Source organism: Orcinus orca, chromosome 7 (genome assembly GCF_937001465.1).
Source record: "Orcinus orca chromosome 7, mOrcOrc1.1, whole genome shotgun sequence".
Classification (NCBI taxonomy): Eukaryota; Metazoa; Chordata; class Mammalia; order Artiodactyla; family Delphinidae; genus Orcinus; species Orcinus orca.
This window is the reverse complement of record NC_064565.1, coordinates 85,990,714-86,226,570: the sequence shown is the minus strand read 5'-3', so window position 1 is coordinate 86,226,570 and position 235,857 is coordinate 85,990,714. Positions and strand designations below refer to the sequence as shown.

At 41.2% G+C, this 235,857-nt stretch overlaps 5 protein-coding genes, 1 long non-coding RNA gene, 1 other non-coding gene and 1 pseudogene across 15 annotated transcripts; 3 read left to right on the top strand and 5 right to left on the bottom strand.

The window, feature by feature from the left end:
• Positions 1-3,898: 3,898 nt before the first annotated feature.
• ORC2 (origin recognition complex subunit 2) lies at positions 3,899-58,569 on the top strand. 4 transcript variants are annotated; one of them, XM_033430252.2, is made up of 18 exons: positions 4,044-4,183; positions 7,248-7,302; positions 8,236-8,339; positions 8,810-8,953; positions 19,723-19,812; positions 24,277-24,369; positions 25,252-25,283; positions 27,249-27,309; positions 29,725-29,918; positions 30,905-31,003; positions 40,222-40,331; positions 42,862-42,994; positions 44,016-44,112; positions 46,033-46,179; positions 46,786-46,957; positions 49,283-49,344; positions 50,394-50,512; positions 52,647-54,676. In XM_033430252.2, the coding sequence occupies exons 3-18, from the start codon at positions 8,243-8,245 to the stop codon at positions 52,731-52,733; spliced, it is 1,737 nt and encodes a 578-aa protein (XP_033286143.1). In that variant the 5' UTR covers positions 4,044-4,183; positions 7,248-7,302; positions 8,236-8,242; the 3' UTR covers positions 52,734-54,676. The 4 variants fall into 4 exon arrangements, with proteins under 4 accessions (XP_033286131.1, XP_033286137.1, XP_033286143.1 ...); XM_033430254.2 differs by having other exon boundaries at positions 4,047-4,183; positions 7,254-7,302; XM_033430240.2 differs by lacking the exon at positions 7,248-7,302 and having other exon boundaries at positions 3,899-4,183.
• NIF3L1 (NGG1 interacting factor 3 like 1) lies at positions 57,497-73,540 on the bottom strand. Of its 4 annotated transcripts, none has more exons than XM_033430286.2 (7): positions 73,441-73,540; positions 70,362-70,822; positions 69,313-69,475; positions 66,640-66,766; positions 64,396-64,534; positions 62,683-62,766; positions 57,497-58,877 (listed from the first exon to the last, which is right to left on the bottom strand). In XM_033430286.2, exons 2-7 carry the CDS (start codon positions 70,795-70,797, stop codon positions 58,693-58,695), a joined length of 1,134 nt encoding a protein of 377 aa, XP_033286177.1. In that variant the 5' UTR covers positions 70,798-70,822; positions 73,441-73,540; the 3' UTR covers positions 57,497-58,692. The 4 variants fall into 4 exon arrangements, with proteins under 4 accessions (XP_033286177.1, XP_004262918.1, XP_049568284.1 ...); XM_004262870.4 differs by lacking the exon at positions 73,441-73,540 and adding an exon at positions 72,714-73,434; XM_049712327.1 differs by lacking the exon at positions 73,441-73,540 and adding an exon at positions 71,008-71,029.
• An 8-nt stretch (positions 73,541-73,548) lies between these two features.
• PPIL3 (peptidylprolyl isomerase like 3) lies at positions 73,549-83,074 on the top strand. Its single transcript, XM_004262871.4, has 7 exons — positions 73,549-73,875; positions 74,414-74,487; positions 75,460-75,534; positions 77,277-77,370; positions 77,743-77,810; positions 79,886-80,004; positions 82,301-83,074. The coding sequence occupies exons 2-7, from the start codon at positions 74,485-74,487 to the stop codon at positions 82,425-82,427; spliced, it is 486 nt and encodes a 161-aa protein (XP_004262919.1). The 5' UTR covers positions 73,549-73,875; positions 74,414-74,484; the 3' UTR covers positions 82,428-83,074.
• On the bottom strand, positions 80,918-81,024 carry LOC117201875 (U6 spliceosomal RNA). The gene has a single exon (XR_004483999.1). It is a non-coding gene; the product is annotated as a U6 spliceosomal RNA (small nuclear RNA).
• Positions 83,075-84,591: 1,517 nt separating the features above from the next.
• On the bottom strand, positions 84,592-87,146 carry LOC117201733 (uncharacterized). Its single transcript, XR_007478462.1, has 2 exons — positions 85,428-87,146; positions 84,592-84,894 (listed from the first exon to the last, which is right to left on the bottom strand). It is a non-coding gene; the product is annotated as an uncharacterized LOC117201733 (long non-coding RNA).
• A 1,635-nt stretch (positions 87,147-88,781) lies between these two features.
• On the top strand, positions 88,782-96,970 carry CLK1 (CDC like kinase 1). Of its 2 annotated transcripts, XM_004262872.4 has the most exons (13): positions 88,782-88,933; positions 90,078-90,241; positions 90,560-90,788; positions 91,798-91,888; positions 92,286-92,352; positions 93,472-93,588; positions 93,679-93,845; positions 94,677-94,771; positions 94,859-94,988; positions 95,674-95,756; positions 96,208-96,287; positions 96,386-96,476; positions 96,600-96,970. In XM_004262872.4, the coding sequence occupies exons 2-13, from the start codon at positions 90,078-90,080 to the stop codon at positions 96,741-96,743; spliced, it is 1,458 nt and encodes a 485-aa protein (XP_004262920.1). In that variant the 5' UTR covers positions 88,782-88,933; the 3' UTR covers positions 96,744-96,970. The 2 variants fall into 2 exon arrangements, with proteins under 2 accessions (XP_004262920.1, XP_049568281.1); XM_049712324.1 differs by lacking the exons at positions 88,782-88,933; positions 90,078-90,241; positions 91,798-91,888 and having other exon boundaries at positions 90,649-90,788.
• Positions 96,971-107,384: 10,414 nt separating this feature from the next.
• BZW1 (basic leucine zipper and W2 domains 1) lies at positions 107,385-123,941 on the bottom strand. Of its 2 annotated transcripts, XM_012532242.3 has the most exons (12): positions 123,788-123,941; positions 122,528-122,601; positions 120,098-120,274; positions 117,787-117,881; positions 116,932-116,997; positions 116,178-116,313; positions 115,328-115,437; positions 115,022-115,192; positions 114,422-114,568; positions 113,771-113,909; positions 112,284-112,406; positions 107,385-111,855 (listed from the first exon to the last, which is right to left on the bottom strand). In XM_012532242.3, exons 2-12 carry the CDS (start codon positions 122,589-122,591, stop codon positions 111,824-111,826), a joined length of 1,260 nt encoding a protein of 419 aa, XP_012387696.1. In that variant the 5' UTR covers positions 122,592-122,601; positions 123,788-123,941; the 3' UTR covers positions 107,385-111,823. The 2 variants fall into 2 exon arrangements, with proteins under 2 accessions (XP_012387696.1, XP_033286219.1); XM_033430328.2 differs by lacking the exons at positions 117,787-117,881; positions 122,528-122,601; positions 123,788-123,941 and having other exon boundaries at positions 120,092-120,175.
• A 34,963-nt stretch (positions 123,942-158,904) lies between these two features.
• On the bottom strand, positions 158,905-231,019 carry LOC117201739 (aldehyde oxidase 2-like; annotated as a pseudogene).
• Between the last annotated feature and the right edge of the window lie 4,838 nt (positions 231,020-235,857).

Genomic DNA, 235,857 nt, shown 5'->3' with positions numbered 1-235,857 from the left:
GAAGATAAATTCTATGTTCTTTAGCCTGGCCTTTACTTCTCCCAACCCATCTCCTATCATTCTTTTTTTTTAAGATTTATTTATTATTTATTTATTTTTGGCTGTGTCAGGTCTTAGTTGCAGCATGCAGGATCTTTCATTACAGCACGCAGGCTCTTCGACATGGTGCTCAGGCTTCTCTCTAGTTGTGGCGTGCAGGCTTTGGGGCACGTGTGCTCTGTAGTTTGCGGCATATGAGGTTAGTAATTGTGGCATGCGGGCTTAGCCGCCCATGGCAAGTGGGATCTTAGTTTCTTGACCAGGGATTGAACCTGCATCCCCTGCATTGTAAGGCGAATTCTTTACCACTGGACTACCAGGGAAGTCCCTCTCCTATCATTCTTACTTAAACTTAAGATTTAAGTAACACCAAACTTTGTATTACCACACCCAGTTTGTATTACCATACTTTCTTCCTGAAATTCCTTCTCCACCCCCGTTCTCTACCGTTTAAAGTTGGAATGGCCTTTACTCTGCTACCCCACCCTCTTACTCACTTACCCACCAGCCTGAGCTAAATGGTATTTGTCCTAGCAGTTCTCAGTAAATTCTATCTTTGCACTTGACACCTTAGTATTGAAATTATCTGATTCCTTCTACCCAACTAGAATCTTAAGGGTAAGGGACATACCTGGGCGCTATGTTCCTGGTACAGGTAGGCGCTCAGAGTTCATTGACTAAACTGAACAGTTCAAAAAAGAAGACCCAAAGACAAAATGGATTTTTTCAAACAGCAAAAGTATCAATATAAAGCTTTTCATAAGACTGGCAATAAAAACAAAAGTTAATTGAGTTTCCCAAATTTAGGAACAAATGCAAATATCTCTTAACTTGTCCGCAAGAACTACCTGGTCCTGGTTGATTAACCTAGATCTTTCACTGACATCTATGCAGCTATTTAAGTTATATTTCAATTTGCAACATAGGAACTGGTATTCTTGAATTTGATCTTCTAAAATATGGTTTGGGTAAAAACCTCTTGTTTGAATATAAAAATAATTAAACTTGAAAAAATGATTTCACATTTTTTAACTCAGTCATCTTCCTGAGGAAGAAATACATAAAGACATTCTGATTTGTTGTGCTGACAAATGAGATCATTGGTGAAAAAAACTGTGCAGCTGATATCTTGATGCTGCAGTCTGCTGTTTAAAAATTAAAATTTTAAGTTATTTCTTTAGAAATCTAAACTTGATGACCCACATTCTTTTTTATACTCCTTCTTTCATAAAGTCTTTATCTCTGAGGTATTTGTAATTACAGTTCAGAATAAATTTTCTTCTGGTTCCTACATAATCTTTTTGCTCCTGGTCTATTTGTTCTGTCTCTTTCAGAGTTGAGGCTTTATTCAAGTTTGGTGAAGCAAAAATTGACTGGAAAGTCTGCCTGCAGGGGCAGGGATTATCAGCTAGCAGGTTTCAATGTGGATCAACAGATCAACTGGCTTTTCCCACTGGGGCCTCCTCATCTTCTGATCAGTCTTCTGAAGAAGAAGTGTTTAAATAAATGATTAGTTGCCAGTGCTCTGGGAGCCAAACAAGAGAAAATTCCTAGTCTCCCACATAATCTTCCAGTTCCACCCCCACCCCCAAACTCAGTATGACTTCTCATTTCTACTCTGTTGAGTCTCAATCCTCTGGTTCACCTTGTAAACGCCTGCTATTATGCTAAGTATGACAAGAGATGTAGGATCTAATTGTTCCTTGTTTCAGACTTTGACCATTTCTCCAGTTCTCAGTCCCATTCTCCTCTTCTGACTTCAGAGGTTCCTGTACACTAATTCCTGAGACTAACTGGAGTTCTGGGACAGGAACAGACTTATTGTCGTCATCCTTTGCTGGCCTGGGTTTCAGCTTACTCTGCTTTGCCTGATCACTATACATCTTCCAAAATTTTATTAACTTATCTCACTTCCTTTCCTGTTCTTTTGTGTGTATGTTTATACTTCAAAAAAATATTTTTGACTCTGTTATTTTAGTGGGATTTCAAGACAGTGTTCAATTCACTATGTTTAATCAGATTCTATTAGAGACTTTTAAAGCCTAGCCCTAAATTTCAAACTATAACCCAATTAACTGCTGGCATCTCTACCCCCTTAAGATATACACAAAATTGACTTGGTCCTCTCTTTCTCTTGGAAAAATCTAATGTTCTAATGTTCTACACAAAATGTGTGTGAATACATGCAGGAGTTGCCATTTTATGATCACCTCTATCTTCAACTTCCACTTCTGAATTCTGGATCTCCGTTCTGAATGGTATGGCTCTTTGTTTTTATCTAGCCTAGTATCAATCTAGAAGGGAAACTCAGCTCCTTCCCTCTATTTTCCACACATATACCATTAAAAACAAAATCAAAACCCACTGCTCACACCAAGTCCTCTGACTTTGCAGAAGAGTTTAGTGAAGATTGGAAGGGGAGATGGAAGAGAGTTTACATCATAGAAACATAAAGAACATATTAGTTGAATATTAAATATTCCCAGATCTTCACATTTTTAAGAACTTTTCAAGCACTTCACTGTTAACTGTTGGCTACATTTTCTTTCATCTTCTCTCTACTCAGTCCCCCAAATTCTTTATCTCCAATGTACAGAAAATTACCTTTCTCTTTTGTTTTCTTAAATCCTGCTAAACAAAATGGAATACTGAGCTATCCAGGCTACAACCATTTCCATTTCCCAATCTGATGTCCTAAACAGCTTCCAAAATGGTGTGACTCCATCTGTCTCTTCCTTCCCTCTGCTCCCACATTTTACCTCCTTTATCCAGAATGATCTTTCAATACAAATCTGACTAGTGCCCTAAGGGCCAAACTAGCCCTTCATAACAACAGATCCAACGTTGGCACTTGTGGCACTTGCCTCTTTATACACCCACTATATTGATTTGGGCCTTCTACCTGGAAAACTTTACCCCTCCTCTTTTTCTGGCTTAAAGCTACTCAGTCCTCAGGTTTCAGTTTAAATATCTCTTCTTCCAAGAAAATTGTTCCTGAATCTTGCTGTACTTCAATTAGATACTACTGCCAGTGGTTCGATAAACACTGGACTTCCCAAATCGTAGCATTTTTCTCTATACTGTCTATTCAGTATCTTCCCCTATAGGATCTACTGTGAGGGCAGAGACCGTGCTCAGCTCGCTCAAAAGTGTAACGTTATTATCTTGTACGCAGGTTTTGTTTTGAATGAATGAATGAATCCAAATAAAATCGTATTATTAGTGGGTGACACTGTTACTCCAGCAGGTTCATTCTTTTTCTTCCTCATTATCTTTTTCCTCAGCTTTCTCTGCATCTATTCCTTCTATTTTCCCTGTCTCTTCATCCTATTAGCAGTCTGATTCCCATCTCCACATTCAGTGCCCCAGCCAAAATTCTCTTCTTACTAGAGAGCATTGCTCCCCGCCTCCCCACCCCAAACCCCTGAGATGCACTTGATCCTACCTTTCACGCCAAATGAGGTAACGTTATAAATAAATAAATAAACTCAAATTCATTCCCATTATCTTTTTCCTCAAAAGAAGGTATAAAGAGAAACCAATGAACACTTTCAAGATTGCGTCAAAGGTGTAAAGAGAAACCAATGAACACTTTCAAGATTGCGTCAAGCCACAGAGCCCACTCAGCCCACTCCAACTCCTCCAGTTTCCTCAGATCTAACCAACACTTCCTTCTCCCTTCACCGGAAACGGAAAGAGGAAAAGCAAAGCCCAGAACCCAGTGCTTAGGGATTCGTTTTCTTCGGGTTTCTTGTGGGCGAGGCCATCAGACCGGCGCCGACTGGCGGGCAGAGCCATCGCTCTCAGCCAACGCCACTTCCTATTGGCTCCCTGGGGCTCCGCCTCCTGAGCAGGGCGGGAGATTCGGTGTGAAGGAGGGAGGCTGCCCATCCCCCGCCCCACTCGCCGGCCTCCGGAGCGGACCTGCTCGACCCCGCGACCCCGCGACCCTACTTCTGCACTGCCTAAAAGAATTGGCCTTTCCCGCTGGGGCCGAAGCCGCTTTTCCAGCGGCGACGATTCAGCGGGGTAGCGTCCGGCAGGTACGAGGCGACCGCAGCCGCGCCACCCGGAGACCTGGCGGTGCGTGGTTGGGCGGCGGGGCAGCTTGCCTCCCTCTCCTGCTTAGCTCGGGGCTTGTGAGGTGAGTCCAGGTGCACCCAGTCCCCGACCTTCACCTCGGCACTCCGGGCAGCGTCGCTGCGCCTCCCTCTCTGCCCTCCCCAGGCTGCCTCCGGCCCCGCTACCCTGAGGACCCTCGGCTGGCCGAGAACGGCCAGCTGGTCAGTTGCGCGAGGCCCAGACCGAAGTCAGTAAATACTTGTTGGGGTGAGAGGCTCCCTCTTTAAAGACCGTTCCCCTGTCCAGTAGTGATGGGCCTTCTGTGCAAGGGGTGTCTGTTCCCAACGTATCTGTTTTCCGGCATGATGAGCCTTCCGCGTGCAGAGGGAGAACTGTAAAAATCCATACCGAAAGTAGTAAGGTGTCCTGGGAGAGGAACAGGTACAATGAGGGCTGAGGAGGAAGAGATCTTGTCCCAGAACTACCACTGGAGCGAGAACCCTTTGATGTCATCCCAGCCTGGAAGCACCAAATGAATCCTAACTGAATACAGTCACCCTGGGACAGTGCTTGGTTGTAAAATGTTGATAAACCAGGCTCCTTTGGTAGAGCTTTTTAAGTTAAAACAAGCTGATGCAGTACTTTTCGCTTTACAGCTGAAATCCTAATAGAACCACTACACCTTCCCGTAGTTCAATTGCAATCTGAAGAAAAATAGCATGGCCCTACAGCTTTGTGTGATGGCACTGCACATTAAATGGGCATCATTCATTCAACATTTATTGAGCACTTTTTTCTGTTAGATGTGCTGACGAAAATTGATCAGTAGTCGATCTAAGAAAGAAGTGGAAAATTTTATTTGAGCCAAACAGGGTTATAACTCTGAGAACAGCCTCTCAGAAAGCTCTAAGAACTGTTCCGTTTGTTAGAAGTCAAAGCACTGTTAGATGTTTTTGAGACTGTGGGCTGTACATTAAATGGCATATTATTGACAGTTTACACAATCCAAATCTACACATACAAAGCAAAGAGTGGGTCATGGGTCATGCTGGCCCCTTACAAGATAAGAAGGAAGTTATCTCCTAAAGAGGTCTGGTTAATGCAGATGCGCAATACACACTAAAGTGGAGGGAGGAGGCCCAAGTAGGCAAAGAAAAATTTTATGTTTATATTTAAATATGTTTAAATCGTCTTGCCATAAAATATGAATTTTATTTCGTCAGACATTAGTTGGGATATGGAGTTGTATAAGAGATCTGCATGGTTAAGTTGCAATTTAAAGTAAAAATACCTGTAGTAAGGAACCTAGTTAGCATTTTCATAGGCCAAGCACATGGTCTCATTTAATCGTCACAACTTTGTCCAGAGTCACACAGTTGTAAGTGTGGAGTTAAGATCGGAACCCAGGTTTATCTGGTATTAAAATTGGTGCATAGCCACTAAACTATACCACCTTCTTTTTTTAAAGGATTATGTTTTTTTTTAAATTGTAGCAAATCTTTTATTTGCTCTCAAAGGAGAGTGTATTGTGGTAACTGCTCATTTGGTGCTGCTGTATTACCTTGTTAACTCCTTGAAAAGAGTCTACTTAAAAGTATGCACCAAGACAGTGCCTTGAAGAGTAAGTGGTCACTAAATATTTTCATTTTATTATGCGATTGTACTGGGGTTTTTTTGTTTTTGTTTTCAGAAAATGTTGGAGAAGAAGGAAGGAAAGGTTTCTTTCAAGGTTTTTGTAGAAATTTCAGTTTTTAAATTCTGTACTGTATAATAAGATGCCCTTAATATCTAGAAAAGAAAATTACGTATAAATGCTTTTGCCTACAAACAAGACTAAGTTAGGCTGCCTCTGTCCAGACAATTCTTACATAAAATACCGTACGGAAATTGCCTAGGACAATATTAAGTTGTCTAGAATATTTGTTTTTAAATTTTCCTTGAAAATCTTTTTTTTCCCCCTGAAGGGACTACTAAACTTTTGCTAATAAGAGGTAATGTAACTGACCTTTACTCCTTTTGATTGCCAGGAAGCTAAGAGCCCAAATTCTTTGTGTGATTTTATGTTCTGCCTTTATATTTTCCCTGACCCAGATTCCCTATTAGTGTGTATAGTTTATCATTTGTTGTATTGCACTGCTTATTGTTATTGCTTCAAATCCTTTGTAGAACACAGCAGTATGTAGTTTTAAATAATGTAGCCTATGCTGCTCTTAAAAGTATGCTTGATAGAACTAGTGATGTTTAACCTAATGAACTAGAAACCTAGAGGAACTGTAGAAGTTCTTGGATATTTGAACCGCTGTGTGGGAGAATGACTAAACATATTATGAATAGTTTCCAGAGGTCAAGACAAGCATTTAGGATAACAGGTTTGTATTTAATGGCAGGAGAAGTTGTGTCATTTAATAAAATGATCAGGGTCTTTGGAATTAGTTAAACTTGGGTTTCAGCCCTAACACACTTTCTAATTGTGTGAATTTGAAGGAGTAATTTAATCTTTAACCTCAGTTTACTCATCTGTAAATTAGGGGAATTAAATATATTTTAACCATCTCAGAGAATCTGAGGATTTATTGATCTGGTATACATAAAAGTGCCTAACACAGTGCCTGACAAACAGCCCCTTAAAAAACTTTATTTTATACAGATAGAAAGAAGTTGTGTTTCTTAATTTTGTATAAATGTCACATAGATGCATTAAACTTCTTCTCTAATACACCCAGTTCCCCATAATAAGAAGCAGTATCATGACTAGGAGGTTGGTCCAAATGGATATGTTCTACTGGCAGTGGCCATATAAATTATAGATGAAGTATAATCTTTGTACACAGAGTATAAACCTAATGGAATTGTTGTGAGGATTAAATGAGAATACATATAGAATATTGAGAAGAGTGTCTAGCACATAGTAAGTGCTCACATTTTGGCCTCCCTCCACCTACTTGCCCCCACAAGTTAGATCTTGTCAGTCTCTGAGGCTCCCTGGCCAAAATGGTAATGGTCATTTTGCCCTTTACTGTGCCATCATAACAACTTTGGCTTTCTAAGATCTGCCTTTATCTACTCATCTTGGTTGTTAAAACTCATGAACTTCTTTGGTTGCTGTCGTTTTCCTGTTAGCTGGCCTGACTGAGTTCTTTTTCCAGTTACAGGTGACTCTACTTGAATTTCCCAGCTGCAGAATATGTAGTACCTTTAAAGGTAAATGAAAACTGAGACAAATCATTTAAGTGTGCTAGTTACAAAAGAAAACTTGGCAACATTTAGTGAGTTATCTGCATGCAGATAACTGACTCATGGGGGACTCAATCAGTAGATCCTCTTGTCAGGGGAAAAGGCATAAATAGGATTTATGAGAGAGAGAAGAGAGAAAAAAATTCATTTTTTGAGTAAACTGATTAGCTGACAACTAGTTGGAATCGTTTATTTGTTTCAGGCATTAGCATTATAAGTTCTGAAACTAAATTTTGTCAGCGTAGCCAGAGTTGATCAAACTTTTGTTTGCCAAATCCGAAATTTGTTCAGTGAAGAACTGATTCTAAAGTACTGGAAAGATTCATGCTTACTCTTTAGTTACCAAGATACCTAGAAAGCCATATTCATGATTGTCAAGTTGTTTGGTGAGCATGCAATTTAATAGTAAAGGGAGATGCTTGAAAATTATTTGATCCAGTCTTGGTACACCAGTGAAGCACACAGACTTCCCCCAGTGGACTATATCTTTCTAGCGAACAGATATGAAAATCCACCAAACCATTATTCTTTGTTTGGCTGCCCCTTTTCTAAACTCTCATGTATTAACCTCCCCCTTTCTAATAATGTTGTTATTCTGTATATTGGTTAGAGCTTTCTTTACAGGCAGAATTGTTTTCTTGTCATTATATTTTAGTTGCCTTGATTGGATTTGGCTTTTTCCTAATCTCAGGCACTTCTTCCTCTCTTCCATTTTTCAGATAAAGAATTGAGTTACTTATTATCAAAAACACAATATCGATACAATAATGACAATGTATTTTTCATACTTAAAGACTTTTAAAACTTTTATGCAAATACATGTATTCATTATGTGAATGTTTATTTGGCTGTTGATACGAATTTTTCATCACTTTTGAGTGCTTCATTGCTTTTGTTTAGGTTGGCAATGATGAGCAAGCTGGAATCAAAGGAAGACAAGATGTTGCAGGTTCAGTTTGTGGGAGATGATGATGTTCTTAATCACATTCTTGATAGAGAAGGAGGTACTGAATGATTATACAGTTGAAGGGATGCTTATATAATGGTTATGTATTATTTCACTTTTAAAAATAATTTAATCTTCTATTTTGAAAATACAGCACAGAATATTTGATCTAGTAAGACTGCAAATAAACCTTAATTTTTAGTTTATTCCATTCAAAATGTACTGAAAATTAAAAATAATAAAGCCTCATCTAATGTGAAATGCTCAGTAGTGGTGGTAAGTGATAACTACCCATTGTAATTAAAATGTATAGTTATTTTGACCCCCCAAAATATATAATTTAAAGGTTTTGTTTTTTTAACTTATAAACTGTGGAAGAGAGATCTGTACTTGAATCAAAGAGAAAACACTGAATTTTTTTCCAGCTTTTAAGTAATGACAATATAATAGTATAATTTATTTATTTAAATGTAGTGTTTAGAAAGAATTTATACCTGTCATGTTCTGATTCTTTGGATGTTCTTATAGGAGCTAAAATAAAAAAGGAGAGAGCCCAGCTTTTGGTCAACACAAAAAAAATAATAAAGAAGCCAGAATATGATTTGGAGGAAGATGACCAGGAAGTTTTAAAAGATCAGAACTATGTGGAAGTTTTAGGACGCCATGTTCAAGGTATTTGTGGGGTGAGGGGCGTGGTGGTTGTTGGAGTTGGGAGTGTACGCTCATATTTCTGTGAGTGGCCGAAATTGCTTTGCAGGATACATAAAAGTAGTCTGGTAGGTTAGGCAACATTGTGCTACAATTTTTTTTTTCTTTTTAATTTATTTTGGCTGCGCGAGGTCTTAGTTGTGGCATGCAGGATCTTTGTTGTGGCATGTGGGCTCTTAGTTGCCGCATGCAGACTTCTTAGTTGTAGCATGTGGACTCTTAGTTTTGGCATGTGGGATCTAGTTCCCTGACTAGGGATCTAACCCAGGCCCCCTGCACTGGGAGCACACAGTCTTACCCAGTGGACCACCAGGGAAGTCCCTTTCCCAATTTTTTAAATTGTAAGATACCCATAACATAAAATTTACCATCTTTACCATTTTTAAGTGTACAGTCCAGTTATATTAAATACATTCATAATGTGCTACCATCACCATCATCCACCTCCAAAACTTTTTATGTGGTGTGCTATATTATTTTATTTCTCATCAGAAGAGCATTACTTCAGGGCTTCCCTGGTGGCGCAGTAGTTAAGAATCCGCCTGCCAGTGCAGGGGACACAGGTTCGAGCCCTGGTCCGGGAAGATCCCACATGCCGTGGAGCAACTAAGCCCATGCGCCACAACTACTGAGCCTGCTCTCTAGAGCCCATGAGCCACAACTGCTGAGCCCGTGCACCACAACTACTGAAGCCCGTGCACCTAGAGCCCGGGCTCCACAACAAGAGAAGCCACCGCAATGAGAAGCCCGCGCACCGCAACCAAGACTAGCCCCCACTCTCTGCAACTAGAGAAAGCCCGTGCCCAGCAGTGAAGATCCAGCACAGCCAAAAATAAATAAATAAAATAAATAAATTTTAAAAAAAGAAAAAAGAAGAGCATCGCTTCAGACTTTTTCTCTACAGTTGGAAAGGTTGGAAGCACTGAGTTTCTACTGTACGTTTTTTAATCTATACATAGTTCTTTTTTTTTTCTTTCGTTTTTTTAAAAACCAATCTGGTGCTTAAATATTTTTAGAAAGATAGTCTACAGACCAAGCACTCTAAAGTTGTTTTTTTAAGATATCTCTACTTTTAACTAATTTGAAATAATTTCATAAAGCAAGTCACTTTATTATTAACTTGATCTTCTTTACAGAAATAGTTAGAAGGAAGATTCCAAGAAGTAATGTGTTCCAACCTAGGCATGCTGGTGTTATGTTTTTTTACACCTAAGCCAGATTCCTGCCAGACTGTGCTTAAAAAATCCTACTCTTGGATTATAATTTACTTAACTTAGGGCTCAAAGAGCACAAATTTATATTAGGGTGCAAGGAGCATAGACCTACTCAAGTTGACTTAAAAAAATAAAGATCAAGGAAAAAATTCAGTATTGTTGGGCACTAGGGGCATTGGAGCTGGGAGCGTGTTAAGAAATGAGGGACTTTGCTTTCACATATCTCCTGGTCTCCCTCATGTCATCTCTGTGCATCAATTCTGTTCTATGCCACCTGTCTCCCTCATGTACATGTCTTTTACTCTCTCATATTTGACTTATAAATGGCCACTATGACTACTCCCAACCTTTTTGTCACCTCTTGAGTGATACTGTTTCTGGATTTGTTCCCAGTGTTAAATGATATGATATAAAAAACAACCATTGGGCTTCCCTGGTGGCGCAGTGGTTGAGAATCTGCCTGCTAATGCAGGGGACACGGGTTCGAGCCCTGGTCTGGGAAGATCCCACATGCTGCGGAGCAACTAGGCCCGTGAGCCACAACTACTGAGCCTGCGCTCTGCAACAAGAGAGACTGCGATAGTGAGAGGGCCACACACTGCGATGACAAGTGGCCCCCGCTTGCCACAACTAGAGAAAACCCTCGCACAGAAACGAAGACCCAACACAGCAAAAATTAATTAATTAATAAACTCCTACCCCCAACATCTTAAAAAAATAAATTAAAAACAAACAAAAAACAACCATTGTCCCTCAGTAGGCTTACTGGACAGGGCATATTCTTGTTATTTATTTATTTATTTATTTATTTATTACTTTTGGTTGTGTTGGGTCTTTGTTGCTGCACGCAGGCTTTCTCTAGTTGTGGCGAGCGGGGGCTACTCTTTGTTGCCGTGTGCGGGCTTCTCATTGTGGTGGCTTCTCTTGTTGCAGAGCATGGGCTGTAGGCGTGTAGGCTTCAATAGTTGTGGCACGTGGGCTCAGTAGTTGTGGCTTGCAGGCTCTAGAGTGCAGGCTCAGTAGTTGTGGCGCACGGGCTTAGTTGCTCTGCGGCCTGTGGGATCTTCCTGGACCAAGGCTCGAACCCATGTTCCTTGCATTGGCAGGCAGATTCTTAACCACGTGTGCTACCAGGGAAGCCCTTAGGGCATATTCTGAATAGAACTTTGGATTCTTGACTATTGTGTTAGACCTAAGAACAGATTGCAAACAATATGTTTTCTAAGTGTTTTCTTTAAAATAGTTTCTTATTGTAATGGTAATATGTATCTGTAGTAGAAACTCAGTGCTTTCTTGTAACGGCACCCACAGCAAATGATATTTGGAGGCACACTGAAATAAAGAGGAAAATTTGGGATTTCCCTGGTGGTCCAGTTGTTAGGACTTGGCGCTTTTACTGCTGGTCCAGGTTCAATCCCTGGTGCAGCCAAAGAAAAAAAAAGAAAAAAGAAAAGAGGAAAATGCTCCAGACCAGGGATAAATGCCTTGGGCTTCTGACCCCTGTTCCCACCCCTTCTGCAGGCCCTGACTGCATCCTCAGAGGCCTGAGAGGATCAATACTCAGCACACCTGTAACCCATGTCTTTAATTTCTGCACACTGGTTGGGGAACTTTGCTTTAAAGCTGTATTTCTCAACCTTTTAAAAATTATTAACCCCTAAGGAACCTTTCTAGACTTTTTCTCCTTATCACCCCCCACCCATGAAATTTTAATACTACATATATGCTGTATATCTCTTTATGTACTAAGATTCTTTGGAGGGCAACAGACCATTGCAATATCTAAGATGTTTTCCACACTCCCCCTCCTCCCACCAAGAGCCATTTCCGTTGCATCAGGAGCAGTATTATTCCTGTTGAGAATGCATGCTTTAAGAACATGGACCTGGGACTTACCTGGCGGCGCAGTGGTTAAGAATCCACCTGCCATTTAGCTATCAGGAACAATGTTGCTATGAATATACATCTATCCTGGTATACACATGTACTAGTTTTTCTAGAATATATCCCAAGTAGTGGAATTTCAGGGTCATAAGATATGGGTGTCTTCAACTTTACTGGATAAGGCCAAGCTGTTTTTGTGGTTGTTTAACCTATGGTCTCTTAAAAGTTCATAGTGTCTGTCATACAGAGTGAAGTAAGTCAGAAAGACAAAAACAAATATCGTATATTAACGCATATATGTGGAATCTAGAAAAATGGTACAGATGAACCTATTTGCAGGGCAGGAATAGAGACGCAGATGTAGAGAACGGACATGTAGACACAGAGGGGAAGGGGAGGGTGGGATGAATTGGGAGATTAGGATTGACATATATACACTACCACGCATAAAATAGATAGCTAGTGGGAGCCTGCTGTATAGCACAGGGACTCAGCTCAGTGCTCTGTGATGACCTAGATGGGTGGGATTGGGGGTGGGGTGGGGGTGGGAGGGAGGTCCAAGAGGGAGGGGATATATGTATACATAGAGCTGATCCACTTCATTGTACAGCAGAAACTAACACAACATTGTAAAGCAATTATACTCCCATCAAAAAAAAAAGTAAACTGAAAAAAAGAGAATCTGCCTGCTAATGCAGGGGACACGGGTTTGAGCCCAATCCAGGAAGATCCCACATGCTGTGGAGCAACTAAGGCCGTGCGCCACAACTACTGAGCCTGCACTCTAGAGCCGGCGAGCCACAACTACTGAGCCCGTGCACCACAACTACTGAAGCCTGCGTGCCTAGAGCCCGTGCTCTGCAACAAGAGAAGCCACAACAGTGAGAAGCCCACTCACTGCAAGGAGGAGTAGCCTCCGCTCGCCGCAACTAGAGAAAGCCCATGCGCAGCAAAGAAGACCCAACACAGCCAAAGATAAATTAATTAATTAATTAATTTTTAAAAAAAGAACATGGACCTGTTGACAGTTTGGTGTGTATCTGTCTGTCTGCACATACATGCACACACATAAGTTTGTCTCGAGTGCAGGAAGTGGGGCTGTTCATTTGCCAATTGGCATGTACGACAGAGGAGCCCGTAACTTACAGTTAAGTCTTGCAAACATGACTTTTCCTATTTTGTTTTGTTTTTTCTTATTTGCCACAATGTGTATAGGGGTGGAGAGTGGTGTTTCAGATAAGGTGTAGGAAGGAGAGTTTTCTTAGTTTTCTTTTAATGTTTTCTCTAGGGAAGAAAAGGTGACATCTATTACCATCTTGCTTAACTTTATTTGAGATACTGAACAATAAGCTTCTGCCTAATCCTTAATTACAAACAGAGGACAGTAAGGATTTTTTTTTTTTGCCACACATCTTACTTAGTTCTCCAACCAGCGATCGAACCTGTGTCCCCTGCAGTGGAAGCACTGAGTCTTAACCACTGGAACACCAGGGAAGTCTTGTTAAGCATTACTTTTAAAACACAGACATTTCACAAAGAATCTTAAGGAATATTTAAAAGGAAAAACCTTTTCAACAAGGACCTTTAAATACTTTATTAATCAATCCCTTTACTTACTATTGAAGTATAAGCTGCTTCTTATAAGCAACACATATCTTTTTTTTTTTTTTTTTTTTTTTTTTTTTTTTTTTTTTTTTTGGCAGTATGCAGGCCTCTCACTGTTGTGGCCTCTTCCCTTGCGGAGCACAGGCTCCGGACGTACAGGCCCAGCGGCCATGGCTCACGGGCCCAGCCGCTCCGCGGCATGTGGGATCCTCCCGGACCGGGGCACGATCCCGTGTCCCCTGCATAGGCAGGTGGACTCTCAACCACTGCGCCACCAGGGAAGCCCGCAACACATATCTTGACATACCTGGCATAACTCTTATATTCTATTAATCCATCCACTCTGGTGAAAAATCATTGCATGGAGGTGCTAGGTGATCTCAGGCATTAAACAGAATGTTTTCTGAAAGATCTCCCCCAAACAATCAGACAGGTGTCCTCAAGAGCAATTTGTCTTATTGATGCTTCTCTTAAACAATTGATCTGTTTTTCAATTTTATGAACAGAATAATTCTTTAATTGATTATAAGTGGGCTGTTAGAAAATTCTGAGACAAATATGTGGTCCATCCGTAGTATTTTTTAAATTTTATTTATTTATTTTTCTAGTTGCGGTGAGCAGGGGCTACTCTTCCTTGTGGTGTGCGGACTTGTCATTGCGGTGGCTTCTCTTTTTACGGAGCATGGGCTCTAGGCGTGTGGGCTTCAGTAGTTGTGGCTCGTGGGCTCTAGAGTGCAGGCTCAGTAGTTATGGCCCACAGGCTTAGTTGCTCTGCGGTATGTGGGATCGTCCCAGACTAGTTAGTGCTCGAACCTGTGTCCCCTGCATTGGCAGGAGGATTCTTAACCACTGTGCCACCAGGAAAGTCCCAATCCGTAGTATTTTTAACTTAGCCTTATTCAGAGTTCCATTTTTGAACTTAAGGATGATGTCAGATTTTTAATTGTGGTTAAATTAAAAATCTATTTTTTAAAATTGTGGTAAAAAATATTGTGGTAAGATATACATTAATATAAAATTTACCATCTTAACCATTTTTAAGTATATAGTTCAGTATTAAGTATATTCACATTATTTTACAACCGATCTCTAGAACTCTTTTCATCTTACAAAACTGAAATTCTGTACTCAATTAAACAACTGCCCAGTCCCCCCTTCCCCCAGCCCCTGGAAGCCACCATTCTACTTCCTTTGACTCTATGAATTTGACTACTCTAGGTACCTCATATAAGTGGAATTGTACACTATTTGTCTTTTTGTGTTTGCCTTATTTCACTTAGCATAATGTCCTCAAGGTTCATACATGTTTAGCAAGTGTCAGTTTACTTCCTTTTTTTTTTTTTTTGAGTTTCCTTCCTTTCCAAGGCTGAGTAATATTGCATTGTATGTATATACCACATTTTGTTTATCTATTTATCGGTTGATGGACATTTGGGTTACTTCAGCCTTTTGGCTATTGTGAATAATGCTACTAGGATGATCTTATTTGCAAAGCAGAAATAGAGACGCAAATGTAGAGAACAAACATGGATACCAAGGGGGAAAGTGGGGGGGATGGGATGAATTGGGAGATTGGGATTGACATATATACACTATTGATACTATGTATAAAATAGATAACTAATGAGAGCATACTGTATAGCAGAGGGAACTCTACTCAGTGCTCTGTGGTGACCTAAATGGGAAGGAAATCCAAAAAAGAGGGGCTATGTGTATATGTATAGCTGATTCACTTTGCTGTACAGTGTAATAATGCTACTAGGAACATGGGTATACAAATATCTCTGTGAGATCTTGATTTGAATTCTTTTGGGAATATTCCCAGAAGTGGAATTGCTGGATCATATGGTAATTCTATTTTTAATTTTTTGAGGAACCACCTTACTGTTTTCCATAGCAACTACATCATTTTGCATTTCCACCAACAATGCACAAGGGTTCCAGTTTCTCCACATTCTCACCAACACGTTTTTTTTTTTTTTAATAATAGCCATCCCAATGCGTGTGAAGTAGTAGTGTTATTTCTTTCTAAATTTAACATATTGTTAAATTCTTAGAGATTATTCTCTGGACAAAGAAAATTCTAGTAACTGAATAATAATATATTCTAACCTATAAATAATACATAGTTTCCTCTGTTAGACTTCTGAATTATTTCTTAGTTTTTATTATTATAACTAATGCATAGTGATTACCCTTGAATATAAATCTTTGTTCAGATGTCTTATTTTTTTCATCAGAGATTCCTCAAATAGAATTACTGGTGAAAGTATATGAACTTAATTTAAAAAAAAAAGTATATGAACTTTATAAGGCTTACATATTGCTAAATTACTTTCTAGGAAGATTGTATCAACTAGTATTAAGATCCCTCATCAGCATTAAACATTTTTTCTTTTATTTATTAGCCATTTTAACTTCTGTGAATTGTATGTTCATAATTATTTTGGTATTATCTATTTTGAGTAATTTTAAAACTATTAAAAAGTTTTATTTATATATTATACTAAATCCCTGTTGGCCAGTATGATTAGAGCCATTGTTAATTGGTCAATTTATCAAAATATCAGAACAAGGAAATCATAAAAATAATTATATACTCTAAACATTTTGTTTTACATATAAACATATATGTAGATATTTATGTATCATTGTCTTTTCTTTAAATATACATTTGCCAGTCAGCTGGTTGAAGAACAGCAGCACCTTTTGGTTTTGGTTTTGGGTATTTTTAGATAGCATATCCATAGTGTATTATCTAGAATTTCAAGTTTTATTTCCTTCCATTAGATTGATCATTTAAAGACACTTCTGATGCAGTCTGAATGTAGTGTGCTTTTATGTTTTTCAGTTTTTTTCTTAAATCTTTTATGGTTTCTCATCCATACCTAATTTGAAATCAGTTCTTTTAGTTAATAACTTTTATCAAGTCTTTCTAAAGCATTTAATTTAGTTTACATAGAAACTACTTGATATTTTTTATTCATATTTTGTCTATGTGCCAAACATTTAATTTACATAATTATAGTAACAAGTTCTCCATAAACAGACTTATCCATATGTGCATATTATAGATATATGATAGAAGTAGCATTGGAGATCACTAGGCTAAGGATGAACTGGTCAATAAATGGTGTTGGAACAATTGACTATCCTTATGAAAAAAAGAAATTGGGGGCTTCCCTGGTGGTGCAGTGGTTGAGAGTCCGCCTGCAGGGGGACCCAATGCAGGGGACACGGGTTCGTGCCCTGGTCCGGGAAGATCCCACATGCCGCGGAGCGGGTAGGCCCGTGAGCCGTGGCCGCTGAGCCTGCGCGTCCGGAGCCTGTGCTCCACAACGGGAGAGGCCACAACAGTGAGAGGCCCGTGTACTGCAAAAAAAGAAAAAAAAAAGAAATTGGATTCCTAACTGCCATCATAAACAACTTAATTACCTTAATTAAAGATTTACACATGAAAAGCAAATTATAAATGCTTTTACAAGAAAATATAGGAGAATATGGCTTTCGTCTTATAGAAGAATTTCTTTAAAAATGTGTAATCAAAAGAAAAGATTGACAAATTAAACTAATTAAAATTCAGAACTTCTCAAGAAGACAAACCACAGCTAGGAGAAAATATAGCAAAAGACATATCTATTAAAGAACTGTTACCCAAAATATACGAAGAGCTCTTAAAACTCAACAATAAGAAAATGAACAACCTGATTAAAAAATGAGCAAAGGACCTGGACATCTCACCAAAGAAGATACCCAGATGGCAGATAAGCATATGAAAAGATGTTCAACATTATATGTCATTAAGGAATTGCCAATTCAGACAACAGTGGGATACCACTACACATCTATTAGAATGGCCAAAATCCAGGACTTCCCTGGTGGTCTAGTGGCTAAGACTTCACCTTCCAATGTGGGGGGTATAGGTTTGATCCCTGGTCGGGGAGCTAAGATCCCACATGGCTCACAGCCAGAAAACCAAAACAGAAAACAGAAGCAATATTGTAACAAATTCAATAAAGACTAAAAAAAATTGTCCACATCAAAAAAACAAAATACTAAAAAAAAAAAAAAAAAAGAATGGCCAAAATCCAAAATATTGACACCACCAAATGCTGACAGAGATGTGGAGTAACAAGAACCCATTTACTACTAGTGGGAATGCAAAATGGTACAGCTCCTTGGAAGACAGTTTGGCAGTTTATTACAAACTAAACATATTCTTACCATGTGACCTAGCAGTTGTGTTCCTTCATATTTACTCAAATGAGTTGAAATCTTTTGTCCACCCAAAAACCTGCACACACAGATGTTTGTAGCAGCTTTGTTCATAATTGCCAAGGCTTAGAAGCAACCAAGAAGTCAACCAAGGATAAATAAACTGATACATCCTTGCAGTGGGATATTATTCAATGCTAAAAAAAATAATAAGTTATCAGTCTATGAAGAGATATGGAGGAGCCTTAAATGCATATTGCTAAATGAAAGAAGTCAATCTGAAAAGGCTACATACTGTATGATTCCAACTCTATGACATTCTGGAAAAGGCAAAACTATACAGACAGTAAAAGAAGACATTGGTTGCCAAGGGTCAGGAGTAAGGAAGGGATGAATAGATGGAGTACAGAGGATTTTTAAGGCAGTGAGTCCATTCTGTATGATACTAGAATGATGGATACATGTTATCGTACTTTTGTCAAAACCTATAGAATGTACAACAGCAAGAGTAAACCGTAATGTAAACTATGGATTCTGGGTGATAATGAAGTGTCAACAGAGGTTCATTGATTCCAACAAATGTACCACTCTGTTTTTTTTGTTTTTGTTTTTAAATTTTAATTTATTCATTTTGTTTGTTTGTTTTACAAATGTACCATCTGGTGTGAGATATTGTTAATGGGGGGAGGCTGTGGATATGTAGGGCAGGAGATACATGGGAAATCTCTGTACCTTCCACTTGAGTTGGTTGTGAACCTAAAACTGCTCTAAAAAATAGTCTGTTTTTTAAAAATCCAGTACTTCTCTTCATTGAATGACATTATCAAGAAGTGAAAAGACAAGACACAGGATAGAGAAGATATTTCTTCTTCTGGAAATAAGAAACCCGTAAAAAGGTGTTAAGCTTCCATTAGTGACTAGGGAAAGGAAATTAAAATGCCTTTCCCCGTGAGATTCATTTTGTACCCACTAGATTGGCAAAGATTAAGGAGTTTAGGTAGTACCAAGTGTTCGTGCATATACACACCAATGGGAACTCTTAAGCAATAAAGGGAGCAAACACTGACTTCGGAAAGTTTGGCACTTTAATAAACTCATTAAAGGTTTGGGGACTTCCCTGGCATCACAGTGGTTAAGAATCTGCCTGCCAGTGCAGGGGATGTGGGTTCGATCCCTCGTCTGGGAAGATCCCACATGCTACGGGTTAACTAAGCCCGTGCATCATAACTACTGAGCCTGTGCTCTAGAGCCCACGAGCCACAACTACTGAGCCCACACTCCTAGAGCACATGCTCTGCAACAAGAAAAGCCACTGCAATGAGAAGCCCGCGCAGCACAACGAAGAGTAGCCCCCGCTCGCCACAACTAGAGAAAGCCCGCATGCAGCAACGAAGACCCAACGCAGCCAAAAATAAAATAAATGAAACAAATAAATTTATTAAAAAAAAAAAAGAAAGAAGCATAACTAATAAAGTCCCTTTTGTCCTCCCTCCTCAGGAGCAACTTCTATCATGAATTGAATGCATATCCCTCTAGTCTGGAGTGTTCTTTAGTGGGCTTTTTATTGTTGTTGTGTTTGTTTATATATCTTTGTGTATCTGTGAATAACATGTTTTCTGTGTTTTAAAATTTATGTAAACAGTATCGTAGTCTACTGTGTGTTTTTAATATCTTATTTATAAATATGTATTGTTAAACATTAGTGCAAGACAGTGAGGGGTACAAATCCTAAATTTTTATTAAAATTCTGTCTTTTTTTTCCTGTTAATTAACCTCACCCATTTTTCCTAAATGTATGTTGCATTTTTCTTTCAGAATCCTTGAAAAATGGCTCTGCTACAGATGGTGGGAATAAAGTTTATTCTTTTCAGAATAGAAAACACCCTGAAAAGATGGCTAAATTAGGTATGTTGCTTTTCTGACTTCTGTAATCACTATTCACCTTTTCTAAGGTGTATTTAACCACATTTCCCACTGTTATCACCCCATTGCATTCACTAAAAGAATGAATGAGGGATGTTATTTTATTTTCAAGCATACTTAAAGTCATTAGTTTTTTTCATGCTCAGATGTCTTCTGTTCTCAGCTAGGTTCTAAGGTTATAGTAGAGACCCTGTCTTAGATTCCTTCCCACAACATCTAGCACAGGCTCTTAACAAATTTTTGTTATGTAAACAAGTGACTTAAGTCACACAGAGATATTCTGAATTTATTGAATAAGAGTTTTACACTGTATGTAGAAGAAAAGAGTTCGTATTATAGAAAATTATTTATGTAAAATTGTTAGAAATGGGCTGTTCTAACATTTTTCTTACCCCGGTTACCACTTATACTAATTACACGTGAATTACTGATTTTCAGAGAACTAGACTTAAATAAATTATATATAACATTAAAATTAAACTAGCAATTTAATTCTTTTTAAAAATTCGGGTGGCGCTATTCTTGGATCCTGCGGCATGAGGGGTCATCAGTTTTGAAAGCTTTGAGGAAAGGAAATAACACGTGAAAGCACTTTAAAATTAAGGAGGTCCATAAGTTTATGGAAGTTTGGGAATACCAAAAAGTTAAGAGCAAGGGAATAATAATTAACTACCTGGCAAAATGTAGTCGTTGTATAAGAGGACTTATAATCTATAATTATAGAACATCTATATATGTGTCTTAAGTGTATTTTTATGCAGTCATTGTAGTCAGTGATCATTTAAACATTCAAAGTCAAATGAATGTCACACTTGTTGAGTGTTGACACTGATGAGGGACATATAAGAAGTAATTATAAGACCTGTGTTTCTGAACATAATACAATTTAAGCATTTGCAAAATTCAGTTTTTCTGAAAGGTATAATATTATATGCATCATTAATTTTGAACCTAACATGGTACATACAATAATTTACACTAATTGATGTGTTTCTTAGAGTTTATTATCTACATAAAGAAATCTAAAATATTTTTGATACAAATGAACTTATTTACAAAACAGAAATACCCTTCAGACCTAGAAAACACACTTATGGTTACCAAAGGGGAAAGTGGGGGGAGGTTTAAATTAGGAGTCTGGGATTAACAGATACACACTACTATATAGAAAATAGATAAACAGCAAGGACCTACTTACTGTATAGCACAGGGAACTATACTTGATATTTTGTAATAACCTATATGGGAAAAGAATCTGAAAAAAATGGAATCACTTTGCTATACACCTGGAATTAACACAACACTTTAAATCAAGTATACTTCAATAAAAAATAATTTAAGAAAAGAAATTAAAAAATTTTTGATCTGTAAAAATGACTGAATTCTGTGTAGGATCTCTGGAACACCAGAGGAAAATGCTAATATAATTACTAGAGGAAAGATCAGATAGACACCAAGGCCAAAGTGAAACCCTAACGACAATGAAGCATTGGAGAAAGAACTAATAGTGAAAAGAAAAATGGAACCTCACTGGAGTAATCAAGTAGAAGTTCCCTGAGTGGATAGTCAATATGCACATAACTGCAATGATACATGTCTCATATCTATATGTGCTGTGAGGAACTTAAGTATTGTTATGATGGGCATTTCTGTCATCACATCTGAAAGAAATATAGTCATGAAAAGATAGTTTCCTGGATAGTTTAAGACTGATCATACTTTCCAAAATCTGTGTTTAGTTAGGACCTGTGTTTAGTTATGTCACTCTTTGACTTATTAAGTATTTTTGCTAATTGTGTTTACATCTAAATATATCAATAAAATAGAATGCCTTATTAAAATAAGTTATAATCTGTCAGAAAATCATATATTACTCTGAGTATAAAAGATGATTAAATATAATTGGACTAACCAAGATATAGTTCTAGAAATAGAGCAAGAGTTAGATTGGAAGGCTTTGTAAAACACAGAGAACACGTCCAGGATGAGTAAGTAAATGCAAAGAAAAAGCAAAGGTAGAATTACCACATAGAAAGGACAAGGACAGTAAGGAGTTTGACCAGCTTGGAGAAAGATGAATTTAAGGAAATTGAAACTAGATTGGATAGATAGGATCAGATAATAACCTGATGAGAAGTTATTATTAGGCAAAGAGGAGTTTTATTTTAAAATTTCTAATATGTTGCAGACCAGTTGTTGTGTGAAATATAATACAAATGAATAAAATATTTGCCCCAATTCTTTATTATTGAAATTAATATCCATACATGGATGACTGTCTCTTGTTTCCTTTCCTCTTCAATTCTTCCTTTTTCTTCCTTTCTCCTTTTGTAGTTTAAAGTTATTTAAAAGCAGAGGATTTTTATGTTTCAATATAAAACCAAAATGATCTCAGCTAATTTACTTTGTACTTTTGTGGCTTTTTGTTGATGTGAAGGTTTTTTTCCTATCCTGTGGATCAACAGCCTTTAATCCAAACATGGCATATTTTTCTGGTGTAAAGAGAAGGCCAATGCCTGAGCTTTAGGTACCTGCAGGTTAGAATGCTTAGGAGGATGAGGGCAGTGAAGTTGAGATGGAATAACTACCAGCAGTAGCCAGGGACCAGGCTAATACCATGGAACCCAGATGGAGGAATAATTTCAAAGAAAGATATAAAAAACTTTAATGAATGATGCAGAGGATCGAGGAGGTTAAGAAAAAAGAAGCCAGTGCACTTGTAGGGACTGTCATGAATATCTTGGGTCAGTTCCAGGATTGGATAAAGCTGTGTGAAATAGGTTAGAAAGAGTTTGAGTCAGTGAAGTGGCTTAATTTACACAAATTCAACTATACTTTCTCTTTAAAAAAAAAAAGATGGAAGAGAATTTAAATAGTGTTCTCAGTGAACAATGTTCTTAGTGTATGAAATGTAAATCTATTCCTTCAGTTAGACTCAATTCCCATATGCCTATCACAGTGTGAGAATGTGAGCATCTTTAAAGATAAACATTGTAGGGCTTCCCTGGTGGTGCAGTGGTTGAGAATCTGCCTGCTAATGCAGGGGACACGGGTTCGAGCCCTGGTCTGGGGGGATCCCACATGCCATGGAGCAACTAGGCCCGTGAGCCACAACTACTGAGCCTGCGCGTCTGGAGCCTGTGCTCTGCAACAAGAGAGGCCGCGATAGTGAGAGGCCTGCACACTGCGAAGAAGAGTGGCCCCCACTTGCCATGCTAGAGAAAGCCCTCGTACAGAAATGAAGACCCAACAGAGCCAAAATAAATAAATTAATAAACTCCTACCCCAACATCTTAAAAAAAAAAAAGATAAACATTGTATTTTTCATTTTAAATGGCCCCCTTTTTTAAAAATAAATTTATTTATTTTTGGCTGTGTTGGGTCTTTGTTGCTGCGCACAGGCTTTCTCTAGTTGTGGCGACCGGGGGCTACTCTTTGTTGCAGTTCGCGGGCTTCTCATTGCAGTGCTTCTCTTGAGGAGCATGGGCTCTAGGTGTGCGGGCTTCAGTAGTTATGGCATGCAGGCTCAGTATTTGTGGCTCACGGGCTCTAGGGCGCAGGCTCAGCAGTTGTGGCGCATGGGCTTAGTTGCTCCGTGGTATGTGGGATCTTCCCATACCAGGGCTCAAACCCATGTTCCTTGCATTGGCAGGCAGATTCTTAACCTCTGCGCCACCAGGGAAGTCCTGGCCCCTTCTGTTCAGAAGCCAACTATTTCATCTGATGCTCAGTTGAAGAAATGCTATCTGGGACTTCCCTGTCCAGTGGCTAAGACTCCACACTCCCAATGCAGGGGACCTGGGTTCGATTCCCGGTCAGGGAACTAGATCCCATGTACATGCTGCAACTAAGAGTTCGCATGCTGCAGCTAAAGATCCCCCATGCCACAACTAAGACCTGGCACAGCCAAATAAATGAATAAATAAATAAATATTAATAAAAGAAGAAATGTCATCTGTTCAGTGCTGTATCATATTCTATACATTATTAATATGTGTTAGAGTTTTAGACACAAGTAATAAACCACATTTTATGGGAGACTTAAGAGCTTTAAAAGTATAATTTTAAATATACACAGTTTTCAGTTGATTTTAGATCCCACTTTCTGGCCATTCTTTCTTAACTGTTAGCAGAGATGTGCCTCAAATATATATGGTAAAGAAATGGAAAGAGTATAAACCTGTCAATGGAGAAGAGAGAGGAAGAGTGTGTGATAATTGGAGAAACCAGCAAGGTCAAAGTTAGCTCATTATTTGTATTTTTTTGCGAGACCTGTGGATAACTGACGGAAGACTTGGAAGACGGTGAGTAAAGGTGAAAGCAGTAGTACTCTTAATATGGCTAGGTTTATTTATCTTTCTGATATTAGTAACAGCAGGTTTCCCCTCTTAATCTACTGTTGTCCATTAAAAGTTTTTTAAATATATTTCTTTTGTCTGTTTACAGCTTCAGAACTAGCAAAAACACCAAGAAAAAGTGTTTCATCCAATTTGAAGAGTGATTCTGAAATTACCATAGACATTCCTCAGTGTAGCAAGGGTAAGATTTTACTTCACTTCTTTAAAGAGAGTTTTCATAGTTGCTTCAAAGTTATGGTATGTTACTTTACTTTCTTGTCTAAGTGCATTTTTATATATTTTCTTCTTTTCTGTTCCGAAAATTCATTTAGTAAATGCAGTTAATACCCCAACCTGTGTGCTTTAGTATACCTGTATTTAGCTATCAGTAAAAGGGGAAAAGATCTGTGTGGGTTGAAGTTGTACAGATTGACAGGGCCAGCTAGAAACAGTCTTAAATCCTGTTGTCATTTGGTTGAGTTAGCCAAATGTTCGTGGAAGATTTGCTTTGGCAAATACTCTTTGAAATAAGGTTTTGGGGATTTGGAAGTCTTTTTTTTTTTTTTTTTTTTGCGGTACGCGGGCCTCTCACTGTTGTGGCCTCTCCCGTTGGGGAGCACAGGCTCTGGACGCGCAGGCTCAGCAGCCATGGTTCACGGGCCCAGCCGCTCCGCGGCATGTGGGATCTCCCCAGACCGGGGCACGAACCCGTGTCCCCTGCATCGGCAGGCGGACTCTCAACCACTGCACCACCAGGGAAGCCCTGGAAGTTTGGAGAACTGTGGAACAGTTGTTTTTGAACGACCCATTCTAACTAGATTAAATAGTGTACTTTTAAAATAATGAACAATGAAAAGGACTCCATTTTTTCTTGTTACATGAGTGCTACAGAAATGTCATTAATGGGAGAAATCATAAAATTAATAGTGACAGTTCAGCCTCTAGTGGAGATGCAATTAATTGAGAATTCAATAATATGTAGTGGCTTCTGGGTAGAACCTGCACCTTTGCTTTTAATGAAACTAGGCTGTTATGGAAAGTGAAGTATTTGTAGTAAGTAATGGCTTTTTGTTTCATTCTTTAGGGCATTCTGCTTCAGACAAAGTTCAGTTGAAGGTAAGCAATTGAGTAAAAACAAGGAAAACCCTTAGTGTTACAAAGTTAAGACATGATGAAAAATATCCATTTCATCTTTTAATTTAGATAATACTTTTATCATTTATAGATATTTGCCAATTAAATACCTAACTTACAGATAAAGAATCTGAGGCTCAGAGAGGTGAAGTGACTTGTCTGAGTTCACCAAACTAGGAAGGAGAAAAGCTGGAAAATGAAGCTAGGTCTTCTGGACCCACCTGTTGTGCCTTTTCTGTGTCAGAACTATCCCTGGGTGTTTTGTTTGTTTTTAACTTAATTTTATTTATTTATTTTTGTCTGTGTTGGGTCTTCTGGCATTCTTTTTCAAGTTGTGGATCACATCACATTAGTAGATCTTGTTGATTCCCTAAGAGACCATCAGAAAACCTGTTAATCAGTGGTATTATATTTACATACCACAATAAAGGAAAACATCAGTCTGCAAGTCTTAGTGCACTGTCTTAGAAGGGGGAGTTCAGGAGAGAATATGTATAGGGCTTGGGGATCTGGACTCGAGGGGTTTAAGGCACATCTATCAAGATGGGGAACTGATCTGTATTAGACAGAATTCATGGCATGGTATTTTAGGAGTAGTGGACACAGTGAGGAGAGGGTCTTGAATTGAGTTTTGATAAGTAAACCAAAGTTTGATAAGCTAGCTGTTTGCCCTGGTAAGTAGTCTGTTGTCCTGTTGGGAAAATAGGTTGCCCAAATGAGCAAACTGTCAAGATAAATTAGTTTGCAGAAATTTCTATAGCAAACAGTGAAGTTATTTAATAGTTTATAGCCTTATCTTTTTGAGCAAGAATTTTCTGAAACGGTTATTTTGACATAGATATTCTCAGACCTGATAATTAAGCTATATGGATATAGGTTGTCTCAACTCTCAGTCTTGAAATCAGTTTAGTAGGGCATGATCTACAGTTTAAAAAAAAGAAATAGAATAAATTAGAAAATTTCTGTTTTGTAAGTATTATTTAATTATAATTTGGTTAAGTTATATATGCATATGTGTACTGGATCAAGGTGGCAAAACGTAAAAAAAAATTGTAAGGATCTGGACCAAAGAAGTTTGAAATATACTGTGATATACTTTATAAACCCAATAGGTGATCAGATCACCTATTATAATAGTATTCTTAATATCTCAAATAAAAATTTTTATAATATTTGTAACTAGCACCAACAACTTATCACAAGATAACAGACTTAAATTTTTTGTCATATTTTCACATTGCCAAAAAAACACAGGGTACTTTATCTTTTTATCAGTACTGTTAAGTTATCACGTATACACCAGTAGGCATTTTATTGTGCTAGAAATTGAATGGTGTTAAAGGATTCTGTAAGGAAAAGAAAAACGTGCATTATACTTCTGTAAAATGTTTAAAAAATTAAAAATACAGAAGTAAAAAGTAGAAATCTTTTTTCTGTCCTTCTCACAGACTACTTTAACACCAGTAAATTGCTCGTACATGCAAAGGCCCACTGCAGTAACTATAGGAGTCCCATTTCCTTGCTTACTCATCATCCCTGGACAGTATTACCTTTATTTAGAAAAAATATTCTGCTAATCTGATGGGTGAAGAATGATTCAAAGGCTGATAAGCTTTTTTTTTTTTTTTTTTTTCAGTGATAAGCTTTTTCTTTACATAATAATAGAAGTGCATCCTTCGCAGGTGTCTGGAATACAACTTCTAGAACCACTCTAGGAATCCTTCGGAATTCGTTGTATCGTTTTTGTTGTCATACTCTCCCCCTGCAACAAATTCATATATTGTTGTCTTCCAGGTCTAGGAAGGAGCTCATCTGGTTCTAATGTCTATTGAAAACAAAATATTTTTCTTCCTTCTAGCCTTTCTTTCACTCAGAGACATCATTAATTTTCATGTCATCATTATTATTTGACTATATAAACTATATTGCTTTTTTATTTTTAAACAGAACAATGATAAAAGTGAATTTCTGTCAACAGCACCTCGTGGGCTAAGGAAAAGACTAATAGGTGTGTATTTCTTTTTACACTGAGCTTTTATAAAAAGAAGCATCTAAACAGGCAATAATGGTTAAATATACAGGTTCTAGTCTTAGAATGCTTACGTTTTATCTTTGGGCTGCCACTTACAGCGTCCTCTCTGTGCCTCAATTTTTTTCATTTGCGAAATAGGGATAATAATGGTACCAGCCTCAGAGTTATTTTGAGATTAATTGAAATAAAGGATGTCAAAGTGCTTAGCGTAGTGCTTGACCTTGGTATGTGCTTAACAGGTGTTGGCTATTATTACTTTTTATTATTATAACTACTTATTGCTATTTCTTTTCACAAAAGAAAGGATATGTTCATGTCTTCAATTAAGCTGTAGATTCCTTAAGGGCAAGGACTATATCTTATATTTTAACTCATAACACTTAGCACTATGTCTTTACATTATAGTCAATGGATATTGAGGTTAGTTAAAATTCTTCAATAAAATAACATGCCTTTTAGTTTATTTGCCTGAGACAGTTTTAGAAATAGTTCTATTGATTTATTTAGAAGTTTTATCAATATATTGAAACAATTTTAAATATTTACAGTGGTACTGAATACTATACAAAGCCAAGTAAACAGACATGGTTCCCGCCTTTGGGGAAATTAAAAATGGTTTGGTTTTTTTTTTATGTTTTGGGGGGGTCATTTTGGCCACACCATGTGGCCTGTGGGATCTTAGTTCCCCAGCCCGGGGTTGAACCCGGGCCACAGCAGCAAAAGCGCTGAGTCCAAACACTGGACTGCCAGGGAGCTCTCTGGTTTGGGGTTTAAATATTTAATTTTGGGGCAAATGACTTTTTGACCTTTATATTTCTGAAAGATGTCAACTCCTTTCTTGGGATTGACCCCTTGACAATAATATTAGCTAACATTGTTAAATCTATGCCCTGTAGCCCTTCTTCTTTCAAGGTATAGAGTTGATAATACATTTTTAATCAACATAAAAATTATAACACTAAATTATTGGATATCTGAAGCAATAAAAGATGATATATGCAATTGATTATTATTATTTTATGTCAAATACATCCCACATCTTAAGTTTCCTCCTTACCCCACAGAAGAATTCTTTTTAGAGAAAAGGTGAACTTCCTTCTCCTTCTCAATCACCACCAAACAAATATATCAACATGTGTGATGTATTCATGTAAATAGGGTAAAGACATTGTCTGGTACCTCCTACCACTTCTAACCCTTGCATCTACCATGGGCAGCAATCAGTGCAAATCTGAATCTGCTAAGCTATGTATGCCCACAAAATCAAGCCTTTTTTTTTTTTCTTTTTCAGTATCTATATTTGTTATTTGCTGACTCTGGATATTCTGAAATATGCTCTTCAAAATAAAGAGTGATTTGCTTAAAATTATTTCATTCATATTTTGGAAGTTAACCTTTTATGGTAGTTTTATACTTATTTTGTTGAGTGTAAGTTTTATCCTTTATGATTATAAAACTAGCTTTATTATTTCTGGAGAGTGGTGGGGGTGGCCATGGTTTGTTTAAAAATATAATTCTTATATCTACTATGGGATGGATTGTGAGTATGTATTAGTAGTACTTAAAGTAGTAGCTGTCATTTATTGAGTGCTCTATCAGTTAGGATGGCATTTTCAGTAGGCAGCAATGGAAAATTCTATAACAATGGCTTAAGCCATGGACACTGAAGTATCTCACATCATTAGAAGTCTAGGGATACACAGTTCACGGTTGATGTAGTGACTCAACAGTGTCATGAAGGATACAGGTTCTTCTTATCTTTTCGCTTTGCCGCTGGCATTTTTCATCTTTAGTTTTGATATTTTATATTGCAAAATGGCTTCCATAGCTTTAAGCTATGGGTATAAGTAAGGGGCTTTCCTTCCATAAGTGAGGAAAATCTTCCCCAGAAGCTTCCAGCAAATTTCCCCTCAAGTTTCATTGGTTAAAGGTTTACATGGCCAACTCTAGTTGCAAAGGAGGCTGAGAGAGCATGTATCTGGCAAAGGAAAAGACAATTAAATTACTGATTATTTATCCCTTAGGGTGGAGCACATTGCCGCATTTTACAATGAATTCTATTAGCAAGGAAGAAGGAAAGAGAATGGTATTAGGTATGACTGACAATTTCTGCCACATTTCGTTTGTGTTAGGCATTGTTAGTTGCTTTACATGCATTTCAATATAATCTTCACAATGCTTTATTAAATTAGGCACTGGTAGCCTCATTTGATAAGTGAGGAAACTGGTGCTCAGAAAACTGACATAACTAGTTCTGGTGAAATCATCAGCAAGTAATGACAAAACCAGAAGGCACAATCTCTTACTTCAAAGCCCACACTCTTCCTAATACCCCAGAATGCCTCTTTTGTCAAACTGTCCAATTTTCCCAATTGCTTCCTCCCCACACAGTTCCAAGGTTTCATTCTGACAGTGAAAGTGAATATTCTGCTTCCAACTCGGAGGACGATGAAGGGGTTGCACAGGAATGTGAAGAGAACACTAATGAAGTCATATTGAGCGAACAGATTCAAGCTCAGAATAGAGTAGTTTCGGCTCCTGTTTGCAAAGAAACGCCTTCTAAGAAAATGAAAAGAGATAAAACAGTAAGTGAAGAGAGACTTTAAAGAAAAATCAGTAATATCTCAAAGATAAGCTACCTAAGAGATCCAAATGGGAGGATGAACATAATTTTTTTTCTTCACTTTTCTACATTTTCTCAGCCTTTCACATAAATTCCCACATATATTTGTGTCTATTTCTGGACTTCGTATCCTGGCCTCTCTGTATCCATATTCATGTATCAGTACCATAGTATATGCTAAACGTGACAATTCAGTTGAATAAAAGAGCTTTTAAATAAATTTTAATTGGATAATTGGAGGCAAGACTTTTCAGTATATACCTTTTTATATAGTTTCATTTTTGTAACGTTGCTGATGTAACAGCGTAAGTATTAAATGATGTGACTATGGACCCATGTTGGGTCGTTTGGAGAACACTGCACATATTATGGCCTGAGAAAAGGCTAATTATCCCAGCGTGCTCTGTAAAGACTCAGAGCAGTCTAGGAAGCCTCCTGCTTGAATGACTTTCCATTCCTTCCTTACCACCACGGAGCTCAGTCCTGCCCCAAATCAGTAGAACACGTGGTGAGTCATTTTACTGGAATAGTAGGTAAGTCTTTTTTTACCTTGCTGTTGATGTCTTTCTCATTTCCACAGTCCTTCAACTGTACTAATTAAAGGATTTGCTAGGAGTGTGTGAGGCAAAAACAAAGGTCCTGATTGTAAAAACCCTTTTTTTTTCCCCAGTCTAAACGGGAATTATATGTTGGAATTTAGGAATCGTTTTTGGGCCGACTACTTCAATCTAGTCATTTTCTTCAACTTTTATGACCCTAAGAGTTACTCAGTTTTATTACTGGAATTAAATTTGCTTGGTCCTTAGTCTGTGTTGTTGCTTCAAAAAGAAAATACTGACTGCCAAGTAAAGAATTTCACATATCCTGTTTATGCTAATATTACTGTCTAGTCCTCATATAAAACAAATATCTGAAACTAAGAACTCACTTTGCTTTGTCCACTTTCAGAGTGACTTAGTAGAAGAATATTTTGAAGCCCACAGCAGTTCAAAAGTTTTAACCTCTGATAGAACACTGCAGAAACTAAAGAGGGCTAAACTGGATCAGGTATGTTGCAAGGAGTGTTACTTGTAAATTGTTCTTATTGTGAGCTGAAAAACATAGTACATAAGCAGCAAATCTGAAGAATAAGTGCATACAGCAGAATACTGTCCTGATCAAATGAAACACAAATTAGTGTGACATCACTATTGCATATTTTATTTTGTAAATGGTAACTGGTTCACTGGATTAGAATTGTTTGACGTACTCTAATTATACATGTATAATTACGTATTTTTCTCTTATTTATCGTTTCTTCAGGATCTATAATAATCATCAGGGTCATAGTTTCTTTTTTTAATTTATTGAAGTATAGTTGATTTACAGTGTTGTATTTCTACTGTACAGCAAAGTGATTCAGTTATACCTGTATATATATTTTTTTCATATTCTTTTCCATTATGGTTTATCACAGGATTTTCTTTTTTTAACATCTTTATTAGAGTATAATTGCTTTACAATGGTGTGTCAGTTCTGCTTTATAACAAAGTGAATCAGTTATACATATACATATGTTCCCATATCTCTTCCCTCTTGCATCTCCCTCCCTCCCACCCTCCCTATCCCACCCCTCCAGGCGGTCACAAAGCAGTGAGCTGATCTCCCTGTGCTATGCGGCTGCTTCCCACTAGCTATCTATTTTATGTTTGGTAGTGTATATATGTCCATGCCACTCTCATTTTGTCCCAGCTTACCCTTCCCCTCCCCGTATCCTCAAGTCCATTCTCTAGTAGGTCTGCATCTTTATTGCCGTCTTGCCCCTAGGTTCTTCTGACCATTTTCTTGTTTTTTTCTTTTCTTTTTTTTTAGATTCCATATATATGTGTTAGCATACGGTATTTGTTTTTCTCTTTCTGACTTACTTCACTCTGTATGACAGTCTCTAGGTCCATCCACCTCACGACAAATAACTCAGTTTCGTTCCTTTTTATGGCTTAATAATATTCCATTGTATATATGTATCACAGGATTTTGAATATAGTTCCCTGTGCAGGGTCTTAGTTTCTTTGATATGCATGTACCATTAATTTCTGTTACCAATTTAACCCACATATTCATTGAACCTCACACTGGTCATAAAACAAAGACTGACCTGACTCTCAGTTGAAAACCTTGCAAAAAGCAGAGGATATTCTGCTTCTTGCTATTATGGAAAGCCTGCCCATTGCAGTAAGGTAACAAGGTTGCTGTATACTCTGGTTCCAGTGTTTCGTTTTATAAAAAAGTAGCATACAGTTAGACTCAGGGCTTTGACAGATACCTCACTAAGAGAGGACAAAGAACCATCTGAATAAGAAAATCTTTCATTAGCAAGTGGGCTTGAGGGACTTCCCTGGCGATCCTTGGTTAGGACTCTGCACTTCCACTGCAGGGGCATGGGTTCAGTCCCTGGTCAGGGAACTAATATCCCACAAGCCATGCAGCCAAAAAAAAAAAAAAGAAAGTGGGCTTGATAATTTAAGTCAAGAAGAGATTGTTATTGACTCAGAGAGAATCAAGATTTTATTATTTTCTGAAATAGGAATTCAGTGCAATTTCCTAAGGTATACAGGGCTTTTGACAGAGTTTTCAAGCTATAGAAAAGAGAGAAGAGAGGTTTACCACAGGGTAAACCTCTATGGCTTGGATGACGTGGTGCTGTGTGGTTGGGGGTTTTTGGTTTTTTCTGTTTTGTTTGTTTCTTTCCACCTGTCTCATAGGTATTGCAACTCAGATCAGAGACTAGCTGAAAACATGTGTCAAGAAACCAAGCTGTTCAAGGAAGAGATGGCACTAACATCTGCTTAGTGCATGTATTTTTTTTTTTTCTATACAGCAGGTTCTTTTTAGTCATCAGTTTTATACACATCAGTGTATACATGTCAATCCCAATCTCCCAGTTCATCCCACCACTTTCGCCCCTTGGTGTCCATATGTTTGTTCTCTACATCTGTGTCTCTATTTCTGCACTGCAAACCGATTCATCTGCACCATTTTTCTAGGTTCCACATATATGTGTTAATATATGATATTTACTTTTCTCTTTCTGACTTACTTCATTCTGTATGACAGTCTGTAGATTCATCCACATCTCTACAAATGACCCAATTTGGTTCCTTTTTATGGCTGAGTAATATTCCATTGTATATATGTACCACATCTTCTTTATCCATTTGTCTGTTGATGGGCATTTAGGTTGCTTCCATGACCTGGCTATTGTAAATAGTGCTGCAGTGAATATTGGGGTGCATGTGTCTTTTTGAATTATGGTTTTCTCTGGGTATATGCCCATTAGTCAAGATTGCTGGGTCATATGGTAATTCTACTTTTAGTTTTTTAAGGAACCTGAATACTGTTCTCCATAGTGGATGTATCAATTTACATTCCCACCAGCAGTGCAAGAGGGTTCCCTTTTCTCCACACCCTCTCCAGCATTTGTTGTGTGTAGATATTCTGATGATGACCATTCTAACTGGTGTGAGGTGATACCTCATTGTAGTTTTGATTTACGTTTCTCTTATAATTAGTGATGTTGAGCATATTTTCATGTGCTTCTTGGCCATCTGTATGTTCTCTTTGGAGAAATGTCTGTTTAGGTCTTCTGCCCATTTTTGGATTGGGTTGTTTGTTTTTTTAATATTGAGCTGCATGAGCTGTTTATATATTTTGGAGATTAATCCTTCGTCTGTTGATTCGATTGCAAATATTTTCTCCCATTCTGAGGGTTGTCTTTTCATCTTGTTTGTACTTTCCTTTGCTTTGAAAAAACTTTTAAGTTTCATTAGGTCCCATTTGTTTATTTTTGTTTTTATTTCCATTATTCTAGGAGATGGATCAAAAAAGATCTTGCTGTGATTTATGTCAAAGAGTGTTCTTCCTATGTTTTCCTCTAAGAGGTTTTTTTTTTTTTTTTTTTTGCTGTACGCAGGCCTCTCACTGTTGTGGCCTCTCCTGTTGAGGAGCACAGGCTCCGGATGCGCAGGCTCAGCAACCATGGCTCACAGGCCTAGCCACTCCACAGCATGTGGAATCTTCCCGATTGGGGCACAAACCTGTGTCCCCTGCATTGGCAGGCAGACTCTCAACCACTGCACCGCCAGGGAAGCCTTCCTCTAAGAGTTTTAGAGTGTCCGGTCTTACATTTAGGTCTTTAATCCATTTTGAGTTTACTTTTGTGTATGGTGTTAGGGAGTGTTCTAATTTCATTCTTTTACACATAGCTGTCCAGTTTTCCCAGCACCAGTTATTGAAGAGACTGTCTTTTCTCCACTGTATATCCTTGCCTCCTTTGTCATAGATGAGTTAACCATAGGTGCGTGGGTTTAACTCTGGGCTTTCTGTCCTGTTCCATTGATCTATATTTCTGTTTTTGTGCCAGTACCATATTGTCTTGATTACTGTAGCTTTGTAATATAGTCTGAAGTGAGGGAGTCTGATTCCTCCAGCTCCGTTTTATTCCCTCAAGACTGCTTTGGCTATTCAGGGTCTTTTGTGTCTCCATACAAATTTTAAGATTTTTTGCTCTAGTTCTGTGAAAAATGCCATTGGTAATTTGATAGGGATTGCATTGAATCTAGATTGCTTTGGGTAGTATAGTCATTTTCACAGTATTGATTCTTCCAATCCAAGAACATGGTATATCTCTCCATCTGTTGGTATCATCTTTAATTTCTTTCAACAGTGTCTTATAGTTTTCTGCATACAGGTCTCTTGTCTCCCTAGGTAGGTTTATTCCTAGGTATTTATTCTTTTTGTTGCAATGGTAAATGGGAGTGTTTCCTTATTTTCTCTTTCAGATTTTTCATCATTAGTGTATAGGAGTGCAAGAGATTTCTGTGCATTAATTTAGTTTCCTGCAACTTTACCAGATTCATTGATCAGCTCTAGTAGTTTTCTGGTGGCATCTTTAGGTTTCTCTGTGTATAGTATCATGTCATCTGCAAACAGTAACAGTTTTACTTCTTCTTTTCCAATTTGTATTCATTTTCTTTTTTCTTCTCTGATTGCCATGGCTCAGACTTCCAAAACTCTGTTGAATAATAGTGGCGAGAGTGGACATCCTTGTCTTGTTCCTGATCTTAGAGGAAATGCTTTAAGTTTTCCACCATTGAGAATGATGTTTGCTGTGGGTTTGTCATATATGACATTTATTATGTTGAGGTATGTTCCCTGTCTGCCCACTTTCTGGAGAGTTTTTATCATAAATGGGTGTTGAATTTTGTTACATTTTGTCAAAAGCTTTTGCTGCATCAACCTAAATGCCCATATATTGAGATGATCATATGGTTTTTGTTCTTCAGTTTGTTAATATGGTGTGTCACATTGATTGATTTGCGTATACTGAAGAATCCTTGCATCCCTGGGATAAATCCCACTTGATCATGGTGTATGATCCTTTTAATGTGTTGTTGGATTCTATTTGCTAGTATTTTGTTCAGGATTTTTGCATCTATATTCATCAGTGATATTGGTCTGTAATTTTCTTTTTTTGTAGTATCTTTGTCTGGTTTTGGTATCAGGGTGATGGTGGCCTGGTAGAATGAGTTTGGGAGTGTTCCTTCCTCTGCAGTTTTTTGGAGGAGTTTGAGAAGGATAGGTGTTAGCTCTTTTCTAAATGTTTGATAGAATTCACCTGTGAAGCCATCTGGTCCTGGACTTTTGTTTGTTGGAAGATTTTTAATCACAGTTTTAATTTCATTACTTGTGATTGGTCTGTTCATATTTTCTATTTCTTCCTGGTTCAGTCTTGGAAGGTTATACCTTTCTAAGAATTTGTCCATTTCTTCCAGGTTGTCCATTTTATTGGCATAGAGTTGCTTGTAGTAGTCTCTTAGGATGCTTTGTATTTCTGCGGTGTCTGTTGTAACTTTCCTTTTTCATTTCTAATTTTACTGATTTGAGTCCTCTCCCTCTTTTTCTTGATAAGTCTGGCTAATGGTTTATCAATTTTGTTTATCTTCTCAAAGAACCAGCTTTTAGTTTTATTGATGTTTGCTATTGCTTTCTTTGTTTCTGTTTCATTTATTTCTGCTCTGATCTTTATAATTTCTTTCCTTCTGCTAACTTTGGGTTTTGTTTGTTCTTCTTTCTCTAGTTCCTTTAGGTGTAAGGTTAGATTGTTTATTTGAGATTTTTCTTGTTTCTTGAGGTAGGCTTGTATAGCTATAAACTTCCCTCTTAGAACTGCTCTTGCTGCATCCCATAGGTTTTGGATCTTCGTGTTTTCATTGTCATTTGTCTCTAGGTACTTCTTTTTTTTTTTTTTTAATAAATTTATTTATTTGTTTTTGGCTGCATTGGATCTTCGTTGCTGTGCGTGGGCTTTCTCTAGTTGTGGCGAGCGGGGACTACTCTTTGTTGTAGTGTGTGGGCTTCTCATTGTGGTGGCTTCTCTTGTTGCAGAGTACGGACTCCAGGCATGCAGGCTTCAGTAGTTGTGGCTCACGGGCTTAGTTGCTCCGCGGCATGTGGGGATCTTCCCCGACCAGGGCTCGAACCCATGTCCCCTGTGTAGGCAGGCAGATTCTTAACCACTGTGCCACCAGGGAAGCCCTGTCTCTAGGTACTTTTTGATTTCCTCTTTGATTTCTTCAGTGATCTCTTGGTTATTTAGTAATGTATTATTTAGCCTACATGTATTTGTGTTTTTTATGTTTTTTTCCCCGTAATTGATTTCTAATCTCATAATGTTGTTGTCAGAAAAGATGCTTGCTATGATTTCAATTTTCTTAAATTTACTGAGGCTTGATTTGTGACCCAAGATATGATCTGTCCTAGAGAATGTTCCATGTGCACTTGAGAAGAAAGTGTATTCTGCTACTTTTAAGTGGAATGTTCTATAAATATCAATTAAATTTACCTGGTCTGTTGTGTCATTTAAAGCTTGTGTTTCCTTATTTATTTTCTGTTTGGATGATCTGTCCATTGGTGTAAGTGGGGTGTTAAAGTCCCCTACTATTATTGTGTTACTGTCAATTTCTCCTTTCATGGTTGTTAGCATTTGCCTTATGTATTGAGGTTCTCCTGTGTTGGGTGCATAAACATTTATAATTGTTATATCTTCTTTTTGGATTGATTCTTTGATCATTAGGTAGTGTCCTTCCTTATCTCTTGTAACAGTTTTTATTTTAAAGTCTATTTTGTCTGATATGAGAATTGCTACTCCAGCTTTCTTTTGATTTCCATTTGCATGGAATATCTTTTTCCATCCACTCACTTTCAGTCTGAATGTGTCCGTAGGTCTGAAGTGGGTTTCTTGTAGACAGTGTATATATGGGTCTTGTTTTTGTATCCATTCAGCGAGCCTGTGTGTTTTGGTTGGAGCATTTAATCCATTCACGTTTAAGATAATTATCGATGTGTATGTTCCTATTACCATTTTGGGTTTGTTTTTGTAGGTCCTTTTCTTCTCTTGTGTTTCCCACTTAGAGAAGTTCCTTTAGCATTTGTTGTAGAGCTGGTGTGGTGGTGCTGAATTCTCTTAGCTTTTGCTTGTCTGTAAAGCTTTTGATTTCTCTGTTGAATCTGAATGAGATCTTTGCTGGGTAGAGTAATGTTGGTTGTAGGTTCTTCCCTTTCATCACATTAAGTATATCATGCCACTCCCTTCTGGCTTGTAGAGTTTCTGCTGAGAGATCAGCTGTTAACCTTATGGGATTTTCCTTGTATATTATTTGTCATTTTTCCCTTGCTGCTTTCAATAATTTTTCTTTGTCTTTAATTTTTGCCAGTTTGATTACCGTGTGTCTCAGCGTGTTTCTCCTTGGGTTTATCCTCTATGGGACTCTGCGCTTCCTGGACTTGGGTGGCTCTTTCCTTTCCCATGTTAGGGAAGTTTTCGAGTATAATCTCTTCAGATATTTTCTCGGATCCTTTCTCTCTTCTCTCTCTTCTCCTTCTGGGACCCCTATAATGCGAATGTTGTTGTGTTTTATGTTGTCCCAGAGGTCTCTTAGGCTGTCTTCATTTCTTTTCATTCTTTTTCTTTATTCTGTTCCGCAGCAGTGAATTCCACCATTCTGTCTTCCAGGTCACTTATCCGTTCTTCTGCCTCAGTTATTCTGCTGTTGATTCCTTCTAGTGTATTTTTCATTTCAATCATTGTATTGTTCATCTCTGTTTGTTGTTCTTTAATTCTTGTAGATCTTTGTTAAGCATTTCTTGCATCTTCTCGATCTTTGCCTCCATTCTTTTTCCGAGGTCCTGGATCATCTTCACTATCATTATTCTGAATTCTTTTTCTGGACAATTGCCTATCTCCACTTCATTTAGTTGTTTTTCTGGGGTTTTATCTTGTTCCTTCATCTGGTGCATAGCCCTCTGCCTTTTCATCTTGTCTGTCTTTCTGTGAATGTGGTTTTTGTTCCACAGGCTGCAGGATTGTAGTTCCTCTTGCTTCTTCCTTAGTGCATGTATTTCTTTTTTCTTTCTTTTTTTTTTTGCGGTACACGGGCCTCTCACTGCTGTGGCCTCTCCCGTTGCAGAGCACAGGCTCCAGACGCGCAGGCTCAGTGGCCATGGCTCACGGGCCCAGCTGCTCCACGGTATGTGGGGTCCTCCCAGACTGGGGCACGAACCCGTGTCCCCTGCATTGGCAGGCGGACTGTCAACCACTGTGCCACCAGGGAAGCCCCGCATGTATTTTTATATAAGCAACATGGGGGAAGGAGAAGTGGATCTAGGGTCAAAGTAGGACTTCATAGGACCTAGAGACAGACAGACCTGTTGGAGGATGAAAGAAACACCTGTTACTGATAGTGAAGAAAGGAAGGTCTTTCATTAATTGTGGACATAGCTGACAGATATGGTCATAGTAACATGTGTCAGTGAGCATTTATTTCTCATGTCTGCGGGTCACCTGGGAGTTGACTGATCTAGGATTTGCTCCACGTGTCTGTCTTCCTTGTTGGACCTCCCTGGAAAGCTAGCAGAGGCATGTTCTTCTTATAAAAATGTCAGAGACAGAAGAAGTAGAAAAACAAAAGACCTCTTAAAGCCTGGGCTCAAACGGTCTCAGTGTCACTTCTGCCTCATTCTAGTGGCCACAGTAAATCACGTGGCTGAAAACAAAGTCACAGAACAGGGGATGGGGACTAGATTCCACCCGTTTAGTGGGAGGGATTGCAAAGTCACATGGCAAAGGGTACAGATAGGAGGAGGGGCAAGTATTGGGGCTAGTAATGTAATTCTGCACAAATACTAAAGTTTGAAATGAAGGTGAATAGGTGACATAACATTTCAGAGTTCACACTAAGTGTGAGTATGCTCTGATAATACAGTATAAATAACTACTGAAAATGACACTAGTGCTTTATCTGCTTTTCAGGGCTCTAGACGTTAGGGAAAAAAACATCAGATGGAGAGAGAAATTTTTGAAATCTACTACTTTACAGTTTTACTTAGAATTTGTCCTATTTCTCTTTAAGTATATGGATGAATAAAAACTGTATAGGCTAGAGTGCCTGGAATCTTGGTTGCTGCTCTAGTCTTCAGTATTAAAAAATATTTTACTTAAAGGCTAAAATCATGAAAACACAGTAGTGCCAGGGTAGAAATGCATATACAGCTTTTTACTAGAGTTTTCATTTCAAGAAGTGAGCTGTGTTTGAGTCACTAGCATGAATTTTCAAGTTTTGGGTACAGAGCAATGTATCTTCCTCAGTTTATTTTTACATTATTGTTTTAAGAACTTTGCCGTACTTACCAAAGATAAAGGATTTGTTAGAAACAGCTTTTAAAGAGGAGCAGTGAATTTTACTAATGATAATGGTAAATTATAAAGAAACTTGACTGTTTTCTGAGAATTAATATTGAACTGTTACCTTAAGCTTTTACATTTTTTCAAATCCATAGGTTTTTAAAAGAGTGTCTGGATTTGTTGTCAAAGCTGGGAGGCAGGTTTAATTGTCTCCTTATGGTAACAATATTTTTAGAAATTAAAGACTTACATTGATATTTGGAATTTATAGTCATGTAAATGGTTCTAGAGAAAATGTAGCAAATTCTTTACTGTTTTACATATTTGTACTTAAAGAATGTATAAAACATTTTAAGAAAGAAATATTGAAATATTATGTGTATTCTCAGTAGATGCACTCATTACCAAACCTGATTAAAGTAATATTTCCACTGATGGCCTCTTCTAACCTCTACCTCTAAGGAAATATTTTTAGTATGGATTGATGTGATGTAATGTGGATTGAGAGTGATTTTCTTCCCTCCCTCTTCCTTTTTTTTTTTTAAAGCAAACTTTGCATAACTTACTGAGCAAGGTTTCTCCTTCCTTTTCTGCTGAACTTAAACAACTAAATCAACAATATGAACAGTTATTTCATAAATGGATGTTGCAGTTACAGTAAGTACTATTATCATTGTAAACCTTTGTAAAATAAAGAATAATATATATTTACATGTCTATGTTAAAATCAAAGCAGTTTGACATTTAATTTTCTTTTTGCAATGAACTTGATATGTATTTTTATTTATATGTAAAAATTTGAAAAAACAGGTGTTTTCCCAATTTTATGACCCAAATGTAGAAATGTCATATTATTATATGACTCTTCTCAGAAATTCCAATTTTCAAGAAATTTGTCTTTTCTAAGTGTTTTTTTTTTTTTTTTTTTGCAGTACGCGGGCCTCCCACCGTTGTGGCCTCTCCCATTGCGGAGCACAGGCTCCGGACGCGCAGGCTCAGCGGCCATGGCTCACGGGCCCAGCCGCTCCGTGGCATGTGGGATCTTTGCGGACCGGGGCACGAACCCGTGTCCCCTGCATCGGCAGGCGGACTCTCAACCACTGCGCCACCAGGGAAGCCCTGTCTTTTCTAAGTTTAATCAGACTTGAAAGCTATTGTGTAAAATAGCCTTTCTTAGAGTTATTACTTATAAAAATATTTGAAAATATAATTTGTCAAGATTGATAAATATATCAGTTAGATTTTAATTCAGAGTTTCTAAAATGAAAGAATATATATTTTTCTTTCAATCTCATTCTGTTTACATGTACTGTAGACCTTCAGAATTTCATGAGATCTGTTCCCTAAACATTATTTTACCATTTTAAAATTGTTTCTTAGAATATTTTTTTAACTTTATCATTTTTCAAATACCTCAGGTTAAATTTAAATTTCCATTAAAACACCTAGAAGAATGATAAAGATTAAAACGTAGTAATGTTTTTCTATAATTACTTTTATATTCGTATTTAAAAGGACCTTAATATAAAGAAGTGCTTGAAGTGTATGCTAAAATGTGAATGGTGCAGTAAGAACATAAAAGTTGCCACAATTTCCCCCAATTGATCCTGGTTTTCTTTGCCAATAATAAATCAAAGGAGTATGCTAGTAAGAAAATGATTATCTTCCCTGTTAGGACCTTACCTTCTCTCAATAACTATTTATGGACCTGTTCATTTTGAATTTATAAGGCAGATCTTCACTCTGATCCCATACCCCAGTCCACCAATTCTTCTTTCTTCCCATATGTCAGCTTTGATAACTTGATTTGCTTTGCTTCCCAGCCTAGACCTCATAGTCAGCTACTTTAGTAGAATTGCTAGCTCTCTGAACTCCCTTGCTTCTTTTTTCTGCTGCTTCTATTTTGCTAATCTCTGCCTTTGGGGGTTATCTCTTTTCTTTTCTATTTCCAGGCTATCCTGCATTGCTACAGAGCATCACGTAAATACTGTTTCTGATTGACCTCCGTTAAAAAATCAAGGAGTTGAACTTTAGCCTGACCCCTAGTGCTTGGTGTTCTGGGTTGTCTCATTTACTCTCTTGGCTTCAGTTGCTTTTTGTATGTGAATAACTGCCGTAACTATATCTCTAGCCCAGCCAGATCTCACTCCTCAGCAGCAAATGTGAATGTATATTGGAAGTGTCCATGTGGAAGTCCTGTAAATAATTCAATATACATAAAATTTAACTTATCTTAAATCCCTCAATCCCACCTGCCCCAGCTACCTCGCATAGTGGATGCACCCCATTCATGCAGTCTATGCCAAAAAACTGAGCTATTCTTAATAGTCCCTTTCACTTAACCTTCCATGTCTAATCACTCTCCAAATCCAACCAATTTGACCTGTAAAGCTCTTGACACATTTGTCTCCGTGACACCTAATTGAAGTCCATAGTCTTTGGTGGTTTTACCCTCCTTCCTATCCATTCCCCCACTCAGTCAATGTAATCTTCTAAAAAGATCATGTTACTTTCCTATTAAAACCTTTCACTTAACACCTGACTCTTTACTTTTAAATGCTTATGTTCCTTGGAATAAAATCCAATTAATGTCTTAGTTGATTTAACAACACTTTTGTGACCTGGCCCCTGATTACTTTTCCAGTTTAATCTATCAGTTAAAACTCTGCTTCAGCCTATAAGACTTTTTAGTGTCTTGTACCTAGTGCCATGTTCTCCCTTGCCTCTTATTACTTGAAAGGTAGTAGGAGTTTGAGAGAAAGTTGGAACTGCAAGCTTGGTGTACAGATAATAAAATTGTGCTTTTGCTTTATATAAGTTGGGAGTCAATAGTTATTTAGCCATGCCATTTCTTCCTGTATTCTTTATCAGCTTAAATTAAGGAAACTGGTTGATTATAAAATTGGCAATAAGACGTACTGAACTTGGGCTTCCCTGGTGGTGCAGTGGTTGAGAGTCTGCCTGCCGATGCAGGGGACGCGGGTTCGTGCCCCAGTCCGGGAGGATCCCACATGCCGCGGAGCGGCTGGGACCGTGAGCCACGCATGGCCTATGAGTCTGCGCGTCCGGAGCCTGTGCTTCGCAACGGGAGAGGCCACAACAGTGAGAGGCCCGCGTACCGCAAAAAAAAAAAAAAAAAAAAGAGAAGTACTGAACTTTAATTTCATGAGTGCTGTTTTTCTTACAGCCTGGGGTTCAACATTGTGCTTTATGGTTTGGGTTCTAAGAGAGATTTACTGGAAAGATTTCGAACCACCATGCTGCAAGATTGCATTCATGTTGTCATCAATGGCTTCTTTCCTGGAATCAGTGTGAAATCAGTAAGTTTTAAAAATGTTAAAAGGAACAACATCATATCCCCTGCCAATCCATATCCCCACGTTAATGAAGATGCTATTTCATATTCTGGAGCATTCAGTTTTTGTTTTTATTGCAATAGTTTTCACACTAGTAGGATTGCACAGTGCTTAAGATCATGTGTTTGGACTCAGAGGGTTCTAGCTTTGAATCCCCATCCTTGAATTTCCTATTTGGTAACTGATAATGTATTAAATCTTAGGGAAATGTTAGCTTTGTTTACTACATTGAATACCAACAGTACTTCTCTCAAGAATAGGATTATGGGGGACTTCAATTTTATTATGCTTTTATGTCACTTCAGTGCTCTAAAAATAATAAAAATATAAGAATGGTTTATAGTTCTTTGTTCATTTTTACTCCAGATGCTCATATCTCTTCATCATTTGAAAGTTAATTTAAATCTTTTGAATTCTGGATATTAACCAATGTAATATTCCTTTTTAAAAGTGTCTTTAATGTTTGGGTCCTCTTTCATTTGATAAATCTATAGTTTTCTAATATTTTTCATATTGTTAGTTTTTGGTTTTGTTTTGTTTTTACTACCTGCTTATGTTATATTTACACCTTTGCTATTCTTCCCTGTTTTCCTTTTAGCGATAACTTATGCAAAGAAATGAATTAGATGTACTTAAGTACCAGTAGAATTTTTGAAGTGATTTTTCAGACTTAGTGGGAAATCCAAATTTATTTTTAATTTATTAAAAAGATTGGGGCTTCCCTGGTGGCGCAGTGGTCGGGAGTCCGCCTGCCGATGCAGGGGACACGGGTTCGTGCCCCGGTCCGCGATGGTCCCACATACAGAGCGGCTTGAGCCATGGCCGCTGAGCCTGCGCATCCGGAGCCTGTGCTCCGCAACGGGAGAGGCCACAACAGTGAGAGGCCCACGTGCCAAAAAAAAAAAGGATTGGTTTGCTAGTTGTATTTATCCTACATGACAGAATAAGTTATAACTGATGTACCTCTTGCACTTTTATGACATAGATCCTGAATTCTATAACAGAAGAAGTCCTTAATCATATGGGTACTTTCCGCAGTGTGCTGGATCAGCTAGACTGGATAATAAACAAATTTAAAGAAGGTAACGTGAAGGAGATGCTCTGTAGTTTTAGGGTGAAGCTAAGCGTACTTATTTGTGTACTAGTATACATAAAATTGAGGATTGTTTTAATAATGACACTTCTCTCAATGCTGATTTAGATTTTGATTTCTTTAAAATCTTTTTCTGTGAACTTTTTCTGTGAACTCTAACTTACCTAACAGGAAAGAATTACTCCTGCTACCTTGAATTTATATAGCCAAAGCCTCTTTTTTTCCCCCCCAAAACCTTTTATTTCAGGATAATTTTCAAGTTTTGTTTGGCCAGTGTAAAGTGTTTCCAGTTAATTGGTACCTCTATGTCCGATAGTTTTATATTGTTTAATATGTTTATAAAGCATTCTTATCTTTATCCTGAGTAAGCATCAATGCATTTGAATAATTTCGTATACTAAAATCTGAGAAATGGGGGACAAAACATTTGTTGTTCTTTTGGTGTGAATGTTCTTGTTATATGAGCATTTCAGAAAATTAAAAATAAAATTATTTAGGGTCTAACAATTGTCATTTAGTCATTGCTTAACAATTAAATGGAGTAATTGGTTATGCTTAATGATTTAATGGATGATTTTGATATTGTTTGTACGCTCACTAAAATAGGTGCCTGAATCATTTTTTATATATATTTATATGTAGTTACTCTATTATATATAATCTGTATTATAATAAATATTTATATATTATATAATCTGTAGTATCTAAATATAATTTATATTAAATAATTTATAATTATATAAATCATATAAATGTTTTACATAGTTATAATATAGATGTTATATAATTATGAATTATATAAATTATAATTGTATATTACATATGTAATATAATGATTATATGTTTGTTTACATATAATTTAAATACTGACTATGGTGACTTCTAGAATTTAAGGAACCTTGGACTTTCAAAAATGTGTCATCTCAGAATCGTCGTCACTATATTGTCTCTCTTGTCCCTCTATCCCCAGTGGAAGAGAAATGTACTTATTCTCTTTAAAAGGCTCATCTTTTGTCATAAATGCCAATGTCCCATTTCTTACCAGCTCCTGAGGGACTTAGCAATGGCTTTTAAACATGTATAGAACTTCTTCCATCTTAAGAAAAATATTTACCTGATTCTACTGCCCTTTTACTCTATTTTATTTCCCTATTTCAATATGATTTGAGAGTTTTTGAAGACATGTCCTGCCTTCTACTGTTTGTTTCCTTCTTAATTTCTTGCCTCTGTGCTACCTGAATTGTATGCTTGAAGATCACCTGTAATTTTTTTCATGCTAAAAACACTGACCTTGCCTCACCCTTTGTTTCTCTTGATCTCTCCAGTATTTGATGGTGTTGACATCTCCATCATCCAAATTCTTCCTTCACTGACTTTTATGATATTTTACTTCTCTGACCTTCCTCATGCCTTGGGCAATATCCTAAGCCTCTCCCCTTCTTTTGTCTCTTGGCTTTTGTGATAACCAGGGTTTTCTATATTCTCTCTTAATGCTTAATGAGAACTCTTTTTTTTGGAGGAGGGGACGACTCCCTCCTTTATCCCACCTTGCAATTCAACATGCACAGATTCACCTCCAATCCGATATGTATCTTGCCTTATTTCCTATGCCGTATTAAAACTGGTTTCTTCATGGTCTGATTCAAGTGTTAACCATTCTGGTTAAGTCTCTAACTGCTCCAGTGTCTACTGATTTCCAATGAATTTCTTTTTTTTTTTAAAGACTATAATAATGTCTTGCCTGTTTTATGAGTGACTGACATAGCTTCTCAAATAAATTGCATACACCTAAGCAATAGTTCTTTTGTCCTGTGCTACTTTGATATATTCTTTAATACAGTCCTTGCATGTGGTAGGGGGCTTCACAAGTACTCACTGAAAATAATAATTGCATTCTCTTTCCTTTTAGAATCTTCTTTAGAACTCTTTCTTCTTATCCACAATTTGGATAGCCAAATGTTGAGAGGAGACAAAAGCCAGCAGATTATTGGACAGTTGTCATCTTTACGTAATATATACCTTATAGCATCTATTGATCACCTCAATGCTCCTCTCAGTAAGTTAAATATTACTATTTTTCCTTCTTGAGATATCAGTCTTTGAAAATTAATTTTCTTAATGTTGTCACAGCATTTTTATTGTTTTAAAGTATGGTTTTCCTTTGTTGCGTGTTTAAAGACATAGTTGCCAAAAATATAGCTGTCCTTAATCTGATTTAGAACATAATTCTTGGAAATAAAAATTTAGATAGTAAAGGGTGTGTTTTACAGCTAAAGTTTCATGAAGGAGAGGAGATCCAACTATTATTTTGGTTTCTTTCTACTCTTCTTTGTGGAATTGCAACATTTATTTTATGCATTTAATTCAGACTTTGTGATAATCCTATAAAATAAAATGTTAAATTATTAAAATTTTTAAAAGAATGCCTTGGTAGTGCTAATATATTTTAACTTGTATTTAATATACAAATAAAGATTCAGATGTTGATTGACAGTGAAATTAGATTGTGAGGTACTGATTTGGATGGGGAAATAGCAAAAATGAAAATTTTCAGGATTCACTTTTTATTTAATGCTTTCTGTTCTTTCCTAGAGCGGAATCTAGTAACAAGACAATATGAAAATACTTAGTAATTCTTGTTTTCTTTGATCATGTACTCTAGTGTGGGATCATGCAAAGCAGAGTCTTTATAACTGGCTCTGGTATGAAACTACTACATATAGTCATTATACTGAAGAAACCTCCTATGAGAATTCTCTTCTGGTTAAACAATCTGGATCACTACCACTTAGTTCCCTAACTCATGTTTTACGAAGCCTTACCCCTAACGCGAGGTAAGATGAAAACTACAGTTTCTTTTTCAAAAAACTCTATATATTTTAAGATATGCCATACTAGGTTTTAATGGCTGTACTAAAGTCCTTACTTAGTTTGCAGGATTGAGAGAAATAGTAGTAATAATAGTTGCCAGTACTGGGTTATGCATTAGGCAGACTACTCAGTAGTAATAATAAATAATAATAATAAATATAATAATAAAGCAAGAGTACCAGCATTTTTGTTTTTAATAGATTTTTATGTTTCTGAGTAAGAGCATCTCAATGTTCATCATAGAGGAAAAAGCAGAATTTTGATGGATTTCACTTAAATTTGATAGTTATTTTTAATTACATATTGAACATTATGATTCAAACACAGGGCCCTTTACATGAAATAGCTCATTTGATCCTCACAGCTCCTCTAAGGTAGATAGTAAAGGGCACAGAGATTTTGATCCAAATCTGCATGGTTCCAAAGCTCATCCTCTTAAATCTTGAACATCTTTGTATAGTGTCTCCAGTGAAGCCCTTCAGCAGCCTAACCAAGAGGCATATCTGGATTAATAAAAGCAATTAATAAAGGTTAAGGAAAGTTGTATACAGCATAAGCCAGGAAAAAATAAATTGCATAATTAACCTGTTGAAAAAAGGCATTGAGTAGCCTCACAGGAGGCCACAGAGAAATGTAAGAGGCAAGTCCTGAGCATTCCTTTCCCAGCCAACCCCCTGCCAGTAACTCATACCACAGTGCAGTGTTAAAACTAGGAGACTGACATTGGCATGATCCAGAGAGCTTATTCAGATTTCACCATTGATATGTGCACCCATTTGTGCATGTGTGTGTGTTTAGGTCTGTGCAGTTTTGTCACACGTGTAGCCTTGTGTAACTACCACAATCAAGATACGCAACTTTATCATCACAAGACTCCCTTGTGATGTTAACCCTCAAATGCTAATTTCAGTGAATTTTGTTACTGTATAAAGCTGTTTTTGTACACTTGAAGGTTATCATTGCAGTAATAGTGAAATATGTATTAAATGAATATCTAATCAAAATTTTTGATGGAATTGGGAATAGAAAAAGTGTTCATTTAATTTTACTATTACGCTTACTCCTAATGGACTATTGCAAGTTATTACATATAAACTTGGGAATCCATGCAATGTAAATGCTCTAATGCAATTATTTTTTAGTTGGGCATACCTAAATGTCTGTGTGCTAGTCTCCAAAGCTTTTTTGGTTCATTCCGTACACTCCAATGTAATTTAGTCTTTACTTGGTATGAATGTGATTGATCAAAAAATCTTCACCAAAATTCAGCAGTGTAGTCAGTGGTAGTACTTAGTTATAAAGTGGTCATTCAGATGATCCAAAATATGCTTATAGAAATTATCTTCTAGACTGTCATAAAAATGAAAATGCAAAAGGTTTAAAATTTTTGCCAAATCCAGGGACTTCTGGGGAACTTGGTTTGTGTAACACTGCTTCCAACCCAATAATTCTACTTGGTACACACTCTTACAGAAACAATCCAAAGTATGAAAGAGTATTTATTTATAATTGTATTTAATTTAATAAATTAATATTTTTTATTAATTAAAATTGGAAGTAATGTGAACATCCAAAACCAGTAGGGAAATGGTCAGTTTGTGGTACGATAGATGAGCAGACATTAAAAACTTTAGGAAGAATTTTTAAAGACATGGGAAAATCAGTAAGTGAGAAAGAGAGGTATAAAATGGTGTGTACCATATGTAAATGCATGAATTTATGTCTTCACACTGCCTTGTTCCACAAAGACTTGAGAAAGCAGCATATGCACGTATGATCTCCACATCAAATATTAGTGGCTGTTATTTTAAGGTTATGGGGTTAATATTTTCCTCTTTAGTTTTTATTATATATTACAAGTTTTCTATAGTGGACCAACCTGTAGTCTAAAATAATACAAGTTGACCCTGAACAACGTGGGGGTCAATCCGTGCCTAACTTACAGTCAGCCCTCCATATCCGCAGTCCCTCCGCATCCGCAGGTTCAACTCACTGGGGACTGTGTGGTACTGTAGTGTTTACTGTTGAAAAATATCCACGCATAAGTAGACCCACGCAGTTCAAACCCGTGCTGTTCAAGGGTCAGCTGTACTCCTAGATTTTCTTTAAAAGGAAATAAAAAAGCTTCTCCTTTTTAAGTAGACCAGGATACGATGTTCCTTGAGAAAGGAACAGAAGGTAATACAGACAGGCCAGGTGTTTCACACTCTTTGTGTATTTTACTATTAGCTGTTATCTTTGAATGTTAACATTGTGGATTTGAATTTCTGTTTGTTTTTTTTCCCTAGGGGGATTTTCAGGCTACTAATAAAGTATCAGCTGGATAACCAGGATAACCCTTATTACATTGGTATCCACTATATATTTTTAAATTTATTTATTTTATTTTTGGCTGCATTGGGTCTTCGTTGCTGCGCGCAGGTTTTCTCTGGTTGCGGCGAGCGGGGGCTACTCTTCTATGTGGTGTGCAGGCTTCTCATTGCGGTGGCTTCTCTTGTTGGGAGCACGGGCTCTAGGCGCACGGGCTTCAGTAGTTATGGCACGTGGGCTCGGTAGTTGTGGCTCGTGGGCTCTAGAGTGCAAGCTCAGTAGTTGTGGCACACGGGCTTAGTTGCTCCATGGCACGTGGGATCTTCCCGGACCAGGGCTCGAACCCATGTCCCCTGCATTGGCAGGCGGATTCTTAACCACTGCACCACCAGGGAAGCCCCATGGTATCCAATATTTATGATATTAAATTGTGTGACTTTTTGTTTCATCCCATAAATTATTTTTTCTAGAATCTAATAATAGCACTGCAGTTTTTCACAGCAGTGAATAAATGGTTTGCTCTGTGATATCGTGTCTGCCATATCGAAAATTTTCAAGCAGCCCTACAGATACACTGCTGAACAGGCTGTTTGCCAGTACAAATTGAAAGACAAATCCAGCTTAATTTTAAAATTTCCTGTGCCACCTATGGATGTGTGTCTTTCAACTACATATATTTCATATGCTGGGCATCTTAGATTTTCTTCCCCTTGAGTGAAATAATGTGTTAAATTTAAACACACATTTTAATAATCATTCGGCTCTCATTTGACTTACTAGTTCCCTCTTTAAAAAAAAGTCACCTTTATTCACGCTGTTTAAAACTGTCCATGGGATTATGTCATACTTGGCCACAGTTGACTGCTTTCAACCAGTCAGTTCTCTTTTAAGAATGTAAGCCACAGTACATAACACCTAAGTATTCCCTAGCTTTGCTTCTTCCAGAGATACTTACTTCAACACTTACTGGCTGCTTTGACATACTTTGGTAATAGCACTTTTTTTCTGTGTTCTTCGGCATGGGTATCCATATATGGGGTCATGTCTTAAATACTGACTTAAGTTCACATTATCTTTTGAACTCTCCAGGACTTTCTTTTCAAGACTTTTACCAGCAGTGTCGGGAGGCATTCCTCGTCAATAGTGATCTGACACTTCGGGCCCAATTAACTGAATTTAGGGACCACAAGCTTATAAGAACAAAGAAGGTGAGACTTTGCTGCTGTAGCATTGTGTGCCACGATTAGTGTATCTCATTTACTTAAGGACAAGTATGCCTGATTATGAAACTGAGGTTGCCTGATGGGTCACAAGGATCCATTTAGGCAGTGTGCCATTTGAGTTGTGTAGACAGAGAGAAGGTAAAAGTACTCTGCTTCAGAGTAGAGCAGGAGACTTACGACTTCTAGTCCAGAGTCACGGGCCATTAGAAATGAGTCAAATAATCCTATTTCCTTCTCCCTCTCTTCCTTCTACCCTATCATTAATCCAGTCTATATTTATTGAGCACTAACTTTATATGAGATATTTCACTAAGCATTAGGATACAGAAGTTAGCAAAAACCTAATTTCTTTTCTCATAAAGCTTAAAGTCTAATGGAGGAGATGGACATTTGCCAAATAATCACACACACGTAAAGTTTAAACTGTGGTGAGTCCTGTGATCAGAAGGGACGTGGTTCTGAAAGAGCATATTACAGTAGGTGGATTTGACCTAGTTATGGGTATCAGAAGAGACCACTGAGCTGAGACCTAGGAAGACTAGGAGATAACTAGTCAGACAGGGAAGGGAAGAGAATTCTAGGCAGGAACAGCATGTAAAGAGGCCCCAGAACAAAAGGCAGCCAGCATGACACAAATGAGGCTGAAAAGGGCTAGACTGTGCATGACTTTTAGGCCAAGGAAAGGGTTTTAATCTTTATTCTGAAATAATGGGGAGTCGTTTAAAAAATTGTTCTGACAATGGTATGGAGAGTGGAATGGGGCAGGGTAAGATGGGGATTGCCAGAAGTCAAGGCACAGAGACCAGCTAGAAAGGTGTTAGTTGCCTGATGGTAATCTGGACTAAGGTAAAGAGAGAAGAGTGGTTGGATTCAAAATTGACAAGAATTGATGATAGATTGGATACGGGAGCCAAGGGAAAGGAGGGTGTCAAGAGTGATTCCTGGTTTCTGGCTTGCACAACCAGAGAGGTGGTGGGATCATTGGATGAGAAGCTGGAAGAGCAACATTTTGGGGGAGACATAGCATGAGTTCATGGTCTTACATGTTTGGACTTAACTCTGTTTGAGGTTCTTCTGAGATTTCCGAGTAGAGATGTCAGCTAGGCATTTGGATTCCTGGGACAAGATACCGGAGAAAAGATCTGGGCTAGAGATACAAGGTTATATGATTCCTACATATTTAAGTTATAACTGAAACCAGGCATTGGTGAGACTATCTAGAGGGAGGACATATAGTGAGATTAGAGGGCCAAGAACTAAGCCTAGCAGTGTGACACTTAACGGCCAAGTAGAAGATAAGCCTGCAGAGGTGAAACAGCCACAGAGCCAAGAAGAAAACGAAGTTGTCACAGGAGCCAAGAGAAGCGTGTTTTAAGAAAGAACGGTCAGGGACTTCCCTGGTGGTCCAGTGGTTTAGACTCCACGGTTCCAACACAGTGGGCACAAGTTTGATCCCTGGTCAAGGAACTAAGATCCCACATCCCACATGCTGCGTGGTGCAGCCAAAAAAAAAAAATAAAGGTCAGCAGTCTCAGGAGCTGCCGAGAGGCCAAAAAGACAAAGACTGAAGATACATAATGAATTTAGGAAACTGGAATTCCTTGGTGGGCTAAGCAAAAGCTCTTCTGGTGACATGATAATGGTGGCAGTAGGTAGGCTGGCCTGGGTTGAGTGAAAAGCAAGGAAATGGAGACCACCATTTATAGACAACTCTTCTGGAAAGGTACCAGGGTTATAGGACGGATGGAGAAGAACGAGGAATCTAGTGAGGGTTATTTTAAAATGGGAGATACCCGAACCTATAGCCAATGGGAAGGATCCAGTTGAATAGGGACTAAAAGAACAGAGAAATCAGTGGTATAAGATTTTAGAAAGAGCAGGAGGGTGGAAAATAAAATACCCAACTTCTCATCCTTTAGTCTTTTCCACTATAAAGCGGCTTAACTATAAATTCAGTGTATTTAATAGATATATATGCCTGTGTGCCCTCTGGCCTTAATTTTTATACCTTTATATAAAATATTAATGAAATCAAATCAGTTTTTTGTTTAACGTACAACAGGATTCAAATATATCTCTTACGAATGACTAACATCCAGGGTATTCTTACATCTTTTAGGGAACTGATGGAGTGGAATATTTATTAATTCCTGTTGACAATGGAACATTGACTGATTTCTTAGAGAAGGAAGAAGAGGAATTTTGAAGCTCTCCTGTACTCTTGAATCTTCTGTGGAAGAGTTGTACCCCAGCTGCCACTCCTCTAGTCTAAAATGTTGTGTTTACATCCAATATTAGACTCTTTTTCCAATGTACAAGATTTAAAATTGGGAGGGGGAATGTCATCAATTAGAACCTTGATTATTAGCCTGGCTGGTGTACCATCCTAGTACTATGCAGTGGTCCTCAAGTTGGAGAAAATGTGCCTTTCATTCATTACCTCTCTGGAGACTTCTTGCTGGAAGGAACAGTGTGCTCAGGGACTATTTGGAGCTGGATGTTTTGAATTCTTTTATACCAGAGATGATATTCCTAATTTTTCGAGGGCCTTTTAACACTCCTGGAGCTATCTGCAAATGTGCTTGTTCCAGAGTGTGGAAGTACAAAGACGTTGCAGCATCACGTAAATCGGCTTTATTTGCTATTCCATGTGTCAGATTTGAAGAGTATAATAGAGAAGGCAGATCATCTCTTACTGTTTCTGAAATGGCTTAACAAAAGGTGTAAGATTGGGGGAAAGTAGGTAATTCAACTTTCTCCTTTTGTATTTAGGCTACATGCTGATAGAGGAAGAAGAAGCATGATGCCATTCAGTTGGGAGAGTAGGAAAAACATAAAAGAGTATATAGGGTGTATGCCCATCCCAGAAAGCACGTGAACAGTAACAGATCATGCTGCTCAGGACACTTAATGTCTGTGCCGTCACCTTCAGGATACAAGTTAGAAGCCAGGCTAGAGAAACACAAACCTGAATTTCATTTTAGTTATTTTTTCAAGGCAACAGAAAATAAAAATTTAACTATTCTTGTATATCAACATGTTTTTCTTTTCTTGAATAACATGCAGATGAGCAGCATATTAATGGCTGGCCTTAAATGAATTTGATTTCTCTATCAAGTAGGCCTAAAATTCACTGTAAGACATTTCAGTTTTTTTCCTTAAAATGACAGTTTCAAACCTCCTAAATACTCAAGCCTTTTTTTCTCTTAGGAAAGACAAGAAGGTTAATCTTGGCCACTGGAGTCAGCTCATAGTCTTCACATACTCCCTGAACTATTTCATACTTGGAAATGAAATTCTTCATTAAAATATCACTGTAATATACTGCATCAGCATTTCTCACCCATTTCTCATCTTGTAAACCCCTTTTATGAAAATATTTCCCAAAATGATCAGAATTCTTGAAACCATTTCTTTGTGTCATATAATGAAGTAATTTTATTTTAAATCCATGCATTAAGGGGTTTAGTCATAAGCATAATTACTAATCAAAATTTTAAATTTATACATGAATAGGATTCTAAAATTGTTTAATTGTACCAAAGGATATGCAATGAAAAGTGATTTTCCTTACCATCCCGATCCAGTCCCTTAGGCAGCCATTGACAGCGGTTTAAGCATTCCTCCCAAGGTATTCTATGCACATCTAAGGGTATTTGTCTGTATTTCTCATTTTAAAAACACAAATGGTGGCATATGATGCTTGCTGGTTTGCACCTTGTTTTTGTTTTTTGCTTAATATATTTAGTTTATTATAACTTACAGTATAAAAAAGTATATGAGGGGCTTCCCTGGTGGCGCAGTGGTTGGGAGTCCGCCTGCCGATGCAGGGGACGCGGGTTCGTGCCCCGGTCCGGGAAGATCCCACGTGCCGCGGGGCGGCTGGGCCCATGAGCCATGGCCGCTGAGCCTGCGCATCCGGAGCCTGTGCTCCACAACGGGAGAGGCTACAACAGTGAGAGGCCCGCATACCGCAAAAATAAAAAAAAAAAAGAAAGTATATGAAATCTTTAATGACCTAATGTGCAAACTTTGCATTTGCCCTTAAATATCTACTGGTTTATTTTTATAATTTTTGTGTCTATACTGTTTGCAAGCAGTATGTGTGAATAGTCTTTACTATTAATAAAGAAACCAATTTGGATATAACCATTTTTTTTCATTTATAGTACTGGGTTTTTTTTTACTAAAGATATCTTGAAGTGCTTCAAAAGTTTTATGAGTGCATCTCACAGTTCTGATGGTGATCTTGACAGAATTATATGTTCTTCGTTACCTTGTTTCAACGTCAGTGTTGCTTCAGCTCTATCAGTTTGATTGCTAAGGCTCCAAACTTCTGCTGTTACTCGCTTCTCGCAAGACTGAACAGACCTGAAACCTTGAAAGATTTTTCTGGCTTCTCTTAATAAAATGGCAAAATAGGCCAAAAAAGGCACAGGGGATGCAGGACAGACGGTTACACTCTACAGACTTGGCATAATACTGAATTCCATAGGCAGGGAGTTCTAAACCGGTTCTTGTGATACTCCAGAAACTTAACTTTCTTAGCATCATGTTTGCCATTTTAATATGTGAACATGTCATTCATACAAAAGATCAGTAAGTTCGAGGGATGGTGCATAGGTTTTACTTAAAAAAAAAATTACTAACAAAACTTTAGAAATCTACAGTTGACCCTTGAACAACACAGGTTCGAATTGTGTGGGTCCACTTAAATGCAGGTTTTTTCCAATAGTAAATACTACAGTACTACACAATCCACGGTTGGTTGAACCCACGGATATATAAAGAGAAACAGCATACACAGGGAGAGCCAACTATAAGTTATACTTGGATTTTTTTACTGTGCAGGTCAGCACTCCAAAACCCCACATTGTTTAAGGGTCAACTATTTTTCCCCCCAACCAATTCAAACCTGGAGCCAGTAGCAAGTTCACAATGTATTTTCCTACATTCTAGGAGGTGAGGTGACTCTTCCAGCTTAGTCCTGAGTGGCTCTCAGATATAACAGTGAGTCATGAGAGTCTGCCTCATCACAGACTGTGTCTCCTAAAAGCCAAGGGATAAACTGTCATGTAAATGACTTTCTCAGGCTTTTTGTAATTATTTGATCTCTCCCCCTTGGGAGAGTCTCCCATACTTTAATTTTTCAAATTGCTGTTAAGCCATGTTAATTCATGTTTGCTGAGAACTTACTAAGTAGAAGGCTCTGTGCTAGGCAGTTGAGAGAATATGAAAATGTGATGTGAAATATCTAGTTGAGGTTTTAACAGCATTAAAAGTTACAGTATCCTTAATGTGTTGAATAAAGTAAATTTGAAATAACTAACACTATGGAAAATATAACTTTAAGCATGAGTATAACAAAGCTCATTACCAAATTTTCATTATTTTGGCATATATCACTTGGGCCTCAAGTCTTAAGTATTTAGGTCCCCTAAATACCTTTAGCATCTTTACTTTTGCTACCCAAAGTGTGGTCCTCAAAGTGGCAGCATCAGCATCTCCTGGGAACTTAAGAAATGCTTGGGCCCTTACTCAGGCATCTGAATCAATCTGCATTTTAACTAAATCTCCAGATGTTCTGGTACACATTAAAAAGTATGGAAAGCAATGATGTATACAACTAAGCTATCAACACGTTAAAGTTAACAGTTCAGAAAATTTGACAGCTGAAAGTAAATAATCTTGAGTGGTACTTTTTTAAAAACTGCACAGGAAGAAAAAAATAAAAAATAAATCCTGCATAGGATGTGTTTGGGGGTATTTTTAATTATTTAGAAATGCTAGCATGCCAGTAAAGAAACTGGATTTAACATAAAATTACTTCACTGAGATCCTCACTGCCGTCATCAGTCAGTTACAGATGAAATCACATCACACCTTGAGTGTGCTATAAAGAAAAAAAGGAGGGTTTGAGAGCTACTGGCCTCAGTTTATTTCTTTGTCATCACCTCTGACCATACCTTCCCTGCGTTGTGCTTTCCACTATGACAGTAATTACTTGGGTCTACGTGAATTAATTACTTGGGATTTTCAATGTGCTGTGCTGTTTCTCTACTTAGTGCACTTGTTCAAGCTGTCCCTCTTTAATGAATTCTACCCCCTTTCCCCAGAAGACCTTCCCTATAAACCCTATGCATATCTTTATCATAGTTACTTAAGAGTTTATTGTAACTGTCATCCAAATTTCTGTCCTATCCTCCCCACATCTCTATGGGCCCAGCACACAGAAAGTGAACAGTGAATGAATGAATGAAGCAAATACCATTAAGACAGTCTCTCAAAGCTGCTATCATCTCATTCTCTCTACTTTGACAAAGCTGACCATCTCATTGAAGCTTTCTACTTCCTGGCTTCTGACACTTAGCTGTTCTCCCACCTTTCTTGGTGGCTCCTCCACCTCTAACTGGGGGGCATTTCTTAAGGCTCACTCCTACTGGTTATTTCTGTAGTGAATCAGTATTACAGATGAACCACCAAGAATAATTTATAAGTTAGGATCCCAAAGCCTCCAGGAGAAAAAAGATTGGTAGGAAGAGGATCCTACAAAGGAAATATAAAATTCTATGCTTCTCATCTTAGACAAATAGTATTTTAAAAGATTTGCTTTTGCCATTACCATAGTAACATGCTCAGTGGAGAAACTGGAAATACATATAAAAGCATTAAAAAGAAAAAATGGGGACTTCCCTGGTGGCGCAGTGGTTAAGAATCCGCCTGCCAATGAAGGGGACATGGGTTTGATCCCTGGTCCAGGAAGATCCCACATGCCACAGAGCAACTAAACTCGTGCGCCACAACTACTGAAGCCTGCGTGCCTAGAGCCCGTGCTCCTCAACTAAAGAGGCCACCGAAGTGAGAAGACCACACACCGCTATGAAGAGTAGCCCCCGCTCGCCGCAACTAGAGAAAGCCCACGCGCAGTAATGAAGACCCAATGCAGCCAAAATATATATATATATTAAAAAAAAAAAAAACCTCTCATCATACCCCCCAGAGAAAATCACAGTTAAAATGGATTTTTTTTTCCCTTCAGGATTTCTTCCATACCTCTTATATCAGTTCTGTCATCAATGTATTTGATTAAGATACACTGTAGTTAAGCACACAGGCTCTGGAGCCAGACTGCCTGAGTTTGTGTCCTAACCAACTCCATCACTTCCTAGCTACGTGGCCTTGGGCAAACTACTTAACCTCTGTTTCAGTTTCCTCATCTGTAAAATGGGAGTAACAATACTTATATGCTTGTTTATAAAGGATTGAAAGTGTTTATAAAGCACCTAGAAGAGTGCCTGGCACAAAATTAATACTGTATAAGTACTCACTAACATTATTTTGAAAGTTAACCATCTTTATATTGAATACATTACTAATAAAATTACAGGTGAGTTACCTAAAAAGCAATAAAGCAATAATTACATGAATAATGATCATGTATATTTAAAACAAAAAGCAAAACTCATCCTGAGGGACTTCCCTGGCCGTCCAGTGGTTAAGACTCCATGCTTCCACTGCAGGGGGCACTGGTTTGATCCCTGGTCGGGGAACTAAGATCCTGCATGTGGCACAGCATGGCCAAAAAAACCCCAAAAACTCATCCTGATAAATCTCATCCTGATTCTGAAATTTAGGTGGGAGGTTAGTGATCTAGGAACAGAAACATACAGATAGACCTTATCACCCTCCAGAGGCTACTACCTATATACAGGTGTTCTAATCCCAAGTTTTAAAGTTTATATGTATATATATATATATATTTTTTGGAAAAGTATATTTTTAAAATAACTAAGGACAGAGAGATATAGAATGACACATTCCCATCTATAATTAAGCTAAGGAGGTGATTACTTGAGCTATTGATATTTCCCAAGAATGTTAAGTAAACAGGTTTACTCCATCTTTCCTAGAGGTTATAATGAATACATATTATACAATATATTCTTTAATTTGTTCTTTATAATAATTGTTCTTTAATGGTAATTATATTATTGTTTTTACCTTCTGAGCTACAGAACATCTGGTGAAGCAGATCAAGAAACCAGAAATGATAATGTACCTTCTAAGACATTCTTTCAGAAGGATACCCCACTGATTCATGTGATGCATTTGAGTTGGGAGCCGTTCGATTTGCAGATTGTGTCATCTGGTTGTTCCTGCATGCATTATACCACACGAAGAGGGTCCCTGTCTATTTCTGACACGATAATATTAATCTTATTCTCCAAGTAAGCATCCAGCATATCTCGAAGATCAGAAAGAAAGCCTCGTTCAGTGTTGCTATGTTCACAGAGGATCACATTTATTCCTTGGGAAGCAGCATCTAGAACATCATGATGGGACATCTCACCTGCCAACAAAAGAACGAACAAATATTTAAATATTAGACACAGAGTCTGAGGAATGCTGAACCATAACAGCAGAAATACCAACTTTGCATTCTGTATGAAGCAAATGTAGTACACCAGAACTTTACATATAAGTCTAGAAAGTTATATGCATGTTTCTTACATGTCCTCCAATTTAAAAAGAGATACGGAATTCCAAATTCTTTCTCCTTGGCAGATCCAAGGCAAGTAACCAAATTCACACATCCAACAGTATCTAATACTGCCATAACTAGACCTGTAGAAACACCCACTCAAAATGTTTCCACAATAAAATAAATGACCATTGCTAAGTAAAATGGGGCTTTCAAAAAGTTTCTTTCTTATGTAACTATTAAATAACAAATACCTCAAGAAAATCCTAGGCTTACAGTGATGTGAAGCCCACACACTGCAACGAAGAGTAGCCCCCACTCGACGCAACTAGAGAAAGCCCGTGTGCAGCAACAAAGACCCAACGCAGCAATAATAAAATATAAAATGAATAAATAAATCTTTAAAAAAAAGAAAATCCTAGGCTTACTTCCCAGAGACTCCTTTACACTTTGTGAGTACCAAAATTTTCAGCATCAACCGTAGTCTAATTCATAAGGATGAAATGAACTTAAGGTTATTTCTAAATTAAAAGCAAGGTATTTTCCTTTGACTTAGGCAAAACACCTAGAAGTTACTGGTGGAAGAGGATCTCATCTTTTGTGAAAAGATTTTGGGAAAACTCAAATGTTTTGAATTTTAAAAAACACCATGTATGAATCTGATGACTTCCAACTTAAAAGCAAAAATATATTATGCACAATTTGGCTTGTTCATAAAAAGCATAATTTTGAAATATACTTAAAAGACATAAACGCATTAAAAAAAATGGTTCTTAGAAAAAAAAGCCCCCCTGCCCAAATCTTCAATTCCCCACACTCCCCCCTACCCAAATATGCATCATTTCATTATAAGGAATAGTTTTTATTCAGGTACCTTTTAAAACATCTTAATCTAAGTAACAGAGGAAAAGTAAAAGGAGAAAAAGACACTAGGGTGGCTCAGTTAGAAGTCATGCTTTAGGAAAGACAAGCTGGCTGCCTGGACTATTATAAATGCACTGGCTGGAGAAGGCATGGAAGTGGGAAAATCCATAAAGACCCTGCAGTAACACCAGAAGACAAAGGAAAGAAAGGCTGGCTCAGGATGGCAGCTATGGGAAAGAAAAAGCAAATCAAAGACAATTTATATTTATTTGCAAGGAGCAATCTCGCCATCTGCTGGTCTTTCTAGGATATTACCCTTTATGACCTAACACATCAAGCTCAAAGGAAGGGTGATGAAACCGGTCTATTGGCTAGGGCTTCTCATCCCTGAAGTTATATTCAAAGTGATGCCTCACAGACTGTAGACATCTTAAGTTAGCCAGATAAGAAGATATTTTCTGTTTCCCCAACTAACAAGATAGGAAGGACATTTTAACATTTTGGAACTGTGTGAATTTATCTTATGTACATATTGCTTTATAATAAAAAAACTAATTAAAAAAAAGTCATTATTTATGAAGAAACAGACACTCCAAACTGAGAGATATACAACAAAGCAAATGGCCTACACTCTTCAAAAATGTCAATGCTCTGAAGACAAAGTGTAGAACTATTCCAGAGGTAGTGTGTGATCATGGATTGGATATCAACCTGAAATCATCACAACATGGTCATATAAGAGAACATCCTGTTCTTAGGAGATACAATGCTGAGGTATTTAGGGGTAAAATGTCACCATATCTGCAATTTATTACAAAATGGTTTGGGAGGAAACATGTAAATATATAAATATAGGTATGCATACACAAATATATACACATATATTGTATGATATGTTAGAGAGAGAGAGAGAAAGTGTACAAATGTGGCAAAATATAACCATTAGTAATCTAGGTGAAGGGTATACAGGAGTTCATTGTACTATTCTTGCAACTTTTCTATAGGTCTGAAATTCCTTCAAAGTAAAATGTTAAAATAGAAACACCATGTTGTAAGATATCAAATTGCCTATACACTGAAAGTTTATTTCAATCTGGTATAAATTTGAGGGCTTATAAAAATCTTACCTCTTTTGAAGGATAGAAAAGAAAACAGGTAATGGTCACATACATTTTTAGTTGGTTCAAAAAATACATCATGCTTGCTCAGATGCTGCACCTCTATACTTAGGGATGTGACAATGTTTCAAGTGCAGCAGCCTCTGTAAGGGGGTGTGCTAGACAATAAGGCATGGGTGTGGGTGGCAGGAGAAGCCTTAGTAATGGAGGGCCCCAGGGGTAGCCAAAGGAACAGCCAGGGGTTTAAGACCCTTGAGTCTAGTCCTAGAAGTGGGAAAAGTAATCTTTAACCCCCAGTCTTCTAACCCTCATGAGGCCCAGAGGTGGAAATACCGCTGGTAGCAGCAGTGTACAAAGTGCCTCCAACTCCTTGGAGGAATGATGGGCCAAGTTACCAGTTAGGTATTACCCACAGGGACAGAGTATAAAGCCTGGGAGCCAAACAATTAATGTCCAATAAGAAATGCATACTGTAGGTTAAGAACACAGTGACAGGAATCGGGAGAGGAAGTCATGACCACCAGGGGCAGGGGCTGGACACTGTCAAGAAAAAGCTTCTCAGGGGAGGTGTCTCTGAGCTTTTACCACTAGAAGTTTAAGAAAGGGGCAGGGCTTCCCTGGTGGTGCAGTGGTTGAGAGTCCGTCTGCCGATGCAGGGGACACGGGTTCGTGCCCCGGTCCGGGAAGATCCCACATGCCGCGGAGCGGCTGGGCCCTTGAGCCATGGCCGCTGAGCCTGCGTGTCCGGAGGGGCAAAGAGAAGACATCTTAGCCAGGGAAAACAGCATGAGCAAAGGCTGCATGAAAGAGGATGAAACATTTAGGCTTCACCAGGACAGCTGGAGGAGATCACTGAAGGGTTTTTAGCCTGGATAATATTATCCACCATCATATTTGTACTTTTGAAAGTTAGTTTTGTGGGAGTGTGTGGAAGATTAAGATTAGAAGCTTGATGAAGTACTTCAGGTAGAGGATGCCTGGATGGAGATACAGAGAAAAGTTCTAGAAAGATTTTGGAGTTATAACTGATAGAAACTGATGATTGTCTTTAGCGCTGAGTAAGAGGAACCATTTTCTACCTAAGACGACAAGGTAAAAAGTGTCCCATTAACTTACATATGAAATCTGAGAGAAATCATGTTTAGGAAGAAGTTAGGTTAAATAAGTGCTGAACATCAGTTTTTTAGATAATCTAATTGTTTAATGATTTTTTTCCCCTCCACAAAGAATATGGTATGTTCCCAATTTTGGCATAGTCCCTATTTATTTCAGGTTCAAGTAACAGATCCATCTATATGTCAGATGCTGTCCTAAAGCCTGCTATTATTAGATCCATCTATATGTCAGATGATGTCCTAAAATATGTTTTTTTTGTTTGTTTTTTTTTTTTTTTGCGGTACACGGGCCTCTCACTGTTGTGGCCTCTCCAGTTGCGAAGCACAGGCTCCGGACGCACAGGCCCCGGACGCACAGGCCCAGCGGCCATGGCTCACGGGCCCAGCTGCTCTGCGGCATGTGGGATCTTCCCGGACCGGGGCACGAACCCATGTCCCCTGCATCGGCAGGTGGACTCTCAACCACTGCGCCACCAGGGAAGCCCTATGCTATTTTTTAACTTGGAAAAAAATAAACCAAGGTAGGGAAGGGATGCACAAGAAAAGGGTAGAAAAAAGATCCAAAGGCTGTCCTACCTGTGAGGTAGAGGTCGGCCTTTGTTCCCTGAAGGACGCTGCTCCCAGAACCAGCACACACGGCCACGACTTTGACTGCGGACTCTTCCAGATAAAGGAAACAAGAGGCCACTACTTTATAATTCCCCTTCATTTTAATATTATAATTTGTACAGAGAATCCTAAATGTAATGCAGATTTCACTCCTAGTCTCATCACCAGTACGTGAATTTTGCTTACCAAGTTTTAAAAAATAATAAAAAACATCTTTACATAGGCAAACAGACTATTCCTTGGCATTGCAGAGCTAACCCAAGGCAGCATTATTATTCCTTCAGATGTATGTTGCTGCAGAAGCCCACATAAGGCACCCCTGAATAGTATCAACCACTATTAGCACTAGGCTTTGGGCTTCACTGCAATGCTGATCAGTAAAGCAACCTCACCCAGGTCTCCAGGTAACAGTGAGAGGTAAGCAGGTAACTCTCTGTTCCCAGGTAAGGAAGCTAAGGAACTAAAAGGGCTAGTTAGAGGATGCTATGAACGGATTTGACACACATTTTTTTTCATATCGTATTGATCCTGAAAGAGCACCCTCTGAAGAGTGAAATACAGAATCTTTCAAGCCAAAAGTCAATAAGTGTTTAGCACTTAGGTTTCTAGAATGGACACTTCATTAGTGGTATTTCAAAAGAGTGGCACTGGAGCTGGTCAGAAGTCCAATCCCATCTCTGCCACCAATGCTTTTTGGAAACAAACACTCATGAGTTGTTTGATCTAGCTGTGGACTTTGGATAAGTTTCTCTCCAAACCTCAATTTTTTTCAGCTGTACAATGGGAATAATAACACCTCCCAGACAGCTAACGATGGCCAGCATTTACTGCACTTAATGTGTGCCAGTCACATGAATTATACCACCACCTCGATGAGTTAGGTTTTATTATTTCTGCAGTTTTTACAGACGAGGCTACCAGGACACAGGGGGTTAAATAGCCTGTCCAAGTCATGCAGCAGACAGGACAAACGTGAACCCAAGGCGTTCAGATTCCACACTCATAACACCTGCGCTCTACTCGCCGCCTTCACAGTGGGAACTCACACACTCAGGACACTAGGTACAGTGCTAGGCTCACTGCAGGGGTCCAACAAGTGTTCTGTCCGTTCCTTTTGTTACCCAAAATACTGGGGAAAGCCAAGAGAAAAGGCAGTGGCTACAAAACTCAGAAACTGCACTGGATCACATCACTTAGCACTACCTCACTATAAAATATTGCCAGTATTGTAAAATGTAAGATTTGCATTGTAACTGGAGCAATCACAATTTCCAGCTTTCTTCCTGGATATTGGTAGGATTGCACTTCATGCTCTCCCTGGGTTGAGTAATTCTCGACAATAAATTGAACAGAATATGTATTTCCAGACTAGAATGTTTAACTGATGGTTTGAGACCCTCCCTCTGCAACAGTAACCAGTCTACAATGAGCAAACTTCCCCCACCGATTTGAGATGAATGTGGAGTGTGCCTGAGAAATAAATCGTGTTTAGGCCAATGAGATGTATATCACAGTATAACCTCAACCACCCTGATCAATAAAGTAAAGCAGTCATCTCCTGTGAGTTGCTAACACGTTTCTTAACACGTTTCTATCATCTATACTGACACAGCCAAGAGTTTCAATTTTTGCCCAACAGTATCAGTAAGTATACTGGACAAATAAAGGAGACATATTTACCTAAGGTCTTCCCTACTCCAAGAGCAAGGCGAACATGAGACAGTTTTAGGTGCCTTTTGATTTGCTCAATCATGGTTGCCAAGGAGACAGACTCATCCAGGGTGCATAACCGTCCCATCCCAGTATGTAGAAGCAGAGGCTGAAGAGAAACAAATTAGAAAAACTGTACATCATCAGTCCTAGAAAACAAATCCATAGAACAGACAGCAAATGCCGAGATCAATAAAACAAGCATATTGGGTTTCCCTGGTGGCGCAGTGGGTGAGAGTCCGCCTGCTGATGCAGGGGAAACGGGGTTCGTGCCCCGGTCCGGGAAGATCCCACATGCCGTGGAGCGGCTGGGCCCGTGAGCCATGGCCGCTGAGCCTGCGCGTCCGGAGCCTGTGCTCTGCAACGGGAGAGGCCACAACAGTGAGAGGCCCGTGTACCGCAAAAAAAAAAAAAAAAAAAAACAAGCATATTATCAGCTTGCTATAAAACCAGCTCCGGGCTAAAATTTGGGGATGCAAACCTGACAAAAACATTCTCTGACTTCTAGGAGCTCAGTCTCCTGGGAAGGCAGATGTTTAAACAATGAAAATAAAAGTGTTTTTAAATACAAAGTAGGTATTGTTTTTTTCTGGGAGCACAAAGGAATGACTAAATAAATGAGTTGAGACTAGGGGAGGTGGGTACTTGGACTAAGTGGAGTCAAACAAGGTTCTACAACGACTTGGGTCTCGAAGACAGACCAGAAAGGAGTTAAAAAAGGAGTGATGTCAAGTGCAGTGTGGTGGGTTAGGGACAGGGTGAGATGTGGAGAGGCATTCTAAAGAGAGAGATCACGTACAAAGGTGCCAAGGTGGGAGAGACCGCACAGGGCAGATGGAAAAGCAGACAGTATAGCTGGTATACAGAGCAAGGGATGCGGATGGAGAAGACGCGGAGACAGGGGTCCTTGCCAGTCATGAAGGGCTTCACACTCTAAGCTAAAAAGCCTGGATTGTCTCCTGTAGGTGCCCACTCAGGAGACTACTCATATCCCAAGTGAGAGAAGATGAGAGTTTCAACTACTGTGGTGGCGAAGCAAACAGAGAGGAGAAACATTTTGTAGATTTAGGGACAGAATCAGCAGGGCTTGGATTTACAGGGGCAAGGGAGAGTTGTGCAAACCTCAAATAAGGTAGATGATGATGCCACCAATAAAACAGGAAAAAGTGGTATTTAAAGGCGTGGTATGGGGATAAGGTCAATACTTGTATATATTGGATTTTAAATACTTGTAAGAGTCATAAGTGGAAAATGTTCAGAAAGTGGCTGGAAATATAGGTTCTTTTAAAATTTTTTATCTTTTACCTTAAGAAAGCATTCTGAGACAGGAAGTAAAGACATAGGAATCATCATACAAACGGCTGTCAAGTTAAAAGAATGAATGAAAACGGTCCAGGCATAGGGTATAAGATAAGAGACTGAACCTGTAACTGAGTCTCTAATCCTGAAGAAGTACCACTATGGTCTAAATGTTTCCGTCCCCCTCAAATTCATAGGTTGAAATCCTAACCTACGGATTAGGAGGTGTAGCCTTTGGGAGGTACTTAAGTCATGAGGCTGGAACCCACACGAATGGGATTAGTGCTTTAGAAAAGAGGCTCCAGAGAGATCCTTAGTCCCCTCCACCATGTGAGGACACAGGGGGAAGGCACCATCTTTGAACCACAAAGTGAATTCCCACCAGACACCACTCCAAATCTACCAGTGCCATGATCTTGGACTTTCCAGCCTCCAAAACTGTGAGAAGTAACTTTCTGTTGTTTATAAGCTATCCAGTCTGTGGCACTCTGTTATAGCAGTCCAAACATGTTATAGTAGCCCGAATGGACTAAGACAAGTTCCAACATTTTCTTATTCCTGAAACGTCTCTGTTTTTTTTTTGTTTTTTTTTGTTTTCTTTTTTTTTGCGGTACGCGGGCCTCTCACTGTTGTGGCCTCTCCCGTTGCAGAACACAGGCTCCGGACGCACAGGCTCAGCGGCCATGGCTCACGGGTCCAGCCGCTCCGCGGCATGTGGGATCTTCCCGGACCGGGGCACGAACCCGTGTCCCCTGCATCGGCAGGTGGACTCTCAACCACTGCGCCACCAGGAAAGCCCACGTCTCCAGTTTTAAATATACTTTCCAGGGCATGACATGCCCTCAATCACTTTATGTTTAATAATTTACATATGAATTGTCAAACAAAAATGCACAGTAACATATTTTTTATTACCTTCTCCAGTGACAGAATTTCAGTCTTCTGATAATATTGTCTGTTCTGGGAAAGAAAAGCCACCACCTGCATTAAAGCTTGCTGAGTACAATTCAGACTGAGCCGTGTTTGTTCTTCATCATCAGACCTAGAAAAAAAGTCACTTCCTGGTTTAGGATAAATATAAACAATGTATTTAAAAGAATCCACAGTTCACAACCTCCTATAATAGGAGATCAGATTTATATGGAATTTAGGACTTAATTCCAAGCCAAACTATTTTCTAGAATAGTGTTTCTCAAACTTTCACATGCATCAAAATCATCTCATGGCCTTATTAAAACAGACTGCTGGGCCCTACCCCCAGAGTTTCTAATTCAGTAGGTCCAAGTGGGGGCTAAGAATTGATCTTTCTAACAAGTTCCAGGTGATGCTGATGTTGCTGGTCTAGGGACCTCACTCTGAAACCCCTGTTCTAGAACAGTTCTTAGTCCTGGTTGTGCATCAGAAATCTCCTGCTGTCTTCTTAAAATAACAGCTGCTGGACCCTTCCACAGATCCAGTGAAACAGAACATCTATGAATGGGGCTGGGGCAAACTGAATTTTTTTTAAGCCCTAGAAAAGTTAATTTTCAAACATCATTGAATACAAGAATCTCCTGGACAGATCCTCAGGCAAACCCCATTCTAATTACACAGATCTAGGATAAAGCCCAAAATCTGCATTTTTCATAAGCACCCGGTAGCAATGATTCAGAGGTCCCTGAATCACCCTTTAAAAAGCAATGCCCTTAAAAAAAAAAAATAAAATAAAATAAAAAAAGCAATGGCTTTGGGAATTCCCTGGTGGTTCTGTGGTTAGGACTCGGTGCTTTCACTGCTGGGGTCCGGGTTCAATCCCTTCAATCCCTGGATCCCTGGTTGGGGAACTAAGATCCTGTAAGCCGTGGGGCGCAGCCCAAAAAAAAAAAAAAAACCAATGCCCCAGAGCCTCTCCAAAACAACTAGCACCAAAAGTTTTGTATTTAACCATATACTCTAAATATAATCATAGAATTCTAGAACTAAGACACCTTACAAGATAATGTGGAAGTGTAGTTTCAACACTGGAACCATCTGTAGAGATTTGAAAAGAAAAAGCAAAAACAATGCCTGGCCCCCAATCTAATGGTAAATCCCCGATATTACCTGTAATATGGAGAAACTGGAACCAAACTAAATGTGCATCAGTGTTTTAAAAAGTCCATCAGTTAGGAAGAGGAATACTTCAAGAAATTACAGTACATTCATGATAAACACTGTGTAGCAATTAAAAAGAGAGACATACATGGATAGATTTCTAAGACATCTTAAGTTAAAAAGACAAATACAGCATACCATTTAATTAAGAAAGCAATGAATAAGACAAAACTACACATTTCTTTGTGTCCCTATACATGTTTGGAAAGATACCCACTTCTCTGAAAACAAAGGAAAAGACAACTTGAGTTGAAGATACTGGGATTGAGGGGACAAGGAGAACTTTTGTATTGCTTAAATTTTTCATGCTTTATTTGTATAATTTTAATTTCACTATTTACACAGTATTTCAGTATGGTAAAAGACACCATGACTGGAACCTATGCAAAATCTTATAAACAATTTTTCTTAAGATTCTTGGAATTCCCCAATATTATTGGAGGACATTTACTACGATTTTACTATAATGTATCTACACTTAAAAACCACTCATCAAAGAGTCATTTTTGGGCTTCCCTGGTGGCATAGTGGTTGAGAGTCCGCCTGCCAATGCAGGGGACACAGGTTCGTGCAACAGATTTCCATTTTATAAAAAAGTCATTGTACCTATCTTTTTTTTTTTTACCAATTATTAAGTCCTAGCTTTGTATAACTTGTCTTTTACGATGCTTTAGTAGGTATTAGGGTAAATCAGCCCCCCAAAAAATCTCTAATGAAGCAACATTTTTTTTAAATTAATTAATTTATTTATTTTTGGCTGCATTGGGTCTTTGTTGCTGTGCAGCAACCGGGGGCTACTCTTTGTTACGGTACGCAGGCTTCTCATTGCAGTGGCTTCTCTTGCTGCGGAGCATGGGCTCTAGGTGTGCGGGCTTCAGTAGTTGTGGCATGCAGGCTTAGTTGCTCCACGGCATGTGGGATCTTCCCGGACCAGGGTTCGAACCCGTGTCCCCTGCACTGGCAGGCGGATTCTCAACTCCTGTGCCACCAGGGATGTCCCTGAAGCAACATTTTGGTATCTCAGCCCTAATTAAATAAATGATTGACCTTCCAAGAGGCACTTTAATGTATTTTTCTTTTCAAGTGTTTGGGAATCATCATTTGCTGGGAACTGATAAAAGTAAACCTATGTTATCAGCATATAACTAGGGTATATCTGCATACCCTAAGGTAAAAATAACTTTCAACATTGCCAGGAGGATTAGAAATACTGTAGGATGTGTGATATAGTCTCTCCCACATAGAAAATAGTCAATAAGTGTCACTTATCATTTTTATTGCTTTGAAAAGATCCCATGGCTCTCCTTAGGGACCCGCAGGCAAATGAGAAGTATGCTGCTTTGTAAACCCACACTAGGAAAGTGATTTGCTGCAAACTTAAATAACAGAGTTATAGAATCTGTAAGAAAGATTCTTACAAATTAATATACACAAAAAGAGGAAAAGATATTGTACCTAGCAGAAAAAGAAGTGACAGATACACCTGCAATTCCTTTCACTGCAGAAATGACTTTGTCCAGGTCTTGGGTGTGGGTAACATTGAATTCTACTCTGTGTGTTCCCTCCGTGGGGTAGTCAGGAGCTCTGGAAGCATGGATGGGCCTGGAGGTGCAAACTCCTAGAAAGAAAAAATTGTCAGAAATTGGAGTTTTTGTGGGTTTATTTAAAAATTAGAAAGATAAACCACTATGGGCAAAACTTCTAAGAAATGAGTATTTTTTTTTTTTTTTTTTTTTTTTTTAGAAATGAGTATTTTTGAAAAGATTCATTCTCAGATGCTTATATAATATACACACACATACATATCCCTTATATATACATTCAACAATCCCCGTAATTAAGGGATTTAGTACAGACATACATAATCAAATTTATTTTCAGATTTTCCAGAAGACTCGTAAATATCACAAAAAGTTGGACAAGACTGACTCATGAATTTTTACATAACATATAGAATTGTGACTGCTTACTAAATTTACTCATGTAAACTATGATTCAAGTCGCAGATGCTCATAATTTACTTGACCACAGTAATCCAGATTATATCATCACAGAAGCTTCAGCCCAAAATGAGTAAACTAAAAAGACTTGCTAAAACACATATGCTGAATTCCCTCATTGTGCTGGGTATAAGGACTAATTCAATAAAACTCTATTTGATTGACACATGAAGTATATTTTGGAGAGGCTTGAAGCTTTCAGTTCAGTTTAACAAGCGTTTCTGGAGTGCCTGAGTGCCAGGCACTGTGCCACATGAGTAAGGAATCACAAAGCTCGATCAACAATGAAGACTTCCTATGCTGTCCTTGTTCACTAAGGATAAAAATTTCATTTTTCAAATGCAATTTAATTGCCAGATTTCAGCAAGATTATTTTAAAATATATGAAAGTAGAATAATGGTCCCCATCCCTAAAGCAGTTAAAACACTACTGGAAATACATTCTAAAATTTCAAAGCACTGGTAGGGAAAATACTGAATATGAAAGAACAAGAGGCTTCTCACCAAGCCCTTTAGCCAGCCAGTTGTTGACTCCCTGCGGAGCAGCATCATAGGCCGTGTGAGGAGAGTAGATCCCGACTCTGTTCTCCAGTGCCCGGATCACCAGGCGCTCTTTCCAGGTTTTCCAGGTGATGCGCTTCATAGGTCGGAAAATGGGTGGATGGTAGGAGAGAATGAGATCTGCCTTCTTCTGCAGTGCCTCCTCCATCACTTCTTCTGTCAAATCATTGGTTAGGAAGAGCGTGTTTACAGTGTGTGGTGGGCTTGGTTCCACCAGTAATCCAACATTGTCCCAACTCTCAGCAAATGAGAGGGATGCAAAGTCATTCAAGGAGGAAAGGAGAGTCTTTAGATCCATGAAGGAACGGGAAGAACTGCAGATCAGGGAATGGATTAGGCGGACTGTCGTGGGGAGCAGGCGTACACGAGATGACAACATGCAGAAGTCAGGTAAAACTGAGTATCTGAAGTCAAAACACAGAAAATGGACCTTTGAGACAGCAAAGCATATGAGCAAAAGAGCTGTAGTCCTACGTGCCTGGCTTCAAATACTGGCTCTGCCACTTACTGGCACATGGTATCATAGGTAAGTCATTTAACCTTTCTGAGCTTGTTTTCTCATCTACAAAATGGAGACACTATAACTTACCTCACAGGCCGTCTGGAGGAGTAAACGGATTAATATGTTTAAGTCACCTTGCACAAACCTGGTGCACAACACACAATTATGTTCCTTTCCTCCTCCCTGCCCCCTCCCACACACCCTTGTTCTTTTTTTTTTTTTTTTTTTTTTTTTTTGCGGTACGCAGGCCTCTCACTGTCGTGGCCTCTCCCGCTGCAGAGCACAGGCTCCGGACGCACAGGCTCAGCGGCCATGGCTCACGGGCCCAGCCGCTCCGCGGCATGTGGGATCTTCCCGGACCGGGGCACGAACCCGTGTCCCCTGCATCGGCAGGCGGACCCCCAACCTCTGCGCCCCCAGGGAAACCCACACCCTTGTTCTTGTTCTCCCCACCTGTGCTTCAACCACCCTTCTCCATTTCTCTAAATATTACCCTTCCTTCCAAGACCCTTTCGACTTCCTAAATAAAGCTTTTCTTGACAAACCTTCCTTTTCAGTGTCGTCCCTCTCCCTGTCCCACCTGCTTTTGCACTAGTTATTCTCATAATATTATATTCCTGTTTGTCTGTCTCCCCCAGTACGCTAAAGCTACTGGAGGACAGAAACTACCTTTTCTGTATCTCAGGATCACCAACATAGGCCAGCACTAAATGCTTACTATACAGACTGACACAGTCCCCCTTCCCCCATCATAGCAGAATTTGGAGTTAGGGTGGTACATACTGACATTAAAAAGTGCTTTATCAAAAGAGTAACAATAACATATTTAAACAGTTAAGTGTTTTGTACGGACACCAAGGGGGGAAAGTGGCGGGGTATGGGTGGTGGTAGGATGAACTGGGAGATTGGGATTGACATGTATACACTAATATGTATAAAGTAGATAACTAATAAGAAACTGCTGTATAAAAAATAAAATAAAATTCAAAAAAATATATTAGTTTAAAAAAAAAAAAGTTAAGTGTTTTATCGGCAGCCAGAACCATGGGATGCACAGGTGAGTCACTGTGAATGGGTAGGGGCAAGGCAGGAAAGGGCAGGAGCTGCTGCCCCTGAGCCAACAGCTACCTGCCACACAAAGGCCAGAATCAAGAGGTGGGAGAGGTGAAGATGTAAAGGGCCCACACAGTCTGTAAGCCTTATAGACATCTATATCCAATACAAAACACTGTCTGCTCCATTCTTAAATGTAGTATCTATGAACACTTTTGTTTTTGAAGAAAAGCATTTCATGGTATGCAAAATAATTAACAAGAAAGCATAGTCAATTGTAAATTTAATGAAATACTCATAACTCAATTTCAAAAGCAAATTTTTTTCAATATTTGTATGCAGAAATATTTAATATTGGGACTTCCCTGGTGGCACAGTGGTTACGAATCAGCCTGCCAATGCAGGGGACACGGGTTCCAGACCTGGCCCGGGAAGATCCCACCGGCCATGGAACAACTAAGCCCGTGCTCCACAACTATTGCGCCCTCGCTCTAGAGCCCGTGAGCCACAACTACTAAAGCCCGCATGCCTAGAGCCTGGGCTCCGCAACAAGAGAAGCCACCGCAAGGAGAAGGCTGCGCACCGCAACCAAGAGTAGCCCACGCTCGCCGCAAGTAGAGAAAGCCTGCGTGCAGCAACGAAGACCCAATGCAGACAAAAATAAAATAAAATAATAAAAAAAGAAATATTTAATGCACTTATTCAATATACAGTTTGGAGTGAGGTGGAACCACTCGAACCTGGGGTCTTGGAAGATCTTCTAAGGGTCCTTATACCACTTCCACTCTCCAGATTCCACGTCCTGATACTACTCCACTCTCCAGACTCTTCTAAATCTGGCAAGCCCTAAAGTGAAGCTCTAATGGGCCACCACGCCGGTTCTGTTACCTACTGTTACATTTGAAGGAGCCCTTGTAAGTAACAAAACACTCCCCATTTCCTACGAAGCTGAGTAGCTTTAAGTCACAATTAACGAGAATGGGAGGTGGCAGAGCATGGTGGGAAGAGCACCGACTCTAAAACCAGACTGACTCCCAAAGCCACAGCTGTCTCTGAGGACTCTACCTCTGTGGTTTCCACCTATGAAGGGTGCAAATAATAGTGCCCAGCTCACAGCGTGGTTGCAAGATTTAACCGTGAAGCTGGGAACAATGCCTGGCCTAGAGTCTGCACTATTTATTATTAAGATTCATTAGCAAGGCCCACTTTACAGCCTGCAAACAGCGCCCTCTTGTTTCAGTCCCCCTTCAGGCCTTTTCTAGAACAATGAAGAGCGCAGGTGGCACGGCCGATAAGTCCGTGAGTTAAGTCCCCGGGCCCTGTAGAGCGCTATGCTCTCCCGCGGCAAGCCGGTTTTCTGCGCCTATCTCCTCCCCTGCCACCTTTCGCTGCAGCAGGTTCGTAAACCACAGCCCGCCGCCATGGCCTCAGCTACTCACGCTGAAACTTAACCCGCCGAAGACTCACCAGCCCCACGAACTCCGCGAGCGCTATTTCCGGTCCTGCGCGGAAGTTCCCGGCTTCGTGAAAGTGGGCGGGGCGGGGGAGCCGGTCGGAGGTGGTCTTTCCGGCTTTGCGACTGAGCCTAAGGCACTTCTAGAGGATGACTAGAGTTACGCTTGTTGTCCTAGTGTAATTATTAAAAGATAATTTTGACCCTTTCATAGTCAAAAGTGTACCTGGTGGGGAGAAATTAGTGTCTCCCTAGTTCTAGTCGTTTGGTTTGAGACAGGGAGGAGGGGGCGGAGGGAGGAGGCGAGCAGGTGAGGGGCGTTCTAATGGGTCCCTTGCTCGACCTCCGGTGGCCTGAAGAAACTTAATTTCGAATCTGCAGACCCGTGGGGGCAACTGCGGTTGCACCTTTGCTCTTTTAACAACCGCTGTGCTAATCGAAGTGGTTAAGTAAGTATGGGGTAACGTCACTTATTCTTTCATTCACTTAACTCAAATGCTCGCAGAGCGCTGTGTATGTTAGTTCTTGGACTGCTTCCAGTGAGTATTTTGTACGGGGAGGGTGGTGTTGAAATAAGACAATTAGTAAAGCATAGAGTATATTAGTGCTAAGTGCTATGGAAAAGGAAATCGTTAAGGCAGGTTTAAATAGAGTTATCAGGTCCAGACCAGACTTTCGAGAAGAGACTTGGAGGTGAGGAAAATAGCCATACAGATGTCTGAGTGTACGTGTTCCAGGCAAGGGGAACACCCAGTGCTTAGACCCCAATGCGGGAATGTACCCGGCCCGTGAAGAGTGAGCAGTGGAAGTAGGAGTTGAGGGGCTTGAGACGAGTAGTATCGCCTGATCGCTTTCATAACTGGGTTTTTATTACTTGGGGCAGGATGGGAGCTCATCGAGACTTTTTCTCTTAAATATGCGGTAAAGATGAGCAAGTGTGAGTTAAGAGAGGGAAATGAATTTAATTGTTTTTTCTTTTGGAAATAGAGGCTCGTTTTTGAACTTCTCTCAGTAAACTGAGAAAGTAACAGTACTTCCTGACAGCATCAAGAAGAAAAATGGTAAATTTTACAGAATTCTTATGAATGTCTTTCATTATAAGTAATTTTTAGAAATTCAGTCAAGGGAAATAAAACTGCATGGAAATTTCAGTGACAAAACAGAGCAATGATAATCTGTAGAAGCATACAGTGTAAAGCGATTTCAGATTCTTTATGTTTTTCACTTAAAACACAGAATTTACCTTTTATGGAAAAAGATTGATACAAGATGGATAGAGATGGAAAGGTGGTGTTGCAGGGTCAGAAGAGCATAGCCAGGTGTGGTCATTTTGATTGGATCCTTTTGCTCTTGATCTAAGGTGGACAACTATTGTAAGAAGAGAATTTTAAAAGCAAGCCTCAGAAGTTTTCCACCCTCTCTGGAATGGGGTAACAAAAGGAATATTCCAGCTACCAAAACAACAGATTAAACAAAAAGCAAGCAAGAAGAAGTACTCTGGTTACCTCTGCACTTTTACGATCTGAAAACACTGATGCTTTTTATGTCTGTTGTCTTTAGTGGAGAAAGAAATTGTTTTTTAAGTCTCTCGCAATTAAATTACATAAGGGAGATGGTGGAAACTATGTAAAAGTCATTTTCTTACTATTTTTCAATATATATTAATGACTTAGTGAATTGCCACTTAAGTCAGTAATACTAACATAAAAACTTTTTATTTTTATTGATGAAATATTCAAACTTAAAATGATTATTTCCATCACAATATTTGCTCCCAAATATTTTAGCATAGATATCATTTTACCTTAACATTTATATTTCTCTTCTGGAATTTTTTTTCTACTGCTGAAATAAATTTTGAAGAAATACAACTTATCTCTCAGAGCTACTGTGTGGGTGGATCATCTCTGAAATGGTGTTTCTTTCTGTTTTTATTCAGGTAGTTATCTTTAATATCTAGTTAGGGAAATGATACAGTGCACAAAGTCACCTGAAGAAATCTCATTCGTTCTCACATTCTCTCTCCTTTTTAGTCGGTGACACTGCATACAGATGTAGGTGATATTAAAATCGAAGTCTTCTGTGAGAGGACACCCAAAACATGTGAAGTGAGTACCGTAATGTATGTATAAAAGATGAGTTAATGCAACAGGATAACCATTTTGAAATTGAGTCATCTAACTTAAACAACATCCAAAAAAAAGTTTCTATAAAACTATTGTCAAGAAAAACCCGCAATGATAATTTCTGGTCTAATTTACACTTCTTTTTCTGATGTCAAAGTTGGATCAAAGAAAGGGTAGAGAATTTTTCTCTAACCACAGAGTGGCTGGTATCTTTTTCCTTTGGCTCATTTTCCTCAAGAAATGTAAATAATCATTAGATATTAGGTAAGAGAACTGTTCCATACATTATTTTACTTGTTTAAATGACAAGGTTCTATCCTTGTCATTTAAACAAGGAAAAAAGAGGGAGTTCCCTGGCGGTCCAGTGGTTAGGACTTGGTGCTTTCACTGCCATGGCCCAGGTTCAGTCCCTGGTCAGGGAACTAAGATCCTGCAAGCTTCGTGGCTCAGCCAAAAAAAAACAAAAAGAGAGAAAAATACAAGAAGGAAAAAGAGTCAGCTATATATATTCATTCTTTAAGTAATTTATTTATGGAAGGCTATCTTGCCAGCAACTAGAACTACAGTGATGAACAAGAGACATGCCTTGCTATTGTGGAGCTAATATTCTACCCGGGAAGATAGGCAGGGGGGAAGATTCATTCTAGAAAAAAAGTAATTCTAGAGGGTAATAATGCTTTGAAGGAAAGAAAGTTGTGAGATAGAGAATAATGGGAAAGGATTTATTTAAAAGAAGGTGAGGGCAAGCCTAGCCAAGAAAGTGATGCTTTAAAAACAGTGCGAAGGCTTCCCTGGTGGCGCAGTGGTTGAGAGTCTGCCTGCCGATGCAGGGGACACGGGTTCGTGCCCCTGTCCGGGAAGATCCCACATGCCGCGGAGCGGCTGGGCCCGTGAGCCATGGCCGCTGAGCCTGCGCGTCCTGAGCCTGTGCTCCGCAACGGGAGAGGCCACAACAGTGAGAGGACCGCGTACCGCAAAAAAAAAAAACAAAAAAAAAAACTGAGTGTGAAAGGTAATGAAGGCATCTCTCTGGAAGGACTTATAAAAAGAACATTCCAGGTATAGAAATAGCAGGTACAAGGGCCTTAAGGTGGGAAAGCCTGTGTTTTTTGGATGAATTTTCAGAAGCCTGATGGGGTTAACACAGTAAGCAGCAGGGAAGGGGTTATTATCATTATGATGATGTAGAAGTAGGCTAGGTCATGCAGGGCTTGCTAGGCTCTCCTGAGGATTTTGCATTTTATTTCAAGAACAGAAGGAAGCTATTGAAGAGTTTTAGGCAGTGACATTATCCAAAGTAATGCCTAAAAGATATCATTTAAATAGGTTGTTGTAGTGTTTTCAATAAATACAATTGGCTTTTGTTTGTTTGTTTGTTTGGCTGTGTTGTGTCTTTGTTAATGTGCGCAGGCTTTCTCTAGTTGTGGTGAGTGGGCTTCTCATTGCAGTGACTTCTCTTGTTGTGGAGCATGGTCTCTAGGTGTGCGGGCTCCAGGGCGCAGGCTCAGTAGTTGTGGCTCACAGGCTTAGTTGCTCCGCGGCATGTGGGATCTTCCTGGACCAGGGCTCGAACCTATGTCCCCTGCATTGGCAGGCAGATTCTTAACCACTGTGCCACCAGGGAAGTCCCTACAATTGGTTCTTTATCTTAAATATTCTTAAATCTTAAATGGTTCTTATCTTCTGCTACATCATTTCTCAATCATTGTTTTTATTCTCTTCAGAATTTCTTGGCTCTTTGTGCCAGTAATTACTACAATGGCTGTATATTTCATAGAAATATCAAGGGTTTCATGGTTCAAACAGGAGATCCAACAGGTAAGTTATTCCGGTAATACCTAGGGTATATACCTAGGGTATGTAGTGTGAAGAAGAGACTAGACAAAGAAGAGAAAAATAAAAGCATGTGGGGTTTTTATAACTTACCTTAGCAAGAAATTTTTAAGCAGAAGGTACTAGCACCGAGCCCTAAAGTATGAACAATATTGATAAGGAGGGGTTTTGGTTTTTGTAGAGATATTTTATTTTTATGGTTTTTAAAGTTCAATTTTGGTAAGTAAGAGAGGACGTACCAAATTTTATTTGTATTTAAAGGGTTATGCTATATAAACTAGCCCTTATGTTTAGAAAAGGAACCCTTTTTCAGCTTTAATTAAATACTTTCTTTCATTTGTTCGTCTTGTAATATAGGTACTGGAAGAGGAGGTAGCAGTATCTGGGGCAAGAAATTTGAAGATGAATACAGTGAATATCTTAAGGTAAATCCAAAATACTTCAAAATCTATTTTTTCATGCTATGTTTACACTTGGAAACTTTGATACATATGTTGTAATAATACAGGTTAAAATAATTGGGCTTCCCTGGTGGCGCAGTGGTTGAGAGTCCGCCTGCCAATGCAGGGGACACGGGTTCGTGCCCCAGTCTGGGAAGATCCCACATGCCGCGGAGCGGCTGGGCCCGTGGGCCGTGGCCGCTGAGCCTGCGCATCTGGTGCCTGTGTTCCGCAACGGGAGAGGCCACAACAGTGAGAGGCCCGCGTACCGCAAAAAAAAAAAAAAAAAGAAAGTCATCCTTTTTCTGAATTGGAAATGAAATGATTTTTTAGGCATTAATGAATGACTGCTTCCTTGGTACTAATCTGTCATCCTATGCCAGTGGTTTTCAAACTTTGCTGTTACAGATTCACCTGTGGAAGTTTTAAAACTATAAAAGATTAGGGCCTTACCTCCCTAAGTCTAGAGAAAAAGTCAGTAGAACTGATTAGGACCTCGATTGTATTTTAAGGTTCCCTGGTGATTCCTAGACAGACAAGGTTAAGAACTATTTTCTTATATACCAGAGTTGAGGATGCGTATTGAATATTCACGTACTCTAACCCAGAAATTCCATTCCCACATGTTTACCCTAGAGAAATTCATGTACATGTGCACTAGGAAGCATGTACAAGAGTGTTCCTAGAGTACTATTGGTAATAACAAAAGTCTAGAAACAATGTCTATTGATCTTTGAATGGACAAGTTGTAGTATATTCAGAAGTAAAATGTTATACAGTGAAAGAAATCAGAACTACAGCTATGTATACATGTATGAATCTTAGAAACATAATGTTAAGTGTAGAAATCATTTCCCGGAAGACTACAAATAGTATGATACTATTTTATAGAGCTCAGAAACAAGCAAAAGGAAACAATATATTGTATAGGCATGTATTGAATGTAAAGATATCAGAACACTGGTTACCTCTTGGAGAGGCTGAAGTAATAACTGAGAGGAGCACATAGGCATATGCAACAGTTTGGTAAATTTTAATTCTTAAAACTTGGAAATAGGTTAATGGGTGCTGATTTTATTAAGTTGTAAGTAGTACATATATTCTTATGTATGTATCAAACACTACATATGTTATTGGTAGTCACCTTTTAGGGAACGGTAAAGCATTAATATCTCTATGAAGCTGCATCTCTGTAGTTTGTCTTATTAGTGTCCCCTGATGAATAGCTAAAGATAGAGTAATCATTGGCGTTACCTTTAGTATATTTTATATTTGGGCATCTCCCTGTAAGACAGTTCTGTCTTCAATCTTATCAGTAAAGTCCTTTTAATTCCTGTACACAGTCCCTTGTATAGCAAATAGTATCATGAATATTAGAGTTAGACAAGGCCTTCCTTAGATCATCCAGTCCTGGGGTTATAAACTGACTGCCCATGGATGGAAGACCCACAGATTCATTCTCTATGGCCATTGGTTTAAAAAGATTGTAAACGTCATGAGGCAAGAGCTACACTATTCCTTTTGCCAGGCTCCACCATTCCCTAACGTTTACATTCTGCCCAATTATCAATTTATTATCTGGTAACCCTTGTGAGCATTTGAATTATGAATAAACCGCTGAATTAGTCCAACCTCCCTTGTTTTACAGATAAGGAAACTAGCCAGAGTCCAATGTGTATGTGAAGAGATTATGGGGATTTTGGTTTTGTTGTCTGCCTGATCATTTCATGCCAGCACACTGTTCCTTAATATAAATGTAAGGATTATTTCTATTATACATTGGTATTGCCAAAAGTGTTTGTGGCTCTGCTTCTCCAAAGGTGAAATTAATTGGGGAATGTGATTTGAGATATATATATATATATATAAACAACTTAGATAGAAGTTTCCAGAGATACAGATAATACAGAAACTGAACATTTGGATTAGCCCTAATAGAAGATGATTACATGTTTTCTTGATCCCTTAAATACTGGGAAGGTAGAGTGCACGTCTTGTTTCAGTCCTTTATTTGGAATACTTATGTAAAAACAGCTAATACTTTGGTCTTTCTTTTTCAGCACAACGTTAGAGGTGTTGTATCTATGGCTAATAATGGCCCAAACACCAATGGATCTCAGTTCTTCATCACCTATGGGAAGCAGCCACATCTGGACATGAAATACACAGTATTTGGAAAGTGAGTATTCTGGTTATGGTTTTCTTTGGAATTTCAATGCAAAGGATGCATATGAGTGGCTGTGATGATAGCATAACTAATACTCAAAGAGCAGTATGAGAGCTAAATGTACCTGAAATTTAAGTCCACCACGTAACAGCCCTGTGACCTTGGGAAACGTACAACCTCTCTGAGCCTCAGTTTTATTATTTTGTAAAAGAAGGGCCAGTACTATTTTTTCAGGATCATTATGCAAGTTAACAGTATGTATCTGTTTTCATTAAGAATAGCATCTTGCATCAACTAACACATCTGAAAAACAGTTGCTTAAACAAGATGGTATGTGATAGTGGTTCTATTATATCACCAGTGTTCCAGGTGCCTCTGTCTTTCTTCTCAACCGTCTTTAGCTATCATTCTGAAGCTCACTTCATGGCCATAGCTTGGGCAGCACAGCCCCAGCCGGAACAGTTGTACTCCAAGTAGGAAGAAGGAGGAAGGGCAAAGGTGCTTGCCAGCTGAGTCAGCCCCTTTCTCAAGAGCTCTCCTGGAAAGCCCAGAACTTACCTACAAGGGAGGGTAGGCAGTGTTTCTTAGCCAGACATATTGCCACTCACAATAAAACCAGGCCTCTGTGAATAAGAAGGGGAGATTGGATCCTAGGGAGTGTTTAGCAGTCTCTGCAAGAATATCCATTACAAGCCCTCTACCTGGGAATTGCTTTTATAAATCAACAGGAAGTCAGTTTGTCAACAAATGTTTACTGTGCTTAATAAACCAAGGCACAGTTTTAGAGTTTGTTTTATTTAACAGTTTGAATGCCAAGCTAGGTTAATTAAAAATAGAAGAGTCTACAGCTTTTCTTTTTTATTCCATATACATGTCTAATTTATAGATTAGTAATAATCAATGAAAAGGAATATTATAGCCTTTAGTAGTGTTTGTGGGCTTCACGAATGTGCGTGTCTTCCTTGCTCAGGGGCCATGCTAACCTTCTCTGTATCGTTCCAATTTTAGTATATGTGCTGCCGAAGCGAGCACCAGACTCCCTTTTTTTTCTTTTCTCCCTTAACCCACCATTCAGAATTATTGATTAGTAATTACTAGGACTTATCTTACTGGATTGGTAAAAAAAACTGTAGAGTTTAGAACAAGGATTCTTAATATTTGGTCCAGTACCTCCTTGAAATTGTTTTGTATATATGCACATACATTTTTCTGAGAAAAAGGGTACATAGCTTTCCACTGGTTCTCAAAGGGGCCCATGTCCCAGATACTTAACTAGGCTTACTTGCTTCAATTCTGCATGCCCTTTTTTGCCTGAGATCTGTTTCTTGTACCCTCTTTCTCTCTTACTGACCCAGAAGGTAGGAAAGCCTTTAGTTAGTTAGTTAGTTTTTACTGGAGTATAGTTGCTTTACAATGTTGTGTTAGTTTCTACTGTACAGCAAAATGAATCAGCTATACATATACCTATATCCCCTCTTGTTTGGATTTCCTTCCCATGGGAAAGCATTTAAAACTTATAATTTCAAGACCTTAATTGTCCTACATTTGGGTGTAAAATCCAAAGGCTTTGGTTATAGTATCACTTTAGTGGAAATGTAAAATAAAATGGAAATCTGTTCTTTTTTTAAAGTACATAGTATGTCTTAGGAATTGATTTGAATTGCACTAGGAGGTATTATCTAAAAAGCCACTTTTTCTTAGCAAATGTTTTAGACTAACTTTCTAGAACATATTAGAAGGATAGCTCTCAATATATATATATATTTTTTCTTGATAGAAACATGAAGTGGGCTTGCTGGAAGTGGCATAACTGTTGAGCTTATCTTCTCCTATTCTGAATATTGTTTTTTGTTGTCCAGAAGCAAAAAATAAAAACACTGTATTTAAACAATAAAGTGCAAAGAGGCCACCCACTTCAGGACCTTCAGTGTAGGGCAGTACTGATAATACTAGTGTCATCCTTACATACTTTCTCCAGGTTTTTCCTATAACAAAGAAAACCTTATGACTGGTTATATTGGCCCCATTTGTAGCTATTCCATGTGAATGAGGCCGAATGCAATGTTTAGATACTTTGGTGGGAATATTCCTTTCCATTGCTATTGTTGTCTAAAGGCATAAAAATGAATTTTTGTTTCTGAATTTTGGCCCCTACCTATGGCAGAAAATCAAAGCGATATTTTATTGTACACTCAACTGGGGAATTCAAAGAACTATGAGACATGGTGAGACTGTAATTGCTATAGGTATTTGGATATTATGTTTCAATCTCAGGATATTTTCAAACATTATATTGTTTCTCTTTCAGGGTAATAGATGGTCTGGAGACTCTAGATGAATTGGAGAAGTTACCAGTAAATGAGAAGACATATCGACCTCTTAATGATGTACACATTAAGGACATAACTATTCATGCCAACCCATTTGCTCAGTAGCTATAATAGACCTGGACAGATACTTGGCAAACTATTCAAGGAACACACCTATTATGGTTTACCCAGTTTTAATTATGTCAGAGATTGCATCATTATACAACTTGTTTACAACTAAGATCTACTTGTTTACAGCTAAGATCTTCTATGAGTTGGTGGTACCAAGGGAAGCCAAACAGCTTTTACTCCTATTCTTAGAGGGTATTCTTTACTGTAACTATTACCTAATGCATTTCTTTAATTTTTTTTAAAAAACCCTGAGTTTAATTTTGTTTTTCCATATAAATATTCATTTTAAAATGCTGAGTCTCAAATCCAGGCATTGTTGAGCACCCTAATTACATGCTCCTACCATATGTAGTCCACATCCTGGAAATATTATTTTCTATTAATTATTTACTTTATACAGTTCGAAAGAGGAAGGACAAATAAAGAGATGGCCTAGAAAGGCCAGTCATTCCAGTTGTTATTTTCCCTGGTCTTTATAGTAAAGGCTCAGAGAAGTCTCGAAGTACAGTAAACACTCAGAATTTCCCAACTCATGTGCCCATGGAACATTTTTAAAAAATATATCTTTTCTTGTAAAGCAATTATACCCCAATAAAGATGTTAAAAATAAATAAATAAATAAATAAAACTCTTAAAAAATATATATATCTTTTCAAAATGCAGGGTAAAAAAGAAATATAATGCAGGATAGAGTTCTACAGATGATCCATTTGAAAAATACAATTAGTTGTAGAGTTCTGGTTTGGGTTTGAATCATAGCTCTGCCCCCTAATATTAACTTTAGGCAAGTTAATATCTCCAAGCTTTAACTTTCTCATACATAAATAATCCTTCACATGACTCTTGTGAGGATTAAATGAAATAGTGTGTATAAAGCTTCTGGCATGTAGTAAGTGTTCTGTAGCAAGTAAATGGAAGCTGTGCTCTTAACCATATCAGGGCTCTCACCTAATCAGGCCATTTATCAGGCTCTACCATTGATTTGTTAAAGAACTATGTCCCACTCACTGTCTAGATCACCTAGGTTAGATTTGGGGTATTTCTAAAACTGATACCAAACATTTCTTCGTTTGTATCATTTCTGCAGATGGCTGATCTAATTGATTCTTTCTTAACTGCAATTAGGGAGTTAGCTTGCAGTTATTCTCTTATTACTATTGGTACCTTCCATACCTTACACTAAACTGAGGGGCCAGTTACACTAATGCCCTCATGTTTTGTTTCACCCTTTTAATTTAACCATTAGTTTCTAGAATTGGTATTAAGGCCTCTTTTAGGCCAGAATTTGGTTTGCCACTTCTTATACTTGATATCTTTCTCCTCCAAACATGTCATTGAATTTTTGTCACCACTCTTAAGAGTATTTTACTGATTGTCAGGAAGTTTTTGTACTGACTGACATTGCCTCAATTTTTATTCCAAACTGTGCCATTTTTTTAGTGCTACAGATATGACTTCTGGGTTCTTAGAGCTCATTCTTATGTCTTATTCTTATGTCTGCTTAGTTGTACCCATAAGGATCTCATACATAGGGAGGTATACTGGCTCCCCTTTGGGCCTCTCATAGACTACCATGAGGATCAAAATCCAGAACGTTGATTTCTGTCCACTCACACTGAATTGACTGGTTCACTGATCACATTAGCAGTTGGGTAATTGACATTCTGTTCCATGTATTACTTGGCAGTAAGTATAAACTACTCAGAAGACTAGAAGACTAGAATATTGCTGATCAACCCAAGTTCTCTTTAAAACGAAAGTAATGTGGTTCCCCAGCTAGACAAGAGGTTGGCAAACTGCAGCCCTCGGGCTGGCCACCTGTTTTTGCAGATAACATTTTCTTGGAACTCTGCCATTTCCATGTTTATGCAGTAGCTCTGGTTGTTTTGTGCTACCAGAGCAGAAATGATTGGCTGTGCCAGAGACCAAATAGCCTGCAAGCCTAGAATATTTACTCTCTGGCTGTTTAAGAAAGTTTGCCAACCCTTGACCCAGACTATCAGAAGTTGCCAAATAATCATGGTTTCACAGCAAAGGGAGTTAAAACTCATACGAGTTTAAGGGATAGTATAAACTATGCCTGAAATCTGCTTCACCATGTTGCCGAAAAATCGGCTTCCCTGTGCACCGAGGCTGAACAGAAATACGGAGACACGGATTTTGGAGGAAGAGAGAGATGGCTTTATTTTTCTGCTAGGCAGAAGGGAAGACAGCAAGCTAGCACCTCAACTGTGCCCCCCCTCCTTGGGAATCGGGAGATTTTAGATGTGGGGCTCACAGCCCGGGGTATATGGTAAGGATCAAAGTAGTGAAGGTCTTGCATGCTTCCTTTCCTTTGCATTATTTCAAAACAGTCATAGCTGGCGTCAGGCTGCCTGGTAATTGGGGTCTGGCAGTCTGGAAACTGCGTCCATTTGCCTCTCGTTTATCGGCCTGTGACCTTGTCTCTGAAATTCAAAAACTATAGGGGGTGATTTGTTACGAGGGGCCTGTAGAATGTAAGTGCCGGGAGTGAGAGGTGGGGTATGTAACACACAGTCAGGGGTGATGGGTGCCGAAGGTAAATTACGTAGTGTCAGGGAGTGAGGTTCGCTTTGTAAAGTACAAATCCAGTTACTGCAAATTAGTGACAGTTAAACAAGGAGTGATTAACTCTCAGGGCTGGCTGTGCTGCTTCTTTCGCCTGCTCGATGCTCCCTTTTTTTCCCTTGCTCTCAGGAGAAGGAGAAAGAAAACTCACTTCTATTTACATCGCAACATGATTAACTCTCAGGGCCGGCTGTGCTGCTTCTCTGCCTGCTCGCTGCTCCCTTTGTCTCCCTTGCTCTCAGGGGAGGGAAGACTTCATGGCTATTTTTGCTGCAGCCACCATTCTTGAATTGTACCTGAATTCATTAGAATTCTTGAGTCCTGTTAGATACTCGTTTGGAGCTCTTGAGTAGAAGGCTTGCAGACCTTTTGGTTAATGGCAAATTGAATAGTTGTAATTCATACCTTGGTTGAACTTGGAAATTTCCAAATCCATTTAGCAACACATTCTTAATCTCTATGGTGGGTATTTCTGAAGACATGTTTTTTTGTTGTTTGAACAACTAAAACTAGTAAGGAATTTATTGAGCTTCTTCCAGGTTTGGATACAAAGGACATCGGACACTGTCTACTCCATGGGAGCAGTCTCAGGACCTAAGAGACATGTAAATAGATAAATTTTAATACAAAGGACTCAACTTTTAATCAGTTTAGTAAAGTGGATAGATTAGTTACTATTTCACTAATGGATTGGTGGTTCTTTAAATTCAATTTGTACCAATTGTGGTTCAGGTAGTGATACTCCATATAATAATTATAAAGCAAATCTAGAAGAATACATGATAATGGAAAATTTTTTAAATATAATGAAAAAGGAATTAATCCCAATCTTTATAAAGCTGCAAATATCAAAATTGTGATGTGTGAGGGATAAGACTAGAATAATAGAGTGTAAACAGTAGTGTATACATAGTTTATTTAAAGCAGTATCCAAAAATCATTTAAAAAAGAGAAGAGGGGACTTCCCTGGTGGTGGTGAAGACTCTGCTTCCATTGCAGGAGGCACGAGTTTGAACCCTGGCCAGGGAACTAAGATCCCCTGTGCTGCACAGTGCAGCCAAAAAAAAAAGTTATTCCATAAATTGTGTTAGGATAACCAGTAAATGACATGGAGAAAAAAAAGCAAAAGAATTTCACCTCACATGATATACCAAAATTCCAGATGGATAAAAGAGTTGCCTTTTTAAAGAAAACTGAAGAAAAATTTAAAACATTTCAAAGAGTTCCTCTGAAGAAGAAAGGAATTTCTCAGTTTACAAACTTGACAGAGGTAAAGATGGAATAGGTTTAACTGCACGAAAATAAGACAAAAGAGAACTGTACAGAAAAGCAATAAGGTATGAATGGACAAGTCACAAGAGAAAATGTGCAACTTCACTAATTAGAAAATAAAGTTACAAGTTCAGTATCCACCAAAATAACAAATTTTTAATGTTATGCACTCATTTAGTTAGAGCCGCCAAAACAAAGTACAGTACCAGAGACTGGGTGGTTTAAACAACAGAAAAGTTTCTCACGGTTCTAGAGACAAGTTGGGAGATCACGATGTGGGCAGGGTTGTTTACTCTGAGGCCTTTCTCCTTGGCACGTAGATGACCATCTCCTGTCTTCACGTCATCTTTCCTCTGGGTGTGTGTTTCCCAATCTCTTTATAAAGACACCAGCTAAAGTGGATTAGGCCCCTCCCTAATGACCTCATTTAATCATATTACCTCTGTAAAGACCCTATTTACTGGCAACTAAAAATTGTCGCTTACTATCTGGCTCTAGTGTATAAGAGTGAAGTCACTAGCCACTGCAGTCACTGACTTTCAACACACCTTGAAAGGAGTTCAGAGTGGAGATCAGGAATGAGGCACCCTGTGCTTTGGGGAAAACAGGCCTTCAGATAGATATTTTCAGAAGATTTTATGAGCCCAATTTCTTGCATCTTCTCATATCTAGAAAAGCACTAAAATCATTAATGGAGACACCTACCTGCTCCTCGTGACTAGCAGCAACCCTCTGACAAAAGGTGTGCTTGACTGCACATATCCCCCTTCACTAAAATCATACATAACACTAACTTCTCCCCCTACCTCTAGGGAGCAGTTCCTCAGAGCTGAGAGGCTATCTCCCCAGGCATTTTGCCCCAAATAAAACTTACCTCACTACTCTCACATTGTGCATTTTTTTCAGTCCACACTACAAATACAGTCACATTCTGAGGGAGTGGAAGTTAGGACTTAAACACATGAGTATATGGGGGGGGCCGTAGCCCTTCAAACAGCCCATAGCATGCACTAACAGACGCACTAAAATGGCTAACTTCATTAATGAAACTTTGGATATATCCTGAACCAGTAATCGGCTGTATGTGGGCTTTGCTAAATTTAAAACCATTTTGGAAAGCAATTTTGGCAACATGTACAGGATTTTTTCATTGGCTTTTACCCTGTAATTTTACTGTGAGGATTTCGCCTAAAGAAATTAAATACTCTAAACTGCTGTCTGCACAAACTGCAACTTTGACCTGTAATAGCAGAACATGGCTAATGCCCATATTTAGATTGCTGTTAGGATTAAGTGAGAACTTATGTACAGTGTTTAGCACAACGACTTCGATTAACTGTTATACTCCAAGGACTGGGATTCCCTAGGTTTTGCTTAACATTTAAATGTGCTGTTAAACATATACCGAATAGCTGTAAATTTCACGTTACTGTGAGAAATTTCTCCCTCACAAGTGAAATACTTACCTTGTACTTAGTGATCCTGACCCCATGTAAGAATCTAGGTATTAATGGTTTTAAAGCATCTTCAAAGCCATTTTGAGAAGCGGCTTAAGAAATGCAAATAAGCATAGGGATTCTGGGGATGCATATGCCTCATCACTTTACCCTACAGTAGTTGTGCATCCGTATCCGGCAAGTTATCTACGCTGCTCTCCTGTCTAAATAAAGCCAGTAAGATTACGCTTTACCGTAATACGTGATAATTTTATGCGTTCCACTAAATTTGTAATGAGTACGTGATTTTCTTCAAGTGACAAATGGAGAAGGGGCGGGGCGCGGGAGTCAGGATTTTCAATTACTTTGTTCCATCAAATTGCAGCTTAGAAAAAAAAATTGCATCTTGATTTTTGTTGTTCAGAGGTTGTTTCCTGATAATTGTCTTCTTCTAATGACCTTCCATTTCCCCCTTTTACAGTTTACTTCATCTTTACACCGCAGAGGTCTCGCTTAATGCGGAAATGTTGCTTGTGAGGAGTTCCACTTTCTGTCTCCAGGCTTTTGCTCTCACATTTCTTCGACTTTTAAAACCTCGGGAAAAATCTTTACAATCCAAGTTCAGTGCGTGTGGGTCCCAGCCACCGAAGATTTAACTAGTTTTAAACAGGTCTCAGAACTTTAACAAAAGCCCAAATCCAGACAATTCCCAATTTGGGGCTATTTGATGCAGATGGTGTATTTTTTTTTAAAGCATCGTTTAAGCGATTGCAATAGGGTACCGGCTACTTTGTACCCTGCTTCCCTCACTTTTCCTCATTTCTAGCGTTCACAAACACAATTTTTAGTGACCATGAGCGAGTCTCTTCTCTTCAACTCTTACAATGCTTTCTCAGAGCCGGAACGGAGAGCGGGGCCAACATGGCGGCCAGCAACAGCTTCCCTCCCTCCACCCTTGGGCGCTAAGCGCCCGACCCAGAACCTGCGCACAAGTCGGAGCCGGAGTCCGCTCCGCCCTCCCCGCCTGCGCGCCCCGCCCGGAGGCGGAGGCCCGCTTGCAGCGTCATCGTGTTTTCCAGGAGAGTCCTGACGCGGTGACTGTCAGCTCCATTTTGCTGCCGGAGCTCGCAGCAGCTAGCTGCGTTTTCTCCGTGGTCGCGTCGCAAGCATTGTCTCCTTAGGCTTGGACTCTTTTCCAGGACGGTAAGACGCGGGAGGAAGCAGGCCAGGTGTCAGGGCCTCTTTTTGTGCCTCGAGAGCGCTTGTGACGCTCCTCTCCAAGCTTGTTGGGCGCCCGCAGTCTCCGGCACGGTGACCCCCCTTTTCCCTACCCTCCCGGCTGCACAAAGGTGGCCCGCTCGTCTTCCAGGCTTTGCCAAGCCCGTCGCTGCGAATTTCTGTTTGAACCGCAACGCTCCAGTCACTGGTGGAAGATAGCGGTAGGGTTTGCCAGGCGGGGGAAGGTTCTCGAACGTTTGTCTTCCCCAAAGGGAGGGGGGAAGGGCCGAGCCCCGGAGCCCACGGGCGCCATGTTGTCTGCGGCGGCGGCGGCCTCGGCCGGGCTGTAAAATGGCGGCGGGGCGGAGACGGCAAGGCAGCCCGAGGGGGGTGGCGTTGACTCGGGTTCTGGAATGTGCCTAAGTCTCGCTCCTCTGAGGAAGTGTTCTTAACAAATGAAAAGAAAGAACACGTTGACCTGGTGTAAGGCGGCGTCACTTAATGTCCAGTTGAGTCTTAAAGGATTCCGGGGAAAATGGCGCGTGCCTTTGCCGTCAGTGGTGTAAACAAAAGTCAGGTTTAGGATCTCGAGGAAAGAAAAGTAATATGGCGTATTTGAAGGAGCGCGTGAGAGAAGTCGGGCAGTGGGGCTGTTTAGCCGGAGGTACTTTTTGCAGACCTCCCTGCCCAGAACAATTGGAGCTTCTTGATTTCGAGTTGCCTTTAGAGACGAGGTGAGGCCCGGGCAGTCAGTACCGATATGAACGATAGTTGGTGAAAAGTTTGTGTATAACGTCTTTTTCAAGTTGTTAGGAATTTGTGATTCTGGCAGGAGAGGATTTTTCCCAACGTTCAGAAATTGGGATTTCCTCCTCTCTCTCTTTCCAACCCTCTTCTAGTAAATCTGAGCGTGACATGAGTAATGCAGAATATCTATGAATAAAGTTCAGACTCTAGATTTTGAGGCAGCAGAAAAAAAATCATTGGGTTTATCAGTGATTTCAGGTTGGGTGATAATGATTTTTGAACTTTGATTTAAAAACAATAAAACGTCACAACTAGAGTGAATTTGCAACAGTGTTGACATGTGGGGTAATATTTAACTGGGAAAAACTTGTCTTTTATGTAGATGAGACACTCAAAGAGAACTTATTGTCCTGATTGGGATGAAAAAGATTGGGATTATGGAAAATGGAGGAGCAGCAGCGGCAGTCATAAAAGGAGGAGGAGATCACATAGCAGTGCACGGGAGAACAAGCGCTGCAGATACAATTACTCTAAAACATCTGATAGGTAATGAGAATATTTATAGTGTCTCAGTATAAAAATATTTTCATTACAGTGTTACGTATCAGTTGTATCTCAGTAAAACCGGCGGAAAAATACATTTTCATGATTAAAACTAGAGGCGACTTACGATAACTGATTACCATTTCTGTTTCCAGTGACAACTTGTAATGGTTGTAAAATTGGGAGGTTTTTTTTTTTTTTGCTTTTTGGTAAGAAAAGCGTAAAATCTTATTAAGAGTACTGTTTTAAGAGATTTACTGAGAACTTGAGGATATTTGGGATTAACATAGAGCATTGAAAATGCATTTTCACTTTTTCTAGCTATTATCTGGAAAGCAGATCCATAAATGGGAAGGATTATCATAGTCGACGCTACATTGATGAATACAGAAATGACTACAGTCAAGGATGTGAACCTGGACATCGTCATAGAGATCATGAAAGCAGATATCAGAACCATAGTAGCAAGTCCTCTGGTAGAAGTGGAAGAAGTAGTTATAAAAGCAAACACAGAATTCACCACAGCACTTCATATCATCGTTCACATGGGGTATGAGCTGTTTTAAAATATTTTGGAAATTTTATTTCCCTTGTGGAACAGGAAAACTTGAAATTGTGTTTGATCATTTGAGGAAGTTCTGTTTAAGATAAAGTCGTCTCGATTTTAACTTGCAGGAGTTTTTGTGTTTGTGCATTGGATAGGAAATTCTTCAAATACCATATCTGTATAGTTAATATAGTAATAGATTTTATTAGTAGTTGGCAACTAATTGTCATTCCAGTGACAGGAGGTAATTTAGGTTAGTTTATAGCAGGGATTACAAGATATTCTGAAAGTTTTCTTATAGTACTTCAATAAATGTGATTTGTTAAAGTCTTACTACAAATAGAAGTAGAATTTTTATATTTGTACGACTGAGGATTATGCTGTGCATGCCTCTTTGTTCTGGCAAAGCATATTCTCTAATCCTTTTTTCACTAAGGAAACCACTTAAACAGATTTGAATGTTATGGGTTATGGGTTAATTTGGAGATCAAGCTCAGATGACATTTTAAATACCATAGTGTTATTCTTGTATGCCAATTTTTTTTCTCCCCAAAATTAGGATTTTTAATTTTATTTGCTGTTTTGTTATTTTCTTAGTTTAGCTGGGAAATTATAATTTGGCCACAGTCTACTTTTGACAAGTAAATATTCTGCAATTTTGCAACATTAAATTAGGACACTAGAAACTTAAAATTATGTTTCAGTGAGTGCTACAACTAAGCATTTTTTAAAAAAGAAAAACAATTGTATTATGTTTTGTTGCCTTGCCACTTTGAGTATCTTATCTGAAAATCTGTTCCTTGCCATGTTTTTCTCCTGTTAACATAAACTATGTGCCCTGTGAATTTCTGGGGACTGAATTTGAAATTGCTCCTGCCAACCGTTTGTGGCCTGGCGTGTATCTGAATGCCTGAATATCTCCCCGCTGAATGAATTTCGTATTCTGCCCTGAATTCACTCGGGTATATTGATTGGCTGGATGATCTTGGTGCCGCCCACTTGACGTTTCCAGAAGAGTCACCGAAGGAAAAGAACCAGGAGTGTAGAGGATGATGAGGAGGGTCACCTGATCTGTCAGAGTGGAGACGTACTAAGTGCAAGATGTATAGAATATTTTTCAACACTTATTAACTTTTCAGATAACATAATCTATATATAGATTAAGATTTCAGGGATTTGGAAATCTTTTTTTCTTTCTCTGTTTTTGTTTTGTTTTTTTCCATTTCTTTTGGTGGGGGGGGTTGTGTTTTTACTTTCTTTAGAAATTTAATGTTTGTTATGCAGAACTTCCAAAACAGTAAATCAAGTTAATGAAATTAGTTTAAGAATGAAATTAGACCTAAAAATAATTATATATGTTTTTTGGCAGTGTTGACCAATAAAATATCTAGTGACTAAGGAAATTTGTAGCATCAACTAGAATAATCTGCATTTGATAGCCTTTATTGTAAGTAAACTGTTTCCACTTCTTGGTATAACTGAGTTTTATTTCTCTTTTAGATGAAATTGTAGATACTTTAGGTGAAGGAGCTTTTGGGAAAGTCATGGAGTGCATTGATCATAAAGCGTAAGTCTCCTGGCCTGGGATTGCACTTGGGAAGGTGAACAGTATAGAAAATTTATTCAGCTTTAAGATAAAGTCTGACCATGAATTAGACACATCATTATACCCTTTTAGCTTGGATTTTTGACTTGTGTATAGGAAACTCCAATAAAGTTACTAGCCTTTTGTGTTCTTAAGCAGTAGCTATTAATAGTATGTGTAAGTCTCTAATTACAAGCTGAGAATAGATTTTATTGTTTCAGAAAGTATTCTTTTGTTGTCCCACTGGGCACAGTTGTGGCCATTGTTGTTTTTTTTTTCCTGGATCGGTAGATTTTAGCCTTGGTTTTATATTAGGAGTCTGTGGAGCTTTGCTTACCCCAGACATTGAACCAGTCTTCAGGGTAGTTTACCTAGGAACCTGTATTTTTAGAAAGTAACCTAATTGATAAGGGGTGACACAGCTAGAGCTGAGAACTCTCCTAGATTGGTGTCATAAGTTTAATTATCTATGCCCTTCAAAGAACTGATTGAAATTTCTTAACATAGTGTAAGAAATTTTCTTTACTTTGTTTCCTGTTTGATTTTTTTTCCCTTTGGAATGGCAAAGCTTTTCTAAATGAATTATTAGAGGAGGCTTCCTACTATTGGTTGGTAAGGTTCTGAGAACTAGAACTCTTCATCCTCACTATATCCCAACTTTTTTGGTAACCTGGACCAAAGGAAGATTGGAGTTATTAGCCAGTGACTGGTATTATAGGAAGATACTGCTCTATGTACATTTGTTTTACTTCTTAGTTGGAATGTAAATTGAGGTGATAATGTCCCAGTATTGTTAAATTAGAGCTATTGGTATGTAGTTAAAGGACCAAAAAAAAAAACTCAAGTGGTCTGATGAAAAAAATCTGTCATTCAGCATGTGTTAACCGACCCTACCGTATGCCCAAAGGTCATTCTAGTTGCTTACACTGAGTTGAAGTTAGAGTACTTACATATAATTAGACAAAACTGAATGCTAGACCATAAATTCAAAAAAACAAATACAATGGGTCAGAATAGAAGTAGTACAGTTTGAAGAGTGATGGAAAAATGGAATTGGACATCATCTTTATCATTTTTTTAATGTTAACTTTTCATTAACAGGGGAGGTAGACATGTAGCAGTAAAAATAGTTAAAAATGTGGATAGATATTGTGAAGCTGCTCGCTCAGAAATACAAGTTCTGGAACACTTAAATACAACAGACCCCAGCAGAACATTGTAAGTATCAAAATAGAACTTAGAAAAATGGCCTCGGGTAGATTTGAATTGTAAGAGGCTGTACTCAGTTTTTTTCTCATATGTTTATAGCCGCTGTGTTGAGATGTTGGAGTGGTTTGAACATCATGGTCATGTCTGCATTGTGTTTGAACTACTAGGACTTAGTACTTATGACTTCATTAAGGAAAATGGTTTTCTGCCCTTTCGACTGGATCATATCAGGAAGATGGCATATCAGATATGCAAGTCTGTGAATTGTAAGTGTTTGGCATATATTCCAGAAATTTGAGTTTATGGAGACTGGTTTTAATGCCAGACCAATTTGAATCTTTGAAAAGAAAAAAGTACAATCTAACATATATGATTTGGAGGCCTGACTTAATTAAGAGTAGGTAGGAGAGGGCTTCCCTGGTGGTGCAGTGGGTAAGAATCCGCTTGCCAACGCAGGGGACACGGGTTCGAGCCTTGGTCCGGGAGGATCCCACATGCCGCAGAGCAACTAAGCCCGTGCGCCACAACTACTGAGCCTACGAGCCGCAACTACTGAAGCCTGCGCTCCTCAATGAGAAGCCACCACAATGAGGAGCCCGCGCACCGCAATGAAGACCCAACACAGCCAAAAATAAATAAATAGATAAATAAATAAATTATATTTTTTAAAAAAGCATTGTTTAAGAGTAGGTAGGAGAAAGATGTGGTTGATTACAAGCGGTTGGTCAGTTTACTGCATTTCATTCAGTAAAGAGAATATTGTCCAGCATATAATAATAAATTGTATAAGACTGATTTAACTTTTCTAATTTCTAAAAATGATAATCTAGAACCACTGGGTTAAAATTAAGGAATGGCAAATCTCAGCTTCATAAGAGAAAGATACTTCTAAGCAGTTAGCTGTCAGTGAAGTAACTTTTTAGAGGGGTAATGGGTTTTAGTCCCTGGTGGTTTTGTGGTAGGCTATTGAATGTTGACCACTTATTTGGACATGAAAAGGCATTCAGAGAGGATTTTTGTTACCGGGCTTTGGGGTTTGGTTAGGGTTTTGGTTTTCAAATTTTAGAATACAGGAACTTTTTCTGTTTCATTCTCAGTTCTGCACAGTAATAAGTTGACTCACACAGACTTAAAGCCTGAAAACATCTTATTTGTACAGTCTGACTACACAGAGGCATATAATCCCAAAATGGTAAGTCTTTGATGTTTTATCTTCATAGTTTTAAGTGAATATTTTACACCTTAATGTAATGCCTCCTTAATCATTTATGATTTTCAGAAACGTGATGAACGTACTTTAATAAATCCAGATGTTAAAGTTGTAGACTTTGGAAGTGCAACATATGATGATGAACATCACAGTACATTGGTATCTACAAGACACTATAGGGCACCTGAAGTTATTTTAGGTAAGAATTTCTTAATTGTGCTTTGAGACCTGTGTATGTCTTTATTGAAGCTAACTAAAATTTATTTACAGTTCTAGGTGTTTGTAGGACTACCTTTTTCCCTTTTAGGGATTAGTATAGTAAAACACATTAAGGGTTTTAAGCTCTTTGTTATTCCAAGTAGTCAGCTCTGGGACTTTGAGAAGTTGCTTAATCTTTCTAGAATTCAGTTTGCACATTTGTAATATGTGATGGGATGTTATTTTTATTTATTTTTTGGCTGTGCGGCCAACGTGCGCCCCCTGCAGTGGAAGATGGAGTCTTAACCACTGGACCGCCAGGGAAATCCCGTGATGGGATTTTAAAACATAATCATACAATGCCTGTTATACTTCATACATGTCATGTCTAGTCTTTGCATGGTGTAGCTTGCTCCCATTTTACAAGTTAGTAAATGGAGGTTTAGGAAAAAAAATTTTCCCCAAATCAGTCCCAAAAGAGTAAGCCAGATTTGGGGCTTGAAACTAGATGTCTCCAGAGCCCTAACTAATTCTTACATGCTATGCTATCGTATTATGTTTAAGCTTGGATTAAGTGATTCCATTCGGATCTTTCCAGCTCAAACATCAGATTATATCCTTGTTTTTTAAAATGTTGATAAGAAATATTGAGGAGTTTTTCATTAACAATTTGCTTTACTTTGCAGCCCTAGGATGGTCCCAGCCATGTGATGTCTGGAGTATAGGATGTATTCTTATTGAATATTACCTTGGGTTTACAGTATTTCCAGTAAGTGACAATGATCTGTTTCAATGACTTTGCAAAAGTAAATTGCCTGTTTATATGAATTCAACACAAAGTATACACATTTAGGTAGCGCTTTTTCTCTCTCTCATTATAGACTATTAATTGTAGGTAAAGGTAAAGAAATAAAACCACGTGTAATTCTGATGCTGTTGGGCATTTGTATTTTCTTTATAATTTATCATTTTATTGGAAACATTTCTAAGTATATTACAAATAGTTATCTTTGTTTATTTAGGGAAATTGTTGGTGAACTTCTGTAGGCCTTAATTATTTTTTCTTCTAAGCTGTAACTTGCTAGAAGTATGCCTGTTTTAGAGATCACCTTCCTTTGTGACCTGTAACCTACGGACTAAAAATTTAGCAGCTGTGTTAAATAAGAACAAAGCACAATGTGCAAATAGAGGTAGTTAATAACTTTTTGTTACTATTTTAGACACACGATAGTAAGGAACATTTGGCAATGATGGAAAGGATTCTTGGACCTTTGCCAAAACATATGATACAGAAAACCAGGTATGTTTAAGAGTACGTGCCGTCGATCACCTTTGCTACATGTTTTAAGTTTTCATTGTCAACATTATAAACATGAATGGATATGGACTTACTCTTAGGAAACGTAAATATTTCCATCATGATCGATTAGACTGGGATGAACATAGTTCTGCTGGCAGATACGTTTCAAGGCGCTGTAAACCTCTGAAGGTAAGCTTGGGTCATTGCTTAAGTGATCAAAACCTTGAGTTTTCCCTATTTTTTTGGTGGGGAAATAAAATTATAATAAGTGGTAGTAGAAAAGGCTGTTGATTGTATTTATTTTCCTTTCAGGAATTTATGCTTTCTCAAGATGCTGAACATGAGCTTCTCTTTGACCTCATTCAGAAAATGTTGGAGTATGATCCAGCTAAAAGGATTACTCTTAAAGAAGCCTTAAAGCATCCTTTCTTTTACCCCCTTAAAAAAAGTATATAAATCTATAATTGTATAGCTCCCTTAAGAGATCATATGGACTGTATCAGTCTAATTTTAAAATTTAAGTTATTTTGTACAGCTTTTGTAAATTTACATTTTTGTATTGCCATGTTTATTTTGTTTGGGTAACTCGATTTAAGTAAATATTAGCTAAGTAAAGTAATGAACATCTTTTAGTAATTACAAAATGATTTATTCAGAATAAAGTTTTGTACTTACAAAATTTATATGAATCTGTATAGTTTGTTTTTAGCACCATTTTTGTTCTATCTGTTATTGTAAGAATGGATGTGTATCTCTTCCTGGAGTTTTCCTTAAGTCTTTGGAAATGTTTAGCTTTGTTTGCATTTTAGGGGTTGCCAGCGTTGGGAGTTACGCCTTCCTTCTCTAAACCAAATGCAATGAAACCAGGTTATAGCATACAAAGAACTAGAGATGAGCCAAGAGAATTGTTTGCTCCCTTTATTCCCAAATTTAATATTGCTGCTTTCTTGTCACCCTCAGTGGGATTCCACAAATGGCTTTAGTTAGTGGGGAATTTAGGATTCTACACAGTTGGCTTTTTTTTTTTTTAAAGACTTTTTTAGAGTAGTTATAGATTCACAGCAAAATTGAGAGGAAGGTGCAGAGATTTCCAGTATACTTCTTGCTCCACACATGTATAGCCTCCCGCATTATCCACATCCCTCATGTATTTAGGATTATAGGATACAGAGTGTTTTCACTGCTCTAAAACTCTGCTCTGTTCATCCTTCTCACCTCCAACCTCTGGCAACCACTGATATTTTTACTGTCCTTAGTTTTGCCTTTCCTAGACTGTCATAGTTGGCGTCGTATAGTATGTAGTCTTTTCAGATTGGCTTTCACTTTTTGAGTAATGTGCATTGAAGGTTCCTCTGTGTTTCCATAGCTTAATAGCTCATTTCTTTTTAGCTTACAATTTATTTTTTTTAATTTATTATGTTTTATTTTGGCTGCACCAGTTCTTAGTTGTGGCATGCAAATGTCTTAGTTGCTGCATGTAGGCTTCTTAGTTGCTGCATGTATGCGGGATATAGTTCCCTGGCCAGGGATGGAACACGGGCCCCCCTGCGTTGGGAGCATGGAATCTTACCCACTGGACCACCAGGGAAGTCCCCAGTTAATTTTTTAAATTCTGAAAGACACTGCAAGATCTAAACTTTGGGTAGTGCTCCCCACATGCAAACACCTGGTCAGGAACCCAGTAGAAGAGCCCTCTTTGTAGGAAGCATTGCAACAGTAGAGTTGTGTGGTACGGATATACTTTTACTGCAATTTTTAAAATTATACATGGCATATCCTCGTTAATAATGTAATGTAAATTACAAACGTACGTAATCAAATTAAAAAAATAAAAAATCTGAATTTAAGTATCCTAAAACCACATAAAATGGAAACTTTCACTCATTTACATGGTAACACTAATAAAGACTTAGCAGCATTACTACCTAATGCTGTTTTATCCTAGTTCTTTCTGGAACATTCCATTTTAGTCTCTGTGCAGTTCACAATTGTCTATCATAAATATCTTTTACAAAAAGAACCTGTATGAGCATATATTTTCCAAGGTGGTTTGTACCTATTACAAAATAGATGTGTACCAGAGAGGGCCATCAAGAACTAAAGCATTCTGGTTGCAAATAATAAACATCTGTTCTCTAAGATTATGTGGACTTTTTATCTTATTTTTTTAAATTTATTTGGCCATGTCTGGTCTTCATTGTGGCATGCAGGCTCTTTCGTTGCTGCACATGGTCTCCGTTGTGGCACATGGGCTTCTCTCTAGTTGTGCGTGGGCTCAGTTAGTTGTGGCACGCAGGCTCTAGTGCACGCATGGGTTTAGTTGCCCCACAGCATGTGGGATCTTAGTTCCCCGAGGACCCAAGTCCCCAGCATTGGAAGGCAGCTTCTTAACCACTGGACCACCAGGGGAAGTCTCTGGAGTTTTTAGACAAATAACATTCAAACATTTTCATAGACCATCTCCATTTGTTCAAATATTAGCTTTCATGTTTTGTTTTTCCAGTAGTTAGTCTTCATTATCTGCTTGTAATTCCTTTTTTTTTTTTAAGTGCTGAGTAATAGTCCGTTGTTTCGGTATACCAGTTTATTCACCTATTGAAGGACATGTTTGTTTTTAACTGTTAAGAAAAAGTTGCCTTAAACATCTGTGTGCAGGGATTTTTTTGTGGACTTACGTTTCCAATTCCTTTGGATTGATACCAAGAAATGCGATTGCTAGATCAAATAGAGTATTTTTAGTTTTGTGAGAAATTGTGATTTCCCCCCAGTCTAGCTTGTCTTGTTCTCTTGGCATCGTATTTCACAGAGAAGTTGATCTGTAAGAAGTCTGGTTGGTCATTCTTTCGTAGGTTGCGCTTTTGGTGGTAGGTTTCTAAAAAGTCATTGGTACCCAAGATCATCTAGGTTTTCTCCCATGTTATTTTGAAGTTTTATAGGTTTGTGTGTTACATTTAAGTCTATGATCCATCTTGAGTTAATTTTTGTAAAGGATTTAAGCCTCTAGATTAAATTTTGTGCTTTTTTTTTTTAATAAATATTTATTTTGGCTGCGTTGGGTCTTCATTGCTGCTCGTGGGCTTTCTCTAGTTGTGGCGAGCAGGGGCTACTCTTCGTTGCAGTGCAGGGGCTTTTAACTGCAGTGGCTTCTCTTGTTGCAGAGCACGGGCTCTAGGTGCATGGGCTTAGTTGCTCTGTGACATGTGGGATCTTCCCGGACCAGGGCTTGAACCCGTGTCCCCTGCATTGGCAGGCAGATTCTTAACCATTGCCCCAACTTAGGCCCTACATTAAGTTTACTCTGTCCTGACACTGCATCCTCCAGGTGGTGGCTGGTCATAATTTAAACACACACACACAAACAAACAAAAAAACATCCAAACACTTGTAAGTGGAGGTTGATTAGAATAAGCTATAAAGCCTGCACTGCTATAATTGGTCCTGAGGCCAGTGTTAATATTTATCACCCTCTCGTCTGCCACACATTGTAGATTCACACTCTGCTAGTTGAGAATGCTTGCTTCTCATCGATGGGATGCCCAGACTTTCATCCCTTTTGAGGCGACTCAGTCTCTGCTTACCTTGCCTTTGTAAGGCCATGGTTGCTACAGTTGCCCACTTGGAATTATCAAGTCATAGACATACCAAGAGTAAGTCCTTAAAGTTCCAGACATATTCTGCCTTGCCCCTGTAGCAGCAACCCTATCTTTCATAATAATCAGGCCCATTTCCCTGTGATATACTAACACCTTTACTTGGCTTATGGTCGGCCAGCATAAGAAGGCCCAAATAATCAGGCAGCAGTCAAAGCCTTAGGTTTAGTGGAACTCACTGGGTGTCCCCTTGCAGAAGTTTCCTCCTGTCCTTGGAACAAAACCTCCAGTTCAGGAGTGTTCCCAAGTGGGTTGCTGGCCCTGAGTCATGCAATCTATCCAGTGGGGAAACAATAGCACATGATGGTCATTAGTTCAAAGTGTATAACACATCTTGAAGGATAGTGCCCCAATCTCAGATTGTTACCCCTAAATTGATGTCTTAGCTGCACTTTTTTTTTAATAGATCTTTATTGGAGTATAATTGCTTACAGTACTGTGAAGTTGTACACCAAAGTGAATCAGCCATATGCATACATATGTCCCCACATCCCCTCCATCTTGAGCCTCCCTCCCATCCTCCCTATCCCACCCCTCTAGGTCATAGCAAAGCACTGAGATGATCTCCCTGTGCTATGCTGCTGCTTCCCACTAGCTATTTTACATTCGGTAGTGTATATATGTCGATGCTACTCTCACTTTGCCCCAGCTTCCCCCTCCTGCCCCGTGTCCTCAAGTCCATTCTCTATGTCTACATCTTTATTCCTGCCCTGCAACTAGGTTCATCAGTACCATTTTTTTTTTTTAGGTTCCATATATATGTGTTAGCATACGGTATTTGTTTTTCTGACTTACTTCACTCTATGACAGACTCTAGGTCCATCCACCTCACTACAAATAACTCAATTTCGTTTCTTTTTATGGCTGAGTAATATTCCATTGTATATATGTGCCACATCTTCTTTATCCATTCATCTGTCGATGGACACTTAGGTTGCTTCCATGTCCTGGCTATTGTAAATAGAGCTGCAATGAACATTGTGGTACATGACTCTTTCTGAATTATGGTTTTCTCAGGGTATATGCCCAGTAGTGGGATGGCTGGGTCATATGGTAGTTCTATTTGTAGTTTTTAAAGGAACCTCAATACTGTTTTCTAACATGGTTGTATCAATTTACATTCCCACCAACAGTGCAGGAGGGTTCGCTTTTCACCACACCCTTTCCAGCATTTATTGTTTGTAGATTTTTTGATGATGGCCATTCTGGCCGGCGTGAGGTGATACCTCAGTGTAGTTTTGATTTGCATTTATCTAATAATTGGTGGCGTTGAGCATCTTTTCATGTGCCTCTTGGCCATCTATATGTCTTCCTTGGTGAAATGTCTATTTAGGTCTTCCACCCATTTTTGAACTGGATTGTTTGGCTTTTTGATATTGAGCTCCATGAGCTGTTTGTATATTTTGGAGATTAATCCTTTGTCTGTTGTTTCATTTGCAAATATTTTCTTCCATTCTGAGGGTTGTCTTTTTGTCTTGTTTATGGTTTCCTTTGCTGTGCAAAAAGCTTTTAAGTTCCATTAGGTCCCATTTGTTTATTTTTGTTTTTATTTCTGTTACTCTAAGGTGGGTCAAAAAAGATCTTGCTGTGTTTTATGTCAAAGAGTGTTTTTCCTATGTTTTCCTCTAAGAGTTTTATAGTGTCTGGTCTTACATTTAGCTCTTTAATCCATTTGGAGTTTATTTTTGTGTATGATGTTAGGGAGTGTTCTAATTTCCTTCTTCTACATGTAGCTGTCCAGTTTTCCCAGCACCACTTATTGAAGAGGCTTTCTTTTCTCCATTGTATGTTCTTGCCTCCTTTGTCATAAATTAGGTGACCATTAGTGCGTGGGTTTATCTCTAAGCATTCTCTCCTGTACCAGTGATCTATATTTCTGTTTGTTTGTTTGCAGTACGCGGGCCTCTCACCGTTGTGGCCTCTCCCGTTGCGGAGCACAGGCTCCGGACGTGCAGGCTCAGCGGCCATGGCTCATGGGCCCAGCCGCTCCGCGGCATGTGGGATTTTCCCGGACTGGGGCACGAACCTGCATCCCCTGCATTGGCAGGCAGACTCTCAACCACTGTGCCACCAGGGAAGCCCTATATTTCTGTTTTTGTGCCAGTACCATACTGTCTTGATTACTGTAGCTTTGTGGTATAGTTTGAAGTCAGGGAGCCTGATTCCTCCAACTCCGTTTTTCTTTCTCAAGATTGCTTTGGCTATTCAGGGTCTTCTGTGTTTCCATATGAACTGCAAACTTTTTTTTTTTGCGGTACGCGGGCCTCTCACTGTTGTGGCCTCTCCCGTTGCGGAGCACAGGCTCCGGATGCGCAGGCTCAGCGGCCATGGCTCACGGGCCCAGCCTCTCCGCGGCATGTGGGATCTCCCCGGACCGGGGCATGAACCCGTGTCCCCTGCATCGGCAGGCGGACTCTCAACCACTGTGCCACCAGGGAAGCCCTGTATACATTTTTAAACTTTACAAATGAGATTGCACCTCTTGCTTTTTTTTCCTCTTAACAAACACAAGTATTTCTGTAAGATAGGTGTGGCAGAACTTTTCCAAAAATATCTACCACAGTATCTCCCACTTCACATGTTCTTTGGCACTGGTAACTGCTGCAAATAATAGACTATAGCAGAAGTCATGCTAGGTCGTAAAAGCCCATGAAGCTTCCTTGTTTTCCTTGAGTACCTGCTCTCGGCAGCTCGCTCGTCAGGGACTACCTTTTGGAATCCAGCTCAATAGAATGCAAAAAGTTTGCTCCTATGTAGCTGTGCTCTCTCTAGTCTTCTTTGTGCTATTACTGTCATACAAATTACATCATTAGACATCAGAAGTTCATCAACACAGTTTTATCATCATTGGTTTATAGTACTTGTATTATACATCAGGAGAGAAAAAAGAATTAGAAACAAAAAATACATTTATACTATCTTTTATATTTACCTATGTAGTAACATTTACCAACATTCTTTATGTGAGTTTGAGTTACTATCCAGTGTCCTTTTTCTAAAAAATATCTATCTGTCTGTCTATCTATATGGCTGCGCTGGGTCTTAGTTCCGGCACTCGGGATCTCAGTTGTGGCATGCGGGAATTTTAGTTGCGGATGTGGGATCCAGTTCCCTGACCAGGGATCGAATCTGGGCACCCTGCATTGGGAGCGCAGAGTCTTAGCCGCTGAACCACCAGGGAAATCCCCACTGTCTTCATTTCAGCCTAAAGGACTGACTCCTTTAGTATTTCATGTAGGGCAGGTCTTCTAGTAACAGATTTTCTCAGTTTTTGTTTTTCTGGGAATGTCTCAAATTTTCTCCTTCATTTTTGAAGGATAAATTTGCTGGATATAGAATTTTTGGTTGGCATTCTGGTTTCTTTTTTTTAGCACCTTGAATCTGTGATCTCATTGCCTTCTGGCCTCTGTGGTGTCTCATGTATTCAGATGCAGCCATTCCAAGCCACAGTCCTTGTAGTAATCACTATTGCCATAATCGCCAAATGCAGCAGGCACTTGGTTCCTCAAACACTTCATTTGTAAGTGCTTCATCGATAATTTGATTAACTGGGATGCTATTCCATGCCATAGATTCCTCGACTTCTGTTTCCCACTGACAAAAAGCTCAGCAGTGCATTCAAGTACAAACCGGATCCCAAATACCTTTCTTTCAGAATTTTCTAGGACCACTCCTGGTACCAATTCTTTCCAGCCAGGAGACAAGAGAAAATCGAATTGTTTTAACAGAGGGATTTAATATAAAGTATTTTAAAGCAAGAACTAGAGAATTGAAAAGGCAAAGAGGGAATACTAATGTATCACAGAGGTAGTGATTACAGGAAGTAGAAATCATCTCTATGGCTGGGGGTAAAAAGGAAAGATGTTTGGATTATTAAAATAATTGAAAGGTTTAGAAGAGAGCCCAAAGAGCTGGGATTTAGCTTGGGGAGGTGCCCTTACCTGCCTGGTACTAGAGCCTTGAACTCAGAGAATGAGCTTCACAGAGCTGGGGGCAGACCTTTGAGAGGAAAATGCCAACTGGCTGGTGCTGGTATCTTTGAGAGTGACCATAATAAGACTGATTCTGGTAGTATGGGATTACTGCAAAATGGACCCAAGTGCCACTGCCAGGGTGAGGGCCATTGCTGCGGTGACACTGACAGGAACAGGAAGCAAACAGGAAGGAGCAAGTTCTTCATCATTCCAGTCTCCCTCTAGAACCCCCTATAGGCAGAGCCTAACTGGGAACCAGATGACATAAAAGAAAGGTAGTCGGCAGAGTCCCAGCCCCAGCATCACATAGGAAGAAAGGGTCCGGAGCTGTGAGATGATAGCTTCATCATCTCTCACACACTACCACTTGATTTCTTTTCCTGAGATGATTGATCTATTTGGATTTTCTCCTCAAGTCTATTATGTTTATATATATATATATATATATATATAAAAATTTTTTGGCTGCATTGGGTCTTCGTTGCTGTGCGTGGGCTTTCTCTAGTTGCAGCAAACGGGGGCTAGTCTTTGAGGTGTGCGGGCTTCTCATTGCAGAGCATGGGCTCTAGGTGCGTGGGCTTCAGTAGTTGCAGCACGCGGGCTCAGTAGTTGTGGCGCACAGGCTTAGTTGTTCCGTGGCATGCGGAATTTTGCTGGATCAGGGCTTGAACCCGTGTCCCCTGCATTGGCAGGTAGATTCTTAACCACTGTGCCACCAGGAAAGTCCCTTTTTATATTTTAAAATAACCATTCAGGATTACATTCATCTGCATGTGTTAGGGGACCTAAAATAAAAATGATTTAAATAAGATAATTTTATTTCTTTATTATCTGAAAGAAGTCCAGATGTAGGTTGTCCAGGGATGGAATGCTGTTTGTGTCAAGAACTCAGGCTCTTCCTATTTTGTTGCTCTGCAATTCTCCACAATTCTTTACGGTCCAAGGATCCTGTTTGAACTCCAGTCATTGTGCCCATTTCCCAGCTAGCAGGAAGGAGATAGGGAAGGAAAAAAGACATAGCCTCTTCCTCTCAGGCAACGGTCCCCAACCTTTTTGGCACCAGGAGCTGGTTTCGTGGAAGACAACTTTTGCGGAGGTGGGGAGGGTCTGGTTCAGGCGGCAATGCGAGCAGTGGGGAGTGGTGGGGACCAATGGGGAGCGGCAGATGAAGCTTCGCTCGCTCACCCACCACTCACCTCCTGCTGTGCGACCCAGTCGCTAACAGGCCGTGGACCGGTAGGGGTCCACGGCCCCGGGGGTTGGGGACCCCTGCTCTAAGGGCACTAGAAAGAGCCCATCCCACCCTCTGTAGCTTAATCATATGGCCACACTTGCTTACAAGGGAGGCTGGCAGATGTTTTCTGAGCAGACGTGTCCAGCTAAAAGTTGGGGATTCTAAGAAAAAATCAGGGAATTAATATTGGGGACCATGATACGTCTGCCACACAGGGGTATAGTGCTAGGGATCTGCCCACTTTATTAACTTTTTTGGTTCTGAATTTTAATACGGTGCTTACTCTCATCTGTGTCTGGTATCAACCAGTCCATAGCCCCTGTCATTTCTCCCCAGTTTCTCCAGATGGTAACCCATTTTCTGCTGAACTTGTGGAAGGGCAGTGAGCAGGTGGCATAAGGGCAAGGGATAGAGGAGGTGGCTACTCCTCTGTACAGAGCCCAGTAAGCGCATCTATTTTCAGCTCCAGCCCTTACTCCCATCCTTAGAAAAACTAGTGGTCCCAATATCCGCGACTTTCCTGGGCCCTGCAGTTATCAGTCTACTTCTCATGGTTGTTAGCTCTCTGCTGTGCTACCGGGGCTTAGAACAGAGAAAGCTAAAACCAAGCCAGTAGGTCATCTGCTTTCCTTCTTCCAACAGCTGATTATTTTTCATCTGCCATTAACTCTTCTCTCTTGTTGTCTTAAATGTTGTTGTTGTTAAATGTAAAAGTTAAATGTAAAAGTTAAAAAGGTGAGAATGAAGTCTTGGGAGGACATTTACTCTGAATGCTTGACCACACTTAGAAAACATGACATTCATTCGTACTAGGCCATGAGGCTTTCAGTTGTCATCATGGGTCTTTCTACACGTTGCTAAAGCAGGCACAATGATGATGGTTGTTGGAACTTCCCTTACCTTTTACCAGTTCAAATCAAACAAGAAACCTGCCAGGGCTCTTAGTTCCCCATGAACACATCTTTCCTTGCCAAATAAAAATAATAGCCACTATTCACTGAGTGATTATGTGACAAGTACTGCATCAAGCACCTCTTTTATTTAAATAGATTTCATTGCAAACGCCTCAACCACTCCATGAGATGGGCATCATTTGATTTTACAGATGCAGAAAAGAAGGCTCAGGAGTTTTATTATTTGCCTCAATCGCACAGCTCGTAGATGAGTGAGACATCTTTCTCCAAGACTGTGTTTCAGGTAGGCATGCACTGTTTTGATGTCGAGGGCTTGCAAACCGTATTTTGTCCAGTGTAGCTTCCCTCATGGGATTTGAGTGGTAGGTGATAGCCCCTGAAGTGGACTCTCCCCAATGTGCTAGTACCTCCAGCATCCTTGCTCTGCACTCACCTCACTCTCCATTACCTGCCTCCTCCTGTAGGCCTGAATTCAGGCATCCAGTCCTGCTCACCTCCACAGCCCTGAACTCAGCGGAGCACCCAGCAGCATGCATCCGTTGACTGACAGCCTCTAATCCATCCTGGCCGCCATCAGTCACGGCAACCCTAACCGCAGAACAGAAATCTTGGATTCATCTTTTCTAAAGAAAGTTGCTTCTAAATATTTGTAATTCACACAACAGCCTTCGTTCTACATGTAAACATCCCCCTCAGTGCATTTTTTCATACCTTCAACTTCTAATCCAGGAAACACTGGATTTGTTCTCATTACTTCACCTATTCAACTAAAACGTAATGCTTACTACCTGACAAATACTGGATACTGGGTATATAGTGGTGAATGAGGGGAAGGCAGATTAAGTTAAAGAATTATGCAGGGTCCTCCAGGCAAAGGCAAACGCCTTACAACAAACTACACTTGCATTTAACTACTACTCTGGCTGTTGATAGATGCTGATGGCTCGAATTCAGGTGATGGCACTGGAGAGAAGTGATTTCAATAATTGGAATAGGCAGGATTTGATCTGTTAGATGTGAGGAGGGACTTGAAGCCTTCTGGAGAGGGTAGATGCCATTACATTTTACGAAGTGAAACACTGGCATTTTTTGAATATGTATGTGTTTGGATAGGAGTTTGAAGTACACGTGAGCCAAACAAAAGCAAACGTTGTTTGGAGAAAAAAAAATTTTCTGAGGGGCACAGGCCTTTTGATGGTACTTTAAACACGAAGTCAAAACAGTAAGGACCAGGACAGGACTGAGTGTTAACCAACCCCAGCACTCAAAGGTTATTAGCATACAACCACCAGTGCAACAAGTCACTGCTTTTCTCTTTACATTAATAAGGAGTCTCATGAAATTTTATTCAATTTCAAGGGTACAGACAAGAAGCAAATTTCACAGAGAAATAACGCAGCAATATAATTACTGGCTTGGATGGCTGTACTTGAGGTTGTTCAGAGTGCCAAGAACTATCTGGATTATTGGCTACACAGTTTTCTCCATTCTTCAGCTTTTTGCCACATGAGGATCCATTAGTCCTAACTTAAATGGAAATGAGGTGTACTTACAGACATAATATTTTATTCTCAGGATGCCAGAAAATGTAGAACATCTTTCTGAAGTAATAAGGGCTTCAGTCTGTAAGTGGGTCACTTATTTCCCCAATAGGTTTACCTCTAAGTCAACTTGAAGCACAGCCTTCAGGATTTCAAGCTTAAAAAAATGGTTTAAACTATTTTCATCCGATTTTAAAATGGTTACACTGACTGGAAATTCCCTGAAACAGCTCAGTTATATTTGATAACTTTGTAGCACCCCAAATTCGTTACACACATTTAATGCATAGTTCCCAGACCTGCAGTAATACAACCATAACCATTCTAATCATATCATAGTTTAATAAGATATTGGTCCCTCTAGGTAAAGTCTACAAAGCAAAGGACTGCACAGATTTGCTGCCACGTTTCCTCTACGGCACTGTAGTAGGCACAAGCAGTTGAGCTTTTACTTTAACTAAGGTTATTAAGAATTACTAAATTGACAGTGATAGAGTGAATTTGTAAAGTATCCTCATCATTTTTTCATTAAGAGGTGAAATGATAATCTTAGAATAAGGATAAAAGGATTGTAGGTGCATTGGAAAATTAAAATGATTGGATTTAATATGGCTGCTAATATAGCCCACAGTTAAACAGAAGGAAAAAAAGTGGGGAGGGAAAGGGAGTTTGGAAGCCTTTCTGATCCATACCAAATTTCACACAATTATGCATAAGATTGTGTTTAGGTACAAATCCACTGCAATTCAAGTTTTTAGACAGAGGCCAATTATAAATTCATTATTTCGAAGTCAAAAGTACTTATCACGTCTTCTAGATCCCACTTAAAGTCTTCTTAAAAACTTATTAATAATATTTCAAACCACTAGGTTTCAGTAGGCTGGTGAATAGACATACCCTATATCAGTACTAGAGGACTAATACTTTACATGAAAAACCATAGCAAGGCAGTTTACCAGAATTCTCATAGAAATGCACATTAGCCTATTTTACATGGCACCTGTAAATAGCATCTGAGGAAATTTTTACAAAGATAATTCAGTAGTCTAGGTAATAATGTACACTAGAACTTTGGCATCTATGTTACATTTTAAATCAACCAATAGTTCTATCAGTTCCTGCAAGCAGCCTACTTGAATATGACAGTCGACTCATCAGTAAAATTTCAATGCCATTTATCAATGTGTTATAATGAACAACTTTAATTAAAATAAATCATTCACCTAGGATTTTAATTGATTTTTATAGATGAGAAGGAACCTGAATGATTCTATTTATGATACATTTATAAGTAAGAATCTGGCAAGACCTCCAAAGCCAATGGGAAATGATTTGTCTGATGCCTATGGTGGGAAGGGTATAAAGCACAGCTATTATGAGATGGTGACTGGCAGGAAACAAAGTTCTTCTATTTTCTAGTGACCCTGGCAGAAAAAAATACTGCTTCAAGATTTGTACACACATAAAGATACATTCGCCAACGCAAATGTCTATCACTAGGTCCCCTCCCCTTTTAAAAAAGATGTATTAGGATCCGCATTCTCAAGCGGGGGTGGTGTCACCCCCAAGTAGGACCAAAAAACCCCCTTACTCTTTTCATGTATAAAGCAGATATAATATATATACAGCATATCTATGATATTAAAATTCAATGGGGGGAATTCCCTGGCAGTCCAGTGGTTAGGACTCCACACTTTCACTGCCAAGGGCTGGGGTTCAATCCCTGGTTGGGGAACTGAGATCCCACAAGCTGTGTGGTGTGGCCAAAAAAATTCACTGGGGCACTATTAAAAAAAAAAAAGTTTAAAAGTCTTTGGGCCTGGGGTTGATGAAAAAAAGCTTTAAGAAACACTGAATTATAAGTCAATCTGTGTCACAGGCATTTCTTCTCCCCACCATCACTATGCTATGTCAAAATACCCTGTGGCATTTTTGGTATTTGAAATTTTCGTAAGAACATAATGTCTCTAGGGCAATACTCCCAGAATAATTAAGATTAAGAAATTTATCATCTGCTCTAAACACATTTAATTATGGCATCTAAGAGGAGACTTATCCTTAGAAACTGACACCAAGTTAGGAAAATCAATTAACATTTATCTGATCATAATTACACGTACAATCTTAACTATATTACGAATTACAGTTTTGAGGTTGGCACTGGCAGCTGAAATTCAAAATTGCCACTTAAAATTCAAAATGAAAATCTGCAAAGCCTTTTTAGAAAGCATTCCCTTTCTTTACACTATACTGTCACAGGTGACTTTATCCATTTACTATAATATTGTAGTAAGTAAACACTACTTTGCCATGAAGGAAAAAACTGTGATCAGGGATCATAATGTAGTTCTGGAGGACTATACATTTTCACTATACACAGTATATAATAAGGTGCACTCTGTACTGCAAGTAACATGCAATGATTTGGTTGTAGAAACGTTAATGTAGTTTCTGCTACATCAGAATTCTGTGTAGGTGTTTACAGTTTGGGGGTCATAAGGATGAAAAGAGCAATTATTTAATGCTTACATAGTAGAGATGTCTGAATGCATAACATACAGTTACCAGTAGGCATTAACATGGAAATTACAAAAATTAAAAAAAGATTAACCTATATAAACCTAAGTGTAAGGATGGACTTTATTTAAAAAAAAAAAAGTCTTTTAAGGACTACAAATTACAAAGTAAAAGCAGATCACTATGTAGAAACCTAGTGAATACATTTTGTCTGCGCATGAAAGCTTTATCAAAGTCATTTAACAATTTCACCCCCTTCACAACCGTATCAGTTATGATGCTCTTCTTCATAAGGTTATTATACCTTTATTTCAAACTATATTACATGTTATTCCCTCAAGATAAACTTTTAAACACCTAATTTTTAGCTCCTAAGAATGGCACCTCTGAAAGGGGCAATTCCCACGCAGTCTCTGGCGGCGTTATTCCAAGCTCATTTCTTTCACCAATCAAAACAGCTTTCAAAATGTTCACTTTTAACATGAAATCTTTCCACCAAAAAGTGTGGCCACATTTTCTTTTCTAATGACTACATATAAAAATGGGTAGCAGCAAGAAAAGATGGAAATTAAAAGGCAGCCATTAAAATAAATGGATCAACTGTACAGAAGAGATATTTGGCTCATGGCAATTTAAAATATTGGCAACTGGGGTAAAGTAGTAGGCAGATGCTTGAGTCATATATGAATCTGTGAAGAGAATGAAGCTGGCCCAGTATGACCAAGTAGGATAATCATTATCACTGCACTTCATTCTTTGCAACAAATACCCTAAGCCAACAGGAAATATGAGTTATATTTAGAATCCCAATCAGAACATGCTAACCACTTTTCTTTCAACAATTTTCTGGGTTTAGTACAGTCATTTGCTTTACTTATACTGTTTTATGAGTCCTTTCTTACCAATCTAAGTGTATGACAACTGTAAAATACTTTAAATGACAATGCTTTTCCAAGGTATATTTGAAAATGGCGGAAGCAAACTGAATGCAGAGGTTTCTCAATGGGTAAAAGCTCAACTTTTTTCTTCCCACCACCACCACATACAATTTCCCAAACACCTCACTTTCAAGTTTGTTCTCCATGGCTTCATTTTAAGGAATGAAAATCAGAGAGCAAACAATTGAGCTCAAGTACATCTGGGGTTAAAAATGCAAGAAAATATCAACATGCAAGCAGTGGTCCAAATACTCAAGATTCATGTAAATGAATCTACTGTATATGAGATTTCCATTGATGAGCAGGGCTTTGGGCATACCAAATTATCACACAAATCACTGCCTTCTGAGACTCTGGATACTTTTACAGTTTAATTTGCAAACAGAATTTTTATAACAAATTATTTTTAACCAAATCATATCTTGAAAACTGTTTATATAGAAAACCCAGGGAAAAAGTGAACTGTTCATTGTGGAAGGCCTTAAATTACATTATTACAGTAGAAAATACAGGAGGTAGAAGATAACTGAAAAGACTAATGCAACATTAGATTCAAATCTATAGCTCCTGTAGCTACTTAAAACATGGTTTTAGAAACTAAATCCAACATTTCCAGTAACCATAGAAACAGTTAAAATAAAATTTGCCATGAAAGCCCTTATATCATGCTTGATATAGGGAGGTAGGAAGATGTAAGAACCAGGACACATGAGACATGACATTTTATCTACAATTCCTGTTTGCTTTACTGAGGGTGTAGTTTCAAATTCAGTCACCTTCTTCAGCTTCAGACTCAGATTCTAGAAAAGGGGAAAAGTGCAGTCAAGCATTACATGGTATCAGAAAGCAAAACTTCTGTTTATAACTTTATTTAAGGAATTTTATTAATAATGCTCTACTCATATGAGGGGGATATTAAATGTATTCATTTGTAAACCTCAAAATTCATAAATATTAACTATTCTCAAAATTTTCTAATTTCCTAAGAATGACAGTATTATGGCCAAGCCATCAAAATACCTGAAGTCTAGTTTTCCTCACCTACTTTAAAGTAATAAGTTTTTGCAGGTCTGTCATAAATGAACGAAAATCTGTACTCACATACAAAATGGTACCTGAATGAAAGAAGGCAACATGTATGGACATACTCTTGGCCACATTAAAATAAGTTCTCAGGCTTTACCAAAAAAAAAAAAAAAAAAAAACCTGCTCAAATGAAAAGACTTACCTTCTTCAGCATTTTTGAGCCACTCTACAAACTTTTTCATTTGCTCAAGGAAGACACTTTTCCCCTTGGCAACATGTGCGTCTTTATACCACTTCAGAATGGGTTCTTCACTCAGAACTTCAGCTATAAAGAGAGCAACCTTTACATTTGTGGAGTTTTCATACAGTACTTCTCTAACTAAGGCAGAGTTAGAAACCCCCTAAGGCAGCTGTCCTCAACCTTTCTGGCACCAGGGACCGGTTTCGTGGAAGACAGATTTTTCCATGGGGGGGTGGGGGTGGGAGATATGGCTCAGGTGGTCACGTGAGCGACGGGGGCAGCAGATGAAGCTTCACTTGCTCGCCCGCTGCTCACCTCCTGCTGTGCGGCCCGGCTCCTGATGGGCCGCAGACCGGTAGCGGCCCGCGGCTCGGAGTTTGGGGACCCCCTGCCCTAAGGTGCAAACGCCTTCAAGGCAAAAAAGATCTCACTGAAAAGCAAATATTTTGGTTGCTTACAAAATAAATCTGTGTTCAGAACTCTCTTAACTGGTTTCTTCAATGAATTAAAATTTAAAGTAGAAAAGATGAAATGAGAACACTACATTAAGAAACTTTTTATCAACTTGTGGCCAATGTATGAACCTACAAACAGGAAATCAACCTTATTAAACCAGTGATTCTTTCAACTGAAGGCAGTTTTATCCCTTGGGGACACCGGGCAATGTTTACAGACATTCTTGGTTGTTACACTGGGGAGAGGTGCTACTGGCACCTATTGGGCTGATGCCAGGGATGCTGTTAAACACTCTACAGTGCATAGGACAGTCACCTACAAAATAGTTATCTGGCCCAAAATAGTAGTACCAAGGTTGAGAAATCTTGTGATAAATGATCAAGGATATCTCATAGATAATTCTTTAATTTTTTTTTTTTTAGGTGTGAAAATGGTACTGTGATTTTTTAAAAGTCCATGTGTTTTATAGATAAAATTAAAAGTTAATTACTAACTTTTCCAGAATTAAATGAAGATTTCTAAGATTTATTTCTAAACAATCTGAGTGGAGGAAGTGGAGGTATAGATACTTTAAAGAAACCTAACCACAAGTTGATAATCACTGAAGCACAGGGTACTTGGAGTTCATTACCCTATCCTTTAAAAAACAAAACCAAACCAAACCTGGGGATGCAGGGATGCAGGTAGACCTCTAAGTTTAAAATATGGGAACCAACAAAATCATCTGTCTGGGGAAGAGGACTGGGGGAATATAGGAGGCAAAGTTTGAGGCCTCATCAAGAAGGCTTTAAATTTTAACTTGTTAATAAGCTTTAGAGATTTTTTAAAGATAATGCATTCAAAAGTAACTAATTAAATCAGAGACAACTCAGTCCTGTGATTAGAGTAAAATATTTTAGGGTGCTGACGTTCAGAGAACTACTCATTAGAATTATTTTGAGTTTCCTAGGATATTTGTCAAATGTATTCACAAAATTCAGAATTTAAATTACCTTTATAAAAAAGCACCACTATTTTCTGGAAGGCTTTCATGAAATGAATGTTGTCATAGCAATACTCCTGAATCTTCAGTAACAGAGTCAGCTCAGACTGACCTTGAGTTGTAAAGGCAGCAAGTAGAGGGCTGTATTGCTTTTAAAGGGAAGGGAGAAAAGATTTAGTCATTTAGTACGATGGCCGTCTATTATAAATTCCTAAGACATAACTCATCTTTTATAATCACTGTGAATTATATTCTGTTTAGTGGAAGTTAAAAAAAAAGAGTAAAGCAGAAAAATTAAGCATTTAAATCAAAAAAGCAATACTACACCAAGGATTCCAGATAATTGTGAATACAATGTTAACATTTTAAAGGGAAAAAAAAAGAATCCTCCTGTTTTCCAATATTCTCTCAAAAGCAAAGACCATATTACAGGTTCAATCTACTTTTAAACATGTATTTGTTCTTAACCTGTGAGCCAAAGAAAGCCCAAATCAGACTTTTTAAAAGGTTATCATCAATAGTTAATATGTTATTTGTCTACTTACTGGTGGTTTATCCCCAGGAAGCACAGGATGTGATAAATCCTTTTAGAAAAGTACACTGACAGTTCACTTACCCCCACTTACAAGAATAATGTTTTACCAAGGCACAGTTCTAATACCTTCAAGTGCTTGATGGCTTGCTCTGCTACAAGCTCCTCTTTTTTGTTCCATTCCACAGTGCTCATTACACTGGACCATATTATTCCGATGACAACTGGTTCTGGGATGTTGTTTTTTTTCATCTCCTCCTTGACATACAAAATTATCTGCAAAAGAATCCAAATTTAGTACAGAAATAAGTTTGATATGTAGATACTACACACATGAAACTCAGACCTTTCACAAAAGCATAAACACCTTTCCATGCCACTAGCAATGACCAGGAGACCATATATAATCATAGAACTTTTAGAACAAGGAGGTAGGGACTTCTAGTTCAAACCCTGTATTACACATAGGCAAACTACCTAGGAAAAGACCAAGATGGAAACAGAAGGTCTGTCTATTGGCTTGCACCTTACAAAAATCCCCAAGTGTTATGATTTCTGGGTACCCATAAGGCAATGAATATGAAAAAGACTGAGGCAAAGTCCCAGCATAACATTCTATTGCTATTATAAAACTCACTGGTGAAATACTTTAAAGTTTCTGAAATGAGTAAAAATTTTCTTAGCCAGAAACTTGGCCATATAAAGATAGTTTAAGTAAGAATATCTCACATCCTTAAATGGATCACCACGGGACATCTGTTCTTGAAGTTCTTTCTGGAGTTCCTTACGAGCTCCTATGGTTTGCTGATTCCGAACATACTCTGAAAGCTCTTTCAAGCCTGCCTCAGTAAAATACTTTGTGAAGTGTTCAACGCTTTGTTTATTGGCAGGAAAAAGTTCCTGAAAGGAGAATTTAATCTGGTTAAATGGTCTTCAAATCAGATTAAGAAAAACACTTTTCCTCTTTTCACAGATTAAAAATGGGAAAGTTGCCTATTAAGCTTTCAAGACTGTGAAGAATGAAAAGTTACAAACCATCAGTCTGTTATCCATGCTCACTTTCCGAAGACTTGCAGCTACTGCATTGATATCTTTTTCATTTATCCATGATTTAAAGAGCTTTACAGCAAAAGCTGCTGAAACCCCTGTAGAAAAACAGAGCTTACTTAACAGAAGTACCTTCCTGGATTTCAATGACTATCTCCCATTTCCTCCCTCTGAGGTTCCACCACACAGGATTATTCACTTTATCCCCAAGCTTACCCCTGAACTTCCCTCTGCCACTGCTTACCATTCTACTCCAATTTCTCTACTCTACCATTTGCTAGTTGTGTACTGTCAGTCAAGTTAAACTGTTTTCTGATGGGTAAAATGAGAGTAACAATTCTTAACACTTGACAGGGTTGTTGTGAGAATAAAAATAAGGCATGTTAAATAACTCAGTACTCTAAGCAATAAAAAGAAGTTAGCTTTTAAATTACTGCACAGAATAATTTAACTATGGAAATCACAAAAGGGAACTTATTTTCTTTTTCAGCTTGCCATTTTCCCCATTTTCTCTATTCAAGATGTTCCCAAGTTTCCCAGTTGGGATTAATCTCTCTCTGGGTTTCCACAGCATTTTTTTTTACTTTACAATCAATCACATTTTGTCTAGACCCTGGATAGACAGTTGTTAAGTCTAAATGCCAAAGGTATACATTAAATAACTAATGAGCTGAAATGAACCAATTAAATTTAAGGATACTAGTTAAAAAACTAAGACTATCACACAAGTCAAATCTACATAAACTATATCTTAACTTTCGTATCAGTTCATCTTTCAGGCTCTTATCTACTCCACCCTCAGCCAACTAAAGATCATCCTTTACTAAAGGTTGATTACCTTCTTTAACCAAATTCTCATTATAAAGGCTATTAAGAATGGATGCGTTAAGTGTTCCATTAGCCAGAAGAACACCAGTCAACATAGCCAGCTTGTTCCTCTCCGACTCTGAAAAACCCTTTAAGAACAGCAGCAGCTATAAAAGTAAATAGTTAACGGTTAAAAGAGCAAATGCATTACATAAATAGAAGCAGTAAAGCATATTATATTGGTTAAAATTGTGGGCTCTGGGGCCTAACCATCCAAGTTTATATCTTGGTTATAATACTCACTAGCTGAGTGACCTTGAGCAAGATACTTAACCTCTGTCTCAGTCTTCTCATATGTGAATGTGGATAATAAAACTTGTTTCACAGGGCTTTTGAGAATATTAAATGAGTTAATAATTAAGACAGTGTCTCATATTCATTAAATGATACTATTAACCTTACCAAATTTTCTGTGCACTTATATGTAGAATATCTAAGACTCAGAAAGCAAGTATGTTAAATTTCTCCTTGTTAGCTCTGATCTGCTACTCTCTGTCTACTAAACAAACCCCACTTGGATTTTAACCCCTTTGCCACTTGTTTGGATATAGAGCTAAGAAACAGTGTACAGCAAATTACAAAATGATATACCCCCCAAACTTCATTTCAAAGACAGCCTACCTAAATATCTAAAATTATCTCAAATCCGTGGCAGAATTAGGATTTAACATTCCCTTCTTTGACCCCAACCTTCTGTTTTCCACAAAGCATATTGCTGCTCATACCTTTTTAACTTCATCTTCAAAACCCTTCTCCAGGTATTTGTAGCGCCTGATTAACTTGTTAAAAACCTGTAAGAATAGTAAAGGAACTGAATGATAACCTCATACGTAAAAATGTCAGATTCCCAAAAGATCTAAGTCAGGGCAACTAAGACCTCTCCACAGTATCTCCAGAATAGCAAAGAAGTGAACCTTTCATCAGATGTTTAAACCAGCTTGGGAAGTCTGTCAATTCCCAAATCCTACAATATACCAATACTGTTAACACTTTAACTGCCACCCTGCAATAGATTTTATTGCCAAATATCAAAGCATGGACTAATTATTGCTCAAATACAAGTCATTTACCCATTTGTAGGATATTAACAGAATAGGATCATAAAATATAGTTCTACTTTCCTAATGACATAGACAACAATCCCTAGGTTAGATGCATTTTAATTCTTTGCTTACAGTAACACAAGCATAACTATGTATGCAACTTTCAAATGAGATTCTGACTGGTAAAGAAGCTAATCTGCCTCATTCACCTTTAAAAAGCTACATGCAGAATAATTTAGTGATGAAAATCATGACAGGGAACTGATTTTCCTTTTTCAGCTTGAATTTTTTCCCTAAAAAATGGATTAATTTTAGAGGGACAAACAGGAAAAGGAGAGCTGATTCAATTTTTTTCTATTTTGTTTTCCTCAGCACATTTTTAAGTTCCTAAACGATCATACTGCACACCCAGAACACCTCTAAACCTTCAGCTCAGATTCCTTCAACCTGCTACCAGCAATCTCTTAAAAGCAGAATATTCCTTAAACATTAGATGGATAACAGTTAACTGAAATAATTATGTAAAGTTTAATTTACCTGAGCAAATGCTTGCATGGTCTCTAGGTCTTCTTGTGCTGCGAACACACAGACATCTGTACGCATCATGTCATCTGCCAGTGTACCACCTGGGGCTAAGGTATATTTTACAAAAAATTTGCAATGACCTTCATTTAAAATTAGTAATTATTTCAATCTTACTTTCTTTTAAACTTTAACTTAACTTTTTATTTTTATGTTTCAGGTGTACAACATTATAGTTCAACCTCTGTATATACTAGTCAATCTTATTTTCTGTAAGGATTCTCATTATAAAATAAACTGATAAAAATTCTAAGATGATTTGAAAGCGAAGTCAATTTCTCAGTAGGAACATGGCTGGTTGGTTCAATACGTGTGAACAAAGTGAAAACAATTTACTGGAATAAATAAAATAACCCTCTTCAGCAACCCAATGAAACTCACTCACTGCATTAATTCAGCAGTGCCAAATCTGTCACTCAAGTGGAGATGTTCAGAATTGGTTCTGACTTTCCATATAGAAAACCTTTCATAAACTTCCAAAGAGGCTGGGCTATAAAAACCTGCAAGTTAGAGACTTTATCTTTTAGATACATTTGTAAGTATTTATGGATAAAATGATGTCTGACGTACACTTTAAAATACAGGGGAGGGGAGATGAAGTTGGTGGGTAACAGATGAAGTAAGATCGTTAAACATTGCTGAAGTTGGATAGCAGATCCTTAGTTTATTACACTATTCTCTCCAGGATATGTTTGAAAATCTCCTTCTTAAAAACGATCCTTTAAAAAGCATTTTAAAAAGCGGCTTATTGATAGCAGTATTATGAATAGAAAATAGGTATGTTTCCCATTTCTTACTACAACTGATACTACAATAAAAGAGATACTCATCTGACTAGGCATTAGAACATATGAACATTTAAGTTCCCGTTCCACCACTGAGCAATTGTTTGATCGCATGCAAGCTACTGAAGCCTCTCTAAGACTCCATCCTGCATGTATACAAATAGAGTTCTGATTCTATCAGCTTGGCCGAGGTTCAATACACTGTCACTGTGAAAACATTTTGGAATACTTTAAAGAGCCATGGAAATGAAATTACCAGTATCCTTTGAAAATATGTAACTAAGTAGCACATTCTATTAAGATAGTCTGAGCCTGTTGAGGGTGGAGGCAGGAGTAAATCAGCAGGGCTATGGGTAGAAATATAATGTGAGCACATAATGTAACTTTGAATCTTCTAGTAGCCATATTAAAAATAAAAGGTGAGGGGCTTCCCTGGTGGCGCAGTGGTTAAGAATCCGCCTGCCAATGCAGGGGACATAGGTTCAAGCCCTCGGCCGGGAAGATCCCACATGCCACGGACCAACTACCATGTGCCACAACTACTGAGCCTGCACTCTAGAGCCCGCAAGCCACAACTACTGAGCCCCCGAGTCACAACTACTGAAGCCCACGTGCCTAGAGCCCGTGCTCTGCAACAAGAGAAACCACCGCAATAAGAAGCCTGCACATCACAACGAAGAGTAGCCCCTGCTCGCTGCAACTAGAGAAAGCCCATGCACAGCAATGAAGACCCAACGCAGCCAAAAATAAATGTTAAAAAAAAAAGGTGAAATTATTTTGATATACTTTAACCCAACACATCAAAAATATTGATTTTAACATTTCAGTATTCAAAATATTAGAGATATCTTACATTCTTTTTAGCATTGTCTTTAAAATCCAATGTGTATTTTACATTTTCAGTACCTCCGAATTTGTACTAGCCACATTCTAAGTGATTGATAACCACAAGTGGCTAGTGGCTAATACATAGAAGAGTGCAGGATTAGAGTCTTCAGGTACAGAGCTGTCCTGAATTGGTTCCAGGACTGTCGTGGATACCAGAATCTGCAGATGCTCAAGTCCCTTATATGAAAGGGCGTATTTACATATAACCTACACATATCCTTATGTATACTTTAAACAGTCTCTAGGTTACTTATAAAACAGAATACAATGTAAATGCTACATAGTTACTGGAGTATGGGAAATGCAAGTTTTGCTTATTGGAAAAATCACTGATGGAAGATATTGTTGGGACTTATATGTCAGACAAGTCTTCCCCAAATGTTATGGTTCTGTAATGGATTTCAAATATAAAGCTAGACAGAGCAATGCAATTGGCAAATTTACTATAATTTGAGAAGAAAAAAATGGGAAAATCCTAAGGGGGTAAAAAAAAAAAAAAGCCACCCTGATTTGATAGGTTTGTCAATTAGTTCATATTCTGGATTCTACATAATCCTCATACAACACACCTCCCACAAGACCCAGACACTTACCCAGCATTCCACCGGCCACCAGAATGTCAAAGAGTGTTTCTGCATATCGGCGGTAATCAAGTTTTGCTCCAGAAGCATCAAGAAACTTTGCTACTGCTTCCAAATCAGTACCAGTTTCAGTTAAGCCTTGAATAATGCAGTCTTGAAACTGAGTAGGGTCAAACCTCTCTTTTTCATCTGGGGGAAAACCCCAAAACATTCAGTTTTAAAAGGCTTACTAAAATACCATGAAACCATAACCTTATGAAGCTATAACTACTGAATAAGTTAACCACATTCAACACAATTTCATTTATTTCAATAGCTGGAAAAAACAAACACTACCTAGATTACCCAAGACCTGCAACACAAGCAAACACAACAGGAGACTAAACACACGTGCTTTGCAAGTTGCACCTCTACAAGTGCAAGGCAGGACTGCCTATCATAAGAAGTGTGGGGCTTCCCTGGTGGCTCAGTGGTTGGGAGTCCGCCTGCCGATGCAGGGGACGCGGGTTCGTGCCGCGGAGCGGCTGGGCCCGTGAGCCATGGCTGCTGGACCTGCGCGCATCCGGAGCCTGAGCTCCGCAGCGGGGGGGAAAAAAAAAGGAAGTGTGTGGCTTTTCTCCCACTATTTTTTCACACAAGTCTCCTAAGTGAGCTAAATGAGCTGGTGTGTTTCTACTGCCAGGTTACCATTTCCACCTGGAATGCTCTTCCAATGCCTCTGAGCTTTTCTGAAATTTAGGATATCTTCTATACCTCAAGTAAACTTCATTCCTGAGTGAAAGGGAGCTCTTGATTTTCTTTAAAAGTGCCCATAACACTTTCTACTTAAAAAAAAAAAAAATCACTTATTTAATACTTATTAAGGTAATCTTTAGAAAGTACATTTACTGAGTATCCAATACATGTCATGTAGCAGTTATGAGTAAGGGCTCTGGATTCAAACTGCCTGATTCAAATCGAGATCACTGCCTAACTGTCTGAATTTTAGCAATTGGTCCCATTCTTCATGTTTGAATTTCCCTATGGTAAAATGGTGATTAAGAGTAGGACCTATCTCATAAAGTTGTTGTGAATATTAAATGACATAAATAAAATATAAAGCATTCTAAAAAGTGCCTTGGGTACATACCTAGCCTTTACTGTGCTGCTATCACACACTCCAGGGTAGGGTTTGATTTCCCTATCTAGGTTAGATGATATCTTAATTTCTACACAGCACTAGGGTGACCAACTCTTCCCTGTTTGCCTAGGACTTTCTTGTTTTTAGCACTGAAAGGATCTGTGTCCTGGGAACTCTATTCAGTCCCAGGCAAATTGGGATGGTTGTTCACCATACCCAGGACCCAATCATCAAGAACTAGGAGGCCATGAGTGATCGCAATCTGGAACTGGGGAAGTGACATCTCTTCCTGGTACTAACAACAATAATAAAACTACTTGATACTGTATTTACACAAAGGCGGTATCAGTAATCCACATAACTTGAGGATACAGAGTTTTCCATTACTGCAGAATTGCTCTGGTTCCCAACTTCTCTGCCTCCTCTTGAGAAAATTTACTGGCTTAAATCTAAATGAATCTGCAAAGACTAGAATCCAATTACTCCTTGGTCTCCCTGCTGTAAGGGGGCAGGCTACAATCAGAAATCATAAAAGATTCTGTAATATATATTTCAAAGTGTCTGCCACTCAGGATAGAAAAACACAATTTATAACGAGTAGCCTATCCAGTTCTCTATTTCCTAAAAGTTTCCTGTAAAATAAGGTCAATATGTGCTTTTGAGCAACAACACTGAAAAGTGTAGGGGTAAAATATTAAACCCAATACAAAATATATCTGAGACCACATCTCACTTAACTGTGTGTCACTAGTGCAGTGCCTTGCTACAGAATTCAATATTCATTGAAGTACCTGATAATACACAGAAGTAGTTAATATAATTCTCGTAGTTTTCTTACTAAGTTTGTGAGGGAATAGTTTCAAAAGACACTGCAATGTGAACTCTGTTCCATAATTAACTTCCATGGGTTAAAGTCTGATTTTTCTCCCACAAATGTTCACACAGTTTGGGTGAAACTAGTAGTCACGTTAGGAGCTCTCCTTTTATAAATTAACCTTTTCCCTCAAGCAAAAGTTTCCTTAAATGAAATTTAGCGAGTGAAAATGCAGCCCATACTTTCTCTTTTTTAGAGGCACTTTATCTGCACAACAAAAACATCATTCACTAACCTGCTTAGATACATATATGTTGATACCAAAAGTCTTAAAGGTAGTAGAAATATTAAGGGTATATCTGAAATGGCAGTCAACTAGAAATTCAAGTTCCTTTCGGTACTTTCTCTTTAGGTTTTAATGCTAAGCAATAGCTTGCCAGAGGAACCAAGACATAAAAAGTTACTTTGGAGGTCTGAAGAGAGATATTATTAAAATATAAATATTTACCTCTTTTTCTGGTTTTAAAACGCTGGCCTGATAGCGTTGGCTTTTGCTGCTTTTGATTATTCATAAAAGACACCCTGGGGGGGGAAAATAAGGCCTTAAAAATATGAGTGCCCCAACATCCATTTTAAAAACAAAGTATCAAACCCTGGCCTAGTCACATGTAAACCATATAGAACATACACTTAAAGTCTAGCAAGAGACCTGGGGCAGGCACACAGAATTACCTTTGCTTGAATTAAACTTAAGTTCAAAACCTGCATTTCTCCCTACACAAAACCCTTTAAAGATGAAATGTGAAGCACACTTTTAAATGACTTTTCAGCGCCACAACGACTAGTGGCAAATCACCCACCATAAACAGAGGTTAGTCTCTTCCTCTTTAAATTCGCCTACATCTTCCACCACTCTGAGCACCACAGAAGACTAACAGAGATGACCACCACAGTCAGGAGGTATCCCAAATATGCACGTCAATTTAAAGACGCTATCAGAGGGCGAATCCCTTCATCGAGGGGCCTGGTTATGAGGAGCACTACCCTACTCTGAAGTCGTGCCCGTGACCGCAGCGTGCGCTTGCACCACTCCAGCCTGAGAAAGGGGCTGAGAGCCGGCCTAGCCTTCTCCGCCCCATACCTTACAATACAAGCCGCCTCCCTGGGCACGTGTCTCCCCATCCAACCCTTCCCGTGCCTCCCGCCCAGGACCCCCTTGGGCACGGCGGGGACTCCTCGCCCTCAGCGCCCTCTCTACTGACCCCGTCGTTGGCGGTGGCGGCTGCTGCAGCGAGCGGACCACAGGCGCCGAGGCGCTTCGCGCCTGGTGCCCAGCCGCCCCGTACATCCGCCCTCCCTCCCGGGAGAGCAGCGGCGGCGGAGGCGGCCGCAGTGGTGGTGGCGGCTCCTCCGCCCCGCCTGCCGAAACCCCCCACGCGTACATCATCAAACAGAGACCACGGCCGCTTTGTTACCCAGGCCGGGCAGGGCCGCAGGGGGACCTGCCCAGCCCACTGCCTCCGCCTGTGGCGCCGCGGGGCACACTCGGGCCCCACGTTCCGGCCCGGGCACCCGCCCCTCGGCCTCCCTGCTGAAGCAGCGGCCCCAACCTCTGAATCCCGGCGCCGGATCTGATCCGGCCTCATGCGGCGGCCTCCGCCCGGGCCCATCCAAACCGGGCCGCACAGGACCTGCCGCCTCCCTCATCCTCTGCCCAGCGACTACGGGCCGCAACCTCGGCCCGAGACGAGCGGGCCCTGCGCCTCACCGAATTTAAGGCGAAGAGGAAAGAGCCAGAAATCCCGGAGGTGGCGGCAACTGCGGCGGTGTCTCCTCTGCGACCGGAACTAACGAGAGGAGGGGAGGAGGAGGGAAGAGGTGCCACCCCCGCCCCGGCCGGTCTCCTATCGCGAGATTTCTTCCTCTGGTGCTCTGCCCGCCCCTCCCTGATGGCGGCTTCGGGGCGTGGGGTGGGAAAGGAGGCAAAGGAAGCGAAGAGGATTTTCAAAGATTCTTTATTCCTCTATTGGATTCCAGATTTCCCGGACACTTAGCCTAGACTAGCCCATCTTTCTTCCATCGCCGTGTCCTCCGGCCTCTTAGTTAGCACATGGAGGGGTTAGGAGAACGAATATCCCCCACCCCTGCCGGTGTCGAGGAAGTTGGACACGTCCGGCCCGAGTCCCTTCCCCACCGAGCCCTCCCACCCCCCACGCCCCAGTAGCGCCGGAAGTCGAAGCCCGAGGGCTGGGGGCGCCCGGGCCTTTCGTGGGCGGAGACCGAGTTGGCTAAGGGGTCCATACGTGGTCTCTAGTGCGGCTGGGCTTGGCAGCACTTGCTCAGGCTAAGTCCGAAGCGGGGCAACATTGCTCTGCGGTGCTGGCTGGGTGGGGTTGTGCACTGCCCTTCTTAGGAGCGAGGAAAATCCAGATAGGGGTCGGAAGGAAGTTCGGCCCTCCGACTGTGGCCGCCATCCTTGCAGTGGTCTCGGTAGTTCCGCCCTGAGTATGATGGTTGTGGGAACTTGGAGATCATCAGAATCCTCTGGAGGACTTGTTAAAACACCTTGCTGAGCTTCGCCTGAATTAGGTAGATCTGGTGTGGGACCCAAGAATGTGCATTTCTAACAAGTTCCCTGTGATGCTTGATGTTGCCAGTCTAGGGATCTCATGGGTGAATCGCTGAATTAGAGGATGTATCATCAGAGAGCTGGGGGACTAAAAGTGCGAAAAGTACTGTGGACGTTGTAGACCTGTACAAATAACGATGCACAGTGTCTCCAGGATCTAGCCTCATATTTATATTCCGTTTGTACCATAGTTGTTTGCCTCTCCATCTGCTTCCTTACTCTCCTACTACCAGAGGAACCCTAAAAACAGGGTTTGTCCCTAAAATCACCTTTCTTGGACCCTGCTTCTCTTCCTTATCAAATATTTGGTAAATTAGTTTGTTTTAGTTGATTTATTTTTCCTTAACAATCTGATCTTTGCCCCATGCTCCTCCCAATTTCATGGAAAATTACTTTCTCAGAGTTCTTTCCCAGAATTATTGCCAAATCCAGTGATTCTTTCAATCTTGAGCATTTAGGGTGTTACCCATCTTCTTAAAACTTCACTCCAACTCTCCTGGTTACCTCTGCATAGTCCTTTGTATTTGCTGGCTCATCTTTTTTTTAAACATCTTTATTGGAGTATAATTGCTTTATACTATAAATTAGCTATAAACTAATGGCGTGTTAGTTTCTGCTTTATAACAAAGTGAATCAGCTATACATATACATATATCCCCATATCTCCTCCCTCTTGCGTCTCCCTCCCACCCTCCCCATCCCACCCCTATGGTCACAGAGCATCAAGCTGATCTCCCTGTGGTATGCGGCTGCTTCCCACTAGCTGTTTTACATTTGGTAGTGTGTACAAGTCCATGCCACTCTCTCACTTCGTCCCAGCTTACCCTTCCCCCTCCCCGTGTCCTCAAGTCCATCCTCTACGTCTGCGTCTTTATTCCTGTCCTGCCCCTAGGTTCTTCATAACCAATATTTTTTCTTAGATTTTTTTTCTTATATATGTTAGCATACGGTATTTGTTTTTCTCTTTCTGACCTACTTGGCTCATCTTTTTTGTAGTCACATCTTATGTCATCTTTCCTCAGATTTTCTTACGTGGCAGTGTCATACATTCTCAGGGATTTAACTTTTATCTCCATTTAAAAGAGTTCCAAATTTATCTATTGAACAAATATTCGTTGAGTCCAGGCTCTGTGCTCTTTGAGGTTGAGGGAACAGCAGTGGAAAGATCCTGAGGTAGGAGAAAAAAACCTGACCTACTGGAGGAAGTGACAGGGCTAGTGTGACTGGGGCTTGGTGGGAGATGAGAGAACTGTGCGTAGCAGAATGAAGTGGCAAGAGTCAGACCTCTAAGTCTAGCCCCATCCTTTTTCTCAAGCCCCCAATCCACCCTATCTGGTATCTCTCCTGGAATACCAAACTAAACCCTTAATACTATTGATTACTCTTCCCCCAAGACTGCGTTTCTCACTTCTGAAGTTCTGTTAAAGATATAATGTTTCACTAATAAAAATAATAGCTACTTTAATTTAGCAGGTGTGTATCATGCATTCTTCTAAGCACTTTCCATATTAACCTCATTTAATCCTCAAAACTACACTATATTCTAGAAACTATTATTAGCCCCATTTTATAGATGGGAAGACTGAGGCATAGAGAGGTCAAGTAACTTGCCCAAGTTTATTGAACTAGTAAGTAGCTTGACTGGAGCCCAAGCAGTCTGACTCCACCATTATAATATACTGCCTTGCCACCAAGATCTTATTTATTTACCCATTCAACAAATATTTATTGAACTAGAGACTTCTAGAGATACAGAAGTCATAACTTAGACCTGTGCACTCACAAAGCTTATCTTCTATATTTGTCACCTTTCTTATTTCCATCCTCCTTTCCTGGTACTATCTTGATTTGGGCCTCTAGTACCTCTAACTAACTGGGACTTATGCAATAACTTCCTAACTGTGCTATCTCTTTCTACACACTTCCAGAGTAATTTTCCCAAATGCAGCCAGAATCATTTCTCTTCACAGTTTAAATACCTTGGTTTGTACTTGAGGCCACCTGAGGATAGCTCTGACCAATGTTTTCCACCACTATTTCCCATCATATTGGTGGTTCTTAACTTATTACCATCCATTATGGGGTGTGTAGCAAGCAATTCTTGACAAAAAGCTTTATTAAAGTTAGCAAATTATTTTCTTTAAAAATTAAAGCAGATCGAAAGTCATCTATTATAAGATCATTATCATTCATTTGCATTCTCATATATGTTCTTGGAAGTGAGAGAGGGAGTGGGGTTACTAGGAGTTGTATATGGCAAGCAGCCTATTTTATCTATGCTTTTGGGTGCACCCATAGGAATAGGTGCAGTGGGCTGGCATGGGAAATGTTTATAAACTGGTATCATGGCAGAGAAAGCTCTTAAACAACTGAACTCTATGTTTTAATCAGACGGGACACACTATGTCTTCCCTCTTCTTGAGATGTCCTTCCCTCACTTTCTATTGTCAAAATCCTACTTATTGTTTCAAGCCGTATCTTAAATACTACCCTTTCCTGCAAGCCTTTCTTAGTCATTGCATCTGATGTGAACACATTCCTTTTTTGAACTTTGCACCTTGTACTTTCTTCCTGATATTTGGTAACTTTTGCATTTGCAATTGTCTTATCTTTTCCCTTAAACTGAAATTGTTGATGGCAATGGCAATTTCTCACTCATTTTAGTGCTGCCTCAATGTATGGCAAGCAACATGCTTTAATATGTATGGAATGAATTTGATAAAGCCAGTACTTATATCACAATCATAGACTTGACTATGGAGGAGAAAGGGTGACAAGCTGGTTTACTTACAGGGATGCTGGAAGATAGACAATTAAAGGAGGATCTAGTTCCTGGCTATTTTTGTGATTTCACATGAGTCACTTAAGGTCTTTGTAAAATGTGAGTAGCAAAGCTTTACATGATAGTTAAGACTCTTCTAACTCTCGTAATTGGGGTTCCAGATCACTTTGTATCCTCGTTATTGGTATCCTTGAACTGATTGGATTTCCTAGCAATATATTCTGCTCCTACTTGATAAATACTGTACTAGTGTAACTGATGACCTTAAGGAGAGGAGAGATAAATCAGATCTTTGAGGAAATATCTCATAAGACAAGGTCCAGGGCTGCCTCAGATTGGCTTCTGTTTTGTTAGTGCTGTATAAAACTTTGTTATTCAGACTTTCAATGCTCAGTTAAGAATTCTAAACTGGCTAAACTTGCAAACTCCAGCTGTAAATAATAAAAGTTTTGGTAAAATATTAGCAACATTCGAGACAGTGTCTTTTTTTTTTAGTAAATTTATTTATTTATTTATGGCTACATTGGGTCTTCATTGCTGCGTGTGGGCTTTCTCTAGTCGCGACGAGTGGGGGCTACTCTTCCTTGTAGTGCGCTGGCTTCTCGTGTTGCGGAGCGAGGGCTCTAGGTGCGCAGGCTTCAGTAGTTGTGGCTCACGGGCTCAGTAGTTGTGGCGCACGGGCTTAGTTGCTCTGTGGCATGTGAGATCTTCCCGGACCAGGGCTCGAACCCATGTCCCCTGCATTGGCAGGCAGATTCTTAACCCCTGAGCTACCAGGGAAGTCCTTGAGGCAGTGTCTTATGATTAAAAGTATTTTGGAACTTTTATCATTGATAGGCCAGTTTGGCTTCCCTACTTTCAATTAAGATTTATTTCATGAATGAGCATATTTTATTAATCATTCCTGGCATTCTTCATAATATTTGTATAGGACTGGTATTTCTTTTCAAAATATTTGATAGAATTCATCAGTGAAGCTATATGGACTGGGGCTTTCCTTTATGGGAATATTTTAAATTAATAGTTCAAATCCTTTACTTGTTATAGATCTGTTCAGATTTTCTCTTTCTTCATTAGTCAACTTTGGTAATTTGTGTCTTTCTAGGAATTTGTCATTTCATCTAAATTGTCTAATTTGTTGGCATGAAGTTGTTCATAATATATATATATATATTTTTTTTTTCCAGTACGCGGACCTCTCACTGCTGTGGCCTCTCCCGCCGCGGAGCACAGGCTCCGGACGCGCAGGCCTAGCGGCCATGGCTCACGGGCCCAGCTGCTCCGTGGCACGCGGAACCCTCCCGGACCGGGGCACGAACCCGTGTACCCCGCATCGGCAGGCGGACTCCCAACCACTGCGCCACCAGGGAAGCCCCATGTTCATAATATTTTATTATAATCATTTTAATATCTGTAAAGTTGGCAGTGAGGTCTCTTGTTTCATTCCTATTTTGGTAAATTTGTGTCTTCTCTTTTTTTCTTGGTCAGTATAGCTAAAGGTTTATCAGTTTGTTGATGTTTTCAAAGAAACAAAAATATTCTGGTTTCATTGATTTTTCTCTAGTTTTTGTTTTATTTCATTAATTTCCGCTCTGGTCTTTATTCTTTCCTTCCAGACAAGAATGCCACAGAATTCCTGTTCTTATCTGAGGTTTAGCAGTTTTTCATGAATAAACTTCTAAATTTGTTGTTGCCCTTTGGTTGATTTCTAGAGTCCTGAAATGGTAGTTTTGGACAATCTTACCCAGTTTTCTAGTTTTTTTGGAGAGAGGATTTGCTGACCTCTTTACTCTGCCTTTGCTGTGAGATCCCCATAGTACTTTTGGATTAAAAATTTTGCCCTACTTAGATGAAAGGTGTTAGTTGCAACATGTGAGCTTGATATTGCTTTTAACTTTGGTGGTGGAAATAGATGCTTCTTTTTCAAGGACAAGTAACAATAGGTCTTTATTCCCGTAGCTAGGAAGATGCCAAGGGCCTGTTTCAACAAACACATTGCTTCCCTTGGAAAATGATCTGGGAAAAGTATTTATACTCCTATGCTTTGAATAGAAGATTATAGAACACCTGATGAACCTGGCTTAGATGCTGTATCATATATACACACACACTCATAAATACATATGTGTGTATGCATATACGTATGTGTGTTCTTGACCTAAAACAGACTGCCAGTTATTTCTCCAGTAAAAATAGGTTTATCTGGGATCAGCAGATAATTGCAATTAGTGGTCTGCAACCATGGTGAGACACATGCAAGTCTTGGCACAGCAAGGAAAGGAGAACTCTTTTTTTTTTTTGCGGTACGCGGGCCTCTCACTGTTGTGGCCTCTCCCGTTGCGGAGCACAGGCTCCGGATGTGTAGGCTCAGCGGCCATAGCTCACGGGCCCAGCCGCTCCGCGGCATGTGGGATCCTCCTGGACAGGGGCACGAACCCATGTCCCCTGCATCGGCAGGCAGACTCTCAACCACTGTGCCACCAGGGAAGCCCAGGAGAACTCTTCTATAGAGGGGAAAAGGAAGTGGGGAGGGCTATAGAAAACAAAGAGTCCATGGCTTTTCACTGGCTGAGTTGTCATCAGGAAAAAAGAGTTTTCTTATTGGGCTCTGCTCTTGTCCCAGGCCATGAGTGCTCCCCATGCTGGTCTCCCAACTCTATTTAATTGAGGTTTCCATTTATTAATTTTTTACAGTTCCCCCTTTTGATCAAGATCTTTCTCTAAAAGCACTGCTGATCAAGAGTCAGGTTTTCCAGTTTCAATGGCTTTTTGTTCGTCAATGCCAGGAAGGATCTTTCCTGGGTGTAGTGTCTCATACTGGGGGAAAGTGCACAGATTGGAAACCTATTGAGGTCACATTTGAGGGAGAACTCTCAAGCACTTTTTATTTAACATCCATATGTTATCAAGATTATAGAGATTGGAGATTATCTGAAGTATTATGTCATCATCAAAGGTTCAGCAACAGACTTCCAACATGCCTTCTCTGTATCTTGGGAAAACTGTCTCATTAGATGTCATCTGCTTCAATTCTGGAAAATCTTTACTGTCAGGTCACCAGGTAATTTGCAGTTCCAGTCAGAGTTTGGTTCTTTCTTTAGTGTGTCATATGAATCTAAGAGTCTGTTCCCTGGAGTTTGGTGGCACAAGGGTTGGTTAGTAGTACTTGAAAGGGCCCTCTCCAGCAAGGTCTTCTGGAGGTTTCTTTTCCAAAAGACAAAATCTCCAGGTTTCAAGGTGTGATGCTTAAGGTCTTTGTCTTCCTAGAGTACCTGTGAAAAGATTGTCCTACCAAAACATGGTTATTTTTGATAGAAGCAATTAGGCTTTTTCAATATTGGAATATCTCTCCTTTTATAAGTTGTGGATCAAAAGAGGCAAGAGCCAATTGCATTGGGTGTCCTGTGACTCTCTCAAAGTTTATGAGTTCCAGAAGGCATGGATCTGAGATTTAGAAGGACCAACTTCAATGCTTGTGGCCAAGGTATTTGGAGGGCCTCTACAAATTTTGCCCATTGAGTCTTAATAGTGCTATTAGTGTGTCTGACCAAATTAGAGGATTGAGGGTGGTAAATACAGTAAAAGTGTTGTAAAACCAACCAAACAGTGCTGACTTGTCGAAGTATCTGACCAGCAGGACTTCCCTGGCAGTCCAGTGGTTAAGACTCCGAGCTTCCACTGCAGGGGGCATGGGTTTGGTCCCTCATTGGAGAACTAAGACCCCACATGCTGTGTGGCATGGCAAAAAAAAAAAAGAAGTACCTGACCAACAAAATGGTTCCTCAATCACTATGAAGTTCAAGAGGAGTTCTCCAGGTTGGGATAAGTTTTTCCAAAAGTACTTTAGCCATAGAAGAGGCAGTAGCCTGTCTCAAGGGAAGGCTTCAGTTCAGTGTGAAAACCAATGGACTGTGACAAAAACATATTTATATCTATGAGATGAAGGAAGTTGTATGAAATCCATTTTCCAGAACTTGAGCGGTCCATTAAGCAATTTAAAATGTCTAAGAGCCAAAATTAATACACAGAAATCTCTTGCATTCCTATACACTAATAATGAAAAATCTGAAAGAGAAATTAAGGAAACACTCTCATTTACCATTGCAACAAAAAAATAAAATACCTAGGAATAAATCTACCTAAGGAGACAAAAGACCTGTATGCAGAAAACTATAAGACACTAATGAAAGAAATTAAAGACGATACAAACAGATGGAGAGATATACCATGTTCTTGGATTGGAAGAATCAACACTGTGAAGATGACTATACCACCCAAAACAATCTACAGATTCAATGCAATCCCTATCAAACTACCAATGGCATTTTTCACAGAACTAGAACAAAAAATTTCACAATTTGTATGGAAACACAAAAGACTCCAAATAGCCAAAGCAATCTTGAGAAAGAAAAACGGAGCTGGAGGAATCAGGCTCCTGGACTTCAGACTATACTACAAAGCTACAGTAATCAAGACAGTATGGTACTGGCACAAAAACAGAAATATAGATCAATGGAACAGGATAGAAAGCCCAGAGATAAACTCATGCACCTATGGTCACTTAATCTATGACAAAGGAGGCAAGGATATGCAATGGAGAAAAGATGGTCTCTTCAATAAGTGGTGCTGGGAAAACTAGACAGCTACATGTAAAAGAATGAAATTTGAACACTTCCTAACACCACACACAAAAATAGACTCAAAATAGATTAAAGACCTAAATGTAAATCCAGACACTATCAAACTCTTAGAGGAAAACATAGGCAGAACACTCTATGATGTAAATCACAGCAAGATCCTTTTTGACCCACCTCCTAGAGAAATGGAAATACAAGCAAAAATAAACAAATGGGACCTAATGAAACTTAAAAGCTTTTGCACAGCAAAGGAAACCATAAACAAGACAAAAAGACAACCCTCAGAATGGGAGATAATATTTGCAAGTGAAGCAACTGACAAAGGATTAATCTCCAAAATATACAAGCAGCTCATGCAGCCCAATATCAAAAAAACAAACGACCCAATCCAAAAATGGGCCGAAGACCTAAATCGACATTTCTCCGAAGAAGATATACACATTGCCAACAAACACATGCAAGGATGCTCAACGTCACTAATTTCATTGGTGAAATGCAAATCAAAACTACAATGAGGTATCACCTGACACCGGCCAGAATGGCCATCATCAAAAAATCTACAAGCAATAAATGCTGGAGAGAGTGTGGAGAAAAGGGAACACTTTTGCACTGCTGGTGGGAATGTAAATTGATACAGCCACTATGGAGAACAGTATTCAGGTTCCTTAAAAAACTAAAAATAGAACTACCATATGACCCAGCAATCCCACTACTGGGCATATACCCTGAGAAAACCATAATTCAAAAAGAGTCATGTGGGCTCCCCTGGTGGCGCAGTGGTTGAGAATCTGCCTGCCAATGCAGAGGACATGGGTTCGAGTCCTGGTCTGGGAAGATCCCACATGCCGTGGAGCAACTGGGCCCGTGAGCCACAACTACTGAGCCTGTGCGTCTGGAGCCTGTGCTCCGCAACAATAGAGGCCGCGATAGTGAGAGACCCACGCTCCGCGATGAAGAGTGGCCCCCACTTGCCACAACTAGAGAAAGCCCTCGCACAGAAATGAAGACCCAACACAGCAAAAATAAATAAATTAATAAACTCCTACCCCCAACATCTTCTAAAAAAAAAGAGTCATGTACCACAATGTTCACTACAGCTCTATTTACAATAGCCAGGACATGGAAGCAACCTAAGTGACCATTGACAGATGAATGGATAAAGAAGGTGTGGCACACATATACAGTGGAATATTAGCCATAAAAATAAATGAAATTGAGTTATTTGTAGTGAGGTGGTTGGACCTAGAGTCTGTCAGACAGAGTGAAGTAAGTCAGAAAGAGAAAAACAAATACCGTATGCTAACACGTATATATGGAATCTAAAAAAAAAAAAAGGTTCAGGAATAAAGATGCAGATGTAGAGAATGGACTTGAGGACACGAGGGTGGGGGAAGGGTAAGCTGGGACGAAGTGAGAGAGTGGCATGGACATATATACACTACCAAGTGTAAAATAGATAGCTAGTGGGAAGCAGCCTCATAGTACAGGAAGATCAGCTCGGTGCTTTGTGCCCACCTAGAGGGGTGGGATAGGGAGGGTGAGAGGGAGATGCAAGAGGGAGGAGATATGGGGATATATGTACACGTATAGCTGATTCACTTTGTTGTACAGCGGCAACTAACACAACATTGTGAAGCAATTATACTCCAATAAAGATGTTTAAAAAAAAATGGGAGCAATATGGACAAGAATCCCTGGGTTGTATTTCAGACAAATGGGACAATTGAGATAGGCACTTTTTGCAGCCTTGGTGTTTCCCCACCAATACTGATTGATGAATGCTATCACTTTGTCAGTAGACTAATGGTTTAGTGCATGTGCAATGGTGAGCAGTGGGAATTTTAGTCTTCGGTAGGCCTGGGGTGTTATTTCATCCAAATGAGAGCTTTCTCTTTATCAAACCAACAATTGTTGAATTTTAAATCTTGTTTTTCTTTTTTTTTTTTGAGGCTGGCTGACTTCTCTAGCCAGTTTTTCTAAGTTATCATTTGGGGAAATATCCCTTTGAACCATGACAGAGGTTTGGCTGCTGTTGGTTCCTTTAAGAGCAACATTCCTTGTGGAAATGTCAGCAAGATGATTTCCCTTAGCTTCCAGAGAGTCAAGTTTAGAATGCCTCGGAATCTTAATAATAGGTAAAGTGGCAGGTAAAAGTATTGCATCCAATAATTCCTGAACATAGGGGTCGTTCTAAATTTCATATTTGCAGAAATAAGGAAGCCATGTTGCTTCCACAGCATTCCAAAATCATGAAAGTGCTTCAAAAGTATATCTAATATCAGTATGAGTATTGGCATTTTTGCCCTTGGCCTAAAGTGCAAACCCATGTAAGAGTGTATAATTCAGCCTCTTGGCTGAAGTAGTCATGGGTAAAGATACTGCCTCAACAACATCAAAAGGGGTTGCAGTATCATACCCAGCACAACATTTGCCATTGTCACCTTTTTTTTCCACTATACATTGTTTAATATAGCAAATATAGAAAATTAGGAAAAATAGAGAAGCTATGAAAAGCACTATTAACAATCTAAATTTAATGGATATATGGATTCTCAGAATCAACAAACTGAAAATCCACAATCTCCTCAAAAATATGTAGAACATTTACAAAAACTGGCCATTGTCACCTTTTAAATAAGAGCCATCATTGAACTGTGAGATGTCAGCGTTACGTAAACGTTTTTCCTGCAGGTCATCATGGGGAGTCTGGAGGTGACCTGTCAGAATTAAGTAGTGGTGAGGGACTTTGTCAGTGATGGAAGGGAGAAGAGTAGCAGGGTTAAGGTTATTACAAAATAAAAGAATTACGTGAAGAGCAGTTAACAAAAGGATTTCACAGGAGGTGAGGCAGCTCGCTGAAAGATGTTGAGTGTGATGAGAGTTGAGGAGAGCTTCTACTGTATGGGGTATGAGAATGGATAAAGGGGATCCCACAGTTATTTTCTTGGTGACCTTAACCAAAAGGCTGTAACAGCTCTAAGGCAAGGGAGTATTCCAGTGCCACACAGTTCTGTTTCTGGTTATAATACCCTATGTGTTAACAGAGGCCCCTGTGTTTTGGGGTGAGTACCCCAAGGACCTTCCCTTTCTTTTCATATACAAAAGGGAATCTGATAATTGGGATGCCCAAAGGGCAGGTGGGCTCATCAAACCCTCCTTTAAGGACTTGAAAGCTATGTTGTCTGATTCTTCCCATAAAATTGGGTCGGGGTTGATGTTCTTTAGTAAAACATACAGAAGTTTGGCCATAAAAGAGAAATTTGGAATTTAATTTCAGCAGTAACCAGCGAGCCTGAGAAAAACCTCACAGTTGGTGCTTAGTTTGGGGGTCTGGGAAACTTAGGACATTATGAAGTCTGTCTGGATCTAGGTGTAGCCCTTATTCTGATATCTGATGCCCTAAATATCAAACCTGGATTTGGGCAAACTGCAATTTTTCCTTGGTGACCTTATGTCCCTTTAAGGCTAAAAGCTTTAGCAAGTAGATGCTGTCTTCCTGTGAGGAGGCTTGAGAAGGAGAGCAAAGAAGCAAATCATCCACATATTGCAACAAAGTAGAACCTCAAGGGAAATTATATCATCCAGATTAGTCTTCAGGATTTGTGAGACTAAGGATTCCGAGTAAAAACCCTGAGGCATTTGTGTCCAGGTGAATTGTTTTTCTTCCCAAGTGAAGACAAAATGGTATCGGCTGGCTTCATCAATCAGAATACTAAAGAATTCACTACATGAATCAATTACAGTGAAGAATTTACTCTGGTGGGAATGGGTATCAGTAATGTGTAAGGGTTAGGGACAACAGTGTGTCAAGGGAGAGCAATGTTGTTTATTACTTGGAGGTCCTGGACAAACCTCCACCGTGGGCCCTTGGGTTTTCTCACCAGTAAAATGGTGGTATTACAGGGACTAGTACAAAGGATACTGAGGCCTTGAGCCTTGTATTCTTTTATTATGGGCTCTGTGCATTGAAGGACCTCTTTACTTATAGGGTATTGATTAATTCTGTGAGGAGGTTTTGAAGGATCTATTTGAATCTTGATGGGAGGTGTGCTGTGAATTTTGCCAATATCGGTTGGAGATTTTGCCCATAAAGAGGATGGTAGCTCCTAATTCAATAGGGACAAATGATCAGTGTTTCCACAATCATTTCTAGTGCCATGAGAGATGGAGCAAATAAAAGACATCATAGGGTCATTTGATTCACCTTGTTGGCTGCTGTGATGACTCAAATTCTAGAATTATTCCCCCTTTTGGGAGCAAGAAATGCTGCCATGATACTTCTCTAAGAAGTTTCAGCCTAATAAATGGATAGAAGAGGAGGAACTAAGGAGAAAAGGGTGTATATGTGTCAAAGGGTCTAAATGAAAGGGAATCAGTTCAGAGATGGGAATCTCTGTTGGCTCATTAGAGCTTCCCGCTATTTGAACTGTTTTAGTACTCTGAAGCAGGGGCTGCTTTATAGTTGTGCGGTTGAGCACTGAGAGTGTGGCTCTGACGTCTGTTAGGACTGGAAGAGATTCATCCCCAACCTGGAGAAATATTTCTCTAAGCCAATTAAGAGGGAGTGTTGGGAAGAGCCCCTTTAGTTCCTTGGCACCCCATCATTGAGAATTGGGAGGCTGTTGGAAAGGCTGGTTAAAGGGCTGAAGGCACCTGAAGTGCTTGAATCTGTAAAATCTCTTTTCCAGTGTCCTAGCTCTTTGTAGTAGTAGCAGAAACTAGGAGGGTTCTGGTCTTATTTAGGGACCCTCAATTGCTGGAGTTGAAGATTAAGAATTTTGGCCGTCTTCCTTATAGGTGGGTCATCTAGAGTGTGAGAGCACTGGTTTGTCAGATTCACTAAATCTGGAGTGGAAATAATTTTGCATTCCATTCTGGCCTTTTTTACTTGAAGGGAAAGGTGCCAGTTCAGCCCATTAATAAACATAGAGCTAAAACCCACCTGGGTGGAATCAACATCTGAAGGAAAACCAGAATTTTCTTTAAAAATTATCTGAAGTCAACTGTAACAGTCACGAACAGTTTCATCAGGTTTTTGTGTGCAAGGCTGAATTTTGTTCCAGTCAACAGGCTTTGGAAAAGCCCTAGGAATTGCTCAGTGAAGTCCGGTAGCAACTGCCCAAGCCTGATAATATAACAAGGTAGTGGGCTGGTTTCCTGTTTGTAATTTTAGAAACCTTTTAGGATTTTTTCAGTTAGCAGTTTTCATCCAATAGTGGGCAGACCTTCACTGACAAGTGTATGAACTAGCTGATATAAGTCAGAGAAACCAGATTGATAAGTTTGAATGACTATAGTAAATTCCTCAGCAAATCTGTGAGAATCTTTGGTTACTTTGGGAAAATATTTGACTATGGCTCTCAGTTCAGCTTTAGTCTAGGGAATATAAGAAATTAAGGGTTTAGCCTCTGGATCCTCAGCAGGCTCAATTTTAATGGGACAGGTTCTGATAAATTCAGAGGAAAAGGAGTGGGGAGAGTTTCAGAGAAAAAGGGAAGTTCAGAGAGAGAATTACTATGGGGGAACTGAGGGCATTGAAGGAAGGGAGGAAGATGGCACTGGAGGTGAAGCCTGAGACAAAGAAGCCTGAGGCTTTGGGAGACATTTTTCCTTTAATTATTTGTTTATTTCCCTCAGTTAATCTTAGAATCTTATTTTGCAGAGAGGCAATTTTACATTCAGAAGCCTCAAAATAACAATCAAAATAGGCATTCCATTCAGTTCTGGAAGTTTTAGAGCTATTGTAATATAAATTGGTTTTAAGAAAATTAAGTTTGGGGATTTCAAAAGTTCCCCATAATGGCCATTGATATTCTATTTTTTATTTTTTGGCTTCACCGAGTGGCTTTCAGGATCTTAGTTCCCTGACCAGGGATCGAATCTGGGCCCTGGCAGTGAGAGCGCAGGGTCCTAACCACTGGACTGCCAGGGAATTCCCATTATTTTAAATTGCCTTTGTTCAAGTCAGTCCATTTAGTCAGAAATGTGCATGAGGAAGGACAATGCATTTTAAACATGAAATCAGCCAGAGTCCCTCTCTAGGGTGGGGCATCCTCAAAATATTTGATAACTGGGGTATCATTTCTCAGAGGTTTTTCTCCAGAGTAACAGAATAATTTTTTTTTAAATTTATTATATTTAATAATATATACATATTTATTGAAGTATAGTTGATTTGCAATGTTGTGCTAATTTCTGCTGTATAACAAAGTGATTCAGTTATACATACACATATATTCTTTTTTATATTCTTTTCCATTATGGTTTATCACAGGATATTGTATATAGTTCCCTGTGCTCTACAGTAGGACCTTGTTGTTTATCCATTCTGTATATAATAGTTTGCATCTGCTAACCCCAAATTCTCACTCCATCCCTCCTTCATCCCCCTCCCCTTTGGCAACCACAAGTCTGTTCAGTATGTCTGTGAGCCTGTTTCTGTTTCATAGATAAGTTGTTTTGTGTCATATTTTAGATTCCACGTATAAGTGATATCATATGGTATTTGTCTTTCTCCTTCAGACTTATTTCACTTAGTATGATTATCTCTAGGTCCATCCATGTTGCTGCAAATGGCATTATTTCATTCTTTTTCATGGCTGAGTAGTATTCCATTGTCTATATGTACCACTTCTTCTTTATCCATTCATCTATTGATGGACATTTAGGTTGTGTCCATGTCTTGGCTATTGTAAATAGTGCTACTATGAACACTAGGGTATGTATCTTTTTGATTATGGTTTTGTCTGGATATATGCCCAGAAATGGGATTGCTGGATCATATGGCAACTCTATTTTTAGTTTTTTGATGAACATCTGTACTGTTTTCCATAGTGGCTGCACCAACTTACATTCCTACCAACAGCATTTCCCATACCCTCTCCAGCATTTGTTATTTGTAGACGTTTTAATGATGGCCATTCTGACCAGTGTGAGATGGTACCTCATTATAGTTTTGATTTGCATTTCTCTAATAATTAGCAAAGTTGAGCATCTTTTCATGTGCCTATTGGCCATCTGTATGTCTTCTTTGGAGTAATGTCTATTTAGATCTTCTGCCCATTTTTTGATTGGGTTGTTTTTTGTTGTTGTTGAGTTATATGAACTGTTTGTATGTTTCGGAAATTAAGCCCTTGTCAGTTGCATCATTTGCAAATATTTTCTCCTATTCCGTAGGTTGTCTTTTTGTTTTGTTTATGGTTTCCTTTGCCGTGCAAAAGTTTGTAAGTTTGATGAGTTCCCTTTTGGGTTTTTTTTGACCACACTGCATGGCTGTGGGATCTCAGTTCCCTGACCAGGGATTGAACCCAGGCCATGGCAGTGAAAGCCTGGAATCCTAACCACTAGGCTACCAGGGAATTCCCCATTTGTTTAGTTTTGCTTTTATTTCTATTGCCTTGGGAGACTGATCTAAGAAAACATTGGTACGATTTATGTCAGAGAATGTTTTGCCTACTTCTAGGAATTTTATGGTGTCATGTCTTATATTTAAGTCTTTAAGCCATCTTGAGTTTATTTTTGTGTATGGTGTTGAAGGTGTGTTCTAACTTCATTGATTTACATGCGGCTGTCCAGCTTTCCCAATACCACTTGCTAAAGAGACTGTCTTTTCCCCATTGTATATTCTTGCCTCCTTTGTCGAAGATTAATTGCCTTTAGGTGTGTGGGTTTATTTCTGGGCTCTCTATTCTGTTCCATTGATCCATATGTCTGTTTTTGTGCCAATACCATGCTGTTTTGATTACTGAAGCTTTGTAGTATTGTCTGAAGTCTGGGAGGGTTATGCCTTCTGCTTTGTTCTTTTTCTTCAGGATTGCTTTGGCAATTCTGGGTCTTTTATGATTCCATATACATTTTGGGATTATTTGTTCTAGTTCTGAGAAATGTCCTGGATAATTTGATAGGGATTGCATTAAATCTGTAGATTGCTTTGGGTTGTATGACCATTTAAACACTATTAATTCTTCCAATCCAAGAGCATGGGATATATTTCCATTGTAAAAGAATACTTTTCAACAACTTACAGCTCAAACAACTCAATTCAAATAGCTTAAACGTCAAATATCTCAAACAACTTATAGCTCAAACAGCCTTCAGGCCTAATACCAGTCAGTTCTAAGGAGACAGGCTGTCTGAAGACTTCTCAGCCAGTTCCCATAGAACAATCCCTATTCCAATGGAATAGATGGACAGCTGAATTGACACAGTTTCAGTGAAACAGCTCCTGTTGCAGTAGTAATGGGCCAAAGGCTTCTCAGCCAGCTTCAGTTGAAACAGTCTGATCTCAGAATCAGAATAAAGTGCCAAATGAGTACTCACATACAGAACAAGACCTTAACCAGAAAGGACAAAACCTTAAAATAGATTCTGAATAAGTCCTGGAGAGCTTCTAGTGCAGAGTCTGGAATCCTGAGTCCAAGAGAAAGACATACCTTCAAACTTCAGGGTCAGCAAGAAAAGCAGTGAGCTCACTGGGCTTAATTGTGGTTACTGCACCTGTTGGCTCATCTGCCCCAGAGCCATCTGGCCCCCATATGGGTTACCAGAATATTGACCTAAAACAAATAGACTGGCAGGTATTTCTCCAGCAAAAATGGGTTTATTCAGGATCAGCAAACACACTCTATTATTTAGATTTTTGAGGCTTAGGGATTCAAGAAACCTGGCATTCAATCTCTCCACATAGGAATGATGATAGGTTAAGGTGAAAACTCTTTGTTCTTGTAAACTGTTTATTCAGAAAGTAGTTTGAGGTGACTTGCTAAGTAAGTAATATTATGGATGACCACAATATCTACATTCTAAATTATATAACATTCAAGGTATTTATTAATAAAACAAAAAAGAACCTAACAGAGTTAACTGTGATGGCATATGGTATAATTGTTAGCTATAGGATTATTTAGGAAGGACTCTTTATTGCTTATTAATTCATACCCTTTGGTATATTAAAATGCAAAGGAAATCTTTTCCTTGTTCCTAAAAACAAGAAATCTTACTGATAACCCAGATTTAAATGTTTCTGTGTTAGAAAATTATCTCAAATATATGTTGAACTCTTGCTTGACATATTTACATGGCCATCTTTCTTTGATGTCTTTTTATAAACCAAATTTTACTTTTTGGAGGCCTCTGTGTGATGTAAAGTTATTTACCAAAAATAAAAAGGCAACTAAACTAATAGAACTGCTTTACTATTATTATTATTATTCAAAGTAGTATTAGTAGCAGCAGCAGCAGTGTACTACTACTCTTAATAGTAGTAGTCACTACTACTACTGCTACTAATTGGTGTGTTCTATTACTATTAATATTAATACACTGGTCATAGTAGACCTTATGTTTATAGAGGATGTTAATGTTTACAAAATATTTTCACATGCACTTAATTTTATTTTTAATTTATTTTTAAAATATTTATCGATTTATTTATTTATATTGGCTGTGATGGGTCTTAGCTGTGGCATGCAGGATCTTTTAGTTGTGGCGGGATCTAGTTCCTGGACCAGGGATCGAACCCAGGCCCCCTGTATTGGGAGCTTGGAGTCTTACCCACTGGACCACCAGGGAAATCCCTCACATTCATTTTATAACTTTCCACAGAAACTTTCTGAGTAAGAAGGACTGCTTTACTTTCAAAGTAAGCTGACAATGATTGTTATTCTTCCGAAAGAAGGCCATGGACTACTGTTAAGTAAATATAATATCAATTTAGCTGGTGAGGAAAAAGTAGAACCTTTTTTTTTAAGATGCGTTTCAGGTTCTACTCTTAAAATGCAGTATTAAAACTGTCTTGGAGGATTTCCCAGGTCCTTCTGGGATAAAAATAGTTTTCTTTTAAAACATAGCTTCCTTTTTCAGAACCTGACCAGTTGCAGGAGCTGTAGCCTCAGGGGACATTATACAATAAGGCTTACCCACAACAGAGATTCTTAGCACTAGGTGACTTGTTATAGGAAATGTAAAAGTGAAATTCTCCATCAGTTCTCTATACCTATTTCTTAGCATTCAGTTCACAGTTTAAAATACAAAAATGCCATTAAGAATTTTCAGAAGCCAAGTAAAAAGGTTAAATAACATTAAGAACTTCGGTGTTTTCTAATTCAGAAAGACAAATGCACCCCAATGTTCACTGCAGCATTATTTACAATCACCAAGGTATGGAAGCAACCTAAGTATCCATCAATAGGTGAATGGATAAAGAAGATGTGAGATATAGATATATACGTATACACACACACACACACACACACACACACACACACACACACACACACACACGGAATATTACTCAGCCATAAAAAAGAATGAAATACTGCCATTTGCAACAACATGGTTGAAACTAGAGGGTATTATGCTTAGTGAAATAAGGCAGACAGAGAAAGACAAATACTGTATGTTATCACTCATATGTGGAATCTAAAAAGAAAACAAATGAATGAATATAACAAAACAGAAATAGGGCTTCCCTGGTGGCACAGTGGTTGAGAGTCTGCCTGCCGATGCAGGGGACACGGGTTTGTGCCCCGGTCCGGGAGGATCCCATGTGCCGTGGAGCGGCTGGGCCCGTGGGCCATGGCCACTGAGCCTGCGCGTCTGGGGCCTGTGCTCCGTGGCGGGAGAGGCCACAGCAGTGAGAGGCCCGCGTACCGCAAAAAGCAAAACAAAACAAAAACAAAACAGAAACAAACTTGCAGATGTAGAGAACAAAGCAGTGGTTACCAGTTGGAAGAGTGAAGTGGTGGGGAGGGGCAGGATAGGGGTAGGGGACTAGAAGATACAAACTAAATATGTATAAAATAAATAAGCAACAAGGATATATTGTACAGTACAGGAAAATACGGCCATTATTTTGTGATAACATTTTTAAAATAAATTTTATTTATTTATTTATTTATTTAGGCTGTGTTGGGTCTTCATTGCTGCATGAGGTCTTTCTCTAGTTGTGGCGAGCGGGGGCCACCCCTTGCTGCAATGTGCGGGCTCCTCACTGCAGTGGCCTCTCTTGTTGCGGAGCACAGGCTCTAGGCATGCGGGCTTCAGTAGTTGCGGCACGTGGGCTCGGTAGCTGTGGCTCGCGGGCTCTAGAGTGCAGGCTCAGCAGTTGTGGCGCACGGACCTAGCCGCTCTGTAGCATGTGGGATCTTCCCAGAGTAGGGCTTGAACCCATGTCCCCTGCATTGGCAGGCAGACCCCCAACCACTGTGCCATCAGGGAAGTCCCTTTATGATAACTTTAAATAGAATATAACCTGGGACTTTGCTGGTGGTCCAGTGGTTAAGAATCCACCTGCCAATGCAGGAGACACGGGTTCGAGCCCTTATCCGGGAAGAACCCACATGCCATGGAGCAACTAAGCCCGTGTGCCACAACTGCTGAGCCTGTGCTCTAGAACCCCCGAGCCACAACTAATGAAGCCCGCATGCCTAGAGCTCGTGCTCCGCTACAAGAGAAGCCACCGCAGTGAGAAGCCCGCGAACCGCAATGAAGAGTAGCCCCCGTTCACTGCAACTAGAGAAAGCCTGTGCACAGCAACGAAGATCCAATGCAGCCAAAAATAAATTTAAATAAATAAATAAATTTATATTAAAAAACATTTCAAATAATTTTCTAAAACTCCATCTTAAGGTTTTGTTGACTGGTATAGGGGATGATAGAAATAAGATAACATGGTTGTCTAGAAAGATAACCTGGCCCTATGACCCTTATCTGAAGAAGGTGTAGGGATCCAGCAGGCAGTGCTGGGAGCACTATTGGTTCTGAGTGCCTTCTTCCCAGAGGATGCTGTCACTTGTCCAACTGGAAGGTTAGATGATTCTGCCATCAGAGTGTTGTGCCCACTCAAAGTGAACCTGCCATGTGAGATGCTTGACCTAACCCTTAACTGGTGGAGTCAGCCAATATTTATTAAAAGAATCTGTTGATTGTTGTATTTGTCAATTGCGCAATTGCTTTAGATCAGTTTGTGACAATCTGGTCAACTGTGGAGACCACTGGAGATTATCAAAGTAAGCCACCAGCAGACTGTTAGCATTTTAGAAAGATCACTTTGGGGGAAGGGAGGTGTGGTGGGCTAGAAGGTGAGACCCCATAGGATTCTATTTTAACCAGGGCGATATATACCTCTTACAATGTGTTTTGTATAATTGCTTCTCTTCTTCCTCCTATAGATTTTTAAGCTACCTAGATTCTGGCAATACCACTTCGGGGTGGTGTATCAGGATAGGGTAGGGGTGGGCAGCCAGATAGGGGAATTTTAAAAAAGCTCTTTACATAGTTCTGATATGTTCACGCTTGCTTCTTCCGGGTGCTTAAGGGAGTGGGGAGAAGAGCCTCAGGGCAGGAGAGGGGACAGGGTTTTGTTGTTGCTGTTGTTTTGTTTGTATGTACATCGTATCTCCTCAATGTGTATACATTGTGAGCAACTTGAGAATAGGATGTTGAAATATTAAGCCCCTAAACTTTGATTCATCTAGTCTTTAGTTAAAAATATAAATCAACTATTGTCACAATGGTGTTTGACAGGCCTGAGGAGGTAAAAATCAAGTACTTTGCATTTTCAATATACTGATTTGGATAAGCCTTGGAGAACATTTATATGCCAGCAATTTCTTAAGCACAAGGAACTAAGATACTGAACAAGTGGAAAAAGGTCTTGCTTGTATTGGTACAGGCTCTGCTCTTGTAATATTTGCTAAAAAAGGAAGAAGTTCCTCCTTAGTTATACATTTAATGTTAATTACATCGGGCTTGTTCAAAGTTAAGACAAAGTTCCTTGCATCTTCTCCCTGGAATGTAATTGTCTACTGGTTACATTTAGTCAATAAATTATATTTGTTGTAGGATATGAAATTTATTCAGTTAAATTGTAAATGAACTGTGTTCATCAATTGCATCACTATATAAATTGTGTAGCCTCTTCTGACATACAGAAAAATCTCAGAGTCCTGTGTCTGTTTTTCCTTGCTAGCCGTGTATCAGTGTCTAACTTTAAAAATATTAAACCATGACTCATATAATGTACAGTGAGCAAGATCAAAGATATAGTCAATGAGGGAGCCAAGATGAAAACACAAGTTCAAAGGAAGATATGAGAAACTGATACGGAAGAAAAGAATGCCAGAATAAGATTACATAGTTAGACAAAAACAAAACAAAACAAAAACAACAAACAAACAAACAAAACAAAAAACAACCCCAAACCCAAAAAAACAAAACCAAAAATCAAAACAAAACTGGTGAATGTCCTACAGGGCAAAAAAACTCCTGAAACCTTTGGGGTTATCTTTTCCACTCTACAGAAATCATTTGCTGTTTGTCAATGTTCTACAAGTTAACACCTGTATTAGTTTCCTATTGCTGCTGTAACAAATCACCACACACTTGGTGGCTTAAAATAATACAGATTTATTATCTTACAGTTTTGGAGGTCATATGCCCAAAATGGGTCACACTGGGTTAAAATCAAGTGTCAGCTGTGCTGTGTTCCTTCTGGAGACTCTAGGGGCGAACCCATTTCATGGCCTTTTCCAGCTTTGAGAGACTGCCTACCTCAAGACATATCTTTTCAGAGGATGAACCCTACTAAATAGTGGATACATAAAGTTCCATTTCCCTAGAGCAGTACTGTCCAATATAACTTTCTGGGATGACGAATATGGTCTCCTCTATGCTGTTCAATATTGTACCCACCAGCCACTCATGGCTTTTGAATACTTGAAAGGTGGCTAGGGTAACTAGAGAACTGATTTTTTAATTTAATTAATTAAAATTAAAATCTAAATAAGCCACGTGTGGCTTACGGCCACCATATTGGACAGGGCATCCCTAGAGCATCAAATTACTCATTAATGGGTTTATTAGTTCTGGAGTATGACTTTGAACCCTCCCACAGTATGTTTTCCCCTTATTTCCAAGTTTTGGAAAAAATTTCAACATGTGCAAGTGACATAAATAGTGACTCCAACAGATTAAAATTCAATAACAATGTAGCCTGATTTCTCTGTTAAGGAACTAGTTTCTTTATTTTTACCTTCCTTAGATCTCCTCGCTCATGAATATCTGAGTTACACAGTATAGGTTTCACAATTATCGAAACTTTCTGTTTGAATAGAGCATATTGTTTGCTCTTCCTTAGTCAAACATGTGTTAAGTATCAGTTTGAGATAGACCCTGTGGTAAAGGATGAGTAAAATACAGTCCCTGACATCACAGTGGACCCATTATCTAGAAAGGGAGAATACACGTGTAGACAAATAGTTGGTGGGAGAGAAAGAAGAACCAGGTACAATAGGGCATAAAGGAGGGAAGGTCACATCCACCCCAAACTGTATCTGTTAGTCTCAGCAAGAAGGTTTATTGGCATGGTGGGTTGAATAGTGTCACCCCAAATTCATGTCTACCTGGAACCTCAGAATGTGACTTTGTTTGGAAATAGGGTCTTTGCAAATGTAATTAGTTAAGATTAGAGGTCATACTGGATTAGGGTTGTCCCAAGTCCAATGATTGCTGTTTTAATAAGAGAAAGAGAGAGAGCTGGACACAGACACACAGGGAAGAAGGCCATATGATGATGGAGGAAGAGATTGGAGTGATGCGGCTACAAGCCAAGAAGACCAGGAGCCTCCAGAAGAGGCAAGGAGGGATTCTCCCCTAGAACCCATGGCCTTGCCAACACCTTGACTTCAGACTTCCAGCTTCCAGAACTGTGAGGAAATAAATAGTTAAGCCATTCAGTTTGTGGTCATTTGCTACAACAGCCCTAGGAAAGTAATACCTTTTTTTTTTTTTTTTTTGGCTGCGCCGTGCGACTTGTGGATCTTAGTTCCCTGATCAGGGATTGAACCCGATCAGTGAAAGCACCTGATCAGGGAAAGCGCCAAGTCCTAACCACTGGATCGCCAGGGAATTTCTTTTCTTTTTTTTTTTTTTAAGGAGAGTAATACAATTGGAAAGATACTCTGTAGCTCACAGAACTGAGTGCTGAGCTGAAGAAGCCAGGCTTCAGATGTGTAGGAACAGGGGTACCTCTGAGGATCTCAGCTGCAGAGCTCATGTACTCTCCATGCCTGGCCCGGCCATCCAGGCAATCTGCTCCAGTGGCCTTTTAACCTTGTGTACCTCACTCAGGAGTCTGACTCTCATCAGAGAAACTCTGATCTGGCTTATTCTGTGCCTTTCCCACAGCCCTCCTGGAACACATGGAGTGGAGGACAGGTAACTTCTCAAAGCAAAAGACCCCAGTCAGATAAAAATGACAGATGACCACTATACCAATGTTAGCACCATCCTTTTTGGAAGAAGAAACTGTCCTGTTGGATGCTACTCATTTAGCCAAGGAGGGTGGGTGGTTACAGATGTTGAGAAAGATTATCCTGGCAGCTCCGTGCAGAGCGGTTTGGAGGAAGAGTAGCTAGACAGCTGGTGACGTCAGCCAGAGTGAAGTTAAGGGAGCATGGGGGCGTCTCCTGCTGCCATGTCTGTGCCAAGGAAAGAACGCTCTCGTTTTGCAATCTGTGGTTTCTTAACATTGACTCATTCAAAGTTGTGTAGGGAGGCTGAGAGATGCCTTTATTTTCTATCGCCAAGTATTTCCGCCTATTTTTTTACTTCTTTTTGGTATCTTGAAAGTCAGAAAGCTTACTTTTTGCTACTTGTCTACCCAGTTATATGAGACGATCAAGTGTTTTTACTGTTCCAGGGTGGAGCTCAGAGCAGATTGTTTTTCCTTTACGTGAGAGAAAACCCACCCAGAGAAGCCAGGCTCCGAAGGCAAGTGTACAATGCCTCCTGTGCACCCAAGACCCAAGGGGGAAGAACATAGAGCCCAGATGAGTGTCAAGGGTTACAATTTCTCACTATTATGGGCACCAAGGTACTGCTGACATGGAAAAGGGGGTGGAATTGTCTAGACAGAGAAAGGGGGAACAGCATCTCACTCAGTGGGTCCAGCAGGGGTAACAGGCAGGAACCACCTGCTTGTCCTGCTGCCTTAGACTCCCCCTAACATGCTGACATTTGGCCTTTGTGTCCCATCCATCTGTGGGGTCAGTCGGGAGTAGCTCTAATCTTGACAACAGTGACTGGGCATTCTGGGACCAGCTATTCCTGAAGGAAAGAAAAAGGTAAAAAGTAGCTAATAAAAGTGGTTATACTCTGCGCTTGTGTAAGAAATGGCTGGATGGGATGGTGGTATGAGAGTCTTTACACTGTATAACTTTTCATATTTTTTTAACTGTGTGAATGTGTTACTTATTTAAAAAATTTAGTAAGTTTTATTCTTTAGCAAGGCTTATAGAGCCCAAAGAACTGGTTTTTAGTATGTGGCTTCAAATATGTCTTTTTAAAAAAGTATTTTATTCATATCCATGCCACCCAGATTTTAGTGCATCAACGAACATGAATAATTTTTATTCAGACCCCTCTGTTCTTAGTGCTTTAGAGTTCTCAACCGTGACAAACGTTAAATAAATACCCAGTAACCATCCTTAGCCCTAATACACCAAATTAAAATAAAAATTATATTCACCATCATTTAAAATGATACAAATGATAAAACACACACATTTCTCACATTCATATTAGATTACACAGTTAAGGATTTTTTGTTTTTAAACTTTTTTTTTTTTTTTTTTTGCGGTACGCGGGCCTCTCACTGCTGTGGCCTCTCCCGTTGCGGAGCACAGGCTCCGGACGCGCAGGCTCAGCGGCCATGGCTCACGGGCCCAGCTGCTCCACGGCATGTGGGATCCTCCCGGACCGGGGCACGAACCCGTGTCCCCTGCATCGGCAGGCAGACTCTCAACCACTGCGACACCCGGGAAGCCCAAGGATTCTTTCTTAAAGAGCCAAAACATTTTTTCTTTATCGCTTTCAACTTAGTTTACCTTGGCTACTCCCGCTAAGTTCCCCAGCTCTTCGGCTCATGTGTGCAAAAATCTTGGGTAATTTTTTTGTCCTGCCTGTGACCCTTCTGCATCTGTCTCCTTTCTCTTTGTGCTCCTGACCCACTTCCTCCCTTGGACTCCTGTGGCCCAGTGAGGCCTCCAGTCAGCCTGCGGACAGCTGTGTCCCAGTCACTTCAGTCAGACATACTCATGGCCTTCAGCAGCCCTCAGCCTCCTCCAGACTGACTACATGCCCAGTCTTTGCCTTCCCCCCCAGTCACCCAGAGCTCCCAGCTCAGCCTCACCTCCTCTGTGCATTCATTCCGGGAGTCACTGCAGATGAAGGCTTGGTGAGCCCGATAGTGTGGATTCTGGCTGACAGCGTGTCATTTTTCCCTCTCACTTTCTGGTCAAATAAAGCCTAATTCATATGCTGGTCTCTAAAATGCAGATTAGTAGAATTTGATGGATCCTGCATGTTTTTTTTTTTTAATGATATGTATTTTTTAAAGTTTTTTATTTATTTAAAAAAACTGTTTGGCTGCATTGGATCTTTGTTGCTGCACGCGGACTTTCTCTAGTTGCGGCGAGCGGGCTACTCTTGGTTGCGGTGCACGGGCTTCTCATTGCGGTGGCTTCTCTTGTTGCGGAGCATGGGCTCTAGGCGAACAGGCTTCAGTAGTTGTGGTACGTGGGCTTCAATAGTTGTGGCTCACGGGCTCTAGAGCACAGGCTCAGTAGCTGTGGCGCATGGGCTTAGTTACTCCGCGGCACGTGGGATCTTCTTGGACCAGGGCTCAAACCCATGTCCCCTGCATTGGCAGGCAAATTCTTAACCACTGTGCCACCAGGGAAGTCCCAATCCTGCATGTTTTAACTACAACATAAAGGTGATTACAATTTAGAATTCTTTTGCTCCATGTTACCCACTTCAGTATGTGGGAAAATGAGCAATTATGTATTTCTGAAACTGATACCAGATTGTATATTTTTCATAAACAAATTAAAAAAAATAAAATGTTTTGTGATCATGTTATGAAAACGTTTTTACATTGCTTTTTCCCTCCAAATTCCAAAACAATGTTAAGCAGTTGAATAGCTGACCTACCATGAGGAAAATACTCCTTTGCTGTCAGATGTAATACACAGACCCATAGCTACTCCACAGTAAAAACAAAACAATACACAGACCCATAGCTACTCCACAGTAAAAACAAAACAATACAAATTGCAGGTAAAGGATGACAGTTAAAGACTCAGAATGCAATTTCTATTTGCATTTTGTTTTAATTGCATAGCACGGAGAAGATTCTGACACATAGAAATAGTCGTAAGTGGTAAAGTGGCAAGAGGTTTTTTTTGGGGGGGTTTGTTTCATTTCATTTCATTTTTTTTATATTTGTCTTGCAATTTGAAGATGGTCTTTATTTTAAAGTCTGTACAAAAACTCAACAACCTGTTCATTCATTAGTGGTCTCCGATTTGTTAAAATATGGCATTTAGCACATCTGAGTGTGTGTGTGTGTGTGTGTGTGTGTGTGTGTGTGTGTGTAGCTGTCCTTTATTGAGTACTAGTGTCAGGCATAATACTATGCACTTTATATACCTTGTTTTATGTAGGAATTAGAGTGGACTCACCATCACATCCATACCTGGGTGTATGTTGTTAAATTACTATTTTATAATAACTTAAAACAAAATTTTAAATGTTGCCTATTTTGATTTTTGTGGTTGGTATTGTGAGAGGAGAAACAAAAGTCTCATTTATTTAGTCTGATTTAGCAAAACTATCAATGCAAGTTCTCATCTGACAAAGCACAATGGAATTAAACATGCATATGTTAGCCCACAACTTGTGGGTTGTTTTAGACATTTAATTGGAAAATTAGCATTTGATGAAAAAACTTTGTTTTCTGTGAATCTATAATGTTATTCTCTTTTGCTTTCAGTTTTTCTAATGTTGCCCATTAAGTGTGCAGAAAAGCAGAAGTTTAATTTTCTAACAACGAAAATACTTGTTCCTTTTTATCAGCATATATTTCCCAGGTAGTTTTGGTGGCCACTCTCCAAAGTCCTCAGTGCTTTGTATTTTGTGCTAAGCAGCAGTACAACATTGTAGCAGTTGAACTCAACGAATACAAATAGACAACTCTTCCAAATAGCACTGGTTAATTATAAGTGCAGTAATCAATAGATTTTAATTTGATGTTTTGCACTCAAGTTGTAAGTGACTCTCGAAAGAATCAGGGAGTAGGATCTTTAAAATATCTTAATCCACAGCATTTCCATTTAAATTTTTATTTTAAAATAAAAAGAAAAACTGCATGTTGGGTAAAACACCCTGAACTTTCCTTTGTCAGCATCCAAAGCCATTCACATTTAGTGCTGAAGGATTGAAATGTTGGATAAGATTTGAAGAGAAAACTTGTTTACACACTTGTGCAATCCTAAGATTCCACAGAGCACAGCTTGAAAGCCACTGGACTAGCTGATCTTGTCATTTTGAGTAATAATCTTTCAGCTTATCGATCTTACCTTTTAGGAAATGACAACAGTGTTATGCTATAGGGATAGACCAGGGTTTAAATGTCTTAGGATCGTTTCTTGGGATCTAAGAAAGAAAGCAAATTAAATACTTAATATCGTAATACCATTGCAATATTTCACCAGGAAAATGATATCAAATATGTAGGTTTTGAAAAATTTTTCTGATGGGAGGTGGCAGGATTTTCCTGGGGAATGGGACTGTACCATTCCTTTCAAGTGACAACTCTGAAAAGACAGTGGGTCAGTGTTGTCATCTCTGCTACCTGTAATGTTGCTAATTAAGAGCGCACTTGGATTCGTTACCTATCTTCTCTGCTTCTCAGATGTGAATCCTATGAAAACTTTTGGGGGAGGAGAACAGAATGGGGAAAGTGGTTAGGCTGAGTGTTGCTTGGAGCCTTTAGACCCAGACTCCTTTGCAGTGATCCGAGAACAGCCCTGTCTACACATTTAGCCAAATAATTTGTGTGGTACACACAAATCTTCCTTGTGGTTCTTAACTCCTGTCTCTGCTGGGAATTCTCCCTCTTAGGTTTGGCCGAAAAGCAGAACAAGCAGAAGATACATTCCCTGCCTCCGCTGCTGTCATGTTTTTGCTTGCAGAGTTGACTTTTAGTTACAAAGGTGTAAAAAAAAACTTCCCATAAATAATGAAAAGTTATGAAGATTCCGGAAAGCTTCTCCTGATATTTATTTCACAAAAATACAAAAAGATGACAACAAACACAAATAAAAACACAGCCCGACCCCCAGGATATCTTTACAAGTTTTATTCTTACTGTTTGCTCTTAATCTGTATTGAAACGTAAATGGAGGGCTAGTTTGCCCTCCTCAAAGTGATTTCCCTTATTCTCTACCTAACTGCTGCGCTGGGAGTTACTTGGCTATCTTTATTGAGAATCAGCCTGTTCCACCTGGGCTGGGCTGGATGCAAGACAAATCGACCTCGACTGAGGTAGATTCAGGTCAACTCTTCTGCTAAAGGTGATGGCAACTTTTAGTCTCTTCTAAAACCTGCTTCCTATTCTTCTCTCTAGACCTGGGTTCCTGGGGTGCCCTTCTACTTTGGGACTCAGATCAATACTCATTCTCTAGCTACCCCAGCCTTCTTGGGTCTCACCCACTCCCTAGCTCCTTGAGTGAGGACACAACTTTCCTTTTTCCTCAAGGATCCCAGCTCTGGGACTTAAACTGCTCTTCATTGGCCCTGGCTGATGTTCCCTTTAACTTCTCCCTTGTTTGGGGCCATCATTCCCTTCCTCCTTCCTCCTCTTTCTCCCTGGTTGGTTCCTTTTTTTTAAAAAAAAAAATGTATATATATATATATAAATTTATTTATTTATTTTTGGCTGCGTTGGGTCTTCGTTGCTGCACGTGGGATTTCTCTCTAGTTGCAGCGAGCGGGGGCTACTATTCATTGCTGTGTGCGGGCTTCTCATTGTGGTGGCTTCCCTTGTTGCAGAGCACAGGCTCTAGGCGTGTGGGCTTCAGTAGTTGTGGCTCACGGGCTCTCAGAGCACAGGTTCAGTAGTTGTGGCGCATGGGCTTAGTTGCTCCGTGGCATGTGGGATCTTCCTGGACCAGGGATCGAACCTGTGTCCCCTGCATTGGCAGGTGGATTCTTAACCGCTGCGCCACTAGGAAAGTCTCATCCTGGTTGGTTCTTGATAGCTATGATTAAGGCAATATATCACTATGGCTGTCAGAGATACATCTGTGCCCAGTCTCACTGGTTTCAAGGCCTAGTGTCATCAATCCAGGATTGTTAATCATCCTCATTGGGCAGTAAAGGATGAATTGAGGAGGTTCCGTTGTCCCAACTCTGCACATTCCTAAGAAGGGGTTAGCCCTTGACCAGCTCGTGGGAGATAACACCTCAGCCCTCAAAATAACCTGCCTTATGGGAGTGTTTTTGTTTACCTGAGGCCTTGGGCCATGTGATATCACTTGACCTCTGGAAGACCTGGACACTGAATGACTAAGGTCAGCTATGCAGGTGACCTCTGTCTATGTGACTGATCACTAATAAAACTCCTGGACACCAAGGCTCAGCTGAGCTTCCCTGGCTGGCAATACTTTGTGTATCTTCTCCCACATTGCTGCTGGGAAAAGGAGGTGCTATCTGTGTGACTCCACTGGAAGAAGACAACTGGAAGCCTCACCTGGTCTCTCCTGGACTTTGCCTTATGTGCCTTTGCCTTTGCTGATGTTAATCTGTATCCTTTCACTGTAATAAGCCATCACCATGAATATAACAGCTTTCCGAGTTCTGTGAGTCCATCATTGAAACATCAAAACTGAAGATAGCCTTGGGGACTTCTGACTCAATCATCATCATCATCAATGTATATTGACCATTTAATATGTGTGACAACTGCTAAATGCTTTTCATGGTTCTTATTCAAACCTTATAACAATGCTGTAAAGAAACTAGAATTATTCTCTCCACAAACGTCTCCCCTCATTTTATAAAGAAACTAAATGATCAGAGAGGTTAAATAAATCATCAAAAGTAGGGCTGGGATTGCAACCCAGGTTCCTTTGACTCCAGGGCCACGTCTTAAACACAAAGCTAAAAAAGTGTGTCATAACTCCTTTCCCTGACCTGATAAGATGGCTACCATTTTCCTTTTTCCCATTCAGCATCACTTATTCCCTCCCTGGTTCCACATTAAATATGTTTACTCCAGGATGCCTCCAGCTTTACCAGACTAAAGGAGTAACCTTCCAGAGACCAGGTAGGAGAATTTTTAGATGCAAAAATACACATTCACTGGGACTCCCCTGGTGGCGCAGTGGTTAAGACTCCGACTTCCCAATGCAGGCTGCCTGGGTTCGATTCCTGGTCAGGGAACTAGATCCCACGTGCATGCCACAACTACTACACGTTATCAGGGTAGGTTCCAAAACCGTAAGGAAAAAGAATGCAGGCTTGTAGGACTGTCAGGACATCTCCCCATACCTGGAGAAATGCAAGGCTGTGTATGCATAGGATATGGGGTTGGGGACTAGTGTTTGGGGTCAAACCATCCAAGAATAGTGCGAGTAAAGCAGGCTGGCCACAGCACAGGAAATGTCCACATGCCTTTCCTCTTTCATCTGGCAGGAAGGGCTTCCTTTACTGCACTAAACAGGTGGCACTTTGAATGCTGCCAGCTCTCAGAGTCTGTGTACCTAGAAATGCAAAAGAAGCAGGGAGGGAAAATGAGACATGGGTGCTAGTGATGTAGAGGGAGAAGAGCAGGTGGAAGGAGGCTGTTTTAGGGTTTTCCTTTTTTTTAGTTTTTTTTTTAATTGAAGTATAAGTTGATTTACAATGTTTTATTAGTTTCAGGTGTACAACATAGTGACTCAATATTTTTATAGATTATACTCCATTTAAAGTTATTACAAAATAGTGGCTATATTTCCCTGTACCGTACAATATATTCTTGTTGCTTATTTATTTTATACACAGTAGTTTGTGTCTCTTAATCTTAATGCCCCTTCCCCAGGCCCTCTCCCCATTGGTATGTTTTAGGTTTTCAAAGTGGGGAAGGTAAGTGTCTTTAGAAACAAGACACTCGCCAACTTTATAGAATAACAGGGCAGGACAAGTTCTCCAAAGCAGTATTTTTCTAATTTTTAAGGTTGTGGAAACCTTCATGTCTCTGAGTCCTAAAGATTTTTTAAAAAATGAAATCCTTGTTTCTAAGGAAGTTCCTAATTTGAAAGTGTTAATTAGGCATTTTCTGTATAAAGGAAATTTCATTTTTTTTCTTGTGGAATTTTAAATGACCACACAAAATACATTTTCCAATAAATACATGTTTCTTTCTCCCATCACGAAAAAGGAAATTTTGTATAGAAATGATACTTCTTGTGGTATCTGTTTGAGCCAGGCTGCTCTGTTGGGCTCAGAGCAGAGACTATCACCAGCAACACTGTTCTGACCAAGTTAACCACCTAAGAAAGGGGTAAGAGCAAAAATCAACAGCTCTGATCGAGGTCACCAATGCCACACTGGCCAGAAAACACAAACAACTTTTTATATGATTATTCAAACTGCAGAAGAGTTTATAACAAAGTGCTCCAGCCTTCTTACAAACGTCTGCTTTTCACTGATGCTTAAAGTCAATTACCCGTGAAAAACAGGCTGCTAAATCTTAAGGGCTGTTTTTTCTGCTCTCAGCAGTTCAACTTGATTTAATGCGGAAAACTCTTTTTAAGCCTTTGGGAGAGGTATATTTTGAAAAACGTCATTAACAGTTATAGGTATTAGGTGGAGACCTTAACTGTAATATTTACATGGTGACTTGTATTTACACAGTATTTTTACATGCATTATTTTACTTAATTCCAAAGGAAAAATACTGAATGTTTGACCCTGATTTCTGTTTAAGAAGTAGCTATATCCTGGCTTTTATTTACCTTATGATTATAAGAAGCTTGTTATAAGACGAGGTTTGGGACTTTCCAATGCTCATGTTCTAGTACACAGACCTGACCGTCTCACCTTCTTACTTGTCAGAACAAATTCTTTTGACAGAAGTATTCAAAGGCCAAATACAAAGAGTGTTAGCATCTATATTTCTCAAAAAAGATTTTTTTTCATAGTACAATACTGTATGCCAGTGTGAAGCATTATATATCTCAACTAAAAAACCACATTGGAGTTCGACCAAATGTAAATGCTAATACAGGCTCAGATTTGCTCCAAGGTGCTTTAAAGAAACTGGTCTGTGTCAAGAGCCAGGCTACAACAATTTCAGGAGGCCTGCTGTGTGAATGAACTGTAGTTTCGAAAGATCTGAAGCAGCAGACCTGCACTGTGATAGGGGCTAGTTGCCAGCAAACTGCTGATTGGATAAGGACTATCCAGGTTTCACCCTGATGATGTGAAGATAAAGTTGCTTGGCCACACATTTCTATTTCTTTTCTCTCTCTGCCACGGAGAACAACAACTGCAGCCTTTCAGTTACAAGTTTTTTTCCACCAGGGAGTCAAGATCAGAAACTTACGAAGAAGGCCATTTTGGAGGACTACTTAGTCCCAGGCTACTTTGAATCCATTGAAACTGCCACAGGGCCTTTGCACTAGCTGTTCTCCGCCTGGAACACACCTTTACCAGCTTTACACTTGCTCCCCCACTTCATAAAGGCCTCGGCTCAAATGTAAATACTCCAGAGAAAACTTCTCTAATAATCTAAAATAATCTATCACAAGCTAGCCCCCTACTCTTCTATTTTGCTTCACAGTATTTATCACCACCTGAAATTGTAGGTTTCTTTATTTGTTTACTGTCTGGTTTCCCCAATAGAATGTAGGCTCCATATGGCAGAGATTGACTATCTCACTATTTTTTTAGTTACCAGCAGTGCCTGGCACATGTAAAGGGCTGAATAAGTATGCTAGATGAATGAATGATTGCATGATAAATGATCAAAGCTGGGGCCACATCTCATACCCCTTTGACTGTAAGAAAAGGTTAAGTTAGACAAGTTTATTCTATTGACACACAGGGATAACCCACAGTTAGGCAAGCGCTTATAATTTACAGTAATTGTTTGTCTTCCCCCTCTGGTATACCATAAACAACTAGAGAGAAGGCGCCTTTGAGTCTAGTTCACCACTATACTCCTCGTACCTCAAACTATGCGAGAAGGAAAGTATCATTTAATTTGATTTGATTCAGATATGAATTTGATTGAAGATATGAAATTTGATTAAGTTATGAAAGGTGAGTAGGGGGTTAGCCAGGTGAGGAAAAGCGAGAAAATGGTTCCAAGCTGTGGGAAGAGCTGGTGGAGGCCTCTGTCCTTGACATGAGGAACAGACAGAAAGCAAATGTAACTAATGTGGAGAGACAAGGTGGGGTAGGGAACCCCGTGTGGCTGGGGAAGTGGGTGGGGGCCAGCCATGCTGGACTTCACAGGTTTATGGGTTTGGCAGGGCAATGTAAACAGGTTTATCTTTATCCTAAGATCAATGGGAACCTTTTCGCCTCTGTACATGCTAGAGTGACATGATCATATTTGTCACACCACGTTGCAGTGGGTGTAAGGAGACCAGTTAGGAGGCTGCTTTGACCCAGGCTAGAGAGATGGTAGTTGGACTTAGAGTCTCTAGAAAATAAGCTTCTTGAAGGTAGCGATCACTCTCTGTTTCATTCACTGCCGTATTCCCAGCACCCAGATCAATTCCTGGCACCTATTAGATACTCGGCAAATGTTTGTTTAATGAATGAGTGACATAGTGGTTAGAAATGGAGGAAATAGACTGGTGGAAAAGATTGTTAGGGGCATGGTGAAGGACTAGCTACTGAGTACGAGGGAGAGAACTGTCAGGCCAAGTCCAAGGTTTCTGGTTTGTGTTACTATATGGATAAAGGAGTATCGACATTTCCTGTGACAGGAAGTGGCAGAAGAATCTGTTTTGTGCGTTTCTGGTTCTCTCTGTTAAACTAAGAGTCAGGACTTCCTCCTCTTTGTCTCTCTTGGGAGGCCCCACTCAAGGCTGGCTTCTGGCTGTCCTCTCCTCTGTTGGTGTACAGCTGAGGAGAGGGGGTCTGCAGGCCAGAACAGAGGAACCCTTGGCTCACGGAAGTCTTGTCAAGGATTTGAAGAAGCCTATATTCTCATTGATTCAAATAGATGTGAGGTCAGTGAAATGGCTAGGAATATTGTGGGTCAGGATGAGAATGAAAGATAAATGGTCTTTCTCAACATGTTCTAAGTAGCCTTAATAACAAGAGGCTTATTATTAAGAAGTTAAAACTTCTGCCCTCCTCTTGCGTCCAAAACTTATTCCAGTGGCTATAAATAAAGATTATGAGGGGCTTCCCTGGTGGCGCAGTGGTTGAGAGTCCGCCCGCCGAGGCAGGGGACGCGGGTTCATGCCCCGGTCCGGGAGGATCCCACATGCCGCGGAGCGGCTGGGCCCGTGAGCCATGGCTGCTGAGCCTGCGCGTCTGGAGCCTGTGCTCTGCAACGGGAGAGGCCACAACAGTGAGAGGCCCGCGTACTGCAAAAAACAAAAAACAAAAAAAACACAAAAGTTATCAATTTGCTACTCCTAGTAAGAAGTCACACAATAGATTTTAAAGAAAAATTTAACAATGCATCTCAAACCTAAATGAAGTTTCTACTCCAAGGGTAGTTTTCACATAATCTGCATACAGCAGTGCAAACAAATTCTGACCTTTACTTTAATTCGCAATTTCACTATTTTAGCAACTACTCAGGGTTGGTGTCTTTGTTTCCTGGCAGTATTGACATTTTGGGCCAGATAATTTCTTATTGGGGACTGTCTAGTGCATCGAAGGCTGTTTAGCAGCATCCCTGGCCTCTACCCAGTAGTAGTAATATTTTCCCCCAGCTGTGACAACCAGAAATGTCTCCAGACATTTGGTAGCTGTTCCCTGTGGGAGCCAAATATCCCCCCTCCCCCAGTTGAGAAATGCTGCTTTAGATCCATTTCTCAGTATGACTGAGGACTCTGGGCCCCTCAGAGGTGAGTGGTTTGCTTAACATCATAGGGAATTGGTAGAGCTGGGCAGGAATCCAGGTCTTCTGAGCCCTCGGTCCGGGATTGTGTCCATGCTGCCGCTGCTTTCTAAGATTTCAGTAGCATCGTGCCTTCAATCCCATTTAATATTTCAGTCTTCAGGTTCTTAACTGAGAATGTCTTAAGTGAAAATGTTATTCTATCAAATCAAAGCTTCTTGCTGAATTTTAGAGTTTTCAGTGAAAAAGAATATTAATAAATAAAATCCCAGGATTGCCATTGGGCAGATCATTTATCTTCTCACTTTTCTCTAGGTGATTCATCTCCCAATTGTAACAGTTTATCGGGATTGGGTCCTGATAACCATTGACCTCTATCTTTTATTTCGTCCACCTGCTTTCATTGACCAAGCTACCTGATCCATCACATTGTGTAGTAGTAGGTTTGGATGCTTACCTTGGATGAATAGACGGTTAGCGGGGTTTGCGATGATGGCAACGTGGAGACATTAAGCTCCTCTGGGACATCGCTGATGGTTGGAATTCTGTACTCATCTGGACCTCGAGAGCACAGGACACCTTCTGGGGAGTATTTCACCTCTTCAGTGGTATAAAGGCCCATTCCCTGAATAAATAAACCTTCAACCTGAAGCGGGGAAAATGTCAAGCTCTGTGATATCATGTGCTTTTTAGAAGGCCTTTACCTACCCCACAGTGGCTCTCAGGAAGCAGCACCCATCTTGGTGGGCCAGCACCTACTTGCCGAATATCAGTGGCCGGATTTTGACTGCAACAGGCATCCATGACGATGTCTGTTCTGATTTTCTGCCAAAGTTAAAATTACCTGACCATGAGAACTTGAATTAAAAATACTATTTTAAGGTTTCTTAAATGGTCCCAATTTATTCCAGGACTCGGGCTGGTTAATTAGCACTGCATTGAACCTCATCAACATTAGAGGTGATGAGACATCTGCTAAGCTCTTCAAATTTAGTGCTAGGACTGTCAATGACCCCAGAAGGTCTTCTGCATTCGTGGTTTTGATTCCTCTCAGGTGACTCCAAAGTCCACGGCATGTTGGTGTGTTTGAGCGTCTCTTAGTAAATAATTGAGCCTGACTGTTCATCTGATTCTCAGCCTTGATTCGTTCTAATATAATCATGAGCTCATCTAGTCCTCATAATGGTTCACTGTAGGTGGTATTATTGCCGTTTTATTGAGGAAATCATGTAGTCACAGCGGCTTGTATGAATTTGGGGATTTGCAAGATCTTGGGTGTATTAAGGGCGAATGTTGAGACCAGTTTACTTCCTTCCCTGAGAAAAATCACACTAATCTGGCCCTTCTGTTGTGTCACTGGGCATGTGCATGCAGGCTGTGAAGGAGCCACAGAAAGCCGTATATGGCTGTGGTCTATCTCAGGAATATCTCTGGGCTTTCCTTCTCCCCCACGTCCAGTGTTTGTTCCAACATCATCATTCACTGTTTAGGCCCAATACCTGGGCTCCTACTTTCTAGCCCTTTGAATGGGAAATTCTCTTTTGATTCAACCATTGGTCTCTCAGACAACCTACTATGGGCACTGAGACCAACCTTCGTCCATTCTCAACCTGGATAGGGCAGGAGATTAGACACACCCCAGAGTGAGTTTTCAACTTATTTCCATCTTGAAACCTGGTGTATTTTGCATTATAGGTATTGGAAAATGGGAAGAGATGGCTGTGCACTAGTTGAACCTTCAGATGGTTTAGTTCACCAACCACAAATAGCCATCAGCAATAAGGCCTGTCATTTTATTTCTCTGATTCCTCTTTAAAATCAGTTTTGCCTCTTCAAAGAATGAACTATTTCAAGGGACCAAAGTGATACTGAAATGACTGAACCTTAAGCTATAATAAGGAAGGCACAGGGAAGACCAAATCTTAACTTTTCTGGCACCCCAAATTCTGGAAGATCTCCATGAGGTTCATTTCTTCAGGGATTTCTACCAAGACCCTCAGGTGGAATTGCCAGATAAAATAAGTATGTCCCATATAGTGCATGGAGCATGTTTATACCAGAAAATTGTTTGTTGTTTATCTGGAATTCAAATTTAACTGGGAGTCCTATATTTTTATTTGCTAAATCTGGCAACACCTCCTTTAAGGTGGAGGATCAGACAACTAGTTGATTTCTAAAAACAGCTTCCCACCTAGTGTAGAGCCTCAATTGGGTTACAGGGGTGCCAAGATACAGACACAGGCTTTCGGAGGTCCTGGGGCAGGACACCCAGGTTGGTCACCTGCCAACATGGCTTCCTTGTTTGCAGCAGTGTGCTGTGCAAATATGATCATTGTCTATGTGTGCCAGGATGTGAAAAACATCCAGAAACACAAGTTTTAAAATAATCATGTGAGTAATCTGTGATCCTAATTTCATGAGTTTACTTCTTCACAATGATCTAGAATGAAAATGGAGACATAATATTAATGTGCCCTAAGGATAAAATTGAGTGGAATGTGAGGGCAGCTGCTCTCCAGACATCCCTTCATTTATTGTATTTTTATCTTATTTATGTAATATTTAAGCAGTGGGCAAGTTAACCAACAATGGGGCAATAAAAGACATTTTGATAAAATTTATAGGTCAGTATTTGCAAAGTCCTTCCCATTTTTACATGGACTGACCATTTCTATTTTGGGGCAAGGTGGTTGAAGATGATGTTAGAATAATTAGTGTATGGAATTTAGATGTATCATCGGTACATCCTGTAAATTTCCTATACTTTGGATTGTACTGTATTCTATTTAAGGTTTCTGTAATCTCTCTGTTTCTAGAATGGTACCTGGGGTTTATCCTTTATGGTGGAAGTTATTAGTTTTTGGTTAAATATGACTCCCTGTCTCCAATAAGGGTGTTTTTTGGATGCTCAATTAAATAGTAAACACAAAAATTATTTTAATTACCTGCCCTCCCCTCTCCCCCAGTCTATTTCTTTAGGACCAGTAGTACCTTTGGGTTAATTGACTTTGGGGGAATATCACATTGCTATGTGCTTTCAAAACTTTTACTCAAGACAATTTACTAAATTACCTAGTCAGATAGATAACTTGACCTTCCTTTAGGAATAGACCCTTTTTTGAAAAAAAAAAAAAAAACTTTGGAAAGTAATTCTGTCTGCAATGGAATAAAATATTTAATGCATTTTAGGCTGTCATGAGCAATTCCTTCTATACTTCTTTTTGAGTGGAAATTCAGGATAAAGCTGAATTTCTAGACATTCCCATGGAATTGAAAGAATCTTGTCCTTATTGTACAAGTATTACATAATGAAATTGGGTTATTAGTGTAAACATAATTTTGTTGTTGTTTTTACTTGCTAAGAGGAAAGTTGTCAAATAACTTACCTTGTGAGCTCCTGTCAGGCAGTCACTTTCAATCTTGGAACAGGTTACTCCATAGACATAGTAGGAAAAAGGGTCTCCTTTTCCTTTCTCCCGGTCCATGAGGGCCTTGTAGCCCCTGATGGAAGAAATAAAGCCCTTTAGCTTGGGGGGGGGGTGTGTGCAAACAATGTTGATTTGTTTTAAATTTACCAAAGTTTTAATGACAGCATTTTATTTGATTGATGTTCATTGTGACTGCTTTTAAGTTACCCATATTTACAGTCTAGCTACTTACAGCAACACTAACATTTGCCTCCATTTTTAAAGAGGATATGCTTTGTGCTGCAGTTAGGATGCCAAAAAGAGAGAAGCCAACAAACTGTTTCGGTCCAGACCTCACAGGGTGTCTGCACCTTGAGGGTTTAAGGTTTGACTTTTAGATCTGCACGTTGAAAACCTCAATTGATTTTTATTAGGGTTCCCAGAGGGACCCCCTAGACTGCGCTAACCAAACTCATAGGGGACTGGTGGGTAATTCAGGGCTGGTGAGAAAGGGCCGGTAATTCGATGTGTTTATTAATGGAAGATGGACCCAGCTAGAGGGCTGATTTGCCCTCTTCTTGGATAACTGAACTCAGGAATTTGGAACTTATTACCTACAGGGCACTGGGCTGGCCCTTACCTCCTTTCTTCATGAGGATTTTCTATACTCGTGTGTGTGTGTGTGTGTGTGTGTGTGTGTGTGTGTGGTTTGTTGGCTTGTTTCATTTGATTGTAAAACTAATGTCATACGCTTCCTGCGTTTGACAATCAGCTCCCCTCTTTGTGCTTCATTTAATTAACGTGCATCTACTGAGGACCTCCCACTGCCAGGCACTGCACCCAGGATGCCTGGTGATGACCGTCCTATCCATTCTATCCATCCCTCCATCTCTTTTGCTTTGTTACCAACAATAGAACCCATTCTAATATTTTTTTCTCCTCAGCTGATACACTAACAATTTCCTTCTGACTGAGTTCAGAAGTCTAAATTAAGCATCCTATCCATCTTTCTTGCCCAGCAAGGAGCTTCAAAATAGAAAAGTTTTATGGTAAATGGAGGGAGATGTGTAAAATTGAATTGCAACTTATTTCTAATGATATTACTACTCATAGTAAAGAATAGTAAATAACGATTAGACATTGTAAGTCATGTTTATTTATTTTTTTACCAAATAGGGGTATTTTTATTATTTAATATTTTTTGGACATAGCTCAAAGACCTATTCAAAGTCATGGAATTTGGGGCCTAGAAGGAACCTTAAGGATCACATAATAAAAACTTATTTTATGGGCTTCCCTGGTGGCGCAGTGGTTAAGAATCCGCCTGCCAATGCAGGGGACAAGGGTTCGAGCCCTGGTCCCGGAAGATCCCACATGCCGTGGAGCAACTAAGCCCGTGCGCCACAACTACTGAAGCCCGTGAGCCACAACTACTGAAGCCCGCGCGCCTAGAGCCTGTGCTCTGCAACAAGAGAAGCCACCGTAATAAGAAGCTTGCACACCGGAATGAAGAGTAGCACCCCCTCGTTGCAACTAGAGAAAGCCTGCGCCCAGCAACAAAGACCAAACACAGCCAAAAATAATAAATAAATAAAAATAAAATTTATTAAAAAAAAAAAACAACTTATTTTACAACTGAAGGAACTGAGGCCCAGAGTGATTTGATGGCCTCATAATTTCTTAGCCAAGTCAAGGCATTATTGTAATTTTTACCTGGAGTATCCAGTGGCTGAAAGACTGATTATTTGTTCAAAAGCAGTTTCTATGTGCAGAATGGGCATATTTAGTCAGAATAAAATAAACATACCATCTGATAGGTGAGAAGGAAAATATTCTGTTATCAGAATTGACATCTGACAATTGTTACTGGTGCTTTGTAACCAATAATAGAACCCATCCTAATATTTCTTTCTCCTCAGCTAGTGCACTAACAATTTCCTTCTGATTGAATTCAGAAATCTAAATTAAGCAAGTACAGTAGAATCTTGCTGCACATCTGTGGTGTAGGGGCTTAGTTCACTAGATATTTGGAGCTTCATTTCTAAGTGTTAGAACTCTGGTAAGTGTGTGTGCAAGTGTGAGATAATTGTTCTAATGAAATAAGATATAGGACATTGTAAAGTTGGATTAAACAAGTCTTTTCCCTTGAGATATATTCAGTAGCAATTAGGCTTTTTAGTTTTCTTCCTCCCTCCCCAAATATCACATTTTTATGGCTTAGGAAGGCTCAGTCTTTTCTTATTTAAGAAAGAAAAGAGGTGGGCTTCCCTGGTGGCGCAGTGGTTGAGAGTCCGCCTGCCGATGCAGGGAACACGGGTTCGTGCCCCAGTCCGGGAAGATCCCACATGCTGCGGAGCGGCTGGGCCCGTGAGCCATGGCCGCTGAGCCTGTGCTCTGCAACGGGAGAGGCCACAACAGTGAGAGGCCCGCGAACCGCAAAAAAAAAAAAAGAAAAAGAAAAGAGGTAAGGCCTCTGGTAATTCTTCACACACTTCTGTTCCTCCTCTCAGCGATGCAGTTCCCTGTGCTCTCTCTCCACTCATACCTGGGATACATCATGGAGCAGTTGTATCACCTGGTGATCCTGCCCTTTCACAGAAATCCAGTCCTAGGTCTGACTCTACGTGGCGCGTGTGCGCACTACCACAGCTCTTTCAGCACAGGTTTGGATTGCTTTCTCATTTGTAGTAACAGACAGAGTGGAACACTTACCCAGTCTTTGCAGGTACCTTCTGGAGTTTTCTTAATGATGGGCTCAAGGTGTTTCAGAAGAATCTGACAAGCATTCTTGAAGGAGTAAAGAAGTGAATCCTCATTAGAGAAGAGCGTGGTGGTTAGGATTTGAAAGAATATTGGTTGACAATTGATCAGGTCAGTGAATGCTTTTGGGGTGCCTGATACTGACACATTGGGAATGCAGAGACGATACCAACACAGCCCCTGATCATGAGGAGAGTATCAGTTATAGAGGGTGTTTTCCCTTCCTCACTCACTTCCTGTGAAACTATGGGCTCAGCTGAATTTCTACTCTCAGATCCCCTTTCTAAGAATATTCATGTTCTTAATTCCTTCTCTTTTTTTTCTACATTTTGGATTTATACCTTCTTTCGTATTTTCCAGCCATTAAGATCTATGGAACAAAACATCCTATTTTCATTCAAATTTGTGCTCTTTAGTCTGTAACAGTGACATGCCAGTATCCCTCTGGGTCTGAAATATTGTTCAGTCTTTTGTCTGTTCATCCATCTGTCATCAAACTACTGCAGTGAAGGCCTTGGCTTTGAGTGTGAAGTGAGAAAATAATTAAATCTGTTTCTGTGATAACCTAGACCCACAGAGTTTATGATCCCTGATATAGAAGCCCCAAACCCTAGAAGATGGATTAATGCCTAGTTTGGGCTGACAACTTCCATACACACAGAGCAGTTCCTATTTTGTGTTTGATTCTACCTAAAATTGGATCTCATGAATTTGAGGTTTCCCACCTTGTTCTGAGCAAAAACAGTCTGTTTTTTGAGCCCCTAGGAGGTGTCTCCACAAAGATAAGATGGATTTGAAAGTGGTTTCTCTTGGTAGCCTAAGTGCAGTGTCCTGGGAGTGAGGCTATATGCCTCCTCAGAATGTCCCAGTGGAAAAAGTGGACAGTTTATAACAGAAACATGACAAATAGATATTACTTCAAAAGTACATGAAGTCAGATCTTTGAATTAGGAATATGAAGTCATGGTTCTATTCTGAACTAGTGAAAATTTAGCAGTCTTTTTTTACATTAGTTAGAAAAATAAGTACAAAGAAAAAGGATGAGTAGTCTGGTGGAACTCTACTAATGCAGACACTTTAACTGCACCATATCTACCTGGCTGGGGTTCTGTCTGCCTACCTGCCTGCAAGAACTTGTTTGTATCAAGGGAAACTTGCACAGGTCTGCATTACTTGATACCCAGATTTCTTTGTTCTGTGTCTCCCAGGGACACAGAAAATTTGTTCACCAAAATCCATTCTCCCCTTCTTCCATAGTAGCTGGGCCATGGTTTCCCACTGCTCTACATTTCCCCAGCCTCCCCTGTTGTTGGACATGGCCTGAGACTGGTTCTGCTAATGGATGATGAGGGGAAGTGACTTGCATCCCTCCCAAGTCTGGCCTCCATGTTCTTTCCCTTCAGATCACCCAAGTGATGATGCTTAGGGCAACCTTGAAAGCCACGTGTTGAAGATGAAGGAATTGCCATCACACTCTGGGTGCTCGAATGACCGAATATTCCCTCTGGATTGTGTGCAAGAAAGAACTTTTGTTGTGTTGGAGCCATTATATTCTGGGTCTGTTTGTCACCTCAGTTTAGCTTACTCCAACTAACACCCTCTCCTGGCATTTTGGTGATCCCAAGCCTATGTTCAGTGACACAGATAACTTCTCTGAATCCAACCACTGTGACTATATCCAGCTAAGAAAACCAGAGATGTGGAGAAAGCACCCAGGGAAAGACAGACAGGAGGAAGCACCTGTACGCCTCTGCCATTGACATCTGAGCCAATGGATGCTGCTGTAGCAATTGTATTAGGTTCCATGGCTGTACTTGTTTCACAGATGTGCATGTATGACATGGGTATTTTTAATTCACGGCTGGCCACTTAGGAGAAAAAGAAATAATTTCAAGTCTAGTAAGGACTTCTGTGAAGACTTGAGTCATTATTTTTCTTAATTAAAAAATTACTATTTTTAGTACATCCACAATATCCTTTAAAGCCTAGAATAATGTGTCTTTTAAGAATTAAAACCACCTTTTAGTAGGGCCTCGTGCTAATTTTTAAAGTGTTTTCTTGGTAATATCCCACAGCAGTTCTTCTATTCAAATTTAGTGCATTTAGGATATTAAGGATTTCCTTTTTTCTAAAGTTTACATGTGTAGAGAATAGGCCAAGTTGAGATTATTCAGATTTACTTAGTGGCAGTGGCAGGAAGAGAGACAGAGAGTAGATTGACTGACTCAGTTTGGTCTTAAGTGTGTTGGTATTGGTTATCAGATGAACTTGGAAGGACCCTGGGGGCCTGTCTTCTTTCTTGCCCTCATTCCCACCTTAATTTTAGCTTCCTCCCTCTTTTCTTCTATTTGTTCCCACTTGCTTATACTCCTCTAGTATGTGCTATTCACTTTTTCCTTTTCTGTGCTTTTCCTTCCATTTCTCTAGCAGACACATGTGGAAATTAAGATATTTAATCAAGAAAAAATGAAAAAGAAAGAAAGGGAGGGAAGGAAGGAAAAGAAAAAAGCACTGTTTTGGCCGATACTGTGTTTTAGTTTTTGCAAAAACACTTTCTCTAGATGTCTGCAGGTATGTACCTGTTCATACTTGCCAATCTTCAGACTAATACTGTTCAGTGATTAAGTTTCTCCAGAAAGATGCAAAATGAGAGAAAAAAAGGACAATTTGATGAATTCTTGGTGATGAAAATCCAAAAGGAATTTATTGGTCCACATCACCGGGAAGGATGGAGGAGCTAGTATCACATATATCTGTATCTAGGGGCTTTGTGGTCTCATCTGGATTCTCCCACAGCCTCTCATATTTGCTTTTCTTTCTACCATGGCCACATCATTTTCAACGGTAGACAGGTTTCATCATGGCACAGAATTGCCTCTGACAGCCACTGGCCTATAGCATAGTAGTTAAACTACCACAAGGGAAAAATAGTTCCTTTCTCCTAACATCTACACATCAGTTCCAGGAAAGGACATTGATTGGCCTTGCTTGGCCCTGTTTCTTCTTCCTCGACCAATCCCTGCAGCCAGCAGGGTTCAGGAACTATGATTGGTCAGACCAGGGTCCTGTGCCTATATATCTGTGGCAGGCATTGGGGCCAGGAGGGGGATGAGGTTAAAAGGTACCAGAATTGAGGAGTCTTTCAGAACTATATGGAATGTGGGAGGGGTATTCCAAAGGAGCTAAGGGGCTGGATAGTCAAAAGCTGCAGATGTGCCCTATAACAACCTAGTAAATTAGTCATAAAGTTACATTTATTCAATTTAAAACATTATTCTTTTTTTTTATCCTGGGATTATAGCTTCCTACTTTGGGTAGATGTGTGTGTGTTAAGATATCCTTTAAAAATTATAGGATGATGACAGTTGATGAAATACTTGTCCTTGCTTCTCAAAACAATCCATTAGCCACCTGACGTTATTGTCCAAACTTTAAAAATTATACATACTGGTCTCAAAATAGAAAAGTTGAGAAACGCCTACTCTAGGTAAGCCTGCACGGTGTACCCACCACAGTGCTCTGGGGGCACATCAATGGTGTTTTCACTAAGAACCATCTCTGTCCATAAACCTGGGCCAAGCTCCAGGAGTATCTGCACATGTGTAGGATTTCCACCACCTCAGCCATTCTATTTCATATGTAAGAAGTTTTTCAACTAAATAGTCAAGATCTTAGGGTTTGCATACAGGGAGTCATCATTGACTCTAAAATTAGTGCCAAATGTCTGTCATGTCAACAATGTATAGAGAGATGAATTTTATTTCTCTCACCTGTAGCATTTTGGTGTAAATACCTTGTCCCAGTTCATTGACATCATGTGTGACCAATACGGACCCATCGGTGTAGATATGAACTCTTTGAAAGTCATTCCTCTGCTTAAATCCTCTGGCTGACCACTCAACAAGCTCCTTAAACATTTGTAAGTGCTTGCACAGGTTATGTGCCAACCTGTGCTCAGCTCGACATGTAAAGACGAGTAAGACGTGGTTCTTCCTCAAATAGCTCACAGCATAGTGGGGGGACAGGCTGGAGAGCAAGTCATTACTGTGTGGAATGTTCTGTGAGATAATGGATGTGGCAGAAGGGGCTCTGGGAGAACAGATCCAGCTGCTTCTGGGGAGCCCGGGAAGCGTTCCCCCAAATTACAACTGAATAGAATCATGGAGGGAAGAAGGAGTCACCACTGGGCAAGGTGGGTGAAAACTCCCCATTGTGTGTAAGGGAAAGCCCGGCTCCTTACCACAGTACGGGGCCCTTTGGGATTTGGTCTCTTGAACTTTCCCAGATTCATCCCTGTCTTTTCCCTCCTTGCTTCCAAGTCTGGCCTGACAGCTGCTCCTTCCTGACCTGTACTCTTGCTGATGCCGTTCTCTCTTCCTGGCCTGCTCCCCGTACTTCAGACCCACACCCCAAGTCTCTATTCTGTGAAAATTTCCTTGAATGCTTCTCATTCCCCTCTGGGAAGGATCAATGACCCCTTCCTCTGCACTTCCTCTCACAGGGGTGTACTGGGTTGAATAGTGTCCCCTCCCACACCTCAAATTCATGTCCACCTAGAACCTCAGAATGTAACTTTATTTGGAAATGGAGTCTTTGCAGGTGTAATTAGTTAAGATGAGGTCATCGTGGATTAGGGCGGGCCCACTAGGACATTGGCTAGTGTCCTTATAAGAAGGTCACGCGAAGATGGAGGCCACCATAAGCTGGAAGAGGCAAGGAAGTATTCTTCCCAGGAGACTTCAGAAGGAACGTGGCCTTGCTGACACCTGTAGTTTGAACTTCTAGCCTCCAGAACTGTGAGAGAATAAATCTGTTGATTTAAGCCACCAAGCTTGTGGTACTTTGTTACAGCAGCCATAGGAAAAAGATACTGGGGTGACAGGCTCTCCTGTGAGTCTCTCAGAGGAGGGGCCCTGGTCTTGTTCATCTCTGAGTCCTGCAGAGAACTTTGAGCGGGTCTGAATCACAGAGACACTAAATACATGTTTGTTGAATTGGACAAATGGAAATGTGGTATTTTTCTTTCCAGGAAGAGGAGGAGGAATTGGGACTTTATTCGTGTCTGGAGATGCCCGGAAGCCCAGGGTGGCTTGGAGGCGCTCCGGGGCATCAAGGCTTGGAGGCGCTAATAATAGTATTTATTCACCGTGGGCCTTTGACTCCCTCTGAGGAGAGTACTTCTCATACCTAATTGAGAGAGTAGGTGTTCCAGCTTTGTAAGTCATCGGCTGACCTGGAATAACACACTTCAACTCCCAGCCAGATGATTCTTGGGTGTGTCAATTTAGAACGCTGTGGGGAAGCTGGAGGCCTTTCAAATGGAGACAAAGTCAGCGCTGGATTTAAAGATTTGTTTCTTTTGTAGCAAGATGAGAAGCTGTCTCCCATGGATGATGGTAGAGAGTAGGCTATGGTTTAGGTGAAAGGTGGCCATGCAAGTGAGGGGAGATGTGGTATAATAAAAAGTAAATATGTGGGGCTTCCCTGGTGGAGCAGTGGTTGAGAGTCTGCCTGCCGAGGTAGGAGACACGGGTTCGTGCCCCGGTCCGGGAAGATCCCACATGCCGCGGAGCGGCTGGGCCCGTGAGCCATGGCCGCTGAGCCTGCGCGTCCGGAGCCTGTGCTCTGCAACGGGAGAGGCCACAACAGTGAGAGGCCCGCGTACCGCAAAACACACACACACACACACACACACAAAAAAAGTAAATATGTGGCACAGGGATATATTATACAATATGGGGAATATAGCCAATATTTTATAGTAACTATAAATGGATTATAACCTTTAAAATTGTGAATCACTACATTGTATACCTGTAACTATAATATTGTGCAGCAACCATACATCAATAAAAAAATAATAAAAACCAAAAAAGATGTGGTCTTTGGCCCTGGTTCTTGGCACAGAACTCCCAAAACTCTTGGAATTTACTGTCTTCTGTAAGCTAATGGGATGGTTCATGGAGGGAGCCTAGATAACTTCAGGATGGGTGCTCATTGCTAGAACAACAAAGTACATGGTCAGAGGGTGCCCTATCTCCCAGTCTCCAGGGAGGGGAGAGCAGTTCAGTCACCAATGGTCAATAATGTAATCAACGGCACCTACGTAATGAAGTCCATTATCAACCCCCCCCTCCCCGCCCCAAGTGACAAGGTTCTGGGAGCTTCTGGGTTGGTGAACACGTCCACAAGCTGGAGGCAGCATGCCTGGGTGAAGAGGGCATTGGAAGCTCGACTCCCCTTCTCCCATCCCTTGCCCTGTGCATCTCTCCCATTTGGCTATCCTTGGGTTGTAGCCTTTGTAATAAACTAGTCATAATCATAGTAAAGTGCTTTCCTGAGTTCTGTGAGTTGTTCTGTGGCATTATCAAACCTGAGGGTGGCTAGTGGAAACCCCTGAATTTGTATTTGTCTGGGCAGAAGTGTAGGTAGTATGGGTACCCTGTTTGCACTGGCATCTGAAGTGGGGACCATCCTGTAGGACTCAGTCCTTGATCTGTGGGTTCTGCGCCAACTCTGGGTAGTTAGTCCCGGAACTGAATTGTTGGACACCCAGTTGGTGTTGGGGAATTGGTGGAGGACAGACAGCACTTGGTGTCAGAGAGAAAAACCACACTGGCAGCTATCCAGGATCTCTTATACCCCGGCTGTTGATTCAGTCCAGACTTGTAGACGTGACGGTTAACCTCCTTGTGTCTCTTTATAAAATGGGCACTCTGTACCCAAACAGGAATGTGATCCAGGAGTCCAGGGAGTCCTACCCACCAGAGGAGCCACAGCCCTGAGAGATGTGTCTGAGATCTCCTGTGGAGGGGCTTAGGGCTGCCCTGGATAGCACACAGCATTCCAGGAACGCTGCCAACTCCTACATTCAGCATCTCATTGAATCCTCATCAGTCCTAGGAGAAAGGGTTATTATTCTCCTTTTATAATTGGGGAAGCTGAGGCTCGGAGAGCTTGAATAACCTGCTGAATATCACACAGCTAATAAGTGGCAGGTCCATCTGGCTCCAGTTGATTAGGGATTTGGGGCAATGCTTTATTCCCTAAGAGGGATTCCCTTTGACAGGGCAGCCTTTGTGTTGTGTGTGTATGTGTGTGTGCTGGCTGCCAGTAGCTGAGTGTAAGTGGAAGAATGCTTTCAATGATATGCACAAGGGAGATCTAATGCGCTTTCAGGTTTGGATTTTAGATCTAGATCTAGATCTAATGCATGTAAGATTTTCCAGTTGCTGAGTTTCTGCTTTTGGTGGACAGCAACGGGGAGGCAGCAGCCTCTCCCAGTTTTCTAACATCCTTCCTGTATATGACCCATTGGGATTGCTGGGAAACTCATCTGTACCAGTCTTTGTGCTGTTCAAAGGTCCCATCCCTATGCCGCCCTTCCTCCTCCCTTCTGGATGAGCCTCTGAATGACTTGACTCTTCTTTCACACATCTACCTGGGAGGATTTTTGGACCCTCCCACCCCCATTCCACCCCTGCAGAATTGACACAGATTCCTAGGAGAGGTGGCTAGGAGAACAGCCAGCCTGTCAACGGCAAGATGGAATGACTTCTCTGCCTCAGACTTAGAGGCACGGAAGAGTGCTGCAGGGTCTGGGGCACAGAGCAGGAGAAGCCCATTCTTGCCCAAGCCGTGAGACCTCCAAGCTCAGAAAGCATGGCACCATGGGCCTCGTGGGCTCCTGTCCCCTTTTGGAACAGCGGGGGTTCAGCAGGGGTCAACACTCCATCATGGCAGTTTTGCTTCTGTGGATCTCATGCTTGCTGATGCCGTTTTCTGCCACTGAGGTGTTTTTCTACTGCGCTGTGTTGAAAGTGCTTGCAGATGGGGGACTGCTCAGGAGGGTTCTGTACACTTCTCCCAGGTGCTGGGGGAGGGGCCCAGTACCCTGGGAGATGTGACACTCTTCCCACATCGGAGAGCCAGAGTGTGTCTGAACGAGGGTTACTTCCCACACATACAAGACTTACCTGATGATATCTTGTTGCAGCAAATCCGACTTAAAACTTCATGGGGATCATAGCAATGCCTCTCTTCTTCCAGTAATTCTTCTTATTGAATTCTTCTTATTGCATTCTTCTGTTGTGAAAGGAAGACTTTTCCAGACATTCATTCCAACATCTTATCAGGGTTTCAGGTTGAATGCCTGTTTGTAGATGGTTTTATCAACTGTTCTGTACATGTTTTTCTCCCTAATCTGAAGTGTGTGGGAAATTGAGTCAATAGTTATGATAAGACAGAAAATGATTGCAAAACAGAGACTTGTAAAGCCTCCCCACTAAAGCATAAACTTCAGTGGGGAGAAGACAGGGTCTTTCTTCTTTTTCTTTGAACAGCATGTGTTTTTGCAGAAATAGTGGGGAGCGGTATTTCTCCTGTCTTCTTCAATGCACCAATCGGGGTCTCTCCCTCCTGGAAGTGGAAGATAGAGGTAGTAACTGATTTTTGAAGGGCAGTGGGATGGAGGGGCTGAAGGGGGTAGATTTTCCTTTTCTTCCTACAAGGTTCAGAGAGGGGAGCAGTGTTGTTAGACAGGATATGAAAGCAAGGATTTATTGTCATAACTGAAGACTTGTTTTGCTAGAGAGGAAGAGCACTGCAGCTAGTGACAAATAGCAGATCTTCTCTAAGCCTTCCAATTGCCTTTGGAATGTGTGGTCAAATCTTTTTAGAAATGTATTTAAATATAGGTGTGTCATGTCCTAGAAACTTGCAACATCTGACAAAGAAGAAGGGGAGCCCACTGAGATATGCTCAGGGTTTTTCATCATCCCCAACCACTGTGATGACAATAAAGAAATTATGATTATCCGCAGTTACACTGGCATACTACTACCTAGTTTATGAAACCAAATATTAACAAATTCATTTAATTCTTGCGGAAACTCTGTGAGGTGAGTCATATTGTCCTCATCTTGTAGATAAAGAAACTGAGCCACAAAGAGGCTGCCTCTCATTGTTCAAGGGTTCCACTGGCCCAGATTACCTTTCCATTCCCTGTGCTATTATTCTTCAAGGCCTACCCCAGTGCCATCTTCTCCAGAAATTTCTGCTTGACTCCCCTCCCCCAAGCCAATGGGATGTTTTTCTCCTTTGTACCCATAGAACACTTTATGTGACTTCTCTTAGGATAACTACCGTCTTCCTTGTTCAATATTTAGGTGTTCCCCTGTGTGTAGGAAGTACCTCAACATTCACAATTCACAGACCTGGTGGTTCTCCCTGTTGAATTTAAGGACAAATGGGTTCAAAGACGTAGAGAGTCTTTGCTGGAGCAGAGGGTCTATACTGGGGAAACAGGGGATAGAAGTGGAAAAAGCAGGCTGGGATTTGCTTGGCATGTGTGAGGAGGGGAGGAGTGTTATCAACAATGATCTCAGTTGCCAGTGGCTGCCTCTCTTTGGTCTGGCATGTCGCACATACTGTGTGCCTTCTAGGATCTTGGACAAGATAATATTTTTGGAGGGCATTCTTTTGGCAATACCTCTCAAAAGTTTTCAAGTGCACCAGCAATTCCACTTCTGCAAGTTTATCCTACAGATATGCACAATAGAGCAAAGATACAACCTTGGTACCTCTGTACCAGTACCATTTTAATAGCAAAAAATGGGTAACAACCTGAATGTGTAGCAATAGTGGAGTGGCTAAATAAATTATGGTACATTCATGTTACACAGAAGTATTCAGTCATGAAAATGAATGAAGTAGATCATTTTATTGACATGGGAAGCTGGCCATGGCATATTAAGTAGAAAAAGTAGGTGCAGAATTATGTGTTTATTATGGTGTCATTTTGGTAAATAAGCACATATGTGCACATTTGCATCATATGTCAGCATTTATGTAATTGTGTATGAATACAGATGGGTGGGTAAACATAGAGAAAGGGCTAGAACAATAAACATGGAACTGTTAACAATGGTTACCCTCAACCAATATGGACGGGGGATGAAAGGATGTTCACTTTTTACTTTAATAACTTCAGTATGGTTTGAATTTTAAAAAGAGTAATTCCTTTCGTACAAATTAAAAAAAGAAAGAAAAAGAGAAATCGTTGCATAAGGAAGGAGACCGATAGGCGGAGGTGAGTTCTTTTAGGTAGCCCCTAATTTATCTTGAATTCTGAGCCAGGGCTAATTTGTATGGTTCTTCTGGGGTGTTTCCTTGAGTAGCTGGTTTCACACCTCATCTGACTCTTCAGCAACCTTGGTTATGACTTCGATTACAACCTTACCTCTTCTGGCGGAAGGCCACATTTGGCTGCCACAGCTGTGATACAAGATTCTGTTACCAGGGTTCCTTGTGGGAAGCCAAATCCGTGAAAGGCCATGTCAGATGGTAAATTTGTCAGGCACGCATGGCCCTGGAACCTGAGGTTGGGGATTTTATATATGCATTTTTCAGCTTCAGTATAAGAAATTCTACTACCTAAAGTAAAAGGAGATATTCACATAATACTGGACAACATTTTTTTTTCTTTTCTCTAAAACTCAATTACAGAGTTGAATCTCTTGTGGAACTAGGTAAGTACTTGAAGAAAGTGCTCCACAAAGACTCATATAGAAATTCTGGGGCTTCCCTGGTGGCACAGTGGTTAAGAATCCACCTGCCAATGCAGGAGACACGGGTTCGAGCCCTGGTCCGGAAAGATCCCACATGCCACACAGCAACTAAGCCCATGTGCCACAACTACTGAGCCTGTGCTCTAGAGCCTGCGAGCCACAACTACTGAGCCCGCGTGCCACAACTACTGAAGCCTGCGTGCCTAGAGCCCATGCTCCATGACAAGAGAAGCCACCACGATGAGAAGCCCACGCACCACAATGAAGAGTAGTCCCCGCTCGCCACAACTAGAGAAAGCCTGCACACAGCAACGAGGACCCAATGCAGCCAAAATAAATAAATAAATAAAAAAGAAAGAAATTCTGCATTCTGTTCACAAAGCAGGATGGTGCCGGTTTCTGATGCACATACCTGCTCCGAGTCATCCAGTGTGCACCCTCCATTAATGAAGCACTCAATGTCTAGAGCTTTGATTCGCCCGTTGTTCATGAATCCCACCTGTCACCAAATGATGGACATTTTACAATATGTTTAGAATTTAATGCTAAGCTTGAGCCGCAGCCCAGCTCCTCCATGGGCAGGACTGAAGACAGACCACCCCCGTTTGCTCTGTGGTGGACCACGTCTGGACATTCTCTTGTTTTTCAGTGCTTGGCTGACAAAGACCTCCTCTGACCTGAATTTTGCTGAGCCCTTTCCTTTCAACGTGTAATTTTCTGGCTTCACAGTCAGTATGGAATTCTAAAGTTCTTGCTTGTCTCCCAGCATATAATTGCTACCCTCTTCTTCCTTGTCCTTGGAAGATTTTCCTTCACTTTTTACTGGTTTTCCTTCTAATTTAGTCTGTGGTTTTCCCCCTTGTGGAAAAGTCTCTGGGATTCCAGAGTGCATTGGAATGAATCACAGTGCATCTTTTTACAGGAAAGCCTCTGAGGTCGGGGAACGGACATGGGAATGACTGCTCTCATCTTACTGAGCTAGTGAAGCACTTTGTCACTGATGAAGCATGGAACAAATGTGAGCTCGTGTTGCTGTTAGTACCGGACAGCTTGCATTTTTCTCAAGTTGCCACTCCCTTCCCGCCCACCTGGATCATTTTGTCTGCACAGCCCAGGTTGAAAAGAAAAATTCCCACTCCCTAGTGTAGTTCTACTAAAAAAGAATTGGCCTTGATCCCTTTGCCTTTCTGAAATCAGGGATAAATACATTGATGGAACCATTTACCTATTTGGTTATCATCTACTCCAAGGGAACTGCTGGATAGTAAATCAGAGAAGTTACGAAATGGAGCAAAATGTACAAATTTAGAATTTATGGTAATTCCAAAATTCTTTTTATTTAAAAAATTTTTTTAATCTCCTCTCAATTGCCTTTCACCAAAACCTCCATTATTCTTTTTTTTTTTTTTTACATCTTTATTGGAGTATAATTGCAATACAATGGTGTGTTAGTTTCTGCTTCATAACAAAGTGAATCAGTTATACATATACATATGTTTCCATCTCTCTTCCCTCTTGCGTCTCCCTCCCTCCCACCCTCCCTATCCCACCCCTCTATGTGGTCACAAAGCACCGAGCTGATCTCCCTGTGCTATGCGGCTGCTTCCCACTAGCTATCTACCTTACGTTTGGTAGTGTATATATGTCCATGCCTCTCTCTCACTTTGTCACAGCTTACCCTTCCCACTCCCCATATCCTCAAGTCCATTCTCTTGTAGGTCTGTGTCTTTATTCCTGTCTTACCCCAGGTTCTTCATGACATTTTTTTCCTTAAATTCCATATATATGTGTTAGCATATGGTATTTGTCTTTCACTTTCTGACTTACTTCACTCTGTATGACAGACTCTAGGTCCATCCACCTCATTGCAAATAGCTCAATTTCGTTTCTTTTTGTGGCTGAGTAATATTCCATTGTATATATGTGCCACATCTTCTTTATCCATTCATCTGTCGATGGACACTTAGGTTGCTTCCATGTCCTGGCTATTGTAAATAGAGCTGCAATGAACATTTTGGTACATGACTCTTTTTGAAATATGGTTTTCTCAGGGTATATGCCCAGTAGTGGGATAGCTGGGCCATATGGTAGTTCTATTTGTAGTTTTTTAAGGAACCTCCATACTGTTCTCCATAGTGGCTGTATCAATTTACATTCCCACCAACAGTGCAAGAGGGCTCCCTTTACTCCACACTCTCTCCACCATTTATTGTCTGTAGATTTTTTGATGATGGCCATTCTGATCGGTGTGAGATGATATCTCATTGTAGTTTTGACTTGCGTTTCTCTAATGATTAATGATGTTGAGCATTCTTTCATGTGTTTGTTGGCAGTCTGTATATCTTCTTTGGAGAACTGTCTATTTAGGTCTTCTGCCCATTTTTGGATTGGGTTGTTTGTTTTTTTGTTATTGAGCTGCTTGTAAATTTTGGAGATGAATCCTTTGTCAGTTGCTTCATTTGCAAATATTTTCTCCCATTCTGAGGGTTGTCTTTTGGTCTTGTTTATGTTTTTCTTTGCTGTGCAAAAGGTTTTAAGTTTCATTAGGTCCCATTTGTTTATTTTTGTTTTTATTTCCATTTCTCTAGGAGGTGGGTCAAAAAGGATCTTGCTGTGATTTATGTCATAGAGTGTTCTGCCTATGTCTTCCTCTAAGAGTTTGATAGTTTCTGGCCTTACATTTAGGTCTTTAATCCATTTTGAGCTTATTTTTGTGTATAGTGTTAGGGAGTCATCTAATCTCATACTTTTACATGTACTTGTCCAGTTTTCCCAGCATCACTTATTAAAGAGGCTGTCCTTTCTTCACTGTACATTCCTGCCTCCTTTATCAAAGATAAGGTTACCATATGGGCGTGGGTTTATCTCTGGGCTTTCTATCCTGTTCCATTGATCTATCTTTCTGTTTTTGTGCCAGTACCATACTGTCTTGATTACTGTAGCTTTGTAGTATAGTCTGAAGTCAGGGAGCCTGATTCCACCAGCTCCATTTTTCGTTCTCAAGATTGCTTTGGCTATTCGGGGTCTTTTGTGTTTCCATACAAATTGTGAAATTTTTTGTTCTAGTTCTGTGAAAAATACCAGTGGTAGTTTGATAGGGATTGCATTGAATCTGTAGATTGCTTTGGGTAGTAGAGTCATTTTCACAATGTTGATTCTTCCAATCCAAGAACATGGTATATCTCTCCATCTATTTGTATCGTCTTTAATTCCTTTCATCGGTGTCTTATAATTTTCTGCATACAGGTCTTTTGTCTCCTTAGGTAGGTTTATTCCTAGGTATTTTATTCTTTTTGTTGCAATGGGAGTGTTTCCTTAATTTCTCTTTTAGATTTTTCATCATTAGTGTATAGGAATGCCAGAGATTTCTGTGCATTAATTTTGTGTCCTGCTACTTTACCAAATTCATTGGTTAGCTCTAGTAGTTTTCTGGTAGCATCTTTAGGATTCTCTATGTATAGTATCATATCATCTGCAAACAGTGACAGCTTTAATTCTTCTTTTCCGATTTGGATTCCTTTTATTTCCTTTTCTTCTCTGATTGCTGTGGCTAAAACTTCCAAAACTATGTTGAATAAGAGTGGTGAGAGTGGGCAACCTTGTCTTGTTCCTGATCTTAGTGGAAATGCTTCAGTTTTTCACCATTGAGGACGATGTTGGCTGTGGGTTTGTCATATATGGCCTTTATTATGTTGAGGAAAGTTCCTCTATGCCTACTTTCTGCAGGGTTTTTATCATAAATGGGTGTTGAATTTTGTCGAAAGCTTTTCTCTGCATCTATTGAGATGATCATATGAGTTTTCTCCTTCAATTTGTTAATATGGTGTATCATGTTGATTGATTTGCGTATATTGAAGAATCCCTGCATTCCTGGAATAAACCCCACTTGATCATGGTGTATGATCCTTTTAATGTGCTGTTGGATTCTGTTTGCTAGTATTTTGTTGAGGATTTTTTGCATCTGTGTTCATCAGTGATATTGGCCTGTAGTTTTCTTTCTTTGTGACATCCTTGTCCGGTTTTGGTATCAAGGTTATGGTGGCCTCGTAGACTGAGTTTGGGAGTGTTCCTCCGTCTGCTATATCTTGGAAGAGTTTGAGAAGGATAGGTGTTAGCTCTTCTCTAAATGTTTGATAGAATTCGCCTGTGAAGCCATCTGGTCCTGGGCTTTTGTTTGTTGGAAGATATATATATATATTTTTTTGCAGTACGCGGGCCTCCCAATGCTGTGGCCTCTCCTGTTGCGGAGCACAGGCTCCGGACGTGCAGGCTCAGCAGCCACGGCCCACGGGCCCAGCTACTCTGCGGCACGTGGGATCCTCCCAGACCGGGGCATGAACCCGTGTCCCCTGCATCAGCAGGCGGACTCTCAACCACTGCACCACCAGGGAAGCCCTGTTGAAAGATTTTTAATCACAGTTTCAATTTCAGTGCCTGTGATTGGTCTGTTCATATTTTCTATTTCTTCCTGATTCAGTCTTGGCAGGTTGTGCATTTCTAAGAATTTGTCCATTTCTTCCAGGTTGTCCATTTTATTGGCATAGAGTTGCTTGTAGTAATCTCTCATGATCTTTTGTATTTCGGCAGTGTCAGTTGTTACTTCTCCTTTTTCATTTCTATTGATTTGAGTCTTCTCCCTTTTTTTCTTGATGAGTCTGGCTAATGGTTTATCAGTTTTGTTTATCTTCTCAAAGAACCAGGTCTTAGTTTTATTGATCTTTGCTATTGTTTCCTTCATTTCTTTTTCATTTATTTCTGATCTGATTTTTATGATTTCTTTCCTTCCGCTAAGTTTGGGGTTTTTTTGTTCTTCCTCTAATTGCTTTAGGTGCAAGGTTAGGTTGTTTATTTGAGATGTCTCCTGTTTCTTAAGGTAGGATTGTATTGCTATAAACTTTCCTCTTAGAACTGCTCTTGCTGCATCCCATAGGTTTTGGGTCGTTGTGTCTCCATTGTCATTTGTTTCTAGGTATTTTTTCATTTCCTCTTTGATATCTTCAGTGATCACTTCGTTATTAAGTAGTGTATTGTTTAGCCTCCATGTGTTTATAGTTTTTACAGATCTTTTCCTGTAATTGATATCTAGTCTCATAGCATTGTGGTCGGAAAAGATACTTGATACAATTTCAATTTTCTTAAATTTACCAAGGCTTGATTTGTGACCCAAGATATGATCTATCCTGGAGAATGTTCCATGAGCACTTGAGAAAAATGTGTATTCTGTTGTTTTTGGATGGAATGTCCTATAAATATCAATTAAGTCCTTCTTGTTTAATGTATCATTGAAAACTTGTGTTTCCTTATTTATTTTCATTTTGGATGATCTGTCCATTGGTGAAAGTGGGGTGTTAAAGTCCCCTACTATGAATGTGTTACTGTCGATTTCCCCTTTTATGGCTGTTAGTATTTGCCTTATGTATTGAGGTGCTCCTATGTTGGGTGCATAAATATTTACAATTATTATATCTTCTTCTTGGATCGATCCCTTGATCATTATGTAGTGTCCTTCTTTGTCTCTTCTAATAGTCTTTATTTTAAAGTCTATTTTGTCTGATATGAGTATTGCTACTCCAGTTTTCTTTTGGTTTCCATTTGCATGGAATATCTTTTTCGATACCCTTACTTTCAGTCTGTATGTGTCTCTAGGTCTGAAGTGGGTCTCTTGTAGACAGCATATATATGGGTCTTGTTTTTGTATCCATTTAGCCTATCTGTGTCTTTTGGTGGGAGCATTTATTCCATTTACATTTAAGGTAATTATCGATATGTATGTTCCTATTCCCATTTTCTTAATTGTTTTGGGTTTGTTTTTGTAGGTCTTTTCCTTCTCTTGTGTTTCTTGCCTAGAGAAGTCCCTTTAGAATTTGTTGTAAAGCTGGTTTGGTGGTGCTGAACTCTCTCAGCTTTTGCTTGTCTGTAAAGGTTTTAATTTCTCCGTCGAATCTGAATGAGATCCTTGCTGGGTAGAGTAATCTTGGTTGCAGGTTTTTCTCCTTCATCCCTTTAAATATGTCCTGCCAGTTCCTTCTGGCTTGCAGAGTTTCTGCTGAAAGATCAGCGGTTAATCTTATGGGGATTCCCTTGTGTGTTATTTGTTGTTTTTCCCTTGCTGCTTTTAATATGTTTTCTTTGTATTTAATTTTTGACAGTTTGATTAATATGTGTCTGGCATATTTCTCCTTGGATTTATCCTGTATGGGACTCTCTGTGCTTCCTGGACTTGATTAACTATTTCCTTTCCCATATTAGGGAAGTTTTCAACTATAATCTCTTCAAATATTTTCTCAGTCCCTTTCTTTTTCTCTTCTTCTTCTGGAACCCCTATAATTCGAATGTTGGTGCGTTTAATGTTGTCCCAGAGGTCTCTGAGACTGTCCTCAGTTCTTTTCCTTCTTTTTTCTTTACTCTGCTCTGCAGTAGTTATTTCGACTATTTTTTCTTCCAGGTCACTTATCTGTTCTTCTGCCTCAGTTATTGTGCTATTGATCCCATCTAGAGTATTTTTAATTTCATTTATTGTGTTGTTCATCGTTGCTTGTTTCATCTTTAGTTCTTCTAGGTCCTTGTTAAATGTTTCTTGCATTTTGTCTATTCTATTTCCAAGATTTTGGATCATCTTTACTATCATTATTCTGAATTCTTTTTCAGGTAGACTGCCTATTTCCTCTTCATTTGTTAGGTCTGGTGGGTTTTTATCTTGCTCTTTCAACTGCTGTGTGTTTTTCTGTCTTCTCATTTTGCTTATCTTACTGTGCTTGGGGTGTCCTTTTTGCAGGCTGCAGGTTTGTAGTTCCCGTTGTTTTTGGTGTCTGTCCCCAGTGGCTAAGGTTGGTTCAGTGGGTTGTGTAGGCTTCCTGGTGGAGGGGACTAGTGCCTGTGTTCTGGTGGATGAGGCTGGATCTTGTCTTTCTGGTGGGCAGGTTCACATCTGGTGGTGTGTTTTGGGGTGTCTGTGGCCTTACTATGATTTTAGGCAGCCTCTCTGTTAATAGGTGGGGTTGTGTTCCTGTCTTGCTAGTTGTTTGGCATAGGGTGTCCAGCACTGTTGCTTGCTGGTCGTTGAGTGAAGCTGGCTGCTGGTGTTGAGATGGAGATCTCTGGGAGATTTTTGCCGTTTGATATTATGTGGAGCTGGGAGGTCTCTTGTGGACCAGTGTCATGAAGTTGGCTCTCCCACCTCAGAGGCACAGCACTGACTCCTGGCTGCAGCACCAAGAGCCTTTCATCCATACGGCTCAGAATAAAAGGGAGAAAAAGTAGAAAGAAAGAATTAGTAGAAGTAGAAAGAAAGAAAGAAAGAAAGAAAGGAGGGAGGGAGGGAGGGAGGAAGGAAGGAAGGAGGGAAGGAAGGAAAAAAAGAAAAAGTAAAATAAAATAAGATAAAATAAAATAGTTATTAAAATAATTATTAAGAAAAAAATTTAAAAAAAAAAACGGATGGATAGAACCCTAGGACAAATGGTGGAAGCAAAGCTATACAGACAAAATCTCACACAGAAGCATACACATACACACTCACAAAAAGAGGAAAAGGGGAAAAAAATCATAAATCTTGCTCGCAAAGTCCACCTCCTCAATTTGGGATGATTCCTTGTCTATTCAGGTATTCCACAGATGCAGGGTACATCAGGTTGATTGTGGAGCTTTAATCCGCTGCTTCTGATGCTGCTGGGAGAGATTTCCCTTTCTCTTCTTTATTCTCACAGCTCCCAGGGGCTCAGTTTTGGATTTGGCCCCGCCTCTGCGTGTAGGTTGCCGGAGGGCGTGTGTTCTTCGCTCTGACAGGACGGGGTTAAAGGAGCAGCTGATTGGGGGCTCTGGCTCACTCAGGCCGCGGCGGAGGGAGGGGCACGGAGGGCGGGGCGAGCCTGCAGCGGCAGAGGCCGGCGTGACGTTGCACCAGCCTGAGGCGCCCCGTGCGTTCTCCCGGGGGAGTTGTCCCTGGATCCCGGGCCCCTGGCAGTGGCGGGCTGCACAGGCTCCCCAGAAGGTAGGTGTGGATAGTGACCTGTGCTGGCACACAGGCTTCTTGGTGGCGGCGGGGTCTGTGCTTTTAGCCGCGGCTTGCGCTCGTCTCTGGAGCTCCTTTAAGCAGCGCTCTTAATCCCCTCTCCTCGCACACCAGGAAACAAAGAGGGAAGAAAAAGTCTCTTGTCTCTTCGGCAGGTCCAGACTTTTCCCCGGACTCCCTCCCGGCTAGCCGTGGCGCACTAGCACCCTGCAGGCTGTGTTCACGCCGCCAACCCCAGTCCTCTCCCTGCGCTCCAACCGAAGCCCAAGCCTCAGCTCCCAGCCCCGCCCGCCCTGGCGGGTGACCAGACGAGCCTCTTGGGATGGTGAGTGCCCGTCGGCACCGATCCTCTGTGCGGGAATCTCTCCGCTTTGCCCTCCGCACCCCTGTGGCTGCGGTCTCCTCCGCGGCCCCGAAGCATCCCCACTCCGCCACCCGCCGTCTCCACGCGCGAAGGGACTCCTAGTGTGTGGTAACCTTTCCTCCTTCACAGCTCCCTCCCACTGGTGCAGGTCCCGTCCCTAACCTTTTGTCTCTGTTTATTCTTTTTTGTTTTGCCCTACCCACGTAGTGGGAGGTTTCTTGCCTTTTGGGAGGTCTGAGGTCTTCTGCCAGCGTTCAGTAGGTGTTCTGTAGGAGTTGTTCCACGTGTAGATGTATTTCTGGTGTATCTGTGGGGAGGAGGAGGGTGATCTCCGCGTCTTACTCTTCCGCCATCTTCCCGGAAGCCTCCAATTCCAAATTTTTTGAAAGGTTTATATCGAACAGCTTTATATAAACCTTGAAAGGTTTATATCGAACAGCTCCCTCATTTATGGTACTATTTTGCTTAGCAAACCTTTCTTCATGAAAACTTCAGCCTAGCATTTGTCAAAATTACCAAATGACAAAATCACACAGAAAATCTAGCTATGTGTATGCTGTAAGCAATTCCCAGATGAAGCATGTTTGATATAGAAACATTACATTAGAACTGTCCTAACACTCAATCACAAATTTGAAAAGTAGTATTGTTGTCAACCAGATCCCAGCAGTTATTTTTAATAGTGTTTATGCTATAGTTGCATAAAAATGCAATGAACGTGGTTTGAGACAATTTAAGTTATTTCACTAGTTTATTCTTTTTTCTATTTGCAAAAAGCTTTTGTGGTGCTTTCATAACCATTTGGTGGAAATACTTGTAAAAAATAATTTTGCAGTTAAAACGGTCAAATGGTTTCCAAACAGTTTCTACTGCAAAATAATATTTTTATAGTCAAGAAGTTTTGGTACAACAATGTCTGTAGTTTCTTTCATTTTTTTTTTTGTCTTTGAGGAACCACTAACATAAATCCCATTCCTTCATTAGTGTTTTTTTAATAATTATTGGAAATTATTTTTATCATTTAGCTTCTTCATAATTTTACAACAAATTTACTAAAAGTTCCTCATAAAGTGTTATTATGAGTATTCAAACACACAGCATGCATTTTACTATTGTAGGTACTAAGATGATTGTTTTTAGAATTTAGCAAAATCAAAATAATAGAAAAGGATAAACCATTCAAATAAAATGAGGCACTTTAATATTTTCATCTTTAATACTTACTTTATATTTTCCAAATAATGGGTGTCTTCTCTCAGTTATTAACGTATCATCTTCACAATCAAGAACAAGACGAATGGGGTGACCAGTTCTAAAGAAACAAATCTTAGATTCTTCATCCGTCCCACCCACCCATCCATCCATCCATCCATCCATCCACCCATCTACCATCCGCCCACCTATTTATCCATCCCCTCATTTAACTATTTACCCACCCATCCATCTATCCACCTTTCTACCCATCCATCCACCATCCACCCTTCCACCTATATATCCAACCATTTATTTAACCACCCACCCGTCACTTATATACATTCACTGAGTGCATATGATATGCTAGGCACTGATATGAATTGATGTATGGCTAAATTACTATTATCTCTGTGTTCTAGAAGTCATTGTTTGACGAACTAGCCAAAGGAGATTAATGTCACATGTCAGTTAACTTGTGTTCTCATGGCTTCAAATTTGACCCTCACCTAGATCCAACCATTTTGCATATCCCTGTCACTAGTTACAGAGGCCAAAGAGTGTGAACAGGTAAATCAAACTTAACAACATAACTGGAAAAACAAGGCCAAGCACACGGCCTAGGAAGTCTGGATTAGAATCTTCATTTTCCGCTATGAATGCTACTATGTTAGCTAAGTTGGGCCCTTGGGTAGTGAGGACGTCCAGGCTTTCTGTTTCTCTAGGGCAGAGGTTCCCAGACTTCGAAGTGCAGATGAATCATCTGGACTGCTGGTGAAATGCAGATTCCTGAGCCTTAGCACTAGGACTCTGATTCGATAGGTTGGGAGGAGCCCTAGAATCTGCATTTTCCTCAGTGATTCTGATGCAGGTGTCTTCAGGTACATGTGGAAAACCACGACTCTACCACAGGGTTTTATGGTCCTCTTTAATGATGAGGACCACCTGGAGTATCAGTTAAATGTACAGTTTCCACATCCATCCCCTGGTGATTCTGATTCAGTGGGTCTGGGATGGGGAGGCAAGAATTTCTATGAGCCCAGGAGACTCTTATTATCAGCAGTTTGGGAACACTGCTCTGGGGACCACTTAGTGCATGGCAGGTGTTGTAGCTTAAGGCACTGGTTCCCACACTTGGCTGCACAGTGGAATCACTGGGGAAGTTTTAAAATAGACTGATGCCTGGGTCAACATGGGGAAGCCTAGGTACTGGGATTTAGATGCTCCCAGATGATTCTGATGTGCAGTCATGTTTGAGAAGTCTTAAATGCACAAAGCTTGGTGGGAATACGATGAATTAATTATCCCTTGCTGACTCCTTGTTGGGTGTGAATACAAGGAGTTTCATTATGGAAAACACTGGGGATGGATTTCAGTTCCCACCTTTTCCCCACCTGTCATTGCAAAACGAGACACATATCTGAGTGCTTTGGGACCCTTGAACTACATGGAAGTTGTCAAAGGAAGCAGGACCTTTGAAATTTGCAGGCTGATTCGGGCTTTGACATAGTAACAAAACAAAACAAAAAACAGCCATAAAAAATGAACGAGGAATAACCATTGTAAAGCAATTATACTCCAATAAAGATGTTTAAAAAAATGAATGAGAAATAGAAAAGCCAGCGCCATGAACAGCATGAACAGTGAAAGAGCAACACTTCCGGTTGAGGTCAGCCCAGGAGCTCTCTTTGAGGTTGTCATGTGTCAATTGAGCACACATTGAAGAGCAAGCCCTTCTCAGGAGCAGTGAGGGAGAGGGTGGGAGCCTTTTTCTCCTCATCCCACTGTCTTCAGCTGACGGTAGGAAGGAAAAGTTGGGGAGCAGCCTTCCCCCTTGACACTCCACTTGGGCAGGTGACTTGCCCCACCCCTAAGTGGGTCACCTTCCCTGAAGCTCGGGGACGGGGCCGCGTCAGCTCTGGAGGTGTTCAACAAATAATACCACTTTTCCTTTATAGAGCAAATTAGCCTATTCAAAGTGCTATGTGCACTTGACTTTTCCAATAACTCTAGGAGGGTGCGTGTTATCTACAATTATAAAGAAAAAGGGACAGGAGGCTGAGTTGCCCAAGGACACTCAGGTGGTTATGACAGCAGCCCAAGTGACTCTCAGGCCACTGATTTGCTCTCAGCTGTGTGCATTTTACGCCCTCCCGTGCCCCCAAGCGCACTTACCTGATAGTGCCCACAGCTGCAATAGCCCTGATACAGCTGGTCCTCCTACCTTCCCGCCTAAACCTCCACCCACTCGTTTTACATGACAGGTGATTCTGTTGATAGGATGTTTAAAGTAGAGGACACTGTTTTCTATAAAAGGTAGATAACGGGAAAGGTTTACAAGATTGAAATGGTAAAGAAGGTTTTTGCTTCCTGAAACAGCACAGCAAAATTCATCGACATCTACTGTCAGTAAAAAACAAAGAAAGAAACAACTGAGATAGTCTGAATCTGTCTTTCAGAGCTCTACTGAGTCTATAAACATTGTTAGTCTCCAGCAGACTTTCCAGCAGAAAAATGGTACTTTCCTAAAGGGAAACTGTCCTGGATTCCTGTCAGAACCTGAATCTTAGACAAACACCTACCCCTAAAGTCCCAGCAAGGTGAAAGCTAGTGAACACCTGACAATTTACTAAAGAAGGAGATATGTTTGCAGCTAAAACCTGGAGCACTTTATGACTGGGGAAATGAAAATGTGCTATGAAGTGATGTGTTTACTCCAAAGGTTACCTGTAGTGATTATTTTAGGGAAAAATCAAGTACGGAAATAATTGTTGTCATCCGATCACAATCACATTTAAACACGGAGTCCGTGAATGTATACCTCAGACTGAAAATGGCTGTGGCAGTTCTTTCATTTACTTGACAAGACCAGAAAATATCAGAAAAGGGTCTGGGGTCTTAGCTGCTCTGCTGATGTCCGATACTTGGATTCTAAGATTCTGCAGGTAAAATGGTGGCCAGCTGTGAGACTGTGGAGGTGGAAGGCCATGACACAATTAGGAAGCTGGGGGTGATCCTGGACCTCACCTGCACGTGGGCTGGATCCTGTGTTGACACATAAATGTCCAGTTCTTTGTCCTCTGTCTTTGGAATAACAAGCACTAGCTGTGTTTCCATGTAAAGCTGTTCCTGTCCTCCAACACGGATTTCTCCTGTCAAGGGTAAGCACAGGGAAATGCCTGAAGTTGTATGCTGGTTGGGGAATTCAAAAGCAGGTGAGACGTGCACTGGCCAGCTGGATTTGTCCTGACCAAGGCATTGATGGATCAGGTGTTTGTCCTGTGACAACTGAGGCCATCTGTTTCAGAGACTGAGGTTCTGGATAACAAGTTGAAAGTGTCTGCTTCCCTTCTTCACTCTGTCCTTGACTAATCAAAGTCTTAGGAATTTTTCTTCTGTTTATTCTATTGCTTCCTACCCCCCACCGCCCAAAGCAACACATAAGCCAATTTGAAAGGAAGCGAGAAAAGAAAACTTTGGCAAAACGCCAAGACTTTAGAAGCTGGTCTTTCTGAGAGGAAATCACATGTTCTCAATGTCTGCGTCAGAAGAACGTTGCGCAAAGATTCTGTGAAACATCCTGAGTCACTTCAACAATTTGATCGACTTTTTCAAATGCCTCCTCAATGTTTCCTTGTTCAAGTTTTTTTTTCAGGGCACAGGAATGAGTTGTGTTTTATGGCATCCTGAGTGACAGGAAGAAAAAGAGCTAATTCTTTTTTTTTTTTTTTTTTTCCCGGTACGCGGGCCTCTCACTGTTGTGGCCTCTCCCGTTGCGGAGCACAGGCTCCGGACGCGCAGGCTCAGTGGCCATGGCTCACGGGCCCAGCCGCTCCGCGGCATGTGGGATCTTCCCGGACCGGGGCACGAACCTGTATCCCCTGCATCGGCAGGCGGACTCTCAACCACTGCGCCACCAGAGAAGCCCAGAGCTAATTCTTTTGACTGTTTTCTTCCAATGGCAATTTGTTCTTACTCAAAAACCAGTGAACTCCCGAAAATCGCCATCTGCTAAGACACACAAAGGAGTCAGGCAAGCAAGGGAGCACATACTAGAGTAGCAGACTCCCCGCAGAGATGAGATGTCAGAGGAAATAACTTCTAAATGGCAGAGAAAACCAACAAGGATTAGAGAAACATTTAGAGTTGAGATCTGGGGACACCATGATGGTCCGGGATGATAACTACTCGTTTCTCATTTTCAGTGTAGATCTCCAGGGAACAAGTGATAGCTCCAAATGCAGTAAGAGTGAGGCTCAGGGCCCTCCCTTTTTCCCATCTTCTGGAAGAAAAATACTCGTGTCAGACTTAGGGAGCTCACGTATAGGATGGAGACCATGTTAACGGGGGAGGACTAAAGTCCTAACACAGCTCTTGGGCAAGAAAGCCCAACAGACACAGTACGCAGTTTGTTCATTTCTTTTTGTATTTGGCATATCTCATAAGGGCCTTTCTAGCCCTTTGCTCTAGGGGTGTTTTTTGGACAGTTACATGAACTGACTCACACATGAAGACTGGAAGCCATCCTGTCCTGTGGTTCTATGGATTGACCTAGGACAGCTGATCCTTGCTTAACCTTTAGATCCAGGTGTTTTCCACACTTGACAATGGCACCTGACTCCTGCATTCTCACTTGCCAATGGCCTTAAGTCCATCGCCTTTCTTGCTAATGACAATAATGGGAATAATGAAAGCAGCTAATATTTATTGAGTGCATGTTTTGTGTCAAACACTGTACAATATACAGTGTATTTACATGTATTCTCACATGAATTCTATTATTCTCTCCATTTTCCAGATGAAGAAACTGGGCTTAAGGAGGTTAAAATAACTTTCTCAAAGTCACGCTTCAAATAAGTGATAGAGGCAGCTTTCAAGCCTGGGCTTAGTTTTCAGAAGCATCTTGCCTAATAATGAATACTGGATTTCTCAAAGCAGCAGAAAATGAAGAATATAGTTGAAATTTTCATTTTTTGCTAAACCAAGATCTCAATATGTCACCGTAGTACATGTGGAAGTATGTTTATTGCCGTCCCATAAATGTGTCTTAGGGTAGTATAATCTTATTATAATATATGCTATATTTATCAAGTACTAACTATCAACATGTGCCAGGCACTGTTCTAAGTGCTTTGCACATATTAACTCATTTAGTCTTACAACAACTAGATGAGGTAGGTATTATTATTATTATTTTCATTTTACAAATGAGGAAACCATGGCACAGACAGGTTAAGAAACTTGCCCAAGGTCACACAGTTAGGAAGTGGTGTAGCCAGGATTCAAACTTGGCAGTTTGGTTTTATTTATTATTATTCTTATTATTTTGTGGTACGCCGGCCTCTCACTGCTGTGGCCTCTCCCGTTGGGGAGCACAGGCTCCGGACGCACAGGCTCAGCGGCCATGGCTCAGGGGCCCAGCCGCTCCGCAGCATGTGGGATCCTCCCGGACCGGGGCACGAACCCACGTCCCCGACTCCCAACCACTGCGCCAGCAGGGAAGCCCTGGTTTTAGAACCTGTGCTTTTAACTAGTACCCTATACTGCCTCTCATATATATAGTCACGTTAATGAATGAATGGATTAATGAGTATTGGTATATATGACTGTTCTTTTAGCTACTTTTCTTTTTTTAAAATTTATTTATTTTTTATTTTATTTACTTATTTTTGGCTGTGTTGGGTCTTTGTTGCTGCACGTGGGCTTTCTCTAGTTGTGGCGAGTGGGGGCTACTCTTCGTTGCGGTGTGCAGGCTTCTCATTGCGGTGGCTTCTCTTGCTGGGGTTCATGGGCTCTAGGCGTGTGGGCTTCAGTAATTGTGGTGCGTGGGCTCAGTAGTTGTGGCTCACGGGCTCTAGAGCGCAGGCTCAGTAGTTGTGGCGCATGGGCTTAGTTGTTCCACGCATGTGGGATCTTCCCAGACTAGGGATCAAACCCTTGTCCCCTGCATTGGCACGTGGATTCTTAACCACTGCGCCACCATGGAAGTCCTACCTGCTATTCTTCATAAAAGGATTTAAAAATTTTTATTTTATTTTATTTATTTATTTTTTGGCTGTGTTGGGTCTTCATTGCTGCACAGGGGCTTTCTCTAGTTGCAGCGAGCGGGGGCTACTCTTCGTTGCAGTGCATGGGCTTCTCATTGCGGTGGCTTTTCTCTTGTTGCAGAGCATGGGCTCTAGGTGTGCAGGCTTCAGTTGTGGCTCTTGGGCTCTAGAGCGCAGGCTTAATAGTTGTGGCGTATGGGCTTAGTTGCTCCGTGGCATGTGGGATCTTCCCAGACCAGGGATCAAACCTGTGTCCCTTGCGTTGGCAGGCAGATTCTTAACCACTGTGCCACCAGGGAAGTCCGACCTACTTTTCTTCGCAAAAGAATTTTTTTGCTGATGGTGGACAGTCCTAATCGGAGGGAACTCTAGATCTCTAAACATTCCAAGTCCCAAGATATTTCATGAGTGTGTCCTTTGGGTACCATTTCCCCCTTGAGGAAATGGGATTGGAATTAAAATTTCAAAAAACCCTTGTTAGGATCCTAGTACAACCCTAGGAAGCGGGGTGAGCCAAGAACAATGGCTTGGACTTCTTGCAAACTTGATGAAATGGGAATTTGGAACAGAGTTGATTTGGTTTAGAAAGAACAAGAAACATGACCTCTTTAACACTTTGAATATTGAGTAAGTTGTACCTTTTAGGCACATTTTAAAAATGTTCAAATGGTTCACTAGGGCCTTTGAAAAAATTTTATTTTCTTTCACAAGCAAAAAAAGAAATAAGCTTTTCTCAACTTTCATTGAATTAGAACATGCAAACCCCTGTCCACATCTCACTTTTCTAATCTAAACTCATTATTTTTGCTGGAAGTAGCATTTTCATTCCATCATCTAGACCCAGAAATGAGAGTGGAAATTTTTGTGGAATTTCATCATGAAAGTCCCACTGCTTTTGGGCTCTACCTTGAAAAGATTATTGTTCCCAATATCCATTCTCACTATTTTCAAGTAATAGAATCCCCAATTTCTAGTGAATACCTGGCCACCTAGAATACAGTCTGCATTTCCCAGATCCCCTTTCTAGGTATGTTGGTGTGGCATGTGACTAGGTTCTACCCAAGGAGAGGTAGGAAGGTTATGTGCAGCTTCTGGAAGTGTCCTTAAGGGGAGGGGATATGCTCTTCGTCATCACCTCATTCTCTCTGCTGACTGAAATGTGGACTCAATAGCCAGAGTTCAGTAGCCATTGTGGACCGAAGTGTGATCTGGAGAATGGAAACCACGCAGGACGGAGCAACTATATACAAGAAGGCCAGACCCTTGACACTTAGAAACACATATAAGCCCGGGACTGGCCATTTCTAGATTTTCTGAATGTGAGAGAGAAAGAAACTTCTATTTTTTTCCTGTTTCTTGGAGCCAAAGCTAATTTTAATTCATTTAAGTAATATCTTCCAGAGCAAACTGGTTTTTCCAGAGCAAGCCAGTGACAAAAAAAAAAAGTAGAGCCCTGAATTAGTCTCGCATTAAGAAGTTTGCAAAGGAACTTTTGATTCTACAACCTTACCGGAGAGATCAGGCAGTCTGCTTACCTCAGTGGTGAAGATTATGGGCTCCAGTTCTTCACAGGTTACCTTTATCTTTTTACATGCTTTGCCTGTACATCTGTCTCTGCAACCACAGCACAGATGATCTGGCCCACGCCGAGTACCTGCGGAAAGTACATACATGAAGCAGGTGGAAAATTCTGGGTAGAAGTACTGTTAGTGCAAACTTACCAATGGCTGGTGTTTTAGTTATCATTGTTGACCAATAATAACCACATGTGACTACATGTGCTTGGCTAAAAAAAATTTCTTTTAAATTTTAATTTAAAAATTAATTAAAATCATACAGATGCTTCTACTGGCCATTTTACTCAGTGAATGTAAGCCCCAGAGTGGATGTGAGATTGGCTGTGACCTGAATCGGCTGCGTCCTCTGTCAAGGGTCGTCCGCGAGTGTCGCCTTCATGGAGTCATTTTAGAGTTTAAAGATAAGGAGAGTATTTTTTGTACAATGTGATTCCTGTGCTTCCCCCCACCCCACAACCCCAAAATTCATATGTTGAGGGGCTGACCCCCAAGGTGACTGTATTGGAGATAAGGCCTTTAAAGAGGTAATGAAGGTGAAATGAGGTCCTAAGGGTGGAGCTCTAATCCAATATGACTGGTGTCCTTATAAGAAGATGTAGGGACACCAGGGAGGCTCATACACAGAGAAATGGCCACACAGGAGAAGGTGACCATCTGCAAGCTGGGAAGAGTGGCCTCAGGAGAAACCTGCCAACAGCTTGATCTTGGACTTCTAGCCTCTAGAACTGTGAGAAGATACATCTCTCTTTTTTAAGCTATCAAGTCTGTGGTACTGGGTGGACCAAAAGATTCGTTCAGTTTTTTCCGTAAGATGGCTCTAGTAGCGCTTAGTTGTCTTTAACTTCATTTGAAACAATTTTGTTAGATTCTATGTGACAGCTGTCATATCAGTGTGCATTTAGAAAAAGACATCAAAATTGGTGAATTTTTGTGTAGCCATTTTAATATGGAAGATGGAAGAAAAAGAGCAACATTTTCGGCATCTTATGCTTTATTATTTCAAGAAAGGTAAAAACGTAACTGAAACGCAAAAAAAGATTTGTGCAGTGTATGGAGAAGGTGCTATGACTGGCTGAACGTGTCAAAAGTGGTTTGCAAAGTTTCGTGCTGGAGATTTCTTGCTGGACGATGCTCCATGGTCCAGCTGAGCATCAACACAGGTGGACCACTTGAAGTTGATAGCGATCAAATTGAAACAATAATTGAGAACAACCAACGTTATACCAACGCGGGAGATAGCCGACATACTCAAAATGTCCAAATCAAGCGCGGAAAATCATTTGCACCAGCTTGGTTATGTGAATCGCTTTGATGTTTGGGTTCCACATAAGTTAAGTGAAAAAAACCTTCTTGACCATATTTCTGCATGCGAATCTCTACTGAAACGTAAAGAAAACGTTCCGTTTTTAAAACAAATTGTGACGGGTGATGAAAAGTGGATACTGTACAATAACGTGGAACAGAAGAGATTGTGGGGCAAGCGAAATGAACCACCACCAACCACATTAAAGGCCGGTCTTCAGTCAAAGAAAGTGAGGTTGTGTATATGGTGGGATTGGAAGGGAGTCCTCTATTATGAACGCCTTCCGGAAAACCAAATGATTAATTCCAACAAGTACTGCTTCCAAGTAGACCAACTGAAAGTGGCACTCAACTAAAAGTGTCCAGAATTAGTCTACAGAAAATGCATAATCTTCCATCAGGATAACGCAAGACTGCATGTTTCTTTGATGACCAGGCAAAAACTGTTACAGCTTAGCTGGGAAGTTCTGATTCATCTGCTGTATGCACCAGACATTGCACCTTCGGATTTCCATTTATTTCGGTCTTTACAAAATTCTCTTAATGGAAAAAATTTCAATTCCCTGGAAGACAATAAAAGGCACCTGGGACAGTTCTTTGCTCAAAAAGATAAAAAGTTTTGGGGAGATGGAATTATGAAGTTGCCTGAAAAATGACAGAAGGTAGTGGAACAGAGGATGAATACATTGTTCAATAAAGTTCTTGGTGAAAATGAAAAATATCTTTTATTTTTATTTAAAAACCTGAAGGCACTTTTTGGCCCACCCAATGTTTTGTTATGGCAGCCCGAGCAGATAACATAGCTCCTAAATAACAGCCAACCTCTTCATCTGGAGTTCAACCAAAAGGACAGTGGTTTGTTTCATGGCTGGAAGAGAAACAGCCTGAGATGCAACAGTAAGTAGCTAACACCTACTGAGAGCCTTCACATGCCAAGCACTGTTGTAAGCACTTGGCACGTATCAGCTCATTTAAATCTCACAACAACACAATGAGGTGGGTGCTACGATTATTCCCATTTTACAGATAATGATATTTTACAGGTATCACGATACCATTTCACAGGTGATGATACACAGCTAGTGAGTGGCAGAGCGAGACCATGAACCAAGGTAGTTTGGCTCCAAAAGCAAGTGCTCAATGAATGATTGTAGACTTGAATTAAAAGGTCAAGGATGACATGAGCAACTTTATTAAAAATGGAGTATGTGAAGGTGAGTGGGAGGTGGCAGGAAGAGGGTTAGTCCAGGAAAGGAAAGAGTTCAGTGTAAATAACAGAGACTGGCTATATGTTTGTACTCTCCTTTCTAGATTTTTCAAGCGTTTTCTATCCTGATATATGTCAATTCCAGCATTTATTCTTCAAATAAGAGTAAATTGCCTCAAGAGCACACAGTGGGAAAACTCGGACTTGTTGTTTTCCTGTAATAAATTTCCTTTTCTCGATGTTATTTCCTGATTCCAGAAGAGTAGGTCCATCTGAATAAAGGCATTAGGGGTAGAGAGAAGCTGGAAGAATTGGCACTTCTAGCCCCCAGTGACAGAGAGGGCTGGGAGGCGACGGAAGGCCACCTGGAGGTGGTACCTTGGTGATTATCTGCACAAAGTCATGTGGGAAGGCACGTTCTGTACCTTACCTTATCCACGGCCAACAATTTGTCATTTTCGGTACCACTGGTGCCTGGAATGTCCTCCGCTCTTATCACATCAACCACCCCAGGTAGTTCAAGGGCCTCGGACAAATCAATTGATCTGAAAAAAGAGAAATATTTAAGAAGTAGAAATCAGCAAGCTTTGAGGGCCCTAAACTTGAGGGAGAGATAGAGCATGGGTGAAAATCAAAGTATATAACAACTGGTTCACCGTAGGCCCTGACCAATCAGAGCTGATCTGACACAGAGCAGGGTCCAGGAGGCCCCCTGCTGGGCCTGGGGTAACATCATAGCTACTGGGATGGGAGGAGAGGGAGGGACCAGTACGGCTGTGGCAGGGGTGTCCTTAGGAAGCTTAGGACAGTGGCCATTTACCATTCATTCATTGTTTTATCACCAGCTGAATATTAGCCCTACTCAGAGTTACTCCTTTGAGCCATGCTTGAGGCAGCAGCAGGGAGATGAGATTAGAATGAAAGCGAGGGCCCTAATTGTGATTTTTGTCTCTCTTTCATGATGGGCATTTCCAGTTACACTCCCTTCCTCCTCCTGGGGCTGGTGACCTTTTTAAAATTCTTTCCATAAGGTTCTTTGGGTTTAGAACATTTCAGGAGAATGGTCACATTCCTCCAAGGGAATCCCCAAGTGTGCTTTAAAAAAGCCTTTCGAAAGCTTTTCATTTACTTACATGATTTTTGCATGGGCTTTGGTACTGGTCACCAAAGCCATTGAAAGTTCTTTATCCAGCATGGGGATCTCATCACAAAGTATGGCTTCATCTGTGCCATGTTTAAGGCCTGGTAGGTGCATGATGGGGCATCCGACTGGATCTTGGAGGGATTGGTGAGAATCCACACTCTACAGAGAAAGACAAGAGTTTCCCTGGAAAACTTTAATCTTCAGAAGTGACCTGGCCGATTACCAACACTCCTGATTCAGGATTGAGAAATCAGATGGTCACCCTCAGGCAACAAACAGTGGAGTGGGTCAGATGAGCGTGGCAATTTAATGATGTAACTAGACTGGGGAATTGTTATTTCGGTTATGCGGCAATGCTTTAGACAGGGCCAGTGTTTTGGCAAAATTGTGAGGTAGGTGAAGGGGCACTCTGGCTTCCCCTTTTGGCATGTTCTTTTCCCAAGTGGTACCCCGCACCCCTTTATTCTGGAATTCAGAGGGTCTCCCTGTCCTGCTTTCTTACCTTTCCAATGATCAGCCTGTTAACACGTAAAGTGACCGTGATGATGATGCCTTGAGTGCTATAATTCCTGAGGATGGGGGCCAAAATCTAAGCCAAAAGCCTGCTTATCGGCTGGAGCAGGGCCTCTGGTGGGAGATGGGGGGCACATGGCAATGGAGTCTATCCAGATCTGGTCTAAGGTGCCTCGGCTGCCCTTGTGATATTTTTGTGCACAAAAATATCACTGGCAGTATAAGTAAATGGATGAATCGGGAGATTGGGATTGACATATATACACTATTGATACTATGTATAAAATAGGTAACTAATGAGAAGCTACAGTATATAGCACAGGGACTCTACTCAGTGCTCTGTGGTGACCTACATGGGAAGGAAATCCAAAAAAGAGGGGATATATGTATACGTATAGCTGATTCACTTTGCTGTACTGTAGAAACTAACACAACATTGTAAATCAACTGTACTCCAATAAAAACTAAAAAGTAAAGGGAGCACGTGTTTATTCGGGAACTCTTCTCAGCGAAGATCTATGTGTGGACTGTGTGTGGAGATCGGGTGGCAGGAGGGGCTGTGCTCTAATAGATAATCATAGATGCTTTCTAAATTGTCCTTCAAGAAGAGGGGCTTCAGTTACTTGCAGGGCTCTTGTCTCGCCTACTGGAGATTAAATATTTGCAATCAGGGCTGGAGGCTGAACCTTGCTACTGTCCTGCTCTGTCCTTCCCCCCACTCCTGGCTTAGCTGCTCCTCAAACAAATGCCCAAAGAACAGCGGTTTGAAGACACTCTCAGTTATTAGTCAGATGGTCAAACTGTTTCAGGTCGGTTTGGCCCTGAGGGCATCCAGCGGTAGCTCAGGCCTGATCTTAGATCCAGCCTCTCCCTGGATCGACCTGAACGAAGGGCCAATGTGCTAGCAAAAACTAGAAAGTTAGAAGGGAAAATCACAACTTTGAAGCACTTGCTTGTTCACACAGCTACAGCTGTCTCTTAGTTTCTCGGTTTCCATTAAATTTAACTCACTGACCTGGTACCTTTGGACTCCCTGGGGTACTGTGACCGGGAAGTCTTCTAGAGCACTTAGGAATCGGTCTGAAATTTCAGGATAACGGCGTCTGTTCTGAAAGACGATTCAAAACAATAAAGATAAGCTGATTAGTCTCTGATTAAACTGGGCTTTGAAAGTGACTTGGCTTAAGTAGCCAAGAAACCGTAAGGTTCGGGTAGCCTGGATGACGCAAATCCACATCACCTCCCAGGATTCACTTCTGTGAATGTTCTTTGCCCTCCCTCCCTTTCCACATAAGGAAGACCTGGACTGACTGTTTGAATCTGATCCTCAAGCCAGTCTGAGGAGAGAGAGGCCTGTCAGCAAGCTGGGCAGAGGCAGGAGGAGAAGCAAGAAAATCTGGGGTTGGAAAAGCCATTCTAGAACGAGCTGGGGTGGTTCATTGTACACAAAAGAGCCCAAATCCTGATTATTCTCCTCAGCAACTCAGTTTTTCTGAGAAAGCAGCAAAACTGGGAAGGCTCTCTGGGTGTCACTGAAACACATCAAGGGTCTTGATTAAGAAATTCAATGGCAGCAGGAGTTATTCTAGTAAATGTGGTTTGCGAGGGTCTTCATCTTTCTTTCTTTTCTTTCTTTTTTTATTTTGGCCTCGCCGCACAGCTTGCGGGATTTTCGATCCCCAGCCAGGGATCAAACCCGGGCCCCCTGCAGTGGAAGCACGGAGTCTTAACCACTGGACCTCCAGGGAAGTCCTGTGAGGGTCTTCATCTGAATGAATGAAAACCAGACAGTTTAGGTACCACTTGGATGCTGTTGGCTTGGGGTGTGACTGGGGAACAGGGGTGCAAGTTAGGGTGAGAGTTGTAGTCACAGTCAGGGGAGGAAAGATAGATTCAGAAGAGAGAGGGGGAGGGGGAGAGAGAGAGGGAGAAAGAGAGTGAAAATATTTTGCTTTGGTAACATATTCCAGAAGTTTATAATCAGAAATTCTGAAAAGAAGCTACTTAAATATTAGCATATAAACCTTTTAGGTTTTTTTTTAATTTAATTTTATTTATTTTCTTATACAGCAGGTTCTTAGTAGTCATCCATTTTATACACATCCGTGTATACATGTCAATCCCAATCTCCCAATTCATCCCACCACCACCCAACCTTTTAGATTTTTTGAAAAATAAAATTTTGTTTCACATTTCATATTGAATATAAAATTCTAGAATAGGCAAAACTAATCTATAGTGTCACAAAGCAGATCAGGGGTGTTGCCTGGGGGCAGGGGTGGGAGGATTGACAGCAGAGGGGCAAAAGGGCACTTTTTGGGGTGATGGAAATACCCTATCTCTTGTTTGAGGTGGTGGTGAGGCCAGTTTACACAATTGTGAAAACTCTCTGAGTTTAAATAGGTGCATTTTGTTCTATGTAATTATACTTCAATAAAGTTGATTTTAAAAGAGAAAAAATTGCACATAGGAGGCAGGGGTCCCGTCATGTTTCCCTGCTCAGGGCATGTGGTAAACATCTGTGCACTGAAGACAGTCTGGCATCCTGAGCCTCACGCAGTAGCCCTTCAGGGCTGACTTCCGGAAGAAGGGATGGCTGGGAACTGACAGGCTGCCCACAAGACAGTTTGCAAAAGTAGTGGGGAAGGTGGGAGCTTACGCTGCCAGGAGCACATAAAAGCCAGAGCACTCACAGGCACAGAGAACAGTTCTACTAGCTCTGTTCCTGCAGAACTTGTAGGTAGAATTTGAAGAAGAAGCTGACCACCAGAGTCCTCTTGAATGCCACCCTCCCACCTGGAGCCCAGCCTGGGAGGGAGAGTTCATCCAGGAGCAGCCTGCAGGCCTCATCCAGCATCAACTCACCCCAGCGCCTGGAGAAGGGCAGCCTCAGTGACTACTGGCACGTGCTAGATATTGGATGGTGGCGGTTCAGACACCCCCGCGTCTCATTTTATGAGTTGGATAGGCACTTAGAAATCACCTAAACAAGCCGTTCAGGAAAACTGGGGCCTGGGAGGCTGCCCTGAGTAGCCTGAACATGCTGGAACCAGGCATTAAATAAATAGACCATTAGGGTCAATTCCATTATGAACTGGACAGGACTCAGACTTGGACACTGCCTTTACTGAGGAAGAAATAGAGTGCCCCCGAGCAGTGGGAGTGGGAGGTACCACTTGGATGCTGCCCGGTGTGGGTTTGCAGGAGTGTTGATGTGCACAAGAGCAGTGGGGCTGAACACAGTCCTGGGCCATATTTGTTGTCTCTCTCACTCAAAGAGTGGCACCTAATTAATCAAAGTCAAATAAGGTTGGATTCATTTAGCAAAATTACAGAAAGAACAAGCAATGATTCTACATATAGGAGTTTCCATCTTCCCACTTGTTTTTTTGACGTCAAGCTTCACCATCAGGGTCCAGGGTATGTTGCTTACCTCCCCAGGAGCTGCTGGCAGGATTTTTGTGCACTGACTGGCAGCCCCGACCCCTCTGTAGGCGATGCTCAGGTCCTCGACGGTGTCTGTGCCCTCCCTGAAGAGGACCTGCCTGCCAGCATTCACATGGGCCAAGGCATTTTGCTGGCACTGAGCCTGTCGGAAGGCTGACACAGATTCCCACTGTGGAGACAAAAGCCGTTTGGAGTTATTTGATATGTTAAAACTAAGAGCAAGTTTTCTGCTTCTTGGTGCCACGAATTAATCACTTAGACTCAATCTAAATGGACACAAAGGACGCTTGGCACAATTTGAGGACAATTTGGCTGCCTGTTCGTTCAAAGAGAGAATGACGTCCTCCCAAAGGTCTGTCCCCAACCCCCCATACCCTCAATGAACAGGGATCACTGCGCACTTTCCCTCTGAGGCCAGGATACCTCTGCACAAAATGTCTGGAGCATTTCCACATGCCTTTATTTCCGGGCGCCATTAACTCCAGTCTCCAGTTCCCTTTGTCCCCTGCGAGGATGGAGGAGCCTTCTCAACACAGGTGCTTTTAAACGTGATTTGCTGAAAGTGTGAAAGAGACCCACCGAATTTCTTGGTTTGTAGATGCTATCATTTTTCCATTTTGCAAAGTTCGTAAAGGCGTTGAATAGAACTTTCCAGCGGTGGACTAGGGACTCTTCTAACTGAGACAAGAGTCAGGATGGTGACGGCTGCTCCCCTTACCCTTGGCACCATGACCACTGGTGTGCTGACATAGTGTTAACGGAGATGGCCGGTGCCTCGAGTGTGTTTCCATCTGTGTGGCCACCGAGGGTGCTGTGTTTGGTCAGCTTGTTTTCCTCTCTGGGGCCCTTACCCAGATGCACACTGGCTCGGGAACAGATTTCAAAGTTTCCATTCCCAAGGAAAAATAAATGAAGGTCATACATGGCTGAAAGCATGACTTAATATAAGACTTCCTACATGACCAAGGTGACTCCTGCCTTGGGATCACTGTGTGTGTGTATGAAGTATTGCCCCTCTTGGCAAGACTGTCTTCTGGGATTCAGGTACGGTTTGGGGGAGAAGCACAGGGAACAGGGAGTGAGGGCAGAGGGCTCCCTCGGTAGCTGGCTGGGTGGCCACATCTCCCCCAGGGCTGGTGTATTAGGCACTCCTGTTTCTCTGAACTGTTGGGGTCAGCTCCGGGGTGGGGGTGGAGCACAGAGGTCCGGCCGCAGCCTCTGCCTCCTTTGGGTCAGGTGGAGAAGCTCATTCTGCAGCAGGAGAACTTGAATTTCCGCCTCCCAGCGTTGATATTGGACACGAGGGGGTGTGGAAGCACCTCCGCGGGCCGGGCAGGCGCCACCCCACAGCTGAAGCAACGACCGCAGCTGGTCACCCGGAGCCGCCCGCTCAAGGGTTGCTGAAAGCCTTGGTGCCGCACCGGGCTACAGAGGACAGGAAACAGGTTTTCAGGGCAACCTTATTTTCCTTCCATCTGTTCTGAAATTTCTACAGATGACTGGACTCAGCTATGCAAAGAGAAAAACAACTCTCAAAAGTGACCAGCAGAATTCTTACCTTTTGAGAGTGGGGGATATATGCAGACTCCGCAGTTCCCTCCGGCTCCAGGTCTGCACTCGCCAGCCCAGCAGGAAAATGTTCGCTTAGAGGAATCTGTTGAAGAAGATGACATTTCTGCACAGGTGCAGCAGGAATGCGAGATTATTCTGTACTCTTAAATGTCAGCAGCGGAGAAGAAAAGGTCACCTTTCTCTGCGAGGAGCAGCGCGGGGATCTGAGCGCGCCGAGGACCAGGCCCCCTTGTCCCTTCCACAGGGAGGGGTGGCAGCCGCTGCATGACATTTACTCTTGTTAGTGCACGTGCCGTGTGAACTGGGTCTCTTCCTGTCCCCAAGGCCTGTCAGGCCTGTTTTCATCTTTCAGCAGAGGCTGGTTAACTAAATCTAACTCATTCAGTACTGGGATCAAGGTAAGGGCGTAACTTAAGCTGAGACGTGGTTTGTTTCCATTATGAACAGAGCTCAAATCATTGGATTTGCCTTTTGTTCTTGCCACTGCTGTTGGCCTCTAAGCGGGATACCCACACCTTTAAAGCAAAGTGAACAATTCACAAAACCTCCTTTCGGCCCCGTTGTCACCACATGGTGGTCAGAGAAGTCCCCTCTGGCTTTAAAAAGTGGTTGTGGCTCCACAGAGGAGATGATCAAGCGGCAGTGCAGGGAATCTGACGTGGGTTCCGCTCCTGGCACAGCAGCGATATGCTGATTGGAAGGCAGGCGGCAGGGGGACCCCGAAGGAGCCCCTGTGGACCTTTCCCTCCCTGCTACTGGCCTCACCGGAGCGGGCTGAGCTCAGGCTGGAGGTGGCTTTGGCAGAGCTGGGAAAACAGAGACCTTAAGCCAAAGGTAACGACCAACATCCCAGCAGAAGAACACAGCTGGTACTACTAGTCCTAGTGTAGAAGGCCCCATGGGGGCCGGGCCATCCTTGCTATCCTGATGCCCCAGAGCCTAGGCTGCTTCTCCCTTAGTCTTTGGGGGTTGAGCCAAGGTCGTCCTGGACCGCAGGCCTGGAGGACTCAGCAAAACAGTTGACTGGGCCGGGCAAGGGTGAGGCCTTTCCTCTCCTCCCCCCTGGGTGGGTCCCACACAAAGCTGAATGGGGGCATGAGAGCTTGTCCTCTACCAGTAGGTCTGTCCCAACACCTCTCAGTTCCCACCCACCAGGGACAGCCAGCAATCCCCTGGGGAGGGTTACAATGCCTGTAATATAATTCCTGGTTGGCCACACCCCGAAGTTCACAAGGGGCAGTGTGACTGCTCCCCTGCACCCAGTGCCAGCCTGTCAGCCGGTAGGAGGGCATTTGATGGGTGAGGGAGGGGGTGGAACAAGGGAAGCGGGGAGTTAGAAGCCCTGGGGAGGCCCTGATGGAGGAGAAACAAGCATGCCCATTTGGAAATCAGGCAGACTGGGTCTCCATCCCATGCCCGCCTCTACAAGCGACCTCTGCCGGGTGGTCGCACACATTAGACGTGACGTGTGTAAAGTATCCAGCAGAGCCTGGCGCAAAGTCAGCACCCAGTAAATGGGAGTGCTAGCATCCCTGTAGCAGCCGGAGGCAGTGTGAAGGCTGAGCACTTCGGGGGAGACAAGGGTGGTATAGCACGGAGCGCCCCAATGGAGCGTCCCTCTCAGCCAGCATGTACAATTAGTCATCGCCTTCCTCCTGCCCCCAGGGGCCCCACGATGTCCCCAGCGTGTCCTAACTAGATCTGTGGCTTCTCTCACAGAAACTGGGGGTGTGGGCATGAAGAGAAGGAGGTGCTGGTCCTTGGGCCACAGAGAGCCTTCACGTCAGCCTCTGATACCGCCCCAGGCTGATGCCGGCTGACTGAGCTGTGGTCCAGGCTGGGTGTTGCGTGTATGTGTGGCAGGTGGTGCAGAAGGAAGCCTCAGCCACCCCTTGCATCAGTGTGCCTCCTGCCAGGAGCCTGAGCTTCCCATGGTGGATTGAGAGCCGGAGACCTGGGCTCTGATATAGCAATTCTTTAAAAAGAGACAAAAACTTTTCAGGTGCTGTCCAGAGTGTTCTGGGGTAGCTTCCCTTCTGAAATCAGATTGAGGTTAGTGTTGCCCACAGCCAGAAATGGATTCAGATCTGAATAGCGATGCTGGCTTATACTGTGTCCCCCTAAGGACTAAGGAGAGAGAGTTACAGCCTCGGCCTTCGATCCCTCAAATCCGAGACCCATAGGCACCTGCTTACGGTCTTCTCTGGTAGTGAAAGGGTCAAGAGGAGTCTCAGTGTGCTCTGCAGACGAGACTCAGTTCAGACCATGTGGGAGGCCTCCATTCACCTGCGACTTTGGATCGGGTGAGGAATGGATGGTAACACTCTACGGCATTTGGTACGTTCCACCTGCTGTCTAACCCCTTCACACGTATTTACTCAATCCTCACAACAACCCTGTGAGATGATGCAATTATCCCCCCTTTGCAGATGAAGACACTGGGGCACAGAGAACTTATGAAACTTGATCAAGGTCTGCCAGCTAGGAAGGGGCAGGACTGGGATTCAAGTGCGTGAGGCTCAGCAGCCAGTTCTGAGCCGCCCCTGCTTAGCTGGTGCAGGTGGCCACGGTGCTGGCCACAGAGGTGCCGTCCTGCCTTGGGATCTCAGCCTCATCGCATGGCCTCTGAAATTGCTGGACTTCCCGTGGACTGTGTTGAGGTGCTGGGCATCCACATCACTGAGGGAGAGTTGCCCTTTTCCTCTTGGGAGATTCCACTTGGATCTGGTCGAGGCTGTAGCATCTCAGAACGTGGCAGGGAAATGACTGGCCAGTCCACTCAGTGCTCTCCTTCCCATGTAGTGATGGAATCTACAGTGACAACCTGGGCTGTGTTGACCCGGGCTGGAACATGGGTGAGGACAGGAAACCCCAGTTCCTCTGTGAACAGCTCAATTTTTTTTTTTTAACATCTTTATTGGAGTATAATTGCTTTACAATGGTGTGTTAGTTTCTGCTTTATAACAAAGTGAATCAGTTATACATATACATCTGTTCCCATATCTCTTCCCTCTTGCGTCTCCCTCCCTCCCACCCTCCCCATTCCACCCCTCTAGGTGGTCACAAAGCACCGAGCTGATCTCCCTGTGCTATGCGGCTGCTTCCCACTAGCTATCTATTTTACATTTGGTAGTGTATATATGTCCATGCCACTCTCTCACTTTGTCACAGCTTACCCTTCCCCCTCCCCATATCCTCAAGTCCATTCTCTAGTAGGTCTGTGTCTTTATTCCCGTCTTACGCCTAGGTTCTTCATGACATTTTTTTCTTAGATTCCATATATATGTGTTAGCATACGGTATTTGTCTTTCTCCTTCTGACTTACTTCACTCTGTATGACAGACTCTAGATCCATCCACCTCACTACAAATAACTCAATTTCATTTCTTTTTATGGCTGAGTAATATTCCATTGTATATATGTGCCATATCTTCTTTATCCATTCATATGTCGATGGACACTTAGGTTGCTTCCATGTCCTGGCTATTGTAAATAGAGCTGCAATGAACATTTTGGTACATGACTCTTTTTGAAATATGGTTTTCTCAGGGTATATGCCCAGTAGTGGGATTGCTGGGCTGTATGGTAGTTCTATTTGTAGTTTTTTAAGGAACCTCCATACTGTTCTCCATAGTGGCTGTATCAATTTACATTCCCACCAACAGTGCAAGAGGGCTCCCTTTACTCCACACCCCCTCCAGCATTTATTGTCTGTAGATTTTTTGATGATGGCCGTTCTGATCGGTGTGAGATGATATCTCATTGTAGTTTTGATTTGCATTTCTCTAATGATTAATGATGTTGAGCATTCTTTCATGTGTTTGTTGGCAATCTGTATATCTTCTTTGGAGAAATGTCTGTTTAGGTCTTCTGCCCATTTTTGGATTGGGTTGTTTGTTTTTTTGTATTGAGCTGCATGAGCTGCTTGTAAATTTTGGAGATGAATCCTTTGTCAGTTGCTTCATTTGCAAATATTTTCTCCCATTCTGAGGGTTGTCTTTCGGTCTTGTTTGTGGTTTCCTTTGCTGTGCAAAAGCTTTGAAGTTTCATTAGGTCCCATTTGTTTATTTTTGTTTTTATTTCCATTTCTCTAGGAGGTGGGTCAAAAAGGATCTTGCTGTGATTTATGTCATAGAGCGATGAGCAGCTCAATTTTAAAGTTCTTGTTTCCACTGAGTGGAAATCTGCTTCCCTGGATTCTCAGCTATCGGTCATACTTCTACCCTTTGTGATCATATGAAATGCATCACACGTCTTCTTGGGAGTCTAGAAATATTTGAAGGCAGCTCTCATGGTCCCTCTGATTGTCCCCACCCCCACCATTCCTCTTTCTGATGTGGTTTCCAGCCCCCCACTCTCCTGCCACCATCTCCTTGCCAGGCTCCAGGGTTTGAGTCAGAGTTCTTGACAGTGAATGGGAACGTTTTGGAATCACTTGAAGAGATTTTTCAAAGGAAACATGTTCTCCCTCCATTCCCTGTATCCCAAGGATTTCTAATACACCATTTGGGGTATGTAAGGGAAGGAGCGTGTGTACTTTGAAAAGTTACTTCTGCTTTCTTCTGAGGTCAAAAACAATCAGACCTTGAAGTGTGATTCCCTGACCTGAGCATTATTCTTCAGCTGTGATCTGAACAGTCTGAGGTAGAGGAGACTACCCTCCTTATTTTAGGTATTATACTTCTGTTAACGCCGCCTAAGTCTAAATTAGCTTCTTTGAAGGTCTTATCACCAAATTAGCACTTGTTCCTACTTGGCTTATTCTGTTGAACTTGACTTAGAGTCTTCTTTGAAATATGTTATTAAATAATGTTTGTTAAATATTGAATAGTTACTTATTGTGCCTGTCGTTTCAATCTGCTGAGACCCTTTTGCACACTGATTCTGCCAATGCCTATTTCAACATTTCGGTGAGGTTAAGAAATAGGTGCAGTGGGCCTCGTGATTGGCCCGGAGGACATACGGCCACGTTCCAGATCTGCCTGCCCGCCAGGCTCTTCAGGTGCTTCAGGAATGCTTGGTATGTCTGGGTCTTCTCCCGGAACTCAGATACCCTCTCAGCCAAGATGTCCTTGACCTGGGCCAGAAGACAGGCAGCACCTGTTGTCAGTCCTGAAGCACATTGTTTTTACAGGTGATGTGGGAGGAGCAGCTGGATTGTAATCATGGCTCCAGGGCCTTGGTGTCCAGCTAGTGCGGTGGCTCTCCACACTGGCTGCTCAGAGAATCAGCAGAACTCAAACAGCACAGATGGCCCACTCCCACGTCAATCAAATCAGAATCTCTGGGTGCAAGCCTTTATCAAAGTCTCCCCAGGGAGTTCTCCTGGGCAGCCAGGGTTGGGAACCCCTGGGTTGGTCTACACTCTTTGAATGAACGCAAGAAAACAGAGGCTAGAGAGAAGGGATGACGGTAAAAACTAGCAGGTGGCAGACTCTACTAGAACTTTCCGTGACCCCCTCCTGACTGACCACAGTGAAGCTATGCAAAGCTGTTTTGTGATTAAGCGGGATAAATATGATGGCATGAAAACAATCAAAGGTCTTTCAATTTCCTAGGTCATTGTCTGAAATCAATAGTGCTTTTACTGTTGATTTGCACCTCTACAGGTAGCCTTGCTATTCAAAATCATCAACAACCAGTTCCAGGAGGGGCACCGGCCAATTAGAATGAACACAGCTCATGCAAGGAGCTGCCCTAGGTATTATGTTGGTTGTTGTTAGGTGTGTGGATCTTGGGGGTTCCCAGGGAGGAGCTTGGGGGCAGGAGCAATGGAAAAGCATCCATCTAGGGGGATCAGGGCAGTGCTATTTGCTGGCTGGCAAGGAAGTAATTCAGAATTTAAAAACCATTGCAGCCATACTCTTGAGTACTGGCAGTATCTTAGCGCTGGCTTTGGGCTTCTCTGTAGTAGGGATGTAAAGGGTTCAGATCAATCTTTGAAAATGAAGAAGCCACCAAACCATCAGGAGGTGACTTAGCTGGACTTTAAAAATTAATCTCTCTGGGGTTTGTAGAATGAATCACTAACACGTAGAATCTGATTTGACATCATTTCCAAGGCTGGGTTCTAACCTCAGTTAGTCTGATTTTTAACAGGCTGTGGGCTGGGCTTTGATTTTTCTCTTGTGGATTAATCGTGGAGAATATTTCACCCTCCCACATAACTTTACCTTCATCAGTATTAACAATGTACTTGGCACAATACTTCCCCCACCCCTGCCAACATACACGCACAACACCCCCTGCTGCTTCAATGATCATAGCTAACCTAATTGATTAGGGAAACCACTAGTTTCTCCTTATTATCTATATGCTAAGCAAATCTTGCCTAAAAGTAACTAAACTTCTCCTCTGCCCTGGAGTGTCTCTCAACTTAGAGTCCTCACCCTGTTTCTGCTTCAGCATCTCATCCAAGGCACTCCGTAACGCGGGATCCCATCCCAGACCCACCAGGGATGGTCTATTGCTTCCCATCACTACAAGTTCCAATAAAGCTTGGTCTTTAACTTCTGCAAAATCCTGCCTTCCCTTTGCCTGCAGAAGCACTGGGAAGATCAAGCTTGTTTCCTATCATACAGTTCCTCCTACCCTAGAGACCCAGAGCCTTCTTCGTAGGGAAGAAATCAGAGACAAAGACATTATTATTATTATTAATATCTTTTTAAGGTCAGGAGCATCACACAGGCCAGTATGATCATCCCTTATTTGACACAGAATAGGGCAGTTCAGCCCTAGGGGAGAGTAAACTGTCAGCTGTTGCTACTGCCTGGGTTCTCAGAAGAATGGATTTCAAACTCAGGCTGAGGCCAGACAGTCCACCTTGGGGCTTTCGTCTGGCTCTTTCCATTGCTCACATTACCCCCTCACTCTGTGCCAGGCATGACACAGCTGTGCCGAGGAAATTCTATTTACTGTATTTCCATTCATATTTTATTCCATCTTGGGTCACAAAACCTAGCCTGTATTTCAACAGAGTTGAAAAGAGCCTTACCTTTGTTTGATTCTCAGAACATGGATTTTAACTCCATGCTTCTCAGAGTTTGCGGGTCTATGGGTTAAAGGTGCAGCAACTTTCTGGAGCGTTTACTGTACTAAAGATTTTGAGGAAAAAGAAGTGTACAGAGCCAAGCGTGTATGTGACATGGATTAGCACACAAAATTTAAACAAACGGAAGCTGTCACAGAAACTGATTTCCTGCGGGAGACCGCTGCTGGTGGTGGTGGTGGGTACATCTGGCTCCCACGTACCCCTCCCCCACCAGTGTCCTTCATTCTTCTGGGCCTTAGGAAAAGTTTGGGCATCCTTGGGAAGGTCCCTGGAGGCCACTAGAGATTACTCACACTTAAAGTTTAAGGGGCCCCCGAGGAAAGTGCATTGTTTGTTTCCTCAGATTTTAGAATCTGGCTCTACTTTGCCTGCAGAGTCCAAACAACCAACTGGACAGGCCGTGGGGTGGGCCTGGGGGACGGGGAATGGCAGTAAAGACGAGTTCTGGATTGGAGGTGGGAGATGTGTGGCTTGATGACCCGCCAGTAGCCAGTTTGGGGACCTTGGGCAAGTTCACTTTCCTTGAGTCCTGGCCCTGGCGGAGGTAGATATAGGGGCTCAGTGGGATGGAGAAAGTCTTCCCTCTCCTTGAAACAGAGCAGCTTATTTTCATTTACTAAGATTTGTTTGAGGACAGGGTTGTGGTGCTGAAGACAAGTTTGAAAACCGTGGGCTAAACGATGCCTGGGGTGAACATGAGGGGAAGGGTTTTCGGGTCTTGATCGTCTGCTTAAGCGACTTGACTATACTCCCAAGCCACCCATTTTACTATTCCCTCTTTCTCTTCTCTCCAACCCCAGGATTTCAGGTAAATCTAAGCACGTTCTCCTCCTCTTCTGAGTGGTATGCAGATGTGCTACCTGAGTTGTCCCAAGGCTGAAGCTGTGGTGCTGGGCAAAACCAGGAAGTGTCCCTTTCCTAGCAAGTGGGTGGGATGAGGCCAGGGAAGGGCAGGCTTGCTGGTCTGCAGCACGGTCAAAGTCTGGCTGATGATGGTTGAGGCCGGGAAGGTAGGACTCCTGGATGGCAGTGATACAGCCAAGGTGGGTCCCCTCCCCTGCCCACCACCAACCTCCAAAAACATACGGTGGCCTACCAGTCAGTCTGGACTAAAACTTTCAGTTCAGTCAACCTCCCTGTTGCCTGAGTTAAGGAAGTCATTATTACCACTGCCTCCCAAATTCAAGTTTCTGACCCACTCGTTTGTTTGTTTGTTTTTTGCATTAAGTTATTTGTCAGTAATTTAGTACATATATGCATGTATCTGGGACAGGCACATATATGCTAGGAGATCTGGGAGATGAGGGAAGGACTAAAATAAGGTTCCTTTTGCCAAAGGGTTTGCAGTGCATCTTGAAGGCAAAGCCTTGCATGTTTCCTTCCTACTCTGTGGGTGCCAGCTTGCCTGATGCAGTATCTGTACAAAAGGGGCCCTTAAGGATGTTGTAAGTGACTGGGGGTGTTTGCCTGGGCAGGTTTTTGTCTCACTTGGCCTTTTGCCGTTGTCCCCATGAGACAAGTAGCATTTGAGTGCCAGACACTACATCGCCTACTTTCCTCCTGCGAACATATTCCCTCCCTGGAATTGACCATCCAACCATTGGAGAGTGCCAGTTCTCTCTTGCTGTCTTCCCATTAAAGTGACACTGCAAGACTGTGGCTTTTTTTTTTTTTTTTTTTTTTGCGGTACGCGGGCCTCTCACCGCTGTGGCCTCTCCCGTTGTGGAGCACAGGCTCCGGATGTGCAGGCTCAGCGGCCATGGCCCACAGGCCCAGCCACTCCGCGGCATGTGGGATCCTCCCAGACCAGGGCACGAACCCGTGTCCCCTGCATCGGCAGGCGGACCCCCAACCACTGCGCCACCAGGGAAGCCTGACTGTAGCTTTTTATAGGCAAGAATCCTGCAGCTGAGTGCAGGGTCTTGAATGACATTATCCAAGTACCTCATATTCTGTGCAAAGCTTTTGACAGTAAAGTTTCATGGTGGGGATGTCATATCACATCAGAAAAATGATGAAGAATTGCAAACAGGCCAGACAAGATAAAAGTATGAGGAGGTTCTAAACTATATAGCAAGTTTTAAGTTTAGTGCAGGAATCGGTTCATTGATATTTTACGAAGAACACCTGGAACTCACCATCACTTGTTTTAGACACCATAATCAGCTCAGAAATCCTAGCAGGAGAGAGGAGAACTGGGTGAAAATGTCCTTGAGATTTCAACGCAGGTCCTGAAAGTAAATGCATTATATATTCTAGAGAGAGTTAGGAAAGAGAAAATGCAATTTTTTGGCATTGAGTTTCTCATAAAAATATTCAGATGCTAATTTTAAAAACTGGCAATAAGTGTATAGATGTTGGGCTTCTCTAGTGGCGCAATAGTTGAGAGTCCGCCTGCCGAGGCAGGGGACACGGGTTCGAGCCCTGGTCTAGGGGGATCCCACATGCCGCGGAGCGACTGGGCCTGTGAGCCACAACTACTGAGCTTGCGCGTCTGGAGCCTGTGGTCCGCAACAAGAGAGGCTGCGATAGTGAGAGGCCCGTGCACCGCGATAAAGAGTGGCCCCCGCTTGCCACAACTAGAGAAAGCGCTCGCACAGAAACGAAGACCCAACACAGCAAAAATAAATTATTTAATTAAAAACAAAAAGTACCAGTGCCACCGTGGATGTGAGGATTAAATTAGTCAATGCTTTAAAAAAAAAAATGTGTATAGATGTGAAAGCAGTGGCCATACACCCTGCCAAGTAATTTTATAGCACAGGCTCTCCTGGTATATGTATTTATTTATACTCTCTACATGTATATAAAAATAGGAAATAAAATGGCTGAGAGGTTCTTAGAAAACCCTTGCATGTGGGCACCAGGAGACACATATAAAGATATCTGTAATAGCAAAAACTTGGAGAACACTCCACATCCTTGAGCAATAGAATGGATGAGCAAATTGTGCCCTGGACACACGATGGAATCCAGCAGCACAGTTACACGCAACAGTGTGGGTGAATCTCAGCTCGAGAATGTTGAACGCACAAAGCAAACTGCAGAAGAATAATACCGTGTCAGTCTATTTATGTGAAGTTCAAAAATATGCAAAGCTAAGGGACATGGTGCTTAGTTACTCAAATATATGGGGTAAAATTGTAAAAATGAGGAAGAGACTGACCAACATCGTATTCAGGCTAATGAGTGCCTCTGAGAAGAAGGCGAGGGGGGGGCCTGTGGTTTGGGAGGGCCCATGGGGCATTCAAAGTTCTTGTAAAGCTCTGGTTCTTAAACTGGGTGTGGTGATAACTGGGTGTGCATTGTTAATATATCCATACATATTTTATAAAATTCTATTTTATTTAACAAAAACAAAGTTAAAAAGGACAAAGTAAATTAAATGATAAACTGTCCTCTAATACTTTTTTCCCCACACCTCAAGAGGTTACACTGCATACTCCCAGGGTATATGTACCTCCAATTTTGGAGACCATTTTATATAATAATATGATATTTGTATTATACTTTAATATTGTATATATAATTTATATATGAGTCTATATAGCACATATATGCTAGTATTTATAAAAATATATAGTAGATATTAAAATACTATGTTATATAAATAATTATATCATATACAATATAGTAGTATATTTTATGATACAGTATTATAGCATTTTTATTTAAAAAATGAGGTTTTTATCCTTAAAAAGTAGTTTTTGTAGACTGTGAGCACAGTGGGGGACAGGAAATCCACCTCGGCACAAATGGTGGACTGAGAATCGTTGCAATCACTCTCCCAGCGAGGTGTTGCCCAGGATGAGAGGGCCTTCCAGGTGTTTTGCTTTCAGCTCCAGGAGGTCCTTGAGGGTCCCAGGGGAGATCCAGGTGACGCTCTTTCCATGAAAGGCCAGGGTTCGTTTTTCTGGGTTCTTTGCCATTCTCTACGTGCAAATAACAAGGTGTGTGCACCTGTGCACACCTGTATTCCTGGGTTATGATAGATCCTAGGTGGAGGTATGTTCCTCTAGAGAGATTTCAGAAGTTCTGGGGTCCCCTTGACCAAAAAGACACTCACTACACCCATTGGCTAAGGCCTGAATTTTCCACAGTTAGATATTTACTCCTTTAGCTTAAGCGTTGATAATGTGTAGTTCTTTGGAGGAAACCGACAATATGAGCTGGCATCTGTCACTGACCCTTCAGTATAGATTAATTCAACATAATTTAGTATCATGGCCTTAAAAATCATAATTATACTAATACTCCTAAATTAGAATCTTCAGCTTTTCCTCTGAAATCCTGAACGAGTACTCAGTGTCTCTCCTTAGATGTGTAATAGGCATCTCAAATTTAACGTGTCCAAAACTGAGCTCCTCATATCCCATCGCCCTCCAAGCCCCGGAAAAGGACCCCCCAAAGGCAAAAGGCCCTGCTCCTCCGGAGGTCTTCCCCTTCTCCATAAATGGCCACTCCCCTTTCCAGCTACCCAAAGCCCGGGAGTCAGCAGTGAATGCGCTGTCTCTCCCACACTCTACAGCAGCGGTCCCCAGCCTATCTGGCACCAGGGACTGGTTTCGTGGAAGACAGCTTTTCCACGGACGTGGTGGTGGGGGGATGGTTCAGGCAGTAACGCGAGCGATGGGAGCAATGGGGAGCGGCCGATGAAGCTTGCTTGCCCGACGCTTACTCCTGCTGTGCTGCCCTGTGCCTAACAGGCTGCAGCCGGTATCTGTCCGCGGCCGGGTGGGTTGGGGACCCCTCCCCTACATCACATTCATCAGGGAATCTTTTTTTTTTTTTTTTTTTTTTGCGCGTTACGCGGGCCTCTCACTGTTGTGGCCTCTCCCGTTGCGGAGCACAGGCTCTGGGCGCGCAGGCTCAGCGGCCATGGCTCACGGGCCCAGCCGCTCCGCGGCATGTGGGATCTTCCCGGACCGGGGCACGAACCCGTGTCCCCTGAATCGGCAGGCGGACTCTCAACCACTGCGCCACCAGGGAAGCCCCATCAGGAAATCTTGTTGGCTCTTCTTCCAAAATGTATCCAGAATCCACTCCCTCCTCACCACCTGCATGCTGGCCGCCTGGTCCAGCACCACCATCCTCAGCATGACATTAGTGCCCTAATGGGCTCACTCACTGCTCCTTCCCTTGCCCCCTCCGCAGGCTATTCCCATCCCAGCAGCCAAAACGACCCCGGATCCCATTACTAGGTTAATAGGAGCGTACCCCTCTTCTGTCCAACCTCTCTGATAGCTTCACATCTCAGGCAGAGTAAAAGCCAAGTAGTCTAAGTTCAGCATGGTCTGCCCACCTCCCTGCCTGCAGCTTTCTGATCTCTCTGGTTCACTGCGCTCCAGCCAGGCTGGCCCCTGCTCCGTCCCTTGATCAGGCCAGGAGTTCTCCCCTCCTTGGCACCTTTGCACTTGCTGCCCCACTGCCTGGACTGCTCTTCCCCCATGTATCTTCATGGCCAGTTCCCTCCCATCTTTCAGGACTTTCTTCAAATGTTATCTTCTCAGAGAAGTTTTCTCTGGCCGGATATTTAAAGTTGCAACCCCCTACATCATCCTATCCCCTTTCTCTGTTTTATTTTGTTCTCCTTCTCACTTGCTAACACACTATATAACTTATCTAGTATCTTGCTCATTGTCTGTCTCTGCCACCAGGTTACAAACTCCTTGGGGTCAGGTCTGTGTGAGTTTTGTTCCCTGTTGTATATTCAGTTCCCCAAACAGTGCCTGGCACATTGCTGAATGATGAATATTTGTTGAATGCATGAATAAACACATCAGAATATTTCAGAAATAGGCATTTTATGGAATGGGACCACTGGATGTTAGAGGGGAAAGATAGAGATGCTGACAGAGGGAAGGCTGAGGTATCGGGAGGCCCTGGAAGTGCCCCTTGAGGTCAATATCTGGAAAAGGCTGGAAAGGCCAAGTTAGAAGCTGAGAAAAACTGGATTGCTTGGGACAGTCAGTAGGGACACACTGCAGATGACAATGATGGGAGTAATGACAAAATCGCTTTAAAAGATAACCTCAGCTGAGGCTTCAGGGAAAGTGTGCAGGGCAACAGCCAGGGCTTGGTGAGCTGGACAGGGACAGGCATACTGATTCGATCAAGCATTTCCACAATTTGATAATTTCACAGGAGGGGAAGTGTGGTTTTAGAAAACTGAGCTTATAACCAGTGGCATTGAAACGAGCACATAAAACACCCAACTCATCTTACCAAGAGTTCTGGGGGAAATATGAGTTCCTGGGTAAGGTCTAAGGGCTGGAACTCCTCTTTTGCAAATAGCTCCATGCAAACCTCTATAAAGGGCAGAAGAAGATTGTTCTGTCAGCCCTGCTCAAATGGAAACAGCATTGTAATTCTTTACATTAATTAGGCAAAATGAACATAGTAATAACTATCTGATTCTCCTTGTATGGGAAAATAGTTCAAACCAAATAGTTTTAAATAAGAATCTTTTTGTAAGAGAAATACTGATTTGACACTAATGTGATGTTAAAGAAAAGAGTATTCTATTAAATAGTTCAAACAGTACCCTGCGAAACACCAAGACAGCCTATGAAAGACAATCACAGGTCATATAAGTTTGGGAAACGCTCTCCACTGTGCCCCAACCTCTATCCCCTCCCCTGTCAAGTCAGGATTCAAAACTCTGAGAAGTCCTATAGTTTAAGTAAAAAAAAGACTCTAAACATACAGACCCATGTGTAAACACACACACACACACACACACACACACACACACACACACACACCACTTGCTTTAATAACAATAGTTAACATTTATGGGGTGCTTATGTTCCAAGTACTTTTACACGTATTAATAATTTACTTAATCCTCACAACAATTGTACAAAGAAAGTAAATTATCAACTCCACTTTACCTATTAGGAAACTAAAGCACAGTGAAAAGTTACCCAAACTGGAATCTTGTCTGAATCAAACATATTTCAGTTTTTGGAAACACTTATTCCCAGGAAACCTTCCTAAAGAGAAAGACAAATTGGGAGGGAACTGTGGGATGCAGGGCTAGAGGGCTGTGTAGTGGGGAAGAGCATGGGGGATAGGGAGACAGACAGGTGTGGGTTCCTTCTCAGTTCTGCCATGACTTGGCTCTCTGACCCTCTCAATGGAAAGGTAACCTCTCTGAAGATTAAATAGAAATAATGTCTATTTTGAAGGGTAATTGTGACAAGTAAGTGAAATGACCTGACATTTGTCCAATACTCCTTTGCCTTTTTTCCTGTCTCTCTAAGGTCTTCCTAGGTTGCAGAAGGACAACTTGTGGTTGTTCCTTGTGTAGGTTAGGATCCCAGACTGAAGCATAACCGGCCAACATCTGAAGATCAGTTTTTGTGTAAGTTGGAATTAGAAGTATAGGCAGTACCTGATAGTGTCTGAGAATTAAAATGTAAAACAAACAAAATGAATCAGAGCTGAGGGATTAAAGTTCCCCTAAACAGGGACCAGGCCAAGACTTTATAGTTGCCCCATGGAAGATATTAACATAGCTTCAAGAGAAGGGAGTGTCATGGGGCAGACACCTGCCATCCAGCAGGTCTACCTGATGGATGGAGGGGCGTCTTCTATGATGTTACCCTTAAGATTATCCAACTGCTCTGCATCCGTGGTCACCAAGCAACCTTCGCCTTATAACGTGGCTTCCTGTGTGTCTTTTCGTATAGGGAAAGGACATGTGGCTCAGTGATCATAAGATCCACCTTAAAATTGTGTTTCTCTTTATAAGGAATATTGGGGCACAGTCCAGTTTAAGTGTGTTCTTTTGCATTTAGTTAAAGTGATCCAGGTGGACCCCAGAGTGCAATCATTGCCCAGATTGAATTTCTAGGGTGTTAAGGATAGAAACACATACAGCAGGGAATGACGGGCTCAGTTTTGTCTAAGTTTTGTCAACTGTGTTCTCTTAGTTTTCCGTGTCTACAGGGAGCAGACTCTATTTTTCCTATAGTCGAACTAGGAATTCTTTCTAAGTAATTCCTTTAAGAGCTTGGCCGTGGGTCTTTTTTTTGAAACTAGTGTCTCTCAGAGAGCAAAGCCAGAGACTGGTGTGTTTCTGGCTGGACTTCCCAGCTGTGGGAGCCATGAACTCGCCATGTATCTTTGGACAGGCTCCTCAGCCTTCCTGACATTGCAGTGTCCTCTCTCTGCAAAGGAGGAGATGGTGATAGAGGCCAGCTCTACATGAGGAGGGCCAGGCAAGGATGGGACTCATCGTAGCTGGGGTAGGTCTTTTTTCTCTTGTCTGAGTGGGTTTATGATTTATTGTTTCAGCCTTCCAGAGAGTGAAGGGGCAATCAGAGCGTGGGCTTTGAATCACCACTTTACCCAGATCCCAAACGAAAAGTGCATTATTCGTGCCTGCACTTTGGACGTTTGTAAGTAAAGCGGAGAATGACCATCAAAACTCACAAGCACAGTTGCAGCACTGGCCGGCATTAAGCGATACTCTCAGGAAGAGGACAAACAAAGGGACTCACGTCACTTTTCCTGTCGAGCGAGGAAGAATCATTTTCTCCCCGATCCAGGCAGCATTTTCCTGTTCCTTTCTGTTGACAACCATTTGACTCCTAGGATAGTGAAATGCCTTGAGATGAAAAACTTTTTAACATGTAAATGGGTGTGTGCCTTGAAGGGTTTGACAATTTAAATGAGGCTCCAAACTTTTAAAGTCACTTTTGGTGGTTTCTACTGGAATAGGGGTAATCACAAGATCTTCCTTTTTTTTTACTTTATTTTTTAAATACAGTAATACAGATAAATATATAGAATATATAATACACACACAGTATATATTATATAGCTTAAAACAATAATAAAGAATATGGAGAAGCATAAAAGAAATAAACTATCATTACTCTATCCCACTGGTAATATTTTTATGTAATATATATTTGTACTATAGTTATAGTACAATATACTTTTTACTTTGACTTTTTTTTTTTTACTTTGACTTTTTGTTCATTTATTTGCCTATCATTAAAAAGCCTTTAAAATATAATTTTGCTGATTGCATAATAGTCCATCTTCTGGCTATTCCATAATATAGTTGTAAAATTTGCTATTGATGTATACTTCGTGGGTTTTTTTTACATTTTATAACTACAAATAACATAATGAACATTTCTGTTCATTACATGTACAGCTTTGTGTACTTCTCTGAATTTTTTCTTAGGTGAATTCCTAGTTGTAGAATCAGTTGATAAGATGCTTTTCACAGCAATAATAATTTATCCATTCTCTAGTATATACAAGACTCAACAACATTGAGTATTATCATTTATAAAGGGACCTTAAAAAGAGAAAAAAAAAGAAAGACAAAAAAAAAAAGAAAACCATTTTGGAACCAGAGCTCCCCGACATTTGCGATCTGCATGGGACTGACTGGGAATGAATGGACAATCAATGAATTTTAAAGCTGGTTTCCACTTGCTGGTTCTTTCATTTCCCATTTTCTCCAAGCTTACCTCTTGTACCTTCTTCCTCAAATAGTCTCTCCTAAGTTTCTAGTAAAATACTTTCTTCCAGATACTTCAGTTCTCTGTCTCTGCACAAATGTCTCAGGCTGGCAGTTGTGCAGAGACAGCTTCTTCTCTGTCCAAGAAGCAAAACCAGCTGAGCGAAGCCAGTAGCGCTTCCTCTTTCACTCAGAACTCTGAGCGCTCTCATGAGTGAGAGATAACAGAAGAAGCCAGTCTTCTCTTGCCTAATAAATGGGAGCCTTGGGTATTCCCACCGGGGCTAGGTTCCTTTCATCCATTAAGGTCCCTGGGGCCAGTTGGCTGCAGGGTGGGTCTCTGACTATATTTTTGCTTTTATCCCCAGAGTCTGTGCCTGGAAAGATGGATAACATCCATATTCCAGAGGGAGAGAGGTTGCCTTTAACTTCCTTTATTTGTATTTCACAAGTGTTTTCCTATTTACACCAGCAATTTGATGGGTTTACAAGATATTAATTTTCTCAGCTTGTCACCTGCTGGCTCCCCCATGTGGCAGTAGAAGATGGGACACTCACTGGGGACCTGGCTGGCTCTGGGGAGTGGGACACACCTGCTGGTCTGTTTCCAGGCCCTCATCCACTATTTGTGGAGTTGAGGCAAGAATACAAATGGAGGCCCCCGGCCTGTGGCCTGCTGCCCTTCCCTCCCCACCCTGCCTCTGTTCTGTACCGTGAAGGGCCTCACACACTTGTGAGCCAGCCTGCATGTCCAAGCTCTGTCTACTCGTTCCCCAAACAGCTAGTCTTTGGCCTCAGGGTGCACATGCTGGCTGTTATGATCTTCCCGAGGAAGATGGACTTGGGGAAGAGACTTGTGCCTGGGAATGGGGTCAAGAATGTATCTGGAGCACAGTCTAGAAAAGGGTGAAGGCTCGAGGCAAACAAGTCACTTTGGCCCCGTGGCCTCCTGAGATTGGCTGGAGGAGGACCAGCGAGGGGCTCTCCAAAGTTTGGAATCCCCCTTGCTTGGGTCTAAGGGCAGTACTGCCTACATCCCTCCTGCCCTCTGTAGAGGGTGATCAGATGTACTTGTCTGGTTTCCCTGGCAAACACTATTCATAGTGTGGACAGCATCCTCAATACAGTAGTAACTATTTGTTGAGTTCTTACTAAGTGCCAAGGAAGACTTTGTTATGAGCCTTCAATTTCTCATTTGATTTTCACAGCAGCCTAGTGCGGTATCGCTCTTTGGTGGGGGAAACTCCCTGCACTCTGGTACTTGGGGTGAATTTTGGATTCCACTCTAGATTTTTGGCTTCTTTATCTGCTCACACTTTCCCAGCTGGTTTGGATTCTTGGAACTAACCTTGCCTCCCCAAAGCAAATTCCATGTCTTTGCTTGTCTCCTTGGGTTTCCTTGAGCCCTCCTACATGTCCTGGCCCGAGGCCTTGCTGAACTAGCCACGGAAGATGTCTGGCTGGCTGGCTAGACCACCTAGCTTCCCAGTGGTGTGATGTAGAGCATCAAAGGTGGTGTAACGTTCACCCTTCTCTCAACAAAGAGCTCAAACTCCCTTGAGTTAGTTGGAGCTAACTCAATTGGTCTTCCTTATGGTCTATTTAGATGGTCTGAAAAATTAGGGCTTCCCTGGTGGCGCAGTGGTTGAGAGTCCGCCTAACGATGCAGGGGACACGGGTTCGTGCCCCGGTCCGGGAAGATCCCACGTGCCGCGGAGCGGCTAGGCCCGTGAGCCATGGCCCCTGAGCCTGCGCGTCCGGAGCCTGTGCTCCGCAAAGGGAGAGGCCACAACAGTGAGAGGCCCGTGTACCAAAAAAACCCCACAAAAAACAAAAAAACAACTCACCTCCTGTGCTCCCAGCCTGGACCAGCTGTCACTGTCATTCTTGCTCTGTAGGTTGCCCCCAGAGTCCCCTACTCACCAAACAAAAGGTCCCTCCACTTGCAAGAATTGGCCAATACCCAGTGCAGTGGCATAGATTACCTAATCAGAGAAGAAGAAAAGTTATCAGTATTCTTTATTTTTACTGACTCTTAATTTATTTTTCTTTAGAAAATTGAAACAAACACTGGTGTTTTGTTTTGTTTTTGAGAATATTTAAATAGCCACTAGGCTGTTCACTGATTTTTTTCTTCTTAGATAATTATCCTTCCCACCACCTCAATTCCAGTTTTATTCTCTGTTCTAAAGAAGATGATAGTCTGTCTGGTGAGCTCAGTTGCATCCATCTATTAAATTATTTATTCATTCAACATGTATCTATTGACAGCAACTATATTTCAGATACTATGTAAGATGCAAGCGATCCCAAAACAAGAAAATGTGGCCGTTTCTAAGGCACCGTATGAGTGAAGTGTAATGCCCCGGACAGGTTGTTAGTAGTGCCCCTCAGTGGATTTTAGGTCACTGCATCAGAATTTCTGCTGTTTGTTTAAAATGCAGATCTCTGGCCTTTCTCCAATTCTCCTAAATTAGAACGTCTGGGTCCCGGTGGAGGAATCTGCATTTAAGAGGTCTGCGGGTAATTCTACTGCGTGGAAAAGTGTAAGAAACTCAGGTTTCCACAGATGAAGGCATGGGAGAGGGTGGGATGGAGGAGGGTCAGTGTGGACTCGAGTTCATCGGGGGAGACTTCACAAAGAAGCTTGGATTGAAGGATGAGAAAGCAATGGATTGGTGGAGAGCAAGGAAGGGGCATTCGGGGTTCACAGCGCAGCACAAGCAGAGGTGCAGAAGTGGAGACATGCGGAGGACTGAGGGTTGAGAGGAGACTGGCCAGCAGGGACTCATGTAGCTGAGGAGGAAGAATGAGTTTGGGAGGCCAGCTGTTGGACTTCTCTGAATGCCGGGTGAAGGAGGGTAGGCGTGGCCACACGAGGGGTAAGGAGCTGCTGAAGGACCTCAAATAGTGGAAGGACCTAAGGAAGGCAGGGTTTTAGGTGATTTGATCTGATTTTCTGCAATGGAGCAGAGAGAGTAAAGGAAGTCCACCGGCAACTGGCAGATGAGGAGAGTGTGTGGTGCTCACCCTTCAGGCCTCAGTCTAGGGATTTGTATATCTATTGTGTAACAGATGTCTGGTTTAGGGATTGTTGACAGCTGAACGTGAGCTTTATTGATCCTGCAAAAGGGATATGTTTATGAACTCCTCTTTATTTATTTGGCTGTGCTGCGCCGCTTGTGGGATCTTAGTTGCCCAACCAGGGATTGAACCCAGACCCTCAGCAATGAATGCAGAGTCCTAACCACTGGACCGCCAAGGAATTCCCATGAACTCTTTAGTAACTTAAACCCATTGCAAATTTTAAAGGATCCCCTCGATACATGAAGGGCTGTGTTATGGGTTGAATAGTGTCTCCCCCGCCCCCCCCCCACAGAAGATACGTTGACGTTCTAACCTCTGGAACCTGTGAATGTGACCTTATTTGGAAATCTGCAGTGATGCAGATGTAATCAAGTTAAGATGAGGCCCTACTGGATTAGGGTAGGCCTTAATCCAGTGACTGGATTGTAAGAAGAGGGAAATTTGGACACAGACACACAGGGGAGAAGGCCGTGAGAAGATGGAGGCAGAGACGGGAGTGATGAATCTCTAAGTCAAGGAATGGCAGGACTGCTGTCCACCACCAGAAGCTAGGAAGAGGCAAGGAAGAGTCCTCTTCTAGAGCCTAGATTTCAGACTCTTCATCTCCAGAACTGCGACAGAAGGAATTCCTGCTGTTTTAACACCCCCAGTTTGAGGTGCTCTGTTAAGACAGCCCGAATGAAGGCAACCACATAAGTCACTGGGTAGAAAAGTAGGGTGTCAAGATGCGGGCGTGGGCCACGCGTGCTCTTTAGTTCTGTGCAGCAACTGCTCTGATGAGCAGATACACCTTGACGTTCTTCTCTGCTCAGGGGTGAAAGCAGCTACTTCAGAAACAACCGAGGGGTCCCTGAACGGGGCTGGGGTGGCATTGTAGGTGGGGAGGAGCAGGCTGACGCATGACCCCACCTGGCTTTGGCGGGCAGTGGGCTTGTTCAAGTCAGACCTACCCCCCAGGGCTGCCGGCAGCTGCTCCTCTGAAGGCTGCGGGTGGCTCCTGGGCAGCATGTACATGGACGTCACCATCCCTGGGCTGCAGATCCTGCACCGGGTGCCATGGCTCTCGGCAGTCCTCTCCTGGAAGGACACAGGCATGGTCACAGGCCCTGCCTTCCTGCTGCCACCGCCTCCTGCCAGGGTCCACATCCTGTGTCTCTCTTGTCATGGTGGAACCCTCTCCCTGAGCAGTGCACCCTCCCCTTGGGCAGAGTGGGCCGTCATCCCCTTTCCTTCTGGAGGAGGTGACCTGGAAGCCGTGTTCTAGCATTACAATTACTTCTCAAGCTCGAATGCCCAGATCCTTCTAACTGGGAATTAGCACGCAACCTCCATTCCCAGAGAGAGAAGAATTCTCCAGAAATCAGTAATTATAAGGAAAGCGTGTGTAATTTCAAAAACACTTTCCTTGAGCACCCCTATTTCTTTCCCAGCCTGGTTCTGAGCATGGGGTCACCTCTTTCTGATTAACTTGGAGACTCTCCACTATGGACCTCATGTTACTTTGTTCTTTAAATTCTTCTGGTGTGGCTCAAAAGGAGCTCTGCTTTCAAAGGTCCACGATTTTGGTCTGTGTTCTAGATCCTTGCAATTTAAAGTGCAGTCCGTGGACCAGTGGTGTTGGTTCCACCTGCGGTCTTTTAGGAAATGCAGAACCTCAGACCTCTGCTCCAAACTTTTTGACTCATAATCTGCATTTTTATTTGCGGTACGCGGGCCTCTCACTGTTGTGGCCTCTCCTGTTGCGGAGCACAGGCTCCGGACGCGCAGGCTCAGCGGCCATGGCTCACGGGCCCAGCCGCACCACGGCACGTGGGATCTTCCCGGACGAGGGCACGAACCCGTGTCCACTGCATCGGCAGGCGGACTCCTAACCACTGCGCCACCAGGGAAGCCCCTCTGCATTTTTAACAAGCTCCCAGCTGATTGATTCTTGGGCACATTAAAGCCTTGCTCTGGATTCAGAATGTAGTATAATTCTAGGATTTGGGCTTATTGGCCTTGGGGTGAACATCCTCTCTGACCTTCTCAGAGACTCTAGTAAACTCTGCTGGGTCTTTTGCCTTTGTTGACCTTCCTGGAATTGACTCTTACGTGGTTAAATCCAGATTCCTTCTTCCTGGAAGGACTCGCAGTGTTAATGGGTCTGGACTCTCCAAACCTCTGTGACAATGACAGAGGAACTGGTGTGTTTATACCAGTGCATGTCACAGTACTCTTAAAACTCCACGCCAGAGGGAACAATCCTGAATTTTACCCTGTTATCCTCAGAGGTGTTTTATTCAATGCACAATGCTCTTTGTGCAATATTTATTCTGCCTCACAGTCTAATTGGCATTAATCAATGTTTTGATCATGCTGTTATCATTCAAGCAGAAAAAGTAAGAAGAAAGATAATCAGCTACTGAAATGTAGATGGATTTCTAGCTTTCTTTTAAATCACTTAACAGATATTATTATCTTGATCAATATGCATCCAAAGCTTCTACTTACTGGACCACAACCTAGAAGCCCCAGGAGGCACAGTCAACACAGCGTTGATTACAAAGACAGAGTTAAGAAATGAGACATTTAGGATGTGCTTTTACCTGCATGGGGTGAAGCCTCATTTTGATGCTTCCAACACCTTTCACAGTGGTGACAGCAGCCCCACACAGAGAGCAGATGGGCACCAGGCACGCAGTGACAGAGAAGTATCTTATATGAGAGGCACAAGGAAAATCCAAAGGAGAAACACAGCTCTGCCCTGTGGGGAATGTGGGAACCAAGAAGGGCAGCAGAAACCACCCCCTCTCCCTGTCACTCAGCCGAGAGGATGGAGACCTGGAGGAGTGCCTGGGAGGAAGAATTTAGAGTCCTTTCTGCCGACTCTGTATTATCTATAAGAATTGGGATCCTTAGGGGGAATGCGGGCATTCTGAACCTCAGAAACATTTTCCAAGCCTAGAACAGACCCACCTGGGTCTGGTCTCAGTAGGAATGGACTTGTGTCATCAGGAATATAGTTGGATGTCAACTAGTAAACATTAGGACATTGATCCCATAACAGGTAAAAGGCGCACCTTTGTCTTTTAACTGTATTTGATAATTTTTTTGCTTGTTCGTTTTAAACTCTCTGTATAAGGTCATTCAGTAGAGTTGGAAGGCCTGTGTCCTGAGGCCATTTCTTGATTTCTTGGGCTAGTGGATTTGGGAGCAGCCCAAGTCCTGGAATCTGGCCCTTAATGAAAGGCTGGAATCATGGCCCAGATCCAGCCCAACAGTAGAAAGAGCATTAGTGTCAGAGCCAGAAAACGTGGCTCAAGTTGTTGTTCTACATACAAGTTGCATGACCTTGAACAAGTCACTTCATCCTTCTGACATCAGTTTCCTCATCTGTAAAATGAATGCTTGGCCTAAATTGCGGTTTCTTTCTTTCTTTTTTTTAAAAATAAATTTATTTATTTATTTTTGGCTGCATTGGTCTTCGTTGCTGCACGCGGGCTTTCTTTTTCGTTGCAGCAAGCGGGGGCTGCTCTTCGTTGCCGTGGGCAGGCCTCTCGTTAAGATGGCTTCTCTTGTTGCGGAGCACGGGCTCTAGGCACGTGGGCTTCAGTAGTTGTGGCACATGGGCTCAGTAGTTGTGGCTCACGGGCTCTAGAGTGCAAGCTCAGTAGTTGTGGCGCACGGGCTTAGTTGCTCCATGGCATGTGGGATCCTCCCGGACCAGGGCTTGAACCCGTGTCCCCTGCATTGGCAGGCGGATTCTTAACCACTGTGCCACCAGGGAAGGCCCTCTTTCTTTCTTTCTTTCTTTCTTCCTTCCTTCCTTCCTTCCTTCCTTTTTTTTTGTTTTGGCCGCACTGTGCCCATGCGGGATCTGTGGTATGTGGTATCTGCAGTATGCAGGATCTTCCCTTCCCTTTGTTCCCCAGGGATCAAACCCATGCCCCTTGCAGTGGAAGCACAGAGTCTTAACCTCTGGACCAACAGGGAGGTCCCTTAATTGGGGATTCTTAACCTGGGATGCATTGATGGGCCTTGGGAGGTCCACGATCTCCCGGAAACTGTGTGCAAAACGTTATTAGTTTTTGTAAAAGCTCATAGATTTTATCAGCTTCTCAGAGGGGTCTAAGACCTAGAGAGAGTTAGAATCACAAGGCTGGAAGGTCTTTGAGATCTTCGTAAGCTGTGAGATGAGAGTGCAAGCCTGGTCTCTGGGCATCTGGGCAGATACCTTATCTACTGGGACGTGGGGTCTCGCTTAGACACCATCACGGTGCAGGCGCCACAGCCTCCTCTTCTGCAGGCGTACTTGGTTCCTGTCAGGTGCACTGGGAAGGGTGGTCAAGGAAAGACTCCCAGGCGGACACGTCGCCTCTATCAGAGCTGCCTTCCTAGGGTGTCACTAGCAAGGAAAGTCTCCTTTGTGGGGTGAGGTGCAGATCTGAGAAGGCATTCGCCTGCCTGTAGGCCTCAGTCAAGGCCACTCTGTATCTTCCTAGCTTTGTGACACTGGACATAGGAACCTCTCCCTGCCTGTGTCCTCACTTGCAAAGAGGGAAAGGCAATACCTACTTTATCCTCACAGGCTTAGCATAAGCATCTTGTAGGATAACAGAAGTAAAAGCCCTTGGAAAAATCCTATTTCATTATAGGTATTCTTCTGGGTTCCAATCATGTAATTGGAAGAGAAACACTTATTTTTAGCAGTTTAATGTATTGCTAGTTTTGCCCAGTAATTTGTACTGCATTTGAAACCAAGTCAGTGACCCTTTGGAGAAAACTCCCGTCCTTATTTTCATATCCCACCCGGAGTGTCCCTCTGCTCCTGATTGGTCCAGGTCCAATCCCAAGGCTCAGCCTCTGCTCCTCTCTTTAGGCATCCTTCTCCCTGATTGTGGCCCATTTCCACACAGTTTATGGATTGGATGTAATTAACTAGACTGGCTAAGAAGACTTTGGAATCTTTGGCTTTTTTTTTTTTTTAAGCCGTATGGCTTGCTCATCTAAATTAAATCATAACCATAAATGCTTATCAGAGAGGTGTGTGAATGAGTGGAGTGGGCTGGGTGTGACTGGAGAGCTTGTGCCCCATTTTAGATGGAGGATGACAGGCTCCACTCAGCTCTAAGCAAGACTGCTGCCAGGCAGGAAGGACTGTCTTCCCATTTTTCATGAGAAATTCCTATTTATTTATTTTTTAAAAATGAGATTTCCTAATTTTAAAACGTTGACAACGAATTAAAAACCATGTGGGCTTTTAAACAAAACTTGTAATTTCTGTCTTTTTTTTTTTTTTTGGGCTTCTCTGAGAGATCCATTAGATTTACCAATTAAAATATGTTTGCCATTATGAAGATCTAAATTTCAGAATATAGAATGGTGGGGAAAACCTGTTGTCAGAAAACAGATGTAGAGAAAGGTAATCTTCTCCTATGACACGTGCTCTTCCTGAATCTGGAGAATTTGGTTTTCTTCCAGGGAAGGGTACATGCAACACAAACCTCTATTACATAACCACTGTCTTGGGGATCTGGAAGGCACTTAAAGGAATAATTAGTGCTGAAAGAAAGAACTTAGCTTCTATTTCATGGCTATTAAATCAAGATATAAGAAACTCTGGGGAAACTTTATCCTCTCCAAATAGCTCAATTAACTTAGTATCCTTAGAACCATTGCCAAAAGCAAATAGAGAGCAAGGACCACGGGACCTGGCTGTGTGGGGAAGGAGAGGTTTGATTAGTTCTCATAATTGTAGCTGGCCTATGTGTTTTTTTTTTTTTTTCGGTACACAGGCCTCTCACTGTTGTGGCCTCTCCCATTGCAGAGCACAGGCTCCAGACGCGCAGGCTCAGCGGCCATGGCTCACGGGCCCAGCCGCTCCGCGGCATGTGGGATCTTCCCGGACCGGGGCACGAACCCATGTCCCCTGCATCGACAGGCGGACTCTCAACCACTGCGCCACCAGGGAAGCCCCTGGCCTATGTTTTAAGGCAAACACAGACACGGCCAAGACTTGGATCAAAAGGGTCCAGTTCTTTTGTAAGAAGGTCAGCAGGGTGACTTTTGGGTCCACATTCCTCTCGATCACCTGCACTGGAAACAGAAAAGAGAATATTAAGGGAATGGAATGGGTGACCCCGAGGAATGCCTGTCATGGCCTGCTTGGTTTATGGACTGGGGCATATTAGGCCTGATTTCATCTGCCTCTCTTTTTGTGCTCTACAGGCAAACAACTTTTACACACATCTGTGGAGTAAAAGATGCACCAAGCATCTGTGGCAACAGTGCTCTTATATGTGATTAGAGTTGGGAACCACCACTGAGTAAAGATGCCCCTGTGTTTTCCTCTAAGAGTTTTATAGTGTCTGGTCTTACATTTAGATCTTTAGTCCATTTGGAGTTTATTTTTGTATATGGTGTTAGGGAGTGTTCTAATTTCGTTCTTTTACATGTAGCTGTCCAGTTTTCCCAGCACCACTTATTGAAGAGGCTTTCTTTTCTGCATTGTATGTTCTTGCCTCCTTTGTCATAAATTAGGTGACCATAGGTGCATGGGTTTATCTCTGGGCTTTCTATCCTGTACCATTGATCTATATTTCTGTTTTTGTGCCAGTACCATACTGTCTTGATTACTATAGCTTTGTAGTATAGTTTGAAGTCAGGGAGCCCGATTCCTTCAGCTCCATTTTTCTTTCTCAAGATTGCTTTGGCTATTCGGGGTCTTTTTGTTTCTATACGAATTGTAAAATTTTTTGTTCTAGTTCTGTGAAGAATGCCATTGGTGGTTTGATAGGGATTGCAGTGAATCTGTAGATTGCTTTGGTTAGCTAGTGGGAAGCAGCAGCATAGCACAGGGAAATCAGCTCGGTGCTTTGTGACGACCTAGAGGGGTGGGATAGGGAGGGTGGGAGGGAGGCTCAGAAGAGAGGGGATATGGGGATATATGTATGTGTATGGCTGATTCACTTGTTGTACAATAGAAACTAACACAGTTTAGAGAGAGCTATAAGATAGAGAGCTATAAAAAAAAATAGAGCTATAAAACAAAAAATGCCCCTGGCACTTAAATTCTTCACGTTTGCTCTACTATCTAATTTTGTGGAGTCTTTCAACCCAGTATTCTGTACTCTTGAACCACTTCAAATTGGGGAAGGACTTGGATGCTGTGTGTGTGTGTGTGTGTGTGTGTGTGTGTGTCTGTGTATGTAAGTGTGAAGGGTCCTTGAGGGAAGAAGGCTGAATAGTAAGGGTTTCTATTCTGGCACCTCTGAGACACCTCCTGTGGGGAGTATGTTTGATAACATCCGGGATCCTAAGACTTGGTGGCAGAAAGGGGAAGTGAGGGAGTTGCTACCATCCTGGAGTGGTCCCTGAATGTGCTACTAGCAGCGTGGCCAATGGTGAGCCTGTGGCCCCAGCTCAGGACCCAGGGAGGCTCTGGGAGAACACTAGAATTCCTCCCTCCCTCACCTTGAAAACTGCAGGCTTTGGCACTCTAAAGCCATGGAGGGAGCTTCTTTGCTGCTTCTTTCCCATTTGCTTATTTCCTTTCACTTTTTCTTTGGGTGTCCTGTAAACACCTCCAGCCATTTTGTTGCAACAGAGGAAAGGAAGTTACAGTGGGCCATTCATGTTTGGTTCTTCTTCCTCCCCAGAAGAAAAACATGAACTTGTGTAGACCTCAAAGAATAAAATAGTACAGGAAGATGCTTCCAAGTTGAGATATTACAATTCAAGAGCTTTCTGGATCTTTAGGGGCTGCTATCAATGAAAGAAGCAGCCCTCATCTGCCTGCCCTTACTTTCATCCCAGGTCTTTTGAATATTTATTTATTTATTTATTTATTTATTTATTTATTTATTTGGTTGCCCAGGGTCTTAGTGGTGGCATGCAGGCTCCTCAGTTGCGGCATGCATGTAGGATCTATTTGCTTGACCAGGAATTGAACCCGGTCCCCCAGCATTGGAAGCGTGCAGTCTTAACCACTGCGCCACCAGGGAAGTCCCCCAGGTCTTTTGAAAGCACTTAATGAGAATGTGGTTGGATAATATTTTTATAATCTAGGTGATTCCACCCCTACCACACAACCTGTGTTTCCTCTAACCCTTGACTTATTCCCTGTCCGGGCTGCAGCCACTTCATTCTGGGCTCATGACTCAGAAGGGATGCGGGACAGAAAATAGAGGAAGGAGCCTCCAAAGCCCTAGCCAGTGGAACAAGCGAGTAAGGACTCAGCTTGTAAGTGAGAGTTTTGGAAGAATGTTTGGTGTCTGCTGGCAGTGGAGACTGGATACCGGAGAGAGAGTTAAAACGAAAGTGATGAGAAGGTAGAGGCTCTGCTCTATCTCCTTCCTTGGGCCAAGCCCCCACATGGGGCAGGGGTGGAGGTACCTGACCAAATTCCAGCTAAGCTCATGGGATGGGAAGGCTGAGGGGCCCTGGAGGAGAGGTGGCAAGACCCCAGAGAAGCTGCATGCCTTGGAGCACAGAATGGTCCCTTGAGAGATGCATGAGAGGAACAGGCCCGGCAGAAGACACTGAGGGTTAACTAGTGGCCTGTGTGGACTGATGGTGAGGCCTGGAGGGGTGGCTGCCAGGGAAAAGTGTTGTAGAGTTTCCTCCTGCAATTCAACTGCAACTCAGGGAAAGGGGGGGCCTGGAAATTGACTGCAATTACACGTCAACTAATTCTGTATAATGGAGACTCAACAGAAAAATTAAGTTCAAAAAATAGAAAAATAAAGAGCGCTCCATTTCTTATCCTCCTGAGTTTGAGAATCGGTATACGTTGCTAGGATAGAGGGCCTCCGGTATATCAGGCCCAGTGCTAAGGGCCTCGTATAAGAATTTAAGAGGTTCCTAATCAATGAAAGAAGCGTCTCTCTCTTAATCTTTACAATAGCCGTAACGACGGGCACCCTGAGGCTCAGGGAGGTGAAGTAACTTGTAGAAACTTGTCCAGTAAAAGGCAGAGCCGGCTTGGAACCAAGTCTGTCTGACACCGAGGCACGTGCCATTACCCCCAATACTTTACCGCCTCCCCACATTCCCAGAGGCCGAGCCTGGGCGGACTGGATAACGGGCCACATTAGCCTGGTTCCCAGCCTATGGCTTCTTGTTCCTGATTGGAGCGGTCTCAACCCAAACAGGCCACAAGTGCTCTCCTCACATTAGAAGTTTCCTGTTGTCTCTGCAAACTATGGGAGTGATACCCAACCCTTACCTTCCACCCATTCACAAAGAAAACCAATTCATCCGATCTCAATGGGCAAGGCATTGCACCCGTAGATAAAGTTTCACCTTCCAGCTCCAAATGGGAATGCTCTTTGGTACCAGCTGCAGAAATGAGCAGAAAGGATTTAGGTCCGAGCAACTGAAATCTCTCCCTGTGTGGAAGCAGACAGCCTGGAGCCCCAGAGAGCAGGGCAGGGGGTGGAGACTCCCTTGCTTCGTGGCCTTTTAAGTCAAGGGCACCTGTGTGGCCCGCCCTCCTAGCTCATGCCTCACTTTGCCTCCCACCAATCCTGGCTTTGAAGCTTGCTCGTGAATAGCCCACACCTCTTCAGTATGAAAACCATAAACAACTGTTTAAACTTAAACCCACTCTGCGTGCTGCTTCCGCCCCAGGGGCATGTCCTGGATGCACTTCCTCCTTCTCATGGAGGGCTAGCAGTGGGCTTTCAGAGACCTCCCACTTGCCCCAACGCTTTTCTTATTCTAGCTGCAGAAATGTCTCCTCATAGGAAATTGCATGGCCAAGTCCAGTCTGTGCCCTGAAGTGGAGGTGTAGGGTGTTGCATCCACCCAGCACCTTGATGCCCTTCCTCCTTCCTCCTGGCCCACAGGATTATTCCATTGGAAAATAGTGATCCAGTCTAGGTAACCACTCAACAGATAAATAAACTGGGGCCCACCTCTCTGAGCACAGCTTCCCCGCTTTCTCCCTTGGTCGTCGTCTCTGCCACACTGGCCTTTCCCTGCTTCTTGAATGTGCTGAGTTCGTTCCTGTCCTAGGCCTTGGTGCATGTTACCCGTTCCGCCTCGACTTCTCTTCCCTCAGGTGCTGGCATGTCTGTGCCTTCTTGGTACTTGGGTCTGAGCTCTTCCCTGACCACCCCGTCTGAAGGAGCATGTCCGTCACTCTCCTAACAGCTCTGTTTCGTTTTCTTCATGACACTCAGTCCTACCTGACGTGGATGCTTCTTCACCTGGTATTTGCTTTCTCCACTAGAATGTAAGCTCCCTGAGGGCACCACTGTATCCCAGGCCTGGAATGGTGCCGACCACAGAATAGATGCCCAATGAGTACCTGTTAAGTGACCAGAGAAGGCTCTTCCATGCTGCAGTGATAGCAACCCTGTTCCTGTCCAGCTGTGGTTGTTTGTCCTTGTATCTTCCCTCCTTCTCTATTTACCATCAAAAAGCAGCATCAAACCTCCCTTCACTGCTTTCTCTCAATTCCAAAGGCATCTGCAGATCCAACCAATTGCTTCTTTACTTTCTACTTAATAAACCAGGAAACCAGTCTCTAATCTGCTACTAATAGTTTGTTGGCTTATCAATGTTCGTGTCTCATTTTCCCAATTAGGTAATAAGCTCCTGGAGGTTAAGCAGCTGGTTGTTTCCCCCACCATGCTCAGCATGGATGACAACTTGTTCATTGCAGGGATTCATGAATGCTTGACTTATTACCCCAAATACTTTAAATGAAGGAGGCATTAGTGATCATTCATTCATTGGCCCAGCAGTTATTAAGCATCTACCTTGCACCAGGCACTATGCTAAGTGGTAGAGGCACAGTGGAAAATAAGATCTACATGTTTTCTTCCTCCGAAGAGTTTATAGTTAGTAAGAGAGACAATTAACGTGTAATTAAATATCAACCATTGTGAGAAACACAGAACAGGGGAATTAGCTTTGTCTGGGGAGAGGGATCAGAGAAGGCTTCCCTGAGGAAGGGACATGTAGGCCCGCAAGATGACTAGGAGTTGATTCCAAGAGAATTGGGAGTGGAGGGGAGGCAGGCTGGGGGAGAGGGAGAGTGGCATGTGGAGACGGAGGCCCTTCCTCTGGCTGCTTCCACTTAGGGGAAAACCGGCACAGGGATTGTTTAAGGGTCCACACAGTCTGTTCACCATCTTATTCTGCCCTTGTTTTTGTTTGTTTTGCCTCTGCCCCTGGCAGTGGAAGCATGGAGTCCTAATCACTGGACTTCCAGGGAATTCCTTCACTCTGCTCCTTAAAACAGAGCAGCCAGTGATCACAAAGAGCACACCATTCCCATTTACAGGAGCGCGGATACTGCCAACGAAAAGCATAAATCATGGTGTTTCAAAATATTTATAGGAGTAACTCCTTCAGAGTCAATATAAAACACAAGCATTTACTGGAGAAGATCACTTTTAGAGTACTAAAGTCAGATTACGGTATTAGAGTTGGAAGATATAAGTACTATGGATTAGGGAACCAAATACATTCATTGCTGGGAAACTGGAAACTGACCTTGAATGGCTTTAAAGAAGTGTTTTTCAAACACATTTCAGCAGGGAAAGTTTTGCTTGAATGGTATCTTGTGAAGTGTAAACAAATTATTAAGACGGTTACTGCTGATCCTGGAGGGCTATGGGTGAGGCCTGAAGTCCTCTGGTTTTCTCTCCTTCGGAAACCCTCAGGGCTCTGGGGAGCTGAGTCTAAAGGTCCCTCATGGCAGAGGGAACAAAGGTTGTTCACAGTAGGAAGGTAGGAGGTTGTCTCTGCCAAGTTTTTCTGATTCTCAGATCTCGTTCAAGACAACAGGAAAAAAGCAACCACTGCCTTTTTTTAAAAAAAATTTCTTTCCTTTTAAATGGGTTGTTCCGGTGGGTGAGAGAAATGCCACATCTATTGACCCAGGTGCTTGTATGTTTGTTATAAAAAAGGTCTTATGAGTTACATCAAAGAATCCCTGTCACCCAGGGAAAGAATTCACATTGGAAATGACACCCCTCCCCAACAATTCAAACGAACTTATTTCTGGGGAAAAAAAATGTAACCAGTCTTGCCTGCTGATGTAAATGGAAAAGTACTTGCCACGACTTCTGTGTCCCTGGGGTGCTGCCTTCTGTTGCGAGCTCCTCAAAGCCTGAAGATGGAACACTGGCAAGCAGACCAACAGAGGGTGCTTTTAGGAACCCTAGGTTGGTCATTAAATGACCTTAGGTTGGTCATTACATGTCTATGTTCCAGGCGCTCCATTCTCTTTGACTGTGAGGTCCCTCCCCTGCCCCTCCCAGCTCCAATCTTCCAGCCTCTGTGGAGCCAGGTGGCTGCTGGGCTTGTGGGAAGCTGAGTGCCAGTGAGGCCTGGGCTGTGTGTGGGGAGAGGTTCCAGGCTGGGGGAAGAACCTGGAAATCTGCACTTTGAGAACTGTGAATCTGGAGGAGAGTTTGGTCCTTTGGGGTGCAGGTGTGCCACATGGGCCATCCAAGCCCTTCCTTCCCAATGGTCTGGGCGAGTATGAGGGGAGTCAAGGGAGCTGTAAGGCTGTGAGTCTTCCTCAGTTTCCTTAGAAGGGCGCTGGCAGGCTTCCTGCTTCTGCCCTGCCAGCCCACCGGGTGAATCAGGATCACTTTGGCTTCTATAGCCTGGTGCTTCTTAGGGTACTCCAGTAACTAGGTGGGAGCCCAGTAAGCTGGCAAATACATTCAAGGGGGCCTGTGGTAGATGGAGCTGCATGAATTTCCCAATGTGATCTTATTTGGAAACTGGGTCTTTATAGATCCAGTCAAATTAAGGTGAAGTCACACGGGATTAGCGTGGGCCCTATAAGGGCCCTTATAAGGAGAGGGAGATTTGGAGACAGACAGACATACACGGAGGGAAGATAGACATGGAGGCAGAGATTGCAGTGATGTGTCTATAAACAGGGAATACCAAGCATTGCTGACAACCACCGCAAGCTAGCGAGAGGCAAGGGACACTCCTTCCCTGAGCATTCAGAGGAAGTATGGACCTGTTGACACTTTGATTTCAGACTTCCAGCCTTCAGAACAGTGAGAGGATACATTTCTGTTGTTTTAAACCAGCCAGCGTGTGGTAATTTGTTAGCGCAGCCCTTGGCAACTCATACAGACCCAAGAGTTAGAGGGACAATTATTCAAAATAGAGCACACTCAGCAAAAGGGAGCTGTTGGAGGAGACAACTGTCGATTTGAATTAAAAAAAAGAAAAGATCCTTGAAGTGCAGCCCTCATTAGGGCTGCCCCTTCCATCAGAGGCCCAGCGTGCAAGGGCCTGGGAGGCAGAATGATTTCAAAGGAGGGGCTGCTGCTGCCTTGTGCCCGCACTGCGGGCTCCACTTCCTGTCCAACTGGTTAGGTGAGGGCCTTTGGCTGGTCCAAGCTGCACAGCCTCCACCTGCCTGCTGAGTGTACCAGCTGGGGCGTGGCTACCTCTGCCTGTTGTTGAGGGATGGAGCCACCTGGAGCTGTGCTGGCCACCAAGCAGAGAACAGCCTGGGGCGGGACCATGGTAGACAGCCCCCTCCAGGGCAATGCCCAGCAGAGGCATTGGGCCCAACTTCTGCCCAGCAGAGCTGACGGGGTGGGACCCTGAAGGCAGTCCCAGTGGCTCCTGAAGGCAGGTCATAGCCCCAGTGGGCCTGGAAACTTCTAGAGCATCTAGCCAAAGGGGATTATTCCAGAGCATCTAGCCAAAGGGGGTTATTCTAGAGCATCTAGCCAAAGGGGATTATTCTAGAGCATCTAGCCAAAGGGGGTTATTCTAGAGCATCTAGCCAAAGGGGGTTATTCTAGAGCATCTAGCCAAAGGGGGTTATTCTAGAGCATCTAGCCAAAGGGGATTGTTCTAGAGCATCTAGCCAAAGGGGGTTATTCTAGAGCATCTAGCCAAAGGGGGTTATTCTAGAGCATCTAGCCAAAAGGGGTTATTCTAGAGCATCTAGCCAAAGGGGATTATTCTAGAGCATCTAGCCAAAGGGGATTATTCTAGAGCATCTAGCCAATGGGGGTTATTCTAGAGCATCTAGCCAAAGGGAATTATCCTGGAGTCTTAAGGATTTGGACATCTCTGGACCCGCCATCCTTTTCTTCTTTCCTATTTCTTCCTTTTGCAATGGAAATGTCTATTCTATGCCTGTCCCACCATTGTATTTTGAAAGC

Excerpts from the sequence above, each read along its gene's own strand:
- NIF3L1 (XM_033430286.2), bottom strand. The coding sequence starts at position 70,797 with ATGTTGTCATCTCGTGTACGCCTGCTCCCCACGACAGTCCGCCTAATC. Across the intron at positions 69,476-70,361 it reads CTGGCTGGCTAAAGGGCTTG|GAGTTTGCACCTCCAGGCCC; the intron begins GTGAGAAGCCTC and ends TTTTCTTTCTAG. Across the intron at positions 66,767-69,312 it reads GTCACTTCTTTTTCTGCTAG|GTCTGATGATGAAGAACAAA; the intron begins GTACAATATCTT and ends CTTTTTTTCTAG.
- CLK1 (XM_004262872.4), top strand. The coding sequence starts at position 90,078 with ATGAGACACTCAAAGAGAACTTATTGTCCTGATTGGGATGAAAAAGAT. Across the intron at positions 94,772-94,858 it reads AGGCATATAATCCCAAAATG|AAACGTGATGAACGTACTTT; the intron begins GTAAGTCTTTGA and ends TATGATTTTCAG. Across the intron at positions 94,989-95,673 it reads GGCACCTGAAGTTATTTTAG|CCCTAGGATGGTCCCAGCCA; the intron begins GTAAGAATTTCT and ends TTTACTTTGCAG.
- ORC2 (XM_033430240.2), top strand. The coding sequence starts at position 8,243 with ATGATGAGCAAGCTGGAATCAAAGGAAGACAAGATGTTGCAGGTTCAG. Across the intron at positions 24,370-25,251 it reads CATTCCTCAGTGTAGCAAGG|GGCATTCTGCTTCAGACAAA; the intron begins GTAAGATTTTAC and ends TTCATTCTTTAG. Across the intron at positions 31,004-40,221 it reads AGAGGGCTAAACTGGATCAG|CAAACTTTGCATAACTTACT; the intron begins GTATGTTGCAAG and ends TTTTTTTTAAAG.
- PPIL3 (XM_004262871.4), top strand. Across the intron at positions 75,535-77,276 it reads GGACACCCAAAACATGTGAA|AATTTCTTGGCTCTTTGTGC; the intron begins GTGAGTACCGTA and ends TATTCTCTTCAG. Across the intron at positions 80,005-82,300 it reads AAATACACAGTATTTGGAAA|GGTAATAGATGGTCTGGAGA; the intron begins GTGAGTATTCTG and ends TTTCTCTTTCAG.
- BZW1 (XM_012532242.3), bottom strand. The coding sequence starts at position 122,591 with ATGAATAATCAAAAGCAGCAAAAGCCAACGCTATCAGGCCAGCGTTTT. Across the intron at positions 116,998-117,786 it reads CCATGCAAGCATTTGCTCAG|GTTTTTAACAAGTTAATCAG; the intron begins GTAAATTAAACT and ends CTATTCTTACAG. Across the intron at positions 116,314-116,931 it reads TTGAAGATGAAGTTAAAAAG|CTGCTGCTGTTCTTAAAGGG; the intron begins GTATGAGCAGCA and ends TTACTTTTATAG.